This window comes from Heloderma suspectum, chromosome 1 (assembly GCF_057233095.1).
Source record: "Heloderma suspectum isolate Gila_16-S chromosome 1, 16-S_ref, whole genome shotgun sequence".
Lineage (NCBI taxonomy): Eukaryota > Metazoa > Chordata > Lepidosauria > Squamata > Helodermatidae > Heloderma > Heloderma suspectum.
In genome coordinates, this window is record NC_139458.1 from 327,791,157 (window position 1) to 328,070,350 (window position 279,194).

The 279,194-nt window shown below is 42.9% G+C and overlaps 4 protein-coding genes across 20 annotated transcripts; 1 reads left to right on the top strand and 3 right to left on the bottom strand.

Moving 5' to 3' along the window:
- Nucleotides 1-391: 391 nt before the first annotated feature.
- On the bottom strand, nucleotides 392-50,121 carry MCM9 (minichromosome maintenance 9 homologous recombination repair factor). 5 transcript variants are annotated; one of them, XM_084827399.1, is made up of 14 exons: nucleotides 49,218-49,270; nucleotides 48,909-49,003; nucleotides 44,025-44,341; nucleotides 42,019-42,335; nucleotides 40,009-40,090; nucleotides 38,099-38,299; nucleotides 35,813-35,938; nucleotides 33,223-33,342; nucleotides 17,412-17,586; nucleotides 13,875-14,077; nucleotides 11,887-12,090; nucleotides 10,971-11,053; nucleotides 5,513-5,658; nucleotides 392-4,676 (listed from the first exon to the last, which is right to left on the bottom strand). In XM_084827399.1, the coding sequence occupies exons 3-14, from the start codon at nucleotides 44,332-44,334 to the stop codon at nucleotides 3,206-3,208; spliced, it is 3,438 nt and encodes a 1,145-aa protein (XP_084683525.1). In that variant the 5' UTR covers nucleotides 44,335-44,341; nucleotides 48,909-49,003; nucleotides 49,218-49,270; the 3' UTR covers nucleotides 392-3,205. The 5 variants fall into 5 exon arrangements, with proteins under 5 accessions (XP_084683525.1, XP_084683523.1, XP_084683524.1 ...); XM_084827397.1 differs by lacking the exons at nucleotides 48,909-49,003; nucleotides 49,218-49,270 and adding an exon at nucleotides 49,956-50,121; XM_084827398.1 differs by lacking the exons at nucleotides 48,909-49,003; nucleotides 49,218-49,270 and adding an exon at nucleotides 49,926-50,115.
- ASF1A (anti-silencing function 1A histone chaperone) lies at nucleotides 21,357-29,167 on the top strand. Its single transcript, XM_084827411.1, has 4 exons — nucleotides 21,357-21,707; nucleotides 22,972-23,087; nucleotides 25,997-26,173; nucleotides 28,763-29,167. The coding sequence occupies exons 1-4, from the start codon at nucleotides 21,599-21,601 to the stop codon at nucleotides 28,973-28,975; spliced, it is 615 nt and encodes a 204-aa protein (XP_084683537.1). The 5' UTR covers nucleotides 21,357-21,598; the 3' UTR covers nucleotides 28,976-29,167.
- A 12,044-nt stretch (nucleotides 50,122-62,165) lies between the features above and the next one.
- On the bottom strand, nucleotides 62,166-212,396 carry FAM184A (family with sequence similarity 184 member A). Of its 13 annotated transcripts, none has more exons than XR_014786669.1 (19): nucleotides 211,430-212,396; nucleotides 151,355-152,209; nucleotides 146,135-146,270; nucleotides 138,288-138,469; nucleotides 137,555-137,752; nucleotides 129,384-129,506; nucleotides 115,023-115,184; nucleotides 113,978-114,103; nucleotides 113,680-113,826; nucleotides 102,051-102,263; nucleotides 99,597-99,750; nucleotides 95,086-95,213; nucleotides 92,384-92,568; nucleotides 85,988-86,134; nucleotides 78,263-78,375; nucleotides 75,992-76,096; nucleotides 65,540-65,739; nucleotides 64,552-64,643; nucleotides 62,166-63,903 (listed from the first exon to the last, which is right to left on the bottom strand). XR_014786669.1 is itself a non-coding variant. In XM_084827403.1 (19 exons), exons 2-19 carry the CDS (start codon nucleotides 211,601-211,603, stop codon nucleotides 63,822-63,824), a joined length of 3,435 nt encoding a protein of 1,144 aa, XP_084683529.1. In that variant the 5' UTR covers nucleotides 211,604-211,634; nucleotides 211,891-212,396; the 3' UTR covers nucleotides 62,179-63,821. The 13 variants fall into 13 exon arrangements, 9 of the variants coding, with proteins under 9 accessions (XP_084683529.1, XP_084683528.1, XP_084683527.1 ...); XR_014786667.1 differs by having other exon boundaries at nucleotides 62,179-63,903; nucleotides 78,263-78,380; XM_084827403.1 differs by lacking the exon at nucleotides 64,552-64,643 and having other exon boundaries at nucleotides 62,179-63,903; nucleotides 78,263-78,380; nucleotides 211,430-211,634; nucleotides 211,891-212,396.
- LOC146359478 (uncharacterized) lies at nucleotides 161,759-188,084 on the bottom strand. Its single transcript, XM_084829615.1, has 3 exons — nucleotides 185,959-188,084; nucleotides 185,479-185,881; nucleotides 161,759-164,756 (listed from the first exon to the last, which is right to left on the bottom strand). The coding sequence occupies exons 1-3, from the start codon at nucleotides 186,534-186,536 to the stop codon at nucleotides 164,136-164,138; spliced, it is 1,602 nt and encodes a 533-aa protein (XP_084685741.1). The 5' UTR covers nucleotides 186,537-188,084; the 3' UTR covers nucleotides 161,759-164,135.
- Nucleotides 212,397-279,194: the final 66,798 nt, after the last annotated feature.

Sequence of the window (279,194 nt, forward strand, 5' to 3'; positions counted from 1 at the left end):
ACCTTTGACAAATGACATGATTTATGGAACGAATGTTTAGTTATAGATCCATGGTACTGTTCACTAATGCCTTAATTCCTTCATGTCTAGATTCGTTGGCTAGCAGCACATAATCCATCAAGTACTTGGTTTTCCCAGTAGTAATGTATGGCTGTGAGAGCTGGACTATAAGGAAGGCTGAGCGCCGAAGAATTGATGCTTTCGAACTGTGGTGCTGGAGAAGACTCTTACGAGTCCCCTGGACTGCAAGGAGATCAAATCAGTCCATCCTAAAGGAAATCAACCCTGAGTGCTCATTGGAAGGACAGATACTGAAGCTGAAGCTCCAGTATTTTGGCCACCTAATGCGAAGAGAAAACTCCCTGGAAAAGACCCTGATGCTGGGAAAGACTGAAGGCAAAAGGAGAAGGGGACGGCAGAGGATGAGATGGCTAGATAGCATCACGGATGCAATGAATATGAACTTGAGCACGCTCCGGGAGAGAGCGCAGGACAGGAAGGCCTGGCGTGCTATGGTCCATGGGGTCACGAAGAGTCGGACACGACTGAACGACTGAACAACAACAACAACTTCCACAGCACCATAATTTCAACAGGATATAAACACTAAAAGGAATAAAGGTTTTCTTGTAGCAGCACTTGGTGGCTTGTGCCTAAATAAATTATAAAGAAAGTGTCCACACAGGCATTTTTGGAACAAATATTTTATCAGGTCTGCTAATCTTGGGACACGCCTCTATGAAATACAGGCACACTACATAGATTAAGATAGTTGCAGTCTTTCAATTTAAAATACACAGAATTGGCAACTTTCAAAGAATTGCCCATCACTTCCTTGTATTTTACAGGGAGAGACTTTTATTTGGAATATCCATGCATTTTTCTTAATTAAAGTAGTACATGTGAATTTTGTGGTATAATGATCTGTATAAACTGTTGTATAAACTGCCTCGTGAGAATTAGTTCTTAGATTAAAATTTCTTTTGTTACTTTCTTGTAGTGTCTTCTATCCAACATTTGATAAAAAGAACATATTGGAGTATCAAGTTTGCTCTTTTCCTTGACTACTAGGAAAGAAAAGGTTCATTTTTTTAAGTGAAACAAAATTATATTTCAGCAAGAAATGTATTGCAGTGTGAATTAAATTATAATACTACCCATGAGAATTTGCAGCTGATCATGTGCTCATTCTAGCAACAAACGAAATAGCAGTAAAGATAGATTATGACTTGATTCAGAAACTTCCCTGGCCAGGCACCCAAACCTCCCCTACAAACCTGAAGTAATGCATGATTAAGGCCCTCCCTATGCACAAGGGCCCAGTTAACTGGCTTCTTCTCTGGTGGAAAAAATGGGCTGGTGGCAGGGAAGTGACTTGAACTGTGTGTTTGCATATATGGTACTTTGCATAGAGGGCCCACATCACCACGTTACTTTCAGTACAGGAAAAGGAGGGGCAGCCACCTGTTCCTCCAGTGTGCAAAAGGATCAGCTGACTGAGTAACTCTCTGAAATAGGCAGGCATTCATAAACTTTAAAAGGGTGGGAGTCTAACATTTCAGAATCTTTTCTTATGCAACCATCTTTACTGGCGGTCTAGTTCTTTTTCCTTTTTTTTGCTTTAGCTGCTGCATAGCAAAGAAAGGCTTGAGCTGCAACAAAGCAGCATCGTTTTCCTAGCAAGTACAGGGGGAACCTTCTTACATCTGGCTTGTACACAACTGTACTGAGGTGAGGAGGAGTGGGTCTTAGTGGCCTTTAGAATGGAGTCCAAATCACAACCAACCATCTTTACCACCTCCCTGAGCTGTAAAACCCTCTTTTACATGTTCCTTCATTGAAGGAGTGCTCTTCCCAGGGATCATGCTGTTGGTTGTCATGGGGTAACGTGCATGGATAGATTTAGGTTCCAGTAGTGTCCTTTGCTTCACTGCCACTGCAGAGCAGAGCGTAAGACTGGGCTGCTGTTTGTTTTCACAGTAATTCAAATGCATGTACCAGCATGAACTTTTAATGGAATCATATGCATATGTAGTTGTTTGAATAACTGCAGCTGACGTGCTTCTTAATACAAATAAGATCATCTGTCATTACTTTAAGGCATCTGCACAATATTTATTTACTTTTTGGCTCACACAAATATGACATTGTTTGTATTTGCTAAATCATTGGATTGACAAACCTGCTAAATGATATTTCCTGGAGGAGATTAACAAAGATCATAAATTTTAATTGAAGTAAGTATGGTACCTCAATAATTTTAAACTCTACATTGCATAACCATTCCAGGTTCTTTCGACTGGACGAAGCATGCAAGCTCCTGGTTGAACAAAATATATATGAAGACGATCAATCATCTTGATATAATGTAACAGTGAAAGAATATTTTATGCTGAGAGGCTCATAGCAAACAAAGAAATGAAATTCTCCAGTAAAACACCAGGAGTCCAAAAGCCTTGGGTTAGTCTGCATTACAAGATGTTATTTTCATGAAAAGCTGCACCACAACAACAGATAAAAGAAAATGCTCATGTTATTTATGCCACATGATATTACCTAATTAACACAATTTGAAGGTAACATGAAAGCCATAGACTTAACGCCAGTTTGCAATGGAATCAGTCTGCGCTAAAGCAATGAAACAAAACAGAAAAAGGAAGATAGTGAAAAAAACCTCTAAATCACTTTTTTTTTTTAAAAGTGTGATTTCTGTTAATTTCATTTGGAAGATGGACATAATTGGACCTAGTGGAACCAAGCATTTGTGTAGTAAGCTGACTGAAGGAGAAAACCGGGGTGGGCGGGCTCTGCTGCATTATCAGGGGTTATTTCTCCCTCACTTTTACCAAAATACACCAACTGAACAGCCAATGGAGTTAGACAGCTTGAGAAAAATTAGCTACAGCAATATCTAACCCACTGCACTCTTCAAAACAATCCTCCATTATAGTCCGGCTAATTTCAACAGATTTATTTTATTTGATAATAACAGCCAGAGAGCACCACGTTTTAGGTATGTGGAATTTAGAAGTCTTCTCCTTTTAGTGCCTGATACAATATTTGTAAAGAGGCCAATTCGTTACTTATTATTTTAGGCACAATTAATCTAGATGTTATTTACAGCATTTTGCCAAGACCAAAAATTAAACCAAGTATAAAACTATCCCATTCTCTTTTTGAGATGATGGTAGAATTCATGTTTTAATTAAGATTTGGGGTTTCCCTTGATCTCTTCATCCCAACTGAAGTCTAACATGGCATCATCAAAATCAGTTACTGAGAACAAAGACTTGCCTGTAACAATGCTGTCTTTTCTCAGTTCAAAGCACTTCCTTGTGGAGCCTACACTATCAGCTTGAGTCTTCAGTGGCTGCCTTTGTCTGTCCTTCTTGTTACTGGTGACATGCAAGGTAACTGGAGGCTCTGGTTGTGATTCAACAGGCGGCGTAAAGGCAAACCTGGCTAACTTTGCTAATGTACTGGAGCACACTTTTTTTGTGTTTGGACCATCCAATATTTCTTCTCCCATTCCTGTCTTTTTTGTGGATGAAGGAGCAAAAGCTTTGTTTTGCTGCTCTGCCTCTCTTTTGTTACCACAGGGTTGTTCCTCCATGTTCTTATTTCCTACATTAGTATTGTGTTCTTTCTGGCATTTCTCTGGACGTTCTTCCCTTGGTTGCTCTCCTTTTGATACATTTCTGGTAAAGGTTCGAAGGTTACAAACAGTCTTGGGTAATTTGGCATGATCTACATTTTCAGGAGAATGAGCAAGCCTTGGCTTCTGCTTAAAAGAAAACTTAGCTAATTTAGCAGGTGCAGGTCCACAGTTCTCAAGGATTTCAGGTCCATTGGAACTTTCTATTGTGCTTCCTTTATTTGTTGGGTCTCTAGTTCGCTTCCTGGTTGAAGATATCAATTTCTGATGCCTTAAAGACGTATTGTGAGATGGGGACGCATTCAAGTCCATTATAGGGCTCTGTTGGGCAACCACTGGATGAGGAGATAATGAATCTAGAAGACCCCTACCCTTAGGATCTGGTGTACTTGCACACAATCCATGAAACTTTTCAGTGTTGATCCTCTGCCATTTCTTAGAAGCCCTTTGAGTAATCACTAAATCGGGTGGAATAAGACAAGATGCATTTGTGCCTTTGTTTCTTGCTCCTGAAAGGGCATTTGTAGGCTTGTCTGTACCCTCAAAACCAGAAACAACCTGTCTACAAGGATTTCCTGGGGCTATTGTTAACAGTGATTCCCCCTTCTCGGCTTGCTTGGCTTCCCCTAAATAATTTCTCTCTTTATAACAGGGTTTGTTGCTTGGTGCTTTCAAAGCTAAACTGTCTTGATATGTTCTTGCAGTTGGCAACTCATTAATGCCTTCAGTACTACTATCCACTATTCTGTCAAACCAGTTCAAGCTGCTATCACTGCTGCTCTCAGCAGGTTTGCTCCACTGCTCTGTTACTCTGTTTTCATCAGATGTTTGGCTGCTTAAGACTATTGGATGTGTATCAGTTTCAGGGTTTATTTTGGCTAAGGCCAGTTGCAGCTGAACATTAATTCCCTCTTTGTCTGAATGTTGGGGATGAGACATCTGCTCTGATTTCCCCAGTGTGCGATTGTTTGAAGATGCTGCTTTGGGCTGCAGAAACTGACATGAATTTTGATTCTGTAATCTACAAAACAGAACAATATATTTTTCAAAACCATGTTGCAATTTTTCAGAACATGTGAAATGCAGAATCTGCTGCACTTCAAAGGTGTAGAAAACAGTAACTACATAACTTCACACTCTTGAAAAAACTAGTACATTTGATTTACGATAATTGAACAAAAGATTTCATATGCAAATAAAAATTCTTACTCTAACATTCTTTAAGGGTGCAATTCTATGCGTGTTTACTCAGAAGTAAGTTCCACTGTCTTCAATAGGTCCTTTGAAAGTGTGTTTAGGATTGCAGCCCTAATTATTCATGTTGTTTTTGGATATAAATAAACAAGTCAATAAAAATAACTGATTCCTGATCGAGGTATTAATTATTTGGCATCAGGTGCCTTCAGGACATTCCCTGGGACAGCGAGATCAGTGGTCATCTAGTGGCACTGGCTGGGTTCACACAACATGACAATCCACACTCAAGATTGAGTATGGGTTGAGCGTGGCTTATCGTTGAACTGTGGGTTGTTGACGAAATGTGGGTTATTGTGTTGTGTGAACCCAGCCACTCTAACAAACCATGGTTTGTTAATCATGAACAGCCCATGAAGAAAACCCATGGTTTGCTGTTGGGTTGTGAACTGTGGGCTGTTCATGGTTAACAAATCATGGTTTGTTAGTGTGGCTGAGTTCACATAACACAACAACCCACGTACAACAACCCATGCTCAGCCCTGAATGTGGGTTGTCATGTTGTGTGAGCCCAGTCACTGTCTGTTCTTGCAGCTTCTGTGTCATCTGAATCCAACCTGATTGAAAAGTCTTATTTTTCCCTCCCACATAAATGTCTATCACCTGTCAAGCCTTTTCAGTTCTTTACGCAGAAGGCCCTGCAGTTCCAACCTCTCCAGGATTAGTTCACACTGCATTCGGTATTGTTCCACTGGATTTTCAGGGAATGAAGTGTGCAGTGCATTGACACCTCCAAGAAGTGCACCGCCCTACAGAAAGAAAAGAAATATAATGTAAAAACACTTTAGTTAGATACATCTGTGTAAACCTCATGGATTAAATTAAGCATGGTGAAGACTTGCAGGGTTTTTTAGCATTGAATGAAATTATTAACCTACATAAGCCTTTGTATCCTTAGCTTATATAAACAAGCATTAATACATAAGGCCTTGAGGAAATTCTGGCTTCTTTGGCTTGGATCCTAAGGTAAGCTAACTTAGGGCGCAAACCTATGCATGTTTAGACAGAAAAAAGTCATACAACTCCCAGAATTCCTCAGCCAGCACTGTTAGGACTAGTAGGACTTTTTTCTGTCTAAACAATTGTAGGGTTGTAGCTTCAAAGAAGTTTAAGGAAGAAAAGTTTCCAATCCCCTCCTCTTCCCTGCATCACCTCAAAAGCCTCTTCAGAAGGTTGGGCAACCCTCCTAAGCAATGTGGGAAGGAGCAGATGGGTAAGGGAAGAGGGGAGGGGAGAGGAAATTTTCCTTCCATGAATTTATCTTAACTTAGGACTGAAGGCTCATTCTGGACGATTCCACCCTCCCTCGTACATTATACTTTTTAATGACTAATTGGTCTGCAAAAACTAGGATAACACCTGCCTGCTTATTAAATATATAATAATTACTCTGGGGGAAAGCGACCATGTTGTACTTGAGTTCTTGGTTCTAAGGGAAGCAAAAGCCGAGTGTAGTCAAATGCGTACCCTGGATTTTAGGAAAGCTGATTTTCATAAACTCAGAACAATGATCAGTAAGGTCCCATGGCAAGCGATGCTAGCAAGAAAAGGAGTCCAAGAGGGTGGGAGCTTTTAAAAAAGGAAATTCTCAAGGCACAATCACAAACAATTCCAACAAGAAGAAAAGGTGGAAGACAACAGAAGAAGCCAATGTGGCTTCACAAAAAGCTTAGGGATGACCTGAAAACAAAAAAGGACACATATAGGAAGTGGAAAGAAGGCCAAGTAACAAAGGAAGAGTACAGGCAGATAGCACAGAATTGCAGGGATGGCGTCAGGAAGGCTAAAGCTGAGAATGAGCTGAGGTTAGCAAGGGATGTTAAAAACAACAAAAAGGCTTTCTTCAGCTACGTGCATAGTAAAAGGCAGAGGAAAGAAATGGTGGTTCCGCTATTAAATAAGAATGGAAAAATGATAACAGATGACAAAGAAAAGGCAGAGGTGCTCAATTCCTACTTTGGCTCAGTCTTCTCCCAAAAGAGGGTCTATGACCCCCCTGGCAAAGGCGAAGTACAGGCTGAAGGGGCAGGATTGCAGCTTGAGATCGACAGGCATATGGTCAAGGAACACCTCATTACTTTGAATGAGTTCAAATCTCCAGGGCCAGATGAACTGCATCCTAGAGTCATAAAGGAACTGGCAGAAGAACTCTCAGAACCGCTGTCTATTCCCTTTGAGAAATCATGGAGGACGGGGGAAGTGCCAGATGACTGGAGGAGGGCTAACGTTGTCCCTATCTTCAAAAAGGGTAAAAAGGAGGAACCTGGGAACTACAGACCAGTCAGTCTGACATCAATCCCTGGGAAAATTCTGGAGCAGATCATAAAGCAATCCATCTGGGAGCACCTTGACAACAATGCCGTGATTACTCGAAGCCAACATGGACTTGTCAAAAACAAGTCCTGCCAGACAAATCTGATCTCATTTTTTGATCAAGTAACCTCCCTTGTAGACCGTGGGAATGCTGTAGACATCATATACCTCGACTTCAGCAAAGCTTTCGACAAAGTGCCCCATGATATCCTGATGAGCAAACTAGCTCGAAGTGGGCTAGATGAAACAACGATCCGGTGGATCCACAGTTGGCTACAGAATCGGACTCAAAGAGTGCTTATCAATGGGACCTTCTCAAGCTGGGGAGAGGTAACGAGTGGGGTACCGCAGGGCTCAGTCCTGGGCCCAGTGCTGTTCAACATTTTTATTAATGACTTGGAGGAGGAGGTGCAGGGAATGCTGATCAAATTTGCAGATGACACAAAATTGGGAGGGATAGCTAATACTTTGGAAGACAGAAACAAAATTCAAAGTGATCTGGATAGACTGGAGCGCTGGGCAGAAAACAACAGAATGGCATTTAATAGGGACAAATGCCAAGTTCTGCACCTAGGAAAAAGAAACCAAATGCACAGTTACAAGATGGGGGATACGTGGCTCAACCACACTATGAGCGAGAAGGATCTTGGAATTGTTGTCGATCACAAGCTGAATATGAGCCAACAATGTGATGTGGCTGCAAAAAAGGCAAATGCTATTTTGGGCTGCATTCATAGAAGCATCGCTTCCAAATCCCGGGAAGTACTAGTTCCCCTCTACTCAGCACTGGTTAGGCCTCATCTGGAGTACTGTGTCCAGTTCTGGGCACCACACTTTAAGAAGGATGCAGACAAACTGGAGAGGGTTCAGAGGAGGGCAACAAAGATGATCAGGGGACTGGAAACAAAGCCCTATGAAGAGAGACTGAAAGAACTGGGCATGTTTAGCCTTGAGAAGAGAAGACTGAGGGGAGATATGATAGCACTCTTCAAGTACTTGAAAGGTTGTCACAGAGAAGAAGGCCAGGATCTCTTCTTGATCATCTCAGAGTGCAGGACATGGAATAATGGGCTCAAGTTACAGGAAGCCAGATTCCGGCTGAATATCAGGAAAAACGTCCTGAGTGTCAGAGCAATACGACAATGGAACCAATTACCTGGGGAGGTGGTGGGCTCTCCCACACTGGAGGCCTTCAAGACGAGGCTGGACAGCCATTTGTCGGGGATGCTCTGACTTGGATTCCTGCATTGAGCAGGGGGTTGGACTCGATGGCCTTGTAGGCCCCTTCCAACCCTACTATTCTATGATTCTATAATTATGTAAATATATGCAGTTACATTAATTAATGATCATAGAAAACATTTGACACCTTCACTTGGAATATACAATAGTTATCCAAATAGTGTACTATAGACACAATATAGTCACACCCAGTTCCCTGGGTAAATAGGATGATTTTCCTTTTTAGATGCATACATAACTGAAAATATAGCATTTCAAGAAGAAGTAGCTCTCTCCTAGTGTTAAGATCTTTCAGACTAAGCATTACTGCACACTATAAGAAGTGATGGCTCTGTCAAACTACTTTACATCTCTTAAATTACTGTCTACAGCTTCAAAGTGATGCAAAACTGGCATAAGGATTATGCAGACACTCCTCCCTCTGCTGCTGGATTTCAGTGTGAGGATCTCCTAGACCTCAGGTACTTTGGAGGCTGGGTGCTCCCCTCTCTTCTGCCAGAGAAAACATCTAACCAGCGGAGGGTGCAATCCAATGTGGAGAGGCAGCCACCTCCGAACTCAGAGGCGACCGCCTATCCAATGCACGGTGGGAGGAGCGGAGAGGGGATTGTCTCCTCTGCGCTCCAGCCATCCTGCATTTGCGGCTAGATGGCTGATTTTGGCTGTCTAGCTGCAGGACCTTGGAGTGCAGGCTGAGGAGACCAGATAATGCATAGGAAATGTTGTACTGGCACTAACGCACTCTCTGCCCCCGGGACCACCCCCTTTTGCCCTGCTCTGTGCCACTCTTCCGAGCCCAGAGACAATCTGCACTGCCTATAAGACGGCGGGGAGGTGGTTCTCTGGGAACTGACCTCAGAGCGTGGGCTCCGAAGTTGGTTCCCGGAAACTGACCAATCCTATGGCCATCTAGCCACTGACTAGCAGCCATAGGATTGCACCCTTATTTATTGTTTTAAACAAAGGGTATATGGGTGGGCAAGATAGCAGTATTGCTTCCCCTCCTCCCCCTCATAGCCAGGCGATCTCTCTCTCTCTCTCTCTCTCTCACACACACACACACACACACACACATGGCATTTACTGTGTAAATGAGGAGCCTTGACCCTAGAAACATCCATATTGCCTGGGGTAAGATATGTCAAGAAAAAGCTTGGACATACAGGGCAAGGAAGTAGATGCACATGGGCTCTTCTCTTCTGGTGAACACAACTGGTGGAGTTTCCACTCTTATGCTAGAGAATACGGAGAGGCCTTCCTCCTGCCCGGTTCCTAACCCAAATCAAGCCACCCAAGATGCACCCTCAATTGTCCACCCAGAGCCCTAAAGAGGGAAAACTCCATGCTAGAAAGCTCTATCATGACCAGTAAACATGTTAACACTCATTTGCATCAATATAGTTAAGGACCTCCACCCAAGGTACGCACATCGGACCCCCTTTTGCACAAAACTCGTATGGCAGAAAATGTAAGCATTTACACAGCACCCTCACTTCCTCTCCTCTTCCTTTCTTAGTTCTTGGGGAAAACCCTGCACCCAAACCCAAGGTTTTAAAAAAGGATCCTTAGATTTTAGCTCAATTCTGCTTTGCTCAACCTCCTTCCTATAGCTAGCTTATTTCCCTCCTTCCTTCCCTTGCCCCCATCTCCTCTTGCAGCTCCATTTTTAGTATTTAGTACTTGGAAAGTCAAGGGAACCTAACAAGGTACTGCCATCCTTCAGTCTCCACATCATTGCCTCTTTGTGCCCTTAGCAGAGTGTGTTTTGAAGGATAATCCATAACTTTGAAGGCAATCCATAACATTACTAATACATAAGTGGTGAGGAACTACAGACAGACAACTCCAGTGTCCCAGTCTCCTATCTAGATGAACTCCCAAATCGCAGCTGTAATACTAATCACAGTTAGCACTTTAAAAGGGAGGGGGAATTCAAGAGAGAAGGGAGGAGTGTGCAAACCTGAGAGACTGGGAAATGTTACTTCACTGAGCCACAGTGTTTCAGATGCTCAGCAATGTAATTTACAAAAGATTAAAACTAATTTCATAACAAATCCTTTCCAGAACTATCCCACCTGTACCTACTCTGCCAGGATACTTCCTACTACTTGGTACCAGTTCCGTGACAAACACCCTGCCCTGCTTCCCACATAGCCTATTTGATGTATATTGTAACCTCCACTGGGCATGGGCCTTGTCACTGCTGCATAGCCCCTACCTCACTGCTAGCATTACATACATATTACTTGAAAAGTCATTTAAGAAAACAGATCAATGCTACATGTGAAGAAAAATCTGTCATGAAGGCACATGGGTGTGACGTGAGGTAGAGGCATCTTATTTCCTTGTTCAAATGTACATAATGGTAGGCAAAGGTTTGAATAACACCTAAGAGATTAGTTCTCAGGGGTGGGACAAAGCCTCTTCGTACCGTTGGTGTCTACAGCTTGTGATTGCATATATTGCAGAGGATTGTTTTAGTTATAGTCTCTATAAGGAAACTTACTTGCATAGAAGATTCCATCACTGAAACCACAGTTATTGCATCTTCCACAGTTACGGTCTCTCTAAACATCAACCGAGCATGTGCTAAAAGATGGTTAAAAAAAAAGTACAGCAAAAGTTAAAGTTGATGAGCAAATCATTAAATGTACTGAGTCCATGTGCCACCTACTCCAAAAGCTTTAGGTAGGATTATACTAGCAACAATTATTTGTGTAACTAATTCTTAAAATATAACTTATTTTAGCGTGTGAGAATGCACAGAAATAGAAGTGGGAAAACACATACATTTGGGTAGCCTTTCAGAAACACTGGCAGCTATTTGTCATATATACCAATGATTGTGTATACTCCTGATGGATCATTTTAATCCATCTCCGATTTCTCCAGCAACCCCAACTATGACACAACAACCTGGGGCCTCTCACTAATCTCCTTGGGGCATCTTATGAGCTACTCAGAAGCTGCCGTAAGCTTTATGCACGGCGGAGCTTGGGACACCTAATGCTTGCGAGGAGCCTTTTCAGTCACTTGTGGATGTTGTTCTTTTCCACAGAAAACCACTTACCCATATTAGGGTTCCAGGTGGTGGGCATAGTATCTGAAAACCTCTTAATCCATGTTCTAGCTCCTACATGCGCAAGCCAGAATGGTCATTGCCTGGAACATACAATTCTGGCATGGAAACACTTCACATGCATGAGCTGGTGCACAGGTTAAGAGACTTTTAGTTGTTGTGTCCACCACATGGTGTGCCAACACAAACAAGAGTTTTCTGTGGTCTCTGGCTATAACATTCAAACCCACTCATGCATTTAGGAGTTAAGTCTAATGAGCTGCATAAACAGTGGCTCCAGATGCTTCCATGAATATTTTGCAAGTCCTAGGAGAAGAAGAAAACAGAAACCCCAAACTCTCACCTTCCGCTAACCGTATCAAGCTCTCCAGTAAACGGATGGTAGTTCGGGCAGCATTCCTGCAGTCACTCTGCCTCTGCATCTGATAATAGCGGACAAGGATCAGGTTGCTTTCATCAGTCAATACTGGCTGTAGGTTCTTTATAAGACAAAAGTATGTTTTCATTTTTTCCATGGTCCAGAGCTTTTCAGACATGCTTTGGCAGCCTGCAAGAAAAGTTTTCAAAAGGAGCCACATTAACAAAAAGCCTATTATGGAATGAAATGCAAGTTAATGCCATCAAATTTTAGGGTACAGATGAAGTGGACAGAAATGGCCTTTGATGTAAGAAAAATCCAGGGAGAAAATAACACATTTTATCTACTTGATTCATCCCTCCCTTTTTAATTGGTCTTTAGATATTTTGTGTGTATGTGTGTACACACACCAACACACCCTCTCACTGTAATATGGCTTGTCGTTATTCCATACTGCACTCTAAGCGCAGCACTCCATCGTCTGCTGAATACAGTCATGATCAGAGCATTCATTCATTTCAGTGGGAGCATATCGCAATGCATTTCCCCCCAAATTAAATCAATAACATTATCTGTGATATTACAGAGCCTCCATACATTACTACACTTCTACATTACTAAACACACACAGATTCAAGGTGCTTTGAGCTGTCAAATGCTAGATCCAAGATCCTTGCATGCATTAGTGTGCTGGGCATGTGACATCTGTGTGTCAGGTTTTGTGCACCCGTATCCACCTGCATTGTCTGAATTCCATAGTTAAAAGTTACATCTTGTAATGACTATAGAGGTTTTTAACTTTTTGTTGCAAGGCCTGAAGATTATTTCATATGTTTTCAATGCAGACTCTGAGCAGCAAATCAATTTTGGGATCAAATCAATTTTGGAATCAAATTAAATCACATATAAAAGTGTATTTAAACTTTTGTTGTCACAAATTCTTTCACTATTGAAGTGGAAAGCATCCCACACTTGTTGATGCCAGTACGTTTGTCAAGTTGAAAATCGGAGTGCATTAAAAAGACTTCTAATCTTGTGTATTCTCTTTCCAAAGAACACAAGACAGATGCTTAAGTACTTCTCCTAGCAAATCTAATTTTAAAAGTGCACCAGCCAAAGGAAATACTAGGCACATGAAAACTACCGAGACCTCACTGGTTGGTTATATCACTTTTTAAGGGTGCAATCCTATCAAGATAGGCGGCCACCTCCAAACTCGGAGGCGACCACCTTTCCAAAGCAAGGCAGGAGAGGCATGGGGGGGATGGTTCTCTCCGCACCTCTCCTGTCCTGCTATTTTCTGCTAGACAGCCGTTTTCAGCTACCTATCCATGGGGGCGCTGACCAGGAGAGGAGACTGTGTGTACGACACATTGGATGTGTCATACACGCAGCTCCGCTCTCCCCACCCAGGAACACCCCCAGCCCCACCCCTTTTCAGTCGCTCCACGCTCCTCTTCTGAGCATGGAGGATGGGGCTTCTCCACACTGCCTCCAAGGCAGCGCGGACGATGGGGGAGGTTGGTTTTCCAGGAACCAGCCTTGGACTGCAGGCTCCGAGGTTGGTTTTCAGAAAAGAGCATATCCTACGGCCCTCTAGACAGTGTCTAGTCACCATAGGATTGCTCCCTAAATCACTTTTAAAAAATTATATTTTATTTATTTATTATTACATTTATATTCTACCTTTTTTCCTTCAAAGAACTCAAGGCAGCTTACATCCTCCTCCTCCTCTCCATTTTATCCTCACAATGACCTGTGAGGCTGCTTAGGCTGAGCATCAGTGACTGGCCCAGTGACCCAGAACTAGTCTTGTTAGCATACAGAGTCAGATATAGCAGTGTTCCCCAATCTTGGGCCCTCCAGATGGCCATGCTGACTGAGCACAATGGAGCTGCAGTCCAACACATCTGGAGGACACTAGATTGGGAAAGGCTGTTTTATATAATTACATTAAATTAAAGCCACATTACCTTTATTTTCCAATATGAAAGAAGAAATTATGCGATCCCATTCTTCATTCCTTGTATCCAGCAATACCAAGACAAGATCAAACCTGCTAAGAAGAGGACTTCCAAGGGCTATGTTCACAGAGACAGACTCGTTAGGGTCATATTGGCCCTTTGGATTGGTTGCTGCCAAAATAGTCGTCCTTGTGTTCAGTTTGCACACTAAGCTGAAGAGAAAGATGATCGACATTAGCTCCTGTAGCAAATAGAATCAAACTATAAAAAAATGAAAGGAAATGTTAAGTTCTTGGCAGAGCATCTTTTATTTTGGACCTTCCCAAAGCACTTCATAAACTGCATGCAGGCTGGATAGCCTAGATGATAGGTGACAACTGGCTGCCAAGCTTTGCAGAGTATAATGTAAAGCATGATGAGTATACATCTGGCAAACCACATATATAGGCAATGGATGAGATCAGGGATAGGGAAACGCCATCTGGACTGGGGGCCACACTCACAGTTTTAAATTGGCCCACCCTAATCCAGGGGTGAGCAACTTATGGCCTTCCAGATGTTTGACCTATAACTCCCATGATCCTACACCATTGGCTATGCTGGCTAGGACTGATGGGAGTGTTAGGCCAAAATATCTGAAGGACCACAAGCTGCCCACCCATCTTTAATTGGTCAGTATTTGATTGATCTGACCAGTAAAATTTGTCAGATAGCTAGAATTAAAGTCTGAAAAGCCAGTATTGAAATCTGAAAACTCCAGATTCTGCCAGGCTCTGTCCATAACCCATCCAGTTTCATCCTCACTCTACCCCAACCTACCACGTTGTTACCTGGCCCCACCACCTAGCCTCACTCAAAGGACTGGTATTCTTTAAATTTAAAAAAATGGACAAACCTAACCCTTGAAAAATATGTATGTTCTCTCATATGAAAACTTTCTCTTACACTCTTGTCTCCAACACTCACACATACATTTGATACACGACCATATGTACTCCCTGCCTCTCACATACACATTTGCAAATATGCAGATCTTTATACACATACTCACAGAGTTTCAGTGTGCAAAGAATGTGCAAAAGAACCCTGCTCACAATAAGCATATCTGTGACAATATTTTGGTACAGTGCAAATATTTTTCTGTCCAAGTAGTCATAGCATAGGACTTTCATTGCAGACATCTAGACAGCTGTTCTAAATCTAACTTAGAACTAATCTATTTCTAGTTGGTGCCATCTTAGCTCTTACCTCATGTATTGAGCAGGAACATGTGTAGCACCAATAATCTTAGCTTTCATATTCGTGGTACGTAACATGGGAAAGCTATTTTGACCCTTCGCCAGTAACAGCACAGATTCAAAAAAGAAATCAAAGTTGACCCCACTCTATAATGTCCTGAGGATTTCTAAATATGGAAATGAAAGCTTGAAGCCCTAGAACACATACTTGGAATGGAAGAAGGGTCTAAAATTCCATCTGCAACACTAAACCCTTTCATTGCTCTTCTGACTAAAAATGGCTTTTCCCTTTTTACTGAAAATAGTATCCAATAATGGTTATTTTAAGACTGTGTTTATGTCCAGTCTTATATTGGTACAAGGCAGATATAAACATAAGATCAAAGCACATTATTTGTTCCCATCCATGCTGCTTTTATATCCACCATTCAGGATAAACACTGAACAGCACACTTAGCTCTTGCCGTGCAATCCTATGCATATTTACTCAGCCCTACTCTGTTCAATGGAGCTACCCCCTAGTAGGTGCATTTAGGAGTACAGCATTACCATGGGTATACATTTCACCAGCTCATTGCTGTATGGTGGGATAGTGGTGAGACAAAGGGCCATCCAGAGCAGATCTGGTGGGGAGCATGCAGTGGGGAAGGAGTGGAAGGGAAGCTCCCACTGTGCAAGCAGGAGAGGACTTCTGCTTGCACAGTAGGAGTTTCCCTTCCACTCCTTCCCCACTGCATGCTCCCCACCAGATCTGCTCTGGATGGCCCTTTGTCTCACCACTATCCCAACATACAGCAATGAGCTGGTGAAATGTATACCCACGGTAATGCTATACTCCTAAATGCACCTACTAGGGGGTAGCTCCATTGAACAGAGTAGGGCTGAGTAAATATGCATAGGATCGCACAGCAAGAGCTAAGTGAGCTGTTCAGTGTTTATCCTGAATAAGTCCATTAATGTAACTTTGGATTTAGCCCTTAGTTCCTTGGTCTCTTGTGTATTTCTGTGCATATACCAATTAGGCTGGATGATCTGAAAGAAGGGAAGTGATCATTTCATGTTCACTTCTGCTAAACAGCTTGCAGGTGTCTCCATTCTTTCAAAAACCCACAAAACCTGTTGGAACTGAAGCCACGATGGGACTAAAGAAATGTGTGTGAACACCATGGGAAATGAAGCCACTCTCAGACTTTTCAGCAATCTTAAAAACAATTGGCTGTCTCCAGCCTTACGGGCACATTCAGCTGTCTCTTTTATCCAAAAACTAGGGTGAGGAGAAATAAAATCAGTTCTCTTGCAGCTCATGCTCCTTTTACTTTGGGCATTTGCGTACTGTTGCCTGCTTTTGAATTATTTTTGTTTGTTGGGTTTAAAAACAAGCAAACAATAAATTGGCATGCCCTTTGTTTTCTGCTTGCCAATGCAAGTAGGGTACATTAACAGGTAAATTTTAACACATGTTGGGTTCAGATTTGTAATGTCTGTGGGGTGACACAATTCAAAACTATTTTCCTGCAAAACTACAGGCAGGCCTTTCCTCTTTACTTAGAAGTTTCATTGAGCTGTTTCTGACATCAGTAAGTATACTAAACTATTTTATTACATTTATATCCCACATTGCCTACAAAATATGGATAACTTGAAAGCTTGCACAGCATTTTGTGTTCTTTGAGTTGGCCTAATAAAGGTATTATGCTAATCATGGATTTTAGCATTTTTCTTTTGGCTAACACAACTACCTTTACTTTCTCTGTGACCTAGGTTACGTTGAGAGATACTGACTAGTTCAAGGTCACCTGGTGAGCTTCATGGCTAAGTGGGAAAGGTCTCCCCAGTCCAAGAGCATTTCTACACCAGGCTAAAATCCTGCACCCTTACTGGGACTTAAGCTTCCAGATTCCTTGCGGGATTAAGATTGATTCTTTTTCATGTGGTTTCATCCTTTTTCTTTCTGAGCAAGTTCTATATGCTTAATTATACAGCCACTAGATGGCGCTGCAATATAGCACAACTCCAGAATTTCACCACAAAGTTATTGCGCTTTGAAGTCTATTATCATGTTTAAAATTAAACTGCAATAATCGCCAGAAGGGATGGGAGGGGCCTTAGAGGCTGACGACTTCACGTAAAGGGCTCGCAAAAAATCACGAGTGCACAATAAAAGCCTCATGTAGAAATGCTCAAGTTTGACATTCAAACTAATACAGACTACACCACACCAGCTTTCATACAGCATCAGCACAAGAATCAGTATTGTTTAAAAAGGATATAGATGTTAATTCATCACACAAACCAAAAAGCCACTTACCCAGCTTTGGCTACACTGATGGTTTGTTGCTCCATTGCCTCATGAATGCTGGTTCTGTCATGTTCCTTGATGCTGTTAAACTCATCAATACAGCAAAGGCCCCCATCAGCCAGCACCAGTGCTCCAGCCTCTAAATTCCATTCTCCAGAGTCTTTCACAGCAGTCACAGTCAAACCTTTGGAACAAAATGTTTCTTGTTAAACAGGGGTGCAGAACCATACTGTGATGGGGGGAAGGGTCGACTCCCACCCCACCCTCTGTGGGCTTGATGATCCACTAATGTCATCACCTCACCCATTTTGCCTTTCTCCGTACTGAGAGAGAGACAGAGGTCCGTGCCTCTCTCCATGTGGGGAAAGGGACTCAGACATTTCTGGAAGGCTGAGCAATCTGGCTCAGAGTACCAGTTGAGCAAGGCTCAGACCGCAGACACATGAAGATGACAGTGCAGATAACTATGGGTTAACACAGACATGTCAAGGAAACGTCCTTATTGATCCTCACAGCAGTTCGCATTTTATTTAAAAATCCCCTTTTTAATTAATAAAGCGATAATAGTAGAAATGCTGCTGCTGATAGCTAAATATATATGCGGAGCTGAATTTTTTTAAAGGTAGACAGTCTGCTTGAAACATGAGCAAGAGGGAAATTGATGGAGAAACCAGCCATCAATTCACTGGTAACATATGTCTGTCTTGCTAAATATGAAGCCTAGAGAGAGGAAGACTTGTACTGTGCCTGAGAGACTACTGCATGTTCTCTTTTCATATTGCATCCATCTTCAGCCTAAATCTGATATTTTGCCATCTCTGATATTCCATAACATAAATAGGCTTATGGAAAACCAATAAACTTTCATTTGTCAAAGGAGATAAAAATTTCAGTTATGTCCATAAAAAAGAAAACAGCAGTAGTATATCCTTGTCTCTGTGCTGCTTTGGCAGTTTCTTTTTCAGTATATTGTCGACCGCTGAGATATGCAAATGGTGGATAAGATTTGGTGTGAGGACCGTTGCAATGATTAGCAGTTGTGCTCGTGAACTGGTTCAGCTAAACACCTAGGATGTTGAACTAGTATAACTATCAAGATAGTGAAATTGCACCATGAAGCCTTTAATGATTCATACAGGGGCAGCAGGAAGTCCTATCCTAGCCACATCAATGGGACCATGGACACCTCCCCCCCACACACATATACAGGGAAAACTGCAATAGAAAACATAGCCATTAAGTGGCAAGCTCCACAGCTCAAAGAGCCTCCATAAAGAACGTACTAACACATGAACGACAATGCTTTGTAAGCTACACAAATGTCCATGCAATGCCAGGGCATGTTTGGACAATGCCACATAACCCATTCTTATGATACCTACATGCTCACAATTCACACAGAAGGGGGCAGAGAGCATGCACTGAGTAGGAAGCACCCTGAAAGGCCACACACAAACATCAAATCATCATAGGCCAACCAGGACTATGAGCCATCTTTCCTGCTGGCCTTTAGAGAACTAGCATGTCGCAGATCCTTGTAGTTGCTGGCTTTTCCATAAAATGGTGATACCAAAAACAGGGACATTCAGAGGCCAAGGGAAAAATTCTGCAAAGCGATCCTAAATAGAAATGTCAGTTTTCCAAACTCTCATTGACTTATTTAACCCTTGCAGTGGTGACTTCAGGGATTCAAATATCTAACTCACACATCTCATTCTTATGTATCAAGAAAGTTCAAGGTTCATAGGCTCAGAAAGTGTATACCAAGAAGTCAACTGTTGGAGAGCCACAAGACACAGTCCTGTTACTGATATACTTCCCTGTCTCAGTATGGATCGCAATCCCTAGAGGCTCTCTAATTAGGCCCCTTGCATTGCTGCCACCTTCTCATTCCCATCTATGCTCCTCCCTAGTCTGCCCTGGTCCCCAATAGGCAATTTCTGGCCCTCCAGATGTTTTGGACCACAACTCCCATCATCCCTCACCATTAGCTATTCTGACTAGGGCTGATGGGAGTTGTAGGCCAGAACATCTGGAGGGCCACATATTGCCCACCCCTGCAATAGGAAGAAAGAACAGTGAGTCTCCAGAGGGAGTCCAGCCCCTTCTAACACAGGAGGTAGCCTACCGCATAGCACACATATTTCCAATCAATCGAAGTTCCATGTTATCTGTATTACCCCAAGCAGTGGTTCAGAATGTCCACTGCCTCACTGAGACCTGAAGAAAAGAAGAGATAGACTTGCGTGTCATCCATGTACTGATGATACTGCACCCCAAATCTCCAGACAATCTTCCCCTAAAGTTTCATGTAGTTGTGAAAACAGCACGAGACAGAAGATGGAACCCTGCATATCCTCTCCACTGGCTTCTATGAGTAAAAAAGGAAGACTTCCTGCAATTTGCCTTAGCCGCCTGATTTTGGGCATCTAAGTGTGGCTTCAGGGAGGGGGCGGGAACGGAGCTGGAGACCACATAGAAAGCTGTCTAAAACAGCTTCCATGGTCTCCTCCCCTCCCCACCCCTGGGAACACCCCCTTTTCGCCCTGTACATGGTCCATGTTATGAGCATGGACAGCCACAGAGGGGCAGCCACCACGGTTCTCTCCGTCCCGGCTACAAGTGGGAGGGGAGCACGGTTTCCGGGATACGAGCTCATAGCGCTGTCTACGAGCTCAGAGCTGGGAAACTGAAAAATCCTATCTCCCCCAGATGTTGTCTAGGGGACATAGGGCTGCTCTCTCAATTGGCTTTCCTTCTGAGGTTACTGGAATGGCATGAGAGAAGCCACACTCCAATGGCTCCCACATATGAATCAATAACAAATGAATCAGGCCACCGGGTTTAAACTGGTGGGCAGGGCTGGCCCAAGAGATTTTGCTGCCTGAGGCAAAGGACAAGATGGTTCCCCCTCCCGTCCTATGTACAAAAGCCAACTGGACTGGCAGTTGAACCTTTCTTCAACACTGATGAGCGGGCGGCATCCTCCACGGCACCTGAAGGCATCGAGATAGCTTAGGGAAGGCTGCATGGCACACAGTTATCTCCCCCAACACCTTGCTGTTGTCTCCCAGCATCTGCCACCTGAGGCTGCCACCTCACTCTGCCTAATGGTAGAGCCGGCCCTGTTGGCGGGCAACACAAACATAAAACCTACACTGGCAGCAATGTACACTTGGTTTCTCCTAAATTTTCATATGTGAAAATACCTGAAGTCCCATTGATTTCAACAGGACTTAGGCACAACTAACTTTCACTGGACTGGACCCAGTTATGTGTACTGGATGCCAACTAGCCCTTAAAACGAAAGTAAAAGGGCTGCATCCAACAGTGGCTTTTCACTAGTGGCAGGCAGGGCACCCAGTTTTTGCACTCTCCCTAGTACAGCTCTCTGTACCTTATCCTGTACTATTCCAAAGGATCCCCAAACCTCCAGGGCAGCCTTCTGGGGCGGTGCTCCATGAAAACGGGGAGCCTCAACTTGAATGAGCAGGAGTGCTTCTTGTTAGGGGAAACCCACCACAGAACACAGCCCTCGTAACTTTACTTTAAAACACACACACAAAATAAAGCAGTGCTCAAAGCCCATCATACATTCTTTTAAAGGGGGAAAATTAACGGGAGAGAACCCCGCCTTCGAAGCAGGATTCGTCCTCGCCATCCTCATCCTCTCCACAGCTGTGTTCCCTTTTAGGGACACCCAGCCCACCCCACACTGAAGCCCCGCCTTCCCCGCTGCATCCTCCGCAAGCGCCGCCGGGGCTCCTCTCCCGCCCGAACTTCGCCCTTCCCTGGTCCACCAGGTGGAGCGCCAGCTAATGTTTCCCAGTCGGTTCTAGCCACGGAAGCCCATCTTGCTCTGTCAGGGAAGCCTCGGCGGCGAGGAGGAGGGTCATAGCTCAGGGTGCAGCCAATCCGCGCTGGCGCTGCCAGTTAACCGAGCAGAACGGGCTTGTAGCGGAGCGTCCGCAGGAAAGCCGCAAACGCGAGTGGAGCGCGGCTCGGCGGGGCAGCGATAAGGGCGGGGGCGGGCGAGCCGGCCAGCGCGGGGGGCGAGCAAGAAAGTTTCCCAACTCCGCGCGGGGCCCTCGGCCGGCTCCGGGGCCCGCCTGCTGCCGCGGGAGCGCCCGCGGGACTTTCTGGGGCTGCAGGGGCGCGCCGCCGCTATTGTTCGCGGCTCCCCGCCCGCCCCGGAGATGGCAAAGGTTCAGGTGAACAACGTCGTGGTGCTGGACAACCCGTCCCCCTTCTACAACCCCTTCCAGTTCGAGATCACCTTCGAGTGCATCGAGGACCTGTCCGAAGGTGAGCCGCGCGCGGCGCGGGGGCTCTCCGGGCGCGCGGCCAGCCCTTTCGGGGGCTCCCCAGGCTTAAACTTTGCCAAGGCCTGCTGGTGCCGCCGCCGCTGCCGGGGAGCGAGCCGCTGGGCTTCCTCCTGCTCCGCCGCCGGCGGCGCGGAGCGGAAGGGCGGCGCGGGCAGCTGCTCCCTGGAGTGCCGCCGCCGCGGGGAGCCCCGGGGCGCGGGCGGCTGCCCGGGTTTTCCGCGACGCGCAGCTCTTGCCGAGGGGAAGCCCGCGAAGTTGCAAGGAACTTGTGCGAGCGCTGGGAGCAGCCATGTTGCCAGCATTGTGGCGAGCCGGGCTTGTCGGGCGGGCGCGCGGGGGGCGGAACGAGGAGCCGCGGGGGCGGGGGGCGCGCGGGGCGGGTAGGAGCGCGGGGGCAGGCAGACATCTACCGGCTAGGCGGTATCTCCTCGTCCGGTCCTGGTAGTCTCATTCAGCAACGTTTTGGCAGAGGGATTAGTATTACTAGGCATCAGCATCATCGTTAGATAAACAGTGAAAATGCCAAACGTGGAACTGGAAATTACCTATGGCGCGCGCTGTATCTTTGGTATAGTTTTAAAAGTATTGGTAGTACTGCTTTTTAATGCTTGCGTAACTTCTGTTTGCCACTTCCCCTTCAGAGGATTATTTGGTTGCGGGAACTCAAGAGTTTGGACTTAACTGGGGGCTGTGGTGTAGAGTGCCCCTCTCTAGTGTAATAAATTACTGTCCACTCCTCGGGACCTCTTCCTCCCCCAGTAAACTGGGATATGCTGGTGCCGGTAGTGAGGTCAACAATGTTTTCCCTCCCAGAAGTAGAGCAGGCAGGCAACTTCTGATGACACCCTTCAGCCGTGTCTCCTCCCCAGGTGGAACACTTGAGTACGCTTCTTGCCACCAGATACTAGAAAATTATGCAGTAACTGAGCAGAAGGCTACAGTTGCCCAGAGTAACACGAAAGTGTTGGATGTTGGTGCAAATCATAAGAACAAATACACCTTCTTTGGGGGAAAAATATTCAGTGCTATAAATTCTAATTTTCAGTAAGTCCCACTGATTTTCAATACTCGTTTTCAAATAAGCATAGCTAAGATCAGTCTCTTAATTTTCCTGTGACTTTAAGACCATGGGGATGGGGGCTTATGAATGGGGGTGTTAGAAGCAACTGTGAATTTTGGGGTTTCTTTTAGGGAAAACCAAAGTACTTAATGCTATTTCATTTAAAATTTTTCTTCTAATGTAGATTTGGAATGGAAAATTATCTATGTGGGCTCAGCAGAAAGTGAAGAATATGATCAAGTTTTAGATTCAGTTTTGGTGGGCCCTGTTCCTGCAGGGAGGCACATGTTTGTATTCCAGGTAAGGCTATCTTTAAATGTATTGGAAATATTACAGATTATATGTGTTTATGTTTTAGATGCTGCTCTTAAAGTCCTACATGATAAGTGGTCACAAATGCTAATGTTAAACGCAAGTGAAGTTCAGGGCTGTCCTGTGCTTAAAGAGAGTAGCAAATCTAAGGTATAACCCAAGGCTGGGCAGCCCTCTTTTTTCTGGATGCTGATTTTTAGATCAAGAACATGTGGACATACACAAGTTCACACACACACACACACACACACACACACACACACGAAGCATAAGAACAATAAGTGATCTGGCTCCAGAACAGAGAGTTGCTAAAGAAGAATCTGTTCTAGCAAGAGGGAAGAGAGGGAAATTTGCATACAGGACAATAAATTATAGCAGTAGAAGTTGCCTTATTTTGGTATGTTTTGGGGGGTGGTGTTGGAAGAGGGACACGATTCACAAAAGCAATACCATAAGCTATGCTCATGCAACCCTAGGTACAGTCTGGCTATCATGCTTATGAGTGCTCGTCTACTAAGAACTTCAGGGGAAGCCCTGCTCAGTGCCCCACCACCCCTGATGTCTAATTCGTAGGTATGTAAATAGGGCAGCAGTGCCTAAGTTCTAGAACTTCCTCTCCCAGGAGAACCATCTGGCCTTTTCCTTCTCAGATTTTTAGGAGAATTGTAAAGATACCTTTAAAAGCATGCCTAAAAAGGCTCCCTAACCCCTGAACTCTGTGATGATGCTGGTTTTGGTCATTGTAAGTACTTAGTTGGCTATTTTGTTTTTGATAATGTTATATCTGTCTTGTGAACCATATTGGGGCCCCTGTAAGGCCAAAAATGGCACAGAAATATTAGAACATACAAATAATGTGAATATACCAGTCTGCTTATCTTTCACTGGGTCTTTAAAGGATAGAGTTGTTCATTATTTTAACCAACAGGCGCACAAGCCCAGGTCACTACTTAAGCCACACCTGTGTGATCTCTGTCCTCAGTCCTTTTCAGATGTTTATTTTACCTATTTTTGATTGTCAGAAGAACCCTAGGAATTCTCCTTACTTCCATTAGTCCCCCTGAGAATTGCCTGTAGTTCATTAACATAACCCACCTGTTTTCTGTTCTAGGTTCAACCCTGTCTTGAAGGATCAGGTCAGCTAGGAAGTGTGTGCATGCTAGTGCAAGGATGGTACTAAGATATGGGCATGTTTAGCTCAGGAGGATTTCTTTAGGAAAGATTCTATGCAGTCAAAGAACCCACAGTTCCGCCAGCCATGGTTCATGTGCTTATTAAGCTTCATTGTTCTTTCCCCCCCTCTGTGCTACCAATTAAACTATAATGAACACTTGGGATTGGATTCAGCGGTGTCTGTCCACTAGTGGAATCAAAGCTGCTATTGGAATGGATTTCTCCTATCCCTTGCAGCCCCCTTATGCCCCCTAAATCTGTTCTGGAGGTTGGGGGAGTGTCTGGAGTAATTTGAGGCATATGCGGAGGGCTTCAGGGTAGAGGATGGGGAAATTCCGGTGCGCAAACAAACTTCTGCTCAGTGGGATCCAACCCACTTCTTCCAATATGACTTTCTCCAAAGTTCCGAGGAAATGGTCAGAACTGTTTCTGTTAACTGGGAGAAATCTGTGGCCTTTAGACAAACTGAAAATGCAGCTGTGTTGTTCACAAGTGATGGCTCTACTGACATTCTGATTCAGAAGGAATAAAGACTTCCAATTACACATACCTTTACAGGGGTAGATGGTCCTGGTATATGTAAATGCCCCAAACCAGTACATATAAAAGCTTCCACTTGAAAAGCTTTTCATGATTCTGTATTTATATAACCAGCAAGTAGTGGATCTCCTGAGGAAGGTCAGGCATCATTTGCTTGGTATGTAAACAAGGTGTCATGACCATATGGGCAGAAATGGGGAAAGCTTTGGTCAATCCTGTTGTAACGTGTGTTTTTAAATTGGCATACAGAAGAGCAGCAGCCATGTTAAACTTGTGTAAAGGAGTTCTGTGTGGCTCTGTACTATGAGATGACAGCAAAATCATCTCTGTATATGTATGTGTAGATAAAAAGCTGGATGAATCCACCCAGCCTTCTAAAAGCTGTGATGTTTAATATGAGTGGGGTGGGATGTAGGCTAAAATGGAATATTTCCCAAATGTAAGCATGCGTTCACTTGGTTGTACTAAAGAAATTCCATAGGGCAAAAGATGCTAGTGACAGATTTAAAGTACTCACAGTAATAAAAGACTGAATTTGGAGAATAATCTAAATCAAGGGGCTGAAACAATTAATGGTTAGTTTAATTGAACCCTGAAGTATCGTTTTCCAAGAATTGAACTTGTACTACTTGATCTACTTGACAAAGAGTTGAAATATACCACATCTCTCTAACTAGATAGAATCATAGAATAGTAGGGTTGGAAGGGGCCTACAAGGCCATCGAGTCCAACCCCCTGCTCAATGCAGGAATCCAAGTCAGAGCATCCCTGACAAATGGCTGTCCAGCCTCGTCTTAAAGGCCTCCAGTGTGGGAGAGCCCACCACCTCCCCAGGTAATTGGTTCCATTGCCGTATTGCTCTGACACTCAGGAAGTTTTTCCTGATGTTCAGCCGGAATCTGGCTTCCTGTAACTTGAGCCCATTATTCCGTGTCCTGCACTCTGGGATGATCAAGAAGAGATCCTGGCCTTCTTCTCTGTGACAACCTTTCAAGTACTTGAAGAGTGCTATCATATCTCCCCTCAGTCTTCTCTTCTCAAGGCTAAACATGCCCAGTTCTTTCAGTCTCTCTTCATAGGGCTTTGTTTCCAGTATACATAGTGTTTACATAGTGTTTACATAGATATACATAGTGTTTTCTTTCTTTTAAAAATCCTGTTCTAACTTTTTTTTTGTGCTGCAGGCAGATGCTCCTAATCCAGGACTTATTCCTGATGCAGATGCTGTAGGAGTAACAGTCGTGTTAATCACCTGCACCTATAGAGGTCAAGAATTTATTAGAGTTGGCTATTATGTAAACAATGAATATACTGAAACAGAACTGAGAGAAAATCCTCCAGTAAAACCAGACTTTTCTAAGGTAGGACATACTGGATGAAATCCAATGAACTAAATCTGCTGATGCAACTGCTTCTGTCAGCAGAACCAGGCGGAGGTGACTTCCTCTCCTCCCTGCGCACCCTCAAAATTTGCTATAGAGGCTTGGGAGACCCTCCAGAGTAGACTTTTTGGGGATGCAGCGTTTAAAGGAGGCAGGAGAGAAGGAGAAAGTCCTGTTGTGCAAGCAAACTTCCACCCACTCTACTTTGCCTATGTTTTCTTTCATTTACTTCGTTTTCAGTTCTGTTGATATTTCAATCAGCAAGTCATAGTTATTTTTATAAAATAAGTTACTTATTCTAAGAATTCTTGGAATGAGAGTCCTGTCAATTAATCTGAAGTAGTGTTGGGTTACCATCAGTCAATGATGTAACTATATTTTGCATCCTCTTCAGTCATCTGTTATGACAGTTTTGTATTCCCCTATACGGGGCTGGGAATAGATCTACAAAGATAGATGTAGATCTCTGGGTGATTTACAATAGTTTGGCAAGGGTTTCTGACTCCCAGTTTTCTAAGAATAGCAACAATTAAAAAGCACCCCCCCAGCAAAAAAAGAAATTATGTTGTTGAAGAACACTTGAGGAATCTGTTCCCCCAGATCCACAGGAATGGGTTTTTGTGTAAAAGGATTGGTGAGCTTGGTTCTGGTACCAATGCATAAATTCCTGGATTGTGCATGTGCCTAGAGCCACACTGTTCCTCAATTCTTAGTGTGTTGCCTGCTCAAGCCAGTATTTTACACCTGGTACTGGTTGGTGGACCTCAGGCTCACAGGAACTACATTGTTGTGTTTTTTACTAAAACCCTTACATATACCTATGCTGGGCACAAAATGGTTGCTGCTGCTGAGCTATGCAGCCCTCATGTCTGTTGCTTCCCTGCCTACTGAACTATTCTTTCCCCACTTTCTAGGTAAAGTGTCAATATTATTCTAGTAATGCAGCCAGCGTTCAGTTTGTCTTAGGGATCAGCCCCAGAGCATATGGGTTTGGCCCAGAATGTATGAACAAGTGACACTAAGTGTATGTAGAGAACCATGTTTCTTTTGCAGAGAAAGCACAGCCTGTCCCAATCAGACATATGCTTTGGTTTTTATAATTCTCTGTATGCTGGTTTGTATTTGTTTTACATAGGAAAAGTGGTGTGTGTGTGTGTGTGTACACACATAGTATCAATATTAAGCCATGATTAAAAAGCAGATTTTCTAGGCCTCAGCATATCATTTCCATGCAGGCTTAAGTTCTTCAGAAATTCAACAGAGGGCGGCTGTAAGGAAGTCCTCCCAAGCTTTGCCATTAATTGAATATTTCATGTGGCAAAGCCAAAGTGTCCAAATCTGTTAGGACAATTAATCTTCCTGTATTTTTATTCTGTTTGCTTCAAGCAAGAATACATTGGTTCTACTGCTTGATTTCATTCAAAATGACATGTGTTGACATTCAAAACAGTAGCACAAATATAGAAAGCTACATGTAAATTGTGAAAATATAACTGTTTTAATAAGCAAAATGTAAACACTGTGTGGTAAAAATGTGTTTCCATCTAACTGGTAACATAATTATGAAAAGTTATGTCAATTTAGGAAACACTAATTACTTGGTGACAGAACATGTTCAGAAAATAAGGTCACTTTTAAGCTCCAGCACAGAATTTTTTCATTTGTTTAACAGCTGTATGTAACATGAGTTCTACAGTGGAACAGTGTAGCCCAACCTTCCCTACTCTGTTGCCCTCCAGATGTGCTGGACTGCAACTCCCATACTTTCCAGCCAGCATGGTTGCAGCCCAACACATCTGGAGGTCACCAGGTTGGGGAAAGCTGCTGTAGTCTTTTTATTTTCTGGCCCTGTTTGAACGCGATAGTGGCTTTTGGTGACAATTTGTGAGTTAATGCTTTGTTCTTGGGCTAACTTGGGGCTGTTGAACCCACAAACCACCCCACATTCTTGGGTTCACCTGTCATGGAAACAGCCTACAAATGCTGAATTTGTAGGTTGATCCTGGAAACGGGAAGGGGCTTGCACATGGCGCACATCCCTGTAATTCATGGGTTAATTAACCCATGCATTGCTGCCAAAAGCTGAACAGTGTGAAAATCTGGACCACAAACTAAAATTGCCATGGCAATTTAACATTGAGTGGAAATCTGGAACACAGTCAAACAAATAAGGAGCACAGAGGGTAGGGGTAGTATTATTTTACAGCAGGAGCAGGGAAGGGCTGTATTCCTCAGGGGAAATCTCCCAGGGGGTGGATGCCTGCACTGGACAGGGCAACTCACATCTCTCTGTCACCCACATTGGTACAAGTTGGTTCCTTTTTATATTTCATCATAGAGCAGAGTTAAGGGGAAGAACTGACCTATTCTGAATGTTGACATTTACTGTTTTAATAATTTGTCAACATCTGCTCTTAATATTCAGTTTGATAGTAGAAACACAAAAGTGCAACATTTTAGAACATCAAGAGCTTCATTCTTTCTTGACCATGTACTGAAAGTATTAAAAGGCTGTTTTTGGAATCTGACTCTAATTCCAAAATGTTAATGAACACCCTTGTTTTCCAGCTCCAAAGGAATATTTTGGCGTCTAACCCCAGGGTCACAAGATTCCACATTAATTGGGAGGACAACACTGAAAAACTAACAGATGCGGAGAGCAGCAACCCAAATCTTCAGTCACTCCTTTCTACAGACGCACTGCCTTCTGCTTCAAAAGGATGGTCAACATCAGAAAACTCTTTAAATGTCATGTTAGAATCTCATATGGACTGCATGTGACCAACTACCCTTCAGTGCTATGTATGTGTTAAACTCTAGGAACACACACACACACACACACACACACACGTCACCAGAACTTATTCAACAAAATGTGGAAAGGTTGTTTTAAAACAAACTCCCATTTCCTGTAGAAAGTTTATAAGGAAAAAGTATTTGAGTCAATGTATAAATAAACCTATTTTTAAGTAATTCTCTGGGGCTTTGTTTAGTCCACGCTAAATCTGTTGTTCACACATATATAATTCCCCCCCTTCCCAGATGTAAATACAGGAGGAGGATAGGAAGTTAAGGGTGCAATCCTATGCATGTTTAGAGAAAAAAGTCCTACAACTCCTAGCATTCCCCAGCCCTGGAGTTGCAGGACTTTTCTCTCTCTAAACATGCATAGGGTTGCACCCAAAACCTATTTAGCTGTTAACAAGAGGTAGATTTTTCAATACATATGCAAGACTAGCCTCCACTTAGAAAGCAGGAAGCATAGTGTAAGCAGCAAGTGTCTCTTTAAGGCATGTATCTTTGCCTGAGGTGGGCAGGGCTGGCCTGAGCCACTTCATCACCTGACATAGAACACAGCTGCTGCCAGCAGCTCTATCCTGTAGGAGCTGCAGTGAAGCCACTCCACATTTCGCAAACCTTAGGGAAATCTTACAAGAGCTGGGGAGGCCCATATAAGACCTCTCCCCATGTGACTTGGCCTCAGTGTCTGGGTGGCTGCTGCCCTCTCTGGTCCTCTAGCTGCTGACTTGCATAGCTGCATCCTGTCAACTACTGTTGCTTGCTTTCTCTTTTGTTTAAAGCATGGTGGCTGCACTTTAAAAGAGAAAGGAACCCACAAGCAATGCTCCACTGGCTGGGTGTGGGCCTAGCTGTGGAACGACTGGCCAGCAGTAGGGCTCCAGCCATAGGGCAAGGTGCCATCCTGGTTGCTGCTGGTTGCTGGAGCAGCAGCTGTTAGAAGGGGTGTGCCTGTGCTAGCGTGGCAACCTCATGGAGGCTTGAGCAGGCGGTTGTGGCATGCTTGTTTCACTTCTCCATCTGCTACCTGAGATGAGATGCTCAGTGTGTCCTATGATAGGGCTGGCCCCTTCTTTAAACTGAGTGGCATGGCATTGAGTGCTACCACGGGAAGCTATTTAAGAGAAACAAGCCCCAAACCTCCATGAGTACATGGATCAAGGTTCTTTGCATCACGGCTACTGTATTCTACCCGCCTCCCCTGCCAAAAAATAACACTACAGTAGTCCTTATCAAGCAATAAGTTTTGCAAATCATGACCCTAAACATTGCTCAGGCCAGCTGAATGCAGCTCGCCAGTCACTTATTGTGGCCTGCTACATGAGAAGTCCTACCTTTGCAGGCCCCCAAACTAGAGGCATATAGAGCCCCTAGAGGGCCAACAGGAATGGCTAGTGGAATGTGTCTGGCATCATGGGTTGCACATGGTGCAGACCTGAATGAAATCAGTATGAGTTTCTTAGATGCCATTAATGCAGTAAGAGATCACAAGCATAACCCAGTATGAGTGAATACATATGCACAGAAATGACTGCTGGTTGAGGGATGTTTGGAGCAATGTGGGACACACCAGAAACCAGTGAAAAATACAACCTCAAAAAAAGGTCTGTTCTTCGAAAGAGCTCCCCCTGCACCCCAAGTTAGTTCTCAGCCGGGCATTCTGTCCAAAGGAGGCCAAGTCTCCCCATACTGAGTGGGGTATGGACCCTTCAGTAGTGGGCTGTCAGAAGTTTGACCCTTTTTTCCTTGCTGGGCCATATACCTGGAACTGCCTTGTAGAACATTTGTGCGATGCTACCACTCACTCCTTTCAAATCCTACCAAATTCACAACACATCTTTTCTGTGAAGCCTTTGGCACAACCCCCTAGTTCAGCCTTCCCAACCTGGTGCTCCAGAGATGTTGGACTGCAACTCCCATAATTCCAGTCAGCATGGCTAACGTTCAATTCTTTGAAAACAGCAACAACAAAAGGCCTGGGGGGGGGGAATTCTGGTGTTTTTTGTTGCCCTTGCTCCCTTGGGTTGTTTCTGGTCCTTCGCATCTCTACCCTTTCTTGGGTGCTAAAGGTACAGCTTTCTATTTCCTTTCAACAAGGATATCTTCAATAGCTTACCCAAGGAACTTGTCTCCTACAAAGAGGGAGAGGGTTAGGATGGATTTTCATGCTGAATCAACTAGCCAATTCTGGGAGCATTTGGATATGATGGCTGAAGCCATGGCAGGGAAGACTACATGTTGCCTGCCAGCATCCCTTCATCAGCACCACTGCTGTCCCCTAGTCATCAGTTTCCCCCTCCCATGGCTTGTGGCTCACGACTCCCCACTTTCTTAGCACCCTTCCCTTGTGCTATTGCTGGACCCCCAAAATCATTCTGCAAAGCAGCTGCCTCCACATCCTGCAACCCTAAGTGCCTGTCATCCAAGTCTTTTCCACTGAGCAACTGCCACCCTCCAGAGAAGTCCAGGCTAGCAACTGCCATGAAGTTAGCAGCTTTTCTCCTGTGGAAGCTCTCCCTGAGGTGTTTCTTTATCAGGATGTATATCTTATAGGAGCTGGCATATCCAGGATGTCCTGGCAAATACAGCTAGAGCAGATGCCGCATGGGTTTTGCACAAGTCAGACTCATTCTTTCAGTCCCCTGAATTCCCAAGTGAGTCCTTTCCATCCTTTGGGACTGCTGCTGTGGAGATTCAGGCAGTCACAGGGGTGTTTCAACAGTCACTAGGGCACATCTGGACAAACAGTAGAATGTTTTGGCTGTTGCTTAGAAGGATTTGCAAGAAAGAGAAATGCCCCTCTCCCTATTTGTGATTCAAACAATTCTAGTAATGGGATGCCTTCCCAGAAATGCTTTCCCTTGGAACACTTCTTTTGCCCCCTCTGGGTTTTGTTTATTCTGTCCCCAACCTGGGGCTCCTGAACTATGTTCCATGATATGGGCTGCTTTAGTCAGTTGCTGGCGCCAAATGAGAGCCACTCTTTTGCACGCGTCTAGGACTTCCTGGTGGTGACAGCACACACAACTCCTGCCCTATCCAGATTTGTTGCCCTGTGAGCGCCAAGAGCCTTTGGCTGCAGTGCAGCCTACGGTACCTGCCTGGGATTTGGATTTGACCTGTTCTCCTGCTGCTTGAGTATGGACCACTTCTTCAGGTGGTCCTGGGAGAAAAAATGAGCCCTCATGTTGCGGGAGGAGTGGATTACTTCACAACCTCTTCTGTTCCAAAGCACACTGCCACTGTGCTGACTGAAGTGGGCCTGGTCCTCCCCGGAGAATTCCACCCAGCTCCTAGATCAAAGGGCACCTCTTGTTTATTTTTTGCTGCCTCCAACAGTACGAGTTGGTCTAGGGGAGGCAGGGAGGTTTCAATACGAGTGGGGGAAAATAAGGGTCAAGCGGTTCTGCAGCAGGCACATAATACCTCAGACCCTGATCTCTTGTTCAAGGCAGAATGAGAACTGGGAGAGAATTTTTGTCACTGGAAGAGACAGGGAATTTAGAAGTTAGCCCTGTCTCTAATGTCCATTGGGAGGAATCACCCTCTCCAAGTTGTCCTCTTACGGAGGAAATCATGTATGATGCTTAGGTCCTCCCAAAAAGCAAACCCAAGCTGGGCTGAGATCTTTGAAAACATCCCTTTGCAAGATGAATCTGGTGAACAGGAGACGTCCATCTAGCCCACTTCTGTCTGACTGACAGTGACTTTCCAGGGCCTAGTTATTGAACTGGAAACAATATGCTTCCTACCAAGGGCTACTACTGCTTGCCTGAGCACTGGCCTTTCCCCCCATTACTTTGTTTTCAGCCAAGGGGGGAGATGTGGAATGGATGGTGGCAGTTGCTCAGTGGGAAAAGAGACTTGGATGATGGGTGTTTAGGCCTGTAGAATGGGGGGGCAGGTGCTTTGAGGAATGACTTTGGGGGTCCAGCAATTGCACAAGGGAAGGGGGTGAAGAAAGTGGAGAGTTGTGAGCTGTGGGTGGGGCCACAAGTCATGGGAAGGGAGAGCTGACGATTAGAGGACAGCAGTGGTGCTAATGAAGGGAACATGTGGGGGTCTGAATCATGGAGAAATGTTCAGAAGCGAATTACTGAGTCTGTCCCACTCTTAAAATAAACTCAGGGTGCAAAATTACCAGTGCAGCCCTAGCTACTGGGTGGGGAACTTGGTTCTCACCAGCCTGATTGAGTTTGATGTCTATGCATTTCAGCATCTCCATTTACCTGCACTTGTAGATCCAATTCCTGCTGTAAGTACAGATCGTGGGGTAATCTTTACCGCGTATTTCAGAAATTGAGATTTCCCTGTTCCAGGATCTCCAACCAATAAAAGATGCGATTCACCTTGTAGGGAAACAAAAATGTACAGACATTTTCTAAAAACTACATTTTAGACCTAAGTCACTACAGTACAGTAGCAGGACCAAGGAATAATAAAACTGAATGGGTTGATTGCAATGAGTCTACTCCAAGTATGACTACAACTGGATCCAACCCCAGAAATCTGACATGGTGCCCATCTACTGGTGTAACTAATGCATAGTCCAACTTGTGTAAGCCCACTACTTTGCAATATTTAGATTTTGCTGAGTAAGGATCGTGTGTTGTCAGTTTCAGTGGCAAGTCCCTTGAGACTTCTTGCTAAAAGAATTATAATTTTTGTGCTGATAGCCATTACGTGTGTTTTTAGCTTAGCCATAACATGTGAAAGGGAAAACATGGACCTCTGTTAAAACTATTTCAATTTTTCCATCCTTTTGATATTATGCAAGAAGAACATGTATTAACCTGTGTTTTCTAAATAGAGAAGTAGTTATCTGATAAAAATGGCCATTACTCAAGGATATTCATCCACAGTATAGAATGGATAGCCTTTATTTCAGAAAATCTTACCTTAATAGACCTCTATAGGAATGACATCAATGCTTTAAAGGTGGTATTTAAATTTAGCTCTGGTGACCCTAAGATATACATGAACATATACAAAGCCCTTTTAGGAGTATGTCCACCTACTCCGGCAGTGACATATAACACCTCGCACACAGCACTTTTTGCCCTCCAACAGCACAAAGAAAAGCAATTTGCTAAAAGCTTACAATACCAGGTCTAAGTAAAATGTGCAGATAAGTTGTAATGAAAAGCCCAGCATTAAGTCAGATTCTTTGAAATTATAGGCTATTAAAACAGACTAATAGTTTTCCCTCCAAGCTCTGGTTGAACCTGTTTTAATATGTTACAAATTTGCTGTTAAAATTAATATTAGTAAAGGTTTAAAGAATTCATCAAAAAGGTATGTTTCTAAACCTCTACATTAAAATTTATGACAAATGTTTAAGTGGTAAATTTAAATCTAAAACCGCTTTTATGACCTTTGGCATTGTGTCTGGAGATGCAGATAAAACTGCCTCACCCCCTCACACTGTTTTGACCCAATGGCTCCTTGCCCATCTCCATTGCTTCAGTTTTCTTATCCATTGCCTTCTCTCCCTTTTTTCTGTTGCCAGTGGTGGATATGGTGACAAGGCCCATTTTTCCTTTGTTTCTTGAACAGTAGAAGCTTATGTACTGAAGTTGCACCAGAAAGGGAAAGTTTGCTTTCTAGAAGTTTCTAGTTCTAAACTTTGTATTATAAACAAAAATTTGTATTATAAACTAAACTGAATTTCTATTATACATGTCTAGTATAAATTTCTGTTATAAACAAAACTAAAAATGACAGGATATACCTTTGTGTTACGTTAAAAATGTAGTATTATCAGAGGATGGAGAAATGATGATTTGTTTATGGATAACTATCAAATAGATATTGATTTGAAGTGGAAAATAAATCTCCCTCTTTGGATGGTTGGCAAGTTATAGTATGGGATGCAGTATATCTGAGCAAATTAACAAAAAGATGAAGAGAGCAGTCCTGTGGCCCCTAAACAGTGTCTGGGCACCATAAGGTGCTGCGAATTTCCTCCTCCATGCTTGTAGACAGAGCTATGAGCACAGAGTAGGAGATTTGATTGTGGATCTTCCCTCCCAGCCACTGCAGAAAGCTTCCTTTATGAGGTCACGTGCAACCTCATAAGCGAAGTCAGAGAGGGAGAAAAGGGGGTGTACTGGTGGGCGGGGAGGGCCCAGGATACACAGTATCCTGTGTCCTCTCCAGTCCCTTCCCTGCCCACCGAAAAGTCAGCTAGACAGGCTGAGAGGCTTGTCTCGCAGCTTTTTGCAATTTAAATGGAGGAATGGAGGTGAAATTGCCACTGTTGTCCTCTTGCTTTACCTGGCTCTTGCTGGCAGGACATAGGATAGGCAAAAGAGTCTGAATTCAGAGTCCTCTGCCTATTGAGACTGCAACCCATGGGATTGTGCCCTAGGAGAATTTGGAAAGCAGCAAACTTCGTTTATTGAGAAATAGAGTTGATTTATTAAGCACTGGAACAACAGAGTCCAAGATGCAGCACAATCTTATGTTTTATTGGGTACATTATGAGAAAATATTATTTATTATTTAAAAGCATATGCATTTTCTTTTCATTATAATAAAGTACGTTTTAGCTCTAAAATGGTAAAGAATAGGTCATGTTTTGTCTTGATTTTGTTTGTAGCTGTTTTGATTTATCCTTTCCTTGTATTGTAAAAACACACATTTTTTTTCGAGGATATAACTTGTATCTTTACATGAAGGCCTTGAACAGGGTTACTTTATCGAGTATTAAGGAAGAAAAAAGTAATCTTGTGGTAGCTTTTATCTTGAAAATGCTACTGCAATTCAGGCCAGTGTCTTATGAGAGTAGTGATGAAGAACAGAGTTTTATATACTAACCTCTAACGCGAGTGCCTGCGGCATCTGTTCTCTGCACACCCCCTGCAAGCACCATGGCTACAGCCAGCTTCACAAGATACAACCCAAAAATCTGAGGGCACAAGCTTGCTAAAATTTCATTCCTCCCTGGAAAGGAGAGAGAAATTAGTTCACTTGATAAACAAGCTAGAACTGACAAGACACTCAATTTCCAAGAAAGCTTCTTCTTATTTACTAAGCATCTGTTATCCTTGGTTTGAAGTGAAAGATGATTACAGGTGGGTTTGAAAAAATCAGGTGTGACTTGTTCTTTTTAATCTCTGTTTTATGTGGAATGGTCTTACCTGATTTAAAAGGAAAAAGGCCAGATTCAGCACTTTTCATTGGGCAATGCAATAGATATCCAAGGACACAGAGTGTTTTGTAAATCAGATGTATAGTTTTATTTATTGAATTATCCGCTGCAGATATTTGTACTACAATTCCCATCATCCTGACGACTGGTCATGCTGGCTGATGGGAGTTGTAGCGCAAAACATCTTGAAGTGCTACACATTGGGGAAGGCTGAATTATTGATATTAGTTCCAATGGATGGAGTTATGGCTATGGGAGCTCTGTGGCAGGTGAAGACTTCTCCCCTAGCCAATTAAGTGGAAGAAGGATTATGCAAATTAAGTCTCTGCACTGAAATTAATGGGCACTTCTTCATGGGCATATCTGTGCTGTGTGCATTTCTGAATGCATATGCCATTCTGGATTGGAGAAACAATATGTAAGATTTATCACATACATAGAAGCCAACTTTTTGGCTTCTGTCTCTTGGTTACACAAACATGACCAAGAAATAAACAAAGCTATGTGGCTATGTGGTTCCCAGGTCTGCTTCTCTCTTGCAGACTCTAGGATATCTCTTCCCCATCCATTAACTTGAATGGACATAGTGCTGCTCCATCAGTTAAAATAAAATTAACAATGAAATTAAACTAGACACCATGTACTGCGCATTAAGCACAAAACTAGCTTGCCTCATTTTTTTTCTGATAAAAATGAAATGCTTGTCACTCTCTTCCGTGTTTTCTTTGAAGTCCCTTTCTCTCTCTCTGTCCCCTTCTGCATAATCCCTTCATGCTGATTTTACTGGCAGAGAGATATGACAGAATGAATGCTGCCTTCTGATGTACTGATTCTTGCAGTGTACCAGAGACCAAATTTTCGATGGTACATTCTGTCACTTTTAGCATACTAAACTCAACTGCCAGTAATGGAAAAAAGAAAACACCTTTTATCCCTAAAAGAAGCCAGTTCTACCCTAGAGCATGAATATACAAAGACAGAGCAATGACACATTCAGGGTGTTGTCACTGCAGAAAATTATTACAAAGCAGCATTAGGATGGGCTAACTTTTCCTAATTAAAAGAAGAAGAAACACTGATGGACTTACGGGACACAGTGCTTGTGCAGGGAGAAGTCCACACTGGGCTCTATGGTAACTCAATTTACCCTACTCCCACGCACCCCACAAGCACACAAGGATATGATGGGGAATGTGTGTCTCTCCTGGATCTCCATCCAGTCCTCACTAGCTGCATAGTACCCATGACCTGTATTCACTTTATTTACAGGAGAACATTTAAATCAGGGGCAGGAAACCTGTGGCCTTCCAGATGTTGTTGGACTCCCATCATCCCTAACTATTCACCACAGTGAAAACCAAAACATTAAAAAAAAAAAAAGGTTCACAACATGGAAAGCACAAGACAGGGATGGAAGACATGTGATGTTGCTCTTCAATAATAAGCTTTTTTTTTCTTTTCTTTTTTAAACTGAAGGTGTCTGTGTCATTTGCATGGCCCCATTCAGCACAGAACTTGCAACAAATTTGCTGTGAATTCACTATCTGGAGCAAAGCATTGCATTTCTCCAGTTACATGTTCTGGTGCTTTCAATGCTCAAGAAACAATTCTGGCCGCACGACCAAAGTGCTACTATGAAGAAAGACTTGCTGGCAGCATGCAGGAAATAGGAATCAAATGTGCATTTATTGAGCAAACAACTGAAAGGCCCTAGGAGAACAGACATTTACGAGGCTCCTTAATGATCTGCCTTACTTGGTATTACCAAAGAGGTATAGAGTTGAACCCCCTTCCCCCTACAAAACCAGGCACCTCAGAAATCCAACCTAACAGAGGAGGAAATACAATTCAAAGTGCTGTGCTGGGGTTGGGGGGAACAATATTGGTGTATTAGCATTTTCTTCTTTCACCAACAGCTGTATACACAAATCTATTTTATCCCTTTTGCAGACCTGCTAAGGGATCACTCCTATGTTTTTCCCAAAAGTCTTCAAACTCCTTGCGGACCTCCTCGTCAATTATAACTCCGGCCATCTGCTCGTTGTTTACGTGAATGTAATTGGCCTTCAAGACAATCTCTACATCACAGCGTGAATCTTGGTGAAAGGGTTTCCACCTCTGCATGACTACTCCATAAACTGTTAGGTCATCACCTGAGGATAAAAACAGGAATAATTGCAATAATATTGTGCACATGTGATAGTCTGAACGTATGAAGCCCCCTTAGGCCGAGTCAGACGATTGCTCAGTTTAGCCCAGCACTGTCCACATTAACTGGCTGCGGCTTTCCAAGGTAGGGGTAACTGGAAATGCCAGGGCTCAAATTTGGGATCTTTTCCATGCTTAGCATGTGCTTTGCCACAGAACATTGACCCCTCCCCTAGTTAACTCTGGTTCATGCCTGTAGGCATCTATTTAACACAGAAATAAATCAGATGCTCTCTGAAGGAAGATAAGATCAAGGGCATTATGTTCAAAAGACAAGCACAAAAACAGACAATTCCTCCTTAAAAGAAGATGTTAATGCAAAATTAACATAAAAATCACTGATTAACCAAATTACAAGCAAGGAACAATAAAGATACGGAGTGGAAGCACTAGGATTTTAAAACACTGCGTGTGTGCATATATATATAGAGGGAGGGAGGGAGGCTGCAGGAGGGGCAGAGAAGGAAAACAGGGCCACTATCTGCCTTTGCAAGAAGCTACTTCATTGGAGAAGACGCGGCTCCTTGGGAGGAAAGCTATGGCACACCTAGACAGCACAGTAAGAAGCAGAGACATCACCTTGCCGACAAGGTCTGTCTAATCAACAAGCTGCTTTGGGTGCCTTTCCAGCTGAAGTTGTTGTTCAGTCGTGTCCGACTCTTCGTGACCCCATGGATCATATTTTTTAAAATCAGAGATCCACAGCAGCCTTTTTTTGTAAAGGGCTAGTGCATAGTGAGGCTCAAACCAGAAATTCCCAAACAGAAAAAGGTTGGTTTAGGGGCAGGAGTGGGCAACTTGTGGTGGTACAGATGTTTTGGCCTACGACTCCCATCACCCCTCTCTACTGACTATGCTGGCTAGGGTTGATGGGAGTTGTAGTTCAGCAACATCTGGAGTGCCACAAATTGGTTTAGGGGCAGCCCATGATTAATTGACAGTCTATTTTTAATCAAGCCACAGAACTTTAATCAGTTAACTGGGTTTTCTTAATCATTTTAATGTTGTAGCCCTGTTAAGAGATACACACACATTTCTGCCTCTTTGAAATTCACTGACACAAAGTAGCTGGGATATATGCCACCAGCAGTAGAAGCTTCGCTTGTGTAGAGATTGGGAAATCAAAGATTTCCATGGATGTTGATGTGACACAGGTAGTAAGCCTAAAGTAAGCTCACAAAAGCTGGTTCAAGGAATCTATTTAGGGCTATTTTTTAAAAAAATCTTTGCATTAAAAAGGAATTTTTGTGTTTTATCTGATAGTGAAGCACAGAGAAGATGAACAAACAACCAGAGAGGTAATGTTTCACTAGACTGAACACATGGACCCAAATCCTGGGGACATGTTTTAGCATGGACTAGGGTGAACTGCAGTGCTCAAAAAGATATATTGACATAGTCTTCTGGGGCTTGGAAAGTTTAAACGGCAGAAGTTATATGACTTGATGTTTTGACATAAGGTGATGACATTTTCCTGTTGCATGACCACAATGATTTTAACACCAACAAAGCAATATGGCACATACGTTTATACTATCTGACAAGATCTCAACAGTAACAACTTTACTAAAAACACTAGTCTGTTTTCTCCTTCTTCAAATATGGTCTGCTCTAAAAAGCATATATTTCCTAAAGGAAATCTGACAGAGCTCACCAGATTTGCAACTGTCAACTAAGTCATCTTCAAGGACAACCATCATTGAACGAGGAATACTTCCAACAGATAGCCTTTGAACCTAGACAACAACAAGAAGTGTCTTTATTTTATTTCAAGATAAACATCGCTCAAAAGTCTACTCTAGAGCCTTGCAAATTACTCTGCAGAAGGTACCAGATGGTCTGCTGTGACATATATCACCGTGGACAATTTCTATAAAACTTTCTTGCCTGGTCACCTAAAAACGATTCTTTACCCTACATGAAGGTGCCTGGGAAAGTGCTTATGTCTGCTTTCATCTGGTCTATATTACAATCAGATTTTAAGTACTACAGTGACACTTTCCCAAACCATGTGCAGCCTGACCCTATGCAAATTTACTCAGAAATAAGCCCAGCGGTGCTGAGTGGGGCTTCCTCCCTAATCAGTCTGCACAGCATTGCAACCTTAAGCAGACACAAATTGTTACAACATGGAGGTTCTTTTATATATCAGATCAATAAAAAAGACAAGGTGATGATGAGATACCAGCCGGCATGTTACATTTATTATTTGGTGGGGTGGGGGTGGAGGGGAGATGAGGAAGAAACTTAACTGCTACCCAATTGCCACTTTGCTCTTGTACATGAATTTCATGTGTTACAATATCAGCCTGGGAATTCCATGTTTTGTAATACAAATTACCAAATTACTAAAACTTTTCTTTTCCTGCCTTAAACCAAAAGCTCTATCTTTCTGTCATAGTATATCCATGATGCCCCCATGAAATTTAGTGGGAAGTTAGCCACCAACACAAGACTCGACTTGGGTCTCAAACATTTTCAGAGCTGATCATTTTAATTCACATCTCTCAGCATTTGTTGGAAAATATTTATAGAAAGAGCAGTTAAAGAGCAATATTGTGCCGTAATTGATGGTTTATTTAAAGCACCCCTAATGCGATTTTACAGTATACTCCAGGCACTGTTGCCGGCTTAAAAATTTCTTCATAAAAGGATGCAACAATGAGATTTTGATTTATTATAAATGTTGCAGTTTTAAAAAGAAAAGAAAAACTATCACATCAAAATGAAAACAATAGGGAAAATACATATTGGGTTGGATCCAGAATCTTTTTCCCCTCTATGGAAGGCTTCTGGTCCAGCAGAAGAACCTTCATCAATCCTCCATCCACCCGCAGTTCCCTATGCCTCCCCTCTCATTCTGCTTCGAGGGTTGGGGTTCCTCTAGAACCAGTGCAGGCTGGTGGCTCTGATGTCCGTGGGGTGGTGAATCCATTCTGGGTTTCGGTCAGAACTCTAAATGAGCTATCCAAAATGCTCCTTTAGGGTTCTGACTGAAACCTGGAATGGATTCACTGCTCCACTGACATTGGAGCCACCAGCCTCCACTGTCTAGAACAATGGGGGATCTGGTACTGGGGGTTGCAACGGGAGGAGGGGATTGGCAAAGACACCCCACCTTCTACCAGCAGGAGCATTCTGAGCGGAACTCTGCGCAGGTAACACTCCTGTCAACAGAAAAGAAGCTGGAGCCAGCCCACTGACAAATACGTTGGCAATTGTTGCATTGCTTTTGGCCTCCGGAGGGAATTCAATGCAGTCCTGTCATGGCACATCTCAAGTTTACTGTAAATGTAATAAGATATTCTGCAAGTAGAACATTAAAACTCTTTCTGCTCTTGCATCCCAGTTAGTATATTGGCTACCACAATCGTCAGAGCCTAGAATTTGTTTAGGCATTTTGCCGGCTTGTGTGAACCCTACTGTGAGATCCCAGTTCTGCAACTCTGAGATTAATTGTGGGATAGATGGGTAGTAATGAACCACACCATTAAACCAGGCTACATTTATATCTGTCAATTATACATGAAATAGATTCTACTACACAGAACCAATGTCAAAAAAGCGAAGAGATCCTTCACTGTAGCTAACATTTATCCATTAATTCCCTCAGCAAAATTAGGGCCCAGCAAATTCTTTGTATGAAATAAAATAGTTTTGAAACCTGCTCCTGTATCTTGATTTCTTGGTAGTCTCTGCAACTGTTTGGAGCATGGGATGTTCCAGAGAGGCAAGTGAATTTAGATGAGTTGCAACCTTCTTCACTAGGGCAGGCTGATGGACGGCAGAAAGCATAGTATTGTTCAAAGTCAGCCTTGACCACAAAAACATGCTTGCACTTGTTACACATGTAATCCCGTTCGAACTCCAGGACCTTTGTGAGGCTGGTACGAATAACGGTGCCAGTGACTGAAAGGAAGTGCCCAACATCTCTGGTCTTTGGGATGTGTTCTCTGGTTAGTTCTGGGCAAACAGGTAAACCTGGTAAATCAGCACACAGAAAACATTTATCACACCAATTATAAGAAAACGTAATCTTAATAATGTTGTTGATCCATTTCACCTGGTTTGAATTTTCAGTTTCTTAGCAGTACATGGTGGCAAAACATTCTCAAAACAGGTCTCAGGTATACACTTGCTGGCTATTTTATTAACTTGGACTGTGATCCAATACCAACAAACCTGGGAATAAGCCCCATTGAACTCAATGGGGCTTAGTTTTGAATAGACATGTATAGGATTACCCTGTTGATGCACTAACTACAGCTATGCATTCGTGGAAAAGAGACTAAAAATAGTAACTTTCAGAAAAACACTTTTCCACATACATTTGAACATGCAAGACCATAATTTATTTCACATAACTTTAGAATTCAATAATTTAGTAAAATTCAGTGCTAAAAGAAACTACCCTATTAGTACAATCCTATACACGTCTATTCAAAAGTAAGCACCATTGAGTTTAATGGGATTTACTTCTGCTGCAGTAAACTTTGCCCTTGGTATATTTATCAACTAACTGACCAGGTACTATTTCCTATGAATTACATCAGAAATGCATCCTGGAGTATTTTCCACCCGAATGTCTTCACACAGAACTTCAAAAACAAAGATTCACAGGGCATGGTGTGAGAAATATCTAACAATGTGTAATTGACTAAAATATGGGAAACATAAGTACATGTATATAATGAGGGTAATACACTCAAGACAGACAAGGAATACTCAGATAAAACACTTATGACAGACAAGAAATATCTTCTGGGAGGAGACCTTTAGTGGAGTGATTTATATAAAAGTAGAACATAAAACACACTGTATTTTTAAAAACAAAAATACCCTTCCATCAGTCTGGACATAAAAAAATTGCTGGCATTTTTTAAAGGATTATCCTATATTTATGTAACTTTATTTATGTATTGTATTCTCTACAAAAATTAAGCAGAGCTTTGTGTTTTCCTGCAATTTCGCCTGCAGCACCATCTTTCCTATTAATAGACCTAAACTCTATGACCTTCTTAAAGCAGTTTATGTACCTCAAGCCAGAGAAAGCTACAGCACTTCAATGAGCTACTGCACATCTTTTTGGCATGACTGTCAGACAAAGCATCAGATAAGTAGGCAATTGGGATCTAAAAGTAAAATATAAGTATTTGAAAAATCAGGGGCTGCCTTGTTTTGCTCTTTGTTTAACAACATGTAAGATGAGAGATATGGAGGCCAGCAAGGAAAGGAATACAGTCATCCAGGGGGAAAATAACAAGGCCATTGACCAGAGAATAAGCCTATTAAAATGGGAAAATAATCTACAATCAAAGACAGCAGTGCAAAAATGTATGTAAAATCTAGGAGTTGGTGAAATTTACTAGGAACCACCTCAGAGGGAGGAAAAGATGGAGACCCATGTTTCTGTGTTGCAGTCCTATGATCTTGCTCTCTTCAGCAACAGTCAGCACTCCCCACCTTTTTTTGCACACTATAATTCAAGGATGGAAAACCTATGTATGGTCCTCCAGATTTTGTTGGGACTCCAACTCTCATCAGCCCCAGCCAGCATGGCCAATGGTCAGGGCTGATAGTTGTACTCCAGTATCATTAATGATACAACCCAGAGAGGTACTCTACAATGCTATCCAAGATGTGTATGTCATCTCATGGAATTCATCTTACCTGATATTCTGGCATGAAGATTCTGCTTAATGATGAAGTCATGAACTTGAGAAACAGACTGGGAAAGTGTCATAGCTGCCCTGCGCAATGCATTATCAAAAATGGGGAGCACTTCATTGGGAAATGCATTAAAATATTCACCAATTTCCATGTTAGTTTCAAAAAGCGTCAGAGCATCAACAACAACTGGGTAATGAGCATCATCATCTTCTTCTCTTAAAATCTGCAAGAGATCATTTTTGTGGTGTTCCAAAATATATGACTCAAATACTTGTCCAATTAGAGTTATCTGTTCAGTATTTAGAAGCATAGTGAACCTATAATTAGAAAACAGACAAAATTACATCAGTGATAATTACCTTATCATTTCATTGCTGGTTGACAATATTTTTTCAATCCCCACCCTTCTGGATTTATTTCTATAATTAATTTTGAGCCCATCACTTGAGTTTCTATTATACTTCCTTTTTTGCATAGTTTCTTCTGTGAAATCTCTCTATGTCCAGTCCTGCACATTTGAGTGATAACATTTATATTAATGCATACAGTTAGTGGTGCATCACCATTATTTTCCCACCAATGTTTAGGTACATATAGACAAATCCAAAACCAAGCCAGGTGTTCAGCGGAGAGAGCAATCCTATGGCCCGCTAGACACTGTCTAGCGGGCCATAGGATTTGCTCATTTCCGGGAAACTACCTCAGAGCCCACACTCTGAGATCAGTTCCCGGAGAAATGACTTCCCCTCTTGTCTGTACTACCTCGGAGGCAGCGCAGAGAAGCCCCGTCCTCCGTGCTCACAAGAGAAGCATGGAGCAACTGAAAAGGGGCGGGCCTGGGGGCACGTTCCAGGGTGGGGAGAGTGGAGCTGTGCAAACGACACATCCAATGTGTCATACGCGCAGCTTCGTCTCCCGGTCGCCCCTCCCGCCACTAGACAGCTGAAAATAGCTGAATGATCCCCCCGTGCCTCTCCTGCCTTGCTTTGGATAGGCGGTCACCTCCAAGGTCGGAGGCGGCTGCCTATTTACTTAGGATTGCGCCCTAAATTGCTCCAGACCAAAGCAAAAGGACGAGAGGATAGAACAGCCTTCCTCAATCTGGTGACCTCCGGATGTTTTGTACTCCATCTCCCAGCAATTCTCACCATTGGGCATGCTGGCTGGAGCTGGTGGGAACTGAAATCCAAAACATCTGGAGGGCACTAGGTTGGGAAAGTCTGGGGTACAGGGTGCTCTGTTGTTTGAAAAGGAACAATGTTTGAAGGTGCATCTGAGTTTGCCACCTTTTGACAGTGCTGAAAATAGTTTCAGAACGTGTGGTGCAATGGGACTGAAACTTCACAGTCAAGTGTGTTTGTTGTTGTTGTTGAGTCATGTCTGACTCTTCGTGACCCCATGGAACATAGCATGCCAGGCCTTCCTGTCCTGCGCTCTCTCCCGGAGTGTGCTCAAGTTCATATTCATTGCATCGGTGATACTATCTAGCCATCTCATCCTCTGCCGTCCCCTTCTCCTTTTGCCTTCAATCTTGCCCAGCATCAGGGTCTTTTCCAGGGAGTTTTCTCTTCGCATTAGGTGGCCAAAATATTTGAGTTTCAGCTTCAGTATCTGTCCTTCCAATGAGCACTCAGGGTTGATTTCCTTTAGGATGGACTGATTTGACCTCCTTGCAGTCCAGGGGACACGTAAGAGTCTTCTCCAGCACCACAGTTCGAAAGCATCCATTCTTCGGTGCTCAGCCTTCCTTATAGTCCAGCTCTCACAGACATACGTTGCTACTGGGAAAACCATAGCTTTGATTAGACGGACCTTTGTTGGCAATGTGATGTCTCTGCTTCTTACTATGCTGTCTAGGTTTGCCAGAGCTTTCCTCCCAAGGAGCAAGCGTCTTTTGATTTCATGGCTACAGTCACTGTCTGCGGTGATCTTGGAGCCGAAGAAAATAAAATCTGTCACTGCTTCCATTTCTTCCCCTTCTATATGCCAGGATGTGATGGGGCCAGATGCCATGATCTTCGTTTTTTTAATGTTGAGTTTCAAACCAGCTTTGGCACTCTCCACTTTCACCCTCAACAAGAGGCTCTTTAGATCCTCTTTGCTTTCTGCCATTAGGGTGGTATCGTCTGCGTATCTGAGGTTGTTGATAATTCTCCCGGCAATCTTAATTCCGACCTGTGATTCATCCAACCCGGCGTTTCTCATGATGTACTCTGCATATAAATTAAATAAGCAGGGTGACAATATACAGCCTTGTTATACTCCTTTTCTTTGAACCAATCGGTTGTTCCATGTCCGGTTCTTACTGTTGCTTCTTGGCCCTAGTTTCTCAGGAGACAGGTAAGGTGGTCTGGTACTCCCATCTCTTTAAGAATTTGCCAGAGTTTGTTGTGATCTACACAATCAAAGGCTTTAGCGTAGTCAATGAAGCAGAAATAGACGTTTTTCTGGAATTCTCTTGCTTTCTCCATGATGCAGCGAATGTTGGCGATTTGATCTCTAGTTCCTCTGCCTCTTCGGAACCCAGCTTGTACTTCCGGTAGTTCTTGGTTCACATACTGCTGAAGACTAGCTTGTAGGATTTTGAGTATCACCTTGCTGGCATGTGAAATGAGCGCAATTGTGCAGTAGTTTGAACACTCTTTGGCGTTGCCCTTCTTTGGAACTGGAACGTAAACTGACCTTTTCCAGTCTTGTGGGCACTGTTGAGTGTTCCAAATGTGTTGGCATATTGAGTGCAGCACTTTAGCGGCATCATCTTTTAGGATTTTAAATAGCGCAGCTGGAAGACTGTCATCTCCGCTAGCTTTGTTGTTAGCAATGCTTCCTAAGGCCCACTTGACTTCACTCTCTAGGATGTCCGGCTCAAGTTCAGCGACCGCACTATCATGGCTATCAGGGACATTCAGATCTTTCCTGTATAGTTCTTCTGTGTATTCTTTCCACCTCTTCTTACTCTCATCTGCTTCTGTTGGGTCCCTGCCTTCTTTGTCCTTTATCATGCCCGTCTTTGCACAAAACGTTCCCTTGATATCTCCGATTTTCTTGAAGAGATCTCTCGTCTTTCCCATTCTATTGTTTTCCTCGATTTCTTTGCATTGTTCATTTAAGAAGGCCTTCTTGTCTCTCCTTGCTATTCTCTGGAACTCTGCATTCAGTTGGATATATCTTCCCCCTTCTCCCTTGCTTTTCGCTTCCCTTCTTTCCTCAGTGACTTGTAAAGCCTCATCAGACAGCCACTTGGCTTTCTTGCATTTCTTTTTCTTTGGGATGGATTGAGTTGCTGCCTCCTGAACAATGTTATGGACCTCTGTCCATAGTTCCTCAGGCACTCTGTAAGTGTGTTTGTACATCCAGTCAAAACATTTGTTGAAAACCTACCATGATAAAAAGTCTACAGAGATAGCTGAGGGTCAGGACAAATACGACAATAGGGTGGGCCAGGTGCAAATGACCTTGGGGCTCCTGCATCTTTAATGTCTGTGTAGAAGAGGGTATTTCAGCAGGTGTCACTTGCATGACAAGCTACACCTGCTGAAATTCCCTCTTCTCCACCTATTAAAAATGCAGGAGCCCCAACCTCTTCTGCATCTGGTCCACCCTACACAACAAACCAGAGAACTGACCTTCCCCCTCTTCTGCACTGCCTCGCAGGCACCACAGAACAGCCCTGTGCTCCGCACTTGCAAGAGGAGTGTGGAGTGGCCAAAACAGGGCATTCTGGGATGGGTGGAAATGCCTGTACAACACATCCTATGTGGCGGATGTCAGCCTCCTCCCTCTCTCTGCCTTCCCGTGGCTAGACAGCTGAAAGCAGCTGTCTAGCTGAAAATGCAGGGCAGGAGGAGCGTGGAGGGAACGATCCCCTCCATCCTTCTCCTGCCCTGCATTGGATAGGCAGTCGCCTCCAAGTTTGAGGCAGCCAACTATCTGCATAGGATTGCGCTGAGATAGAGAGAGTATGGGGGTGAGGGGACAGGGGGTACCCATCATGGCTTGCTCGTGAATTTTTAGAGCATATGGCTTGCCACTGCTGGAGAAAACTCTTGGATTAACTGCATATTTGGACTGACTTATTCATGTTTTAGTTTTTCTCTACCACCATTTGTTTCTTCTCCTCTTCCTTTTTCATGTTATTATTGGTTTGTAAACCCATAGTAAGGACCATTTATTTTGTCATTCTTATTTACTGTACTTGTCTCAGTGTTTAACCAATGATAAATATAATTACTTATCCAGCAAATCAGTTCTTGTGTTCTTATTACGCTACAGCAGCCTTTCCCAACCTGGTGTCCTCCAGATATTCTGGATTTCAATTCCCATCATCATACCCAATGGTGAGGAATGCTGAGAACTGTAGTCCAAAACATGTGGAAGGCACCAGGCTGGGAAAAGGAACAGTATGAGTTGGATCCAGATTATCATACTTACAGCAGTCCCACTGAAATAAATGAGACTTAAGTTGGTCATGATTAACTTTAAGTCCATTGCTCTAAATGGATCTACTCTAAATATGACTATGTCTGAGTCCAGCAGTGCTTATTTCAATCCATGCAAATTAAAACTGGTGCAGACTGAATTCTGAGAAGGGTCTATTAAAATTTGATAGCATGATAAATTGTTTAAAAACAGCCTATCTTCTCCAAAATATTTCAACTAGAGATCTATTCTTGGAATATGTCAGCTGTTCTGAAAACATTAATACAAAAGGACAGGGCATATATTGGTCAAGTAAATAAATGAATTAAAAGAGTTCAGTTTAAAACTAGCCTGATCACAAACATGTCTTCCAATACCTTTAACAATGCACCACCTGCAATATTGTTCAGTTATCAATTTGACCAATGTTCACTGGTTAATTTTCAGAGCAGTACAGGAGCTCACCTGAAGACCTGACAGCTTCCCCACAGACACTTCAGGTGTGTCGGGACTGAACTACGGAATGGCCAGCTGCTAAGGAAGGCAATAGGCTCCTATACCTATAATAATTGTGGAAAAGAGGTAATTTTACTCTACCTCTAAGCATTGCTTAGAGGTAGAGAGATGGAATAAAGCCGTATGGCCCAAGTTCTCTCTTCTCTACAACTAATAAAGATGCAGAAACTCTGTCCGCCTTAATATTTACTGGATTACTCTTATTTCTGCACTGCACCTCCCAAAGTAGACTTTTCTTTTTAATAGAAACTAACACACCGTGACTCCAGTGCTGAGGAAATGGCACTCTCTACACGTTCAGAGGTGCTCTTCGCACACTGCAGGGTTGGGTTCAAGGGAAGCCCTGCTGAAAGGAGCAGGCACGTCGGGGGGGGCTGGGTAGGGCGAGCATAAGCGGCTAGAAGTTCCGAGCGGCGGCGTCTGACGTTGCGCATGACGGACTTCGTGCCGCTCCTAAAGCAACAGGGAGCCCCCGACATCTGGAGGACACCAGGTGTCTTATGGGATCTTCGAACCCTTGCATGAGTGGGCGGGGAGGTCCCGTGGTTGCCTCTGCTACAGCAAGCAACGGTGTCTCCTTGCCTCCAAAGTGGAGCACAGCCTTCCCCAACAGGGCGCCTTCCAGATGTGTTGGAACTACAACTCCCAGCACGCCCCAGCCAGGAGCACAAGCAGCCAACCAACTAACTCCCGGTCCCGCCCCCAGCGCTCATGGCGCCAAAAGCCCGGGGGTTTGATTGCTCGCCACAGCGCTCGCGCGCCATGGCTCCTTATACAACGAGCAGCCAGCGGGGGCCACGCAGTGGCAGGGCGGCTGCAGGCGGGCAGGCAGCTAGCGAGCGGCCAAGTAAGTGAGGCTGTAGCCCTCTAAGCGTCTATGCAAGGCAATCCCAGGGCCGGGCCGGGCCGGGCCGGGCGAGTAGTGCAGCAAAGCAAGGCGAAGGAGAGTTCTCTCGAGGGCAGTACCTTCTTTCCCACCCACGTCATACGACATACCGTCCGCAGGACGAAGTTAAGCGCTGGCGGGCGGCAAGCTTAAGCGGGAGGGACAAACCCGGGAGGCCGAGGAAGCAGCGCTGGTGGAGTCCTCCGGCTCTGCAGCTGCGGGGACGCCTCCGCTCCCGGCCTGGGCGTGCGGCGCGGCGCGGCGCGGCGCAGAGTCGGACCCGCCCCCACGGTCTTTGCCGCTGCCGGGGGGCGGGGGGAATTCTGCTGGCTTGCGGCGCCTCCCGCTCTCCGCCTTCTCTCCCGGTTGAGGCCGATGGGCTTTTACGCCGAAGGTTAGCCGTCAGCCTGTTGTGCTTTCTGGATGTTCGACGTTTGATGTTGTTTTAACTGTTGCAAAAACCGCTCTGCGTATTAGAACAGGGGTGGGCAACTTGTGGTCCTCCAGATGTTTTTTGGACTGCAACTCCCATTATCCCTCACCGTTGGCTATGCTTGCTAGAACGGATGGGAGCGGCAGCTCAACGTCTGGAGGGCCACAAGTTGCCCATGCCTGAATTAGGATGGGGGGTGTGTGTGTGTGTATAGACACACACACACACACACACGTACCTGTGTGTATCTCTCCTTTTTATCGGAAACAAACTGAATAAATCAATTACCAGTGGCAGGGAAAGTAGGTTGCTATACCCTGATGTAAGTTTTTTGTTTTGTTTCAAAGCGTGCTAGATCAGAGATAAGTTTATATTTTATTATTTGATGTAAGCGGTATTTGGGGATCCCTCTGGATTGAAATAAAATAAAGTCTGCATAGCACTGCATATACTTACCTGGGATGTAAGGCCCATTGAAGCTATTAGGACTTTCTTTATACTTCGGATTTCACTGTGAGAAAAGATACTGTATTGGACTGGACTTAAGTTTTCATGAAGTAGGAATAATCCTGCGTTACATCTGTCCTTTTTTAAAGAACCAATGGAGGGACCTCTTGTGAACGAAAGAATGGGGATGTATTGTGTGCTGGGTGGCCTACTAGACTTTGAACTGGTGGAGAAATTACTGCAGTGCAATCTGTCCAAAATGGGGGTAGCAAAGAGCCAGGGACCAGGCTGCAAGCCTTGTTTTCAGCCCCAGAAGGGCTTGGCCCCGAGATGCATTGGAGGGAGTGGAGTACTTGGAGAGTGTTCTTCTTTTCATCACTGGATAATCAGTCAGCTCTTAGGCATCTGTGGTTGGGGTGTTTCCATATGAGACTTTTATCATGCCATTGCCCTCCCTCATTTTACAGGGAGTGCAGATGACATCTTCCACTCACAACCCTCCCATGTTTTCCCACCATTTCTTCCATCTTTTCTCTTACTGCAGAAAATCCATTAAGGAAGAAAAGACAGAAGAGCTTCACAATACTATCTCATTAGTGGCATTAGGAGCCTTCCATCTGGAAGCAGTGTTCAAGGCACGCTGGGTTTTCAAGGGATGCTTGGTTTCCAGCAATTCTCTTGTTAGAAACAAATCACTGGCAGACATACCCTGCTTCACACAATCACAGAGGGGGAAATAAGACACAATGGCTTATTTTCCCACCACACGTGCTGGGGATATTTGCATAATTACCCTCTCCAGCACCGCTTGCTGTGTCATGTGAGCCTGGCAAAGGCGGTTTGTTGCTGTGGTTAACAAGCTACCCAGAACCTGTGGGCTGTTGTGGGGTTCTTGGGTAACTTGTTATACATGGTGGCCAGCCACCCTTGCTAGGTTCGCATGATGCAGCAAGCTGTGCTGGAGAGGGTAATTATGCAAATTCCCCAGTACACATGGCGGTGGAAATAAGCCACGGTGGCTTATTTCTTCCTCTTTGATCTTGCGAACAGGCATATTGTCATAGATTATGGGGCAACTTTAAAGATAGCAGCATTACAAATGGAGCCCCCCCCCCCCATCAATTCTGTGAATTAGGCAGGGCAATTGCAAAATAAAAGCCTCTACTGGAAACACCATGAGACTTCACACACAATTTTTGCTGAAGTTTGCCATGAAGTAAGATGAATGGGGTAGCAGTAAGGAAACAATGTGTGTGTTGCGTGGGGTGACTGCTGTACTTTGCTGCCGGGTCCTGAGACAGGGCAGTGCAAGTCATAAGACACTCCTTTTGTATGGCCTGCACCCACCACACTGAAGTTAGAAACTGGTATGCCTGTATGGCAACCCACTCCAGTATTCTTGCCAAGAAAACCCCATGGAACGTATCACAAGGCTAAAAGAGATGACGCCGGAAGATGAGCCCCTCAGGTCGGAAGGTGTCCAATATGCTACTGGGGAAGAGCAGAGGGTATTTCCAAGTAGCGCAAGAAAGAGTGAAGCGGCTGGGCCAAACCCGAAAGGACACTCAGCTGTGGATGTGTCTGGTGGTGAAAAGAAAATCCGATGCTGTAAAGAACAATATTGTTTAGGAACCTGGAATGTCAGATCAATGAATCAAGGTAAGCTGGAGGTGGTCAAACATGAGATGGCAAGATTGAACATCGACATCTTGGGAATCAGCGAACTAAAATGGACAGGCATGGGCGAATTTAATTCAGGTGACCATCATATCTACTATTGTGGGCAAGAATCCCTTAGAAGAAATGGAGTAGCACTCATAGTCAACAAAAGGGTGGGAAAAGCAGTACTGGGGTACAATCTTAAAAATGATAGAATGATCTCAGTACGAATGCAAGGCAAACCATTCAACATCACAGTAATTCAAGTCTATGCCCCAACCACTGATGCCGAAGAAGCTGAGGTTGATCGGTTCTATGAAGACCTACAACACCTTCTAGAACTAACACCAAAAAAAGATGTCCTCTTCATCATAGGGGATTGGAATGCTAAAGTAGGAAGTCAAGAAATCACCGGGATAACAGGCAGGCATGGCCTTGGTGTACAAAATGAAGCAGGACAAAAGCTAATAGAGTTTTGCCAAGAGAACACGCTGATCATAGCAAACACTCTTTTCCAACAGCACAAGAGGCGACTCTACACATGGACGTCACCAGATGGTCAATATCGAAATCAGATTGATTATGTCCTTTGCAACCAAAGATGGAGAAGCTCCATACAGTCAGTAAAAACAAGACCTGGAGCTGACTGTGGCTCAGATCATGAGCTGCTTGTTGCAAAATTTCGGCTGAAATTGAAGAACGTAGGGAAAACCACTAAACCATTCAGGTATGACCTAAATCATATCCCTGATGAATATCCAGTGGAGGTGAGGAATAGATTTCATGGATTAGACCTGATAGACAGAGTGCCTGAGGAACTATGGACGGAGGTCCGTAACATTGTTCAGGAGGCAGCAACTCAATCCATCCCAAAGAAAAAGAAATGCAAGAAAGCCAAGTGGCTGTCTGATGAGGCTTTACAAGTAGCTGAGGAAAGAAGGGAAGCGAAAAGCAAGGGAGAAAGGGGAAGATATACCCAACTGAATGCAGAGTTCCAGAGAATAGCAAGGAGAGACAAGAAGGCCTTCTTAAATGAACAATGCAAAGAAATCGAGGAAAACAACAGAATGGGAAAGACTAGAGATCTCTTCAAGAAAATTGGAGATCTCAAGGGAACGTTTTGTGCAAAGACGGGCATGATAAAGGACAAAGAAGGCAGGGACCTAACAGAAGCAGATGAGATTAAGAAGAGGTGGAAAGAATACACAGAAGAACTATACAGGAAAGATCTGAATGTCCCTGATAGCCATGATAGTGCGGTCACTGAACTGGAGCCGGACATCCTCGTGAGTGAAGTCAAGTGGGCCTTAGGAAGCATTACTAACAACAAAGCTAGCGGAGATGACAGTCTTCCAGCTGAGCTATTTAAGATCCTAAAAGATGATGCTGTTAAAGTGCTGCACTCAATATGCCAACAAATTTGGAACACTCAACAGTGGCCGCAAGACTGGAAAAGGTCAGTTTACATTCCAATTCCAAAGAAGGGCAACGCCAAAGAGTGTTCAAGCTACCGCACAATTGCGCTCATTTCACATGCCAGCAAGGTGATGCTCAAAATCCTACAAGCTAGGCTTCAGCAGTATGCGAACTGAGAACTACCGGAAGTACAAGCTGGGTTTAGAAGAGGCAGAGGAACTAGAGATCAAATCGCCAACATTCGCTGCATCATGGAGAAAGCAAGAGAATTCCAGAAAAACGTCTATTTCTGCTTCATTGACTACGCTAAAGCCTTTGATTGTGTGGATCACAACAAACTGTGGCAAGTTCTGAAAGTGATGGGAGTACCAGACCACCTTACCTGTCTCCTGAGAAACCTGTACGAGGGTCAAGAAGCAACAGTAAGAACCAGAGATGGAACAACCAATTGGTTCAAAATTGGGAAAGGAGTACGACAAGGCTGCATATTGTCACCCTGCTTATTTAACTTATATGCAGAGTACATCATGAGAAATGCCGGGTTGGATGAATCAGAGGTCGGAATTAAGATTGCTGGGAGAATTATCAACAACCTCCGATATGCAGACGATACCACCCTAATGGCAGAAAGCGAAGAGGATCTCAAGAGCCTCTTGGTGAGGGTGAAAGAGGAGAGTGCAAAAGCTGGTTTGAAACTCAACATTAAAAAAACGAAGATCATGGCATCTGGCCCCATCACTTCCTGGCATATAGAAGGGGAAGAAATGGAAGCAGTGACAGATTTTACTTTCTTGGGCTCCAAGATCACCGCAGACGGTGACTGTAGCCATGAAATTAAAAGACGCTTGCTCCTTGGGAGGAAAGCTATGGCCAACCTAGACAGCATAGTAAGAAGCAGAGACATCACCTTGCCGACAAAGGTCCGTCTAATCAAAGCTATGGTTTTCCCAGTAGTAATGTATGGCTGTGAGAGCTGGACTATAAGGAAGGCTGAGCGCCGAAGAATTGATGCTTTCGAACTGTGGTGCTGGAGAAGACTCTTACGAGTCCCCTGGACTGCAAGGAGGTCAAATCAGTCCATCCTAAAGGAAATCAACCCTGACTGCTCATTGGAAGGACAGACACTGAAGCTGAAGCTCAAATATTTTGGCCACCTAATGTGAAGAGAAAACTCTCTGGAAAAGACCCTGATGCTGGGAAAGACTGAAGGCAAAAGGAGAAGGGGACGGCAGAGGATGAGATGGCTAGATAGCATCATGGATGCAATGAATATGAACTTGAGCACGCTCCGGGAGAGAGCGCAGGACAGGAAGGCCTGGCGTGCTATGGTCCATGGGGTCACGAAGAGTCGGACACGACTGAACGACTGAACAACAACAAATGCCTGTGACACAGAGGCTGCCCTTAAGTCACACATGATCCTGATTGCTTTGAGAATCTTATTTACTGTGGCTGTGGAGGACCTGATGTACCTGGTGCAATATCCCCTGATGTGTAGTGACAGTCTAGTGATGAAGTATATTTTAAAGTTCCAACATCCTATTAGGTTAATACTTTTATGAGGCCAACTCAGAGGTTACAGAACAGTGTGCAAACTTTTTGAGTTCTCCAGAACTCTGCATCGGGTAGATGGAAAACAAAGCAAAAAAAAAAAGCGGGGGTGGGGAGCAGAGGAAAAAAGTGGCAGATGCTGAAGCCATATAATCTGCATTTGGTCAGTCTTTTGATGGAATGTGGGAGGAGGCTGCAGACGTCTACCAGGTGCTGTGCTGGTTTCAGGTTGCACTTTTGTTGTTTATTCGGTCAGTCGCCTCCGACTCTTCGTGACTTCATGGACCAGCCCATGCCAGAGCTTCCTGTCGGCCGTCGCCACCCCCAGCTCCCCCAAGGTCGCGTCCGTCACCTCCAGAATATCATCCATCCATCTTGCCCTTGGTCGGCCCCTCTTCCTTTTCCTTCCACTTGCCCTAGCATCAGCATCTTCTCCATGGTATCCTGTCTTGTCATGATGTGGCCAAAGTACTTCAGTTTTGCCTTTAATATCATTCCCTCAAGTGAGCAGTCTGGCTTTAGGACCTCAAAAAAAAAAAACACCAATGGCTGATTCCCCGTTTTTGAAAATTTAAAATCTCGATGTTACCCAGAACCATCTCCATCCTTAGTGAAAACACACAGATTCCTTGGTAGGTGGAGAACAAGTAGAGAGAAATTTTGTATATTAACAAGTGTGAAAATAATTTTAGATGATGTACTAGCTGTTTTTTTTTAAATGTCAATAGAAGCCAAATTGGGTAGTTTTACCTAGTAGTTGAATGGGATGTACCCTCAGTGAATAAAGTCCCAGTTATAAAATCGTTCTCCACTGTAGCATCCTGTTGATGAACGGCTAAATTCAGTATTTTTCAAGTCACACAAAACTAAATCTTGAGAATTAAATGCAGATTATAGGGCAAGGGCCCCCAACCTTTTTGGACCAGTGGGCACATTTGGGAATCTGAAAAACTGCTGTGGGTGCCACCACAAAATGGCACCCCTGGTGGATGTTGCTAGATAGATAATAGTTGCTGTGGGGGCTGAGCTAGTCAAAAGTGAGCTAAAGAGGTGGTGGTGGGGTGGGGGGAGAAATAGCAAGGAGAGAAAGGGACAGAAAGAGAACTGCCCTAACATTTTTCAAGGCTTTTCATAAAATATTTTTTTTTAAAGGGGGCAGGGAAAGGAGAGCTACATGGGTGCTGTTGGAGGGCCTGGCAGGTGCAGTGTTGAGGACCCCTGTTACAGGGTGTCAACATCAGCCACTCTTTTCCTCCCCCTCCCCCTCCCCCTCCCCCTTTTTTGCTTTGTTTTCTGTTTGCCTGCTTAAGATTTCTGGAGAATGTGAAAACTGCACTATTTTGCGACCTTTGAGTTGACCTAATAAAGATTTTGGAATTTTTCTTATGGCCAAAATGACTACCTTTGCTTTTTACATTTTAAAGCTAATCATTTAATAAATATATTACATTTTCAGAAACTGTCACAGACTCATTTTTGATACACTTATTTCTAGCTGACAGGTGGGTAGAGAAAAGATATGTTCCTGGAATCTTTTAGACTAGAAGATTGATATCAACAGAGCACGTTTTACATGTGGAAGTAGACTATAATAACTGAATGACAACTTACTGCATCACTGCTCTGGAAAATGATGAATGCAATAGAAAATAATTATATATTCCTTCTCCCCCAAGAAAATATTTTATTTGAAAGAAAATTTAAATGCTGCTTCAGGCCATTAGAAGTATAACTTAGGGTATTTCATTCTTATCTTCGTTTTGTATTGTATTACAAATCAGCACATCGCAGGCCAATTCTATTGTCCCAAACGCTAATGCTCCATTCCAGCTAGGTATAAACTAACAAAGAAGCAGGCTGCCATGCACTGTCCCAAATTGGATGAGGAATTGCACGTGTGAACGGGTACCGCATTCATAATTCATCAGCTGAATTATAATCAATATCTAATCAGAATGAGGAGAAAATGTTTAACTCATCTAGTCAAAATATACATCCCAGCTCTTTCTTCTAATTTCTTTATTTCCTTACTTAAACATTTATATACCACTCCACATCTAAACAGATTCTGGAGCAGTGAACAATAAAAGATAAAAGGAATAACAACCATATAGGTTTTTAAAATATTTTTAAAAGTTTTTTTTAAAAAAAATAGCACCGTTTTCCTTGTAGACATGTGTATTGGTGAAAAATGATAATCTATATGTTTTTTGTTTGAGAGATTAGATGAATTTACATATGTGAATGTGTGAAAGCAAGTTCATAATGTCTTTGGTCACTATGGGTAGGACCAAAATGAACAGACCTCTGGTTGCGCAACTGGGCTTCCCACCTATTCCATCCAACTGCAGCCCCTTGCATCCCTCTGAAAAATTGTTCCTAATGGTTGGGACACCCTCTGGAACAGGGCGGGCTTCCCCAATGTGGATTCCGCCCCCCACTCCCAAACTATACAACCTCTGGGTGGCAGGGCACTCTGCAAACCAGTCTGCTTCCAGCCACTGCACCATCTTCCTTTCTGGTAGTCTGGAGTGCTTCTGGGGCGATACGCAATTCCATGTGACTCCAGAAGTACTTCAGGGAAATTAAGATGGCAGGGTGGCTGGAGCCTGTGCCAGTACTGCATTTTGCAGCGTAGCAAGCTGCCCTAGAAAAACAAAACCCTTTCACAGCATCTGGTAAGCTGGCAGGGGGGAGGGGGAGCTAGGGGCAGCAGGGAGGGCTGCAGAGCAACTTGGGTGGGGGGAACTTGAAAAGCAGCAGGGAGCACAGTGGGAGCGAGGAGGCGATGGGGAGCAACAGGCTGGGGGAGGAGGGAGGTGTGTGTATGGCCTGTATGTGTTTGTGCAAATGGATGGTGTGGGTTGCGTGTGTACAAATGTGTATGTCGATAGATGAGTGCATGCATGAATGTTTGTATGAATGGATGATGTGTGTGAGGGAAAGGAAGTGTGTGTGTTATTGACTGATGATCTGTGGGTGAGAAAGTGTGTGTGCAGATGGTGGCATTCACTTACTTACTTATTTAATTAAATTTCTTAATTGCCCATCTGACTGGTCACCCAGCCACTCTAGGTGATGTACAACAATAAATACAGTTTATACAATAAAATTCAACATTAAAAACATCACATTTCTAAAATTACCCTAGCCCACCCCAAATGCCTGCCTGAACAACCATGTTTTTAATGCATGGCGGAAGCTCATTAAAGAGGGGGCATGGCGGAGTTCCCTGGGGGGGAGTTCCACAGATGGGAGCCACCACAGAAAAAGCCCTCTTCCTCATCCTTACCAGCCTAGCTGTCCTGGCTGATGGGACAGAGAGAAGGCCATCTGAGGCTGATCTTGTTGAGCGGCCTATCTGGTGTTGCTGGAGGCGCTCCTTGAGATAGGCTGGGCCGGAACCGTATAGGGTTTTAAAGGTCAAAACCAACACCTTGAATTTGGCCCGGAAAACAACTGGTAGCCAGTGCAGCTCCTTCAGCACTGGAGTAATGTGATCTCGCTGGTGGCTGCCTTTAATAAGGCGAGCCGCTGCGTTCTGTACCAGCTGCAGCTTCCGAACCGTCTTCAAGGGTAACCCCACATAGAGCGCATTACAGTAGTCTAAACAAGAGGAGACCAGGGCATGTATTACCGATGGGAGCAGATGGTCGGGAAGGTAGGGGCGCAGCCGCCGTATCAGATGGAGTTGGTACAGCGCTGTCCGGCTCACAGCTGACACCTGAGCTTCCATGGACAACTGGGAGTCTATGATGACCCCCAAGCTGCGGACCTGGTCTTTCAAGGGTAACCGTACCCCATTCAACACCAGGTCAGCATCCCCCAACCTCCTCTTGTCTTCCACCAAAGGTACCTCGGTCTTGTCAGGGTTCAGCTTCAGCTTGTTCCTCCCCATCCAGCCACTCACCGTCTCCAGACATTTGGACAGGGAATTCTATGGTCAACCTTGGTGAAGATTTGAATGAGAGGTAGAGCTGCGTGTTATCCGCATACTGATGACACCGCACCCCAAACCTCCTGATGATAGTCCCAGTGGCTTCACATAGATGTGAAATAGCATCAGGGAGAGGATGGAATCCTGTGGCACCCCACAAGTGAGCGGCCACAGGTCCGAAACCTCCTCTCCCTGTGCTACCCTCTGGTACCTGCTGGAGAGGAAGGACCATAATACGGTGTCTCCAATGCCCAACCCCTCCAGGCGGTCCAGGATACCATGGTCAACGGTATCAAAAGCCGCCGAGAGGTCGAGGAGAACAAGGAAGGAGCATTCGCCCCCTATCCAGAGCCCTCCTCATATCATCCACCAAGACGACCAAGGCCGTTTCTGTCCCATGCCCAGGCCTGAAGCCCGACTGAAATGGATCTAGATAATCGGCTTCTTCCAAGTGTGCCTTCAACTACATCGCCACCAACCACTCAATCACCTTGCCCAAAAAAGGCAGATTTGAGACTGGGCGAAAGTTGTTCAGAACTTGGGGATCAAGTAAGCAGGTGGTCAGCCTTACAGATGAAAGCACCTTGTCCACTTCATCAGAAGGAAGAAGCTGGAACCGATCCCACAAAACCGGTGTGCCACAGACCGCCTCCTGCTCACTAACTGTATCCACAGCGCACGGAATAATACTCCTAATCCGATCAATTTTATCTGCAAAGTGCCTTGCCAAGGCCTCACAGGAGGCCTTAGAATGCTCCAGCGGTTCCGGAGCAAATGGACCGACCAGGCTCCGGACCACTTGGAACAGCCTCCTGGGACAGCACTCTGCAGACGCGATAGAGGCAGCATAATATTCCTTTTTTGCTGCCCTTACCGCCACGTGATAGGTTAAAGATATAGCTCTAGCCCGTGTCTGATCACCTTTGGAGCGAGACTTCCGCCACCGGCGCTATAGCTGTCTCACCACCTGTTTCAGAGCTCGTAACCGCGGATTGAACCATGGTGCAGTCCGAGCCCTGTTCAGGGGGAGAGGGCGTTTCGGAGCCACCCGATCTAATGCCCCAGTGATTGTGGCATTCCAGCCACCCACCAGGGTCTCGACCGAGTGGCCGTTGGAGTGCTCCAGGGAATCCCCAAGCGCGTTCAGGAATCCATTAGGCTCCATAAGATGCCTGGGGCGGACCATTTTGATGGGTCCTCCACCCCTGCGGAGGGGTTGTGGAACCGAGAAGTCCAATGTCACCAGATAGTGATCTGACCATGACAAGGGGGTGGTGGATAGACCCCTGAACTTCCAGATCACTCCCCGCTTCTCCAGAAACAAACACAAGGTCTAGCGTATGACCAGCTACATGGGCGGGCCCAGTTGGAATATGGTGCAGCTCTCAGGAAGCCACGGTCTCCATGAAGTCCTGAGGTGCCCCTGTGAAGACGGCCCCCGAATGTACACTTACTTCCCCCAACACCAACAAGTTAGGGGACTACACACGCACATCAGAGACCACCTCAAGCACCTCAGCCAGGGAGTCAGTCGTGCAGCAGGGTGGACGGTACACGAGCAGAATCCCCAGACTGCCCTTCAGGCCCAACCTCCAGTACATGCAGGGTTGGGGGGGCAGAGAGAATGAACTTTGGATTGTACATGAGATGAGTTGACTGGCAGAGGAGAAATGACTAAATTGAGAGTTAGAGGAATGGATTTGGGTAATGAATTGAGGGAATATGGACTTGGAGGTGATTTTCCTGTTTGCGGGGGGGAATGCATTAGGTTTGAAGGAATTTATTTAGAAGCGATTTAAGAAAATTAACTGGCTTTTGATTTGGCATTTGGGTATCAGACTCAACCTCTGCCTTGTATTCAGTTTCTTGGGCAGGTTACTTATCCTTTGTGACTAGCCAGGGCCACATGGCAGCCATTTTATATCTTGCCATGTCCCCTCAGTGGCAGCCATTTTGTGGTGGTGCCCATGATACGTCCTTAGATTTCCAGATGTGCCCATAGGACAAAAAGGTTAATGACCCCTATTCTAGGGTATGCTATCAATATGTGTGAGCCTATTCTAGGGTATACTATCTAGGTCCAACAAATCAGGCCAGAGTTACATGTGGCGGAGACTCCAAGTTCGGTGGGGCTGTGAATACATTCTGGGTTTAAGTTAGAACCATCCAGAACTCTAAAGGAGCTGGTTGTGAACCTATTTTGGGGATAGGGTTCAATACCTTGGATAGCTCCTTTAGAGTTCTGGCTGGTTCTGACTAAAACCTAAAATGAATTCACAGCCTCACCGAAATTGGAGCCACCAGCCTCTGCTGGTTACATGTACATTAAGAATGCACTCTAGAATTCTATGCAACGTACAGGGTTTCCATGGCAGATGTGCAAGGGTTCCTAACTCCTTGAACAGATGTGGAAAGAGTTCCTTAATCATAATAGATTTGGAAGAAGAAGACGAAGAAGAAGAAGAACACTACTGCGCAAGACCAGTGCAACAGGGCATGCATAACTGCAGGCTCTTATAGGATAACAAAACCTTCTAGGAAAACTAGTAGGCATGAACTTTGCATCAAATGGTGTAATAATTGCTTGATAACGATCTTTCTCATGTTGTCATGTAGTGTGTATAAGTTTCCCAGAGTAGAATAGCATAGAAGATGCAAGTATGGGAAGGAAACTGATGGCTCCTTCCCTGTTCTCACCATGGACGCTTGCAGCTTAATGGCAGATTCTACTGACATAACACTTATTAGAAAGCATTTCATGAGCCAGAAAACTGAAGTAGACACTAAATATTGCTATACGTATGAGATGCAAACCCCCTCACTCTGCACTGTTCTAACAGCAGCCTCAGAAAGAAAAACAAACACCACACAACAAATACTTCAGAACATCATCGCAAAATCATCCAGTGTATTTTATTTCAGGTAACAGCCAAGAAATCTGACTTTGACTCAATATGGCTTTCTTTTAATGTAAAGGCTGCATATACCCACAGTTAAATCCATCAACCATAGAGTATCTGCCAAGTACTGCTTTAGATTAGCAGGAAAGCATTAGAACACTGCTTCCAATGAAGTTTTCAGGCTGAGTTTACAGGAGATACATTGTTAAAATTCTGATTTAGAATATTTTATTTTTTTCCTATGAAAACATACAAATTATTCTTTTATACATATGCTACATATAAAACTTATTGTAACTAGTGACGGTACCTTTGATTGGTTAATTATGCTTTTGCATAATGGGAAGACGCAGTTTAGGGCTTCAGCAGAAATAATGAAGAGCTATACTTTTGTATCTAAGGATAAAAATCTTATTTAAAATAACCAAGCCATTTCCCCCCTCCCCTTTTAAAATACAAAGATCAGGTCTTAAAGTACATTCATAAACAAAGAAAAAATTTCTCCCTGAGATTACCAGTGTTGATTGTGGTAATCTTGGAATTAACAGCAACAACATCAACAAAAGTATATAAACCAGATTTGCCAGTGTATTACATCTTTTTTTTGCCACAGAACTTGTACAACTGTAAAACATGTGTAATAAAGTGGAAAATCAGGCTTACTCTCCATATCAAAAAGGTCATGTGGTCCCTGGCTTAATTTTATAATGGAAGAAGGAACATCTTTCTTTGTAAGTTAAGTATGCTGGAGTTCTAATGAAAAATTTACATGTTTCATTATGCATAATTGGTTTTGCAATATTTTTTGTAAAGCCTGAGTTTTGCCCAAAGGATGAAAATGTCCTCAAAATGCAGATTTCCATAAATGATTCTTCATTTATACAGCATTACATAGTGTAGTACCTCAGATGTTATAAAGAGCATTGTCTTTGTAGATATTTATAAAACATGTATGACAAAAATTGATGAAATTCAACATTAAAATATAGTAATTATAATTACTAGAGGGCAGATCAATTGTAGACGAGAAATAAGGATGCCATTTTTCTTACTATGATCTTAAACCACTCAGCTCTAAAGGCCATCAGCTAAACTACTATAGATTATTTATTTTGCATTCTTCAATACTTTTAGAGTAAACACAATTCTCAAAGTCGGTTCTACAAGATAATGAAATAAAAATAGGATTTAAACATCTTGCCACAGTCTGATTTTTTAAAACTGTTGACAGTTTATTTTGATATACAATAACCATGCAATTGATTGCATTTGGGGAAGGAGACAGGAGGGGAAAGCCTTTCCTGAAACCAAAGAAAATACATATTTATAGGAAAAGCAGAGGGAAGCTTTAAGTTTCTTCTATGAAAATTTATTATGCAGTAATTACAAAGTTTAAATACTTTCCCATTTTAAATAAAAATAAGTGTCATTAAGCACATTTATATTACCATGTCAAGTGATTCCAACGAATATCACATAAAATACAGTGCATTTTCAAATCAGAGAGACAAATACTTTCTCATTCACAGTGTTTGACATATTACAGGAAAGCTTGTTCACGTAAGGGTTTATTTTAAGGTCATGCTCTTATAAACAGTCCACACCACGCTGTGCCACACACAAAAATAATCTCTCAGAATGTGAAGTAACGGGCAAACCATTCCTGGCGTTGTGGATCTGGTGAACCCACTGGAGAAGCTTCAGTCTGAGGAGGGCTAAATTCATAAAGAGAAAACACAGATTTAACCCACAACCAACAGTGAAAGTGCAAAAGGCCTGGAAAAAGCACAGAGAAGCCAATACACAGCACACAACCAATGTTTGCAATTCAAGTATCACATTTCAGTAGCTCATGATGCAATGTAATGCCCCTTCTTTCTACCTTCGATCATCCACTCCATTGGAGAGCATCAGCAGCACAAACTCACTAAGCCACATGACAGGGTGGAAAAATAGTATTTTTTTTTAAAAAAAGAATGGGGTTGATGCTTTTCTTTAAAAATAAGTGTTGGGGGCAAAAGTGGTTTTTGGAAGATCCTCTTTTAGCATCCTTTTCTTCTGGTCACATTAGTTGTCAGACGTATGATGCGAGCATCATATTCTTAAAGACGTGCTGAACAAAGACTAGTCAATAATTGAACAATTACATATTTTAAATCTTACGTAACTCAGACTGAATTACTGTAGTTGCATGCAGAAGGGGCTCAGTACATAATAACAAGGAATTCAGTGCAAAGCAAGCACACTTTTCACCCACAAATGTAATTCTAAAATAGACCTGCATGATGTAATCTCTATATAAAATTTAATGCTTTAGAAAAATTAAATTCTTTAGTTAGAAAAACAAAGAAAATAATCCCTACCGTTCTGAGGGCAATACAAGGCACGAAATAATTTGCAATGGAAACTCCAGCACCACAATCCATGAATTCATGCACATGCATGTTAGTGACGTCTGAGTATACATGCATACCACATGCATAGGGAAAAATAAGGAACATTTTATATTACAGGAACTCTGCTTTTCCTTTAGAAATAAAATGCTATTACTTTGCAATCTTACTATTCTATCCCCTGCCCCCAGCAATATTTTGTAGGTAGCACTGGAGCTGAATTAAAAAGGATGGAGAAGGGATTTACTTTCTCCAGAATATGAAGAATTACTTCTGTTTTAGTCTGGTAGTAAAACCCACTTGAGGACAGGAAGGCCTGGTGTGCTATGGTCCATGGGGTCACGAAGAGTCGGACACGACTTAACGACTGAACAACAACAAGTAAAACCCATTCACCACTTCCTAAAGCAAAGCTAAACTTGGGTATTTTAATGCTGAAGCATAGCATTAAATGACACCGAATACATGCACTTATTCTAAGCTTGCTTTCAAAAAACTTTTTTTCTGAAGTAAGGAAAGGAATAAACCACCACATATTTATCTAACACAGTAAACAGTTTTATCAGGTAAGAACCACTATTACACAATAATGAATTTTAATATGGGGATTATAACAAGTTCCTAAAGGACAGCTAGTAAGAACACAGACATTACACACAATTGTTCATAAATGTAAACAATTGAAAACACATGAATCATATTGACAGTGTAGCCCCTTAAAAAATCAAAAGAAGGATTCAAGACTTATTAGGTAGGGGGGAAATCACATTTCAACAAGTTTTACAATAAAAAAGGGATACTGTAAAGAGGTTTAAAATATAGCGTTAATTAAATTAAAATTCCAAAGTAAGATTTGTACTCCTGTGTTGTTGTCAAGACAGGTGGGGTTCAGCTAAAAAGAAATCATTTTTTTTTTCTCCCAGTTAGGAAAAACAAAAACTGGTGAGGCAGTGCTCACCTCAAAACCGTCTTGGGCTCTTTGGGTGGTATTGGCTGTGGAAGTGGTCTGCTGCTGTTGAACTCAATATCGTGGATGGGTGAATTAGGAATAGGGTCCAGGCGGTTAGCATGTCCATTTCCCACTCCGCTAGATTCCAGAGCACTTAGATTGGGGACACTCACAAACCTGTTTGCTGATTTATCATTCTTCTTCTTTTGCTGCATTAAAAATAACAAATATAAGGAAGGGCCTGTACAAGTGAGGAAATTGCTGGGTTTTAAAAAATGTTTCTTTGTTTTACCTGGAGGTTAGGGTTCGGAGATAATTTATTAATACAATTTTACTTCTGCATTTACAGCATTGCTCTGGGAAGATATGAAAGCTAAATGCTTCAGCCCATTTACAGCAATATGAAGGTGTCTGGCTTAGCTTTAAATAATGCTGGCAGATTTAGTGTGAGTACAGATTATTATTCTTGAAGAACAATGGAAGCTGCCTTTCTGTTAACACTAACATGATAGGCACTAATTCAGAACCAGCTGTTTCAAATGTAGCAGGAGAATCTCACTGTGGGAGGAAAAAACCCCTGTTAATTCGTAGTGTAAGTAGCCACTTCCCCAGTCTGATACAATTAAATAGAAAACTAGATAGCAAAAAGCTTCTGATCCAGTAAATTTCACACCTCGTGGAAAATTAAGGCTGACATGAAATGAAAACTCTACAAAAGCGTATAATTTGTTTAAAATCTTCATTTTCATCTATATTGTTTCTCTGGATTATACAGTCCTTCTGACAAATGTAATCTTATTGAAGAGAGTGCAACAGGGGTTGCCCTATTGGTTCCAGTCTTCATGCATTCAGCCAGGTTCACTGAAAGCATGGTGGCAGAACAATATGAATTACTTTCCTCTACCTGTCCAACAACAGTGTCCTGATCACGTGGCCCAGTTTGTGAGATTCTTCTTCCTCAAAAAAGCAATTTGAGAATCACATGAACTGAACCTCTGGATGCTTCCAGATGAAAGGCTCCTAGCGTTACCAATCAAAGGGCATTGCGCAGCTCCTCCATCTTTTCCTCCTTAACATTTCTTTTTGTAAGAAAAAAGTCAGAAGCAGCAGTGGGAAAACATGGAAGGGCTACAAATGGAAGAAAACATAATTTGGATTCCCTGTAAAATTCCATGTTTGAGGGAGGGTGACTGCAGCACAAACGCCTTGTCTGGCAACACCCTCTGTGATAATGATTACATACTTGGAGGCATGGCTCAAACTGATGGAAGGAAATGGCTCACACCATTCCTCCACCACTCTATTTCTGTGCCACCCCTGGTTGAATGTATGAACTGGGACAGATTCGTTGAAATTATAAATCTTTTGATTGGACAGAGTTGGTGTGGACCACAACCTTTAGATTTGCACAGAAACTTCTGCTTTCTGCTTTTGTAAAAGTTCTGGGCATATCAGAGTTTTGTTATTTTCCCCAGCAAAGTTGGTTCAATTAAAGTATCATCTGAACCAAGCCTTTTGTGGCCCACCAGCCATGTATTTTGACTCACCAATTGTTTTATATATTCTCTGTTCTTGCATTTTTAGGCAGGTTGTAAAAACAGTGGGTTTGTCAAGCCACTGATAGGCCATAATATACAGGTGATGTGTTGAAAACAGCACAGGAATTACTGAGCTTGATTAGCTAGACAAGAAATATAATTGATCCTATTTAAAAGAAGCAGGATCTGCCTTAATTTTTTTCCTTTTATCAGTTTGGAAAATGCGCAGTGTTCATTATGTTGTTCTGTAGAAAGTGGAAGAAAGCAAACAAAATTTCCAGCTGAAATTCTGTAATCTTCATTGGGTTATATCCAACGATACGCTAGCAGAAAAATTACAAGAGTTGGTGTTGTTCTACCAGTGGTTGCGCAACCACTATCAGAACTAGCACAATTAACTCAAGCAACACCTCATCTAATAGAAGCTGTAATAAGTTGTACAGTGCTTTGTGCAATGTCTGGTGCAATGGTTTGCAGTACAGCTTATGCAACACATTGTGAAATACCTTGTGCAACAGCTTGTAAAATGGTTTACACAACAGCTTGCGCAATTGGAATTAAAGTATTGGATCTGACACTTGCACAAAAATAAAAACAGCGTTTCTGCAAGCCGTAGAAGCTTTGTGCTGGTGGAATGACATCACTGGATATAACAATGATACTGGGACAATTAGGAGAGGCTGTTTAAGAAGAAATTAAGAAGCTATTCATCAATAAGGCAGGAAGGACCTTCAAACAGAAAACTTTTAAATAAATTCACATAAGCCCTTAAAAGCCTCAGTAGTGCTGGTCAGGCTGGTGCTACAATTATATTTGATTGCAAAAAATATTGTCCACAAATCAGGTTTGACAAAACACAGATGGTCAATGCAGAAAATACTGGACTGCAACCACTTGATTACAATATCTTTTGTGCTCCAGTGGGCAAGGGATAGTTTCTGCCATAGGCTCTGTAGAGCATCCAGCTATGGATGCTTCCACATGAGACAATAAAATCATAGAATAGTAGGGTTGGAAGGGGCCTACAAGACCATCGAGTCCAATCCCTGCTCAATGCAGGAATCCACGTCAGGGCATCCCCGACAGATGGCTGTCCAGCCTCGTCCTGAATGCCTCCAGTGTGGGAGAACCCACTACCTCCCTAGGTAATTGGTTTTATTGTCGTATTGCTCTAACAGTCAGGAAGTTTTTCCTGATGTTCAGCCAGAATCTGGCTTCCTGTCACTTGAGCCCATTATTCCGTGTCCTGCATTGTAGGATGATCGAGAAGAGATGCTGGCCTTCCTCTCTGTGACAACCTTTCAAGTACTTGAAGAGCGCTATCATATCTCCACTCAGTCTTCTTCTCTTCTCAGGGCTAAACATGCCCAGTTCTTTCAGTCTCTCTTCATAGGGCTTTGTTTCCAGTCCCCTGATCATCCTTGTTGCCCTCCTCTGAACCCTCTCCAGCTTGTCTGCATCCTTCTTAAAGTGCAGTGCCCAGAACTGCATACAGTACTCCAGAAGGGGCCTAACCAGTGCTGAGTAAAGGGTACTAGTACTTCTAAGTAACCAGTGCTGAGTAAAGGGTACTAGTACTTCTGGGAATTTGGAAGCTATGCTTATATTAATGCAGCCCAAAAGAGCATTTGCCTTTTTTGCAGCCACATCACGTTGTTGGCTCATATTCAGCTTGTGATGTACAACAATTCCAAGATCCTTCTCGCTTGTAGTGTTGTTGAGCCACGTATCCTCCCATCTTGTAACTGTGCATTTGGTTTCTTTTTCCTAGGTGCAGAACTTGGCATTTATCCCTAGTAAATTTCATTATGTTGTTTTCTGCCCAGAGCTCCAATCTGTCAAGATTACTTTGAATTTTGTTTCTGTCTTCCAAAGTATTAGCTATCCCAACCAATTTTGTGTCATCTGCAAATTTAATCAGCATTCCCTGCACCTCCTCCTCCAAGCCATTAATACAAATGTTGAAGAGCACTGGGCCCAGGACTGAGCCCCGCTCATTACCTCTCCCCAGTTTGAGAAGATCCCATTGATAAGCATTCTTTGAATCCGATTCTGTAGCCAACTGTGGATCCACCTGATCGCTGTTTCATCTAGCCCACTTTGAGCTCATCATGGGGCACTATTATTGTGCAATCATCATGCCTCATTCATGGAATGTCGTAATCCATTTGTAATCAACCCATGTTATCCCGCTGCTGCATCTGTCTTTTTTCTAACTGCAAAATATCTGGTAAGAAAGGAATGAGCGGAACAGCAGTGCAGTTTTTCAGCAAATGTGCAAATGAGGAAGGGTGAGAGTAGCTGACCCTGGGGAATGTGAATAACATGTTGGGGATGGCCCTCCTTTCACTATTGCTTGCCATGCATTTCCAGTCACAGAGTCATTTCATGTTCTTTCCCACCTCTCAAGTCTTCTCTGAGCTTACAAAGCAGGAAGAGATCCCATTGAACATAGCAGTTTACTTTTGAGTAAACATATAGGATCTGGCTGTAAGGCTGCAATCCTCTTACTAGCACTTAGTTGTTGTTTTTTTAATCAATCCCCACCCCTCCCTTTTTTTTCTTTTCTTTTTTACCATCTAGCCCAGGAGCTGGTAACTTGTGATCCTCCAGATGTTTTGGCCTTCAACTTCCATCGACCCTAGCCAGCACAGCCAATGATGAGGGATGATAGGAACTGTAGGCCAAAACATCTGGAGGGACAGCAGAACAGCACTGATTCGCAACGCTTGGAGTCTGGTAACACCTTTCATCTGGATTCTCTGTAAAATGTGAATGAACGAAGGATAGATAGCAATTCCAGAAAAAGGGGCTAACTGTGGAAGCAACCTTCGTAATCTAATATTCCATCTTTTTGCCGTGTAGTAGACAAATGATAGGTCTTTCCACCAGATGGCACACATGAATCTCTTTATCAGAGTGAAAAACATTACTGAGATACAGACGCATTGGTGAGGTCATTGAGAATATTTTAGCAGAAACCATTTATCATAGCAGGCGTGATAGCTAGGAGAAAGGCATTTGGATCCCATGTAACAACTTAATAAAAGCTGCATATTCCATGTACAATGGAATTGTCATCTGGAAAGGGCCTAAGAGGCCAAACTGCAAAAAAGACAATGAGTTGAATTGAGACTTGCCCCTCTGCGAATGGAAGCCTGAAGTGGGGCTCTAGCTGGAGAACAGGAGGGGAGGCAATTTTTGCTGATTTCTCCTTCCCCCTGCAGCCCCCAGTGCTACCTCCCACCTTGTTGGGAGGCTACTCATGGCTGAATATCACCTCCAGTATCAGAGACTGTATGCCTGTGAATACCAGTTGCTGGGGAACATGAGTGGGAGGGTGCTGTTGCGTTCATATCCTGCTTGTGGGAACAGAATGGTAGACTAGACAGGTATTTTGTCTGATCCAGCACGGCTCTTTTATGTTCTTGTTCTAGAGCAGAGCTTTCCAAACTGTGTGCCGTGACACATTAGTGTGTCGGCAGCAGTGTGTAGGTGTGTTGCGTGAAATGCAGAAAATTGTGCGGAAGGGCACCGCGGAGCTCCCTTACTCACCTTTGCTTCCCTTGGCCCCTCCCCTGGAACTTCCTAAAGCAGCTAATGTTAAAGCAGCTTAGCTGCTAAGGCTTAGGTGCTTTAACATTAGCTGCTTTAGGATCACGTGGCGTCTTAACGTAGGACGCACGTGATTGGTGGTGTTGGAGCAGTATGGCGAGGAGTGTGGTAATGCTGGCTGCACGAGGAGTGTGGAGAATTCGAAGTTAGCGGAGCAATTAGTTGAGCAATTTGCAATCAGCTCGGGCAAGAGGCTTCCCCACGTCCTCAGTGCAGCTGCAGGGCAGCGGGGGAGAACAATGGCCCACTGGAAGCCCCCAGAGCAGGGAGGGCTGAGCCGGGCAGGCGAGGAGCTTCGAGCCTGCGCTCCCCGGAAAGGTAGAGGCACGGGGCGAAGAGAGGGGAAGGGAGGCACTGCCCTGGGAGCAGAGCTCGGCCGGCACCGGCGCGGAGAAGTGGCAGCGGCCACCAGCCCTGCATGGTTTCGGGCGTGCCCTTCGTGGACTTTTGCACCGCGCTGCCAGGCCAGAATAACACGCAGGTGGAAATGCCGCCTGGACTGCACCGAGTGGGCTGTCCGCCATCTTGGCCAGTCGGAACGGAGCTCAGTTGATTTCTGCCATTTATTTTTATTTTTACTCTGCTGTAATTGTGGATTAACCACCCACTGGCAGTGTACCACTGGAGAGTGCTGGAACTGGACTCTGGACATAGGCATTACAAATATTTACAGCAGTATAGCCTTATAGTGAGACATATATATTTACACCATTTTTGTTGGACTTTTGCTTCTCTACTTCATGTGTTTTTGCAGCTGAGCTCCTACCTGGACCTATGTGTCCTAATATTGTAAATACTTTAGTTAATTTTGTTTATTTTTCACATTTTCTCCTGGTCCTGATTCCTATCTTTATCTCACTTTATCACTGTGGGAGTGGAGCGCAGGTGCTGTTATTTTCATAAGAAAAAACAGAGAAAGATAAGCGCTAAAAACAGTCCTGTTATTTTCATATTTAGTTAATGCTAAAACCTAGAAATAAATTTGCATAGATTTATTCATTAAATTGCAGTTGAATTACCCGTAAAATGGATACCTTTCTAATTAAGAAAAGGAAAGCTGGTGAAGATGACATTTGCAATGAACAAAATGTAGCCGCTATAGAGGAAACTATGCAAGAATCAACTGTTAAATGGTCTGTATTAGTACGTAAGAAGTGTAAAGCAACAATTTTCAAGCCTTGTTTATACAGTAAAGATTATATGAAACTGGGGTTCACATTTTCTGGTATTGAAAACAATCCTTGTCTGCAGTGTTTAGTTTGTGGGGATATACTTGCAAATGAAAGTATGGTACCAAATAAAGCATCATTTTACCTCAAAACACTGTCATTTGTCAAAAAAACAGTAGAATACTTTATTGAGCTTTCAAAATCTATAAAGAAGCAGTCTGCATCATTCACAAAGAGAATGAAGACATCAGAGAAAGCTCAAAAGGCAAGTTACTTGGTTGCTCAAATAATTGCCAAAAACAAGGACCCACACGCTATTGCCGAAACCACCATAAAGGAATCTTGGTGTGCTATGGTTCGAACAATGTTTGGGCCCGAATTTGAGATAGAAGTTAATAAAATCCCTTTGGCAGATAACACAATCGGAAGATGTATTCAAGACATGTCTGATGACATTAAGCAGCAAATGAAGGATATTTTTCAAGACGATAATATGATCTTTACATTGCAATTAGATGAAGCAACAGATGTCAGTGGGTTAGCACAATTATTGGTTTTTATACGTTTCATTCATACTAACAGAATTATTGAGCAATTCTTGTGTTGTCTAGAACTTCCAATGAGAACTAGAGGTGAAGATATATTTAAAACTTTTGATTGCTTCATGAAGAAAAATAATTTGCAATGGTTAAATTATGTAGGAATATGCACAGATGGCGCACCCTCAATGGGTTCAACAAAAGGTTTTATAGCTTTAGCAAAGAAAGAGAATGAAAATATTATAATTACTCATTGCTTTTTACATCACGAAGCACTAGTTGTGCAAACCATTGGAAATGAATTAAGAAAAGTTTTGGACAAAGTGGTTCAAATGGTCAATTACATTAAAAGTAGACCTCTTCAATCAAGATTATTTGCTCATATTTGTGGGGGCAAGGTTTAAAAAGCTTCTACTACACACAGAATTTTTTTGGCTCTTAAGAGGTCGAGTGCTTTGTTGTGTATATGAATTGAGGGAAATTATGCTTAAACTTTTTGAGGAAAATCAGCAAAATGAATTCTGCGATCTAATTCAAAGCAAACTTTGGTGCACAAAATTGGTATATCTTGCTGACATATTTGAACGTTTGAATAAAATAAACACCAGTATGCAAGGAAAAGGAGAAAATATCTTAACAGCAGTAGATAAAATTTGTGCTATGAGAGACAAAATAGCAATTTGGAAAAGGAAAGTGAAAGAAGGACATTTTGAAATGTTTTCCAAAACTGCTGAGTGCCAGCTAAAATGCGATATCAGCTCACTAATTGTTGACCGTTTAACATTGCTTGGAGAGAAAGCTCATCATTACTTCCCTAATGCTGAAATCCAAGACTATGATTGGATCAGAAATCCATTTCTTTCAACTGCAATGAGGAACTTTTCACTTATTGAAGAAGAAGAATTAGCTGACATAAAAAATGATCAAAATCTTTTAATGATGCATGAACAGGGTGACTTAGACAGCTTTTGAATTCACATTTCAAAAATGCATCCAAACATAGCTAAAAAAGCATTAAAAATTCTTCTGCAGTTTTCTACTACATACATTTGTGAAGTATCCTTTTCAATGATGGCAAACCTAAAGACACTGAAACGTGGAAGCTTAAAAATGCTTGATGACAAAATGTGAGTGTCTTTATCTAATATTCCACCAAATATTGAAAAGCTGTGTTCATCCCACCAACCTCATACATCCCATTAAAATGGTAAGGAGTTATTGGTGTTATTCAACTTTTTTAAATTCTTGCACATATTTACATACTGTTACTCATAAATGACAACAATGTATATTATTATTTTATAAATCATATATTTTTTTAAAATATAAATGAAAAGTTTTCATGAGATATGTTGTATCCCCATACATTTCATTATTACAATTTATGTATGTGTCCGTATCTCTTATAACGGGTTAGTTTAACCTCCGGTTTGCTAGTAAAACTGAATTACCGTGTCACGAAATGATGCATGTCTAAAAAGTGTGTCACCAACATGAAAAGTTTGGAAAGCTCTGTTCTAGAGGGTCCCCCAACTCTCTGGAGAAGATTTTCAAAGGGCATAGAGGGCTGCAGGAGGAAGGGGGAATCGATAAAACTTGCCTCCCTTCCCTTCTGCCTATGGGAGTGTCCAGGCAAATCTGAATCTAACAATGTGTAGATTATAAAGAAGGAGAAAAGAACCCTCAGAGGCCCGGAGTAATGGGACAAACATCTTATCTGAACTTAATCTTAACAAGCTCTAGAAAAAAATTGATTGCTCATCACTACATATAATTAATTAGAATGTGACTGTTCAACTGGACCTTCAGCAAAACTTGGTTTTCAGAGGGAATATTGGCAATCCAAACCCCCCAAAAGACAGCTGTACAGTTGGATAAGATTCCCAAAGCATTTCAAGGAAATTCTTTATCAAGGGAAATGTTTCTGTAAAAACAAATACAAAATCAAACACTCTGAAAGACAACATCTAATATGATATACTCCATTAAAAAAATACAATAGTATTTGACCCTGGGCTCCTTCACACAGAGCTTTTATTCTGCTATTGAGATTGCTCACTCATGGAAGTTTGCGGGTCCTTTTCATGACTTCGTTAATCTCCAGGGCACATCCAGAGGTATTTCCTGCCTATTTTGTTTCAAAAAGACCCAGGCTGTGTTTCCACCAGCGATTTACTCTGAGCCAGCTGCATGTTGAGGTCGTTATGGATAGATGACGTTGTGGCCATCCAGCAGCCACCCCGGAGCTTATCAGGGAAAAACTGGATTCCTGAGGCTGCTTAAAGTCCGATTCTTTTCCTCAAGTCGGGTTCTCCCCAGTATAGTTGCTGTGTGCCCCAACCCCCACGTTGACCTCGGGTATGCTAGCCCTGCCCAGGGGTGCGCCTTTCACCATGACCCCAGTCAATGGGTGTTTCCTGTCTCCTGTCCCTGTGATTCCTAGCACAAACCAGTTAGTGTCTACTGAGAAGTAACATTGTGCTCAATGAGGCTTCTCTCCCAAATGCTCATATTGGAAGTAATTAATTCCCCCCCCCCCAGGTTACAGCGATCAAGTGCAGCAACAGGATAGAAATATTGGGGCTGGTTAGGAGGCTTCTCCCTCAGTTGCACATACAGGAAGTAGTTCATTTCCCCCCACCCCATTACAGCGATCAAATGCAGCAACAGAATAGAAAGACTGGGGCTCGTTAGGAGGCTTCTCTCTCAGTTGCGCACATCGGAAGTAATTAATTATTCCCCTGTTACAGCGATCCTGCACAGCAATGGTTTAGAAAGATTAGGATGCTTCTCTTGCGCACATCAGAAATAATTACTTTAATTTGCAGCTTTGTTAGGGAGAAAGGGGGGAGAGACTGGAGGGTGGGAAGCCTCTCTTGAGCAGCCCTTGCCACTCAGATGATGTTCACTCCACCACCCCCTCCATGGGGGTGCTTCCCCCCCGCCCCCAGAAGTAGGTTAACAGAAACAACTTAAAATGGGGGAATGCACACCCCCATGGAGCCCTGACCGGACCAAAAGTGGCTCCTAGAAAAATGTGAGTAACGCACTCTTTCCTTCTCCTTCTGTTGTCATGGAAACAGGGCCCCGGAAATAATGAACTATTTATTTTAAGTCGAATTGTTACACAATTAAATAGCCACTAGATGGCGCTGTTTCATTGAGTTCTATGGAACCTTGGCTTGAACATTAAAAGCTTCCCCTCTCAGCAATCACATGGTCGCTGTCTGGGAGCCCATGGTAAACGCAGAAAGGGTTCAGAATGGGAGGACTGCGGGGGTTTTCTTTAGTGTAAAGGCAGTCTGTAATATACACAGTACACACAGCTTAAGAACTTAAATGTTTAAACAATGTTTAACACCCATTACAATACACTACATACAAAGATAAAACACCACAACCCAAAATATAATAGTTATGAAAATTTGAAAATTTCACTTAAAGAAAAATGTCACTGTATTGACGTTGGGAACTATATCCAGCTGTACAGCTGTCTTTATGAGTTTGGGTATTTTTCCCCCTTTGGCTGGCCCTTTCTTTTTTGTGTAATATTAGCAATTCATTTCCCCCCAGTTTTAACAGTATAACTATGATACCTACCTTCACCAGAGGGTTAATAACACCAACATTAGGACTTGCATTAAAGACCTTGTTGAAGTTAGTTTCCCTGTTGACTAGTTCCAGTTGATAGAATTTTTTGTCATCCTAATGAAGAACAAACAATAAAAGTCCATATTTTTTCAAGCATATTCAGTAACTCACAACTATATTTTTACATCAGTTATCCTGGAATATCAAGTGCACTACAGCAATCCAACTTTGTCACGTATCATGGAAACTTCCACCTAGTCCCTTATTTCATTGGAAGCTGTGCATGGGGCTGTATTGGTTTTCCTAAATTTCTAATCGTATTTTAGCTGCTAGAATTGTGCTTATTGGTTCCATCTATGTCCCAATCCTCTTTGCCATATTGCACCTTAGCAAGTCACTTTACTGTCACAACAAGCAAAAACCACCAATGGAGAAGCCGCCACAACTGGGCTGAAACCCAACAGGGCAAAACCCCCACAACTCCTCTCATCAACTGTGGCCTTGTGATAGTATCAAATGTCTAGTTGTAGCAACATAGTTGACTCAAAGGAATTGGCTAGGTAGCTCAAAAAGGTGGTGAGGATGGACATTTGCCAGGGCCCACCACTCCAACAGCACTGCCACTCTCACTTTACACAGAAGAGAAGTTCAGAGGTACCATAAGAAAATTCTCATTTTGCACTCCCCACTATTTCCATGTTATGGAAGCCCACTGGGGGTTCCTTGTTGGTGGCCCCCCAAATTCTGAAGGCAGCACTGGAAGCATTAATTTTTTTTAGGGAATGCATTAAAATTATTTTAACATTAAAGAAAGTTACCTTTTACTCCAATTCAGCCACATTTTTGTATTTATAACCTAGATGTTTACAGAGTGATAAAACAGTAGCCCCCCTTCTTTCAATTCATTTGGGACTGTGTGTGATATACATGCAAGAGAATGCTGTCCGAGGCTGGCAACTTTGCCCTGCAATAGGTGCATTTTCGAAAGGGTGCCTAGAGGGCCATACGCCTGTGAGGGTGATCGTGATAGTCGCAAAAATAAATGAAACAAAAAGGATAATGTTAAAAAGAGTGAAGAAAAACTGTAGAAGAAGAAAAAGATAGGATAAAACCTCAGCAATCGTGAAAAAAATACACTTTCAGATGTCTGAATGTATTGCCCCGGCAGTAGGCTTCGAACTCTTAATTTAGAGGTGCCAAGATAGTGATAAATTAGATGCAGGTTTACTTACAAGGAGATACTTTAGTGAATACAATTTGCACACAGGTGTACCCAATGGTTGGATCAGACAGCTTCTCTGAACCCAGAGCCATGGGGTAAAATGGGTTTTATACCATACATGTTAGCAGTGAGGCAGCATGACAACAGCATGCGTTAATTAGCATTCATCTACAACTTTCCCAGCATAGACTAACAGTGCTTGTTCAGAAGGAAACTTTCCCAGGACAGACACCTGCCGCTTTAAGGCAAACAAGCCTCACTTCCCAGGCACATCTTGATAAGACACTCTAGCTTGTTAGTATGGAATGTGCTGAGGCCGCACTATCGACCTTTGACTCATCCTGGTAAATCAAGAGGCCTGTTAGGGAAAACAGCAGCCAACTGACCAAAGTCAGAGAGCATTATGGATCCTCTAAACCCCTCTAAAACTACTGATAGCTTGGTTCAGGCCTGAGGCCTTCCATTGAAAGAAAGGGAAGTCTCCCTAACGAGGCGCATGCAATAGTGGTCAAAAGAGAACTGAGGGAATAAGAGGGAACCCACTAGGGACATGCGCACTGGGATGGTAGGGGAAGGGTTCTTGCCAAAATTCCTCAGCTACAGATGTGTCTCGAATCAAGGCTTCACACAGGTGCAGAGCCCATATGTGTGATGCATAGAGACCGTGAAGAACAGGTTCAACACAAGTGTTCTGTCTTAAGTGGTTTGTGGATTGTAGAGACAACAAAAATTAAATTATTTTAAGGAATGAATTATTTTATGGCTAGGGCTACATCCTTGGACTAGGAAAACAATTCTAAAAAAAGAACTATTCTTTAAGAACACAAAAACAGATAAAAAGGTTAACTGGAATGTCTGAAGTTTATGTAGCTGAGATTAAAAATAATTCAAAGTAACTCTTTTTTTTTCTTTAGACATATGTGCTTTGTAGAATTACTACATTCTATTGCTATTTTAACTTTGAAGTCTAGTGTAACAGGACTTTATTTTTCAGGAGATTGGACAGGGATTATTAGCCTTTGGCATGCTCATAACAAAAGAGTCCCAAACTGTCTTACAATCAGTTTCTTTATCAGCTGATCCCTCTCAGCAATCAGGTCTTTCAATTCTGCAATAAGCTGCAAGTCTTCTGGTCTTGATTCCCTGTTCTGATATTTTTCTTCCATTTCTTCTAAACTTTATAGGAGACAAAAACATTACCCATGGATTAATAATAGCCCAAAATTCAAATACAATGCCATAAAATCATATTAACAAACCAACTCATTTAAGGAATAAACCACAAGGGCTGTGATATGCTTCTGTATACAAGCAGGTCTCTTCCATTGTCAGCTACGATAAAGGAAATAGCTTTCTGAGCTTGCTGATCTCCATCTGTCATAATCAACAAGGGAAGCCACAGTAAAGATACAATAAATAAAACTGAAGTAAATCAGCTAATGTGTAAGACAGTATCAAACTAACTGCTAAGAAACAATTTAGCACAAATAGTATAAACACCACAAAAGAAAATAGCAATTAAGACAAGAAAATTCTGAAAAGGCTTTAAACAGAGAGTGAAGAAGCATTAAAGGAGAGAATGGAAATAAGCAGACCAAATTACAGGAAAAATGTATAGAAAACCCAAGAAAACAAAGCCTTGCCTTTGTAGAAATGTTAGTAATTTCTGACTATAACTACAGATTTCTGTTTGGTATTGAATCATTATTCAAATTCTGAACAGGTGTATGGAGGCAGTTTTGGCATGCATGGTGGTGAACAAGGTGAAGCTTAATCCAGACAAGATGGAAGTCTTGTGGATTGGGAAATCTGCTGATCTGGATGGAGGTGTGCAATTTGTCTGGGGTAGGGTTGCACTTCCCCTGAAGAATCAGGCATGAAGTCTGAGGGTGCTTCTGGATTTCATCCTCTCAATGGAGGCACAGATGACATCAATGGCAACCTCATCACTTTTAGGCAACCTCTGTTGCTGCCTTATGTAGAGAAAGTCGACCTTGTCTCTGTGATATGCTCTGGTTATATCCAGCTATGCACTCTATGTAGGGCTGCATTTACAGACAGTTCTGAAACTATAATGAGTATAGAATACGACAGGAAGAATGCTGGTAGGTACCAAGCGTTCAGAACATATGATACCAATTCTGTACCAGTTGCACTGGGTGCCTGTTTGTTTCTGGACCCAATCTGACATGCTGAGTTTGGCTTCTAAAGAGTTTAACACTTTAGAACCACGTTATCTAAAGGACTACCTGCACCCACACAAACCTGCCCAGTCAGCCCGTGAGGCCTTGCTTTTTGGCCTGTCTATAAGAGATACTAGGCTGATGGCTACCAGGGACAGGGACTTTTCAGCAGTGGCCCTGGACTTATGGAACTCTGTCCCCCAGGAAAATTCAAAAGGATCCATCTTTGGAAACTTTTAAGAAATAACTTGAGTCAGGTTAATAATCATCTGTCCCCGACCGTGGGGACACCCCTGGACACAACCTGGAATGAACATTAGTAAGCTGTGCTGATACCTTAGGCATCTGAACCAACGAGATGGTCAGACTGGTGGCCAAGTACGAGCTCAAAAGTAGCGTGGAGAGTGGTTGAATGGAAAACACGACAGTCTGTGTGTGCTGTAGTGGCAGTGTGGATGATGGTGGGACAGATGTTATTGCCAACGGGACAGATGTTGGTATCAACTGATGCATCGGTGGTGCCATGGTATGTATTGGCTGCAAAAGTGGGACCGAAGGAAGAGACAGAAATGACCCCTGGTCTGGCAGAGGCTGAGAAACCAGAGCCAATGGTATGTGTCGGTACCAATCAGGGAGATGGGGCTTGGATAGTGATGACAATCTCAGTAACATTTGTCCAGTGTCTGCCATCCATACCCAGAGTGTAGCTTGTCCCAACAGTAATTGCGTCAAGGTGATAGGTGTCAGCTCCAATGCCTATCCCAATCCTAAAGTGGTGGCCAGGATCTGTATCTGGGATGCTCATATAACCTAGAGGTATGATCTTTCTGACATTCCAGGTTCCTAAACAATATTGTTCTTTACAGCATCGGATTTTCTTTTCACCACCAGACACATCCACAGCTGAGTGTCCTTTCGGCTTTGGCCCAGTCGCTTCACTCTTAATCAATGAATCAAGGTAAGCTAGAGGTGGTTAAACATGCGATGGTAAGATTGAACATCGACATCTTGGGAATCAGCGAACTAAAATGGACAGGCATGGGCGAATTTAATTCAGTTGACCATCATATCTACTACTGTGGGCAAGAATCCCTTAGAAGAAAGGGAGTAGCACTCATAGTCAACAGAAGGGTGGGAAAAACAGTACTGGGGTACAATCTTAAAAACGATAGAATGATCTCAGTACGAATCCAAGGCAAACCATTCAATATCACAGTAATTCAAGTCTATGCCCCAACCACTGATGCCGAAGAAGCTGAGGTTGATCGGTTCTATGAAGACCTACAACACCTTCTAGAACTAACACCAAAAAAAGATGTCCTCTTCATCTTAGGGGATTGGAATGCTAAAGTAGGAAGTCAAGAAATCACTGGGATAACAGGCAGGCATGGCCTTGGTGCACAAAATGAAGCAGGACAAAAGCTAATAGAGTTTTGCCAAGAGAACACGCTGATCATAGCAAACACTGTTTTCCAACAGCACAAGAGGCGACTCTACACATGGACATCACCAGATGGTCAATATCGAAATCAGATTGATTATGTCCTTTGCAGTCAAAGATGGAGAAGCTCTATACAGTCAGTCAAAACCAGACCTGGAGCTGACTGTGGCTCAGATCATGAGCTTCTTGTTGCAAAATTTCAGCTTAAATTGAAGAACGTAGGGAAAACCACTAAACCATTCAGGTATGACCTAAATCATATCCCTTATGAATATACAGTGGAGGTGAGGAATAGATTTCAGGGATTAGACCTGATAGACAGAGTGCCTGAGGAACTATGGACGGAGGTCTGTAACATTGTTCAGGAGGCAGCAACGAAATCCATCCCAAAGAAAAAGAAATGCAAGAAAGCCAAGTGGCTGCCTGATGAGGCTTTACAAGTAGCTGAAGAAAGAAGGGAAGCGAAAAGCAAGGGAGAAAGTTGGGATATATCCAACTGAATGCAGAGTTCCAGAGAATAGCAAGGAGAGACAAGAAGGCCTTCTTAAATGAACAATGCAAAGAAATCAAGGAAAACAACAGAATGGGAAAGACTAGAGAACTCTTCAAGAAAATCGGAGATCTCAAAGGAATGTTTTGTGCAAGGACGGGCATGATAAAGGACAAAGAAGGCAGGGACCTAACAGAAGCAGATGAGCTTAAGAAGAGGTGGAAAGAATACACAGAAGAACTATACAGGAAAGATCTGAATGTCCCTGATAGCCATGATAGTGCGGTCACTGAACTTGAGCCGGACATCCTCGAGAGTGAAGTCAAGTGGGCCTTAGGAAGCATTACTAACAACAAAGCTAGCGGAGATGACAGTATTCCAGCTGAGCTATTTAAAATCCTAAAAGATGATGCTGTTAAAGTGCTGCATTCAATATGCCAACAAATTTGGAACACTCAACAATGGCAGCAAGACTGGAAAAGGTCAGTTTACATTCCAATTCCAAAGAAGGGCAATGCCAAAGAGTGTTCAAACTACTGCAAAATTGTGCTCATTTCACATGCCAGCAAGGTGATGCTCAAAATCCTACAAGCTAGGCTTCAGCAGTATGCGAACTGAGAACGACTGGAAGTACAAGCTGGGTTTCGCAGAGGAACTAGAGATCAAATCGCCAACGTTTGCTGGATCATGGAGAAAGCAAGAGAATTCCAGAAAAGCGTCTATTTCTGCTTCATTGACTACGCTAAAGCCTTTGATTGTGTGGATCACAACAAACTGTGGCAAATTCTTAAAGTGCTGGGAGTACCAGACCACCTTACCTGTCTCCTGAGAAACCTGTACGAGGGTGAAGAAGCAACAGTAAGAACCAGACATGGAACAACTGAGTGGTTCCAAATTGGGAAAGGAGTACGACAAGGCTGCATATTGTCACCCTGCTTATTTAACTTATATGCAGAGTACATCATGAGAAACGCCGGGCTGGATGAATCACAGGTTGGAATTAAGATTGCCGGGAGAATTATCAACAACCTCCGATATGCAGACATTACCACCCTAATGGCAGAAAGTGAAGAGGATGTAAAGAGCCTCTTGTTGAGGGTGAAAGAGGAGAGTGCAAAAGCTGGTTTGAAACTCAACATTAAAAAAACGAAGATCATGGCATCTGGCCCCATCACTTCCTGGCATATAGAAGGGGAAGAAATGGAAGCAGTGACAGATTTTACTTTCTTGGGCTCCAAGATCACCGCAGACGGTGACTGTAGCCATGAAATTAAAAGACGCTTGCTCCTTGGGAGGAAAGCTATGGCAAACCTAGACAGCATAGTAAGAAGCAGAGACATCACCGTGCCGACAAAGGTCCATCTAATCAAAGCTATGGTTTTCCCAGTAGTAATGTATGGCTGTGAGAGCTGGACTATAAGGAAGGCTGAGCGCCGAAGAATTGATGCTTTTGAACTGTGGTGCTGGAGAAGACTCTTACGAGTCCCCTGGACTGCAAGGAGGTCAAATCAGTCAATCCTAAAGGAAATCAACCCTGAGTGCTCATTGGAAGGACAGATACTGAAGCTGAAGCTCAAATATTTTGGCCACCTAATGCGAAGAGAAAACTCCCTGGAAAAGACCCTGATGCTGGGAAAGACTGAAGGCAAAAGGAGAAGGGGACGACAGAGGATGAGATGGCTAGATAGCATCACCGATGCAATGAATATGAACTTGAGCACACTCCGGGAGAGAGCGCAGGACAGGAAGGCCTGGCGTGCTATGGTCCATGGGGTCACGAAGAGTCGGACACGACTGAACGACTGAACAACAACAACAACAACAAATGATCTTTCTGACTCAAGGAGCAGTAGCCTGAGAACATGACATTGGACATGCAATCTCCGATAGGGAGATTGGTGATCCTGGCAACAGGGGGATTTGTCCTAATTAACAGTTGGCCTGTGAGTCAGTGCTGAAACCAACGTTGCCTCTCTAATCTTGCCTTCTGACGTAGACACGATCAGTACAGGATCCTGCATGGGGTTGGTCCCTAGATCCTGTTTCATAAATCATGCTCAAAGCAGTATCAGTGAATTGAGCATCAGCCGGTATGGGGTGGGTAAAGTCGACAGTACAATCGGTACCAAGGTGGGTAATTGCAGCGTTGGGTCCACAGCTGACCTGACTGCTGCCTTTTTCAATTTCTTTTTCTTTGGCTCCAAAGAGGATTGTTGTGCTCTGGCCTTTTTTGGTAGCTTCTTTGCTACTGCAAGCTTCAATGACCACCCAGTCATGGGTGGGTTGGTACAGACTGAATTCAGGGCTTGAACAGGGGAGGAAGCAGTTTTCAAAACTTCCAAAGGCCATGGCAAGTGGGAAAGGATTTCTGACATCCCAAAGGGAGGGAGTCTCCTTTGACATCTGTGCCATAGCAGACTTGTCCGGTGATGGCTCCACTGCTTCAAGGACTTTCCTTCACAAAAAACCACAACAGCCTGTCAGAGCAATTACATCTCGCTTGACAATAAGAGCAGGCTTCCTCTTTGTGGCTTCTCCCAGGCAGAAAAGACACAAGGAGTGCCTGTCAACAGCAGGCAGCTTCCTGCCACAGTACACACACTTCCGAAACACCTGTAGGTGATTGTGGAGATCGTGAACACAAAAGGAACAAAATCCAAAACACTAGCAGGAAGAAAAAAACCCGAGAGGTCAGAAAGACAAACTGGAAGAAAAAACCCCTCCTGAACAGTTGTACTATGAACAGCGAACAATGAGAGAATCTGTCCTTGTCCTTGATGACCTGTCCTTCCTTCCATTTCTTATATATGTCCTTTTTTATTTTCAGCTCCTCACTAAGCTTTATGTGCAACCACATAAAGTCATTTTTTTAAGATGTCTCCTATTTTTCTTTCTCACTGGAATTGTGGGCTTAGGTGAGATCTGTGTGTTTACTTATTTGATACAATGTAAAACTGGTCTACATAAACAACTACTGCAACAAAACTTGCTGAGCTATACCATTTCAGGTTGCAGCTAGTGGTGTAGGAAATAATGGGTTAAATACTCACCCATGCACACAGAAAATGAGCATGTCAGAGAAAAAGATGCTAAGTATAGCCTTCTCCCAGACATGTTGGTTTTTTACATTCAGGGATTTTTTTTAACCTAGAGGAGCATTCAAGTATGCAAAGTAGTCTACCTATAGCTAAACGATTCTTCCAAATATTTTTATAAGTTTAGACTGAAAGCTTGAATATATATTCATGTTCTGAAGAACCGTAAACTCTGTTTTCTACCAAAAAAGTTCTTTTTTCCCTTTCCCTTTTCACTGTTGTTGCAGGACGAAGAAAACAAGAAGACAAGACAGAGACAGAGATAAGGATAACAGACATGAAAGAGATCATGACAATGATGCAGCCAAACAAATTTTGTCAGACACAGCTTTCAATGGGCTGGTTTGCACAATCAAAACAAGCTACTATGACTTAAACAAGCCATGGTGGTTTGTTGTGAGCTGTGGCATGTGCAGAGCATGATTTGCAATAATCACTGCCCGGCTGCAGGTTGTCATGTCATTTGATCTAGGCAGCATGGCTTGTTGGAAGGTTAGACAACTCTCAAATAACCCATGCACTGTTGTAGGGTTATTTTGAGGGTTGCTTAACCCTCCATCAAGCCATGCCATGCAGATTTGGATGACAGGATAAGATATGGCTGGGCGGTGATTATGCAAATCGTGTCTGGCACACACCATGGCTCATAAGAAGCCACCGTGAATTGTTTGAGCCATGGTGGCTTGCAAACCAGCCCAGTGTAAACAATCTTCAAGGCTCACAAAATACCTCCATATTTTGCCGAGTTGTTGCTCCATTGGTAATATGCTGAGATAAGCTTGTCATTGGTGGTGCCATGTTTATGAAATTTTCTCCACAAGGAGGCCTGCCTGGTGCCAAGTTCGTCTCCCAGACATCTAAAATCTTGGAATCCTATACACATGTACTTAGGAGTAGGTCCCATTAAAGTAAATCGGGCTTACTTCTGAGTAGACATGAATAGGATTGCACTGTGTGCACATTCTTCTCTCTTAATTTATTGTTGTTATATTTTATTTGTATATTCTATCTTGTTGGTGTAAACCACCCTGAAAACTGTGCTGAAGGGTGGAATATAAATATTTAAGTAAATAAGTAAAACTTCTGAAAATGAGTACTGTAACTGTTTTTTGAACAATTCACAAGTTATCGCATGGAAAAAGAATGATAAACGTCTTGCATTTTAAAGAGGAGCCTTTCAGGTCACCTGGAAACTTGAAACCTTGGTAATGTTTTAATAAAATTAAGTTTGTTTACCAAGAATTTTGGTGGTCCCTAAACTGTGCTTGCTTATAACTGGCATTTTAAATTTTGTTAGCATTTTTAAAAACATAGATCTCTCAATACTTCCAGTATGCTAAGAGTTGGGCATCTTCCATATTTTTCCTGTGGGTTCTGTTCTGTACTCACTGTAGGTTTAAATGTTTCCAGAATTAGTAGATTCACCAAGTAAAACAGGTATAGGCTTCTCATTTAAAAGTACTACTACATATGTATATCTCTCCAATATCAGTCATAATTTACTGAGTAATATTATAGATCACTCCACTCAAACTCAGCCCACATATGCAATTGTTTAATGTAATAAAACTTACGATACTTGCAAAGCTGAATTAATTTCCTTGAGAAGTTCTTGGGTCTTATTAAAATCTGCCAGCATGCTTTGTTTCTCTCTGATGTGGTCTGCTGTCATGACATCGAGCTCTTTCTCATGTTTCTTGTTTAAATCTTGTTCATGCAGCCTGTTTAATTTATTTATGTTAAAAAAAAGTTATTCTTAAATCAGTCAGCTTTGCTCATCTTGACTTCCTGCCATGTGTGCAAAGGCTTTGTGCACAGTATCACTGCTTTGAGCTATAAAATCTAATTCTGCTATTCGTGTTTCTCTAACCTTCTAGCTTATTTCACTAAAACGTCATCTCCTTTAATGCTTTATAAATAAACATGCTGAAATGTAAACAAAATACACTTAAGGGCATTTTAATTAAGACAAATTAGTTGGTTAAGATTGTACCTTAACAATAGAAAGTGTCTAAACTCTACAATTTGCAATGTCATGTGATAGGCAGTCCAAACATTAAACTGCACTGTTCTACCAACTGACATAGACAGGATACTTACCTGAGTGGTCATCTATGCATTCACACATAAGGGCTCTGCGTCTGCGCGGAGACTCGTTTGGGAAACTTCCAAGCTGAACAAGTTTTTGGCGGGAACCCCTCCACCACTGTCCCTGGTATATATAGTGTGGGTTCCCGCTTTCCCCTCAGTTCCTTAAGACTGCAAAGCAGTCTGGAGCCCAAGGAGAAAAAACGTCTTGGTACCAATAACGATCATATTGACACCAAAGTGGGGGCGATGGGAGGGTTGTGTGAATGCACAGATGACCACTCAAAGAACTACAGTTATACAGGTAAGCAACCTATCTTTCTTCTTTGTGGTCTCCGTGCATCACACCTATGGGCGAATAACAAGCTGACTTAACGGAGGTGGGTTGGTGTCTCACTGCAGTACCGATGAGAGCACAGCCCTGCCAAAGGCACAGTCTGCTCGGGCCTGAACATCTAGTCTACAGTGCCTTATAAAAGTAGAAGGCTTAGATCAGGTAGCTGCCTTACATAAGTCCACCAGAGGCACCCGTCTTGTAAAGGCCGTGGAAGTTGACACTCCTCTTGTTGAATGTGTTCAAACTCAAGGCAGTAACTCCTTCCCCGAGAGGTGGTACGTTAACCTAATAGTCTGTACTACCCAGGAAGCTAGTCTCTGGGAGGAAACTAGTAAGCCTTTATTATGTTCTCCGTAGCACAGGAATAATCATTGTGACTTACGGAAAGACTCGGCCCGTGATTTATAAAAAGCCAGGGCTCTTCGGACATCTAAAGTGTGCAATCTCTTCTTCAAATCGGAAGTTGGAGAGGGAAAGAAAGCAGGGAGGGCAACTGCCTGGTTTACATGGAAGTCCATCACCACTTTAGGGAAGAAAGCGAGGTCCGGCCTGAGTACTACCTTTTCCCTGTGAAAAATGGTGTAAGGCGAGTCTATTCATAAAGCGGAGAGCTCACTTGCCCTTCTTGAGGTTGTAATCACTACCAAGAAGGTGACCTCCCAAGAAATCAGCCTCAAGTCCATGGTAGCAAGAGGTTCAAATGGCGCGGACGTCAGGCTGTTGAGCACTAGCAACAAGTCCCATTGAGGGATGAGGTCTCTCATGGGGGGAGCCAAGTTTCTAAGTCCTCGTAAGAATTGTTTGCATAAGGGGTGGCTGAAGATGGACTACCCGCCTATGTTGCCCCTCATTGCGGATATCACTGAGGCATATACTCTTATGGAAGAATATTTCAGTCCTCTACTATATAAATGTTGGAGAAAACCAAAAATATCTGTATGCGAACAGTCATTAGGATTATAATTGCTGTCAGTCGCAAACTTTACAAATGAAGTCCATTTAGCTGAGTAAGAGCGGTGCGTTGATGGCTTTCCTGCCGCATCTAGTATTGTCTGTACTGTTGCTGGGATCAATGGGGAGCAGTCACCAGGCATTGGATCCTCCACGCCATGAGCTTCAAGGTATGGAGATCGTGGTGGAAAATTCAACCTCAGTCTCTAGAAATTAGGTTGTCTATTTGCAGGAGCGGTAGGCAATGTCCCTGCAACAGGTTCCTCAGTATTTTGAACCAAGGTTGTCTGGGCCACCATGGGGCGATTAAGATGTGATTTGTGGTTTCCCGTCTGATTTTCGAGATCATCCTCATGAGGAGCAGAAATGGAGGAAAGAGGTAGAACAGGCAGACCTTCTATTCCAGGAAAAAGGCATCACCTAGTGATCCCTGACTGACTCCCGCTCTGGAGCAAAATTGCCTGCAGGCCACGTTCACTGGAGTTGCCAAGAGATTCCCATTTTCTGAAAATCAGCTGTAAGGTTGCCTTGGCCAGCTGCCATTCGTGGGAGTACTGGAGAAAGCAACTGAGAGACTCGGCTAAGACATTGTCTTCCCCCGCAATATGGAGAGCTGTCAGACGAACGCCCCTTGTAATGACCCAGTTGTAAATGTCCAGAGTGAGAGAAAGGAGACATGACGAGTGTGTTCCCCCTTGTTTGTTTAGGTACCATAGAACTGTGGTGTTGTCCCTGAGAATCTGGATGTGCTGGTGCCGAAGGTATGGTTTGAAGGTATGGAGGGCTTTCCAGACTACCATCAGCTCCAGGAAATGTATGTGGTAGATTGTTTCTGTGGATGACCAAAGACCCTGTGTTTGTAGAGGTCCACAATGTGCTCCCCAACCCAGTAAGGAAGCGTCTGTGGTCAGGACCCTGGATGGAGGAGCAGGAAGAAATGGTATCCCTTGGGTCAGATGTTTGGAATTCATCCACTACTTCAGGCTGAAAGCGGCCTCCTCCGGTACCGTAAGGCTGATGAGGAGGGGGTAGCTGGTTAAGTCGAAAGTTTGAATGAACCAATTTTGCAGGGGCCTCATTCACAGTCGGGCCCATTCTACAACTGATACTGTTGCTGCCATATGACTGAGTAGGCACTGAATGTCGCACGCTTTGGTATGGCGATTGAAAAATATCAAAGTGGCATGTTCAACCAGATTTTTGACACGATTTGTGGGACGATATGCCTGGCCAGTCCTGGAATCGAGGATAGCCCCTATGAACTGAACTGTTTGTGTGGGGGTCAAGAAGGATTTCTCCCTGTTGATCCTCAGTCCCAGTGCCTGAGGGAGATTCAGAATGACTATAACAGCACGTGACAGGGCTTCCCGGGAGGTATCCACCAACAGCCAATCATCAAGATAGGGGTAGATCTTTACACCCTTGAGGTGGAGGTAAGCGCAAACCACAGCCATACACTTTGTGAATACACGTGGGGCTGTTGAGAGACTGAACAGCGGAACGTTGGACTGGAAGAGTTCCGCGCTGATCGCAAAGTGGAGAAATTTTCTGTGTGAGTGTTCTATCGCTATGTGGAAATACACATCCTAGAGATTGACCATGGCGAACCATGAACCCTTTCGGAGGAGTGGGACAATCGTGGCTAGGGTTGTCATTCTGAATTTCTTGGGAGCGACAAATTTGTTCAGGTCCCGAAGATCTAAAATGGGTTGGAGGCCTCCATCCTCTTTTGGTATGGTGAAGTACCTGGAGAAAAAACCCTCCGTACCGAGGTTTGGATGAATGCGCTGGATAGCTCCTTTCCTTAGGAGAGATTGTGTTTCCTCCTGAAGGACCTTCGAGAATGGGGTGGCCCATACCCAACCCAGTGGTGGAAGTGTGTTGAATTCTATTTTGTATCCTCGATGGACAATAGTTAGCACCCAGTTGTCTGACATCACTCTCATCCAAGTCGAGTTAAATTTGCTCAGGAGATCTCCAAAAAGTAGTTTGTAATGGTCAGTACGGAGGCGAAGAAGACTGGAGTCAAAGACGACATTTAGAGAATGCATCGCCCTTCGCCTTTTGCTGAAACTTAGGAAAAGGATAACTTTTCCTTTGTTGCTGTTGTTGCTGATGTTGATATCTAGGTGGTCAATCCCCAGATTGTCAAGGGGCATAGGTTTGGTGTTGTTGGTACCAGCAGCACTGACGATAAAGGACGTGTTGTTGTTGTTGCTGGACTTGGACGATACCCATTTTATGAGCAGTTGTTCTGGCTTTCTGCACAGAGTCCATTTGCTTGTCTGTTTTCGCATTGAATAAGCCCTCACTGTCAAAGGGTAAATCCTCTATTCTAGATCGAGCTTCAGGTGTTAGGCCCGCAGAATGGAGCCAAGCATGTCTCCTTAAGGCAATGGAACCCATCATCACCTTAACATTGCAGTCCACCTGATGATGGGCAGTATTGATCTGCTGACGGGATAATTTGGATGCTTCTGCGTGAAACATTCTTGCTAACTCGCATTGATCCTCAGGAAGGTAAGTGATAAGGGAATCCATTTTTTCCCAAAGGAACAACTGGTACCTGGCCATCATTGTCTGGTAATTTGAAATCCGAAGTCCCAATGCTGCTGAAGAGTAGAGGTGACATCCCACAAGATCGTGCTTACGGCCCTCCTTATCCACAGGTGAGGCATGAGTTTTCTGAGAGCGGCCCTGATCAGACTCTACTATTACTGAGTTCGGTTTTGGATGTGCAAAGAGGAAAGAAGCGTCCGTCTCTTGAACCTTGTACACAGATTCTAGCTTCTTGGACATCAGGGTCAAGGATGAAAACTTTTTCCATGTCTGTTGCACTGTACTCAGCAATGCTGGGAGAAAGGGGATGGCCACTGGGCTGGACATGTCTGCCATGACGGCATTGAACATTGGATCGTGGAGTTGTTGTGGAGGTTGTTGCACCTCAGTGCCCAATGATTATGCCATTCTAAGCACTTGCTTGGAAAACTGTCCCATGTCCTCGGAAGACGAGGCTCTATCTCGTGTCCCAATGACATCATCTGGAGATGAGAAGGGGGGACTGAGGAATAGGAGGAAGAGTCCGATTGATAGTCCTCACCGGATTCCTGTGAAAGAGTAGGTTGTTGTGCCACTTCAGTCATACCGTGAGGCGGTATTGGAGGAGGCAGAGCTTGACGGTTCCGATAGGATTATTGTAGTATCTAGGTATCAGAGGAGGGGGACAGAAAGCATCCTGCATTTCGAATCGTGGTTGTTGTTTGGGTTGAAATGGAGTATATGACAGCGAGGTAGCTCCTAAGTAACAAGAGCAATCCACGAAGAGGTCGCAATCCCTCCTAAGTCTCCAGTCTGCATCTCGCTGCGGTCCATGGGGAGGAGAAGACGAAGCAGAAAAACAATCCCAATCATGGGATGGACAGCGAGAGCAATCATAGTCGTATTGTCCATGCCAATGATCCATACGGTATCGATCCAGAGATCGGTATCAAGGAAGCTGCTGGGGAGAGAGTGTCGGTCGATACCGAGGTGACTGTATATCGTAACGGCGTGGTATTGGAGACCTAGATCTCCGTTCCTGAGCTGTCTGAGCCAGGCAGGGTGGTGGAGTTGGTGTGTTTCTCAACTCCCCCTCCAGGACCATGGAGGCCATATCCAAAGCACAGCTTGTGTGGAAGGGGCCACAACACAGATGGGAGAATCAAGTAGAGGAGGGGGAGCGTCCTGCTCTTTCCCTAGCTGTTTAGAGATTTCCTTTCTCCTCTTTTCCTCTGGTGCATCCGCAGCCAATTTAGGGCGTTTTGCCTTTTTTGAAAGTTTCTTAGCCACTGAATTAGATAGGTAACTTCCCGGCGTAGGTGGGTCTACTCGAACCAGCTCTGTGGTTAACAGAGGGGAAGATTGAGACGCGGAAGCCGCTCCTTTTGCACTTGTTGAAGGAGCAATGGAGGGCTGTTCTCAAGGTGTTTGGGCCTTAGGAATATCAACTGCCTGAAGGGCCCGTTGCCAAAGGATCACCTTTAGTCAATCTGCCCTATTCTTGCGAGCCCCAAGCAGATTAGGCATAAAGAGCGACTGTCTGAAGACAGCACCTGACTGCCACAAGCCGTGCACTTTCTGAACGGAGCCTTTTGGGCCATAAGCCACAAGATGCGTCACTGCTGTGAATGATGCTCTCCGCTCCCATTCTCCTCTTCTCTCTCTCCTGTTTTAGATAAAGAAGAAAAAAGAAAAAGGAAGAAAAAGGGCAAGGAAGACAAGATAAAGATGGAAAAAAACAGCTTGACAAGAATGTTGAAGAAGTTCCCCACGAAGTAACACTAAGGTGGTCAAAAAGGAACGAGGGGAAGGCGGGAACCCACGCTATATATATCATGGACGGGGTTCCCGCCAAAAACTTGTTCAGCTTGGAAGTTGCCCATATGCGTGATGCACAGAGACCACGAAGAAGAACAAATGGATTTATATAGGCACAGCAGTTTGAATCAGACTGCCTAAAATATTCTACGTCTCAAAAAACAAAGTACTGTCCTTTGATAGTTTTAGGTTGTTGAAGTAATCAGAACATGTTACCTGACATCACAAGTATTCATACCTAATATGTTGGTTAGATTCACTACGTATTCTAAGAACCTCCTTCCCTTTGAACTCCAGTTCTTTGGTTAGTGCACTTATATTCTCATGCAGTGAAAGTATCTCCTTATCCAATTCAGAGATATGGTGGTCTCGATGCCTCACTTCATCCTGTAGATCTGAGATCCGACACACAAATTCTTTTTCCTATTAAGCAAGTATCAAAAAGCAAACAACACTTTATAACACTCTATGCAGCACACTTGCTTCCATTTGAATGAACATCATTCATTCATTCATTCATTTTTTTTTAATTTTATTAGATTTATTAGCCACCCATATGGCTGGGTACCTGGCCACTCTAGGCGGCGTACAATACAAATAACAACACAAAATACAACAAATTTACATGATCAACTAAACAAAACACTGTTCTAAAAAAACTCCCTAACCCACCCCAAACGCCCGCCTGAACAGCCAGGTTTTCAAAGCCTGGTGGAAGCTCATCAAAGAGGGGGCATAGCGGAGGTCACTAGGGAGGGAATTCTACAGAGTGGGGGCCACCAAAGAAAAGGCCCTCTCCCTAGTCCTCACCAGCTTAGCTGTCCTGGCTGATGGGACAGACAGAAGGCCATCCGAGGCCAATCTCATTGAGTGGCGTCCCTGGTGTTGCTGGAGGCGCTCCTTAAGATTGAATGAGCCCAGAACCATATAGGGTTTCAAAGGTCAATACCAACACCTCGAATTGGGCCCAGAAAACAACTGGTAACCAGTGCAACTCCTTCAGCACTGGAGTGATGTGGTCTCGCTGACAGCTGCCTTTAATCAGGTGAGCTGCTGCGTTCTGTACCAGCTACAACTTCCAAGCTGTCTTCAAGGGGAATCCCACATAGAGCACATTACAGTAGTCTAGGCGAGAGGAGACCAGGGTATGAACTACTGATGGAAGCTTTTCTGCTTTTATATTTCTACTCACTAGTTAATCGTTCAGATTAAATTTAGAAAGATTACAAATGGGAACCTATAGGGAACTAGGGGCACCAAACATTGTTCCCTCCCTTTCCTCCCCTTCTTCTTCTCTGCAACCAATCAAATACGGAAATCACTTTGGAGCTAAAGGGATGGCTAAATTATGATTATGGAAATGCAAGTGGGCTTACTGACAAAGCTGGGTTTGCTTCTCAGCCAACACAATTCCCAGGCCCTTTGCAGGCCCAGGGCTAGTACCTGCATACTACCCTCTATTGCCAGGGAGCTTGCTCCCCCAGTAGCATGGGGGAAGTGCACATGCAGAACCTTAATGCAGGGAAGATCTGGGGGAGGTACTGGGGATCATTCTGACTCACCTGCTATTTTCTGCAAGGTTAGGTGGCCTCTTCCATTAGTATATAACCTCTCCTATCCTGCATTTGACCACGTTACGGCAGTTGGAATGTCTCAGTATAATGGCTTGGATACAGACATGCTCTTCAACAAATAGAAGGAGAGCTCCTTTCGTTTGTGGAAAGGTCTTCAATTCAAAAGAGGCTCCCGCTATTAGAAGGAGCGGGTGGGGTGGAGGACATTTTTGCCTATTGCAGTTACAACCTCTCGTGCCACCTCCTGTACTGTTCTGGAGAATCCCCCAATCCCCAGAGCAGATTTTCAGAGGGACTTGGGGGCAAAATCATTAAAAATCCTATCTACCCCTTCCATCATGGGAGCATCTTGTGAGTGAAGCTCCACTCATAGAATTACTGGATCCAAACCCATGGATGATAATACAAAGTATACAAAATATTAGGGATATTAAAATAGAATAAGTAGGGGAAAACCCTGCTTTGGTAGTTTTAGAGTGAAGAAAACAGGTGATGGATATATTCTTGCCCTACCTGAAGTTATATGCATCATCCTGCCCTCCAAGAATTTGGACATAAATAGAACGTAACTATAAGCCAGCTCATCCAAATTCCAGAAATAACCCAGCTGATGAGATGGCCAGATTGAACAGGAGACGTAAGAAGTGGGAGTCTCAACAAAATGCTGTGTGTATTCCTGGGAGAGCCCTGCTCCCACTCTGTGCATATATGTGTGCACACACAGCTTCTCTGCTTCACTTCTATTGCTATGACTCACTGCAGAGTCCTTTTGACTCCTCCTCTTCCAAGTAGCTGGAGCCTAGCAGGACCTGCAACAAAATGTTGCGGGGGTGGTTCTACTTTGTCCGGCATGGGGCCAATTCCAACCCCACATAGCCCTTCCCTGCTGAGTCTGATTCTGTTTCTTGCTGCTTCTTCATTCTTGTGCTCAGTCTCTGCTCCCTCCCATACATCCATTGTCCGTCTCCTCCATGTCCTATCTTCTTGCTCAGCTCCACCCTTGCCCACTTGGTTTCTTGGGTGTTATTACTCGAGGGCTAGGGGGCATCCTTCCAGACTGAGCTTTATTCAGAATGCAAGGAAATGGTCACAGAGCGGGTTTTTTTTTTTATGCCTCTGGGTTCCCCCAAGCATACTGATACCTCCCTCCTGTGCTTGGATGGGCCCATTTTAAGCATCAGCACTCACCCTGTGAAGTTGGCAGATGGAATGATATAAAGAAAAGTATGAAGCTATGTACCTTTGAAAGGTTAAAATTATTTATTAAAAGTAAAGAACAGAAGTTCTTTACTTAGTAGAGAACAAATATTCTGTGCCCTAATCAAAAGCATGGTTACGTTCTTTTGGCTATAGGGAAGATAGGTACCTGGTGCCTGCTGAGCTCTATGCTTCTTTCAAGTTCCATTTTAGCAGCTGCTAGTTCTTGTTGATGATTATGCCGCAGTTGATCAATTGCTGCAGCATGCTGATGATTTAGTTCTGAGCGCAAAGATGCTGGGAGATACAAATACGTAGAATTTAATTAAAAAAAAATACAGCTCAACAAGTAGTAAAAAAACCCCCACAACCCTATATGCATTCATTTATCACTTTTTGGAATGACTAAAATCCTAGCTTTTAGCAAATGTGTTTTCCTGATTTTTCCAACCTTTAGTTGGAAAATACTGGGTTTTGGCATATAAGCAATAAAAGGAATGAATAAATACATAAATGAAAATGTTTAACAACACATTAATATATTTTTAATTTAAAGGAGCCAAAATGCAAATTCAGCATTAGAAAGCTCACAAAATTAGGACCTTTCTGGGGCTGTATTAGTTTGTTGCAGGCAATTTAAATGCATATCACATTTTCCTGACAATCAAACAGCAATATTTTATTGCTAGAAAAATGTGAGCAACTTAGTGTGAGTACTGCATGGAATGTAGCTGCATAAGTGGTCCAGTTTTATTGGATGAGTTTCAGTTACTGAGGCCTGAGGATGCGGACAAGGTGCTTGGCCAAGTCCGATCGACCACTTGTGTGCTTGACCCTTGCCCTTCATGGCTTATTAAATCAAACAAGGAGGGGTTGTCCGGCTGGGTCCAGGAGGTTGTAAATTCCTCCTTGAGAGAGGGAGTGGTGCCTGCTGCTTTAAAAGAGGCAGTAATTAGACCACTCCTGAAAAAGCCTAACCTGGACCCAGAGGATGTTAGCAATTATAGGCCAGTGGCCAACATCCCCTTCCTGGGCAAGGTGCTTGAGCGGGTGGTTGTAGGACAGCTCCAGGCACTGTTGAATGAAACAGATTATCTAGATCCATTTCAATCGGGCTTCAGGCCTGGTTTTGGAACGGAAACTGCCTTGGTCGCCCTGTGAGATGACCTCTGCGGGGAGAGGGACAGGGGGAGTGCGACCCTGTTGATTCTCCTGGACCTCTCAGCAGCTTTCGATACCATTGACCATGGTATCCTTCTGGATAGGTTGTCTGGGTTGGGAGTTGGAGGTACTGCACTACAGTGGTTCCGCTCCTACTTGGATGGCCGATTCCAGAAGGTGGTGCTGGGGGATTATTGCTCTGTGCCATGGCAATTGTGCCACGGGGTTCCACAGGGCTCTATTCTATCCCCCATGCTGTTTAACATCTACATGAAACCGCTGGGGGAGGTTATCCGGAGGTGTGGGCTGAGGTGCCATCAATATGCGGATGACACCCAGCTCTACCTCTCTTTCTCATCAAAACCAGGTGAGGCAGTGGCTGTTCTGAACCAGTGCCTGGGCACGGAAATGGACTGGATGAGGGCTAATAAACTGAAACTCAATCCAGACAAGACGGAGGTACTGTTAGTGGGTGGTTCGTCTGCCCGGCTAGGTGATATTCAACCTGTTCTGGAGGGGGTTGCACTCCCCCTAAAGGATCAGGTTCACAGTTTGGGGGTGCTCTTGGATCCAGAACTGTCAGTTGAGGCACAGGTGAACTCAGTGGCATGGAGCACTTTTTATCAGCTTAGGCTGGTATACCAACTACGCCCTTATCTGGACAGAGATAGCCTAGCTACAGTTATCCATGCTCTGATAACTTCTCGTCTGGATTACTGCAATGCGTTATACGTGGGGCTGCCTTTGAAAACGGTCCGGAAACTTCAGCTGGTCCAAAATAGGGCAGCAAGATTGTTAACAGGGACTGGCCTGCGAGCTCATATTACGCCAGTACTTTTCCAGCTGCCCTGGCTGCCAGTCCATTTCCGGGCCCGATTCAAAGTGCTGGTGTTAACATTCAAAGCCCTTAACGGCTTGGGGCCAGGTTACCTGAAGGATCGCCTCCTCCCATATGTGCCTGCCCGGACCTTAAGATCATCATCAGCGGCCCTTCTCCGTGAGCCCCTGCCAAAGGAAGTGAGGCGGGTGGCTACTAGGAGGAGGGCTTTTTCTGTTGTGGCACCCCGGCTCTGGAATGAGCTCCCTAGTGAGGTTCGCCTGGCGCCTACATTGTACTCCTTTCGGCGCCAGGTGAAGACCTTTTTATTTTCCCAGGCATTTTAGCATTTTAGCTTTCTAAATTTTTAGCTTTGCTGTTTTAAATCTGTATTTTAAACTCCTGTACTGCTGCTAGGTTTTATTGTGGTTGTATTGTTATATTGTGGTTTTAATGTTCTATATATTTTAAATTGTTTTATTGTGTGTTGTTTGGTTTTAGTTTTTGTGAACCGCCCAGAGAGCTTCGGCTATTGGGCGGTATAGAAATACATAAATAAATAAATATAAATAAAAATAAGTGTCACCTCTGACATTTATAAAAAGCAACACAGATCCTCCCTCCTATGTCTGTACTGCTTTTTGTGACCATTTAAAGTTTTATTTTAGTTTTATTATTTATGTACTTCTTTAGAGGCAGAGTGCTCTTGTGCTGTACCACTCAAGCAGGAAAATACTGCCGTACCCCTTTGAAAACATGACAAGCACCTGTAAAGTGGCTTGTACCTGGACACATCATTCTCACGGGGGAACAGTATATAGCAGTAGTGATTCTGGAATGAAGCTAGTGGGGGTACAACATGAAAGGAAGAAAAGTGTACATTTTAATTTAAGTTAAGTTACATTTCATTTCTGTTTTGTCTTTTGCTGTCTTGATAATAATAATGTTTCCCCTGTAGATACATGCCTGCTCCTCCAGGAACTGTGGGCACAGATTTGTTTTTTTTATCCCCCATCCCCAAACAACAGTGAATTGTATAATTATACTGTATATTAATATGCCAAAAACATATTCCAATAACTCTTTTGAACAGCACGCTCAAAAAAGCAAGGAACTTGGAGAGGGCCAGGTTTAGCTTCAAGAGATATTAACTAATGAAATTTCTATACCTCCCATTAGCCAGGTTTAGCTTCTCCTAAAGCAGAAGGGTTCAACAAGAGGAACCTGCAACACAATGTTGCAGTATATCTTCACCCCCTAACAGGCATGCCCCTGTTCAGGATAGTATTTATTTTAAGTGCTTATATTCTGCCTTTATCCTCTATGTGGACTCAAAGTAACTCACAAAATAAACATTTTAAAAACATGATCAACAATATACCCCCAAAGTTTTAAAACTATATAAAGTGAACATAAGAACAGCATAATGCCTGGTATAAGAGAATTATAGAATGGAAAGCGCTGTATAAGCTGTTAGGGACTGAAGCAAGTCAATTCACTCTCACCCCTTACCTGTCTGTTTTCTGTTCCACCTAACATGACCATTTTTAGCTCCTTGTCAGGCTCCCAGCCAATCTGACCTCAAGGGAGACTTCTTCAGAGGATGAGGTTTGTGATTCTACAGCAAACCCCACTCCCACAACAGATGTGAGGCAGCCTGAGGAGTCATGTCACAGGAAAGCCCCGCCTGGGGTCCTGAAGAACCCTTTGAACCTGCTCTGCTGCAGGACTCTCCTGCCTCATCCCACGGCTCTCCGGAGCATAGGTGGCAGCAGACCAGGTGGGAGACTCAGAGTCAGAGTGCCTGCTGGGCTGCCAGAAGACCCTTTTACTCAGAGTCTCCTCAGGAGCAAGGGTCTACTTGGGAGAAAAGGCCCAGCTGTAGATAGTGAGAGAGCACACCCTGCTGCAGCTGCTGAACAAGCTGAAAGCAAGTATAGTCTCCTCCCAGACCTTTGCTTGGCTAACAGCTCCCATTGAGCCATTGTTCCAGGTCTAGAGAAGTGCTCAGGACACTCCTGGTATCCACTCAGCATGCTCAGCCCTCACTAGGCTACTGGTGTGTGTGTGATCCCCTTTGATACTTTAAAAAAAATATTCTTTGTACACCTGCAAATCTTGGGGCAGGTGTACAAAAAGCATGCTGACACCTCTTCTCTTGTTTCTCATTGGCCCTGTTTTGGTTCAGTTTCTGTTGGCATGGGAGCACTGAGTTTGCTAACAGAAGGCTTGATTTGATGACTGATGGTGAACAGGTGATAGGCACAAATTTAACATTATAGACAAGGTTCTGATAATGAAAGATGAAGGGGAAAGTGAAACCCAGGAATAGGGATAGTGCAACACATCTGTCCAAACCAATTATGGGGAAGTTTGTATTTCCATAGTTATATTTCCTTAGGTTGGCACATATAAAAAATCCAGAATAGAAGGATTAATAAGAATGAAGGGTATGAAATCACAAGATGTGGTGCAGACTTCACCACAGTGGCTATAAAATGTTTATCATGCCATAAACTATGGGGCATTTGCTACCCTTCAGAGGGTAGTCAGAATTTTCATGTAAAAAAAAGGCTAGGTATACCCCAATGTATGGAAAACAGTTTATATTTATCTCTCTGTATATTGGGCAGCACATGCTTTCTGCCATCTGCAGCAAAAGTAATGGCTTAAGTTTTAAACAGTGACATGAAAGTACATACCAAGCATAGCTTTCCCTTCATCTTCCAGTTCAAAGCGAAGAGTCTGCAGTTCCTGTTCCATTTCTAGTTTGAAAGCATCCATAGCTTGTCCGTGTGCTTCTTTCAGAGCCTGAAGTTCTTCTGAGTGCTTTTGTTGCAAACGGTCCTCAAGTTCCTAAGAAATTTAAAAAGAAAATTGCTCAACATGTATATAGAAATATTCTTAGCAATGAGGTAAGCAGAATTATTTTTAACTCACCTAAAGAAAGTCTCATTAAACTGTCTCCAATTCTTTATTAACTCAATTAATCTAGTAGCTATAAAAGTTTTATTTCCTAACTTCATCACATCAAACTGTGATATCCCAACTTTAGATATCCTGCTTCCCATTTTTCACACAAACTGTGGAAATACAACTGCCACAAACCACACAAACGTTTTGCTGCTTTTCTCAATAAAAATAATCAGATCTATGATCTTATATTTTCTGAGCAAGATAAGGATATTATTAACAACAAAACTTGGATGCTTTCAATCAGTGTGAAGCAAATGAGGGATAGTTGAAAAACAAGAAAATAGAAAGAAGAGAGAGAAAATAATAATTAAACCTCTAATTTCTGTCAGGAAGAAGCGAACCAACAGAGAAGATTCTCTGTGAGGCTGCATTTTCTCCAGCAACAGGTGCTGAGGAGCATACTGCATTTTTAATCCAAACTTTAAAACATCATAAAACCAGGAAATTTAATTGACTTTTTAACTCCCACATATTTTACTAAATATCTGTAACAAAAAGAAGTTGCTTGCCTGTAAAGATAGAATTTTTATAGTGCTAGGTGATGCACTGGGGAGTGGGAATGGGAAGGTTAGTTGCTTGCCTGCTGGTACATTAAGCACCCATTCTGTAGAGTAAGGTTTTTTTCCTCAGACTTAGTGGCTGTTACATGAAGGAAGATGGAGCATGGAAGAGGTGGCATTTCACACTTCAGTTCCTTCTAACTCTGCCTTAAACATCATAACCAAAAACTGGAAATAAAGATTTAAGGGCTATTAAAAAGTTTTTCTTGAATAGCTGTATTTACATGACCAAATAACTTTAGCTGAGTTTTGGTTTAAAAAAAATGGTTATAAACTGGAATATAAATTAAAAAAAATATTAGTGCAATGGAATTCTACTGCTATTATATTTAAATGTTTACATTTTGTTTATAATTATTACTGTACAGTATATCAACAATAACAACTGATCATTTAAGGAGAAAATGTAAGCAATGGTATAAAGGGTAATTCATTTGTCTTTTATCATGGGATTCCCCCATCTTTTTAATGTAAGCACTAACATATACAGTAAAAAAACCCACCTTCCTATTTTCCCCACTTTTTGGACAAAACACATGAGAGGTTTGGTGAGACCATAAAACAGTGGGGCAGTTCACACAAAGATGAAGGGGAAAGTGGTTGAGCATGGGTTGTTTTGAACCGTAGGTTGTTTGTTGAACCATGGGTTAGCATGTTGTCAGGATGTCTTGTTAACCATGCATTGTGGCTTATTTTCTTGAACAAGCTACTTTGAGAACTCATGGGCTGGGTCTGCACAATCGCGGGGGTGAAAGAACCCATAGCTGGTTCTCTCCCTGCCCCCACACATGCCAATTACGCGATCACGATTTACATACTTACCCGTGGTGGTATGCAGGTTGCTGTGTCATCCAAACCTGGCATGCGGGGGTGGCTTTATATCCACCCTGCAAGTTATGGGTTGTAGGGTGGGTACGAAGCCACCCTACCATGTGCCAGGTTTGGACAACACTGTACCTGCACTGCACAGCAGGTAATCTGTAAATCATGACTGCATGACTGCATGTCCGGGGCAGGGAAGAACCAATGATGGATTCTTTTGCTCTCATGATCGCATGAACCCAGCCATGGTTTGTTGTTGGGTTGTTCAGGGTGGTTAACAAACCACCCTGGCTACGTTCAGACAACATGATAACCCACCCTGTGGAAAACGTGCTGTGTTCAGACAACATGCTACTCCATAGTTCAACAAATAACCCACAGTTCAAAACAACCCACACTCAAGCACTGAGTGTGGGTTAGCGTGTTGTGTGAACAGCCCCTGTGTGTTGTTGGGGCTTTGGTGAGTTCCAAGGTAATATTTAAAAAATAGCTCATCTCTACATTCCCTGTCATTACTGTTCAGGAGAAGATGGAGCACACTGATGCAGTCCCTTCTGTGCCTCCCCAGTCCTACCTTTTATCTGTCCAGTGTTTCCTTGGGACAATGTCTGAGGTTACACAGCTTTCTGAGATATTGGATAAGGGGATAAAAAAGTATTCTGGCAAACCTTTTGGGTGTCCAAATGAAGAGAAAGATGTTTCTTTGAGTAATAATTCAAAACAAAGGTCATATTTCTACATTTCTTCTGGTCTGTCATTTGAAAATGTTAGATATTAGAAATGACCAAAGAAACATGCCTTTTGCTCTTGTTCTTTTGTTTCTTCCATGTTCTGAAATGCAAGGATGTGTGCTTCTTTCATGGACTTGTGTCTCTGCTGATGCTCTTCTTCCAGCTCTTCAATTTCTTGGGTCAGCCTCTGCCGCTCTTGACTAAACTGTGCCTGCAGTTGCTGCATTGAGGTCTGAGATTGGGAAAGCTGCATTTCTAGATTCTGCTTTAGCAGGGAGATCTAATTCACAGAAAAGCAAAGATCATTAGAAATGTCAAATTATAAAAATACTGTATTTATATTTATTTATAGATTTCTGATTATGGTCACAATCCAGAGAACTACACAGATCCACAAATTTACTGACCCACCCTTCCAAATAGCAGCCATACCATAGAAATACAGGTATACTACATAAGTAATAAATTATTAAATTGAACTAAATGAAATTATTATCATTAACTACAAAGTTAAGGAAAAATACCAGATAAGTTGCCAGTTTGTATTCTATAAACTAGCTCAGCACTACCTGTCTCTGTAAGATGCTCACACATCTGAAAGACTTGAAAATACTCCCAGCATGGGGAATTCTTTGTAACGGTCTACAACCGTTTTAACGGGTTACAGTCCTACACCCACTTACCTGGGACTAAGTCCCACTGAGTTCAGTGGGACTTGCCTTTGAGTAGAAATATATAAGATTGCACTGTTCAGGGCTGCAATCCTACACATACTTACCAAAAGAATAAGTTCCATTCATCTCAATGGGATGAATGAGCAGACAAACATAGGATTGTGCTATAAATTATTTATAATTTTTAAAGTAGCACTCCACCACTATGTTCAAGAAACTAAATAACAGACTCTTATATAATTCCAAACAGGGGCGGCCCTAGACTAGCTGCTAGCAACTGGCGCTCTAGATGAACCATGCAATTGGCATACCCACCCCCAAACCCCAAGGGCAAATCTAGGCTGTTTTTGATAAACTGGGAAACATTTTTCCCCATTTTCTGTTTAATTAAGAGGCACCCCCCCGATCTTCAGAAGCAGAAATAGTATTTAAAATGCTGCTGTTGCTTCTTCTTCTTCTTTTTTTACTAAGCACTGTATCAGCACAGAGGATCTGATAAAAACAACGGAAGAGATGAGCATGGCCCTGGAAGGAGGGTCCTGGTTGCATCTTCAGGGCGACATGGCCAACAAGGTGCCACCAGCCCCTAGGCTCAGCTATCTGAGGGCAAAGGAAACTGCTGCTCTGGAGGGTGTGTGTGGCTCTCATTCCCTGCCTTCAACTGGGAGCAGCAGCGGAACAGCAGCAGAGCAGCAGAACATCCCATGTCACCTGAGGGAGGACCAGGTTCCAAAGGTGGATGGGCGGCCTGACTTCCCCAGTTGGTCCTTGCATAGCCTCTGTCATAGCCTCTGTCATATTCCTTCTATATGTGCACAGGAATTGAAATAGTGACCTCCTCGTTTTTTGGCTTTAATTAGTATTTTTCCCCTTTAACCTGGTGCCCTAGGTGACCACCTAGTTCGCCTATATGGATGGGGCGCCCCTGATTCTAAAATTATCTAATATGTTATACTGTGCCAAATAAACAATTTAATCTCATCCTTTCTAAAGAAAATTCATGTTCTTTTAATTCAGTTGTAATTGATTTTGACTTTGTGGCACAACTCATGCCTGTCTAGACTAATGATGGCCAACTGGCAGCACTCAGTTCACTAGATGATTTCCTACACACCCTGTAAACCTACCTGCCAAACAGGGTGAAGAGCAGTATGGATGCTAGCTACATAGAAAGCAACGTACTTGTCACACACAGTAATTCTGGTGAGTTATGTGGGAAACAGAACTACCGAAGACAAGATCAGCAGGGAAAGGAAGAGAGTGGCACTTTAAATGCAGAGGTGGATCCTGCACTCTCCCTAGCAAAACATAAAAGTATATTGCAGAGGACTCTGGGGTATGACATCACTTTGTGCAGATGCTAGCTAGGTTATTTTAACTTAGCTAGGGGCAGCATTGTTCTCTGAACAAATTCATGTGTAGTAATAGCATCGACCAAAGGCCCCCTTCCCACATGCTTTTACGCATGGTGTAGTGGCCCTCAAACAGCTTAGTAATAGGACATATGCTTCACCAGACTGAACAAGTTAGCTGATAACATCAGTGCAATCATTAATATGATCTGCACAAGCCTGTAACTGTTCACAGCATAAACTAAAGTGAAGATCAGTATACCAAGTATGATGGTATATATGCAACAGTATCATGGCTGAACTCACAGGTTTTTAAGTGAAGCTTCGTTTACACTGTGATAGATATAAAATAATGAAGCAACCATTAGTTAATTACTGTACCAGACTTTGTATTTATATTGTATGTAAATTTAGAAGTGAATATAAATGATACAAATATAATCCAGCAAGCTGAAAGGCTACTGCAACAGTTCCAGTGTCTATACTAAAATTCACTTACATTCATGATACTTTTTTAATTTGAGCTTTTCCCCCCACCTCTAATCTTAATTTTAGGTATCTGTGGGAGCCGATAACCTTGAACCAAGAGCTCCTTGTTCCAGGGCCCTGGCAACAAAAGGGTTTTAAGTAGCTTAAACTTAACCTTGTTATTGCAAATTGTTAAAGTAACTGCACCATGTCTCCAGATCACAAATGGCTGGCATATCCAACATTATATGACTATAACAAAAAAGTGCTAAATGCAATAGCTATTCATACACACGCTCTCTCTCTCTCTCTCTCTCTCTCTCACACACACACACACACACACACACACACACGGGTTTCTCTTGCTAGTGCTACAAAAATGTTTCTTTATTTACACCAGAAATAGCTTGGTGGGCCACATGTGGTTCATGGGCTGCACTTTTTGCACCTTCTGTAAAGTATTAGTTTTTGTTATTTCATTATTAGTAGTAATGAAACCTTCTCATCTTGACTCAGAATCAGCTGGGTCTTTTCGAGACCTTTTGGAGAATTCACAGAAAAGTCTTGAGCTTTTACTGAGAACTTTCCAAAGTGCAAAAAGACCCAGTCTAGGGAATCTCCTCCACTGCAGTCATTAACCACTTTCCCTTCTTGCCTTCTCCCTGTCCCACATGTTGCAAAATTCACTGTTGAGGGGAAATGGACTCTTCTTAAGTTTTAGCTCTCTGCAACAGAGGCTTCTGAGCATACCTGAGCCCTCCCTATACTTGAGCCTTCAAACTGGGGGAGTTTGTTTCCAAACACACATACATTTCAAACATACTTCTCCACCCATAAATATTTATCTCAGCAGTGGTCCTACTCCTTGTTACTGCTGTATTCTACTTTGCCTGCTCCACAGAGACAATGGAATTGACCAATGCCGTGCTTGGGTAAAGCTCTACTTTTGACATTTATGCTCCTACACTATAAGCATCACAGTTATAAATAGGATAGTCATACTTCTCATACGGTTAGGCTAGCCATAGTGACACGTGCCTTGGTGTTTTCTAGGTTAGGTTATTGTAATTCGCTCTACATGGAGCTGCCCTCAAAGACAATTTGGAAACTGCAACTGGTACAGAATGTGGCAGCTAGAATGCTTTTGGGGTCTAGTTGCCTGGATCATATTATTCCTATTCTGCAGGGGTGGGCAACATGCAGCGTCTACACCCCCAAAATAGTTTTTTTTTTTTAATTAATGAAAAAATTATGATCAGAGCAGTACAGAGTGCCGAAAAAGTCATATCGAGCTTGCTTGCATGTGAACTAGATTTGACCCTTCAGGGGCCAATAACTGCTATGGAGTCCTAAAAGGGTTAAATTACGCCGGTAAATAAGCTAGATTTAACCTTTTTCATGCTCTGGATGCCATTTTTAGATATTCTTTTGGAGAGGGGGGAGATGCAACCCTCAGGAGATGCAACCCTCAGTCCCCTGGACATGTCCCCTGGACATCCCAAAAATTGCCCACTCAAGCTATCCTGTATCATTTATGCTGGCTGTTAGTTTTTGGACCCAATTCAAGGTGCTGGCTTTGGCATTTAAAGCCCTAAATGGTTTGAGAACACATTATCTGAAGGACCATGTAGATCTGTATGAGCCTGCCCAAGCATTAAGATCAGCGTTAGAACCACTCTTTGGCACACCAGCAAGAGCCACCAGGCTGACAGGTGCTAGGAATAGGGCTTTCTCAATGGTGGCTTCAAACCTTTGGAATGCCCTCCCCAGGAAGATGTGTATGGCTTCATCAGTGCTGACTTAAAAAAACAAAACCCCGAGCACCCATGTATTCTAGTCTGCATTTGGCCCTTAAAAAGCATTAGCTGCTACTGCTCCTGCATGTGTGTGTGTGTGTGTAATTCTAATTGTATATTCATATTTTTGTAATATCTAATTTTGCAAACCTAGACAGCATAGTAAGAAGCAGAGACATCATCTTGCCGACAAAGGTTTGTATAATCAAAGCTATGGTTTTCCCAGTAGCAACGTATGGCTGTGAGAGCTGGACTATAAGGAAGGCTGAGCGCCGAAGAATCAATGCTTTCGAACTGTGGTGCTAGAGAAGACTCTTACGAGTCCCCTGGACTGCAAGGAGGTCAAATCAGTCCATCCTAAAGGAAATCAACCCTGAGTGCTCATTGGAAGGACAGATACTGAAGCTGAAGCTCAAATATTTTGGCCACCTAATTCGAAGAGAAAACTCCCTGGAAAAGACCCTGATGCTGGGAAAGATTGAAGGCAAAAGGAGAAGGGGACGGCAGCGGATGAGATGGCTAGATAGCATCACCGATGCAATGAATATGAACTTGAGCACACTCCGGGAGAGAGCGCCGGACAGGAAGGCCTGGCGTGCTATGGTCCATGGGGTCACGAAGAGTCGGACACGACTGAACGGCTGAACAACAACAATTTTTGTAATAACATAAGCCACCTTGTGAGGGCAGTGTGCCCTGAAAGCCAGGTTAAAATTCTTTTAAAGAAATAGTTAATTAAACTTTCTCCCCTTGGTAGTAGTACCTATCCAACGTCTGGAAACTCAGCAATGACCAGGCTTGGACATGAGCCCTGCTCTCTAAAGAAACCTTTAAAATAACACATTTCTTATTTAAATTTCATTAATCATTACCAAATCAGGGCACATACCTTATATGTAAAGAATATATTTTATTGCAAACAAAAGTACAAAAGAGATGCATCACATTCAACTCCATAAAAAGTGGCAGAATTAAGGACAAATGGTTGGATCCAGATTTAGGAGCAATTTGGCTGGTGAATGTAGAACCCCCTCCCCCCCAAGACAGTCACTTCAGCCCCCTGAAAATGCTATACAGAGGGTTGGGGTACCCTGCTGAATGGGGTGAACTGTGGTGTGGGTGTAGGGGGATCCCTGAAAATCAGGCAGAGGCACCTTCCATGAGAATGTCCATGGAAGGCAGATGCTGGATCCAACCCATGTTTTATGTGCAAAGCAAACATGCATGAAATACATTGTTTTACTCAACTGAATCAATTTTAGAAACTTATTATCTCCTTTTCAAGGAGAAGGACAAGGATAAAAAGGAAAGCTCAGTTTGGTCATCTAAATAAGTAACCTGAATTATAAAAGTTAACTAGCTCTTAATATAAAGAATATGAATATAAAGAATCTATTTTAAGCTTCCATATTGTAAAATCGTGTTCTTTCCATTCTGTTAATCAATAATAACCTCGTCTCCTTTCCTTGCATTATAATGACTGGACAAAATGTAAAATTTTGCCCAGAATTAGTGGTTTACATTCATGGTATTCAATGGTAGTTGTACCTTAGGGGAAAGCGCGTTGGTTTACACAGGCTGGCACACCCAATTTCTGTTGATCTTTCCTGCCTTCTTCAACTCTCCTCACCATATCCCATTCTGTTCCCCAACTCTCCAGAGCAGCATTTTAGAGGGCATCAGGGTTGGGGAGATCAGCAAAAATTGGGTGGCCTGACTTGCATGAATAAAACTGAGTAATTGGTTGTAATTGATTGTAATTAATCACACTGCTCCATCTTACTACTCTTTGTATTGCTCTGTACTATTATTGTAATTGGAACTGTTTTTAATAATGTATTTTAAATGTGATTTTAAGATTTATATGCGAACTGCTTAGGGATTTTATTTTATTAAGCGGTATAGAAGTATCACAAATAAATAAATACCTGTATTCTGCTAAGTCAGTGCTACCACTGGATACAACTCATAAGCATTTAGTGAAGAGTGGATCTCCAGAATAGCATACAGCGATTGAAATAATCCAATTGCATTAATCAGTATAGACAGCTTGAATACTCTTCTTTTTAATACTCCCATTATTTTCCCATTGGAATAACTAATGAAATACCAAGTTTTCCTTAAGACGGCTTCAGTTTAAGTAACAGCTTGTTTAAGGCTTTAAAAAGGTACAGATGTAAATAATTTTAAGTGATGCTATTTTCATTATTCACAATGGTTGCAATACAAACAGCCATATGTGCGGATGGTGGAGAAACACGCATACAGCCAAATTTATTTTAAAAATTTCTTCTGCAGCCGAACACCCATCTGGTCTGGCAAGCTGGTTTTAAATGGAAAAGCAGCAGGGCTACAGGAAAATAACCCCTCATCCAGTTGTGTGAGTGCTTCTTCTCCATCTATGTATGTGGCTGTCTAAGACTGAAGCCCAAGGCTGTAATCCTGCCCAGAGTTACAACCACAGGGACACTAAGGCTGCAATCCTATACCCACTTACCTGAGAGTAAGCACCATTGAACTCAGTGGGACTTCCTTCTGAATAGGCATCTATAGGCTTGCACTATAAAGGACTATTTTAGTGGCAGATCTGTGCTATTGCAGCTAAAGTGGCATTCTGTTTTAGCAAACTGTGGTATGGCCATGAAGGCCTGCCTGCAAACTCTTCATCACTATAATTCAATGCCATAAAACAGCCTTCCCCAACCTAGTGTCTTCCAGTTTGGAAAACAACTCACAGCATTCCTCATCACTGGCCATGCTGGTGGGGCTGATGGGAACTGAAGTCCCAAACATCTGGAGGGTAGTAGCTTAGGGAAGGCTGCGATAAGAGGATCTTCAACTGTCTTGATAGTCCTGAAGATGAAAACATTAATATTCTTCAATTTATTCTAATATTACTTGTAAATATTAGCTGGGATCCAAACAGCCCCAAGTATGAGTGAAAGGTACTTCCGCATGCACACAGGGGCGTTGCCAATTCCACCCTCCATCCGCTGCTGCACTGCAACATGATGCACTACACATCTCTGCAGTGTAGTCACACTCTGTCAACCCTCTGGAGTGGTTTTCAATTCTCTCTCTCTCTCTCTGTATGTATGTGTGAGAGAGGGATGAACTACATTGTGTGTATGCACAGCGTTCTGCAAATGGCTATTTGGATCCCACTGATTGTCTTTCATGTCTTTGTAAAAACCGGATATATAATAGCTTAACTATAACTGAGTTGCATTATTTATTTTAAACTATAGCATAGTACCACACATTTCATGCTTATAAAAAGCTTTACAATGTGCAAATGTACTGCCTGCAAGCTTGCTTTTACATTACATAAAATGACTGTGTGATGTTTGATGTTAAGTGATATGAACACATACACATATAAATGAATGCAGCACAGAGCTTTTTATGAAATTAATGTGTAATCTCTTCCTTTTAACATCATTTTTTCCAAAGGCTAATGCTTTGAAGCAGCATTGGCCAGTATGCAAGCTGAAAAGTGCAAGCATGCCCTCATGTACAAATTGTAAGTGCAACTCACTTACATTGCTGATAGATTTATGCAAAGCTTCACCGAGACAGTGCCGCTATGAAGGAAAGATCACAGGAATAAAGGAAAACATTCAGAAATAACTAAGAAGATGGTTAAAGAAGGGACAGTAAAACACAGAACATTACTATTAAATTGACAAGGAAAAGTATGTTGAAAACTGATTGAGAAAAAAATTACATAGAATATTTTTTGCTATGGTTTGTTATATAAATCCACCGAACACATGGAAATTACATCATTGAAATATTTTGTCCCATTTTTTAAAAGATAAAAATTGGGGGAAATGGTATACATCTCAGAATTTTATTACGTCCCTGTATTATTTTTCTTTGGTTCAAATAGATATATCTGATTCTTCAGTACATATTTTCTGGAAGAATTGTGAATTATCTATTGCCTTTGTTTGCATATTCTTTTAAATATTTTAAACAAATGTTCAGCTATATTTTTGAAATAATGTATATACTTTGCTATTGCTTTTAAATAACTTGGCAACATAAATATCTAAGCCTATTTCATTGCCAGCCCCAAATCTATCCATGAATGAATTGGACTTCTACTGAATCATTATTTTTTATTTTTAGATATGAATTTTACTTAATGTTTTTATTTACTGGTCCATAGCAAAATGACATTTTATATATAACAGTATAGCGCCATTTACTAACAAGCTGAAGATGTATTATCAGCATGTATAAGTGGTACATCACCATATACATCAGATGTAACATACATATGGGCGATACAATTGTTAAAATTGAATCATGGGTAATTTCATTGCTGGATACATGATTTGTGATTCAGACAGCAGTCATTTTAGATTGTTTCACTTTTCAGTCAAACCAGTAAGGGTCTCAATAAGATGCTTACTGATGTATGTACTTTCCTTCCTTAATGTTTTTGCTAAAGTGGTATGAAACATATTTGTCACAGTCTAAATTTACAAAGAGAAACGTTCAATATGCAAATTCAACATGCTAATCAAAATATTATTTCCAGTAGTTGAGACAATCTTAGTTGTGAAGTGAAGAAATAACTGAATTAAACCCAGAAAACTTATGCTATTACACAAATACCCTAATTCAGGAAATGCAAGAACTTGCTGTTGTATTTATGGCAAAACCAGCTTGCTGTATTGGAACCCAGATTCTGGTGTTCAGAAAGGTGTTAAAATCAATGCGTGAGGAGTGCTCTAGCCCTGCCCCTCTCCCTTGTTGTGTTTGTTGTCCTCAACTTTGGAGGGATGACAGTCTGAAGAGGAGAGCTCTTGTATCTGTGGAGGCTTTCCACGGAGACAGAATGCTGAAAAATCCACACAAAATGCTAGTATAGATAATGGTGTTAGATATTCTATACCCAAGCTACCTCATAATTTAAAGCAATTTTCACCTCTTTTTTTTCTTGGTGTGAAGAGCATGGGTAAACTACCTACTATTATTTCATAATCTAATATAATCCTATGCATGTCTGCTCAGAAGTAAGCCCCACTAAGTTCAATGAGACTTACTTCCAGGTAAGTGTGCACAAGATTGCAGGATTAAACTATGTTTTGTTATTATTACATTTCTAAAATGTGTCTATAAATGGGTTGCATGTTGAACATACCAAAATGCTAAGCTTATCCCATTTAATCTTTCTGTGTTCCTACAGAGAACAAGTATGCATCGCTCGGAATTTAAATCCATGCTCCATCTGTTCACAGCCACTGGTTTCAAGGATGATGCTTTCTAGTTCTGATGCATTAGAGAAATATTTGGTGAAGTTAACTCACTTTTTTCAGAAGAAAAGATATCTAAAGCCCAGAGGCCCAATTTGAAAACCTTACAAGATGTGATGGAGCAAAAGAGGAGAAATTCCTTTGGTGTCCGTTAGTGGAATACATTTGTGCTCCTGTGGAAACTATGGTGGGATAATAATTTCCCTGTGTGGACATACTGTATTTATCTGAGATAAATTTTAATATATTCAAGTGTATTGATTTGAAACAAGGAATGAAGTATGAAGAGATTTACTGTGAAAGGAAAAATATATGTCATTTACTCTTGGCTTGAACCAGAGGAGAAATATAATGCTGATCTGATGGTTTGTCAATTAACTTGTTATTGTTGTCATTAACAGGGGGATGTGAAGCTAGGTTTCTGGCTCTATATATGGGAAGGCAGAATCCAAATTGGTACAATCTGACTGGTAGTTATTTGAGCACTCTAAATGCATTAATTAGTCCTGGGTTTGAAAGAAGATGGGGTGATGGAATATTGGCTGCCATGAAGCTGATTGGCTGGAGGTTCTGGCTGGAAAAAATACAAGGAGCTGTGGAGAAGCATCTGGGGTAGTGTCATCAAGAGTGTCTTTGTGAGGGGCTGGGAGCGTGAGACATCAGCCAGGAAGAATAACAGCAGCAGTACCAGAAAGCCAAACCGAGAGCTGAGGGTATGCAGCCCTTGGGGGAAAAGCTGAGGCCTGAGTATGAGCTGATGGTGGTAATGTGAAGACAGAGCAACTGCTGGACCCAAACCTGAAGATTTCCGGGGAAGCCAAATCCTACCAGAGGGAAGACTATGAGGCTGTCATTGCCAGGCCTGTGAGTCAACTGGGGCAGAGCTTGATAGGGGAACTGGCCTACAGATGGCTATGGAGAAGAACTAAAGCCAGATCCTAGTGGTTACAGTAACATCATTAAAGCCTTTTAAAGAAACAAGTCAATATAATTTAGAAAGGTATCTTGTTTATAATGTCTTAATATTTTTTAAACCATACCTTTGTTTCAAAGTACATGAACTTCTGATTTGTTTTGCGCCACTCCTATGCTCAGCTACCTTAGGCATAACAAGGGGTTTAATAAATAAAGGGGTGGAAGTTTCATGGTGGCAGCGGAATTGGTTAAAGAGCAGAAATACATTTTGGGAACTAGCAGTGAGATAATGCCTAGAGAAGGATTTGTTCTTGTCTGCACATGACATTTTTGGTGGCAGTGCTGAAACAATCCTTGTTTCATTTGACACCCTGCTATGGCATCAATTCCTGTGTTCTGCCTACTTTGTCTAAAGGACAGTAATTTTTATAAGCCCTTAACTATCTTTTATTTATTTACTGTCTTATTTATTTGTACAGAGCCACCCACAATGATGTGACACCTCTAGGCAACATTTTTAAGTATGAAGGGTCCAATAAAGAATTTCATAAAGAAAACCAAGTGGTTTCTATTATGAACAGATATTTCAATATGTGTTACAATCAAGACACTTATTATTGGACACTCTTCAGGTCAGCACATGTGTGTACATCTTTGCTTGCTTTTTGAAAGCAATGCAACATATGCATTTCAGATGCTTTTGAAATTCAGAGTTATGGTGTTGTGGATTTTGCTCCTCTCATTTATACTTTGTGTAACATTTACTGCTTGATATATTAGATATGATGGTTTTAATTAATAATTGTATGCTTCACATTTCAGATTTTATTGTTATGCTTCATGCTCTGAGTAGCTCTGAGCTTTTGAAAGAGACAGATGCAAGTAGACTGCTGAATTTTTTAAACTAGATTCCTCTTGAACCTGGATCATGAGCTGACAGACACATAGGAATCTGACTGTTCTTCTAGTCCAAAGTTGTACACTGGAGAGAACAGAACCATGCCTTAGTCTTTATAGGCATTTTCCAGTTCACCACTAATGCATGTCATGTCATATTTTTTAGTACAGTGTCAGTATAACAGACACAATGGCCACAAAGTTCTGCTGATGATTTCTTCTTTCTCATCCCTTAAATTCTAAATGAATTAGTTCTGAAACAATATATCCCACCTCAGATGTAATTTAAAGATGGTAATAACATGCAGAAGTAATAAATCCAGTTACCTGATCCAAGAGATCTTCCACTTTCTTCTGCCAGCTATCTCTGGCAGCATTTTTTTCCCTCTCTTTTAGCTGTAAGAGTTGAGTCATCGCTGACTTTTTATCTTCTTCATGCTGAAACCTCAACTCTTCTCGAAGTTTACTACATTCCTGCCTGAGAAGAACAGACAGAACTAAAACACATTCTGGTCTTTATCAACAGTAGAAAAACACTGTTGAAATGCATAGCTTTGCCCAACACTACATTATTCAATTTAATAAATGCTTTGCTTTAAGAGAAAAAAGAAAGGGGGGCAAAAACTTGCCGAAGATTTTCTGTCCATTTTATTTCGAGATCACGGGCCATTCTGTCAACTTTGAATTTCTCCTCTTCTCTCATGGCTACAATCATAGCCTCGTGCTGTTGTCTTTCCTGGTCTAATTCCCCCTAGAAACACAATATTTACTTAAAGATTTGTGCCTCAACAAAATAATTCAATGCCAATATTTTGCTCTGAAGCAACATTAATGCCCATCCCAAATGCCCAAGAGTAGCCGTGATTTTTTAATGTGGCTGCTCAAAGATACATTTTAGTTCACATGTTTTTACTTAATTAACATCATGACTCAGATTTTTTTTTATAATACTTAGTCATATGAACTGAGTTTATTTTTCCCATGAACTATTCATAACAGAACAAGGGTTTCAAGCAGATCAAAATTAAGTAGATAAAACAAAATTAAGGTTCAGTGGAATAGGGTCACATATAAACAAAGGCTCCCATATAGCAGAAAAGAGGTTTATTTTTTAATCTAAATTCAAACCAAGCACCAACATAACCTCTATGCTAGGAACAGACTAACCGAAAACACTTGGTGAGTTTAATACTCTACAGCTGTGCTGGGAAACAATTGATCTTAAAGAGAGATTACACCACAGATATCACCTAAAGCTCCATGAGCCATTTGACATGCATGCAGAATGTAATAAGAGCGCTGCCGGATCAGAGCAAAAATCTATCTAGTCCAGCATCTTGTTTTCCACTGTGGTCAACCAGGAAAACCATAAGCATGATATGAAGGTAACAGCCCTCCCCTGTTGTTGCTTTCAGTAGCTGGAATTAAGTGTCACGCCTACTCTGAACTTGGAGGTTGCATATAGCTATAGCCATAATGACAAGCGGCCATTCTTAGACTTATCCTCCATTGATTTGTCTAATCCCCTTTTAAAAACATCTAAGCTAGAATCCATTACCAAATCATAATGGTGAGACGTGTGTGAAGTTGTGTGTGTGTGTATGGCGGGGGCTCCTATGAGCATCTGAAGTCTGATGGACTTGATATATTCTAAGGTATTATGTAATTACCTCAACATTATACAGAGAATCTGTGGTCTCCCTCAGCCGTGCCCTGGTTAATTCTAGTTCTTTTTGTAGTATTTCCTGGGTTTCCTGGAGATTGGAGATGTGCCCTTCTGCAGCACCAAGGCCCTGTTCACTTTCTCTTACTAGGTCTTGTAGACGACCCATCTACAATAAGGAAATAAAAAAATATGATAGCTTAACAAAAATTAATTTCAGATTATTTACTTGTATTTGCTACATGTTATTCAGCTTCTTAGAAATTATTTATGTATCCCGCCTCCATTTAAATACCTTTTCGACACAGAAGAAGCAACTTCCCAATTCTTTTTATTATTCACTATTGCTTTAAAAAAAACATACCCCAAACATTTCAAACAAAAATATAAATTTTTAATATTTAGCTCCCGCCTTTATCAAGTTAGAAAAGACAATCACAAAGAGAAGAGAGAGATGCTAAGGGCTACCATAATACCAAATGTGGTTCACATTTGCTGTAGATCTACACCTATTTGTGGAAGCTTTTAACAAGATGCTCAGCAGCAGGACAGCATTCTGCCACAGTGTAGGCAGCACTGCAGCCAGGTCCACACAGTTGCTTTGGCTATAGCTCTTGGCAATCCCATGACCCTTCTCCCCCTCACTATAAGGAGTGGAACTTAATTTTATGAGGTTATAACTGTGTTTTGAAATGTTTGTGGAAACATTATAAAAGGTTTCTGTAACAGGATTTTGTGCAAAGCAAATCTTTTATAACTTTTTATTCACAAGGATTATCTCAAATATACAGAAAGCAGCACACTTTGCTTTCCCCCAATTATTGTTTTCCCTCTTTCTATCATAAAACAGCAAAATATAAGACAATCTGATTCACCTCTCCAAGAACTATTGACAGTATTAATAAGACAGTGAATTAGAGGACTAGATAAGTAAACGCTTTGAACAAGGCAACATTTCCCTTATATACTGCTCATATATGGCCTGACTTCTGAGCTGTCTATACTTGCATCATCCATATGGACTGACTTTCAAATGATACTATCCATCAATATTTTTAGAGAGATCAACTATAAGTTGTCCATTGTGCTTGGTAAAGCTGGGGTATTGTTTCTTATCCAGGTTATCAATATCACCCTTTAAAAGGAAAGGTCTCGTATCTACAATTGTTTACCAAATACTCAGTATATGCATTTTCACATTCATAGCCCAATCAGTATGACTTCAAGTCCAAACTCTGTTTTGTAGGAAAAGCTGTTTAGGTGGTCAGTCTGTGGTATCAGGCATACATGGATGGTCTCAGCTGCTTATATACCTGGCTGCCTAACCTTTTGACCTAGGTATGTACTAAGATTACAATTGTGACCTTGACTGACAATCTCTGCTTATATATAGGTAGGGGAAATTACCTATATATAATTATAGGTAATTATCCTATCAGCAGTCTTTGATACAATAGATAATTTAGACCAAAACTCAAATAACTGATCAATTGGTTCTGCATGATTGAACATAAGAAGAGCCATGCTGGATCAGACCAAGGGTCCATCTAGTCCAGCATTCTGTTCACACAGTGGCCAGCTGTTGACCAGGAACCCACAAGGAGGACACAAGTGCAAGAACACCCTCCTACCCATGTTCCCCAGCAACTGGTGAACATAAGCTTACTGCTTCTGCTACTGGAGGGAGCACATAGCTATCAGGGCTGACAGTCATTGATAGCCTTCTCCTCCAGGTATTTGTCTAATCCCCTTTTAAAGCGATCCAAATTGATGGCTATCACTGCATCTTGAGGTAGTGAATTCCATGTGCTGTGTGAAGAAGTACTTCCTTTTATCTGTCCTGAATTCCCCACCAATCAGCTTCATGGGATGACCCCGGGTTCTAATATTTTGAAAGAGGGAGAAAAATGTCTCCCTATCCACATTCTCCACACTATGCATATTGATGGGGCTTTGGATTTGCGTTTCTCAAACAGCATCCCACCACATTGTATAGAATGACTGGGGGCTTGAAAAAACAAGTACAAAAATCTCCCTGGGTACATACAAGTCCTTGTGCATGCCTGAAGTAGGTATTTGGCCCATAGTGGGCATTTGCAAGAATGCTACAAAACGACTGTACTCATGAGGGTGCAGAAGATGGCAATGGAACATTATTTATCATCTCCTTGGGACCCTCCCCTTGATGATCACTATTCTATTTTATTCCCTTGGTCAGTGTGAAGCCACTGATTGAGAACATGAAATTAAATGGGTGAAGTGACAGCCTAAGCCATCTAGATAGCTCTAATTATACTGTAGTAAGTAGATCTAAAATATTCAACCAGTGTCTTTTTGCAAATCTACATTCTTTCCCATTTGAAACTTTGTTAAAACAATTACTTAGAAATCCAGCTAAGAAAATAAAAGCTAGGAGACAAGAAAGGGGTATAAAATATTAATAATTTAAGTTCTATGTACATATATTCCATCTGAAGCATAGGAAGAAGAGGCAGTGCTCTTGAGATAAACAGGAGTGAAAATAGGAAATAGCAAGGAAGCTTCTTTTTATTAATTTAACATTTGTTAAATTGTTAAAATAAGTCTCATTATGAAGGCGCTCTGTTGGATCCAGCGTCATGTGAGCAGACTTCTGCTGGCACAACAGGACTTTCCCATCCTCTCCTCCTTCCCCCCACTTGTGCCCCCATTTGCTCCAGAGGGTCCCCCAACCAGTGGAGCACAGTGAGGGAGATAGGACTGGACCCCGATAGCTCCTTGTCCCCTGGTACTACTGGTACGATAAAACCAGGAAGTTGAACTGCATGATATGTGGGTGCATAAAACTGATTACTTGATCCTGTGGGAAAATAATTAGCAGTTGTAGGGGCTGTGGCTGGATGAGACAGACTGCTGGGACCAGTTATAAGAATGCTGTTGTTGATAGTTGCCATGGTCAGGCCATTGGCCTTTGTGTTCTGGCAATGATAATGCACAGTATCAAGTTTTCAAATGTGCTTATCTCTACCCAGCCCTTTATCCTGTGAGACTGTAGCTAGGGATCAAACTGGGGACATTTTCTGTGCTGTACTGTTCTACTAAGCCAGCCTTCCCCAACCTGGAGCCCTCCAGATGCTGGCTGGAGATGATGGAAAATGTAGTCCAGCTCATCTGGAAAGCACCAGATTGGGGGAGGCTGGTATATTTGGATGGGTTCATATGGGCCAAGAGAGGAAGACTGTATTCCATAAACTAGCTCCCTGAAAAACTGAATCATGAGACTTCCATTTTCTGCTGCATGGTGAGAGAGGCTCCAGCTCTCTGGAGTGGGAGTCTGGTGTTTTAGTTCCACTGGCTCACCTTTTTCTATTCAAATACATTGCAGCCAGCAGGTCACTTCACCATCACCCTGGGGTGGGACTAAAACCCACATCTATTTCCTGTTGCTTTTCTTTCCCACCAAACTACCAAGTAGCTCAGTGCTTCCTGCTGTGAGCTTGCCTTTGTAGAATACATTCTTCTTTGTTCATGTCCCTCTATTGTAAAAAGCTTGTTTTCCCACACAGACACCAATGCAAATATGTTCAGTGTTCTGTATTTGTGTGTGTGTGTGTGTGTGTGTGTACACACGCGCGCGCGCGCACGCAAGCGATCAATGGTTTCTTAGTGGGACTTGAACCCCTTTCCTTGGGAGCCTGTTGCCTATTGGATTCTCTATAGGGTAAGTCTTCCTCCTACCTTGGGTAACAGAATTGGCTGGCAGTTGTGATTAGAATGGTGGTCCTACTTCACCTGTTCAGCCTTTGCTTTTTCCCTGGCAAAAGCGTTTGCAGGCTGCTGCTGGTGCTGCGACTATGTTTGGGCTGTAAGGAGATTCCCCATATCTGTGGGGAGGTCAGAAAAGGTTGTAGCTGTGGAGATTGGTTGCTGTGTTACTACTTACTGGGCCATAATGGCCTCTGAGAGGGAGATGATGTGGGATCTTCCTGGTATTATGCTTGCACATTGCGTGTGGAAGGGGGAGGGGAAGGGTACATCATCAGGGCATCTCTGCTGTTAATGCATATTGACTGCTTTCCATATAGAGCTAATGGAGGAGTACTGGTGAATGGCAGCAGAGTTGGCAGGGATATATTTTCTCTTGTTGCTATAGTTATTCCTGTACCTTCTCCACTGCTGCTAGCATAAGAGTCATACGACAGACTAGTCCTAGTACTCAGTACTGGCGTGCCAGGACCATAGGATAAGGCTGACCATTGTTTAATGTTCTCTTTCTTAAAAGTAATAGCCCTGAAAGCTGATTTAGATATACCCGAGGAGGTGGGGTAGCTACTGAAAATTCTTTCTGCATAGTTGAGACTACATGTAGATCTGGTCCATTAAACATGTTTTAGAAAAAGATTACTGTAGTTAATGAAGTCATAAAATATTCAGAAATATCCAGATGGATGCTCCAAAAAACAGCTAGCAAAACAGGTACGAGTACCTGCAATGCAATAGTGCTACTATATCCCTTTGGCTGTTATCTGCTCCCTTCTGCAATGACATTTGTCACCATCGCTACTCCTTCTAATAGCAAACTCAAGTGGTGAGTACCAACAGGATTGGATCCAAAATGGGGCTACTGAGAAACAAGAGAGAGGTATTAGCATGTTTAGAGGAACTCCACGGTTTGCAGAAGTCCAACAACAACAACAACCTAAGGGGGCTTGCCCCCGCCCCCAACATACACGGCAGCTCAGTGAGGAGTAAGCATACTCAGCAGCCACACAATGTTGACTGTCAGCTGGCACAGAAACATGGAAAATGGGTGGTGGCTGTGGTGGAATGGAGTATCCTGGAGGAGGGCATGATTGGCTGTCTGTCTGAACAGATGCACTTCTGTTAGGAGGTGAGGATACACTGCAAGGGGTTGGGTGGTTTGTTTGTTTTTTGCAGGTCCCTCTTGTTACCTATATTGTCCTGCAGAATAGCATCTGTTCCTAAATAATTATAATTGACAAAGCTATCGTACCTTTGGCTACAACTCAATGAATCCTATCCATTTATTACACCCTTAAAGGTGGCCTAAAATAATTTTATATTTTAAAGGATGAAAAGCTGATTCTGAAGTAATGATTTTTAATACAAAAATATTAAAAACTAATGGTACGGCTGGTTCATGCGGCATTGAGTAGGAGGCCAGCAAAGCTTTTATATGAGGCCAAATTATCGCCTATTCCTTACATTTTTTTTTTTAAGTCAACAAATGTTTTTAAATAAGAAGCTGAAATCACTGATCAGTGAGTTTGCCATTTCCCCCACTGCACAACTTTATCAGGAGTTGCAGAATGCTAAGCTTGAGATGAACAATATCACAGCAGGCGGAATTTGCTTTGACCTGTTTATGACAGGCATATTGGGAAAATGGTGAACATCCCAATAAGTTCCTTGCATGTCTCCTTAAACAGCAAAAATACTGATATATTATTTCAGCTATCAAAGATGAGAGTTACACAATATATACTTCTCCTATAGATATACACACACAATTTTTAATGTTTTATACTGATCTCTGTAGCACTGGTAGCGAAATATTTGAACAGGATATGGACGCTTTTTTCCAGTTAACCTTCCATGCTTAGATTCCACATAATGACAGCTTCTTTTGGCTCCTTTGCATTTGGAGGAAATCATGAAAGCAATTATGAATATGAATACTGGATCACCTGGTCCAGACGGATTTCCAGTTGAATGGTATAAAACATGTTCCAGCCTTTTAGCTCCAAAGCTGTAGCACCTTTATAATCATATTTTTGATTCTGGCTCCCTTTCTTCATTGTTAATGATGCTTATATTACTGCGATGCCTAAGCCTGGCAAGGGTCTTACATACTGTGCTAACTATTGACCTATATAATTAATTAACGCCAATTTTGACTGATAGACTGCAACAAGTTATTGCAACATTGATTCAATCAGACCAGGTGGTATTTATTAAAAACAGACAGGGGGCTGATAATCTTAGATTAGTTGTTGATCAGGTCACCTTAAATTCTAAAAGAACCAACCAGGCGGCCATCATTACTTTGGATGCAAAAAAGGCCTTTGACAAAATTAACAGGAAATTTGTTTTTACTATACTGACTAATTTTGGCTTTCCTACAGAATTTTTGAAATGAGTTAAAACTCTGTACTCTGCCCCAAGAGCTAGAGTTAAGACCAACTGTTTACTTTTGGCTTTCTTTTTACATGGGCAGGGCACCAGACAAGGACGTCCACCTTCTCCATTGATATTCAATCTATGCTTGAAACCCCTGGTATGTGCTATTAGACAGAACAGTAATATTCATGGTTTTCTGCACACTGGGTTTGAATTTAAAATTATTCTTTATGCTGATGGTGTTTTGTTGTTTATTTCAAAACTCCAGTCGTCTGTTCCAGTTCTGATGAAACTGATTAATAGTTGGAAATGATGCCCATTGGAGAAAGGGTATATTTTTGTGTATTAGCTAATTGGCAATTCCAACAGTGCCCAGATTTTATTACCTATTTGGGAATCCATAGAGATATATCTCAAATGATCAAGCTAAATTTAAATAAGTTGATTAATGATATTTCATGAGATATAGACAGATGGGCATTTTAAAGTTGAGTTTGTGCACTTAAGATGTATACTATACTTCAAATTATTTATGTTATATGTGGGATTCCTTTACTTATACCTGACAAATATTTCCAAAAGCTTAATGCTTTGTTTTGCAAATGTGGAGCGGGGTCCTTTCCACCAAGGATATATTTGAAAAGGATGCAACTCTCAATTAAAGAAGGTGAGTTTGGTTTTCTGGATCTTGCTACATATCATTGGGTTTATCTGCTGACCTGTACTAAATTTCAGTCTTTTCCACTTAGATTCGATTTTCCACCTTGGTCAGTTTTGGAATCCTCCTGTCTGGAGCCTCTCTCCAAACGGATGGCCTTAGGTTCTCAATGTATTAGAGTGGACAGGGCTCCTCTCATAATTTCAGCAGTCAGAGACATGTGGCATATAATGTCACACCAATTACAGTTTGCTTCATTTTCCCATGCTAAATTGACTCTGTGGGGAAATCCAGATTTAAAACTTGGAAAGAAAATGTTTTTGTGGTGGACCTGATGATTTTTACCTTGGATCAATTATTGGGTGCTGATGATCAGTTTTTCTAATTTTCAGCTTTGGGAAATAGATTTGATTTGCCTGCTATAGCTGAATGGCAATACTTGCAGTTGCAACATGTGTTAGAATCTAGATTCGGTCCCACTGCTTTCAGAGCCTTGGAGTCCTCTTTGCTATTGGAAACATTTATTGAAGCTGATCAGGTATATTGACCCATGACTCATGTTTCTAAATACTTATTATCAGTGGATAAATATGACAAACAGGGTCTTAAGCAGGAATGGAACAGGGAACTGGATTGTCCTGTTTTGCCTAATCAATGGATCACTGCTTTGGCATCTGTATCTTAGGGATGGCGGAGAATTTCTCCCCGAAACTTCGGGGGGCCGAGCACCAACGTGTTCGGCCCCCCAAACAAGTTTCGGGGAGAAATTCTCGGCCCCCTCCGCCCCCCGCGCCCCCCCCGGGACGGGACTTACCTTTGCCGAATGTCCTTCCCGGCGGCGGGTCCGGCCGGCGGTTCGGCGGGTGTTCGTCCTGGGCGGGGGCGGCAGCCGATCTTTCGACCGGCTGCCGCCGCCGCCATTGCAATAAAAGAAAAAAAAAAAACGCCCCCGTGATAGGCTACATGACGATTAACGTAGCCTATCACGGCTAGATTTGCAAAGTCACCCGTTGATAGGCTACGTGACGATTGACGTAGCCTATCACGGCTGACTTTGCAGATCTAGCCGTGATAGGCTACGTTAATCGTCATGTAGCCTATCACGGGGGCGTTTTTGTTTTTTTTTTAACTTTTGAGTTCGCGGCCAGGCGAGGTGGGAAGCCTCCTCCCCGGCCTGAATTTCGGCCGGGCGAGGCGGGAAGCCTCCGCCCCGGCCTGAATTTCGGCCGGGCGAGGCGGGAAGCCTTCCCCCCGGCCTGAATTTTGGCCAGGCGAGGCGGGAAGCCTCCCCTCCCGGCCTGAACTTCGCGGGGGGAGCAGCGAAGCGCCTCCCCCCCACCGCGAACAAGCTTCGAGGACAGGTAAGTCACTTTCGTCCACCCCTACTGTATCTGACATGTCTGTGGATCTTCAGTTATGTCTTATTCAGCAAAAACTCTAGTTTCAGGTCTATTAGATGCCACAACGCCTCTTTAATAAAGGTTTGTCTAACTCAGCTAATTGTTTGAGATGTAATACAGCTAATGCTTCTTTTAATCATATGTTTTGAAAATGCCCAACAGTTGCCTCCTTTTGGGGGGAAGTTATCATATAGATAAATTTCAATAAAAGCAGACCAAATAACCATATATAGGTTTATCCGCGTGTGACGCCTATATACCACTCTTTCAAATATTGCTAGCGTTGTTAGATCTTCATTCCATTGCATTATAGGAGGTGAACATTTATCCTTCCAGTATTGTAGTATCAGTGTTTGGGCTCAAAAGGGCACAAAAAATCCATTTACGCTGACCATGTTAAATTCCAAGAAGCAAGTAAATAATTTAAAAGAACATGTACATCAGTAAATATTAAAGAGTATTCCAGTATGAAGTTTATGTATAATCTATTTTTTTCTTTTTTAGAATGTTGTAATAATTGAAACCAAGACGGTTAAAGCATGTAGTTATATTTGTGATTTTTCTTCTCTTTTATTAATTTCTTGTTCTTGTTTTTTGGTTGGTTTGTTGAAACTTACAATAAAAATGATTTTAAAAATGGTGGCCAACATGCATCGCCCCAGTGGTTTGTCGTGATATGCGAACTGACCCACTGTCTCTGGGCTGGTTCCCATGATTAAACAAGCCACAGTGACTTAAGCCACCATGGCTCGTTTTAAACCCCGGGATGTGGTGGATGACATTTCCCTAATTACCCACCTGGGTGCAGCTTGTTGTGTTGTCTGAATCCAGGTGGCCTAGCTTGTTTGAGGGGGAACAACCCTCAAATAAACCACGGGCTGTTATTTCTCCCTCAAATAAGCATGCCACCTGGGTTTGGGTGACACAACAAGCTGTACCTGGGTGAGTTATTAGAGAAATGGCACCCAGCACATGCTGGCACGTGACAATGATTAAAACAACTGTGGCTTGTTTTGATCGTGTGAAATGGGTCTCTGTCTTGCCAGGATTCAAGCTCAGTTTATTGGCGCTCCTCCAGCCCACCACTGTGTCCAGACACCAGTCCAGAGCCTGCTTCAGATGTTATGAAGAAATACAGTTGAGTGTCTGCATATTGATGACACCTTACTCCAAACCCCCTAATGACCTCTCCCAATGACTTCATATAGATCTTAAACAGTGTAGTGGACAAAACAGTGCCCTGTAGTACTCCACAGCACAAGTGCCAGGAGACCAAAAGGCACTCTCCAATGCCACTCTCTGGAACTATCACTCTGTAAGTAGGAATGGAATCACTGAAGTACCATCCCACAAAGCTGGTCCGGGAGGATATCATGGTCAATGGTATTAAAAGCTGCAGAGACATCAAGCAAAAGCAAGGGTGCTCTCCCCTTGTCTGTTCCTCAATAAAGGTTATCCATCAGGGTGGCCAAGCCCAATTCGGTCCCCAAACGAGGCCTAAACCTAGACTAAAATGGGCCTAGATAATCTGAGGCAGCAAAGTATGCCTTCTTTGCTGCCTCGAGAGATTTCTGCCATCTACACGCTAGTCTTCATCCAGCCTAGACAAAATAAGACACCTCCCCACCAAAAATATTTCTAGCATTACTTCTAGCAGGATAAGTATAATGAAGCATCCACTCAATCACAAAAAGAAATTAAAGCCCCATAATCACATAGCACCTACAAAATAAAGCTATAGCAAGGTAGCTTGATGGACCATCTAAATCAAGTATACTGAATGTTTTTATTCATATTAGAAAGAAATCTAAACAGCTGATGTAGTTAGTGTAGTGGGTAGAGTACTGCACATTATGAGGTTAAAATTGTTGTTCAGTCGTTCAGTCGTGTCCGACTCTTCGTGACCCCATGGACCATAGCACGCCAGGCCTTCCTGTCCTGCACTCTCTCCCGGAGCGTGCTCAAGTTCATATTCATTGCATCGGTGATGCTATCTAGCCATCTCATCCTCTGCCGTCCCCTTCTCCTTTTGCCTTCAGTCTTTCCCAGCATCAGGGTCTTTTCCAGGGAGTTTTCTCTTCGCATTAGGTGGCCAAAATATTTCAGCTTCAGCTTCAGTATCTGTCCTTCCAATGAGCAGTCAGGGTTGATTTCCTTTAGGATGGACTGATTTGACCTCCTTGCAGTCCAGGGGACTCGTAAGAGTCTTCTCCAGCACCACAGTTTGAAAGCATCAATTCTTCGGCGCTCAGCCTTCCTTATAGTCCAGCTCTCACAGCCATACATTACTACTGGGAAAACCATAGCTTTGATTAGATGGACCTTTGTCGGCAAGGTGATGTCTCTGCTTCTTACTATGCTGTCTAGGTTTGCCAGAGCTTTCCTCCCAAGGAGCAAGCGTCTTTTGATTTCATGGCTACAGTCACCATCTGCGGTGATCTTGGAGTCCAAGAAAGTAAAATCTGTCACTGCTTCCATTTCTTCCCCTTCTATATGCCAGGAAGTGATAGGGCCAGATGTCATGATCTTAGTTTTTTTAATGTTGACTTTCAAACCACCTTTTGCACTCTCCTCTTTCACCCTCAACAAGAGGCTCTTGAGATCCTCTTCGCTTTCTGCCATTAGGTTGGTATCGTCTGCATATCGGAGGTTGTTGATAATTCTCCCAGCAATCTTAATTCTGACCTCTGATTCATCCAACCCGGCATTTCTCATGATGTACTCTGCATATAAGTTAAATAAGCAGGGTGACAATATGCAGCCTTGTCATACTCCTTTCCCAATTTTGAACAACTCGGTTGTTCCATGTCTGGTTCTTACTGTTGCTTCTTGACCCTCGTACAGGTTTCTCAGGAGACAGGTAAGGTGGTCTGGTACTCCCATCACTTTAAGAATTTGCCACAGTTTGTTGTGATCCACACAATCAAAGGCTTTAGCGTAGTCAATGAAGCAGAAATAGACGTTTTTCTGGAATTCTCTTGCTTTCTCCACGATGCAGCGAATGTTGGCGATTTGATCTCTAGTTCCTCTGCCTCTTTGAAACCCAGCTTATACTTCCGGTAGTTCTCGGTTCGCATACTGCTGAAGCCTAGCTTGTAGGATTTTGAGCATCACCTTGCTGGCATGTGAAATGAGCGCAATTGTGCGGTAGTTTGAACACTCTTTGGCGTTGCCCTTCTTTGGAATTGGAATGAAAACTGACCTTTTCCAGTCTTGCGGCCACTGTTGAGTGTTCCAGATTTGTTGGCATATTGAATGCAGCACTTTAACAGCATCATCTTTTAGGATTTTAAATAGCTCAGCTGGAATACTGTCATCTCCGCTAGCTTTGTTGTTACTAATGCTTCCTAAGGCCCACTTGACTTCACTCTCGAGGATGTCCGGCTCAAGTTCAGTGACCGCACTATCATGGCTATCAGGGACATTCAGATCTTTCCTGTATAGTTCTTCTGTGTATTCTTGCCACCTCTTCTTAATCTCATCTGCATCTGTTAGGTCCCTGCCTTCTTTGTCCTTTATCATGCCCGTCTTTGCACAAAACGTTCCCTTGAGATGTCCGATTTTCTTGAAGAGATCTCTAGTCTTTCCCATTCTGTTGTTTTCCTCAATTTCTTTGCATTGTTCATTTAAGAAGGCCTTCTTGTCTCTCCTTGCTATTCTCTGGAACTCTGCATTCAGTTGGATATATCTTCCCCTTTCTCCCTTGCTTTTTACTTCCCTTCTTTCGTGAGCTACTTGTAAAGCCTCATCAGACAGCCACTTGGCTTTCTTGCATTTCTTTTTCTTTGGGATGGATTTCGTTGCTGCCTCCTGAACAATGTTACGGACCTCCGTCCATAGTTCCTCAGGCACTCTGTCTATCAGGTCTAATCCCTGAAATCTATTCCTCACCTCCACTGTATATTCATAAGGGATATGATTTAGGTCATACCTGAATGGTTTAGTGGTTTTCCCGACGTTCTTCAATTTAAGCTGAAATTTTGCAACAAGAAGCTCATGATCTGAGCCACAGTCAGCTCCAGGTCTTGTTTTGACTGACTGTATAGAGCTTCTCCATCTTTGGCTGCAAAGGACATAATCAATCTGATTTAGATATTGACCATCTGGTGATGTCCATGTGTAGAGTCATCTCTTGTGCTGTTGGAAAAGAGTGTTTGCTATGATCAGCGTGTTCTCTTGGCAAAACTCTATTAGCTTTTGTCCTGCTTCATTTTGTACACCAAGGCCATGCCTGCCTGTTATCCCAGTGATTTCTTGACTTCCTACTTTAGCATTCCAATCCTCTATGATGAAGAGGACATCTTTTTTTGGTGTTAGTTCTAGAAGGTGTTATAGGTCTTCATAGAACCGATCAACCTCAGCTTCTTCGGCCTCAGTGGTTGGGGCATAGACTTGTATTACTGTGATGTTGAATGGTTTGCCTTGGATTCGTACTGAGATCATTCTATAATTTTTAAGATTGTACCCCAGTACTGCTTTTCCCACCCTTTTGTTGACTATGAGTGCTACTCCATTTCTTCTAAGGGATTCTTGCCCGCAATAGTAGATATGATGGTCACCTGAATTAAATTTGCCCATGCCTGTCCATTTTAGTTCACTGATTCCCAAGATGTCGATGTTCAATCTTGCCATCTCATGTTTGACCACCTCCAGCTTACCTTGATTCATTGATCTGACATTCCAGGTTCCTAAACAATATTGTTCTTTACAGCATCGGATTTTCTTTTCACCGCCAGACACATCCACAGCTGAGTGTCCTTTCGGCTTTGGCCCAGCCGCTTCACTCTTTCTGGCGCTACTTGGAAATACCCTCTGCTCTTCCCCAGTAGTATATTGGACACCTTCCGACCTGAGGGGCTCATCTTCCGGCGTCATCTCTTTTAGCCTTGTGATACGTTCCATGGGGTTTTCTTGGCAAGAATACTGGACTGGGTTGCCATTTCCTTCTCCAGTGGACCACATTTTGTCAGAACTCTCCACCATGACCTGTCCGTCTTGGGTGGCCCTGCACGGCATAGCTTATGGCTTCACTGAGTTACGCAAGCCCCTTCGCCACAACAAGGCAGTGATCCATGAAAGGGGAGGTTAAAATAAGAGAAGTTAAAAAAAGAAAAATCTATGTAGATCAGCCTGGCTCTTTGAAGGAAGGGTGTGGTACAAATACAATGAGTAAATAAGACAAATATCTCAAACATTTGACAATGCACATGCATGCCAAAAATAAGCAGGTACCCGGATTTTTTTGGCTAGATTAGGTCAGATGCTAATAACAGATGCTAGGGACTTAGTAAAGCATTCTGGTTTCAACAGTGGCTACTTTTTACAAGCAGGGCACGAAGGTGATGGCCTTCCACTGTTTGTCCATAGCATTTGGTATTCAGAGGAATACTGCCTTTGAACTTACACATTTGTGAACTGTCCAGAGAGCTTCGGCTATTGGGCAGAATAGAAATAAATACATTTCATATGAAGCTTTCACATTTAGCTGTCATAGCTAACAGCCATTGATAGCTCTAGCCTCAGTTTGACTAATGATTTTTAAAACTATCTAAGCTAGTGGCCATTGCCACCTTTCCAGACAGTGAATTCTACATGTAAATTATGTATTATGCAGACAACTAATCAGCTTTGAGTGAGCCCATTCTGGAATTATGTGAGAGAACATTTTCCCTCACTCTACTACAGTGTTGAGTGATAGCAGAAATCTTTAATGTAGCTCTACACATTTCAGAATAAAGACTCCTTCAGGAGCTTGCTTTGTTCCTTTGGTTTTGTTAAATTGATTTTTAAAGGTTTTATACATATTTAGAGAGAAATAACTCTTCCTGCTTTTGGAATTCCTGCATTTTTCCTGCAAGCTCCTGAAGAAGTTTTTACTCCAAACTGCGTAGAGCTACATTAAACATTTCTGTTATCACTCAGCATTGGAATTCTTTCCTCGCTTTTGGTATGACTAATTGAGGTGCTGTTTTTTTTCCTCCTCATTCCACATCTAACTCTACTACATCATTCATATATGTACAAGTTGTGAATATAAAAATGGTGTATATATTTTAAAAGTTTACAGAATGCTTCCTTTAAATAGAAATAAGCAGAACATATCAACTCTTAATATACAACTCTAAAACATATCATTACTGATGGTTAAATGCATATGACAGTTAGCAGATATGACTAAGTTTATTCTTGCCTCCTGATTGGATGAAGTCAGCTTGGTTGTCAGCTCTTCCCTCAGATTCTCCAACTGCTGTTGAAGCTGATTCTTCTCATCTTCAAAATGTAGCTTCTCTTTTTCAAATTGCTGCTCCAGTTCCTTAAGAAATGAAAAATGGAACAGAAAAATTTCATGGCTTTTCAGTGTTCATTATGTATTGAAGTTGTAGTCAGGATGCAAACCACCAAGAAACTAATTTAGTGAGTACCAAAGGACTTTAGATTTGTTTTTCTTCTTGTCACATGGCAAACTGCTTTTAAAACTGAGGAGAGTTTCAAAAACAGTTTGTGATATGGTTTGGGCATCAGGGTTTTGAAAAAGTTCCCCTTGGCTAATGAAGGACCTTGCATGAAGGACCTGTAAGCATAGGTCTTTGAGTGGTCATCTGTGCATTCACACATATGGATTCTATGCCTGTGCTGAGTCTTCATCAGGAACCACCTAGAGCAGAGAAGTTTAGGAAGGAAAGCCTACCCCACCCTGCTGCACATACTCAAGTGACACAGCTCCTGCCTTCCCTCTCAGTTTCTGAAGACCACCTCAGTGGCCCCCAAACATTGTTAGGCAGAAGAACACCTGCAGCAGGGATGGAGGGGGCGCTGTTGTCTCTGTGCATCACACCTATGGGTAAAGTAACAACCTGTCTTACCAGAGGTGGTAGGGCAGAAGATCAGGACAACAACAATAGCACTGTCTGTCTGAATGCAACATCTTCCTGGGCTCGAGCAGTGATATTGTAACATTTGTTAACATGGATGGCTGTGACCATGTCACAACTTTGCAGAGATCATGAAGTGGCGCACTGCATGCAAATGCCAACAAAAACACCATTGCTTTGGTCGAGTGTGCTCTCACTGTCTGGGCCACAGGAAGCTGGGCTAGGGTGCAGCATAGCTTTATAGACTCTGACACCTACCATAAGAGCACCCTGAATCACATTTCATTTTCATTCATGTATTACATTTCTATACCGCCCTATACCTGAAGCTCTCTGGGCATTCACAAAAATTAAAAATAATTAAAAATATATTATACAAACTGCAAAACCATTTATATAAAAACAGACAGTGCACACCTGGACAACATATATCTAAAAAATATATTTTTAAAAACAATCGACCGAGGACAATCCAAGACCTGATTAAAAACTCATTATATGCTGCCAAATGCCTGAGAGAAGAGGGACATTTTTACCTGGTGCCAAAAAGATAACAACGTTGGTGCCAGGTAGCCCTTGTCGGCCCTCCTGCTTGTTGATATACAGTAGATTGTTGCTGTGTTGTCCAATGCAATCTGGATGACTCAATTCTGAAGTACCAGTTCAAACACATGGACAGCTTTCAGTACTGCTAAGAGTTCAGGTGCATTTATGGGAAACCATTTCTCAATGTCCGACTATGTGGCATGCACCTGATAGGGGCAGCTGTGCACCCTCCATTCCTGGCATCTGTTGTCACTAAGTGGGATGGCTGTTGAGGTGTGAAGGGACAGCCTCTGAGAAGATGAGAACAAACAGTCCACTAGCGAAGCAATCAACAAAGCACATCTGGCAGTAAACACCAAGTTTGAACTGGGTTACTGTCAGGGATGAGTCCAAGCCCCTTAAGATGTCTGACAGCTCCAATTCTGAATCAGAGTTGGAACAGCTAGAGAGGAACGCTCCCTACAGCCCCAAGACGCTGGGAGAGATTCCTTGAAAGGCCTTGACAAACAGATGGCCCAGGCTGAGTTGCTGCCTCCTCCCTCCACTGTAAGAACTGAAGTTTCCAAGGAGGAAGAGGAAGAGGGGTGTGACTTGAGAGATGCCAGGGTGCATTGCAAAGCAAAGTGGGAAAAGTTAGGGACAGGGCTCAGATGCTCTGCCAGCTGAGCCACTCTTGGAAGCCAACGTAGGAGGGAGCCGCCCTAAGGGAGGGGCATCATTGCGAAGCAAGTTTGGCTGTGAGGTTCATGGGCAAACTGTCAGCAACTTCACTACCCCCTGGTTCGTCTTCTCAGATTAGAGATCGCAGATTAGTTGTTTAGGGCCTGGGGCAGTCTGAGAGCTTCCTTGAATCTGCGTTTGTAGAAAGGCTAGTCTTTAGCAAAATAAAGTCATAATAGCCTGAAGCATTGACTGACTGTGGTGCTGATTGTGAAGGGGGAGGACAATCTATTCTGACAGCTACTATTATTCCAAAACACACAGAGAAACCAAAATTGCAGAATTTGAGCAAAATGCTCAGAGAAACCAAAATTGCAACCTGCAACCTGTTGGTGGTGCAGAGGATGGTTTCTGCCAAAACCTTTGAGCTGCCTGAAGCAAAGATGGCAACACTAGAAGGGCAACTGGAACAGCAGTCTCCTAATGAACAAAGTCCATAACTGGATCATCAACTGGTGGGGAAGGCTGCTTAACATTCAGACCCAATGACTTGGAGGAACTGCTCCACATAAGGCCTATTATCTTCCTTTGAGGCTGGAGACTGATCTCCCACAAGTGGGTCAGGTGATGAGGATGACGGATCCACTGACTGTTGAAGTAGAATCTCACTGGTAATCCTCTGGCTCCCAAGAAATCGGGACCAAGGTCACAGTAGGCAAAACTAATGTGGTTGGTATCTTCTGGCGGCAGAACAGAGACTGAAGCTGAGAAGTCCAGCACAGTGGTCAGTGCCAAAGAGATGGAAACCAATGTTGTAATCACCAAAGTGGAAGTTGAAGCCATGACCTAGCCTGGAGGCTCCAGAAATGACAATGGCTGCAGTTCCTGAACTGCTGACGTAACTGGGAATGATGTCAGGATGGCAAGCCCAAATAACTGGAAGCTTCGGTACCAAAAAGTGGTGGTGCCAAAGATAAGACTGGAAGGCCCTTCATTGCTGGAGCCAATGGAAGAACATAAGCAGGAGTAGTAGAAGGTGGTTGTGTTGTCCAGACCAGATCAGCTTTGACTGCGTTGCAGTAACCATGTGAAGACTTGGACGTACTCCTCTGTGTTAATGGCAGGCTACAATGACCCTTCATGGATCACTGCCTTGTTGTGGCGAAGGGGCTTGCGTAACTCAGTGAAGCCATAAGCTATGCCGTGCAGGGCCACCCAAGATGGACAGGTCATGGTAGAGAGTTCTGACAAAATGTGGTCCACTGGAGAAGGAAATGGCAACCCAGTCCAGTATTCTTGCCAAGAAAACCCCATGGAATGTATCACAAGGCTAAAAGAGATGACGCCGGAAGATGAGCCCCTCAGGTTGGAAGGTGTCCAATATACTACTGGGGAAGAGCAGAGGGTATTTCCAAGTAGTGCCAGAAAGAGTGAAGCGGCTGGGCCAAAGCCGAAAGGACACTCAGCTGTGGATGTGTCTGGTGGTGAAAAGAAAATCCGATGCTGTAAAGAACAATATTGTTTAGGAACCTGGAATGTCAGATCAATGAATCAAGGTAAGCTGGAGGTGGTCAAACATGAGATGGCAAGACTGAACATCAACATCTTGGGAATCAGCGAACTAAAATGGACAGGCATGGGCAAATTTAATTCAGGTGACCATCATATCTACTACTGTGGGCAAGAATCCCTTAGAAGAAAGGGAGTAGCACTCATAGTCAACAAAAGGGTGGGAAAAGCAGTACTGGGCTACAATCTCAAAAATTATAGAATGATCTCAGTACGAATCCAAGGCAAACCATTCAGCATCACAGTAATTCAAGTCTATGCCCCAACTACTGATGCCGAAGAAGCTGAGGTTGATCGATTCTATGAAGACCTACAACACCTTCTAGAACTAACACCAAAAAAAGATGTCCTCTTCATCATAGGGGATTGGAATGCTAAAGTGGAAAGTCAAGAAATCACCAGGATAACAGGCAAGCATGGCCTTGGTGTACAAAATGAAGCAGGACAAAGGCTAATAGAGTTTTGCCAAGAGAACACGCTGATCATAGCAAACACTCTTTTCCAACAGCACAAGAGACGACTCTACACATGGACATCACCAGATGGTCAATATCGAAATCAGATTGATTATGTCCTTTGCAGCCAAAGATGGAGAAGCTCTATGCAGTCAGTAAAAACAAGACCTGGAGCTGACTGTGGCTCAGATCATGAGCTTCTTGTGGCAAAATTTCGGCTGAAATTGAAGAACGTCGGGAAAACCACTAAACCATTCAGGTATGACCTAAATCATATCCCTTATGAATATACAGTGGAGGTGAGGAATAGATTTCAGGGATTAGACCTGATAGACAGAGTGCCTGAGGAACTATGGACAGAGGTCCGTAACATTGTTCAGGAGGCAGCAACTCAATCCATCCCAAAGAAAAAGAAATGCAAGAAAGCAAAGTGGCTGTCTGAGGAGGCTTTACAAGTAGCTGAGGAAAGAAGGGAAGCGAAAAGCAAGGGAGAAAGGGGAAGATATATCCAACTGAATGCAGAGTTCCAGAGAATAGCAAGGAGAGACAAGAAGGCCTTCTTAAATGAACAATGCAAAGAAATCGAGGAAAACAACAGAATGGGAAAGACTAGAGATCTCTTCAAGAAAATTGGAGATCTCGAGGGAACGTTTTGTGCAAAGACGGGCATGATAAAGGACAAAGAAGGCAGGGACCTAACAGATGCAGATGAGATTAAGAAGAGGTGGCAAGAATACACAGAAGAACTATACAGGAAAGATCTGAATGTCCCTGATAGCCATGATAGTGCGGTCACTGAACTTGAGCCGGATATCCTTGAGAGTGAAGTCAAGTGGGCCTTAGGAAGCATTACTAACAACAAAGCTAGCGGAGATGACAGTATTCCAGCTGAGCTATTTAAAATCCTAAAAGATGATGCTGTTAAAGTGCTGCACTCAATATGCCAACAAATTTGGAACACTCAACAGTGGCCGCAAGACTGGAAAAGGTCAGTTTACATTCCAATTACAAAGAAGGGCAACGCCAAAGAGTGTTCAAACTACTGCACAATTGCGCTCATTTCACATGCCAGCAAGGTGATGCTCAAAATCCTACAAGCTAGGCTTCAGCAGTATGCGAACCGAGAACTACCAGAAGTACAAGCGGGGTTTCAAAGAGGCAGAGGAACTAGAGATCAAATCGCCAACATTCGCTGCATCATGGAGAAAGCAAGAGAATTCCAGAAAAGCGTCTATTTCTGCTTCATTGACTACGCTAAAGCCTTTGATTGTGTGGATCACAACAAACTGTGGCAAATTCTTAAAGTGATGGGAGTACCAGACCACCTTACCTGTCTCCTGAGAAACCTGTACGAGGGTGAAGAAGCAACAGTAAGAACCAGACATGGAACAACCGATTGGTTCCAAATTGGGAAAGGAGTACGACAAGGCTGCATATTGTCACCCTGCTTATTTAACTTATATGCAGAGTACATCATGAGAAACGCCGGGTTGGATGAATCAGAGGTCAGAATTAAGATTGCTGGGAGAATTATCAACAACCTCCAATATGCAGACGATACCCGCGTAATGGCAGAAAGCGAAGAGGATCTCAAGAGCCTCTTGTTGAGGGTGAAAGAGGAGAGTGCAAAAGCTGGTTTGAAACTCAACATTAAAAAAACAAAGATCATGGCATCTGGCCCCGTCACTTCCTGGCATATAGAAGGGGAAGAAATGGAAGCTGTGACAGATTTTACTTTCTTGGGCTCCAAGATCACCGCAGACGGTGACTGTAGCCATGAAATTAAAAGACGCTTGCTCCTTGGGAGGAAAGCTATGGCAAATCTAGACAGCATAGTAAGAAGCAGAGACATCACGTTGCCGACAAAGGTCCGTCTAATCAAAGCTATGGTTTTCCCAGTAGTAATGTATGGCTGTGACAGCTGGACTATAAGGAAGGCTGAGCGCCGAAGAATTGATGCTTTCAAACTGTGGTGCTGGAGAAGACCTTTACGAGTCCCCTGGACTGCAAGGAGGTCAAATCAGTCCATCCTAAAGGAAATCAACCCTGAGTGCTCATTGGAAGGACAGATACTGAAGCTGAAGCTCCAATATTTTGGCCACCTAATGCGAAGAGAAAACTCTCTGGAAAAGACCCTGATGCTGGGAAAGACTGAAGGCAAAAGGAGAAGGGGACGGCAGAGGATGAGATGGCTAGATAGCATCACGGATGCAATGAATATGAACTTGAGCACGCTCCGGGAGAGAGCGCAGGACAGGAAGGCCTGGCGTGCTATGGTCCATGGGGTCACGAAGAGTCGGACACGACTGAACAACAACAACAACAACAACGACAAGGAAAATAGTCCCATTCTTTGTCCCAGGTTTGAAGTAGCATGGCCTTCTCAGTAGGAGTAACTTCTCAAGGAGGAACCATGATCCCAGTGATGAGGAGATCCTCTGTCCATGAAAAAAGATGGTGAATTTGAATACTGATAATGGTCAGATTATTGTCATATAGAACCACAACCCCTTCTATTGGAATAAAAGCAATTTGAACAGTGCGAGCAACAGAAGTCAGGTGACTCTCTATGGTAGTCCATGGATTTACCCTGAATGTGTGAGTAGCATCGTGGAGATAGATATCAAGATGATCTACACAGTGGATCACCCCTCAGTACCAGAGCAGGCAAAGAGTCCAGATTTCTCCATCTGATGCAGAGTCTATCATCTGTACATTATTCAACATGGGGTTCTAGACAGTGGCTCAACTTCTCCAGGATCAGTATAGGAGAAGTTAGCACTGGTGGTGGCAATGGTATTGTCAGTGAAACCACACTTTCTGGCACTGAAGGCAGGGTCTGACAGTTCAGGACCCATGTCAGTACAAGGATCATCTGACCTCACCTCATCTGACCTGACCACCTCTTCCTCCTCCTCCTTCTGTTCCTCCACCAAAGCCAAAAAAGAGAGGTGCTTCAACTTGGACTTTTTAGTGATGGATCCAGAAAGTTGAATAGAACTGCCAGGCATTGGCGGAGGTGGAGAATCAGCCTCCGATTGTACAGAAGGCATGACCATAGCTACTACTGAGGCTCTCGAAACTGATGGGGTTGGTAACATGTAGAAACCCAATGCAAACACTGATAGCCCCAAACTCAAGACAGTCAGAAGTGGGTCAGAGGTAACACTGATGAAATTGGTTAAAACAAATGGGGAGAGTTTAGTGATATTATCTGCTTAACAGTATTGGCTGGCTTGTTCCCAAAGAATAGCCTCAAATGCAATGGGTGATTACACTTCATTTGCCAGGGAAAATTCTGATAATGTGTCAACAGTTGTCAGATGTCAGCAATATGTCCCTCTCAGAGACACAGCAATCAAAGAGAATGCTTGCATGTAGGTGGTGCCTTGATCCCACAGTTAGTGCACTTTCTGAAAGGGGCCTGTAAGGCCATATGCCCATAGGCTCAATGAACGCTGCTGTGAAGTGAACTAATGTGAACAAAAAATAAACCAAAATGCTAACAGAAGGAAGAAAGGAAAATAAATCTATGGAAAAAAAGAAAATACTCCACCCAGCACCCTCAGAGTGAGGAGACAGAGATGGAGAAGGCTCTTGATGCTGCTGTTGCAGCAGTCAAAGAGAAACTGAGATGGAAAGTGGGAGCCACACCCCTTGAGTGTGGGCAGTAGGGTGGGCTTTCCCACTTAAATGTCTCAGGTCTAGAAGGTTCCCATCAAAGGTTCTGCTGTACTCTGTATTCTATGCACATTATCTTGATTATTTAGGCAACTGGTTTTCAGTTACCTGACCACATACCTATACTATTACATGACCAAGAATCTGATGATTTGTGACCAGTTTAAAGACTTTTTAGGAGTTTAGAAACATTCCCAATGTACAGCCCTACCCACACTTTATATTGTTTTCTTTCTACTTGCTCCACGTATCCATCAATAGAAGCAATGCAAAAGCTAGAAAGAGGAGTGGAACTATCTCAAGTCAGTATTGTGGAAGGTTCAGAAAGCCTATTCCTCTCATTTGTCTATTATTAAATAATGAGAAATCTGAGGGAATGGCTGCCTATTTTTTATTTAAGTAATATTAATATTCAGTCTCTCTTTTCTACTGGAAATAATTTGTATAGCTGAAGGTTTTGACAATCCTTAGTGAAAAATATCTGGAACAATTAAGGTATGTTATATAGTTAAAATTTCTACTCAAAAGCTTTTTACACAGCAAAGGCAGGAATGATTCTCACATTACAGCTCTCTTACCATTTGAAGTTTCTTTTTCTCCTTGTTAGCATTGGTATGTGCTGCCTCAAGAGCAGTATGATGCTTCCATGCCAACTCCTCCAAGGTCTTAGAATGAGCCTCATTTAGTTGTGCAGCCTCCCCTTCCAGCCTGGCTTGCAGTTTTATCAGCTCCTTCTCATAACATTCTCGCTGTGTTTCCCTTGCTTCATTCACTTTCTGTTAATTCAAACAATACAACAATTTCAAAATCAGCTTATATATTTTTAAATCGCATGCACTGTAGTTGTTGTTCCTACCTGTGACCTTCAATTTTGCAACCCTTACCATCATAGCAGTCCACAGGTCTCATGCTCCCCTAAAGGACTCCACCCATACTCTCTTGCTGCCCCTTATGCCTGGAACAATCTCCCTGAACAATGCCCCCTCTCTTTCCTCCTTCTGACTCTTTTTCAAAACTCACTTTCGCTGTTGCATTTACAGAATTTGGTGGTTTTCCATATATTTGCTACTGTCAATGCATTCTGAATGAGAATCAAAACTCAGTATGTGTTAATACAGAGCAACATTTGTTTCACTCTATTCTATTCTTCTTCCTCCTCCTCCAACTTCCTCCTCCTCCTCCATAATACTTTGAAAAGTATTTTATTGTAAAATGCTACCTGTTTCATAGTGTCTGTCAATTCAGTATCTCAACATTTTATAATACATCATTAAGACATTTTTCTTTTTGAAAATGCATTATTTCATTTACCTTCTCCAGTACAAGGATTTGCTGCCTTTGCCTTTCATCGAGACTTTGTGTTTTGCTTTGTAATAGACTTCTTTCCTCTTCTAGCTTAGACAGCTTCTCTTTTAATCTAGATTTTTCTGATTCCAAATCCCTTATTGTAACTTCCTGGGTCATTTGAGTAGCTTGAAGCATTCCAATGTGACCTGTAAAAACATTAACTTAGAATCTCAGGTACATCCAACATCTCTTGTTAGAATGGCTTCACATATAGACTATACGCAGATTATCCTATCTTGGAACCTAAGCTATGGTACTGAATTTGGTTTAAGTTCATGATTTGTTCTAAACCTGGTAACCACAGTTTCCTTCTTGGATGTAACAGGAAACTATAGTTAATTGACCTATAGTTAATTAAAGAATCCCGACTTCAACTGTGTTGAGAAGGGGAAGAAAAGGTGCTGTGTGCATGGGCCCAAAGCTTGTTCATATATTGGTTTATTAAGCCATGATATCTTATTAAACAAAGATATGATTGTCCAAGCATAGTATCTGTCCAAGTGTTTAGACATATTGAGCATATTAAAAAATATATAATTATCAAATGCCCTATTATATGCACTGTTTAAATAAACATTTTGTGCCACAACTAAAGTCTCATTGTCTCTTGGAGTTAACTTCACTCATAGAACTTTTATAGCTATGACATATCATTTGGTCCTTTTCTTCAGTACTAAATAGTAATTAAACTAAGGGCACTATCACCCCATTCCTATGAACACAGTTCTTGAACTGCCAAAGTATGACGTAACTGCCTAAGGCAGGGGTGTCTATCCTCTTTCAGCCCAAGGACCAATTTCAATTTCAGGGATGCTCTCGGGGCCCGCATTCCAGTTATGGATGGAGGTGGTCAAAAGGGGGCAGGGCTGAAGGCAAAGGGAGTTGGGACCAAAATACCAAAACTCCCAGCATATTTCAGCTTATTTTATTTATTTATTATATTTCTATCCCGCCTTTTTTCCTGCAAGCAACCCAAGGCGGCTGACATAATTCTCCTCTCCATTTTTATCCTCACAACACTGTGAGGTAGGTTAGGTTGAGAGTCAGTGACTGGCCCAAAGTCACCCAGTGAGCTTCATGGCTGAGTGGGGACTTGGACCCGAGTATCCCGCGTCCCAGTCCAATACTCCATGCCACACTGGCTCTTCTAAGCTTAAAGCACTTACTGCTGGTAACTAAGCCTTAAAATGTTTTTCCCCATTCTAAACTTTTAGAATGGGGAAAACCTGTGCAAAGGTCAGAAAACCACCCAACAATCAGTGGTCAGGGGAAAGGGGGTGCAGCCAGGGGAAGAGGACATGGCCATCTGTAGAACCCCGGAGGTCACATTTGGTCCCCAAAAGAGTTCCTAGGGGTCCTAGGGAGTCCATTGAACTTTGTCACTCCCGAACCCTTGCAGCTCTGACACATGTTGTACTGACCAAACATGCCACATGCCCGTCTGTTACTATGACTACAATGCTCTTCTTTTCCTCACAGAGAGATTTTATTTTTATTTTTTATTTTATTTATTGAATTTCGTAATCGCCCATCTGGCTGGTCACCCGGCCACTCTTGCCGACGTACAACAATAGAACGATCAAAAACAGTAAAATTAAGCATTAAAACATCATGTTCTAAAAACACTCTAACCCCCTCCCCCATGCCTGCCTGAACAACCAAGTTTTCAATACGTGGCGGAAGCTCATTAAAGAGGGGGCATGGCGGAGTTCCCTAGGGAGGGAGTTCCACAGAGTGAGGGCTACCACAGAGAAGGCTCTCCCCCTCATCCTCACCAGCCTAGCTGTCCTGGCTGATGGGACAGAGAGAAGGCCATCAGAGGCTGACCTTGTTGCGGGGTCTGTCTGGTATTGCTGGAGGTGCTCCTTGAGATAGGCTGGGCCGGAACTGTATAGGGTTTTAAAGGTCAAAGCCAACACCTTGAATTTGGCCTGGAAAACAACTGCTAGCCAGAACAACTCCTTCAGCGCTGGAGTGATGTGATCACGCCAGCGGCTGCCTTTAATCAGGCGAGCTGCCACATTTTACACCAGCTGCAGCTTCCGAATCGTCTTCAAGGGTAACCCCACGTAGAGCGCTTTACAGTAATCTAGACGAGAGGAGACCAGGGCATGTACTACTGATGACAGCAGATGGTCGGGAAGGTGGGGGTGCAGCCGCCATATCAGATGGAGATTGGCTCTGCCCTGTTCTGGTTCCTGCACAGAATACTCACAATAACAGTGAAAATAGCAGTGCTAGACTCAAAGGGATGGATTATGCCCTAAATTATTAATGAAAATTCCTGAAAACTATTTTGCCATTTGGTACTACATAGTTTTGTAGTATTATCTATTTATTTTGAAGCAAACTATACCACTACCACCACTTGCCTTACCATCCATGCTGTTGCCTTGGCCTTGTCAAAAAGAAACAACTTCTGAATTAGTGAATTCATTGTTTAGCAATGTAACTAACAAAGCAAATAAAGATGTGAAATTTCACTAACTCTGCATTCAGAGTCCTGGCCTTGTGCTGGCTGGTACGAGTGCAACTCCAGAAACTAAACGTAGTGAATTCAGTTAATTATGCAGAAGATATTCATTTTTAGCTTGAGCAAAGGGCGAAGACAAAATCTGACTCAACTCATGGACATTTTAAGAATTAATGTAGATGGTGTAGACAATCTTACATGCAGGAAATGCAAAGTTAGAAGTACATGAAAAGGAAGATTGGATGAGAAAATACTTTGGAAAGAAGTTGTTGTTGTTCAGTCGTTAAGTCGTGTCCAACTCTTCGTGACCCCATGGACCATAGCACGCCAGGCCTTCCTGTCCTGCACTACCTCCCGGAGTGTGCTCAAGTTCATATTCATTGCATCGGTGATGCTATCTAGCCATCTCATCCTCTGCCGTCCCCTTCTCCTTTTGCCTTCAATCTTGCCCAGCATCAGGCAATCCAGAGAGTTTTCTCTTCGCATTAGGTGGCCAAAATATTGGAGCTTCAGCTTCAGTATCTGTCCTTCCAATGAGCACTCAGGGTTGATTTCCTTTAGGATGGACTGATTTGACCTCCTTGCAGTCCAGGGGACTCGTAAGAGTCTTCTCCAGCACCACAGTTCGAATGCATCAATTCTTCGGCGCTCAGCCTTCCTTATAGTCCAGCTCGTTGTGCCATATGTTACTACTGGGAAAACCATAGCTTTGATTATACGAACATTTGTCGGCAAGGTGATGTCTCTGCTTCTTACTATGCTGTCTAGGTTTGCCAGAGCTTTCCTCCCAAGGAGCAAGCGTCTTTTAATTTCATGGCTACAGTCACCGTCTGTGGTGATCTTGGAGCCCAAGAAAATAAAATCTGTCATTGCTTCCATTTCTTCCCCTTCTATATGCCAGGAAGTGAATGGGGCCAGATGCCATGATCTGAGTTTTTTTAATGTTGAGTTTCAAACCAGCTTTTGCACTCTCCACTTTCACCCTCAACAAGAGGCTCTTGAGATCCTCTTTGCTTTCTGCCATTAGGGTGGTATCGTCTGCGTATCTGAGGTTGTTGATAATTCTCCCGGCAATCTTAATTCCAACCTGTGATTCATCCAACCTGGCATTTCTCATGATGTACTCTGCATATAAATTAAATAAGCAGGGCGACAATATACAGCCTTGTCATACTCCTTTCCCAATTTTCCCTCCTTTCCCAACCAATCTGTTGTTCCATGTCCGGTTCTTACTGTTGCTTCTTGACCCTTGTACAGGTTTCTCAGGAGACAGGTAAGGCGGTCTGGTACTCCCATCACTTTAAGAATTTGCCACAGTTTGTTGTGATCCACACAATCAAAGGCTTTAGTGTAGTCAATGAAGCAGAAATACACATTTTCCTGGAATTCTCTTGCTTTCTCCATGATCCAGCGAATGTTGGCGATTTGATCTCTAGTTCCTCTGCCTCTTTGAAACCCCGCTTGTACTTCCAGTAGTTCTCGGTTCACATGCTGCTGAAGCCTAGCTTGTAGGTTTTTGAGCATCACCTTGCTGGCATGTGAAATGAGCGCAATTGTACAGCCTTTTTCAGTCTCGTGGCCACTACTGAGTGTTCCAAATTTGTTGGCATATTGAGTGCAGCACTTTAACAGCATCATCTTTTAGGATTTTAAATAGTTCAGCTGGAATACTGCCATCTCCACTAGCTTTGTTGTTAGCAATGCTTCCTAAGGCCCACTTGACTTCACTGTCTAGGATGTCCGGCTCAAGTTCAGTGACCGCACTATCATGGCTATCAGGGACATTCAGATCTTTCCTGTATAGTTCTTCTGTGTATTCTTTCCACCTCTTCTTAATCTCATTGCTTCTGTTAGGTCCCTGACTTCTTTGTCCTTTATCATGCCCGTCTTTGCACAAAACGTTCCCCTGACATCTCCGATTTTCTTGAAAAGATCTCTAGTCTCTATTGTTTTCCTCAATTTCTTTGCATTGTTCATTTAAGAAGGCCTTCTTGTCTCTCCTTGCTATTCTTTGGAACTCTGCATTCAGTTGGATATATCTTCCCCTTTCTCCTTTGCTTTTTGCTTCCCTTCTTTCCTCAGCTACTTGTAAAACCTCCTCAGACAGCCACTTTGCTTTCTTGCATTTCTTTTTCTTTGGGATGGATTGAGTTGCTGCCTCCTGAACAATGTTACGGACCTCTGTCCATAGTTCCTTAGGCACTCTATGAGGTCTAATCCCTTAAATCTATTCCTCACCTCCACTGTATATTCATAAGGGATATGATTAGGGTATACCTGAATGGTTTAGCGGTTTTCCCTACGTTCTTCAATTTAAGCCGAAATTTTGCAAGAAGCAGCTCATGATCTGAGCCACAGTCAGCTCCAGGTCTTGTTTTTACTGACTGTATAGAGCTTCTCCATCTTTGGCTGCAAAGGACATAATCAATCTGATTTCGATACTGACCATCTGGTGATGTCCATGTGTAAAGTTGCCTCTTGTGCTGTTGGAAAAGAGTGTTTGCTATGATCAGTGTGTTCTCTTGGCAAAACTCGATTCACCTTTGTCCTGCTTCATGATTTCTTGCCTTCCTACTTTAGCATTCCAATCCCCTACGATGAAGAGGACATCCTTTTTTGGTGTTAGTTCTAGAAGGTGTTGTAGGTCTTCATAGAACTGATCAACCTCAGAACCACTGACAGCTCCTATGAAATGTATGCAGCAGTAAAATCAGACGCTGCAGATGACATTACAGATAATACTACACTGACCAACAGTTAATTTTCTTTCTATGTAATTTTATGAAAACCATAGTCCACAATATATACAATCTCACAGAAGTTAAGTGTTCAGTATTAACTACGTATCTGAGGCAGCCAGTGGAAAGCACTGAGCAGCAATCAGAAGTGGGAAGCGCTTTGTCATTACTGCTGGCATCTGTTGAAGGTAGCTGAGACAGGGAGGTAGTTTGTGCAGACATGATCCTGGTAAATGGTCACAGATCCCTGTGTGAACGTCATCAACCTAGTGTAATAGGTGTAACGTTTTGAAGCCACTCTGCATTATCACTTGTGTTATTCCAGTGTTCTACTGCTGTTAATTTGTGATATTCAAATTCTTACAATTAGGAAATTTCCTTTAAAAGAGGTTTGTTGTGGATTAACGTACCATAGAGATTTGTACTGCAGATTGTTTAGAATTTTGGAAAGAACATACAGCACAGAACCTTTAGAGCAAGCATTTAGTTTGAAAGTAAATAGACTTCTGAACTGTGGAAGAAGGACAGAGCACATCACATAAAGAAATCATTAGGTCTACAGCAAGTTCTTCTGAAGTCATCACTCAGGAATTCTATATTTACAGCTGAAGTTGAATTGGTTGTCTTAAACTGGAGATATATAACCACTGATTGGTTTATTTTTTTTTACTTTTGTATAAGTCACAATCTAACATTTATTTATATACCATCTAATAATTATATTTGTGTGGACACAAATTTGATTATATATCAGAAAAAATATACTGTAATATTGCTCCTGCACTTAAAATTGTGTTAGCTTTATAAAATTAGAGACACTCCTAAGAACACAAGATGAGCCATGCTAGATCAGCCCAAAGGATGATCTGGTACAGCATTTTGCTCCCGCAGTGGCCAACCAGATGCCTATGGGAAGTCCACAAGCTGGACATAAGGGTAACAGCACCCTCCCACTCATGTTCCGCAACAGTTGGTATACAGATATATAGTGCTTCTGATATTGGAGATGGTAGGGTTTTCGCATAACATGTCAGCCCACCATGGGCGAGGCTGCAGTGTATACGTGGCCACCATTTTGAATAAGTAACCCCTGCTTCAGTGTTGTTGTGTCATGCAAACCTGGCAAGCGTGGGTTATGTGAGGATTAAACAATGCTTGCATAGCACATGGCCTATTTTAGCATTATGCGAGGGTTTTTTAACCCTCAAATAACCTATGCTTGCCAGATTTGTATGACCTAACAACCACTGACTGGGGGTTGAATATGCAATCTGCTCGGCGTTGGTTAATTAACCCAGGACAAGTCACGGCATGTCATTCAAACCCTATCAGTATATGGCTATCATGACTTGTAGCCACTGATAGCTTTATTTTCTATGAAAACAATCCACTGCATATTGCTTATTTGCAATGTTTCTCACATGTGATGAAAACAGAGAGGCAACTGAAAGCTCTGTTTTCTGGCGCTAAAAGCTTTCTATGATGCAACGTTGGCCTGCTTCAGGAATTCTTCACAATTAAAAAAGCAGAAGAAGCACCAATGAGACACTGCTCTGATTTAATATCTGACCCTTCAGTACAAACTACAAGCAGTAACAGGAAAAAAAGGAGGAACCACATCAGTGTCCAAGAGAGAATCAGAAACACAATTAAGGCACAAGCAGATTTGGTCTTGTGAGGATTAATTTAGACCATTTCTTTTTAAACATCTGGATCAAAATGTTTCTAAACACTAACACTGCAGAGAAATTCTCAATGACAACATTTCCAGGGATTCACATGTTAATGAATTCAGTAATCAATCATGTAATCCACAGCAGAGCACCACTGGAACAATACAACGGAAAATGTGGTAAATGTGAGCACAACCAGATGCATGAATTAATGCAGCTTAATTCTTCCACTTCAGAAACCAAAGGTGAAGCGATAGTAGATATCAAGCATATTACACATGCAGGTGTATGTGTGTGTACATCATTTCATACATACAGTGGCATGAACACAGGCCCATGCCCAGTACTGGATTCACAGAAGCAGCCCTTCAAAAATGCAACAAGGCCACTATAAGTTATGTAATACACAATGCAATATAATTATTTCAGCTGGAATGGTATGTATACACTCACTTTCAATTTGCATTTTGCCTATTATAATTAGACCTTAACAGTACAGTTTTTGCAGTATTGTTTACACATAGGCTGAAAAGTTCAAAATGAAAGATAATTTGGCAAGACCAAGAGAGTTATCCTATAAACTTTTAGTTTATGAGCCTATGCTTTTAGGTCATAAGTCTGCAATCCTATGCATACTATGTGTTCGATGGGGGATAGAAGTATCCCCCATTGAACACAGTGGAAATTATGCTGAGAAAATGGGTATTGCATCATGCTGTGTATGATATTTCACTAAAATAATCAAAATAGAGGCCTGTTTCAAAGGCCACAAATTGCTTTCAATAACACATTTTAAATGAAGAGTGTAGAAAAAGGTATAACAGTTGCCATGAATTTTGCATTGAAGTATTGAATAAAAACTAACATTCTGAATAAATACTTAAGGTAGATTACATACGAAGCACATAGAAACATATACACACATACTGGCTTTCAGTACTAGATCTGTGGCCTGTTGCTGTAAGCGTTCTCTAGCAGCTGTTAGCTCACTTTCAACCTCTTTGTGTTTGCTTAACAATGACACTTCCTCTTCTTTGACGTCATCTAGCTGTTTCTGAAGAGCCTAAGAGAATAGAGAACCTTATTAAAAGGACAAAATAACATTCTTAAAATTGAACAAGTATGAATGAAATTTACCAATGCAGATGGCATCTGAACCTGGTTTTATAAATTATTACCCAGTTTAAAAAACCAAAAACATATGTTGCCCACACATTTTTTGCAGTGCCTTAATCATAGAATTCTGTGATTTCCACAAATTGTATGCCCCTTTTGCATACAAATGAGACCCATATCTACACTTTTACTTTTTGATAGTAATCATTCGCTGATATTTTGGTAAAAATATGAACTTTTTACAGCAGATCGTTCATAGTGTTGTTGCTATTACAGGAAATCAGTTGGTGAACAACAAATGCATTCTTTCCACAAATTGGGTTGGATCTAAGAACCATAACTACAAGAAAAATATAGTGTTGCTCTGCAAGAGCTTACACAAGAGTGCACACAGTGCTGTAACAGGCAGATTCTATAGTAGTTCTCATACTTCCACTTGTACATAACTCCTTGCACAAACATAAGAATATACTTGGATTTATTTTCACTTTTCTTTCACAGCACTCTACGGTAAGGTATAAAACTGTTCTTTCAGATGCAGAAGATACCTTCTGCATGCAGAAGGATATCTCTAGATTCAATATACTGAGCTTCTAGGCCAGAATTACACCTCATGTCATATCAATATGATCCCATCATGGTGACACTATATCCCTCTTGTGTATTTATGCCTCGTCGAGCACACAATAACATCTGTTGCGGTATTTTGGATAATACGGAATAAAAAGCAGGAAATAATGCTAGAAAAGCAGTATACAGAATGCCTAGTGTGCTCCAACAGTTATCAGTATACTTTAATACTGATAAAAAGCACTAGAGTAGATCCAGCTCCAGACAAGAGGGCTCCTAGCGCTACCACTTGAAAGGCATTGCACAGCTATTCTGTCTTTTTCTCCTTAACAGATATTTTCTGGTATGAAAAAAGATGGAAGAAACAGTAGGAAAACACAAGAGGGTTACAAATAGAAGACAATGACTTCTGAACCCTCTGTTAAATTTTATGGATGAGTCAGGGTGATTGCACAATAAAGGGCTCATCTGGAAGAAGCTGTAGAGAATGTACAAAATACCATGCTAAATGTAATCCTTTGCTTTCACCTTTGATTTGAGTGTGTGTGTGTATATAAAATATGTATAAACACACATATACACACTAGTGAATGGACTTGGCTTCACATGTTTAAGAATAGCCCTTAGTTTGATACAGCAAAGCCTTCAAGCAACGTTACACAACTGGAAGAGCTGTCTGAGTGAAGCCAGGGCCGCTGGCACCCCTAGACCTAACCCCTGCTGTGGTGCACCCTTATAGTCCCCTGAGGGAAGGGGCTGTCCACTCCATTCCCTTGAGATGGGGCTGCCCTAGAACAGGGGGGACAAGGAAACTATATAACTCTGTCACTTGGACTTCTCCCCCCCCCACAACTTCAAACTGTATAAACTGCAAATAGGGATGGGGGAGAATTTCTCCCCGAAACTTCAGGGGGCCAAGCGCCAACGAATTCGGTCCTCCGAAGGTTGTTCGGGGAGAACTTCTCTGCCCCCCCGCACCCCGCACCCCCCCAGGATGGGACTTACCTTTCACGAATGTCCCTCCCGGTGGCAGGTCCCGGCGGCAGTTCGGCAGGTCTTCATCAGGGGCGGCAGCCGGTCTTTCGACCGGCCGCCACCGCCGCCATTACAAGCAAAGTAAAAAAAAAAAACCGCCCCCGTGATAGGCTACGTAACGATTAACGTAGCCTATCACGGCTAGATTTGCAAAGTCAGCCGTGATAGGCTACGTTAATCGTCACGTAGCCTATCACAGGTGACTTAAAAAACAAACAAACGCGTGTACGGCTAATGGCGGCCCCCATAGGGAGCCGCCATTTGCATTCCTTAGTTGGTCCCTGTAGTCTATGTAAAGATTTACGTAGACTACGGCGAAAATAAGGACAACGTAGCGTTGCCCTTATTTTCGCCGTAGTCTACGTAAATCTTTACGTAGACTACAGGGACCAAATAAGGAACGCGAATGGCGGCTCCCTATGGGGGCCGCCATTTGCGTACGCGCTTTTCTTTTCTTTTTTTTTAAGTCACCCGTGATAGGCTACGTGACGATTAACGTAGCCTATCACGGCTGACTTTGCAGATCTAGCCATGATAGGCTATGTAAATTGTCACGTAGCCTATCACGGGGGCATTTTTGTTTTTTGTTTACTTTTTATTTCGCGGCCGGGCGAGGCGAGGCGCCTCCTCCCCAGCCTGAATTTCGGCCAGGCGAGGCGGGAAGCCTCCCCCCCGGCCTGAATTTCGGCTGGGCGAGGCGGCCTCCCCCCCCAGCCTGAACTTCGGGGGGAGCAGCGAAGCGCCTCCCCCCCACCGTGAAGCAAGCTGCAAGACCAGGTAAGTGACTTTCGTGCACCCCTAACTGCAAAGCTATAAGCTGGTTAGGAAAGTCTGCCATCTAGTGACTGTAGATGGTACTGTAAACTCCAAAAACACAAACATATTTACATTAATTAAAACCAGTTGGTTCCCCATGAACACAGTTTGGAGAAAAATCTAATTTAATGAAAGGGATAACTTAACTAACTGCATTTATTGAAACATTCAAAGTGTAGGTGTCTTTTAATCCCTTCATGATTTACAGGTCATATGTTACTGGCATATCATTGTACTTTGGCTTGCACTTGTGTTTATAAAGGTGTACAGAGACTTTGTGTGTTCATATTTCATTTTGCTCCAATTTGGAATTAATTATGTTTAATTATACTTGAAATTTTTATATTAAAAATAAAACTTTATAGCACATTGTTACAGAAGATAGCCTAATTCTTTTTTTAAAAAAATAAAAGCTTTATGGACATAAATAAACTCCCGACTTTGAACTATAGTGAAAACCATTGTTATTCATGGAATCTGTGTGTCAAGACCTTTCCAATGAAGTGTGCTTCATGAGAATCGTTCAAGAGGAAGGCAGTCAGAAAAGGATGACCAACTAACTCCCAACTTTGAATTATATATATAAGATTCATTAATGCATTTAAAAAACCAAACAGCCCTGAGGTGCACAGCCCTAGGCTCTCCTTAGTATGCATGCCAACATTTAGGTGTTTCGGTTTCATGTTCTTAGAGTTATGGCGCTGAAAGGCAGATACACATCCTCTTTTATTATTATAAATGTGAGTGCTACTTTTTTACCCCACAAGGGCCTGCAATGTGACTTACAAAACATGATAAAACAATGGGCAGAATACAACTAGTTTCTCTTCTGTCAGTGGAACAGAAAAGGGTGAGAATGTAAGTGATTCCCTCTCACCTGCAGCCTCCTATACCCCCCAAAATTTGCTCTGTGGGGTCCACCAACATTCCAGAATAGATTATGGGTGTGCCTGGGGGGCTGCAGGGTCAAGGGGGAACTGCTGAAAATCACACTACTCCCCATTCTGCTGATGGAAGCAAACTAGTTGGGTTCTTCCCAATAACAATTTAAAACATAATCAATTAAAACAAAAAGCAATATACTAAAACAGCAGCATTAAAAATTACTTTGAGGATAATGTCAAAAGCACATCTAAAAACACTTTTGACAATTTTTCTGAAGTCTAGAAGGGGACGGGCCAACTGGGCTTTTCTAAGGAGGGCATTCAAGAGCCTTTGCACCACCATCCGAAAGGCCCAGTCCCACATACCAAGTGATGGTGCATTTAAAAATATTTATAACAAATGTTCTACTAATACTACAATTTGCATTCTGACCTAACAAAGAAAAGTTAATTTAAAAAGATGACTAAAGATGTAGCTTAATTAGAAAACATTTTAAATTCCTGTTTCAAAACTGAACTTTATTAAAGAAAATATGTGAATATAAAAAGCAGCTTACAAACAAAAAGGAAAAAAAGGAATGACTAAGCTATCTGCCACTGAGTGCAAATCAGTGTCATTTATTATGCATGCACAATATACAATTTTTATCCTTTCTTCAAGCCTTAAGCTATGTTAGATGACAGTCATAGAAAATTGATAAGTGCTTAAAATGCAGGGAGACAGCAGACTGAAAATGCCAATATACTAAATATTAATGATTGCATTATTTAGCACAACAATATATGGCAGCATTTGAAGAAAGAATTGAGTACCTTACTCCTTAGTGTTTTAGAAAGAAAAGCAAATAAAGTATGCAGTGAGATAAAATCTTAAAACAAGCAATGTATATTCTTCCTATCAGTAGCAAAGGATGCATACAGTGCAACCAGTTTAGAATACTCAACTGGCAAGAAATTAGAAAAATGTGATCTAGAACTGATAGAGTTCATGACTAAGCCCCCAAAGGACTTCACATATCAGTGGAATTAGTGAAACAGTCCATATGAATTCTTGGAGATAATGACCTGGTTCGAACATAATGTTAACGCATGGTTTGTTGCCCTTCCCAGGGTTTGTCTAGCAGATGACTGAACAAACAATAGTTTTCTCAATCCTTAGGTTGTTTGTTTCCCTCCTCTTTCACCTGCTCCCTCCCTGTATCCAAAATGCCTTCTCTAGTACTGGCATGTAGAGAGGCTGGGGGTTTTTTTTGTTTTTTTTTTACCACTCTTGCCCATCGCCTCTGTAGCCTAGTGAAACAATCCATGAACAACCCATGGTTCTGGGTTCACCTGTAACAACAACCCATAGTTTAAACAACCAAGAATTCACAACCCAACAACAAACCATGGGTTCTATTTCTGGGGTGTTTGTAGTTAACAACCTGTGGTTTGTTAGTGTGGCTGGATTCACACATCATAGCAACCCAGAATTCAACAACCCATGCTTTATTATTATTTTTAAATGGAAGCATGTTGTATATGGGAAATGTTTAACATCTGAATGGCTTTGAGATTCAATATTCAAATGGTTTATCAAGAAGATAGCAAAGATGAAAAACTGTCAAGTGGTAGTGATATAGACTTAAATGTTCATAAGCAATTCATGTATAAGTATCTAGCTGTTACTTCTTGTAAGTTTCATTGGTTTTGTTTTAAACAAATACTGTAGCAATGCTTATCTCACCTGTACATTGTTTTCTGCTGTACTTAGTGCTACTTGAAGCTTCTGGCATTTTTCTCGTAGACCGCCGGCTTCATCCTGTACCATCTGCAATTCAGTCTTAAGCTTCCCCAGGTTTTTTCGTAAAATAGATTCTTGGCTTTGAAACTCCTTTCTTAATTCCACTTCTTTCTCTTTGCATGTTTTCAGGCTTTCAGCTGTAAAGAGCTGTGACCTTTTCATAGTATCAAGTTCATGTTCATAGAAAGATTGAGCTTTGCTGAGTTTACCTTCATAGTCCTCAATAAGCTTTTTTCTTTCCAATCTTAGCTCTTCAACTTTGGAATTCAATTCTTCCACGTCCCGCCTGTGTAATTCTTCTAACTTTTCCTGTCCCTTGCTTAAAGTAGCATTCTGATTCTGATGGGTCTTCATAAGTTCTTGTACCTCAACTCTATGTGCAGACCTCAGCTCTTCAAGAGCTGAACGTTTATCCTTCTCAAACTGTACCTGAACTTGTATAAAACTCCGTAACCTCTCCTCAAATTTCTTTCTAATTTCTTCTACTTCCCGAGACATAGTTACTACACGTTGGACATGCTGAGCTTCTGCACAAAGTTGCATATCCTCAACTCTGTCTTTATAAGCTTCAAACTCAGTTAAGGCTTGATGCTTCATCTTTTTATGATCTTCCAATGACTCTTCTAAAACCTGGATCTTTCTTTTCAGATCTATTTCCTCAGAAACTTTACCCTTATACTGCAGAATCTTTTCTCTAGTTTCTGCAAGAATTTGTTGGATTTCTTCTTCATGAGCATCCTTGAGGGCTTGAATAGCTGCTTCGTGTTCATCATTCTTTGTGTTCAGAGCATATATTACCTGCACATATAAACACAGAAAAGATTATTCCCTTTCTCACAACAAAGAATTTCAAAATAATCTGATATGGGACATTTTGTGGCACATCTTCGAACACTCCATGTTGTTAAAGGAGAAGTTTTATCATGATACTAAAATGAATGATACTACAAAGAATATATTAATATGAAAGAATTAGTACATCTAGCTAGCAATACCAAAATGGCCTAAGTACTGTTTTCTGATAAAGATATGAAGGTAAGCAGCAATACTAGCAATATATGGATTAGAGGTTATATCCACCATCACAGAACCAACATCCACTTGCACAATAGGATTTTCTCTTCTCCCCCTGCTCCCCCACATGTGGTCTCCCAACTCTCCAGAGAAGTGCACAGGTGGCTGCAGGGGGAGGGGGAAATCATTCTACCAGTGGTGTTCATTTTGCTGGTGGAAGGAGACCACTGCATACAACTCAGAATTTGTAACTGAAGTTGTTAATCAGTTACATTTACAAATAATATTATGTATCCCCATAATTCCACTTGCCCTTTCCTACACATGCCTTTTGGGAAAGAGACTGGCTGGGCCTCAGGCCAGAGCCTTCCTAATGGTGGCCCCAACCCCATGGAATGTTCTAATAGGGGGTGGGGAGGAGAAAAGATTGACTATTAGCCTATTGATAAGACCTTATGTTCTTACACAACTCTCAGGATCACTTAATATAGATGAACTATGCCTTAAATCAGGGCTACAGAACCTGTGGACATCTTGATGTTGTTGGAAATCAAGTCCCATCAGCCCCAGCTAGCATGGCCAATGGTGAGGGAATTTGGAAGTTGTAGTCCAACAGCATTTGGAGAACCACAAGCTCCCACCCCTGCCTTATAAGACAGGAAATCCTGGGTACAATACAACTCTGATCTAAGTTTGCTTAAACCTGACAATTTCAGTGGGCTTAAGCATATCAATTTGGCCCCCCCATGCCTAATTTTGTGTTGGATTGTGGCTCCTGTATACTCTGCATTTTAAATTTAACACACAAATTGGCAGATTCTAGGGTTTCTAGAAAAAGATGTTAACATGCAAGAATAAAGTCAGTCAAACTCTGATGTAATAATCTAACCAATTGTCTGAAAGGCAGTTTTGAGCCAGACTAAGCATGATACTAAATATGTGATTTCCAGTCACATCCATTAAAAAAAAATTATAGCAGGCACCAGGAGGGGGAACAATAGAAACTTTCTTCCTGGGGCTAATGGCAGCTTGGGTCGGGGGGTTTATGTCAGGACCACATTTGAAGAGGAAAAGTTAAACCTTTCTGGGTGCTGTGGTCCCAATGAAAACTGCTGCTCCATGCCTGCTTTTAAAAAAAAACAAAACATGCTTTCAAATGATATGTTTAGGGTGTAAAGGTGATTATTTGATTGTGTGGGCATTTGGAATATAGTTATTCTGCTGTCTTTATAGAAGCAAACCCATGTATGTTTAAGGACAGGAGAACAGACAAAATATCTACCCTAAATCTTATTTATATAAGAACTGTTTATTAAAAATAGAGTTCAGTCTGGGTATTCAAATAGTATTCAACCATTTTTGTGCTGGAAATTTCATTTGTGATTTTCCTCTGTCTTTGGAAACTGACAGGATAAAAGTTTTCTAAATAATATGGACAAACAAAAATTAAGTACTTACATTTGAAATAGTTTAGCCTAAACCAACCAAGAACAAAATCACCCATATGCAAAGAACGCTGTCATTTACATTATGAATGTAAGGACCATGATCCAGCTCTTACAAACATGGACAGCAGAAGATTCAGAAGCAGATGATCAGTAAATGGGGTATGACTTACAAGTGTGTATTGGGGGCGGGGGGGTTGGCCTGACTTATTTCTTGTCCTCTCTATCTGCCCTCTTCTCTTGCTGCTCAGTGATGGTTCATGGCAGTGTGCTCCTCCACTGGGCACATCTCATCTCCCCCACACATATTACTGGAAGCAGAAAGAACTCTGCATGCAGACCTAGATCGCCATCCCCTAACACTTTGTCTGGTGCCTATAGGCAACAAGAAAATCCATGTAGGTGAGTTGGCTGGGTCCACGTCGTTTTGTGCTGGACACGGAGGAAAGGAAGTAATTCCTCAGTTCCATTCCTCCTCTGTCAGCCCATTTGGTTTCCATGGTGGAAGTGAAGGAGGGGATTACTTCTCTTAGCAGTCTAGTAACCCCCCCCCCCTTTGCAGGCTAGTAATGTTGGTGGAGTTATTTAGAAGGCTGGGGGAGGGTAAGAAAGAGGGGGAAATAAGCCTGTTGTGGAAAAAATAAAATAAAAATATTTCTCCCCACACTTGGTAAGAACTTAGACCACGAACTGTAGTTCAGATGTAAAAGAAAAGTATAGATGAGTGTAATGAACATACTGAAGCCACATAACACCATACCTCCAAATAAGTTCATCCAACAACCTCATATATACATTGAACAGGAGAGGGAATTGAATGGTCAGGACATAGGATACGATCTTCATGTCATATGATACTTTTTCATTATTAAAGTGAACTTCAACCCTTCAGAAATATGATTTGAAATTAGTATCAGTCCACAATGAAAATCCGATTCCATATTTGGTGTGGTTGCACCCTTCTTTATGACACTTTCTATGGGAGTTAATTATATTATACATCTGGTTCTTAAATATCCTGACCTCATTACAGCAGGGGTGGGGAACCTCAGGCCTGTGGGCCAAAAACAGCCTACCTGGGGGCCAAATCCAACCTTCCAAGATTTTCCAGATGGCCATGTCCCCACCCCTTTTCCCAACTGTTTGGTAGCTTCTTAGCTATTGCATAGTTTTTCTCTCCATTCTAAAAAGTTGAAATGCTTCCCCTAAGGCTTAGTTACTGGCAGTGAGAGTGTTAGACAAACATAGGCTGGTATTTTTGGCTCCCCCCCTCGAATGTGGCCTGAGAGCTTCTCTGAAATTGAATTTGGTCCTTGGGCTGAAAGAGGACCCACACTCCTGCATTACGGACTCTGTAGCTGAACCCCTCACTTCCACATCAGGAACATATTCAAATCAGGCGCCTTGCGATGTAGTCATTAGGGAGCAGATTACAAGCCTTGCTGAGCTATAATTTGTCTTACTGTAGAAGGCATGTGCTTTTCTCAGCCCCTGACTGATAACCAATAATGGCTACAATGAAGAAAGTTTGCAAGGTCGTAGAGCAGGGGTCCCCAAAGTGCTGCCTGTGGGCACCTCCAATGGTCCCCCCCCTTAAAAAAAATATATATACATACACGGATTTGTATGAAATGCATACAACTTTCTAGCAATTATACATCGGCTTCAACAAAAGCAGACCAAATATCCAAATAAGTTTCCATTTGAAGGTGGTGTCTATATGCCACCCATTCAAATATTGAAAGCGTTGTACGGTTCTCAGTCCATTGCATTATAGGAGGTGAATGTTCATCCTTCCAGTGCTGTAATATCTGTCAAAAGGGTGCAGAGAATCCATTTACATTGACAATTTGTTCATTTCCATGAAGAAGGTAAATAATATAAAAGAACGTATACATCAGTGAATATTAAAGACTGTTCCAGTACAAAATTTATCTGTGTAATAACCTCCCCACATAAAGAAGCAACTACTGGACATTATCAAAACATATGTTTAAAAGAAGAATTAGCTGTATTGCACCAGTAGAAATTAGCAGAATTTGACAATATCTTATTAAAGAGACATTGTGGTGTCCAACAGACACGAAACAAAAGTTTTTGCTGAATAAGACACAGCCTAAGATCCATAGACGCAACAGGTAGATGCCAAAGCGGTGATCCAGTGGTGCCCACAACAGTTTCTCAAATTCCCAAATGTGCCCACGGGTCCAAAAAGGTTGGGGACCTGTGTAGTAGAGGATTACCTTTGCTTGATTAGCATATTACATAAACAGTGAGAAATTCTGAGCTGAAAATTCACTTTACTGAGGACCTGTCAGAAAGGCCAGACTGCTAAAAGGATGGATTCCATCTTCACACTAGCACTTTTGAGAGGTCATGGTTGAATCTGTGAAGGAACCAGATCTCATGCTGGGTTCTCGGGGGAGGGGGTCTCCACGGGCAATCTGCTGTGAGCTGGCTCCATTTGGAGGTCATTCAGGGCACAAGTGGGCTGCCATCCTGCAGCTACCCTGGAGCTTTCATGCAAAACTGGAGTTCCTGAGACTACCTAAAGTCTGATTCTTTTCCTTAGGTTGGGTTCTCTGCACTATAGTTGTTGTGTGCCCCAACCCCCGCATTTAGTTTGGGTATGCTAGCCCTGCCCAGGGGTGTGTCTTTCACTGTGACCCAGGTCAAGGGGTGTTTCCTGTCCCTATCTTTCCCATCCCTGTCTTTCCCAGCACAAACATATGCATGACTACTCAGAAGTAACTCCCATTGTGGTCAATGAGGCTTGTTTCCGAAATGCGCACTCCTGAAGTTACTGAGATTCCCATGAATCGAAATAATGCATTTAGGAGCTTTAAAGCTATGTCAAAGCTGTGTATCTTTGATGTTTGCTTCCTTGCTTTTCCAAAGTAATTAATTCACAGCTTCACACCTCGGAAGCATCAGGAGCTTTAGAGGAAAGAAGAAACGGGATTAGAAAGGGGGCTGGTTGGAGCCACAGTGCTTCAAGTATTCAGAGTGTTAACTCTCCTAAAGACTGTGAAGTGCTCTGTCGAAGCTGGTGTCTCGGATGTCTGCTTCCTTGCTTTTCAGAAGCAAATAATTTGCAACTTCGCTCCTTCGCAGCATTGGGAACTTCAAGGGAGAAGGTTGCAGCTGTGTTTCTTTAATGTTTGCTTTGTCAGCTGTAACAGGAATAGTTAATATGAAGCTTCACTCCTTTGCAGCATTGGGAGCTTCAGGGGAGGGAGAAGTCTGCAGCTGTGTTTCTCTAATGTTTGCTTAGCTATAAGGAAGCGGGGGGGGGGAGCCTCTCGCATTAATACACCTAGTCTCTCTCTCTCTGTCTCTCTCTCTCTCTCTCTCACACACACACACAGAGTATATCACTTGTCCTTTTATTATATTTTATTATGGCTTAAAGTTTTCCCATTTAGAATCTAGTTTAAAAAATTCAACACATTTTGGGGACAAATACATGTTTTGCACATTCATTCACTTAACTGCATGCAGCGCTGTTACATACAGCATTATCACACACCACAACCACAAATTATTCTATTTTATTAGGTTTACATCCCACCCCATTTCATGGTCTTAGAACAGCTTACAGTGGTTTTTACAAATGCCAACACCTCTGTCCCCAAGGGGCTTGCAATCTATATATTAAGGAATTATAGAATTTATTTACATATAAAAAGATACTACTTTAGATTGCTTTATGCCTTGGGATGATTCTACACAAACTGGCTTAGCTTAACATTCATTGCATCTAAAAGCTTTAAGACTCTCCCTCTCTCTCTTGGAAGAGACACAATTCTGACTCTAGAGCAGATGGCATACTCTTGCATGATCAACTATAAAAGGGCCATTATCTGCTGCTAGCAATCTCATCAGCATGATGCTCTTTTCATCCTGACTAAATCCTGTTTTTCTGCCTAAATGTGCTACAGAATGCCAACCATAGGACAAGATGCAGTTATTCTAGGCAAGGCTCAGAAAGTAGGTGTTCACCTGTGCCCCAATACTAAGCCTAGTTGTAGCTCATGGAGTTGGGGGGGTGCAGCCCTACAGTATGGCAACCCATGGTAAGACTACATCACACACCATGCAGGATAGGCTGCCTCCTCTTGCAGCCTGGCTTTGGACAGATCTTTCATGTAGTCCAAGCTGTAGTAACCTGAATACAAGAGTAGGCCTGGGCAGCTGGGTGCCCTATATAGAATTTTGAGGCACTCACCACTGGAAGTACTGCATAATATTCACATAGGATTCTTGTGTGTGGAGGCCAAGAAAAGTCAGGATGCTTCACTGTAACTGTAGCTCTTCGAGTGGTCATCTGTGCATTCACACATATGGGCTCTGTGCATGTGAGGAGCCTCTATTCAGGAGACTTCTATATTTGAGGAATGTTTTCGGCAGGAACCCTCCCCCACCATCTCACTGCGCGTGTCTGAGTGGGTTCCTGCCTATCTCCTCAGGTCCTTGAGACCGCAATATACAGTCTCGGATCCAAGGATTTTTCAGTATCATTGTACGTATATCGACACTGAAGAGGGGACAGTGGGCGGGTTGTGTGAATGCACAGACGACCACTCAAAGAACTACAGTTACAGGTAAACAACCTGCCTTTCTTCTTTGTGGTCTCTGTGCATCACACATACTGGTGATTAACACACCAACTTACTGGAAGTGGGTAGGTGTCCTATTGCAATACAGACCACAGTACCGCTCTTCCAAAAGTGCAGTCCAATCATGCCTGCATGTCCAGTTTATAATGTTTCACAAAGGTTGATGGACTAGACCACATAGCAGCCTTGCACAGGCCCCTTAAAGGTACTCCTTTCCCAAAAGCCGTCGATGTCACTATTCCTCTCATTAGATTTGAGGGAAGGGTTTTAGACCAACAATCTGGTATGACAATGTTATGGTTTGGACTATCCAAGCAGCCAATCTTTGGGATGACACAATCCCCTGGCAGGTCCCCCATAGCAGACAAACAACTTTTGTGATTTATGAAATGATTCAGTCCGTGCCTTGTAAAAGGCTAAAACTCTACGCACATCCAGGTTGTGCAGTCTTCTCTCCAGATCCGAAGAAGCTGATGGGAAGAATGATGGAAGCACAATAGAGTGATATGAAGATCCGAAACTACTTTTGGAAGAAAAGTGATGTACAGTGTAAGAACAACCTTTTCCTTATGAAAGATGGTAAATGAGGCATCGATGCGCTAAGCACATAGTTCACTTGCTCTCCAGGATGATGTTATAGCTACTAGAAAAGCTACTTTCCATGAAAGTAAATGAATGTCAATACCAGCCAGAGGCTCAAAGGGTTTCGACATCAGAACCCATAATACCAACGAAAGACTCCGCTGCGGAGCCAATTCCTTCACAGGTGGGACGAAGTTCTGCAATCCACATAAAAATTGTCTGGTGAGAGAGTGAGTGAAGACTGAAGACCCTTGTACTGGACTTCTCATAACTGATATAGCTGCAGTATAAATCCTAACAGAAGAGTTAGGAGCCCCATCTCAAAAATAAATGGTGAAGAAACAAAAGAATATCAGAAATGGAACTAGAAAAAGGATTAAAACGATTAGAACCAGCAAATTTCTCAAATGTTGTCCGTTTAGCACTGTATGAATGTCTGGTAGGTGGTTTCCTTGCTGCATCCAACACCTGTTGTACCTGTGATGGTACTGATGTGTGTACTTGCTCTATCAAATTCTCCAAGCTGTCAACTTCAGGATGCTAAAATCTGGGTGTCAGATCCACCCTCGACCCTAAGAGATTAGATCCTGCCTTAGCAGAAGATGAACAATATTTCCTTTGGCCATATCGGACAGAATCATGAACCATGGTTATCTTGGCCACCGTGGTGCGATCGACACGCAATTGGTATTTTCTCTTTAATCATCACAATCACTTTCGGTAGCAGAGGAAATGGAGGAAAGAGATAAAACAATGCTCTGATCCACTGAAGGCCCTAACGATGATCGCCCTGCTCCCACCCTCGAGCAGAATATTTTGCAAACCACATTCGATGGGTTTGCAAACAGATCCATGGATGGTTGGCCCCATCATCGAAAGAGGCAACGTAGGATGAGAGGAGACATTTCCCATTTGTGGGATGCCTGGTAAGCGTGACTGAGGGAGTCTGCCAAAGCATTGTTCACTCCTGCAATGTGAATGGCTGTCAAGTGAATGCCCCAGGGGACAACCCAATTGTAAATTTTGAGTGGCCCACTAGTTTCGATGAGTGTGTACCTCCCTGACTGTTCAGGTGCCAGAGAACTGGAGTGTTGTGTTAGAACCTGGACATGCCAGTCTCGAAGATACGCAGAGCTTTCCATACTGCTAGTAATTCCAGTAAATTTATGTGGGTCCCATCTTTCTGCTTCCAATCAGCGACCTTGGATTTGAAGAGGTCCACAATAAGCTCCCCATCCCAGAAGAGAGGTGTCTGTGGTTAGGACTTGAGATAGAGGTAGGTGCACAAACAAGACGCCTGATTGAGGTTGTCCGTGTTCATCCACCACAGGAGAGAACAAGCAATATGACCTGGAAATACGAGTCAGATTCGCCGAGCATCGGCCTCATTGTGGAAAACCCGAAGAAACCAGTTCTGTATGGGTCTCATTCTAAAATACACTCATTCCACTAATGACACCATTGCTGCCATGTACCCTAAGAAGCTTTGGATGGTGTGTGTCATGGTATGTTGGTCCCAGTACAGACTGCCTGCAATATTGATTAAATGGACCAAGCAGTTTTGCAGAAGGTATGCACCATCTGCCCTCACATCCAAGACTGCTCCGATGAACTGTATAGTCTGGGTAGGAGACAAAGTTGACTTCACTTTCTTGATACAGAGACCTAAAGCGTTGAGGAGATTCAGGACATTCTAGAGCCTCCTTGAAAGATCCAAAGAAGCCAGTCATTCAGATATGGGTAAACTTCAATGCCCTTGACATATATGTACTCACATACATTTCGTGAAGACCCTTGGAGCAGTTGCTAGTCCAAAGGGTGGCACACGAAACTGGAACATGTCTGGCCCGATTGTGAAAGAAAGGAATCTCTGGAATGTCTCTTCGATGGCAATGTGGAAATAAGCATCCTTGAGATCCACTGCAGCAAAGCAGACGCCTTTCATAGAATGATAGAATAGTAGGGTTGGAAGGGGCCTATATGACTATCGAGTCCAGCCTCCTGCTCAATGCAGGAATCCAAGTCAGAGCATCCCTGACAGATGGCTGTCCAGCCTCGTCTTGAATGCCTCCAGTGTGGGAGAGCCCACTACCTCTCTAGGTAATTGGTTCCATTGTCGTGTTGCTCTAACAGTCAGGACGTTTTTCCTGATGTTCAGCCGGAATCTGGCTTCCTATCACTTGAGCCCATTATTCCATGTCCTGCACTCTGGGATGATCGAGAAGAGATCCTGGCCTTCCTCTCCGTGACAACCTTTCAAGTACTTGAAGAGCGCTATCATATCTCCCCTCAATCTTCTCTTCTCAAGGCTAAACATGCCCAGTTCTTTCAGTCTCTCTTCATAGGGCTTTGTTTCCAGTCCCCTGATCATCCTTGTTGCCCTCCTCTGAACCCTCTCCAGCTTGTCTGCATCCTTCTTAAAGTGTGGTGCCCAGAACTGGACACAGTACTCCAGATGAGGCCTAACCAGTGCTGAGTAGAGGGGAACTAGTATTTCCTGGGATTTGGAAGCTATGCTTCTATGAATGCAGCCCAAAAGAGCATTTGCCTTTTTTGCAGCCACATCACATGGTTGGCTCATATTCAGCTTGTGATCTACAACAATTCCAAGATCCTTCTCGCTTGCAGTGTTGTTGAGCCACGTATCCCCCATCTTGTAACTGTGCATTTGGTTTCTTTTTCCTAGGTGCAGAACTTGGCATTTATCCCTGTTAAATGTCATTCTGTTGTTTTCTGCCCAGTGCTCCAGTCTATCAAGATCACTTTGAATTTTGTTTCTGTCTTCCAAGGTATTAGCTATCCTGCCCAATTTTGTGTCATCCGCAAATTTGATCTGCATTCCCTGCACCTCCTCCTCCAAGTCATTAATTAAAATGTTGAAGAGCACCGGGCCCTGCGGTACCCCACTTGTTACCTCTCCCCAGTTTGAGAAGATCCCATTGATAAGCACTCTTTGAGTCCGATTCTGTAGCCAACTGTGGATCCACCAGATTGTTGTTTCATCTAGCCCACTTTGAGCTACTTTGCTCATCAGGATATCATGGGGCACTTTGTCCAAAGCTTTGCTGGAGTCGAGCTATATTATGTCCACAGCATTCCCACAGTCCACAAGGGAGGTTACTTGATCAAAAAATGAGATCAGATTCATCTGGCAGGATTTGTTCTTGACAAATCCATGTTGGCTTCGAGTAATCACTGCATTGTTTTCAAGGTGCTTACAGATGGATTGCTTTATCATCTGCTCCAGAATTTTCCCAGGGATTGATGTCAGACTGAGTGGTCTGTCGTTCCCAGGTTCCTCCTTTTTACCCTTTTTTGAAGATAGGGACAACATTAGCCCTCCTCCAGTCATCTGGCACTTCACCCATGATTTCTCAAAGATAATAGACAGTGGTTCTGAGAGCTCTTCTACCAGTTCCTTTATTACTCTAGGATGCAGTTCATCTGGCTCTGGAGATCTGAACTCATTCAAAGTAATTAGGTGTTCCTTGACTATATGCCTATCAATCTCAAGCTGCAATCCTGCCCCTTCAGCCTGTACTTCACCTTTGCCAGGGGGCTCATAGACCCTCTTACGGGAGAAGACTGAGCCAAAGTAGGAATTGAGCACTTCTGCCTTTTCTTTGTCATCTGTTATCATTTTGCCATCCTTATTTAATAGCTGAACCACCATTTCTTTCCTCTGTCTTTTACTATGCATGTATCTGAAGAAAGCCTTTTTGTTGCTTTTAGCATCCCTCGCTAACCTCAGTTTAGTCTTCCTGATGCCATCCCTGCAATTCTGTGCTACCTGCCTGTACTCTTCGTTTGTTGCTTGGCTTTCCTTCCACTTCCTATGTGTGTGCTTTTTTTGTTTTCAGGTCATCTCTAAGCTTTTTGTGAAACCACACTGGCTTCTTCTGTTGTCTTCCACCTTTTTTTCTTGTTGGAATTGTTTGTAATTGTGCCTTTAGAATTTCCTTTTTTAAATGCTCCCACCCATCTTGGACTCCTTTTCTCATTAGAGTCACTTGCCATGTGACCTTACTTATCATTGTTTTGCGTTTATTAAGATTGGCTTTTCTAAAATCCAGAGTACATGTTTGGCTACACCCAGCATTTGCTTCCTTTAGAAGCAAGAACTCAAGTATAACATGGTCACTTTCCCGCAGAGTTCCTGTAACTGCTACTTTATCCACTAAGTCATCTGTGTTGGTTAGGTTCAAGTCAAGGATAGCCGATCCTCTAGTTCCTTCTTCTACTTTCTGTAGGAGGAAGTTATCTGCCACACAAGTCAGGAATTTCCTGGAGGGGCCATGTTTTGCAGAATTTGTCTCCCGACAAATATCAGGGAAATTGAAGTCCCCCATTACTACATCATGTTTCCTTGAAACATTGGCTATTTGCTTTTCAAAAGTTTCATCCTTGTCTTCTCCTTGATTGGGTGGCCGGTAGTAGACTCTGACCACCATGTTCTTTTTATTCTTTGCTCCATTTATTTTAACCCAGATGCTCTCGATGGGGCTACCAAGCTCATCCTCCTGTATTTCTGTGCAGAGATATGTATTTTTCACATACAGTGCAACCCCACCTCCCTTTCTGTTCCTCCTGTTCTTTTTGAACAAGTTATATCCTTCAATTGCTGTGTTCCAGTCATGAGAGTCATCCCACCAAGTCTTTCTGAAGGAGGGGAAGAATCATTGCCAAAGTAGTCATTCTGAATCTCTTGGGTGTGATAAATTTGTTCAACTTCCGAAGATCCAAGATAGGATGAAGTCCTCCATTGTGTCTGGGAACTCTAAATTATCGGGAGAAGAAACTCCTGCTCTTCTGATTGGGTGACACACGCAGGACGGCTCCCTTCTGAAGGAGTGACTCCATCTCTAGATGTAACAGTTCTGACAGGGAAGTAACTCAAACAATTCCTACGGGGGGGGGAGGACATCAAATTCGATCTGGTATCGACAGACAATAGCCAACACCCATAAATCCGAAGTTATCGTATGCCAAGTTGGGAGAAAGTAAGTGAGACAATCGCCAAAAATCAGGTCAGGTAGCGGCAGAGTGATCCTGAAAACATTCACATCAAAGACACTGTTTAGAAGAAGTGTCCGACTTTGCCTGGCTTTGATGAAACTGAGAGGAAGAGTACTGCTTCTGCTGTTGTTTTTGGCATGGTTGGTACCGTGGAGTACAATCTGTAGCTTGCCTCTCAAAGTACGGTTGTTCTTGTCGAAACCAGCACCATGATCTGTAAGACTGCTGCTGATGCTGTCCAATCCCCATCTTTTTTGCTGTTGATCTCGCTTTTTGAATGGCGTCCATCTGATCATCTGTTTTAGAATTAAATAAACCTTTTCCATCAAAGGGTAAGCCTTCTATTCTAGAATGTGCCTCTGGTGTTAGTCCAGCCGACTGAAGCCATGCATGAAGTCGTAACGCGATAGACCCTGTCATCGACTTCGCATTGCAATCCGCTTGATGACGGGCAGTATTAATTTGTTGGTGAGAAAGTTTAGCTGCTTCTGCCTGAAATATCCTGACCAGTTCCCTCTGGTCCTTTGGAAGGTAAGTACACAAAAAGTCCATCTTTTCCCACAAAAATAACTGATAATGGGACATCATGGCTTGGTAATTCGCTACGTGGTGTCCCAAAGCTGCAGAAGAATAAAGCCTATGTCCCATAAGGTCAAGGCTGCATCCTTCCTAATCAACAGGAGATGCATGAGATTTCTGGGGCCGACCTTGAGCAGACTCGACTATTATTGAATTCAGATGAGGGTGAGAAAAAAGAAAGGTTGTATCCTTTCCCTGGACTTTATACATCGATTCCAGATGCTTCTATTTAGGGGCCATTGATGAGGAAGCATTCCACATCTGCTTAACCATTTGAAGAAGAGTGGGAAGGAAAGGAATCACTACTGGTACCGATGTCTTGATATACACAGTGTCAAATACTGGATCCTGTATGTGTTCTGACGGCTGCTGCACATCTATTCCTAGAGACTGTGCCATCCAGAGTGCCTGGTCTGAGAAATGTCCCATATCCTCAGAAGGAGAGGTTCTGTCTCAAGTACCCACAACTTAATCTGAAGATGAAATGGAAGGAGGCACTGAAGAGTAAGAGGAAGAGTCGGGACTGGTAATCTTCCATAGAACCTTGGGACAGCTCCGCTGGAGGAACTGTCTTTACTTGCTGTTCTTGTTCTTGCACAGGAGGAGGTGGTAAAGGACAATCAGATAGAGCTTGTTCCACATTATGCTGAGTCTTTCCCAGAGAAGTTGAACATGGAGGCACTGGAGGTAGTGGTAGAAAAACATCATGCATGAGAGGATGTGACATCGATGCCAAAGGGCAAGGTCTGTACCAAGGAGAAGTTGTTCCTAAGTATCTGGCTCCATTACAGTACAGAACATGATCTCTACACAGCCGGCACTCACTGCATTGGTAAGATCTCGGAGGCAGCATGGACCAGTCTGAATAGCAATCTCAATCCCATTGGGGAGAGCAAGGTTGATTGGAATAATCCTGGTCATACTGCCTTTGTGGTGAATGGTACCGAGAGGCAGGATCCCTTGAGATGGTAGATGAATGTGGCCGCCCGTACCAAGGCAACTATGAACTTCGATGCTGAAGGCTTTCAGATGGGGATTGAGACCATCGGACCCGAGGGCTGGAGTTGGGCCTATGTCAAACGGGAGAAGAATCCCTATGGCTCAGAGGCTGTAGACAGCAGATCCAATGGTATAGTAGATGTCAGAACCAAAGACACCCTTGGAATCGGTGATTTAGAAGAGGGGGAGAGGGAGGAATCTCCGGACTTGAAGCCCTCAGTGGAGTTTTTTTTAACTTCTCTTTTCTTTTTCTTCAGTACAGTCTCCAGTGTAGGCTTAGAGCACTTCGCCTTCTTGGAGATCTTTTTAGCCACAGACAAGGTCAGAGAATGATCCAGAGTGTGTGGGTCCATTTGCCCCACCTCTGATGTTGAAGGAGGGGTGGCAGCTATTGGAGGTAGCAGCATCCCTTTATGCCCAGAAGCCCCCGTTTGGGGCTGAAGAGATTTTTGCGTGTCCACAGCCTCCAATGCCTTTTCCCACAAGGTTGCTTTCAACCTGTCTGACCGATTTTTACAGGCTTGTTTGGAGAGGGATTGGCAATGATGGCAGGTCTCCCCAGTGTGAGACTTCCCTAGGTAAAGAAGGCATAAAGAATGGCCGTCGGACGGCAGCAACTTACTGCCACAGTGGATACATTTTCTGAAGGGGCCTTTACTGCCATATGCCAATAATGATCAGCTATCAGTGAAAAATGATGAAAAACACAACTATTCTAACTACTTTTTTTTTTTTTTAAAGGTAACAAGAATAGTAACAGGGAAAAACCCTCAGCACTAACTTGCACAAAAAATGCAGATGAAGTTCCTGATGAGGCAGCTGTTATGGCGGTCGAAAAGGAACTGAGGAGATAGGCGGGAACCCACTCAGACATGCGCAGTGGGACAGTGGGGGAGGGTTCCCACCAAAAACGTTCCTCAGCTGTAGAAGTCTCCTGAATAGAGGCTCCGTGCAGGTGCAGAGCCCATATGTGTGATGTAGAGACCACAAAGAAGAGCCAGCAGCTGGATCATGGCTTTTTTATGTAGTAGAGAGACTTTCAACACACACATTATTTGTGCTACAGTACAGATAGATTTGTAATTTTTACTATTTGCAATCATTTACTATTTGCAATTCACGTACAGAGATTGTTACATTCCTGATAACAAGATTACATCCTTAAATTCAGTTTCTGAATTCCAATACTATTCAGCTAGAGAAATTAATAAATGGATTGACAGACAGCCACTGAGCCCATGCTCTTCCACCTTTGATATAGCAAGCTATTTGTAGAACACAAAGAATTATTTGACTCCATGCCAGATGGAATACAGAAGAAGTGCCTTACAATGTATGTGTTGTGTTATACCATATTTTGAAGAATGCCACATAACACCTACTAAGAGTAGTTCTGTAGACCATGGTGGGGGGCAGGGAGGTGTGGTAGAGGAGTATGTGTGCTCTCCCCACTTTAGGTGGCAGGAGAGCTTGTGCTGGCCCTGCAGAGATCATAACACAATCTTTAAGTTAAACAGACACTTAGCAAGCAGGAGCCTGCCAAAATAGAGGTGTCTTCACCAACCAGCAAAGGACATCCAAAGAGGGGGGCACCCGTACTTCACAGGGAAAGTTGTTCCACAATATCAGGATGGGCTGTAGCTCAGTGGAGAAGCACATGCTTTGCATGGAGTGTTGGATAATAGGAACAACTCTGCATCCTTCCAGACACTAGGGGCAATAGAGAACATCCTGTAGCTTGATCAGTTCCTTTTTCCTGCTCCCTCCCCTTCCTCTTCCTCCTTCCTCTTCTGCCTCTGCAACAAGTACCATGTTGCCTCTCTCCTGAAGGAATCAAGTAACCATATATTGTGCCTCTGCTTACTTAAATTGACACAGCCAGTGTGAGGGGGTGCTTTTAGTTAAACAGCGTTAGATAGCCTTTTCTGATGTTGTGTATAAATGCGTTAATAAAGTTGATTCGAACTTCTTTTTGAACTGGCTCTAGTTTGCATTTATTGCCTCTAATACTAAATGCCATGTAGCCACAATTTCTCTATATAAAGCAACTCTGCTGTAAGTCACACCAGACTTTCCAACATGCAGAAGGTCCCAAATTCAATCTCCGACATCTCCAGGTAGGGCTGGAAAAAATTCTGCCTGAAATCCTGGAGAGCCACTGCTAGTCAGTGTTGCGAGTACTGGGCTAGATGGACCAATGGTCTGACTCAGTATAAGGCAGTTTCCTATGTTCCTAATATGTGCGTATGCTATTTGCTTGCACTGATGCTATTTGTAAATAAATATTTGTTTTAAATCTGTCATTGTATTTTAAATCTCTGCATTCTTGCTAGGTTTTATTTTTATACTGTAGTTTTAAAATTTTACATTTTATATTGTATTTTATGCTGTATCTTGTGGTTTTAATGTTGTGAACTGCCCCGAGAGCTTCAGCTATTGGGTGGTATAGAAATGTAATATAAGTAGATATTACAAAGATACTTTAAGTCTCCACTACTTTCTTATTCAAAGGAAAGATGCTGCCGCTGGAATGTCTCACCTCCCTAAGGATATAGGGAGCACTAAGCAATAATGAATCATAAATTGAATTTAGATTTAATTTATTTAGATTTAATTTATTTAATAGTTTATTTAATAGTTTATTTATATTTAATTTAATAGTTTAATAGTTTAATAATTAATAATTTAATAGTTTATTTATTTAAATTAATAAATAAATTTATTTAAAATTTAGATTTAATTTATTTAATAGATTTAATTTAATTTAATTAGATTTAATTTATTTAATAGATTTAATTAAATTTGAATTTAAAATTGAATTTTAAATATGATTTAGGAATCATAAATGAATCCTAAATCATATCCCTGATGAATATACAGTGGAGGTGAGGAATAGATTTCAGGGATTAGACCTGATAGACAGAGTGCCTGAGGAACTATGGACGGAGGTCCGTAACATTGTTCAGGAGGCAGCAACGAAATCCATCCCAAAGAAAAAGAAATGCAAGAAAGCCAAGTGGCTGTCTGATGAGGCTTTACAAGTAGCTGAGGAAAGAAGGGAAGTGAAAAGCAAGGGAGAAAGGGGAAGATATATCCAACTGAATGCAGAGTTCCAGAGAATAGCAAGGAGAGACAAGAAGGCCTTCTTAAATGAACAATGCAAAGAAATCGAGGAAAACAACAGAATGGGAAAGACTAGAGATCTCTTCAAGAAAATTGGAGATCTCAAGGGAACGTTTTGTGCAAAGACGGGCATGATCAAGGACAAAGAAGGCAGGGACCTAACAGAAGCAGATGAGATTAAGAAGAGGTGGCAAGAATACACAGAAGAACTATACAGGAAAGATCTGAATGTCCCTGATAGCCATGATAGTGCGGTCACTGAACTTGAGCCGGACATCCTCGAGAGTGAAGTCAAGTGGGCCTTAGGAAGCATTAGTAACAACAAAGCTAGTGGAGATGACAGTATTCCAGCCGAGCTATTTAAAATCCTAAAAGATGATGCTGTTAAAGTGCTGCAGTCAATATGCCAACAAATCTGGAACACTCAACAGTGGCCACAAGACTGGAAAAGGTCAGTTTACATTCCAATTCCAAAGAAGGGCAACGCCAAAGAGTGTTCAAACTACCGCACAATTGCGCTCATTTCACATGCCAGCAAGGTGATGCTCAAAATCCTACAAGCTAGGCTTCAGCAGTATGCGAACCGAGAACTACCGGAAGTACAAGCTGGGTTTCGAAGAGGCAGAGGAACTAGAGATCAAATCGCCAACATTCGCTGCATCATGGAGAAAGCAAGAGAATTCCAGAAAAACGTCTATTTCTGCTTCATTGACTACGCTAAAGCCTTTGATTGTGTGGATCACAACAAACTGTGGCAAATTCTTAAAGTGATGGGAGTACCAGACCACCTTACCTGTCTCCTGAGAAACCTGTACGAGGGTCAAGAAGCAACAGTAAGAACCAGACATGGAACAACCGATTGGTTCAAAATTGGGAAAGGAGTACGACAAGGCTGCATATTGTCACCCTGCTTATTTAACTTATATGCAGAGTACATCATGAGAAATGCCGGGTTGGATGAATCAGAGGTCGGAATTAAGATTGCTGGGAGAATTATCAACAACCTCCGATATGCAGACGATACCACCCTAATGGCAGAAAGTGAAGAGGATCTAAAGACCCTCTTGTTGAGGGTGAAAGAGGAGAGTGCGAAAGCTGGTTTGAAACTCAACATTAAAAAAACTCAGATCATGGCATCTGGCCCTATCACTTCCTGGCATATAGAAGGGGAAGAAATGGAAGCAGTGACAGATTTTACTTTCTTGGGCTCCAAGATCACCGCAGATGGTGACTGTAGCCATGAAATTAAAAGACGCTTGCTCCTTGGGAGGAAAGCTATGGCAAACCTAGACAGCATAGTAAGAAGCAGAGACATCACCTTGCCAACAAAGGTCCGTCTAATCAAAGCTATGGTTTTCCCAGTAGTAATGTATGGCTGTGAGAGCTGGACTATAAGGAAGGCTGAGCGCCGAAGAATTGATGCTTTCGAACTGTGGTGCTGGAGAAGACTCTTACGAGTCCCCTGGACTGCAAGGAGGTCAAATCAGTCCATCCTAAAGGAAATCAACCCTGAGTGCTCATTGGAAGGACAGATAATGAAGCTGAAGCTCCAATATTTTGGCCACCTAATGCGAAGAGAAAACTCTCTGGAAAAGACCCTGATGCTGGGAAAGACTGAAGGCAAAAGGAGAAGGGGACAGCAGAGGATGAGATGGCTAGATAGCATCACCGATGCAATGAATATGAACTTGAGCACGCTCCGGGAAAGAGCGCAGGACAGGAAGGCCTGGCGTGCTATGGTCCATGGGGTCACGAAGAGTCGGACACGACTGAACGACTGAACAACAACAAGCAATAATGAAGTAAGAAACTGGCAACTTGCAGCCCAATGTCCACCCATGAGGCAGCTACCTTCCTTTACCCCAGGTGTGGGCAACACATGACCCACTGGCCACATGCAACCCCCCACATCCTCTTCTTTGACCCCCACTGCTCCCACCACTGTTCTGCTGAATTTGGTAGCATGGTGGCAGCAAAAAAAACAACAAAAAACCTCACCGAAATTCAGTGGTAAAGGACTACAGAACCTTAGAATGGCCAACATTAGCTTATTTCCTAGCTATTTTTGGCCTTTCTAAGGCTCCATAGTGCTGCTCAATTTTGGTGGAAAACTGATCTTTGGGCTGCTGCACTGCTGAATTGGGTGGCGGTGGCGGCAGCAGTGCAGCCTTGTGGTGGGTGGGTTCCAGGGGCTGGAAATCAGCCTCCTAGCCACCTGAAATTGCCCACCCCAGCTCTTTCCAGTCCATTACCTGCAGTAGTACCTGGACCATAGTTTACTAAGTAATGTGGGAAGTACTGAGTAAGTATGGGATGTCTAAGTAAGTCTTACATTCTAAGTGTGAGGAATAAAAGTTCCTGAGATTTCATAACCCAAAGGAAAACAGAGCTTGGAGCCAATGTGTGTGAGCGTTGTAAATAAGAAAACATGGTTCATGGACTTATGTAGTCCATTTCATGCACTTTTGCCTTCTAGTCAGATTTAAAATGTTTTTACCTACAGTCAGGGCCAGAAATACTGGAACAAGGATAACTGTTTTGGCAGTTGGCCTCTGTACACCACCACATTGAAGTTGAAAGGAAACACACCCAGATAGGAGCAAAGTCTGTACTTTCAGCTGTAATTCAAGGGGTTTGACAAAAGTGGGGCACTAACCATTCAGGAAGTACAGCCAGTGGCATACACACACACCGATTGTTGGTGGCTCATAAGTAATGGAACAAACCAACATCATTTCAGACTTAAGAATCGCCTTTAATACCTGGATGAAAATCCTTTGCAGTCAATGACTGCCTGAAGTCTGGAACCCATGGCCATGACCACATGCTGAGTTTCCTCCCTCAAGATGCTTTGCCAGGCCTTTACTGCAGCTGCCTTCAGCTGCTGCTTGTTTGTGGGTCTTTCTGCCTTCAGTCTTGTCTTCAGTAAGTGAGAAGCATGCTCTATTGGGTTGAGATCAGGTGACTGACTTGGTCATTGAAGAACATCTCACTTCTTTGCCTTGAGAAACCCTTGGGTAGCTTTTGCTGTATGTTTTGGCTCATTATCCATCTGCAATATGAAGCGGCGTCCTATCAGTTTGGCAGCATTCAGCTGACCATGCAGCTGCTTGTCAGCCATTCGTTCCATTACTTATGAGTCACCAACGATGGCTGTGTGTGTATGCCACTGGCTGTCCTTCCTGAATAGTTAGTGCCCCACTTTTGTCAAACCCCTTGCATTACAGCTGAAAGTCCTGACTTCGCTCCCATCTGGGTGTGTTTCCTTTCAACTTCAATGTGGTAGTGTATGGAGGCCAACTGCCAAAACAGTTATCCTCGTTCCAATATTTCTAGCCCTGACTGTTTATGCAAGTAAAGTTTTAAAAGAATAAACCTTTGCTCAAATTAACCAGGGCTCTGAACTGTTACTTTTAACAGTACTTTTATGCAGCATTTGCTCAGATATTTTAAAAGATTTATGTAAATTCGCTTTAGGTGTCACAGTCAGTTCTGCTTCTATCATCCTTCTTTCCAATCCAGTCTTCACCTTGGGCTCAGCTTTAAGATTGAAGGTTACAGACTGAGACAGGATGCAGTAGTCTACTTGGATTTTTTTTTTTTTAGCTGGAGGTGGTCAAACATGAGATGGCAAGATTGTTTTTTTTTTAGCAGCTTATAAGTAACTATCATCCCCTTCATGGATCACTGCCTTGTTGTGGCGAAGGGGCTTGCGTAACTCAGTGAAGCCATAAGCTATGCCATGCAGCGCCACCCAAGACGGACAGGTCATGGTGGAGAGTTCTGGCAAAATGTGGTCCACTGGAGAAGGAAATGGCAACCCACTCAAGTATTCTTGCCAAGAAAACCCCATGGAACTTATCACAAGGCTAAAAGAGATGACGCCGGAAGATGAGCCCCTCAGATCGGAAGGTGTCCGATATACTGCTGGGGAAGAGCAGAGGGTATTTCCAAGTAGCGCCAAAAAGAGTGAAGCGGCTGGGCCAAAGCCGAAAGGACACTCAGCTGTGGATGTGTCTGGTGGTGAAAAGAAAATCTGATGCTGTAAAGAATAATATTGTTTAGGAACCTGGAATGTAAGATCAAGGAATCAAGATAAGCTGGACGTGGTCAAACATGAGATGGCAAGATTGAACAGCGACATCTTGGGAATCAGCGAACTAAAATGGACAAGCATGGGTGAATTTAATTCAGGTGACCATTATATCTACTACTGTGGGCAAGAATCCCTTAGAAGAAAGGGAGTAGCACTCATAGTCAACAAAAGGGTGGGAAAAGCAGTACTGGGGTACACTCAAAAACGATAGAATTATCCCAATATGAATCCAAGGCAAACCATTCAGCATCACAGTAATTCAAGTCTATGCCCCAACCACTGAGGCTGAAGAAGCTGAGGTTGATCGATTCTATGAAGACCTACAACACCTTCTAGAACTAACACCAAAAAAAGATGTCCTCTTCATCATAGGGGACTGGAATGCTAAAGTAGGAAGTCAAGAAATCACCGGGATAACAGGCAAGCATGGCCTTGGTGCACAAAATGAAGCAGGACAAAGGCTAATAGAGTTTTGCCAAGAGAACACGCTGATCATAGCAAACACTCTTTTCCAACAGCACAAGAGGCAACTCTACACATGGACATCACCAGATGGTCAGTATCGAAATCAGATTGATTATGTCCTTTGCAGCCAAAGATGGAGAAGCTCTATACAGTCAGTAAAAACAAGACCTGGAGCTGACTGTGGTTCAGATCATGAGCTGCTTCTTGCAAAATTTCAGCTTAAATTGAAGAACGTAGGGAAAACCACTAAACCATTCAGGTATGACCTAAATCATATCCCTTATGAATATACAGTGGAGGTGAGGAATAGATTTCAGGGATTAGACCTGATAGACAGAGTGCCTGAGGAACTATGGACAGAGGTCTGTAACATTGTTCAGGAGGCAGCAACTCAATCCATCCCAAAGAAAAAGAAATGCAAGAAAGCAAAGTGGCTGTCTGAGGAGGCTTTACAAGTAGCTGAGGAAAGAATGGAAGTGAAAAGCAAGGGAGAAAGGGGAAGATATATCCAACTAAATGCAGAGTTCCAGAGAATAGCAAGGAGAGACAAGAAGGCCTTCTTAAATAAACAATGCAAAGAAATCGAGGAAAACAATAGAAAGGGAAAGACTAGAGATCTTTTCAAGAAAATCGGAGATCTTACGGGAACATTTTGTGCAAAGACGGGCATGATAAAGGATAAAGAAGGCAGGGACCTAACAGAAGCAGATGAGATTAAGAAGAGATGGAAAGAATACACAGAAGAACTATACAGGAAAGATCTGAATGTCCCTGATAGCCATGATAGTGCAGTCACTGAACTTGAGCCGGACATCCTAGACAGTGAAATCAACTGGGCCTTAGGAAGCATTGCTAACAACAAAGCTAGTGGAGATGACAGTATTCCAGCTGAGCTATTTAAAATCCTAAAAGATGATGCTGTTAAAGTGCTGCACTCAATATGCCAACAAATTTGGAACACTCAACAGTGGCCACAAGACTGGAAAAGGTCAGTTTACATTCCAGTTCCAAAGAAGGGCAACACCAAAGAGTGTTCAAACCACCGTACAATTGCGCTCATTTCACATGCCAGCAAGGTGATGCTCAAAATCCTACAAGCTAGACTTCAGCAGTATGCGAACCGAGAACTACCGGAAGTACAAGCTGGGTTTCGAAGAGGCAGAAGAACTAGAGATCAAATCGCCAACATTCGCTGGATCATGGAGAAAGCAAGAGAATTCCAGAAAAACGTCTATTTCTGCTTCATTGACTATGCTAAAGCCTTTGATTGCATGGATCACAACAAACGGTGGCAAATTCTTAAAGTGATGGGAGTACCAGACCGCCTTACCTGTCTCCTGAGAAACCTGTACGAGGGTCAAGAAGCAACAGTAAGAACCAGACATGGAACAACCGATTGGTTCAAAATTGGGAAAGGAGTACAACAAGGCTGCATATTGTCGCCCTGCTTATTTAACTTATATGCAGAGTACATCATGAGAAACGCTGGGTTGGATGAATCATAGGTTGGAATTAAGATTGCCGGGAGAATTATCAACAACCTCAGGTACGCAGACGATACCACCCTAATGGCAGAAAGTGAAGAGGATCTAAAGAGCCTCTTGTTGAGGGTGCCAAAGCTGGTTTGAAACTCAACATTAAAAAAATGAAGATCATGGCATCTGGCCCCATCACTTCCTGGCATATAGAAGGGGAAGAAATGGAAGCAGTGACAGATTTTATTTTCTTGGGCTCCAAGATCACTGCAGATGGTGACTGTAGCCATGAAATTAAAAGACGCTTGCTCCTTGGGAGGAAAGCTATGGCAAACCTAGACAGCATAGTAAGAAGCAGAGATATCACCTTGCCGACAAAGGTCCGTCTAATCAAAGCTATGGTTTTCCCAGTAGTAACGTATGGCTGTGAGAGCTGGACTATAAGGAAGGCTGAGCGCCGAAGAATCAATGCTTTCGAACTGTGGTGCTGGAGAAGACTCTTACGAGTCCCCTGGACTGCAAGGAGGTCAAATCAGTCCATCCTAAAGGAAATCAACCCTGACTCCTCAATGGAAGGACAGATACTGAAACGGAAGCTCAAATATTTTGGCCACCTAATGCGAAGAGAAAACTCCCTGGAAAAGACCCTGATGCTGGGCAAGATTAAAGGCAAAAGGAGAAGGGGACGGCAGAGGATGAGATGGCTAGATAGCATCACTGATGCAATGAATATGAACTTGAGCACACTCCGAGAGAGAGCGGAGGACAGGAAGGCCTGGCGTGCTATGGTCCATGGGGTCACGAAGAGTCGGACACGACTTAATGACTGAACAAAAAGTAACTATCATGCAAATGCTACATATCAATGAGTTTGTGCATCATTTCACATTTGCTACCCATAAAAATAGTACTGAGTATTCCTTCATCTTTTTTACTGTAATAGCTTCAAAACTTAATCTATACATGTGTGTGGTCATTTAATTTAACTTTAAATTTAATTTAATGTTTTTAGCAGTCAATGTAATAGAATTATATAACTGCAACTTGGATAGAATATTATTGGGTAAATGCCTCTAGGCAAAAATTTCATCCAAGAATTCAGGCATTTGCCTGGAGGCATTTATCCAAGTGTGTGGTGTGCAGGTTTTACAACTGCTGTTTGCACTGACCTACCAGGGGCAGGTAACTTGAGGCCCTTGGCCTAATTTCATGAAGCCCTCTGCAAGAGATAAGTTGGGAGGGAGGGAGGGAAGGAGGGGAGAGGAAAAAGGGGGTGGCCCCAGCCCACTTTTGGCGCCGGTCATGCCCAGTGCTGGCTTTGGCCCTGTCCAATGTGGTTATGCGGCCCTCACAGAGTAATTACTTGGGTTATTGTGGTCCTTGACAGAAAAAAGGTTCCCGAACCCTGATCTAATATCCTTGTACAAATCATTGCATTCTGATGTCAATATTTGAGATATTTATTTCGTAGGTAAGAACTATGTTGTACAGGATATTTGTTAATTATTATTATTATTTTAAATTTAATTGTATTTTTATTCTGCTTTTCAGACAATTATTGTCTCCTAAAGGAGCTTTCATCAATAATAAAAAAAGAGACAGAACCTGCCATCAGGCTTACAAAATAAACAGACACATAAGGGGAGTGGAGGGAAAAGGAAGAGGAGGAAGACCAGTTTTTCAAGGCCAGAACAAAGTGGTGAGCTATAAGTGGGCATTTAAATGAACTTTGGGCCAGGCTAATCTTCCCTTGCTCGTGTTCCTGCTTAAACAGCAATTGCTGGCTATTGGGCTGATGGATGGGGTCTGAGTGTTCTTTCCCCTATCACAGTGGCAAGGTTCTAAAGAAGCTTATATACTTGGGCAGCTTGTTTCCACACGTGCACACAGGTTTGCCAATTTTCACTTCCAGCAGCAACCCTTTTCACACTATTCCAGAGGGTCCCCTGATCTTCAGGCGTGGCATTTTGGGGTGTCTGAGAGCTACAACTGGAAGTGGAAGCTGTAAAGCCTCATACTATGCATGAAAGGCCACACATCAACATTTGGATCCTGATATTTAAGTGTTATTTCCCAATACTTTTAGACAGCACTTATATCCAAGCAAGCATGCATAGAACTCCAGCTTACTTTGAATGTATTTTAAATCCAAACAGCTCACCCTAATATATGATCTTGTCACAGCAGGCTCATATTCTGTGCTTTCCTGTGATGTTTGTAAATGAAAGGTGAGGCTATCTATTCATCCTCACTGGAGGAAAATGCAATTTATTATGGTATGATAGACATAAGAGGCAGGCAGATAATCATAAAATATGTGTTAATTAGCATATTACAGGACCCAATTCAAACAGGAACTAGAAATACACTCTCATTTGACTCCAAATCATAATAGTACTACAGTATGTTAGCCAGCTGTTATCTTGAGTGTAAAAATTATCTGATTTCAATCATATTGAACTACCTCCTAATGAGCATGGGGCTGCAGCCTGTTTAGTATGAAAGGAGAAGTCTGGAAGATCTGGTTTCTCTTATGAAAGAGGGGCTGTAGCACATGCTTTGCATGCAGAAGGTCCCAATTCCCAGCATCTCCAGTTAGGGCTGGGAAAACACTTGACTCAAATCCTGGAAAGCTGCTGCCAGTTACTGCTGACAATACTGGGCTAGATGGATCAATGACCTGACTTTGCATAAGTGTCAGGAGTGCCCTAGCTGCCTCTTGCAGTCCCCTCCAATAGCCAACTCAGGACAAAGATGACGAGGATTCTTTCCAAGGCTTTATTCCTTTATGACTCTTACAGATACTAATCACTAGCGACTAAGCAAGGAACAGCACTGGGGATAGATAGCAGAGTAGCCTAAGCTCCAGGTAAGGCACTTGGTCCCCATTTGAAGGAGAACCGCGGGAAGACTCTGAACTTATGGGCTAGGGAGAGATCTTCCCTCTTACCCTTGGGTCCTCAGGACGCGACCGTTGTTTTAGCGCTAAACGAGCAGAGCACCTCCTTTCAGCGCCCTCCATCTGTCGCCGCTCCCTGCATCTGCGCCGAGCATCCAGCAAGCCCCCCTCCAGCGCTCTCTCACTGCCAGGGTCACTATCTCTCTCAGGAATGCTGGCAGGAGGAATCTCTGCCAGCTGCTGTGCTTGTGAGAGATGAGAGAGCTCCTCTCCCACGGATTGCTGTTCTTCCTCAGAATCAGAACTGCTCTGGGTCTCTATGGGCTCAGTTTCCACCCTGACAATAAGGCAGCTACCTGTGTTCCTAACTGCAGTAGTCCAGTTATCTATGCCACTTCTGTGGCACAAAGAGTACAGCTGGACTGATATACCATGATTAGATGGAACTATGCCTAGTTCGGGCTGGTGCTTAATAGGTTTTCTACCATTCTACAGATGGTAGAAATGAAACAGTGGCAAAGGCTATTGTGAGTTTCGCCCTTTAAATGAACAATTGCTATAATTACTACCTATACCTTTAGAAGATAAATGCAGGTTGCTTACCTGTAACTGTAGTTCTTTGAGTGGTCATCTGTGCATTCACACATATAGGCTCTGCGCCAAGTCTCACTCGGAAAGCTTCTATAGCTGAGGGACGTTTTGGCGGGAACCCTTCCCCCACTGTCCACTGCACATGTCCCAGTGGGTTCCCACCCGTTCCCTCAGTTCCTTGAGACCGCTTAACGTGGCCTTGGATGCAAGGGAAACAAATTACACCTCGGTACTGACATCGAATGCGACATCGACACCGAAGTGGGGACGGTGGGAGGGTTGTGTGAATGCACAGATGACAACTCGAAGAACTACAGTTACAGATAAGCAACCTGCATTTCTTCTTTGTGGTCTCCGTGCATCACACATATGGGAGATTAACAAGCTCACTTACTGGAGGTGGGTAGGTGTCTTAAGCCAAGACTGATGATAGCATGGCTCGCCCAAAAGCACAGTCTGAATGTGCTTGAACGCTGAGTTTGTAGCGCTTCACGAACGTCGATGGTTTCAACCATGTCACCACCCTGCACAAGTCCGACAGTGGTAAGCCTCTGGTGAAAACTATAGACATGGCTACTGCTCGAGTGGAATGTGCTCCGAGGTGATGAGGGCGTTCCAATCCTGACAAATCATAGGCCAAGCCAATGGTTTGCACAATCCAGGAAGCCAGTCTTTGGGAGGAGACAGGAGAGCGCTTCTTGGGACTGCTGTAGCAAACAAAAAGGTGTTACATGGTACAGAATGATGCTGTCCTGGATTTGTAGAAAGCCAATGCCCTCCTGACATCAAGAGCGTGCAATTTCCTTTCCAGGTCAGAAGAAGGGTCTGGGAAGGTCGGTAGCGATATGGTCTGGTTGACATGGAAGTCAGAGACCACTTTCAGCAGAAAATTAATGTCTGGTCTGAGGTCAACCTTGTCCTAGTGAAAGATCATGTAGGGGTGATCCACCCTTAAGGCACAAAGTTCACCGACACATCTAGAGGACATGATGGCGACCAAAAAGGCAGCTTTCCACGAGAATAGGCGAAGGTCTGTTGAGGCCAAAGGTTCGAAGGGCTTCAAGAGGAGAGCATGTAAAACCACCACGAGACTCCATGGAGGAACCAGAGTTCAAATTGGAGGGGCCAAGTTCTTTAGACCCCACAGGAACTGACAAGTAATAGGGCGAGTAAAGAAGAAAAAACCTTGAACCAGCCCTCTGTAACAAGGAAGAGCCACTAGATAAATCCTTATAGATGAAAATTTTAAACCTTTTTGAAACAAACTTTGTAGAAAAAAGAGAATATTCTCCAGAGAGGCCTGAAGAGGGTTGAAATCATGAAGATTGGCAAAGGACTGAAAAGACAACCACTTTGCAGTGTAGGAGCAACGGGTAGCTGGTTTCTTCGCTGCATCCAGGATTGCCTGAACTCTGGGCTGAACTTGAGGAGGAGTAATCACTATTGGATCCTCCAAGCTGTGAGCTTCAATGTGTCAAGAGCAGGGTGACAAATCCTGCCTCAGTCCCGAGATATCAGGTCCGGAAACTGCGGAAGGTGCAGGAACTGTCTCCTTGACAGGCGCTGTAAAGTTGGGAACCATGGCTGCCTCGGCCACCAAGAAGCAATGAGAATGCAGTCCGTCCCATCACGCACTATCTTCTGCAGCACCATGGAGAGGAGGGGAAATGGCAGAAACAGATAGAAAAGTTATCTCCGCCACTGAATCTGGAATGCATCACCCAAAGACAATTGACCGACCCCCGCTCTTGTGCAGAAGTGGGTGCATACGGTATTCACCGGAGTCGTGAACAAGTCTGTTGTTGGATAGCCCCAATCCTGGAAGACACGATCCAGAATACAAGCCGACATCTGCCACTCATGAGGAGACTGGTACGTTCAACTTAGGGTATCTGCTAAGACATTGTCCTGTCCTGCAATATGAAGAGCACTCAAGAGATGCCTCGCTGAATTGTCCATTGAAAGATGTCTGATGTGAGGTTGACAAGTCATGAAGAATGCATCCCGCCTTGCTTCCGGATATGCCATAAGACCAACGTATTGTCTGTCAGGATTTGCACATGTCTGCCTTGAAGATAAGATTTGAAAGCATGCGTCGCTTCCCAAGCCGCAAGAAACTCTAAGAAATTTATGTGGCAGTTCTTCTCTTTGCAGACCATATGCCCTGAGTCCACAACGGGCCACAGCGGGCTCCCCATCCAGAGAGAGAGGCATCTGTTGTCAGGATTTGTGTAGGAGGCGGTTGGACAAAAGGCATGCCCTGATACAAGTTGCATGGTTGCATCCACCAAAAGAGGGACGTTGCACCTCGGCTGGAATCGAGAGAAGACATCCCTGGTGGAATGGGAGTTTCGAAGCAGCCAGTTTTGTAGTGGCTGCATCCAAAGCCTTGCCCATCAGACAACTGCGACCGTAGCCGCCATGTGGCCCAACAGAACTTGGATGGTGTGGGCGGTGACCCAACAACAGGTGAAGACAGACTCTACGAGGGCAATTAATTGCTTTTGTCAGTTTTGAGGGAGGTAAGCACACGCAACTGTCAAATCCAATAGTGCTCCTATAAACTGGAGACGTTGAATGGGTTCCATATTTGACTTTTCTCTGTTGACATAAAGGCCCAATGCACCCAGAAGGTTCAGAACAATCATGATGGCACGACAGAGATCCCTCTTGGAATCCAAGACCAGGAGCCAATTGTCCAGATAAGGATAAACCTTGATGTTTTGCAGCCTCGGGTACGCATACACGACTGCCATGCACTTGGTAAAAACTCTTGGGGCAGTGGGGTCTTACGGTTGGAACCAATGTCGCTCTGGTAGCATCCCACGGGCAGCTCCGTGGGAGCTTTCTCAAACAGCTTTTTAAAAGGTTGAAAAACCTTTTCATTCTCCCCTGGAATTAAAAGGGACGGCAAGGCAACATCTGGATAACATCTTGGAGAAAAGTACCCCCCTCGAGATAGTGGGGGGGCTGGATTCCAGGATTATCTCTCCAGAGATTTACCAATGCAAAAAGCTGTACTGAGACTCCTATTTCATAGGAGAAAATAGGGATGACGTGTTTCATAATAATATATGCTTTAAATATCAACAACTTCTGAGGGATGATTTAAGAAATGTTAACAATATTTGAGAACATCTGAGGACCTGCAAGATCTGTTTGAAACATGACTGCGCCGAGGAGAAGAAAGGACCTGGCATCAACTCCTCCCGCACCCCCTGTGTCAGAAGTTTCGAGAACAGAGGATATAGGGGAATTATTTACTCTGATAAAGACTTTATCTTCGCAATTTACGGAGCAAGCCAAAAGGTTGGATTTAATCCAAAATTCCATCACCTCCTTGCAAGGAGCTGTAGATTTAATTAATGCATCATGGCAAAAAATGGAGACGAAAACTAATGAGCTAGAAGACCAAGTGGCAGGAAATGAAACTACGACACAAATTTGTTTTAAAAATGTCTCTGATAGAATTTCTCAACTGGAGGCCTTCACGAGGAGATCCAATGTACGTATTATTGGGATTAAAAATCTGTCTAATGATGTAAAATTTTTTTTGCCTATTTTTGTGGATAAACTTTTGTGTGAGATACTCCCTATCCCATCTGATTGATATTGAGCAGGCATTTCGTGTACCAAATGCTAAAGGTACTGAGTACACGATCATAGTCCAATTTGCAAAAGTCTCCACTAGGGATGTACGAAAGTCACTTACCTTTCCGCGGATTATGTTGATGGGGGGGGGAGGCGTTCCGTCCCTCCCCCCGGAATCCTTGACGGGGGGGGAGGCGATCCATTCCTCCCCCTGGAATCCTCCACGGCCGGCTGTGCTCCGCGGCAGCTCTGCGGAGCAGCCGGCCAGGCCCAGCCCAGCCCAGAGCTGTCCACAGCCGGATTTCCGGCTGCGGAGGGCTCTGGGAAAAAAAACAAACTGCATATGCAAATGGCAGCGGCTACGGCTGCCGCCATTTGCGTTCCTTATTTTTGGCCGTCTTAATCTACGTAAATATTTACGTAGACTATGATGGCGAAAATAAAGGGGAATGCAAATAGCGTAGCGGGCGCTATTTGCGTCCCTTTTTGATTCACCGTTTTAGCCTACGTAAAGATTTACGTAGGCTAAAACGGTGAATGAAAAAGGGACGCAAATAGTGCCTGCTACGCTATTTGCGTTCCCCTTTATTTTCACCATCATAGTCTACGTAAATATTTACGTAGATTAAGATGGCCAAAAATAAGGAACGCAAATGGCGGCGGCTGTAGCCGCCATTTGCGTACACGGTTTTTTTTTTTAACCCAGTCATGACAGGCTACGTAAATCTTTACGTAGCCTATCATGTCGTTTTTTGTTTTTGTTTTTTTTACAAGACAAATGGTGGTGGCGGCAGCCGGTCGGAAGACCAGCCGCCGCCACCGCCCGGAAGATCCGCCCCAGGTAAGTCTCGTCCCGGGGGGGATCCGCGGGGGGGCAGGCCATTCCGCCACAGATTTCGGGGGGCCGAATGCACTGGCATTCGGCCTCACCGAGATCCGTCGCAGAATTCTCTGACATCCCTAGTCTCCACAAAGCATTATATCCTGCATTTGGCAAGAGAGGGTGGAAGCCTTTCCTGGAAACAAGATAAAGTAATGTTATTTCCAGACTACATCAAAGAGGTGGCGAATAAAAGAAGGTAATTTCTCAAAGCAAAAAATATGGCAAAACAAATGAACCTACAATGTTACTTAAAATATCCTGCTACACTTTGTATTGTGTCTGAAGGTCAGATGAAGAAGTTTCTAAATCATGAAATGGCGGAGACATGGCTGAATGTAGAAATGTGTGAGATTTCTGTTACAACCCCATGAACTGAAATCTTTAAACAAGCTTTGTTAACTGTTTGTGTTTAGACTACATGATCCAGGCTAGCTCAGAAGATAAATGATTACACATATATTTGTTTATTCTCTTTCATCTTCTGTTTTTTCTTGCTTTTCTTTATATGTTCTATTTCAAAACAGATAATATATCTAGTATAAAATACATTACTGACTGTTGAAGGTTTATATTAAGTTTTATTATCATATAACCCTATATATATTTATTATTATTATTATTATTATTAATATAGGTTTCTGGGAATGAATTGTAGACCTGTTTCTTTGATATAAGATTGATAATATGATATTGAAATGTAAGGTTGTTTATTAAACTGTAAGATTGTTAAGTTTATAAATATAGTTTTTAAAATAGAATGGCATCGGAGGCCGGGGGGTATTGGAGTTTAAACTTAATTCTTTAAAGGGGAGGGAGAGGGAGGGTGGGAGGGAAGGGGAAAGAATCTTCTTTTTTTCTTCACTTCCTTTCCTCCTCCCTCCACCCTTTTTTTTACCTTTTTTCTTCTCTTTTTGTTATTCTGGTGTCCTCATCAAAATATTGTATTGTTGGGAAATTGTAGTATTGATCAGGTTGTTGGTCATTTTGGTATTGTTTATTTCATTTATAAAGATAAAATAAATAAAAATATATTTAAAAAAAACTCTCGGGGCAGTCATCAGACTGAAGGGCAGAACCCGAAACTGGAATATATCGGTACCAATGATGAAGCGCAGGTACCGATGGTGGGTGTCTGCAATCGTTATGTGGAAATACGTGTTCTTCAGGACTACAGTGGCAAGCCAGACATTCTTTCGATGGAGAGGGAGGATTGTGGCCAAAGTGATCATTCTGAACCTTCTGGGCTTGATAAACTTGTTCAAATTCCTTAAGTCCATGATGGGGTGGAGACCTCCGTCCCTTTTCGGTACGGTGAAGTACTGAGAGAAGAAGCCGTTGTCCGGCTGGAATGAAAGGACTCTCTAAATCGCTCCCTTTTGGAGCAGGGTAGACATCTCCAGAAGGAGGGCTTGTGACGACGGTGTGACGCAAACAGTCCCTAGGGGGGCAAGAGTGTGAACCTCTATCATATAACCCAGAGCAATTATGTCTAACACCCAAGTGTCTTATGTTATTATCTTCCAGGTCTGAAGGAAACATGTCAAAACGGATCCAAAAAAGGGCTGGCTAGGGAGAACGGGGGCGAACAACTTTGGGGAGTCAAAGTTGACACTTCGAGGATGAGTCAGTCCTGCCATGGTCCTGATGAAATTTTGTAGCTGAAGCAGGTTGTTTCTTCTGGTGTTGAGCAGGTTGGTAACATCGGTACCGGTTGAATTGATGTTTGGTCACGTACGGCTAGGCCGAAACCACCTGCGACTCCTGTACTTTTGCTGTATGGGTTGAGGGCCCAGGCCCATCTTATGGACCGTTGTCTTTGCTTTTGGGATAGAGTCCATGTTTGTCCGTCTTTGAACTGAAGAGCCCTTCTCCATCAAAATGCAGGTCTTCTATTCGGGACTTAGCTTCGGGAGTCCACCCTGCAGACCTCAGCCAGGTATGCCTCCTGAGGGCAATGGAACCAACCATCGACTTGGCACTGCAGTCCGCACCATGTCTAGAGATATTAATCTGCTGCCTCAATAGTCCGACAGCTTTGGTATGGAAGACCCTGGCAAGTTCCTTTTGGTTCTCTGGGAAGTAGGCACAAAGGGAGTCCATCTTCTCTCACAGGAATAACTGGTACCTGGTCATCATGGCCTGGTAATTGGCCACTCGAAGCCCCAAAGCAGCTGTAGAGTATATTCTCCTATCTAGGAGGTCTAACCTTCCTTCCTTATTGACAGGTGACGCGTGAGAGTTCTGCGATCGACCTTGCGCCGATTCCATGATGATGGAGTTGGGGCATGTGTATCAACACAGGAATGCCGCGTCCTTCTCCTGCACCCTATAAAGGGATTCAAGTTGCTTAGATATTGGAGCCATGGAGGAAGGGGCCTTCCAAGACTATTGAACGGTCTGTAGAAAGGGCAGGAGGAAGGGCACCACTACCGGTTTTGATGACTCGGTATGGACTGTGTCGAAGATGGGTCCTGTATATGTTCCTCCAGTTGTTGTACTTCAATGCCCAAGGAATACACCATTCTGCTGACTTGCTCAGTGAAGTTAAACATATCCTCTGAAGAGGATGCCCCGTCATGAGTTCCCACTACATCATCTGGAGATGGAATGGATTATGGAACAGGTGAGTAGGAAGAGGAATCTGACTGGCAGTCATCAGCAGAGTCATGGTGTGAAGTTGTTTGCAGTACTCGGTCTATTGACAGGATCAGTTGTTGAACCGATCTCGGGACTGAGTGCACTGATTTAGGTGGCTCTGCCTGGCCCATTAGCAACGAAGAGGAATGAGGTGGCACAGGTGGATGCACCAGGAACTCATCCCTCTCAGGAGGATGGGACACAGTATTCGATGGAAGAGACTGATACCAACAGGAGCGCCGGGGCAGCATACTAGAAGTGCTCTGAAAAATACTCTCAATCTTGAACAGTACACCATTCCTCAAAAAAGTAAGGCCGTTGCGAAGGGCAAGACCATTCTGAACACCTGTCCCAATCACCTTGAGGAGACCATGATCTATCCCTGTAGTGAAGGTTGAAACGGTGATCCCCACAGGGAGAACGATACAGCCCAGAATAGAACCGATGCTCTCAATCCTGGGGAGGGGACAGGAGACGGTGACGGGTGCTTCATGTCTCCAGATGGAGAATTCTCTCAGTCCCGAGAGATTGGCAGTGGAGGGGAAAATTCCAGGATCTCACCCTCAGACACTGTTGACACTGGCTCAGTGACTGGAGCAGCAGGTACTGGTGACGATACACGAATTGGCGCGTCCAGTAATGGAGGAGTTGCCGGAACTGTCAGTCTCGAAGATTTTCCAGCTGCCTTCTTCTTATGATGTTTTTGACGGACATTTGATCCCAACTTTGGAATCTTTGCCTTTTTTGTGATTTTTCTCACGACTGAGAGTGATAAAGAGTGCCCTGGAGTCAGAAGATCAGCCAGTTCGACTGAAGTAGTTGAGCGAGGAGACATCGGCTTGGACGAAGACATAGTCGCCTCAACTTTGTCACTTGTAGACGACCCTGCAGTGGTTTTTGGGTCTGTAGCCAATAGCGCTCTCCTCCACAGCTCTGCCTTAAGTCTGTCCAATCTGTTATTTTGTGCCTGTTTAGTAAACGATTGGCACAGAGAGCAGGAGTCAGGGAGGTGTCCTTCACCCAGACAAAAAAGGCAGAGGGAATGAGGGTCAGTGGGGGGCAACTTACTCCCACACTTGACACACTTTTGAAAAGGTGCCTTTGCAGCCATAAGATGGCACTGCAGCTGCGGTTGAGAGATGGACTAATGATGAAGATGACAAAGGAATTTGTGTTTTTTTGGGTGGAACAACGATGACAAGGCCAAGGGAGATGACAATAACAAATAACAAATATAAGTCCTCAGCAGCAGCAAAGAACGCTGCAAATCTCCTTCTAGGCAGAGAGGAAGCTCCAAGCAAAACTATCAACTATGGCGGTCAAATGAGAACTGAGAGAACAGGCAGGAATCCGCTGGGATTTGGCACAGTGGACAGTGGGCAAAGGGTTCCTTCCAAAACATTCCTCAGCTATAGAAGCTTTTCCAATGAGACTCAGCGCAGGCGCAGAGCCCATATGTATAATGTACAGAGACCACGAAGAAGAACTGTATTATACCTATGAGGTTAAAATATCTGACCAGTTACAAACCTGAGCTTTCAGTTTCAGTGTGCCTACTAAACTAATGGTGTAGCCTCAAATTATTATTTTGTTTGTATTTTATTATCTTTGCAAAATATTAAGAGCAACTATTTGAAAGGGAGCTCCAATTATTGTTATAATTTGTATTTAAGAAGTTAAACATATAATCTAAAAAGCATTTGAACAAAACAGCTCCAAAACTATGGCTTTTTTGCCTAAGTTACAAGAAAACAAAGATAATTCCCCATAGTCTTTATTTTTATAAAACTGATAAAGCTAGACTGCGAAAATGCATCAGGGTAATATATGCTAAGTAGGCAGAGATAGTGAACATCATGGCCTACTTATGTATGTTAAGCTATTTTGAAGTTATTTTTGGAATATTTGCCCTTGGTTATTGGCATTTTGGAGGTCATTAGACACATATGCCTGGATACTTCATTCCAAAGTTTATATTAGCCAGAAGATAACATCCTTGCTTTGGGTTTCACACTATTAAATAATGCAAACTGATCAGACTTTCTGACATTTGTATGATAAACACATGCGGAGAGGAGTTTTGTGGCCATCCTACAATTGCGAAGTTAAGAAAATCCAAAATTGAGCATCTTTCAGAAGCACAAGAGCACTCTGCTTAGACAGGCTTTCAGTTGCTGAAAGCCAGTCTAAGTCAGACTGAAATTTAATCTGGTTGGGATTTTTTTTTTTTTTTAAGGAAATTTCTGTGACCTGTTGAAGCTTTTAGGAGAGATATAGATCAATTCATGTAATTTTTGAAAGGCAGCACAGGCCTTTAAATCATAAATGCAGTATCCAAAGCAATAAATAAATGCCCAAAATTCAAGCTTGCAAATTACATTTCCAGTGATACTCACCTTTCCCATAATACCCACAAGAGTATATTCATCAAGCAGAAAGATCTCGCAGAAAAAGTAAATGGGTTATCTCAATCCATATGCCTCTTCAGGACATGAAACAATCCATCCGGATAATTTCTGCCTGTAATCAGGAAAGCTAAAACTGTAGTAAAACTAAGGAAAAGGGGCCTCTTTGAAAGACATCCAACTGCATATCGTTGCCCTGCTTATTTAACTTATATGCAGAGTACATCATGAGAAACGCCGGGTTGGATGAATCACAGGTCGGAATTAAGATTGCTGGGAGAATTATCAACAACCTCAGATATGCAGATGATACCACCCTAATGGCAGAAAGCGAAGAGGATCTAAAGAGCCTCTTGTTGACGGTGAAAGAGGAGAGTGCAAAAACTGGTTTGAAACTCAACACTAAAAAAACTCAGATCATGGCATCTGGCCCCATCACTTCCTGGCATATAGACAGGGAAGAAATGGAAGCAGTGACAGATTTTATTTTCTTGGGCTTCAAGATCACCGCAGACGGTGACTGTAGCCATGAAATTAAAAGACGCTTGCTCCTTGGGAGGAAAGCTATGGCAAACCTAGACAGCATAGTAAGAAGCAGAGACATCACCTTGCCGACAAAGATTCGTATAATCAAAGCTATGGTTTTCCCAGTAGTAACGTATGGCAGTGCGAGCTGGACTATAAGGAAGGCTGAGCGCCGAAGAATGGATGCTTTCGAAATGTGGTGCTGGAGAAGACTCTTACGAGTCCCCTGGACTGCAAGGAGGTCAAATCAGTCCATCCTGAAAGAAATCAACCCTGACAGCTCATTGGAAGGACAGATATTGAAGCTGAAGCTGAAATATTTTGGCCACCTAATGCGAAGAGAAAACTCCCTGGAAAAGACCCTGATGCTGGGCAAGATTGAAGGCAAAAGGAGAAGGGGACTGCAGAGGATGAGATGGCTAGATAGCATCACCGATGCAATGAAGATGAACTTGAGCACACTCCGGGAGAGAGCGGAGGACAGGAAGGCCTGGCGTGCTATGGTCCATGGGGTCACGAAGAGTCAGACACGACTGAACGACTGATCAACAAAATCTCAACATCCTTTTTGTTTTATAGAGTCTCTGGCATAGTGCAAACCATTTTTGTGTTGAGAAATGCTGGTTTATAACTCGTGCTATTGAATAGATTTGAAATGTGGCATGCACATGTACAGAATAAGGAGACCACCATATAAGACAGATGTATTAGCATTTCTGTTATGAATATTAGAGGCAAGTGAGTTCACAGCTTTGGGTGTATGAGACACTTCAGGATGTTTGCGTATGAACATATATAACTCTGCCCAAAACACAGGAATTAAATACCTACCATCCCTATAAGTTTTTCAAAAAGATTAAGATATTTACTTAATAAAACCAGTAGAGGAAAAGTAATATGCTAGTGCAGTATACAAACCGCCATTTTTTTTTTGCATTCCAGAGAGACTTAAACTGAGTACTTGTTGACTCCCACCATCACCATCATTATGCATAGAGCTGCAAATGCAAAGTGTTACCAAAGTGTTTATAGGCTGGTATAGTATAGTTGTTGAACTAGTGATGCTTGTTGTTGTTTTTGTTCAGTTGTTAAGTCATGTCCTACTCTTCGTAACCCCATGGACCATAGCACGCCAGGCCTTCCTGTCCTCCTCTCTCTCCCGGTGCATGCTGAAGTTCATATTCATTGCATCCGTGATGCTATCTAGCCATCTCATCCTCTGCTGTCCCCTTCTCCTTTTGCCTTCAATCTTTCCCAGCATCAGGGTCTTTTCCAGTGAGTTTTCTCTTCGCATTAGGTGGCCAAAATATTTGAGCTTCAGTTTCAGTATCTGTCCTTCCATTGAGGAGTCAAGGTTGATTTCCTTTAGGATGGACTGATTTGACCTCCTTGCAGTCCAGGGGACTCGTAAGAGTCTTCTCCAGCATCACAGTTCGAAAGCATCCATTCTTCGGCGCTCAGCCTTCCTTATAGTCCAGCTCTCACAGCCATACGTTACTACTGGGAAAACCATAGCTTTGATTAGACGGACCTTTGTCGGCAAGGTGATGTCTCTGCTTCTTACTATGCTGTCTAGGTTTGCATAGCTTTCCTCCCAAGGAGCAAGCGTCTTTTAATCTCATGGCTACAGTCACCGTCTGCGGTGATCTTGGAGCCCAAGAAAATAAAATCTGTTACTGCTTCCATTTCTTCCCCTTCTATATGCCAGGAAGTGATGGGGCCAGATGCCATGATCTTAGTTTTTTCAATGTTGAGTTTCAAACCAGCTTTTGCACTCTCCTCTTTCACCCTCAACAAGAGGCTCTTTAGATCCTCTTCACTTTCTGCCATTAGGGTGGTATCGTCTGCGTACCTGAGGTTGTTGATAATTCTCCCGGCAATCTTAATTCCGACCTGTGATTCATCCAACCTGGTGTTTCTCATGATGTACTCTGCATATAAGTTAAATAAGCAGGGCGACAATATGCAGCCTTGTCGTACTCCTTTCCCAATTTTGAACCAATCGGTTGTTCCATGTCTGGTTCTTACCGTTGCTTCTTGACCCTCGTACAGGTTTCTCAGGAGAAAGGTAAGGTGGTCTGGTACTCCCATCTCTTTAATAATTTGCCAGAGTTTGTTGTGATCCACACAATCAAAGCCTTTACCATAGTCAATGAAGCAGAAATATAGACGTTTTTCTGGAATTCTCTTGCTTTCTCCATGATGCAGCGAATGTTGGCGATTTGATCTCTAGTTCTTCTACCTCTTCGAAACCCAGCTTGTACTTCCAGTAGTTCTCGGTTCACATACTGCTGAAGCCTAGCTTGTAAGATTTTGAGCATCACCTTGCTGGCATGTGAAATGAGCGCAATTGTACGGTAGTTTTTTAAAGAATTGCAGTTTACCAACAAACACAGCAAATGGTGTGAAGTGGATTTACACAAAGTATTAGAACTACGCCATTTAAAACTGAGGTACATAATTGTTGTCATATTTCATGATGGCACTTTCCACTCCAAATCCTGCTAAGTGATCCAAGCTCTCATTCTCTCACTAGTACTCTGATGCTTGTCAAAAGCAAAGCCTTTGAATAATAATAAAAACCCTCACAGAGATGATTTGGGCTCTTTATGAAGTATGTCACATACTTCCAAAAATCCCTTTAATCCCACATTACCCTTTGGCAGATTGTCACTTGAGTACAGATACCATATATTTCAACCCAACCAAATGTCACACAATATTCCAAGCACACATTTTAATGCCTGTTACAGAATTACTCATGAAATGTAAGTAGTGATGCTGCCAAATTTCATAATTAATTGGTTAATTGGTCAAAACACGTTCGTTCATAAGCCTCATCTTTGTAGCGACCCTGGATTAATTACGTTCAGAACTGATTGTGAGCTTTGGAGCTTGCACAATCTGCATCTAAACAATGCCATTTCTGTGCATACGCTGAGTTGGTTTAACCCTTGAACGATCCAGTGCATCCACCACTGCTTCCCTCATTGTTGCTGCCGCAACTCTGGCCCCAAGAAGAGGAGAACTCTGGGGGTCCATGTTCTTTCCTCCATATACTGGCGATCAGTGAGTAAACATCAACAGGACAACATCATTCAGGCAAGCCACATGAAAACAACCAATCAGTAAGAGGGCACATAACATGATGATGCATGATATCATGCGACACTACACAATCACAAACTACAGCTCCCCAGATGCACTTTGATATTGTGGATGTGCAAAAACTTGTATACATGGAATGAGATCTTGTATTATATGGATGGATTCATTACTTTCTCACTAAATAATGAATTCACTCGAGGTAAGTTTGCCAATCACTACATGTATGTCTTTTTTAACATCTTATTTACTGAAAATGATCAAATATATGAGTCAAAGAAAAGGTCACATGAAATGGGGTGAGGGGTATAAAGGAAATGTAATTAGTGACACAAAGATTGAGCAGGAGAAACAAACATGAAAATGACATGGAATCTCAGACAATACTCCTCTGCCTCTCTGTCAAAACTTTGCTATCTCCTCCCTCACCCTTTACATGTGGCACACTTTATGAATGATTGATTCCCTTGCTTCATTCTCCCACCACCAGATCCATTCCACCCCTACATCCATTCCCCCTTTCATTGCCTTTTTTTTTAATGAGACAAGTATTTTATCACCTCTGAAAAATATTAAATAAAAATTTTAAATTAGAAGTAATAATTCATTTTCATAATGTTTAATGCTACACAGACTTTAAATCAAGGATTGACAGTCTGCTCCTCACTGCAGCCCCCTCCGGGTGCCTGACTGCCCCCCACCCCAAATTCCATCCTATTGATTTCCTGCTAATTGTATCATTGCTACCAGCAATATAGATCAGTCTTGCCGGCAAGGCAAGAGCAATCTCTATGAGAATTCCAGGGAGAGGGAGTAGAGAGCCTCCTGTATCAAGTTTATAGGGGAGTACGCTAACTAGATTCACAGTAGAAGAGGGAAAAAGCCGGCACTAATTTCACTGAAGCACAGTCAGCACTGAGACTCAGGGTCACAGCAAGGAAGTACTTCCTGATTATGAACTGCCATTAAACTGGTATCAGAAAGTCTTGGGCCTAGAAGCCAAGTGCCAATGAGCTTCCAGTAAATTAAACCATGTGAATATTGCCATCTGCTTACATTACTGTCACTGCTTACAGATAAATGACACTTTAATGTTTATAACGCAGATAATCCTATAATCCAAATATCTTCAGTGATAGATAAGATTAAGCACATCAGTAAGACTAATATTCAGTAATCAAAGAAACCAGCTCTCTTACCTGACAAGGGACACTGGAGGCAAGGGAGGGAAATAGCAATTGCAGCCACCACAAAAAAGCACACCCAACTGCTGGCTAATATTCCATCCCCCCCCTCACCCCCCCCCCCCAGAAATGGGGCATTTTGGAAAAGCAAAATAGTAGCCACCAGCTGATCTGAGCTGCAATGAGTTCCCACCTCATAAAATGCTGTACATCCCACCTCTGAGAACTGCCAAAACACCTGTCCCCCATTTGTGGCCATCCAATTCCGAGAACTTTTGGGTAAAGTTGGTTATCGAGATCCATTTCAATCTGGCTTCAGGCTCAGTATTCAGGACAATTGTTTTGGGCATTCTGATGAATAACCTGTGCTGGGAAAAGAACAGGGGAAGTGCCAACTTTATTCTTGACATCTGAGCAGCTTTCCATGGACTGTCTTTCAGAATTGGGGCTATTTTGTGGTGGTTCCAGCCTGTCTTGCAGGATAGATTCTAGAAAGTGGTGCTAGGAAACTTTATTATTCCTCACCATGTTATCAGTATGTCAATTTTTATCAGATCCAAGTGAAGGACCAACAACTTTGAATGGTTATCTGAAGTCAGCAATAGACAGGCTGAGGGCAAATAAACTCAAACTCCAGACAGAGTTGATGATGGGAGGATTGGTTGACCAGATCGTGCCAATTTGGGATTTAGGTGTGCTCTCTCTCCAAAGGATCAGGTATGCAGCTTAGAGGTACTCTTGGCATCTGAAATGCCATATAGTGGGCTGTGACCCAGAGTGAGTTCTTTCAAGCTTTGGCCAATGTACTGGCTGTACCCTCTTCTGGAAAACTGAGACTTAACCACCATCATTCATGCATTGGTAATATCCAGATTATTGTATTATTATTTTGCACTTTACAATGGACTGCCTTTGAGGGATGGGGGGAGGAAATTAGTCTGGTACATTCTATGCACACCATACATAAAAATAAGACATTCAGCCCATTCCCAAAGAACTAACTTTGGATTGTTTAACCCATGAACAAACCAAAGTGTCCGGGTTTGCACATCACGAAGCAACCTATGATCGGGCTGATCAGAGGTTGCATATTTAAACTGGAAGCATCTTGTATGTGGCATGCAATCCAGCAAATTGTGAGTTAATTCACCCACAATTAATTAAGCTACAATTTGCTGCTGTTACATGCAAACCAGGACTTTTCTTGTTTTTCTTCCTTCAAATGGCTACTGCACATATATACTAGCTTACAACTACTATCCTATGCATATTTATTTGGGAGTAAGCACTTTTGAATAGATCTAGTTTCCAAATAAACATGGATAGGATTAACCTGTAAATCTAGTAATCACCACAGACACACATTTATGCTTTTAGACTCAGTCGATAACTGTGCATTATGCAACACCATGCAGACTAGGTTAAGAACTGTGTCTGTGCCCTAAATAAACCAAAATTCTGAGCAAAATTCATACTGATGAGCTATGTCCACAGTCAGAATGGAAAATTTTTAAGGACAAGCTATGACTTTACTTATCTGTCACATGCAATCACTTTGGGGCTTAATAAAACTCTGGGGATTGAAAGAAAAAAAAAAGAGAGACAAACTTAAAAGAGAGTTGATAAAGTAAAGTATCTTAGAGCAGCTGGCTTGTTCAGCTTAATATAAATAGCTGAGACTAGATTTCTGTTATCAGTAGTTAAAAGAACTATCCACCTCCAAGTCTGCACATACTATTTCAAATAAGCTATGGTTCATTGAAGACTTTTCTATTTTATTGCAGCACACTGAGAAATGAAGGGGCTGTGTGCACAGGTACAAGTCTCATTCATATCACTGCTTAATAAACTAAGACATGACCATCCACACATGGCCATTTTGTCATCTTTAAGAAGAACGCCAGTCTGTTACATATTCACTTAACTGTAGAACTCAGGCATATGCATGAATGGGGGAAATGGGCTACATTTTGTGATACAGCCATAAAAACCTAGTGTTGTTCATGACGTAATGTTTAACAATCAAGATGTTCTTCAGAAATCTGATAACAATTTAAATTAAATCTACTGCACTGAAAGCTCAAGTTCTTAGGCTCAGAATTTGATATAAAATAGATAATGAAAGTTATTTTTTAGAGAAAACATCTCATTTTACAACATTAATTATAGGGAAAGAAGATATCCAACACCTACACATGCATATTTTCCAGCAGTCTTTTGAATTGTCATTAGAAAGACTAGTACACCTGGGCCAGCTCCACATTGTGGACCTTTGTGGCAGAGACCTTCCTACAATATGGCAAGAGACCTGCTCTTCCCAGTACACTACTTGCTCATTTCTGGTATTCTGATGCATAGCAAAATGCAGAGGCGGTTAAACATGCTGGATAAGCATAAAAAAGAGTGGGTGGATGACAAGTCAATGAATGGCTATTTGGAATTGACAGCTAAATTGAACTCCCACGTTCAGCGTGTGTATGTGTGTGTGCGCGCACGTACACACGAGTGATGGAAGGTTGAACAAGCTATCAATAAGGATAGATGTTGCCTTCATGCCTTGTTTACAAGCTTCCTGGAAGTATCTTGCTGATCACTGTTGAAAACAAAGTGCCAGAATAAATTAACTCTTGGATCTTAAGAAGAAATAGGAGGCTCCTGGATCTTACCGCCCACCTCCCAACAGCTTGATAATGCTTCAAGAGCAACAGTGCAGCTGTTCGAGTGGGTGCTATGATGGCTTTCTATCTCCATCCAGCCTTTGAATGGTGGCTCTATTGCAATTGTTGGAACAGAGCAGCAGAAAAACAAAAGTAATATGTGTTGATTTGATCACACACGCTAAATACACAGCTGAATATGGTTATCTGTTTTATTTCAAATCTAGCACTTTGTTCTAGCTATTGCAGAAGAGCCACTATTCCAGGCAATGAGGATACAAATGTGCACCTGGTTTCATATTTTCCTCTGCACTGTAATGCTCATCTGCACCCATTTAACTGGTTAGATCTATTTTTGATGGAGACTGGAGTGCACCTCTCCATCTTGAGCAACCAACGGTGTGACAGTAACCCAAACAAGAGCTGGATCAGGGCCACTGATTTGGAAAGAAACCATCAAAAAGAAAAACAAATCTTGATGCTTTTGTGCATATGAACATGTTTTCAATGTATATAATCACTTGTACATATGACTTACCTAGAGGGAAAAACATGAACAAGGAACAGAAAGTTGTGGCAAGAGTAAACACATGCTCAGTTGTCTTTGTATTGTACATGAATCCAAACTGAAAGAATCATTGACATATAATGTAACAGTGTTGTTCCATGACTAGAAACAAGTAATATGAAACCCCAAAATGAAGGAGTTGATTTGGCGAGAGAGGGTTTTGAAAGAATCTCTAATTCCACCCTCCCTATTGTCAAGCACCAGGGAAAATGGATTAGGATTCAGGCTGTGCCAACTGTGCAGGGCCTCAAGGCAATTTTAACTGGTCGTGATAACTACAGGTAACTTTCAAGATGAGAGCAAGCATTCTTCTGAATACCAATTGCTGGGAAACAAGTGCGAGAGGGCTAGTGCCTTCATATCCCACTGTGGGGCTTCCTATAAGCATCTAGTTGGGCACTGTGAGAAACAAGATCCTGTACTAGATAGGCTTTTGGTCTGACCCAGAAAGGCTCTTCTTATGTCCTTTGATGCCTGACTTTGCAGGGTGGTAGTGCTAGCCATTGTCCAAATTTAAGCAGATCTAGTTTAACACACAGCATTTCCTGCCCCATAAATGAGATATATTTTATCAGGCTGTAAGTTTTACAATATACAGGTTTTGGAAGTTTACTTAGTTCACAAATTTCTGAAAGTTTTCCAAGCATTAAAGCTATCTGTTTGAAAAAAGAAAAACAGTAACTTAGGAGAATTGTCTGACCTAAATCCTACCATTGTTTGAGGAAATAAGCATCCAAACAGCAATAGATATGCAACAAAGTGCAGAAGCAGATAAAAAAAAACGCAAGAAAGCTTTTCACATACTGCTAGTGCTCTGTTTATCTCCTCTGCATGGAAACAAAGTTTTGGCTTCCTGAATGTTCGACTACTAAAGATAGCTGGCCCAATGCAATCTCATTACAATTCTGGATATGCACAGATTTAGCTGTCTAGAAGATAAATAAGCTCGATCCAGACATACTCAGGTGAACCAGCACTGACTGTAAGTAGTACTAAGTATAGTACTTCGATCCAGATATATTTCCCCTTGCATCAGGTTGCTGATAAGTAGTATGGAAAGACAGACTAGCTGTCCATAATGCATCACTTTTGGGCCTGTTTAACTACGAACACCAGCTTAACCATTTATTTATTTACAACATTTATATACTGCTCCACATCTAGACGAACAATAAACGATAAAAAGATAAAAGAATAGAACTCCATATTAAAAATTGTTACTTTAAAAAACAGAATACACCTTGGCTGGTCAGTCAAGGAAGGCTTTCTGAAATAAAGATGTTTTCAGGAAGTGCTAGAAACAACACAGTGTTGGCACCTGCCTAACCTCCAGATACAAAGGGGGCCACCACACTGAATGCTCTTCTTTGGGTAGACTCCAATCGGGCCACAGGTCCATGCGGAACCATCAGGAGTATGCCCTCCAATGACCGCAGTAATCAGGTGGGTTGATAAGGGAGAAGGCTCCCTCTGAGGTATCCTGGTCCCAGTTGTTCAGGATTTTATACACTAGTACCAAAACCTTAAACCTGGCCCAGCAGTGAATAGGCAGCCAGTGCAGTTCCTTCAGCAAAGGAGTTACATGCTGAAAAGAGCCAGCCCCTGACAACAGCCGAGCTGCTGCATTCTGCACCAGCTCCAGCTTCCACAGCAACCTTAAGGGCAGCCCCTCATAGACTGCATTGTAGTAATTCAGTCTTGAGGTTACTAACACCTGCACCACTGTGACCAAGCTATCCCCATCCAGGAGAAACCATAGCTGGTCAATGAGCGGAAGCTGGTAAAAGGCACTCCAAGCTACCATGGCCACTTGGGCTTCCAGCAACAGCAATGGATCTAGGAGTACCCCCAGTCTACGACCCTGATCTTTCAAAGGGAGTGCAACCACATCCATACCAGGCAATGAGCCTATCTCTGGGACTTGGGAACCACTCACCCCTGTAGCAGAAATCAGAGTCAGAGAGACCACGGAGTAAAGGAAAATGTGTACTTCTTTATTTAACGCACGGGCTTAAGGCTGGAATCACTTCCAAAGAGCCAGAAGCCCCGATTTACATCAGCACATTGTTTTTATAGACATTGTGACACATATGAAACGGCTCCTCCTCCCCCTCCCGTGTGGGGTTGCAGTCCTCAACATTTCCTCTCTTAGCACCATTGTTTATATCCCAGGAACTGGGTTATAGGCCATGATAAACAAAGAACATAATATGCAAGAACATGATATCCACTATTCTGACCTTAGCCTTGCTAACTAGATAAGACATTCCTGCGTCTTGTCAGCTTACAAACATATATTTCAGACAGCAAGAGCTCAGCAAGAACATGAAGCATGAGACTGCATGAGGCTACTTAGTCTGACCCCCGATATGGCTGCTACGGTCCCCCCTAAAATGCATAATTTCATTACAATTATAGCATTTCTGATAACCATACAAAGCTTTTTGTGACATACATATTACTTAGCCTCTTGTTGGGCTATTAGAGCGTAGAGGGCAGCAGTTTTACTAGCCAAGACATAAAACAGATTGGTTAAACAGCACATAAGACAAGGAACGCAAAGGCATAACAGTATTTCTATGAACAACACTGGTAGAATTAGGATGAACAATGCCTTAAGCCAGCTAAGATCTGGAAGCCAAGGGGTTACCAATTTAGCCAATTGTTTTGTCCCATTGTTATGTTAGCCACTATATTATGCATGCAGATTATTGATTTGAACATCTACAGCATTACTATTATTAGTCAAATTAAATGATGGAGGAGAAAAAGATAAAAAAACCTGTTTGCAGGTATATCTCTTGGCAAACAAAAATGTTTTACTCTCGTGATGTTAGCCAGGTGAAGCCAGTAATTATCAGCGAATCGCTGGGACAGATTTCCCTCTCTAGGGGCAGACCCCCCTTTTTGCACCTTATTAAGGAAACACAATGCAACATTACTAACACTACAACACGCATGTTTGATCTTCTTTGGGATCTGACCGTACGCCGGGCAGCTATTCACCTGGCTAGCTGCAGTAGGGTCTAGTCCCCTTCTTCAATTCTCTAGTTGCAGGTCTGACCATACGCAGGGTGGACAGTCTCCAGGTGTGCCCACAGTAAGGTCTAGCCTGAGTCTTCTTACTGCTTTTTCAGAATAATTTTTAAAGGATTTTTGAAAAGGAAAGAAATCCTTTCAAAGGATTTTTGTTTACAGTCTACTCCCCCCCTCTCGCTGTCTTGACTCCTGTCTAATGTATCCAGGGTTTAACTCCAGCTGCTTTCATAGCTGTGGGGGTAGAAAGTATAACAGTTTTTGGTCCTCTCCATCTGGGAGTCAAAGGGTCATTTTTCCCTCTTTAACTCATACTTTATCTCCTGGCTGGAAAGGATGAATCTCTGTAATGGGAATTGGGGCTTATTTTCTAAGACAAAGCGACGCTGGGCTTGAAGAACTTTGCCCAGTGTTTAGACTTCTTGTTTAAGGCTAACGTTTGCTTGCTCTTGATGCTGCTCCAGTGTCAATTATGAAGTCAATGTCATGGCCCCTCACAGTGGCAGTGACTAGGGGCTTCCCGAGGCTGAGATTAAGGGGGCCCGGTCTGTCTTATTTAAGAATTTGGCTTTAGCCACTTTAATGAAGGGGGCTTCTTTATACATTTTTATAGACCCCTGCTTTCCAGTTTGGTTGCTAACTAAGCTGTCTCCTCCCTCGCCCGTTCTGGCCCCTTTGGTTTTCTCTTTCGTGTATTTGATTTATTTCATTTGGGCATTCACGCCACCAATGTCCATCTTGTCCGCACTGGGCACACTGGTTTTTTCTTAAGAATCTTCTGCCTCTGCCGGGTCTTTTTCATTTCTTCGTCTACGTTTTCTTGGACCTCTGGGTCGAGGGGGGCATACTGGCGATAGGCATTTAAAAGACGCTCCAAGTACGCTCTGGAGGCTTCGGTGGCACCTTGCAGCACTTTAGACACTTTGGTTATATTAATTGCTTTTGTTATTCTTGCCCTCATGGCTTCTAACACCAGAGTTTGATACTGGGTGAGGCGCTTTAGCCCCGCTTGTGTGTTGGGAGAGAGAAATCTCTCTCCCTCTCTTGCTTTTCTCTCTTTTGCTGATCTGCCTGTATTGCAGATCATGTTTCAAACTTTTTATATAAAACTTTCCGCTCTATGCACCAGCCTTGTCTTTTTGCAAGTTAAACTCACTTACTTAAACTTTTTTGCCCTACACTAGTCCCAATGACGCACATTTGGGATAGGCTCTTCTTCTCCTTCTAGTTACATTTTCTCATCTTAAAGAACTATTACATTATTGTGGCTACTTTATCCTGAGTAATAAGCTCTAGGCATAATCAGCTGCTTCTAATTCATCTTGGGGGCAACTATGGCCACGCTTCTTCTCTACAAATGTTCTTTCTTTTTGCTTCTTGCCTCTTCTTTCTTCTTTTTTCTCCCTTCTCTATCTGTCTGCCACTTTCTCTATTTCTGTCTTTTCTACTTGCCTCTGTCTTTCTCTACTTGACTTTGTCTTTTCTTCTTGTCATCCATTAGGAACCACACACTCAGTATCATTTGGAGTTGCAACTAACACTAATCTGCAAATATCACATATATTTTATGATATCTAAGAAATCATAAAATATACACAACAAACTTTTTTGCAATTTAACACAATGAATGGAAAACACTTTTTGCATGGTAAGGCATGATGGAGCAGATCCAACAATTATACTGCTCTTCTGGCTGAAAGCTCAGGGCCCAGCAAAATCAAGGGATGGGCATACTCACACACGCAAAGAGTTTTAGGTCACCATTTTTGCATCAGCAACTCTATGCTGCATGAGTTCTGGAAATCTAAAAGTTATAGATCAAACTTAGCCTGCTGTACACTGAGCTGACTACAAACACAGACACACAGTCTACAGCAATGAGAGTTCAAGTTTATGAAAAGCTTCACAGCACTGTCCATGGCAAGTCTTTGACAATACAAAATTTTAGTCCATGTGCAGAGTGTCTCTAAAAAGCTCAGATGATGGAGCCAAACAGAGAAGGCTCTGGGCAATGAAGATGAGATGTTTCCAGCAAAGGCTCCCCACTTTTGCATCAGTTTAAAAAAGGGGAAGTGTGGCCCTACACCCCTTCTGACAGACAAGGACCTTTAACTTTTTAGCAAGGCCTCTGTCTAAACAGAGCGGCACAGCTCAGCTCTCTAGCCGTGACGCTTTAACCAGGGCAACTCCTCTGTAAATTTTATTTTATTTCCGTCAGGTTCTCACAGACATCTTTTCTAGCTTCTCTGCCTGCCAAGGCCAGACCAGCTAGGGAGTTGGGTGACTCCCCCTGGCTCTGAGAACGCTGACGGAGATAAGCTCATACAGACTTTGACATTTTAAAAACTTACTCTTTTTTTCTCTCTCCTTTAATCTGGTACATGAAAGCAAAGTGCCGAAACTCAGGACATTGGGGGGGTGGTGGGCATCCTGTTATACTTGCATTTTTTTCAGGCAGCCATTAATCTTCTTCCGGGAGGCGGTGGGGTGATTTGCAGGACTTCAAAGGCAAGTTTCCCAGTTTGTTTGTATTTGTAAATCCCAAGCTTAAAACAGGATGAGGTACAGGGCAGCCAAATCTTTGCTTTGGCACAGGCAACAAATAACTCAGGTTAGCTTTCTTCGCTGGGGTCTCAAACAGGAAAACAGTCTTAATTTAAAGTTGTAACATCACTGACAGCATCAGCCAGCCAGCTACACAGATTTCACTGTTTTTCAAGACAGTTACTCCAATATCTTCTTTTCTTCTCAATCAGGTTGGGTCTCCCAGCTTACACAGTTTATTGCAGCTTCCAGGAGCATGGTAGTAGCGTAATTTTGGCTTGGCCAGGAACATGCTGTCTGGTTTCTCGGTCTCTTCAGCACACACACTCAGGCAGTTTAACACTGGACACTCAAATCAGTGAGATTTCTTCATTGCAGGGAATCCCACGGCAAAAGCTTAATGGTTACGCTCTTCAGAAATCATATAGCTGATGGTCTACAGGCTCTATGAAATTCTAGGACAGTTCAAAGCTAAACACGGCTACCTTGACAGAGATCTTCATCATGGTCTCTCCGCTTCATTCTGCCTTGGGACCGTCCTATGGCACACTTTCCACTCGAAGAGGGGTCTAGCCTGTGCCTTGGGGGCAGATTCTTCACCTTTATTTCATTTTGCACCTTCATCTTCTGGGTCTTCATTTTCAGTTTCCATTTCTTAGGGATTTCACCTCAATTAGGCGAGGTGATGATGTTGCACAACTCAGAACATTGTGGGCAATTCTCCTGCTGCCCTCCCGGCGAACTAGGCTAACGGTTACTTCTTCAGCCTCACACTCCCACGCTTCATCAAAAGCCAGGCTGTCTTGCAACATTTCTCTGATTAACAGCCTCAGATCTTGTTCTTTTTTTTCTCTCAGCTCGACCTTGAGCTTTTTTGCTATTCCCTCTCTCTATTCTGAATCCTTTTAAAAAAATCTTTTTCCTTTTTTTTTTTAACATACATCTCAACGGGGTACAAGTCTTGCTTCCCCCACCTCCCATAGCCTCCCTCCTAAGATAAAGACAGACACAAGGAGGGAAAGGGGATTAGTCAGTGAGTAAGGGGTCTCACTGGCCGACACAAAAGGAATTTCACACCACGCACTTTGCTACTGGCCTGGGCACCCGGAAGGTCAACGGTATGCGTCAGAAACCGCAGTAGCCACTCACACAATCATCAATCTCTCCACTGCATTCATATGTCCCTGCCACCCACTTTACCCACTTTTCACTAGAGTGGAAAAACGGCTTCCCCAGCTTCATCAGCTTCCTGCTAAGTCCTGTCCGCGCTGAGTACTGGCGCCCGCTCAGGGGTGTGATCAGGCCCCCCTTCTACCCGCAAGGAGTAGGTTCTACCAACACTGACCTTTTTCTTAAGGTGGGGCCCTCTTTTTTTCTGCCCAGTGGCCTTTCTCCCTAAAGGCAGGGCCCACTTTCTACTCTATATACTTGCCTTTCTCCTGAAGGCTTCCAATGTGGGTTTCAACTCAATTGCAGCTGCGATACAGGCAGGGCTCAAATTCCTTCCTCCGCTTCCCAAGGTTCTCTTGCTGCTCGCTGCCGTTTGGGCGATCCCGGCGCAGGCCTTCTCCTGTTCACCTGACAAAAAGGTCGGTGGCGCCAAGAAAGGGAGGCGTGCGCCGAGCTCTCCCTCCCGGTGCGGCGATAAAGAGCAGGCAACTGCCACCTCTCTGTCTCAGAGCCTGCCACATCTGAGTCACGGCACCATTTATGTAGCAGAAATCAGAGTCAGAGAGACCACAGAGTGAAGGAAAATGTGTACTTCTTTATTTAATGCACGGGCTTAAGGCTGGAATCACTTCCAAAGAGCCAGAAGCCCCGATTTACATCAGCACATTGTTTTTATAGACATTGTGACACATATGAAACGGCTCCTCCTCCCCCTCCCGTGTGGGGTTGCAGTCCTCAACATTTCCTCTCTTAGCACCATTGTTTATATCCCAGGAACTGGGTTATAGGCCATGATAAACAAAGAACATAATATGCAAGAACATGATATCCACTATTCTGACCTTAGCCTTGCTAACTAGATAAGACATTCCTGCGTCTTGTCAGCTTACAAACATATATTTCAGACAGCAAGAGCTCAGCAAGAACATGAAGCATGAGACTGCATGAGGCTACTTAGTCTGACCCCCGATATGGCTGCTACACCCCTAGGACTTTCATCTTGCCAGGATTCAGCTTGAGTTTATTGCATAGGCTCACCTGATTCAGACGTCACAGGGAAACAGAGCTGTGTGCCATCAGTATGCTGATGGCACTTGGCTCCAAATCCCCTAATGACCACTCCCAGTGGCTTCATATAGATGCTGAACAACATTGGGGACAAGATGGTACTCTGGAGAATCCCATAGCTCAATTGCCAAGGGGCCAAGGAATGGTCACCCAATGTTACTCTCTGAAATTGGCCCTGCAGCTAATACCGGAACCACTGTAACACAGAGCTACCAATGCCCATCTCATGGACTCAATCCGTGGTCAATGGTATCAAAAGCTGATGAGAGATCAAGCAGAAGTAACACAGTTGCACTTGGATCCAGAAATATCTTGCATGAACGGAAAGGCACTTCTGCTTGTGTAAGGCAGCCCTGCCAAATTCTCCTTAACCTGCTGTACCTCGGTGCCCTATCACAGTGTTCCAGAGGGTTCTTCAAAACTCAGGAGTAGCTTTTGAAGGGGTCTATAGTAGTGCGGGGGAAGGACGGGGCGGGGCAGGAAAGACCTGTTCGGAGAGTGGTGTTCTGCTTGTCTATTTCTGAATCCAACCTACAGAATAAGCAGCATGAGGGCAGGGGAATCAACTGTGGAGTCACTGGGTGAGATCCAGTATCACACGAGCGAACTTGTGCTCATGTAACAGAACTTTCCCCTCCCCACCCCTCCCTGCCATTCCAGGGGGTTGCAGGGCCATCTGAAGCAGACTGGGGGTACAGGGGGAGGGCGAATCACCCCTTCCCATTCCTTTGACAGAAGGTGTTCTGTTGGAGGGAGGAACTAATCGAATACCACCCAGTAGCTCCAAAGCCCTTCGATTTGTGGCATCAATTGTTGTGGAGGACAACATGAGAGAGAGGGAACAGTTACTTGTCTAGCACTGTGCTAATATTTATTTGAAAATATGCTTAAGCTAAGACAGTCTACCATACATTCAATAATCAAAATATAAAACAAATTTCACAAAACAGAACAAGTGGGAGGACAAACTGAAAGCACTGCAGAGCCTCCTGAAAAATGTTGGATGTCAGGGGTGTCTCTGAGCGCAGGGAGTGGGAGAGTAGTTCAGATTCTGAACAAGAACAGCCAGACATGGGGGAGGTAGTTTCCCAGGCTTTTTCAGTCATTGCTAGACAGGCTCCTCAGGTTTCAAAGGTCTAGCTGGATGGAGAGATCCCCTCTTCACACACCCCTGTGAGAGACAGCAAACAGGGAGAGGTGGGGTTTAGTGAGTCTGAATTAATAGATGCCAGGCGCAGACGCAGAGCCAAGAGAGAGATGGCCGGGGCGGAACTTAGATAGTCTACCTGATTGGCCCGGCGTGAACAGCTGTGCTTAGAAGCCTCAGGAGAGAGAGACCTCCCCCCACCCATTAAGTTAGGCTAGTGAGACCACCTTTCTTTCAAATGGTGGACAACTTTCGTAGCTATCTTTTGAACTCCTTGAAGGCATTTCCTTCTTAGACTGAATCACTGAGAATTTGCATCTGTATGACCCTTTGAAGTAATGGATTAAAAGCTGTAGACTGAAGCCTCTTGTCTGTGTTTGATTCAGCGTTTGAAGTTCAGTGGGGGCAAAAGGAATCCTGACAGCAGGGAAATTCAGTTTCACAGGGATATTAAGATGACTAATGCCAATTAACTTTCCTGTTATTACTTGTGAGGACAGCCATCAGTACAAGTACAAGTTAAATTGCCTTAAGTCATCAACAACAAAACCACTGTCTATGTAAGTAAAAATATCAAAGCAAATACCTGCATATTTTAGTATTATTTTGGAAATTGAATTATTTGTGTAAATATTCTAAAAAGAATGTCAGAAGTCTGATATATCAGACAAGAGTCCTCAGATCAGCAGTTACTTTTTTTTTTTTGGCGGGGTTTTAGTTTTACCCCCCAAAAAATTATGTTGGGTCCTATTATTGTTTGGATCTACCTATGTTTCAGATCCCAGGCGTTTGGAGACCTTACAGGATGGCCACGAACAAACCTCAATTACTATTCACTCAAATTACATAGTATTTTGCCCCACTGAGAAGCAAATCATTTACAGAGTTGCCAAGGGTGCACATTAATATTTAATTAAGGCACAATCCTATGCATGTTTAGACAGAAAAAACATGGCTGGCTAGGGCATGCTGGGAGTTGTTTAGATAGAAAAATGTCCTACATGCATAGGATTGTGCCTTTAATTGACATAAATAAAAAAGTACACAGCTTGCAGCATTTCATAGCTGAGGAACTAAGTATATTTTGGATAGACTACAAGAAGCAGAAAACATAAAATAGCACCATCCTGATATCATCCAAAGAGCATAAGCGGAAAAAAATAAATTTCATCAAACTACTCAAAGTGAAAAATGCCTGAAAAATGGAGAGAATGCAGGGAAGTGGAGGTTGTTTCTTTCTTCAGAGTTTCATTGGGCCGGTTTGCATGACATGACAGCCCACTGAGTGATATTTAAGGCTGTGGCATGTGGCTGGCATTTTGCATACTCAAAACCTGCTCATGTCAGTCAAATCTGGCAAGTGTGGGTTATGCAAGGGTTAAACAACCCTCATACAACCCTAGAACAGACCATGGGTTATTAAGCCTCTAGAGACAAAAATTCTAAAAACAAATATATGGTCTACTGAAGCAACTCTGAATTTCATAGGCACATGTACTTTCTGTTACCACTACAGAAAGGTAAATAGTGCCATGGTGTATTAGGCAGTGATCATGTGCAAAACATAACTTCCATCTTCTCAGTTCAGTTCATCATCTGCTTAAAGATCCTGCTATTATATAAGATAGTCTCTAAGACATCATAGCACTTTTTCGTTAATGTTGCAGACTAATGCAGTCATTCTTTAGAAAATTTACTTTGGAGAAGTGTCTACACTCATTAAATCCCAACTACTACAAACAAAAAGAAAGGAACTCTTATCATAAGCATTTTCATGTAGACAAGCCCTTCAGTGTGAAATAATGTTTGTTGCATTCCAGGCAAGTTGCCAGCATTTCCACTCCAGTGAATGCCTTGGTTAAAAAAAAACACTCTTCTACAACAGGAGTGGTATACACTTTCCACCTCTCTCAAGACAGGCAAAGAAACACCAAGTAAACCTTAAGAAGTTTTATATTTGTATTTGAAGTTCAGGTATTTCAGAGCACATCCCTGGTTTACATTTCACAACGTATGAAGCCTCTTTGTTTGTGTAGCCCTGGAGTAGCGAATTACTACACAGTAGTACAGTAGTAGTAGCTACACAGTAGTTATGACGAATTACTCAAGCTTGAGCCTAAGGTTTAACAAAATGAGGTGCACATATTGGGTTAGACCTAAGGTCTGTTTGCATGCAAGCAAAGGTACTCCTGTGGGAAAGGACCCAATTCTCACGGATTTCCACACACACACACACACACACACACACATATCACATGCTGTTCATGAGGCTCCCTGGATTCGCAGGAGTGGGGAGAGGGGCAGGGATCTCCACTGGAAAGGAGAGCAAAGCCCACTCTACAAGCAAAGGTCTGGTCACAATTCTTAGGATCCAATCAATTGTAAAGACAGCTATGCTGCTGTTCAAATGTACCATTTTTTGGTTGTTTGCACAGGGCTTTGAATTATTGCTAGTACAGCTAAAGTACAGTGCTCTGTCATATTGTTCCATCTAGGAGAGTTTACACCCTCAACCTGGCATAGAATGGACACATCCATTGAGATTACACATGCATCTTCAGGTACCTGACAAACAATGCAGATGTAGCCCTCTGATTCCAGTCAAAGCAAGTTACTCATGAGTAATCTTCCTTGGAGTTGAACCTGGTTTGCTTCAGAACTTACTGCACCTAATCTAGTTCTTTAAAATGCTTTAACAAAAATGTAATTCAATTAAAATACAAGATACTCCATTAAGGTATATTTCAAATATGAAATTCAAATTCTTTAACTGAAAAATACTTGAAATCTTCAATGCAAGTGTAATTACATCTGTAATATATGCCCTAGAGTACACATTTATTCAATAACGCATTTCTGTAATACAGGATCGACTTGCATACATAACATTTTAATTGTTCTTGGGTTTATTTGTAATTTTACGTGAACTTAACATACAAAAAAGAAGGAAAAGAGAAACCTTTCAAATTCTTTTTTTTTTTTAGATTATAAAACTGTGGGTAGTGCCTATGTTTTTCACCGTATCGTATCGTGCTTAGATTAGACGTTGCTTTTATAAATAATGTTAGTACATCTTCTCTAAGTAAACATGTTTAGAATTGCACAGTTAAGTCCACTGAATTCAATGGAGCTTACTCCCCAGTAAGTAGGACTGTAGCATTAATCTGGCAACAGATGCTCTGCCTTCCCTAGTGGGCATTGGCAGCCACAACCAGATTAAATATGTGCATCACTTAAAGACTGCTCGGGCTGCTGCTTCTGCTCCTCCTCCCAAGGACAGAGCTCCATCCACTTTCAAGGAGGGCAGGGCAAAACAAAGCAAGCCATTTCTGCAAGTCCCTCCAGTCAAGTCTGCCTGCAGCAGTTGGTGGCAGGGGAAAGACTAGAAAGAAGATTCAAACAGACGTGTTCCCTCATCAGGAGGGTAATATGTGAACCTAAGGTAGCAGTGCTCGACCTAAAACACCCTTAGTGGTGGTGAAGAGTCACTGCATACAAGGAATGTAGATGGCAGGCTGCTTTAAGAGAGACTTTGCTCACCAAATTCAGGACAGCATCAGCCAATGGGGCCTGAAAATCTGCTGCAATTCAACTTGTGTTTATTATTGTATTTTTATCCCACCTTTCCGCCAAAAAATGGCATTCAAGGCAGCTAACAGTAATAAAATACACGTTCAAAACAAAATCTTAATTAAAATGTAACATAAAAACAGAGCCATAAAAAGAGCCATAAAAACACAATTAAAAACACAACAATAAAATGAACAAAGAGCACCCAACCAATTAAAAACCCCTTCAGCATCAGGCCAGCTTACATGCCCATGGTCTGCCTGAATAAAAATATATTAGTCTGCCAGCAGAAAAACAACAAAGACTTAGCCTCTCTTGGCAAGGAGTTCTAGAACCTCTGCTTGAGTGTAGTGGTGAGCTTGTGGCATCTATATCATATCTTGCAAAAAAAGAAAAAAGGCATTTCCTACAATACCTATATCATATTCTTCACTGGGCACAACAGATGCCAGTTTGTCCCACAGACATGCACACATTAAATATCTATACCCTTTGCATTGTCAATAACCATTAAAAAAAAGTTATCCAAGTATTCTCACATGAAATGGAAATGAAGCTACAAAGTTAATTATTCCCCAGACACTTAATTTTATTTGAACATAAGACATTTAAGGGTGCAATCCTATGGCCACTAGTCAGCTCGATGGCCATAACATTTTTCTGTTTTTGGGAATTGACCCTGGAGCCAGGGCTCTGAGGTCGGTTCCCAGAAAACTATCTCCCAGCCCCCTCCAAAACATTTTTACTGTTCTTTTGAAGTGCTGTTTGGGTTATAGCTGATAAGATGTCTCGGCAGTATGCCAGAGTAAATGTTTGCATATTTCTGTTTTCTTTCTCCTTTTTTATGTTATATTGTAATAAAATTCCTGTGTGTGTGTGTGTGTGTACACATATAAATCTATTTTTAGATATGATATTACTTAAATATACAAATGGTTTGCTTCTGTTTTTTTATCTTTTTCTTAAATTTCTTTTTCTTTTTGTCATCATCATCATCATCATCATCATGGGATTATGATTATTACTATCCTTTGCTGGTTAAACCTTAAATGTTTATTAATACGCGTTAATTGAATGGTAATATATAGCCAATGGAAATGGATTGTTTGTTCCCATTCCTTTGCTTTAAGACTGAGGTTATGACACTGAAAGATAAGGTTAACCGTTTATGGTGGAGAGGATTGAAGATTTAATAATACCTGCAATGTTTGGAAGAGTGCTGTATAGGTATAATCTGCAATTGGATTTATATTTGGATATTTGGTTTGCTTTTATTGAAGTTTCGATATAATCTTTTTTTCCCCTTCTTTTGCTTTCCTCCCTTTTTCTTCCTCAGAATACTGTGATGTTTGGAACTGAAGATTTTGATTATGTTGTTGGTATTGGTTATTTCATTTATAAAAATAAAATAAAAATAAATTAAAAACATATTTAAAGAAGGTCAAAGAACAGGATTACTTGACTAAAAGCAAAAACAAGTTTCTATAACTGTCTATACAAGTTCCTATAATCTATCCTGGATCTAAACTCAATACCTACACAACACACTGGTGGTCTAGGGCAACACTATAAAATCTTATACACCCCCCCCCCTTACATAAACACACACACACACACACACACAGAGGAAAAGCATACCTAATAACATCTGGAATTATGTTGTCAGCAGTACTTGAACCTAAAGCACTGATAGATAGAGCACAGTATTTAAATTCTTCCCATGAGGCTCTGTCCTAGATTACCTCTCAATGACAGGCTAGATTAGGGGCAGGTCCTTTTGTGTAGCAGCCCAGAGACTGCATAATTCTCTTCCAAGAGATAAGGTTTTCTGAAAGCAGGTAAAAACTTTTGCTCCGGTTAGCCTTTGGGAATGAACAATTATCATACCCCACTCTATATTGTTTTGCTGTGATACTGCTTTACTTTTATGCTGAACCTTTAGTTTGTATTGTATTATTTTAGTGTTTATTTTAATTTTGTAAACTGTTAGGAGATTTTCATGAACAGCAGTTCTGAAATAGTTTTAACAAAACAAGACAGGTTTTGTTCTTTTAAAGATGTAGGCATTCTAATTCACCATTGGAGTTCCAACTAAAATCATTCATTCTGTGGAGCTATCATGCAAAAATAAAGATACAACAGATGCTAAAAAAAAGTTACTGCTAGCATAAATGAAAGCCCCAAGTGCACTTACAAGCTAAAGACGGATAGAGCTATAACAAGCAAATTATTAAAACACAGATCTATACATAACTAGATTCCAGGCACAGAAAAACAAACATGCAGCCTGATCGTACACATTTTTACTCATAAGTAACAGGGCCTGCATCAAGGGTAATCAGGGGCCCACTGACAAGAGCTCCCTGGACTTACTCTTAACCATTGCAACCTGCTTGTTCACCTGCCTCTCACTCTGACCCAGACAATGTTGCTGGTGAGAAGGAAGAGCAGTAGATGTCACTACCTATTTGCTCTCCACCTGTCAAGCAAGCAAGTGGTAGTAACGATAAGAAAGAGGATGAGGAGCAGCAGCAGCTAGTGGCAACTGCAGTGAGAAGGTAGAGGGCCCATTGAGGGGGTCTTTCCCAAGTGCCCTCCAAAACCTGTAGTTAGCACTGATAAGTAAGTCCATTGTGTTCAGTAGAGCTTACTATCAAGTGGTCATATACAGGATTGCAATCTCCATTCTATGCATCTCTTTATTGCTGTACACTCTATTACTAAGTGGATCTGGAGAAAGAAGTAGAATACAAGAGACAGGGTACCCTCTACTGAGGGACCCTCTGCAATAAGAGATGGAACAGCCAGTGTGATATTGATACAGCAGTCTGTTAAAGGAATTTTGGTAATGTAAATGGTCTACATAATAGAGACTTTTCCTCTCTCCAAGTACGCAAGGTTTTAAATACACACTTCTAAGATACACACATTAAGAAAACGGTGAGAGTAGGAAAATAATGGCCTATGCGTGACCAAAAGAACACGCTACCAGAAAGACTTGAGAGGATGGAGGGTGCCCTCCTACCTTGGTGAGCTGAGCGATTTTCTTGCTCATTTTGAGATGAAGATCCTGATTATATTCCATGCCGAGCTGGGAGGAGGTGGTCGAGGAAGAAGAGGAGGTGGTGAATTTCCCAGCGCTCGCCGAGGAGCTGCCGCTATAGTAGTGCTGCTGCCAGCTCATCCCTGGTGTCGCCATCTTCCACAGCAAAAAGACCCTGTCAACCGCGCTGCCAGCCACCGGGTAGAGGAGGAGGAGGACAGGAAAGGGGGGGGGGGAGAGACGGATAGGGATCGGAAGCGGGTGTTTGTGGCGGGGGTGGGGAGAGAAAGAGGGATGGAAGGGGGGACAGGTCAGGCTGCCTCTTCACCCCCACTACCACCTCCTCTCACCGGCGAGCGCACTCACACGCAGCACCTGGCACTCTCAGCGCCTCCCTCCCGGCCCAATTTGTCACTGTGGCTCCTTCTGCATCATTTTCCTACTTGGGTTGCGGAAGGGGAGAGGGCCAGAGGCCAGCAGCCCCTCTCCTCCCCCTCCCGTCCAGGTGAAGGAAACGGGGAGAGGGGAGGAGAGGGGGAGGGGATGAGCTGCGGTTCTTCTGAGGTAATGACAAGCCGCCTTCTGCTCCTCGGAGGATGCCCGCAACCGTCTCTCCTTCCGGCGGCAGGAGGGGAGGAAGGTCGGGGAGCGGGGATGCGCGGCCGAGGGCCCTGCCCTGCCTCGTCTCCGCTCTTCCCTCACAGGAGCGCTTTTCTCCGGGAACGGGGCTCCCCGCGGGACCCCTTCCTAAGCGCCGCGAGGGGAGGGGGAGCCCGAGCGGAGCACCTCCCGCCGTCCTGCCGCGCCCACAGGGCTCCCCCTCCTCCCGACGCTCGCCTCGCAGAGCAGAGAAGCGGCAGGCAGGCGAGCGCCGGCGACTGTTAGCCACCCCCTACAGCTCTCGGCCACAGACGCGAGCGCTCCGTTACTAGGCTCTCGCCTAACTGTTTACACCGTGCACGCGGCGTCATTTCCGGCTGCTGCTAGTGCCCGCCCCTTTCAGAACCTCGGAAAGGGGTTTAAGAACAAAACAAAACACTCTCCGGGGTGGTGAGTTTAAGACCCACCGACAGTGTGCACATGCGCGATAGGAGGGAGGGGTGTAATGAGGGAGCGCTGTGTGCCACAGTCCCACCAAATAGCTCTGGGCCTATGGTTCTTATAATAAGCCGCTCCCGCCCTTCCTGGCGTCACGCGCGCGAGCTGCGTCTTTTCCTCGTCTCCAGCAACGGTCCGAGCGGCCTCCACAGCAAGTACAGCGGGTGGTTGCTATGTGAACATCAGTTGAGACCGTTCGTAAGTCCCTCCTCCTCCTCCTGATGACGGCCGTCGCTTTGGAAGGTTATTTGAGCGGCCTTCCCAGGCGTCTGCTAAGGACTCCAGAAGGCGTTCACAGAAAGTGAGGAAATATTTGATGGCGAAGGCGGCGCTTAGCCTTGACTACCGCTTGAGCTGCCCTGTGGCACATATATCCTGCTACAGCACATCTATATATTTATTCATTAGCTATTTTCGTATCTGCATATCCCACCATTTGGGCTTTCACAAGGTGGCTAAACATAAAAATGAAGCCTACCACTAATTTTGTAATGTTGTTTGTTAGTATTATTGCACTTTTTCCCTGCAAGGTGGATTACACGGTCCTCCTCCTCTCCATTTTATGTTCGCAATAACCCTGTGAGGTAGGTCAGACTGAGACTTAGTGAGTGGTCCAACACCATACTGGCTCTCATTATATTGTTCCCTTATAATCCAAATTTATTTATTTATTTATTAAATTTCTTAATCACCCAGCCACTCTGGGCAATGTACAATGGTACAATTTAAAACAGTAAATTTATACATTAAAACATTATTTAAAAATACCCTAACTCACCCCAAATGCCTGCCTGAATAACCAAGTTTTCAGTGTGTGGCGGAAGCTCATTAAAGAGGGGGCATGACGGAGTTCCCTAGGGAGGGAGTTCCACAGAGTGGGAGCCACCACAGAGAAGGGCCTCTCCCTTATCCTCACCAGCCTAGCTGTCCTGGCTGATGGGACAGAGAGAAGGCCATCCAAGGCTGATCTTGTTAAGCGGCCTGTCTGGTGTTGCTGGAGGTGCTCCTTGAGATAGGCTGGGCCGGAACCGTATAGGGTTTTAAAGGTCAAACCCAACACCTTGAATTTGGCCCGGAAAACAACTGGTAACCAGTGCAGCTCCTTCAGTACTGGAGTGATGTGATCTCGCTGGCAGCTGCCTTTAATCAGGCAAGCCACTGCGTTCAACACCAGCTGCGGCTTCTGAACTGTCTTCAAGGGTAACCCCACATAGAGCACATTACAGTAGTCTAAACGAGAGGAGACCAGGGCATGTACTACCTATGGGAGCAGATGGTCAGGAAGGTAGGGGCGCAGCCACCGTATCAGATGGAGTTGGTACAACACTATCCAGCTCACGGCTGACACCTGAGCCTCCATAGACAGCTGGGAGTCTAAAATGACCCCCAGGCTACGGACCTGGTCTCTCAAGGGTAGCCATACCCCATTCAACACCAGGTCAACATCCCCCAACTCCCAACCTCCTCTTGTCTCCCACCGAAAGTACCTCAGTCTTGTCAGGGTTCAGCTTATTCCGATCCAGCCACTCACTGTCCTCAGACATTTAGACAGGGATTCCGCAGCCAACTCTGTTGAAGATTTGAATGAGAGGTAGAGCTGTGTGTCATCCACATACTGATGACACCACACCCCAAACCTCCTGATAGCCCCCAGCTGCTTCACATAGATGTTAAATAGCATCGGGGAGAGGATGGAACCCTGTGGCACCCCACATGTGAGTGGCCATGGGTCCGACACCTCCTCTCCCAGTGCCACCCTCTGGTACCTGCCAGAGAGGAAGGACCAGAACCAGAACCACTGTAATAAGATGTCTCCAATGCCCAACCTCTCCAGGCGGTTCAAGAGGATACCATGGTCAACGGTATCAAAAGCCACTGAGAGGTTGAGGAGAGCAAGGAAGAAGCATTCACCCCTATCCAAAGCCCTCCTCATATCATCCACCAAAGTGACCAAGGCTGTTTCTGTCCCATGCTCAGGCCTGAAGCCCAACTGAAATTCCTTCAAGGTACATAGGAACAGCAACTTTCTAACCTTAGAAAGCTGGTAAAGGGTTGAAAACCCATTCATGATGAGTATTATGCTAATAATCCTAACACTAAATCATATGCTAATTTGCTTTGTCACACAGGTAACCACTTTATGTTTAAGGAAGCCAACAAAAGTGGTGGACCGAACCCCTCTGGATTTATCTGTAATAAAATTTGCCATCAGTTTTAGCTAAGACAGGGTTCTATCTACATAATCCATATAACCCTTTTAAAAATGTAAACTGTTTAACTTGATCTGCCACTGCAGTTCTATGGGCATGAGATTCTGAAATGAAAGAGTTGTATTTTTAAAATTAATCAATAAGGATATTTGGTGGCTGCCCATTCTGCCATTTTGGGTAGTCAGTAACCAGCTGATAATTGTGGCATGAGAGAGCAGGCAGCTGTCTATATTCCATGCGTATACAAACGTTCCCAATAAAATGCAATGACATTGCAAAGTAAAAATAAGTAAAGAAACAAATCTAATGGAAAAATAAGTAATGAAGGAAAATTACCTTGATTATTAAAGTCATGTTTTAGTAAAGTAGAGGACCCCTCTTGTTGGCTCATGAGTCTTTATGGTAGATGTAGCAAGTCAAGTTGAAGTTCTCCACTACATTATGGGATCCACTACATTATGGGATGAGGAGAAATTTCAGGGACAATACTAAGGATTTCATTTCTTTGGTTGATAGGGGATATGGGACTCATGGTATCTTAGTGATGCTTATTTTATTTACAAATATAAAAGCAGAACCTACAGGAACCCAGAGTGCAGGAAACGGAATAATGGACTCAGGTTACAGGAAGCCAGATTCTGGCTGAACGTCAGGAAAAACTTCCTGACTGTTAGAGCAATATGACAATGGAACCAATTCCCTAGGGAGGTAGTGGGCTCTCCCACACTGGAGACATTCAAGATGAGGCTAGACAGCCATCTGTCAGGAATGCTTTGACTTGGATTCCTGCATTGAGCAGGGGGTTGGACTCGATGGTCTTGTGAGCCCCTTCCAACCCTACTATTCTATGAAGCAAATAAATACTCTTAAAGTAGGCTCACATCTGCTAATTAGCAGTAAATTAGCTAATCCTATGTCAGGTTTCCAGAAAGAACCCCTGTATCGCATGGTGCCACTTTACAGTAATTCAGCCAACTCACACCACTCAACAGGCTTCAAATTCAAGCTACCAGCTGGCCCCAAACTATGTCTCTGATGCCTTCTTATTTCCTCCCAAACTCTGGTGGCTATTGCATTCCAAAAACTAAAGAGAGACCTCAATGATCAAATAATATGAGCATTCCTTTGTTAATTTCCTGACTCCCATCAGTGTTGGGAATATTGCAACCTCATCTGTAAGTTATAGGAAGGGGGCAGTTAGCTAGTTAATGCATAGGCATAGGGCATAACTAGCCTTAGAAATTCTATAGCCTACAGTGGTTTCCTGTTTCCGCCTTCCTGCTCCTCTCCCGCCCACCCTCCTCCATTGCTGGGGGAACATGCTTGCTCTCTTTCCTGCCTGAACACAAAGAAATGGACTGGACAAACTTCTTTTGAAACCCTAAGCTGTGTTTGCATATTATGTGCAAGAATATGTGAGTAAAGTTGTTTTCTTTCGTAACTAAAGTGTGCATTTTGTGTGGTTGTTGGACTGGTAAATTGCTAAATTGCCTTTCTAATAAGAGGCAGCAATACTATATAAACCCAACAGTCAGGAGGCACTTTTTGCTTAAACCATAATGATAGACACACTGTCGGTAATCAAGACAGCCAAACTCACAACAATATGATAGTGCTACTCTAATATCATATCTAACAAATATGATAGTGCTACGCTCCAGGAGAGAGCGCAGGACAGGAAGGCCTGGCGTGCTATGGTCCATGGGGTCACGAAGAGCCGGATACGACTGAACGACTGAACAACAACAACAACTCTAATTTACACTGTGCATATGCAGCTCACCACCACCACTCAGTACCCTTGAGACTATGGAAGGGTGGATCTGTAAAGTACAATTCTGTGTCTATTCAATTCAAAGTCTATTCTGTGCAGTTCAAAGTGTACATATTTTTGTATGACTAAAGTGTGCATGTGTTCTTTAAATGTATGAAATCTTTGCACACTTTTCAAATGTGTGCATTTTATCAGATGCATTTTCCCTGTTCCATAGAATGCATCACAAGTCCTTAAATGTTCCAAACACAAAGTGCTTCTAGGTTGGCGTCCACTTCCAGGTGGTACAGATTGGGGAAATTGACCAAAATGCATCAAACAAAAACCAACTCTGAAGGAGCGGATTCCTTACGCTTGTGACAAATCTTATATCCTGATGTAGACCAACAGAGCCAAGTTGAGTGCCTGCAATTTGTCATTCCTGTAATTAAATCTTGAATAGGGAAGTACCTTTGTTTCGGGGGACAAAACTGTCTCTGGTGCACTTTGGTCTCATCATGTTGCATCATCATGTTCAACCTGAGCAACTAAAGTGCTAATGGGTTTGAGGTTTCAATCCTATTCAAACGACATTGGACACAGTGGGGCTTAATTCCTGATAAATATGTATAAGACTGCACTCTTAGACAGCTTATATACATATCCATGTTCTTCGCAACATCTCGTACAAGCAAACCACATGCTTCCGTACAGTGACCCTGTTTTATAAACTGGAGGGTGAAATGTTTAAAAACATACCTCTAGTACCTAGTACCGGTTCCATTTCAAACACATGGAAGCAAGAGAAATCTGCCTTTTACTAGTGGCTTTTTTCTGGATCTCCTTCATTAATAATGAAGGACAATATGGGCCATGATTGAAACCATCTAATTTATAATGCCATGGGAAGTGCATTTTGAGATGACATTATCTAGCCATTCCTGCTCTATTATGGTACCTGCATTTAATGTTAAAAGCTGATGCTCTTACATTTCTCTGTTCAGCATCTCCTCCTTTTGGGCTGTTTCCAAAGAAAGGAGTTGACTTTTCTCCTGCAGCTCTGAAAACCGACCCTTGGATCCACTGTGATCACAAGGGTTTTCTCATATGTACAACCCCAGTGATACATGCCTTGACCATTGCTTCAAAAGTAGTGTTGTAAGCTCGGGGGGTTGGACAGGAGAGGGTTAATGAAACTGGTAGGACTATTGGAAACTACCTTAATGCCCTGGCAATTAATGCCTTTTTCTTTTTTAGCAGAAATTACAGATAATCAGCCCACCATTCCAAGGATTAGACTTGTTCTGGAAGGTGGGAGATATGTTGGAAAGAAGGCATGTCTTTACCCATGCTGTCTGTATGCTGTCTCTGCGTGAGGAGAGACTGTAGTTTGGGATGGATGGGAAAGTCACAGATACAGATCTGAATTTGAGCTTTGTAAACATCTTAGGGGGCTGTCTGTCTGTCTTCCTAGAGATCTGGTATGGAAGCAGTGGATTTTGGCTATCTGTTGGAGCATTTAAGGTGTGTACCTCCACCTGTGTTCAACCTGTATATTTGTAAATAAACACAAAAATTACAAAATGCCAATAAGCTTCCAGTGATTTCCTTGCGAAGGAAACCAAACCCAGGTAAGTACTATGTCCCTGGAAATTATCTCTGTTCCCAGAAGTGGGGTGCACACAATAGTAGGGTTGGGGGGGGGGAATTAATAGCCGTGTAAAGGTTTACATTTATTTCATGATTGGGTAGCATTTCTGTCAGAGCAAAATAACTAAAAGGCTAAAATTCCTTGATCCTGAGATATGAGTTCTATTACACTTTAATTCACGGATATGGAGATAACTGGAAATATGTTGTACTGAAAACTAATTCGTAGAAGATCTAATGGCAATTTAAGAAAAGAGTTTTAATTCATCCAAATTACTGATTCTAGCATTAAATTGGAAATCTAGCTATTTGGGCTTTCTATATATCCAGCTCTAACTTTAAGATAGCATAAATCTCCTTTTGGTTACTTCAGACATGACATTTTCAGGGGTATATTGAGTATGTTTTGAATGTACATTCACAATGTAAAGTGTGAATGGAATATATGTACCATTCAGATTCATTCAACTGGGAAACATAATCAGCCACAGGTCCTTGTCGAGTATACATCCTGAGGCAAATCTGGGTTTGTGTCTGTATAATGTGTGAAAAGGCCCTGCAGTATGTATGATGCCATCTCATTGTGGGTGTGTCTTGGGTATGCTGTAGTAAGGATAATGTTTACACAATCAAGATAACTGATCATGTAAAAGGTAACAATGTCCCTGGGTTCAGTCCTCAAATGTTAGTCCCACTGAAATCAATATAACGTACATTAGTCATTATGCGATCTCATTCTGGTTTTTTTTAATGGCATTTAGGCATGTCTATTGCTGGATGTGTCGATTGTAGGGTTTATTGCTTAGATCAGAACAAAAAATAGCTTGAGGTACTGAGATCGATAGTGATCAGAGTTTCTGAATATACTATAGCTTAATTGAGATTGTTCCAGTTTTAAAAAATCTAAATAATGGAAAATTATTGTTGGCAACATGTGGGAAATACCTTCTTTCTTGGTTCATTCTGTTGATTGGCTTACAACAGTTTCCCACTCTTGCCTGTCTTGTGCAAGCCTTTTCAAGTTCATATAGAACACATAAAAACTAAAAATGTCTATTGACCATTTATTAAAATATAACTTCAAAAGTAGAGTATATCAGAGAACTTAGATGATTGTGTTTAACTTGGTTATTAAAACCACCCCAATGTAAACCCTGTAAATAATAGTACAGTTTAACCATATCTACCCTGCTTGCAACAATGCCCTGATCCTAAAAAGCAAAACGAAACCCAATATGACATTATTTTGGAATAAACTCACAGTTCCCTATTTATTTATTTTCAGATCTAGTTGCGGATGCTGACTACACAGTTTGGAGCTTAATCCCTACTGCTAAGATTTATGCCTGTCTAGGTCTTGAAAGCATGAAATAATGTTCCAAATGCTGGCGTATAAACTTGGCATTTACTTCTAGGTGTGTTGGTATTTTCACATGAGCTGTAGTTCATTTTGAGGTGCATGGTTTGGGCAAAGAATTGTCAAAGTTAGTCAATATCTTTATGTTGACAGTTGCAAAACATAGTTGCAACAGAACAAAATGTTAGCTTTCTGCTCAAGTGCTTAATGTACACTGATTATAGAGAAACCTGTGTGTCTCTTAGTTATAACCAGCTTCATCTAAAGGTCATGGTTTGTAGTTGTCCCAGCTGCAAATTGTAACAGAAAAGAGTAAGTTATGTCTAAGTATATTATAGGAGTTTGAGGGTGGAATCAAACTATGGGCACAATCCTCAGGTTAAGCACTTTGAATTCCTATTGATTTCAATGGAAGAGTTAAGCATACTCCCATTTAAATCAGTGGAACTTAAAGGTGCTTACCTTGGGCTGAATTGGACCTGGCTAGGCACATGATTTGAACCAAAAATTCATAAAATCAACCCAGTAATTTGAGCAGTATTAGTTTCATGAAATGGCCTGTGCAACTGGGAAATTTGTGGCCTTCCCGATATTTTGGCCTACAACTCCCATAATCCTTCAGTACTGGCTGTTTTGGCTAGGGCTGATGGGAATTGTAGGCCAAAAATCTGCTGGGCCATAAGCTGTCTTCCCACCCCTGTGCTAGAAGAACAATCTGTGCAGGCAAAGGGGGCAGCAATTTTTTTTATGATGGCAAACATTTTGAATTTCCTAAAATTTAAAAACACCCCCCCGAATAGGGCTTTCTGGGGGGGGAAAACCAAAATGGTTGCCACTCTGGTTCCCCCCACACACAAAATAATTTTGTCTCGCCACCAAAATATAGCTGAAACAAAAGAGCTGATTTCAAGGAGGAGGAAACAAATGAAGAATTGCTCTTGTCAATTCAGTATTGCCCTAGGCCCTATTAATGTTTTTGTGTGTGATGAAACTGGATTGTTTAAAGGACACTATTGCACCATGGAACCTACTGTTGCTAACTGTCAACAATCTGGTTTCACAGACTGTCTGCTGAGATTATTACACATTTTTGTCAGGCAACCTATTTCTATACAGTCATGGTAATGGCAATTTGGTAACTGAAAAAAGAACTGTTGTCTGAATCCACTCTTTAGGTAGTTTGAACAACTTTTATTTGAAGCTCTCCTTTATTTGATTCATTAGCCAGTAGAAATAAATGATTTTATGTACAGTTGCTATCTGCTTTTGATATAGGGGATCTCTACACCTCAAGTTTATTGTGCATTCATGGTTGCTCACTCACTGAATTGTGCGGGTCCATTACCTGGCGGCGGCGTTGTCCAGTCATTATTCCACTATTTCCTCCCACCTATCTCGTGTTTTCCTCAAATGGAAAAAAATTGGGTATTTTTCCAGATATGCGCAACTGGAGCACCATGTCCTCCTTGTGTAGTTCTCCCCTAGAGTGAATGAAGTGCTGAGTGTGGTTGTTGGGGGCGTGGTTATGATGTCGAAGGCGGTGACGAAGGTGTGATGGGCGTTCAGCCTTCCCGCGCCTGAGCCATTTTGGCTCCTTGCCATTTTCAGCCTGCTTGTTCAAAACAGAGTGGCAGAGCGGCAACGGGGGGTGCGCCAGAACGGCAGTGAAGGTGACGGAAAAGCAGAGGAGCGGCAGAGGTGCTGAGTGGCAGGGACTGGCCAAAAGTATGGAAGAGGGAGGTGGGGCCTGGGGAGATTGGTGGGGGGGCTGTCTGCGTGTCAGTCCCTATGCACCAGTAATGTGCAAGGGGAGCGAAAGAGGCAGAAACCCAGGAGCAAGCATCGCTGAACTTGGAGTGTGTGTAAGGCCTCTTCACGGAAACATAACGCTATGGGAACGGCCATCTACAGAGAAGGAAGTGCGTGTAAAGGGAATCAGTTGTGATCCTGCATTTAAAATGAAAGCGGAAAGCCCCATTTTAAATGCAGGATTTTAGGCTGGTGTAGAAATCCCCTCAGTCACTATATCATAGTGCATAATATAACACAAGCACTACCAAGCTTATATAATATAAAAACTAGCTTTATTGTTTCAGGGTGATATGTTACAAATTTATTTTGTTTAGAAAAAAACACAACAGGATTCTTACCTTGTTGTTGTTGTTCAGTCGTTAAGTCATGTCCGACTCTTTGTGACCCCATGAACCATAGCACACCAGGCCTTCCTGTCCTCCGCTCTCTCCTGGAGTGTGCTCAAATTCATATTCATTGCATTGGTGATGCTATCTAGCCATCTCATCCTCTGCCGTCCCCTTCTCCATTAGCCTTCAATCTTTCCCAGCATCAGGGTCTTTTCCAGTGAGTTTTCTCTTCAAATTAGGTGGCCAAAATATTTGAGCTTCAGTATCTGTCCTTCCAATGAGCACTCAGGGTTGATTTCCTTTAGGATGGACTGATTTGACCTCCTTGCAGTCCAGGGGACTCGTAAGAGTCTTCTCCAGCACCACAGTTCGAAAGCATCGATTCTTCGGCACTCAGCCTTCCTTACAGTCCAGCTCTCACAGCCATACGTTGCTACTGGGAAAGCCATAGCTTTGATTATACGAACCTTTGTCGGCAAGGTGATGTCTCTGCTTCTTACTATGCTGTCTAGGTTTGCCATAGCTTTCCTCCCAAGGAGCAAGCGTCTTTTAATTTCATGGCTATAGTCATCGTCTGTGGTGATCCTGGAGCCCAAGAAAATAAAATGCTTCCATTTCTTCCCCATCTATATGCCAGGAAGTGATGGGGCCAAATGCCATGATCTGAGTTTTTTTAATGTTGAGTTTCAAACCAGCTTTGGCACTCTCCACTTTCACCCTCAACAAGAGGCTCTTTAGATCCTCTTTGCTTTCTGCCATTAGGGTGGTATCTGAGGTTGTTGAGAATTCTCCTGGCAATCTTAATTCCGACCTGTGATTCATCCAACCTGGCATTTCTCATGATGTACTCTGCATATAAATAAAATAAGCAGGGCAACAATATACAGCCTTGTCATACTCCTTTCCCAATTTTGAACCAACCGGTTGTTCCATGTCTGGTTCTTACTGTTGCTTCTTGACCCTCGTACAGGTTTCTCAGGAGACAGGTAAGGTGGTCTGGTACTCCCATCACTTGAAGAATTTGCCACAGTTTGTTGTGATCCACACAATCAAAGGCTTTAGCATAGTCAATGAAGCAGAAATAGACGTTTTTCTGGAATTCTCTTGCTTTCTCCATGATGCAGCGAATGTTGGCGATTTGATCTCTAGTTCCTCTGCCTCTTCGGAACACAGCTTGTACTTCCGGTAGTTCTCAGTTCACATACTGCTGAAGCCTAGCTTGTAGGATTTTGAGCATCACCTTGCTGGCATGTGAAATGAGCGCAATTGTATGGTAGTTTGAACACTCTTTGGCATTGCCCTTCTTTGGAATTGGAATGTAAACTGACCTTTTCCAGTCTTGTGGCCACTGTTGAGTGTTCCAAATTTGTTGGCATATTGAGTGCAGCACTTTAACAGCATCATCTTTTAGGATCTTAAATAGCTCAGCTGGAATACTGTCATCTCCGCTAGCTTTGTTGTTACTAATGCTTCCTAAGGCCCACTTGACTTCACTCTCGAGGATGTCTGGCTCAAGTTCAGTGACCGCACTATCATGGCTATCAGGGACATTAAGATCTTTCCTGTATAGTTCTTCTGTGTATTCTTTCCACCTCTTCTTAATCTCATCTGCTTCTGTTAGGTCCCTGCCTTCTTTGTCCTTTATCATGCCCGTCTTTGCACAAAACGTTCCCTTGATATCTCCGATTTTCTTGAAAAGATCTCTAGTCTTTCCCATTCTATTGTTTTCCTCGATTTCTTTGCATTGTTCATTTAAGAAGGACTTCTTGTCTCTCCTTGCTATTCTCTGGAACTCTGCATTCAGTTGGATATATCTTCCCCCTTCTCCCTTGCTTTTCGCTTCCCTTCTTTCCTCAGTGACTTGTAAAGCCTCCTCAGACAGCCACTTTGCTTTCTTGCATTTCTTTTTCTTTGGGATGGATTTCGTTGCTGCCTCCTGAACAATGTTACGGACCTCCATCCATAGTTCCTCAGGCACTCTGTCTATCAGGTCTAATCCCTGAAATCTATTCCTCACCTCCACTGTATATTCATAAGGGATATGATTAGGTCATACCTGAATGGTTTAGTGGTTTTCCCTATGTTCTTCAATATAAGGCAAAATTTTACAAGAAGCAGCTCATGATCTGAGCCACAGTCAGCTCCAGGTCTTGTTTTTACTGACGGTTCGGAGCTTCTCCATCTTTGGCAGCAAAGTACACAATCAATCTGATTTCGATATTGACCATCTGGTGATGTCCATGTGTAGAGTCACCTCTCGTGCTGTTGGAAAAGAGTGTTTGCTATGATCAGCATGTTCTCTTGGCAAAACTCTATTCGCCTTTGTCCTGCTTCATTTTGTACACCAAGGCCATGCTTGCCTGTTATCCCGGTGATTTCTTGACTTCCTACTTTAGCATTCCAATCCCCTATGATGAAAAGGACATCTTTTTTTGGTGTTAGTTCTAGAAGGTGTTGTAGGTCTTCATAGAACCGATCAACCTCAGCTTCTTCGGCCTCAGTGGTTGGGGCATAGACTTGAATTACTGTGATGTTGAATGGTTTGCCTTGGATTCGTATTGAGATCATTCTATCATTTTTGTGATTGTAGCCCAGTACTGCTTTTCCCACCCTTTTGTTGATTATGAGTGCTACTCCCTTTCTTCTAAGGGATTCTTGCCCACCGTAGTAGATATAATGGTCCCCTGAATTAAATTTGCCCATGCTTGTCCATTTTAGTTCGCTGATTCCCAAGATGTCGATGTTCAATCTTGCCATCTCATGTTTGACCACCTCCAGCTTACCTTGATTCATTGATCTGACATTCCCGGTTCCTAAACAATATTGTTCTTTACAGCATCGGACTTTCTTTTCACCACTAGACACATCCACAGCTGAGTGCTACTTGGGAATTCCCTCTGCTCTTCCCCAGTAGTATATTGGACACCTTCCGACCTGAGGGGCTCATCTTCCGGCATCATCTCTTTTAGCCTTGTGATAGGTTCCATGGGGTTTTCTTGGCAAGAATACTGGACTGGGTTGCCATTTCCTTCTCCAGTGGACCACATTTTGTCAGAACTCTCTGCCATGACCTGTCTGTCTTGGGCGGCCCTGCGCGGCATAGCTTATGGCTTCACTGAGTTACACAAGCCCCTTCGCCACAACAAAGCAGTGATCCATGAAGGGGGGATTCTTACATACTCCTCTCCAAATTATGTGAGATGTAAGAAACTATTTGTATCTATGGAACAACTTCCAGAATTACATGATGGATGTGTACACGTGCATCTTGTTCGAGGAGATTGCCAACTCTTAGATTTGGGTTACATCCAGCGGTTGAAATCATACTTAAACTTGATGCATGGGTGTGACAATTGCATGTAGCATTGACATAGGTCTGAATCCACTGGAGCAATTCCCAAAATAATTCCATGAACCTAAATCTTTAAAACGTTTATTTCTTCCCTCTAACCACTGTTTTAATAGCTTTGAATCTGTGGCTGACTTTGCTTCCTAAGCAGGATACTGCATGGGTTCATGATTTGATTGGCAAGCAATCCTGACCCCTCTGAAGTCAACGGGCAGGTAGTTACTGATATATATCCATTTGCACAGTCAGAAGTATAGGCTGGATTTCTCCTGGGGTTTTAAAATCTAGTACAGCAGAAGCTGTGTTTTTCCTCAAGTATTTTTCCTCTTTAGCCACTGACCCTTAAGCCATAGTGTGTATCACTTTGCTTTCCAGCAAACTCCTTTTTAGTTATATAATTACACACATCCATTGAAAGTATCTTTATAAAGATCCCCCAACCCCAGCACAATTTCCACATGCTGCAGCCTACTCTGGGCTAACTCCAACATTACGTGAGAGGACTTCTGCTCATGCAATGCGGGTTTCCTTTCTCTTCCTTTCTCAAGCACCACTCGCACACCCCCAAAATCTGCCCCAAAGGGTCCTGCAATCCTGTGGAGCAGAATTTGGGGACTGCAGGTGGGAGGGAAAATTCAATACACCAGCGGTGTCTGTTTCGCTGGTGAAAGAATGCCATGGTATACAACTTGCTGCCACACTGTGCCTCCTGTTGTCGGGTAGAGTTATTTTCTGTTGTATGGGCATGTTATGTCTTGGTTCACCTGAGAAGATGGGTGGCCCCCTCACCTTTCCGCTGTGACTAGTTTGCAGAGCATTTTGCAAATAAAAATGCCTTGTGTTTAATCCCATTTGGATGCTACTGTTATGGCAGTTCCTGTGGAGATGCCTGAAACTATTTCTTCTCCAGTTAAATGTGATCAGTTTCAAGTAGTTTCTTCTGAGGAGACAGACAAACTGCTTGAAAATTTTGCTCACTTTTACCCTTGTCCATCTTGGCTGATCAAGGCCAACCAGGAGAGGCTTGGCCTGTTGCTAACAGTGATTACTGACTTCTCTTATACAGAGGTTGTGATGCCTCTTGATTTAAAAAAGGCACTTCTTTGCCTGATCCTCCAGTCATTGGATTCGGCTGATGTGAATAACTTCAGATCAGCCTCAAATGTTCCATCTTTGGGCAAAGTAATTGATAGATCGGGGTAGAACAGCTGCAAGTGGTTTTGATGAAGGTGATTATCCTAGAATCAAACTTGAAAGATACTTCAAAGATCATCTAGTCCAGCCCCCTGCTAATGCAGGAAATCCAGTACTGAAAGGTGACCATCCAGCCTCTCCTTAAAATGCTCTACCTTGGAAGGAGAGTGCACTACCTTGCAAGGCAATGACTAGATTTCAGATGAGCTGCAGTGTCCATAGGCACCAGGTTGCATATGCAATCCCAGCTTGGGGGTTGTCATATTGTGCAAACCCAGCAAGCATGGGTTATGCAAGGGGTGCTAGGATAAACAACCCTCGTATAACCCTAATATAGACCATGGGTTACACAAGGGTTATTTAACCCTCACATCACTCACTCATGCTTGCATGACACAGCAACCCCTGAGAGGGGGTTGCATATGGCAGCTGCACACATCCTGCATGTGCTGCAGCTTCACTGTGGCTTAAATAACCCATGGTGGGCTGTCTTGTGCGAACAGCCCCAATCTCTTCCACTGTTGAACAGCTTATACTTTCAGGAGGTTCCTCCTAATATTTAGATGAAATTTTGTTTGGACCTTTTGTAATTTGGACCAATTGGTTTGGGTCCTACTAATGTCAGCTTCAGGTTTTTGAGGGTTCTTGGACAAGACACCCTCAGTGGGCCCCCTCCCTCATTGTGGGTACCTTCTCACCACTGTTGTCACCACTGTCATCCTCTTTTTGCCATACTACCATTTGCTTGCTTGATAGGGAAAGAGACAGTGAACAAGCAGGCAGTGGAATCTCCTCCTCCTCCTCCTCCTCCTCCTCCTCATGCCACCGTTGTCTGGGCCAGAGTGAGAGGCAGGTGAAAAAACAGTTTGCAGTGGTGAAAAGGAGGAGAAATTCTGGCAGGGGGTGGGGGTGTCAGTAGGCCCCTACTGGGATTTGGACCCTCAACAGGTGCCCAACCATGCCAACCTTTGACATTGGCTGTGGGTCCTACCTTCTAGAGCAGCAGAAAACAAATTAGGTCCTACATCTATGTTACAGCCCACAGCCTTCACTGGACTTGGTTTCCAGACATCTCACTATCTTTGCCACTCTCTCTGAACATGTCACAGTTTGTCGATATCCTCCTTAAACTACAGTGCCCAGATCTTGACCATTCAAAGTTCAGACTGGGTTTTGGGATAGAGACTGCTTTAGTGGTGCTAGTTAACATTCAATGTTTAAGGATGGATAGAGGAAGTATGATTCTGAAGGTAGTATTGGGTGAACACATACTGTTTCTTGTAGTTAGTTCCCCATAATGATTTGATCTTGTCCTCCAACCTTTTGAAACATCTATATGTGTCCAATTTGGGAGTTCATCAGGCAATCTTGAGCATGGTGTCAGCAGTATAGTGATGTGCTTAAAAACAACAACTAGATATTTTCATTAATATAGAGCAAATTCAGTTAAGTGAACGAATGTATTCATCTGGAATATGAACTTTTATTTTAAAATAGAATAAGATGTTTAATTCCCTTTACAAACGTTTAATATCTTTCATTCTAGTTTAATTCTCCTGTAATAGGCTCCATTTTCATTTTTACAGAGATCAAAGGCATAACTGTAGAGTTTTAAATGTGTGTTTCACCAGCGTTTAATATATAATATGCTTTTTGAGTTAGCATCAAAGATGCCCTTAGGTAAAGTTCAAGTGAAGAAGCAGTGAACTGCGAAGCTGCCTTAGTTACAGTTTCAGGTGACCTACATTTGTTTGAAAATCTGAGGAATATTGTGGATTTTAAATATATATTACTTGCCTTGTTGTTGCTTGGCACGAACTGCATATGGCACAGTAGATAATAATTAAGAAAATGGTACTAAATAAGGCTAAATAATTTTTGTGAACCACCCAGAGAACTTTGACTATTGGTCACTATAGAAATAAATAAATTAAATTAAAATAAAATAAATAAAATAAAATAAGACTGTAAGCAAACCTATGGCACAGAAGGTGATGTGTATTTGGACTACACCTCTTAAACGTCACAGGTCCTTGGAAAAGGGGTAAGACCATTCCATAATGACTGGCTTGCAGCCTCTGAATCTAAGAAAAGATGGCTGACTAATGAAGGCTATGAAGAAATGCTGTCTTTTTCCTGTGTGTTTAAGTCTGTAGTGTTTGTATTCTGTAAGTCAGAGGTGGGTAGAAAGGTGAGATTTCCAGTTGTTTGGGACTTCATCTAGCATTCCTGACCATTGGCCATGCTGACATGCGCTTCTGGCAATCAAAGTCGAGAACATCTGGACATCTACTTTCTGCCCACCCCTGCTGTAAGGGACCTCTGAGTGAGGTTATAATGGAATGGAATAGGCCAGAAGTATCAGGATTTGCTTGACCTGGGAAGCTCTGCAGCCCCACCTGATGGCTAGATACAGAAGGAAGCCTGGTCCACACTGCAGTACTTGCAGTACAAGCACTTGGCCTGCAGGTGCTCGCAGGACCTCTAATGCAGACCAGCTGGGAGCCTTAGGAAGTCCTATAAAGAGCTTCCTCTTCCCTCCAGGATTTGCCACAACAACATGAGTCTTCATGGTGGCAGCATCATGCTTTTGCCTGTTATTCTCGATCTTGCTATGCCTTGTTGATATTCGACCCTTGCCTGTTCCTGACGATGCCTTTGGCCCAGCAGCACCTTGCCTGGTAATTGACCTCTGCCTGCTCTGGACCGTGTTCTCACCTCTGGCCCTGCCACGTTTTGCCACTGTCTGAACCTTGCCTGAGGAACCTTGGTTCTCTCACCCTTGGCCCCGGCATTCTAGTTGAGGACACCTGCCGCTCTCGTCTTGCACCTGACAAGAAGCCTGGCTTTACTACTGTATATTGGGCTTAAGACAGCAGTGGCTGTCTGGGTTACAGTTGTCACTTCTGTTTCATTCAGTTCTTCAGATACCCTTCCCAGAAAAAGGTGTAGGTATCTGTCCAAGACCTTCTGCAGTATAAACTGTCACAATTTAGCTTCTCTGCATCTCCGTGTCCTTCTTTACCAATTGTTTCATGTATCTTTCGTGTCTGCAAACTGATATGTCTATCATTTCTATAAAGTCATCAAAAAAAAAATTCTAGGGCTCTGTAAAGATACTATGTAGACTATCCTGCCACTGTCACCACATATGATGGGACACCATTTGTTATCTCATCTATGTTTCCTTACCCCCCCCCCCCGCAAACCTTTGATGCTTGCGTCTACGGAACCCTCAGCCAGTTTTTAATCAAGTTCCTCAGTAGATCTCACTATTAGGAAATACTGCCTTAACTATAAAAACATTAACTCAGGGGTGGCAACTTGTACCCCTCCAAATATTTTGGCCTACAACTCTCATCATCCCTCACTGTTGGCTATGCTGCCTAGGGCTGATGGGAGTTCTAGGCTAAAGCATCTGGAGAGCCATAAGTTGCCCATTCCTGTACTGCTGCCACCAAAATTAACCCTCTGTACCTAAAAGAACCCCTTCATGGATCACTGCCTTGTTGTGGCGAAGGGGCTTGTGTAACTCAGTGAAGCCATAAGCTATGCCGTGCAGGGCCACCCAAGACGGACAGGTCATGGCAGAGAGTTCTGACAAAATGTCCACTGGAGAAGGAAATGGCAACCCACTCCAGTATTCTTGCCAAGAAAACCCCATGGAACGTATCACAAGGCTAAAAGATATGACACCGGAAGATGAGCCCCTCAGGTCGGAAGGTGTCCAATATGCTACTGGGGAAGAGCAGAAGGTATTTCCAAGTAGCGCCAGAAAGAGTGAAGCGGCTGGGCCAAACCTGAAAGGACACTCAGCTGTGGATGTGTCTGGTGGTGAAAAGAAAATCCGATGCTGTAAAGAACAATATTGTTTAGGAACCTGGAATGTCAGATCAATGAATCAAGGTAAGCTGGAGGTGGTCAAACATGAGATGGCAAGATTGAACATCGACATCTTGGGAATCAGCGAACTAAAATGGACAGGCATGGGCGAATTTAATTCAGGTGACCATCATATCTACTATTGTGGGCAAGAATCCCTTAGAAGAAATGGAGTAGCACTCATAGTCAACAAAAGGGTGGGAAAAGCAGTACTGGGGTACAATCTTAAAAATGATAGAATGATCTCAGTACGAATCCAAGGCAAACCATTCAACATCACAGTAATTCAAGTCTATGCCCCAACCACTGAGGCCGAAGAAGCTGAGGTTGATCGGTTCTATGAAGACCTACAACACCTTCTAGAACTAACACCAAAAAAAGATGTCCTCTTCATCATAGGGGATTGGAATGCTAAAGTAGGAAGTCAAGAAATCACCAGGATAACAGGCAGGCATGGCCTTGGTGTACAAAATGAAGCAGGACAAAAGCTAATAGAGTTTTGCCAAGAGAACATGCTGATCATAGCAAACACTCTTTTCCAACAGCACAAGAGGCGACTCTACACATGGACGTCACCAGATGGTCAATTTCGAAATCAGATTGATTATGTCCTTTGCAGCCAAAGATGGAGAAGCTCCATACAGTCAGTCAAAACAAGACCTGGAGCTGACTGTGGCTCAGATCATGACCTGCTTCTTGCAAAATTTCGTCTTAAATTGAAGAACGTCGGGAAAACCACTAAACCATTCAGGTATGACCTAAATCATATCCCTGATGAATATACAGTGGAGGTGAGGAATAGATTTCAGGGATTAGACCTGATAGACAGAGTGCCTGAGGAACTATGGACGGAGATCCGTAACATTGTTCAGGAGGCAGCAACGAAATCCATCCCAAAGAAAAAGAAATGCAAGAAAGCAAAGTGGCTGTCTGAGGAGGCTTTACAAGTAGCTGAGGAAAGAAGGGAAGCGAAAAGCAAGGGAGAAAGGGGAAGATATACCCAACTGAACGCAGAGTTCCAGAGAATAGCAAAGAGAGACAAGAAGGCCTTCTTAAATGAACAATGCAAAGAAATCGAGGAAAACAACAGAATGGGAAAGAATAGAGATCTCTTCAAGAAAATTGGAGATCTCAAGGGAACGTTTTGTGCAAAGACGGGCATGATAAAGGACAAAGAAGGCAGGGACCTAACAGAAGCAGATGAGATTAAGAAGAGGTGGCAAGAATACACAGAAGAACTATACAGGAAAGATCTTAATGTCCCCGATAGCCATGATAGTGCGGTCACTGAACTTGAGCCGGACATCCTAGAGAGTGAAGTCAAGTGGGCCTTAGGAAGCATTAGTAACAACAAAGCTAGCGGAGATGACAGTATTCCAGCCGAGCTGTTTAAAATCCTAAAAGATGATGCTGTTAAAGTGCTGCATTCAATATGTCAACAAATCTGGAACACTCAACAGTGGCCACAAGACTGGAAAAGGTCAGTTTACATTCCAATTCCAAAGAAGGGCAACGCCAAAGAGTGTTCAAACTACCGCACAATTGCGCTCAGTTCACATGCCAGCAAGGTGATACTCAAAATCCTGCAAGCTAGGCTTCAGCAGTATGCGAACAGAGAACTACCGGAAGTACAAGCTGGGTTTCGAAGAGGCAGAGGAACTAGAGATCAAATCGCCAACATTCGCTGCATCATGGAGAAAGCAAGAGAATTCCAGAAAAACGTCTATTTCTGCTTCATTGACTACGCTAAAGCCTTTGATTGTGTGGATCACAACAAACTGTGGCAAATTCTGAAAGTGATGGGAGTACCAGACCACCTTACCTGTCTCCTGAGAAACCTGTACGAGGGTCAAGAAGCAACAGTAAGAACCAGACATGGAACAACCGATTGGTTCAAAATTGGGAAAGGAGTACGACAAGGCTGCATATTGTCACCCTGCTTATTTAACTTATATGCAGAGTACATCATGAGAAATGCCGGGTTGGATGAATCAGAGGTCGGAATTAAGATTGCTGGGAGAATTATCAACAACCTCCGATATGCAGACGATACCACCCTAATGGCAGAAAGCGAAGAGGATCTAAAGAGCCTCTTGTTGAGGGTGAAAGAGGAGAGTGCAAAAGCTGGTTTGAAACTCAACATTAAAAAAACGAAGATCATGGCATCTGGCCCCATCACTTCCTGGCATATAGAAGGGGAAGAAATGGAAGCAGTGACAGATTTTACTTTCTTGGGCTCCAAGTTCACCGCAGACGGTGACTGTAGCCATGAAATTAAAAGACGCTTGCTCCTGGGGAGGAAAGCTATGGCCAACCTAGACAGCATAGTAAGAAGCAGAGACATCACCTTGCCGACAAAGGTCCGTCTAATCAAAGCTATGGTTTTCCCAGTAGTAATGTATGGCTGTGAGAGCTGGACTATAAGGAAGGCTGAGCGCCGAAGAATGGATGCTTTCGAACTGTGGTGCTGGAGAAGACTCTTACGAGTCCCCTGGACTGCAAGGAGGTCAAATCAGTCCATCCTAAAGGAAATCAACCCTGAGTGCTCATTGGAAGGACAGATACTGAAGCTGAAGCTCCAATATTTTGGCCACCTAATGCGAAGAGAAAACTCTCTGGAAAAGACCCTGATGCTGGGAAAGACTGAAGGCAAAAGGAGAAGGGGACGGCAGAGGATGAGATGGCTAGATAGCATCACGGATGCAATGAATATGAACTTGAGCATGCTCCGGGAGAGAGCGCAGGACAGGAAGGCCTGGCGTGCTATGGTCCATGGGGTCATGAAGAGTCGGACACGACTGAACGACTGAACAACAACAACCTAAAAGAAACACAGTAGCCTAGTTCCCATGGCATAGGCATGGGATTTACATCACTAGAGACAACCCTTCAAGATGAGCATAATTTATTGCATTTTGCATTTATGTCCCACCTTTTTTCCTCTTGCAAGGAACCCAAGGCGGCTTACATTCTCCTCCTCCTCCTCCATTTTATCCTCACAACAACAACCCTGTGAGGTGGGTTGGGCTGAGAGTCTGTGACTGGCCCAAAGTCACCCAGTGAGCTTCCATGGCCGAGTGGGGACTAGAACCCGGGTCTCCCAACCCCCAGTCCAACACTCTCGTCACTACACCACACTGGCATAATGTAGATGTTTATTAAGGGAATTGTTTAGAAAAGGGAATAAGATGGTACTCTTCAAATAATAGGTTAAGATTGCTTTAAAGTGAGTTGGGATCACTTGTTTGCTCCAGGGACATGCACAGAAAAATTCAGAGCGTTAAAATATGAGAAAATGGAAAGCATTGCAATTCATACAAACCCAGCATGTGACAACAGCTGGCTCCAATAATTAGACATTGCAATATCTGATCCAGCCAAAATGAACTGCAAAGCATGACCCCAGCTGCTGGAAGAGGTCAATATCTCCCTTACTGCTGGAATGGAGTCTTGGGTTTCAGAGTAACTGGTTCCCAAATAAGACCATGCACTATGGCTATCTTGAGACCAATGGAAGCTGCCCCTCCTTCCTGAAACTGTAGTTTGGACCAATGGCAAAGTAAGCTCAATTTCTGATGCAAGTGGTCCAGATAGCCAATCAGAAATTTACCTAGACAATGTTTCCATCTTTCTAATGGTTCTGAACTTCTATTACAAAAGAGCCAGCTAGTTTAAACCCATTGGGCTATTCTAAAAATGGGAATAAACTGGAAAAGTAGATTTGAACGAAAACCAAGGACATCTGTTCCCCAGCAGGAGTCCAGAATCGCAGACACTCTAGATGGGGCTGTCGGTCCAGATTGGAACACAGGTGTTCTTTAAAAATCTAAACATGTCCCAATAGACACTTTAGAGTTTAAAGTGCTGCAGGATTGTTATCTGGTGGTTGTTTTTTTGTAACTACTCATGCCCTTTCTCCCCCACCCCTCGGAAATACGTTCCATTGAGTTTCCAGGGTTTACTGCCAACTAATGTACATAGTGACATAGAGGCATTGCACTAGATAGAAAGCTGTGTCAGATGGTTCAGGACCAAAAAGAAAAAAAATCAAGAACAGAGACTAACTTCAAATGTGTGGATCCATAGCTGAAATAGTTGCTGAACAAATACATTTCTACTGTAACACTTTACAGGCAGAGCAAGCCTATGGTCCCTGGGAGAGCATCCCAGGGACCATGGGATATGTTGGATTCCCTCTCCAGAAGCTGTAGACACTCCTATGATCTTGGGAGGGAGAATCCGACATCAGGCCATTCCTCCTCCCCAGCCCCTCGCAGCCACCATGGAAAGCACCACAATGGCTGCTTCTCCAAGGTCACAAGAGCTGGGGGAGGGCAAAAAGGGGGTGGGGTGGGAGAGGAATGGAGAGGAGAGGGGAGGCCAGGAGCTGCAGGATCCAATTGCCTCTCCATTACTGTCCCCAACCACTGCCGGTAAGTCAACTAGATAGGCTCAGAGGCCTTTCTAGCTGAATTTGTTTTTTTTAGAGGAGGAACAGAAGATGAAATTGCCTCCGTTGTTCCTGCAATCCTGCCTGGCTCTCACTGGCAGTGTTTTCGATAGATGGAGGGCTCTGATCTGGGAGCCTTCCTTCTTGCAGGAGTTGAATCCTGAGCAACTAAAAAGCAAAGGTTGTCCTTCTGATAAACTTATGTTGCAAAAGTTACTGAATTCAAATGCTGCTGTCCTTTCCCTTTCTCCACTTATTCTTATAATCTTTATTTGACATTTTACAGGTATCTTCATCAATTGATCCACTTCTTTCATGTTCAGTCTGTGCATGCAAGAGTAAAAAAGAGTCAGCAGTGAGGTGGCTTGAATATTGGAAGCAACTGACAGTAAGCACACAATCACAATAGGTTGTATTCACAGATGGAAGTAAAAAGGGCTTATTTGCAAGGAAACTTTTTTTTAAAATCATGTGTTGTCCAAGCCATTAAGGATTAATTCACGCAGAGAGGTTTGTTGTAAGGGTTTATCCAACTGACTTCTTTAAAAAAAAATAAATCTGAATGCAGAACAATTTGATACACAGGATCCAGACATTTTTCTTTGAAGAAACACTGCTGTTGTGATCAAATCCCATTTTCCCAGTGTACAAAATGAAATACCTTGTTGCTGGGAAAATGTGACACACACACACCCTGCTCCTAACCAGCTGTTCTACGGCAACTGCTACTGCTATGTGGGCTGTAGTCGTGAATATTTTCTCTTTCTTTCTCATCACATTAGAACCTGGGGTCAGAAAGAAGCACTTCTTCACACATTGCGTAATGGAGTTTGCTGTTGCAAGCTATGGTGATGGCCGGTGGCAGAGCTGGTATTAAAGAGGGAACATTATGGAGGATAGGTCTATCAGTGACTATCAGCCCACAATAGCTAAATGTTTAGAGGAAGTATGCAACTGAATACTAGTTGCATACTAGGGAGGAGCAGGGCAATAGTGGGGGGAAGCAATTGCCTTCATGCCCTGTTCATGGGCTTCCCAGAAGCATCTGGGTGACCACCATGAGAAGAAACTGGATGCTGGATCAGATGAATCAACCACTGACCTGATTTAGCAGGCCCCTTTTTTTCTTATGTTATCCACAGTGGTGTAATGGAGGCAGGGCTCGCAGAGACGCAGCCCCAGCACTTTTTCATTAGCAGGGACTCTGATGTTATCTGCTACCCCGCTCAGAATTCCCTGTTCCCTCTGAGCTTAGCTGTGATCCCCACTGTAGCTGTGGGGGAAATGAGTTTTCCAAGCAATAATATATTGTTCCATGTTGGAATGCAAAGTATTTGAGATGACTTGGTCTGGAATGGGCATTTAACACTTTACCAAAGATGTGCTCCTGGTGGAGATGAAAACTCCCAGAACTGGTTTGTTGATATGGATCAACACAGCTGCCTGAAATGTTTGGACTGCCCTTGGAGACTGTCACAATGAGCTCCTGCATTTCCAATTTTCCAGTGTGTGTGTGTGTGTGTGTGGTTCAATCCAGCTGGGTGTGTGGACGTTTCTGTTGGAGGGGGGAGATATAATGAAGGAGCTTAGGGAAGGCTAATGGGTAATGTTGAGGCACTAAGGGAGTGTGCAGGGGGCTGTTTAAATGGGAATGGATCTGTCCATGAGGGCTAAGTTGAGAGGGTGACACCTCCATAGAGTATCATATTTTGAAAACATAAAATGTTTGTGTTTGAGTGAGTGCGTGAAAAAGATTTTAACAACCCTGCATTTTTTCTCAGACTTCCAATTGAAATACCCCTGCCTTACTCTCAGCTGCACTGTTTTTGGATCCCAGTTGGAGGCTGTATATCTTACAAGGTTTTATAATCTTAGAAGGGGGTGTGGCTATGAGGGGGCATGTCTGTGACTCATGAAAGGACCCCGCACTTCTGAATTTGCCACTACACTATCCATGTGGTACAAATGAGAAGTAGCAGAAATCTCCTCCCACCATAGGTTCTGTAGAGGTTAAGGGCTCCCCTACTGTAACATGAAGTGCTTCCTTGGTGCACAACAGCAGCCGCTCTGAATGCAATCAAAGGGGTTCGTCACACGGAGCTTTTATCCTGCTATTGAGATGGCTCCGTCACAGAAGTTTGCGGGCTCTTTAGATGACGCTGTTACCTTCCAGGGTGTCTCCCGCAATTCTCCCTGGCCTAGTTTCCCCCAAACACAATAAATGTGGTATTTTTTCCAGTCCATGGAACAGGAGAGCCATGACCTCCCCGTGAAATTCTCCAATAGTGGAAGAAATTGCAGTGTCTACCTGCTGTGGGCATTTGTTTTCAGTTGCTGGGAAAGAGGGCATGTGGTCAGGATGATGAAGGCACTACGGATAGGAGCAGGGTGTGCAGGAGCAGATTTGACAGGTGCGAGGGCAAGAATTGCCTGCCAATTGCAACTCCTGCCTCTGCTCAAAAGTCTTGCTGAGGAAGGACTTTCCTCCATTCCCAGGTGTCTGCCATGTACAGTCAGGGCCAGAAATACTGGAACAAGGATAACTGTTTTGGCAGTTGGCCTCTATACACCACCACATTGAAGCTGAAAGGAAACACACCCAGATGGGAGCGAAGTCAGGACTTTCAGCTGTAATTCAAGGGGTTTGACAAAAGTGGGGCACTAACCATTCAGAAAGTACAGCCAGTGGCATACACACACACCCATTGTTGATGGCTCATAAGTAATGGAACAAACCAACATCATTTCAAACTTAAGGATCACCATTAATACCTGGATGAAAATCCTCTGCAGTCAATGACTGCCTGAAGTCTGGAACCCATGCACATGACCAAATGCTGCATTTCCTCCCTCGAGATGCTTTGCCAAGCCTTTACTGCAGCTGCCTTCAGCTGCTCCTTATTTGTGGGTCTTTTTGCCTTCAGTCTTGTCTTCAGTAAGTGAAAAGCATGCTCTGTTGGGTTGAGATCAGGTGACTGACTTGGCCATTGAAGAACATCCCACTTCTTTGCCTTGAGAAACTCTTGGGTAGCTCTTGCTGTATGTTTTGGGTCATTATCCCTCTGCAATATGAAGCGACGTCCTATCAGTTTGGCAGCATTCAGCTGAATCTGAGCAGAAAGTATAGCCCTATACAATTCAGAATTCATCCTGCTGCTTTTATCAGCAGTTAGGTCATCAATAAACACCAGTGACCCGGTTCCATTGGCAGCCATACATGCCCACGCCATAACACTGCCTCCACCATGTTTGACAGATGATGTGGTATGCATCGGATCATGAACTGTTCCTTTCCTTCTCCATACTTTTCTCTTCCCTTCATTCTGGTACAAGTTAATCTTGTTTTCATCAGTCCAAAGAATCTTATTCCAGAACTGGGCAGGCTTTTTTAGGTGTTTGCTGGCAAAGGCTAATCTGGTCTGTCTGTTCTTGAGCATTACCAGTGGTTTGCACCTTGTAGTGAAGCCTCTGTATTTACATTCATACAGCCATCTCTTGACTGTAGATGTTGACAATGACATGCCTACCTCCTCAAGAGCATTCTTGACCTGGCTAGATGTTGTGAAAGGGTTCCTCTTCACCATGAGCAGAATTCTGCGGTCTTCCACTTTAGTTGTCTTCCATGGTCTTCCAGGCCTTTTGCTGTTGCTGGGCTTTCCAGTTAATTCCTGCTTTTCCAGGATGTTCCAAACTGTTGTGTTGGCCACTCCCAATGTTTTTGCTATCTCTCTGATGGGTTTATTTTGTTTCCTCAGCCTAATGATGGCCTCCTTCACTAGCATGGACACATTTTTGGACCTCATGTTGGGAGTTCCAGGGAACAGCTACCAAATGCAAATGTAACACTCAGAACCACCTCCAGGACTTTTGTCTGCTTGATTGGTCATGGGGCACCCAGGAAACAGGCCACACCTGGCCATGCAGCTGCTTGTCAGCTATTCATTCCATTACTTATGAGCCACCAACGATGGGTGTGTGTGTATGCGACTGGCTGTCCTTCCTGAATGGTTAGTGCCCCACTTTTGTCACACCCCTTGAATTACAGCTGAAAGTCTTGACTTTGCTCCCATCTGGGTGTGTTTCCTTTCAACTTCAGTGTGGTGGTGTACAGAGGCCAACTGCCAAAACAGTTATCCTTGTTCCAATATTTCTGGCCCTGACTGTAAATGCTTGAGCACATTTCTCAGTTGGAGGGAGAAGAGGGTAAAATGTCTCCCTGCAACAAAGGGAGACACATCTGATCCCCCACCCCACCAAGCTCAGAAGAAACGTCCTCTGTTGATTCAGAGCACCCCATTAAGTTCAGTGGGGCTTACTCCCAAGTAAGTGTGCTGAGGGTTGCAGACATACAGGGTGATCTTATGTCTACTCAGAAGTAAGTCAGAAGTAAGTTCCTAGGGGCTGTGAGAAAACAGTACAGCAGAAGTTAAGCTACGAAAACAAGACTCCCCCACCCTCCTTTGCACACATGCTAGGGAGGGAGGAAGGCACTCCCTCAGTTCAAACCACGTGTCTGCTGTATAAAGGAGCCCTTCCTAATCCCACAAAGAAACTGAAAGCAGGAAGCTCCGGAAAGGATGTGGATGTTTGCGAGTTTTTTTGCTTAATGTAGAAACAGCCAAACCTACCTTCCCCCTTCTTTCCCTCCAGGAAGTTACACTCTTTATACGTACCAGGGCCAAATGGAAATTCAATAGTTCTCTGGTCTCTTTAAACTTTTACAAAGATGGGCCAAATTACAACACCCCCGCTCCCAATTCATGCGGTCAGTTGCCTCCTGCAAAAGTGGGGAGACATATTCAGTTATTTTATGTGTGTGTGTTTGTATGAAATTCTAAGGATTTTTTTTTTTGCAGGGTGTGGGTGTGTCTTACTTTTCAATACAAGGTGGTCAAGATCTGTTCTTCCTTTCTGTTATGGGAAAAACCTTGCTGCTGCTTCAGGTAGTAGCTTGGGTGCTCTGAGCAACCTGGCTATGTTCCTGGGACACAGTGCCCCTAGAATGATGCCTCACCAAGACATAGCATTTTTCTCAGCAGTGTTCTTGGGTTGGGACAACACAGCTGACTCCATTGGCTGCTCCAGTTCTGTTTAGGATTTGATTGTCTTCACGGTGCTACAAGGCTGCCCCTCTATAAATTGTTGCACTGCTGAAGCTATTGGTGTACCTGAAAATAAATATGCAAAAAGTGCAAGTCTTAAAATGATACAACTATAAAATAGCCACTACTATAGACAACTATAAAAGGAAAGGAGATTGAACAGGAGGAACATTGCAGCACTGGGTGTCATTGCACTGAGTATAAACCATTTTTCAAAGAGATCTTCATTTCCTTTTTCATGCTGCGCTTACAGCCTGGGATGATACTTATGGTCTCATTACTATAAGCTGCATCACTGTGAAACCCATGGCTAGGATGAGGCAGAATGGGTATTGTACCAATGCAGTGCCATGAGCTGGTATTGCACCAGCATTGGGAGTCAGCTGAGGACAGTGTGCAGAAATAGTAGAATTGGCTAGCATTGCTCTGCTGGATCACCCGCCCACATGCGTTTCTCTAAGAAGGGTAAGACATATTTTGGCGGCTCAGAAATACCTGCTGCAAATGTATTCACCTGCAAAATGCAAGTGGAGACTTCCTGTACCTGAAGAAAGGAAGTACCATTGGGCTGGTTACCTCCGTTAGTCTCTCCGAGTCACTTCAGACTCCATCTGTTTCTCAGCTGGGGATATATTCTAGAAAGGAGGCCTTTTTGCATGCAGTCGTAAAAAGCAACATTAAGTGATCCCTAGCATTTCTGCCCAGGGAGTGAACCTGTCCCATTGTGTCACGCATGCGCAAAGGATGTTCTCCTTTCTCTTTGACTCATAAGGTGACACTGTCTCTCTCTTCCCTTGAAATGTCTTCTGCTCCAATAAATTCTTGTGCTGGAACCACTGTTCTGCAGTGAGAAAACTGCTGAGTTTCTTACTGTACTACCATTCACAATTAAACTTGCCTGATTTTTATTATACCCTCTAAAGAAATACACTCATTTTCAGCAAATGTAAATCCAGCCACTCATCAGTAATGTAGCTGACTGAGACTTTGAATGATGTGCAGTGTGGAATAATAACTTTTATATTGGCTACATCTGTGTGGAAAATTTCCAAGTCTTCCAGAATTGGAGTGAGGCAAAGCCCCTAAATACTGGCATAGCCTGCCTTTCATGAAGCTGAAGTGTAAAGCAACTACATAAGCTCCTTTTTGAAGAACCATCATCCTCATCACCATTGGAAGACACTGGATACGTCATGTCCAAAAGTTGGGAGAGAGATTAAAAACAGATTTTTGAAAATGAAACAGGTTTTTAGTTTATCTGATTTTACTGTATACAATACTTTACATTCTAAACATAGCAAACATATTGAAGATACAGCCTTAACATCAATGCCAAACCAAAGCTAAACATTTAAAAACAGAAGTATATTTGTGTTTTTGCAGACTTATCCTTCTGACTGCTGCACCACTGCCTCCCCCCCCCCCCGTTGCTCAGCAGCATTCAGGACATTCATACTAAGGATTTGGGTGCCCTGGGGAACTTGCATTTCCTAAGCTCCCTAGTGCCTGGAATGCTGATGTTACAGCATTAAATGTGCTATGGCAGAAGAGAAGGGGATAGTGCGACAAATATTTGCCCCAGAAGCCTTTGCATCTTGAAAGACTCCTGCATCAACCTGCATAATAGGTTACCTTGCAAATATTTATCCAAAATAGAAGTGATTGGTCTTCAACATTTCTCTTATAAATTGCAGAACTCTCCTAAGCTATGATTTTCATAGAGAAGCAAATGAAATATTAAGATATTCCTTGAGTTAGTTTGATTCTAACAGAGGCATTCTAATAGAAGAATTTGTGCTGACATGTTTTAACTTTTCACTGACCTCTAAGCCTGCTATGGGAATGACAAAATTTTCCCATCTGAACTCAGGAAAGGCCAGTAGGTGTTTCAGATTAAAAAAAAAAAGGTGGGAGGACGGATGTCTCCTTATGTGTAGTTATGACTCAAGCAAATGAAAAATGACAGGAAATATTGTGAGAAGTAAATAAAACTGAGAGAACTGTTATCAGGAGCCTTGTTGTTGTTCAGCCGTTCAGTCGTGTCCGACTCTTCGTGACCCCATGGACCATAGCATGCCAGGCCTTCCTGTCTCCCAGAGTGTGCTCAAGTTCATATTCATTGCATCGGTGATGCTATCTAGCCATCTCATCCTCTGCCGTCCCCTTCTCCTTTTGCCTTCAGTCTTTCCCAGCATCAGGGTCTTTTCCAGGGAGTTTTCTCTTCGCATTAGGTGGCCAAAATATTTGAGTTTCAGCTTCAGTATCTGTCCCTCCAATGAGCACTCAGGGTTGATTTCCTTTAGGATGGACTGATTTGACCTCCTTGCAGTCCAGGGGACTCGTAAGAGTCTTCTCCAGCACCACAGTTTGAACACATCAGTTCTTCAGCACTCAGCCTCCTTATGGTCCAGCTCTCACAGCTATACGTTACTGCTGGAAAAACCATAGCTTTGATTAGACGGACCTTTGTCGGCAAGGTGATGTCCCTGCTTCTTACTATGCTGTCTAGGTTTGCCATAGCTTTCCTCCCAAGGAGCAAGCGTCTTTTAATTTCATGGCTACAGTCACCGTCTGCGGTGATCTTGGGGCCCAAGAAAATAAAATCTGTCACTGCTTCCATTTCTTCCCCTTCTGTATGCCAGGAAGTGATGGGGCCAGATGCCTGGGGTCCTAATTTTGAAATTGGGCTTGAAAAAAGCTATTTTTTAAAAAAGTTTACTAAGCAGGTTCTGTCCCCACCCCCACCCCCGCTGCCATCTTTGCTAGTTTATGTTGAGGAACATACACCCTGTTACTTTGCATTGGTAAAATTCATACGTAGCGATGGGTAAACTCTCCTGGTCTTGATTTGAAACTGGGCTTTGCAAACCAAGCTGGTTTCCAAAGAAGAAGAAAAAAAGGGTTCATTTTCTCCTAAGCCCAGTTCTGAATTTGGAAATTCCACCACACTCCCCATGATGTTACTGGAAGTGCAGTAGGTTTCTGATCAACTCTATACAACTTCCTGTGATCTGTCCATTGCCCAATGAACCCCTTCTATCCCATTCCTAAGCATTCCTGGTGGGGGGGGGGGGCACAGCAAGGTCTGTCATTCCTAACCAATGTTAGAACTTCTAGTATGCTGCAACTGCATTGTGTCCTAGGCACAAGGAATTCCAAGAAACATGGTTTGCTAAGGCTCCTGAGTTGACATTTCCCAGGGCTCCTTGCATCTGCCTGGAATGCTATTGTTGCTAAGGGTGGGCAACATGTGACCCTCCAGATGTTTTGGTTCACAACTCTCATGATCCTTCACTATTGGCTATGCTAGCTAGGGCTGATGGGAGCTGTAGGCCAAATTATCTAGAGGGCCACAAGTTACCCACCCCTGTTCTAGGTACAGTTCAGGAAGGAGGGTGAGGTTGTTTTTATTGCTCTACCATTATATTGAGGATTCCTAGAAAACTACATTTTCCAGGGCTCCTATTGCAACATTCTATATACCCCAAAGAAGGTGGGGGGAGAGAGACTGACTTTATTGCCATTGTCACCCCCCCCCCCGCCAATATAAATCTGGGGAAAGTGAAGGGAGCCATGGGGAAGGTTGGCAGTGCTGTGTATCTGTGATATAAGTCAACACAAGCCCAGGCCCAAACTTGGAACAGACTGGGCTCACATCATATATTGGGTTGATACATTCCAAACTCCCCTAATTTCAGATTTGCTCCCACCGACTAGGCAATATCATGTTGGATTTTAAATGGCGCAAATAAGAATCCTGTGGCTAGAATGTCCGCCAAGTCCTCTTCTGCCTGCATGCCTGCAGTTATCTCTGATTTGAGATCACAGATAACAGCAGGGATTCCTTCAGGGGATGGGCTTGGAGGCCAAGCCCCACACCTGGAGGAACCCAAGGAGGCTCCATAGGCCAGATATGGAACCTCCATGGGGCACTGAACCCACATTCCTGCATTATATGAATGAGCTCCTTTGTGGAAAAAAAGCTTCACCCCAGGCCTACTGGACCCTACCTGAACCTTCCCTCTGAGGTTCTTTGCCACCCCTTCTCAACAGTTAACTGAGTCCCCTCGGGTTGCCCTTTCATCTTCTCATCTCTCCTGAGTCCTGTGTGGTTTTTTACTCACTCCACAATTGCTATCTTTACAAATGTTTGTCACCTACCTAGTAACACATTTGGCCTTGGACTAATACTTAGGCCCTACTTTGTCCACTGGGGTCACGTCCCTTTGGTTAGACTTACTTGCAATGACATTTACTACAGTAGATATGTAACGCTTCTCTTCTCTAGACATAATAGAGATGGAGTTTACTTTCTGCATTCTTCTTAGATCAGACTTGTGTAACTTGTGACCCCAAAACCATATGCAGCCCACCAGCCATGTATGATAGCTCACCAGGAATGTGAACAACCTTGGATAGCAAGAACAGAGGGATTATCTGGCCTGTGGTAGGCACAAGACATGGCTGATGTGCTGTGTTCCTCTTGGCGGGTTTCAACTTGCACAGGCTGTTAGCAGCCATGTCTTTCATTTCTTTTTGTGAACACAGATGTGTGTAAGCATTTACAGCACAACAGTACCCCTTTCCAGTTTCTTATAACACCTGATATTTTAATCACTGTGTTCTTTGAGGGATGTCATGCCTAGGTGAAGATGAGTCGTCCTCAGAGGAAGACCTTGATGTCATTAAATCTGGAAACCCTAAGGGGGAGCCTGACTATCCTAGACACCTTCAGCATTTCAGGAGAAGCTACACCAGGACTATCTGTAGCAGAGGGACCCAGGGTCACTGATGCACCTGCAGCAGCTGTGTTGCTTGGGAAATCAGAAGGAGAGGTTGAACTCCCTCCCAGCCCCAGGGAACACTGGAAAGTGCAGGGGCCACTTGTCAATGGAACATATGCCTCAAGGCCCAGAAGAACCATGATCCTCAGGAGTAAGGACTCCTCAGGAGAAAGAAACCTTGAAGGCTTGACTAATGGGTTGCAGCTGGGTCTTGGAGAACAGGGTAGATAAGCTCTCAGTTGGTCTACTAGTTGTTGGGACAACACAAGTCCTTAACTCCATGCTATCCAGTTTCTTGTTCCTGACTGACCTCTAGACCACCCTAGTGAATACCTTGCTTCTGGAATCCTGCCTACCCTTAAATTGTTCCACTGTGACTGACTTTGGCTTCACTTCACAACCCTGCTGTTGGGCCACACCCACTTTTGCACTGCTTCCCCATGCTTGACCTCAGCTTTTCCTTAAAATGCTGCATTTCTGTATTGCCCCAATCTCCTACTCATACCATAACACTCTGGAGATAGGCCAGCCCCTTATCCTGTGGCCTGGCTTCCTCCTGCTCAGGGACCAAGACAGGACATGGGCTTGAGTTCATTTCGATCTGGTGGATCCACAGTTGGCTACAGAACTGGACTCAAAGAGTGCTTATCAATGGACCTTCTCAAACTGGGGAGAGGTAACGAGTGGGGTACCGCAGGGCTCAGTCCTGGGCCCAGTGCTCTTCAACATTTTTATTAATGATTTGGAGGAGGAGGTGCAGGGAATGCTGATCAAATTTGCAGATGACACCAAATTGGGCAGGATAGCTAATACTTTGGAAGACAGAAACAAAATTCAAAGTGATCTGGATAGACTGGAGCGCTGGGCAGAAAACAACAGAATGTCATTTAATAGGGATGAATGCCACGTTCTGCACCTAGGAAAAAGAAACCAAATGCACAGTTACAAGATGGGGGATACGTGGCTCAACCACACTACAAGCGAGAAGGATCTTGGAATTGTTATCCATCACAAGCTGAATATGAGCCAACCATGTGATGTGGCTGCAAAAAAGGCAAATGCTCTTTTGGGCTGCATTAATAGAAGCATAGCTTCCAAATCACTTGAAGTACTAGTTCCCCTCTACTCTGCACTGGTTAGGCCTCATCTGGAGTACTGTGTCCAGTTCTGGGCACCACACTTTAAGAAGGATGCAGACAAGCTGCAGAGGGTTCAGAGGAGGGCAACAAAGATGATCAGGGGACTGGAAACAAAGCCCTATGAAGAGAGACTGAAAGAACTGGGCATGTTTAGCCTTGAGAAGAGAAGACTGAGGGGAGATATGATAGCACTCTTCAAGTACTTGAAAGGTTGTCACAGAGAAGAAGGCCAGGATCTCTTCTTGATCATCCCAGAGTGCAGGACACGGAATAATGGGCTCAAGTTACAGGAAGCCAGATTCCTGCTGAACATCAGGAAAAACTTCCTGACTGTTAGAGCAATACGACAATGGAACCAATTACCTAGGGAGGTGGTGGGCTCTCCCACACTGGAGACGTTCAAGATGAGGCTGGACAGCCGTCTGTCAGGGATGCTCTGACTTGGATTCCTGCATTGAGCAGGGGGTTGGACTCGATGGCCTTGTAGGCCCCTTCCAACCCTACTATTCTATGATTCTATGATTCATTTATATTGAGGTGAGGAACCTTTTTTTCTTTCTTGTTGAGGGCTGCATCCTGTCGTGGGCCACATGCTGGTGGAGGGTACGGAGCATCCCTTTCTTTCTCTCTCTCCCTTCCCACCTAGTAGGATGCTGGATGAAGGACAGATTTCTGTCAACAGAGGTCTGAAGTGACTGCTTGCAGAGCGCTTTGGAAATTAGGCTGAGGGCTGCATGGAATTAAGCCTGCAGCCTAATAAAGCCATAGGACCATAGGTGGCTGTTTTATATGTAAGGAAGCTCTTCTTCCACATGTATTTTGTTTGGTTTCTGTTTCCTTTGGATTGTGTTAATATAACATGATGTGTTAATGGTCTGCCAGCTTTGATAGGCAAGATCGTGAATTAATGCACTAGGTGGACAGACATGTTAATGACCAGGCTTGTTGAGATTTTATTTTGCTGTCAACTGTGACGTCTTTGGCTTCTTAGGAGGAACGATGGCAAGCTGTGGAACTGAGCATCATACTAATAAGGAGCTTTTCTTGTAAAGATTCCTTTTATCAGGGGGACTATGAGCCAGCTGACGTTACCATGTCTAGTTTAAATTTCTGCGAAAATATTCTCTCTAGCAATGCTCCAAAATTATTTAATTTTGAAAAATATATATCGCTTGTAAATGAGTGTGACTGACATGGCCACATCCTGGTTTCTATCATCCAAGATTGTAGGACATGAAATAATGGGCTTAAGTTACAAGAAGGCAAATTTTGGTTGAACATCAGGGAAAACCTCCTATGGTCAGAGCAGCCAGACAATGGAACCAACTCCTTAGGGAGGTGGTAGGCTCTCCATCACTGGAGGTTTTCAAGTAGGGACTGGACAGCCATCTGCCATGCTTTAAACTGGATTCCTGCACCGAGCAGGGGGTTGGACTTGATGGCCTAAATGGCCCTTTCAGAGCTGTAGTTATACATAATCTTGTAAATGAGTATCGTTAACACTTCAGCAATGCTGTCTTGCATCTACCTAATTCAAGCTGGATAGCTTGGTTTAATTATTATTGTTAAATCTTGAGTGTTTGCTGCCCTCTGCAGCTGAAACTGATTATTAGCCTGTCAGCCACTGAAATCATCCCTGCATTAGTGCCTTTCTAAGCTATTAAAAACCATGCATTTTATCTTAATAACCCCTACATTTTTCTTTTAATGCTGTGTTTTCACTACTATGGATCCAGTAGTACCTGCCCTGCATAACGGAAGGGAGGAATCTTTACAAAGGGTAGCATAGAACAGGAAAAGGTACAGAAAAAGTTGAAGTACCTTCCCTGCAAGGAGGGACAGGCTAAAGATTTAGGAAACCTGTTAGAAAAAGCATGTTTGTACAGGACTTCCAGCTAATCTAAAAGCGACAATGAAGAACAAATCAAGACCTGAGAAAGTTATTTCATGTTTTGAATTCTAGAAAGACAGGAAATTGTGGGATGGTGGAGATTTCTGCATCTGGACTCAAAACACCAGGGATGGGCAACTTTGGAGGGTTATGGGGCCAATTTCCAACCCCTGGCATCCACCAAGGACCACCCCCTGGTGCTGAGATTGCCATTGCCTTGTTTTAATGCAAAATCATGCTCTTGGGATCCTGGGGGGAGTGAAAATGTGCATTAAAATAAGGCACATGCTCCCCTTGCACCTTGTTTTAACATGACAATGCTGTCTCTTTTTTTGTGCCACTGCCATGTGTTGCCAAAATTCAGTGGCAATTTGGTGTGAGGACTACATGTAAGCCTGCATGTTGCCTCTGCTCTAGATTCTAGATTTTCAAATAGTCTTAGCCAGATCTGGAGAAGTGTTTTCAAGGAGTGGATCATGGCTTAGTGGATCATGGCTTCCTTCCCTCTTTATACTTGAAGGAGTGTGCCAGAGAAGCATCTCACATCTATTGCTCCCCCATGAGAAACTTTGGTGATACTGAGGATTAGGTTTAAAAAATGTACATAGTATGATTTTTTTTTTTGTGTGTGTGTGTTTAAAATCAATCAAACAAGAGTCCCCAAGGCCAGAATATACAAATGAAAGAAAGAAAAGATCAGCCAATACTTTATCCATCATACCAACTGCACATCTAATTTGATCAAGGTATTTATTACCATCATAAATAATTCTTGTTCATGAATGAACAATGATCTTGTTTTGATCAACAGTGACCAAATGTTCAGTGTCCTCAGCCAGTTCTACACCTCGTGTCATATCAATATGATCCCATCATATTGATGCTATATCCCTCTTGTGCATTTACACCTTGTAGCACACATGGTTGTGGTATTTTGAAAGTGCCCCAACAGTTATCATTGCACTTCAATACCAATAAAAAGCAGTAGTGTAGATCTAGCCCAGAACTCCACAGTAGTCTTAATAATCCTCTGCGAGTAACTGATATAGGAAGCTGCCTTATACCATGTCAGACCCCAGATCCATCTAGCTCAGTACCGTCTGCACTGACTGGTTGTGGCTGTCCAGGGACTCCATCAGGGGTCTTTCCCAGCCCTACCTGAAGACACCAAGGATTGAGCCTGGGGCCATTAGAATGCAAAGCATGTGCTCTACCACTGAGCTGCAGCCCTTCCAAATGCTCAGTTCACCCAGTTAACTTTCTCAAGCCTTGATTAGTTACCCTTGAACACACTTTAATTGCTGTTTTGTGCATAGAATTACATTTTATTTATTTATTTATTTATTTATTTATTTATTTAAAACATTTCCATCTTGCCCTATATCATTAAGATCTCAGGGCGGCTTACAGATAAAATCAATTTAAACAGTATAAAACAATAAATAATGTAAACACCTAAAAACATATTAAACTATTAAGCTAATACCAATTAAGATCTAAAACAATAAAACAGTTAAAACAATGTGCTAGGGAATGCATTTAGCCCTCAAAGACTTTGGTAAAAAGCCATGTTTTTACTCGGCTGAAATGAGACCAATGTCTGCGCCAATTAGGCCTCCAAGGGGAGGGCATTCCACAACCGAGGTGCTACAGCAGAGAAGGCCCTCTCCCACATCCCACCATAGTGTATGTCTCGTACTGGTGGGATGCAGAGGAGGGCCCCTCCAACAGATCTCAGTTCTCAGGCAGGTATATATAGGGAGAGGTGCTCCCTTAAATATCAAGGTCCTAAGCTGCTTAGGGCTGTAAATGTCATCACCGAAATCTTGAATTCCGACCAGAAGCGTATTGGCAGCCAGTGCAATTCCTTTAAAACTGGTGTTACATGGTTTTTATGAGGTGTTCCGGTCAGCAGTCTAGCTGCTGCATTTTGCACTAGCTGTAACTTCCGAGTCCTCTTCAAGGGCAGCCCCATGTAAAGTGCATTGCAATAGTCTAATCGGGACGTTACCAGCACATGTACTACTGTGGCTAGGCTTTCCCTGTCCAGGAAAGGCCATAGCTGGCAGATCAGCCAAAGCTGGCCCCAAGTACTCTGGGCCACGGAGTCCATCTGGGGCTCTAGTGATGGGGATGAATCTAGGAGTACTTTCAAGCTACGCGCCTGCTCCTTCAGGGGGAGTGCAACCCCATCCAGGACAGGTCACTTACCCAATTCCTGGACTCGGGAACCACCAGTCCACAGAGCCTCCATCTTGTCAGGATTTAGCTTCAGTTTATTGGCCATCATCCAGCCCATTATAGCCTCCAGGCACTGGCCCAGCTCCTTCACCGCCTCAGCCGACTCCGACGACCAGGAGAAATAGAGCTGAGTATCATCAGCACACTGCTGACACCCTGTCCCAAAACTCCCAATGATCTCTCCCAATGGCTTCATATACTGTAGATGGAGAGCAGCATGGGGGATAAAATAGGACCCTGTGGCACCCCACAGCATAATAGCCATGGGGTAGAACAGGAATCCCCCAATACCACTCTCTGGAATCGGCCCTGCAGGTAGGAGCAGAACCACTGTAGCACAGTTCCCCCAACTCCCATCCTGCACAGCTGATCCAGTAAGACACCATGATTAATGGTGTCAAAGGCTGCTGAGAGATCCAGGAAGATCAACAGGGTAGCACTCCCTCTGTCTTCCACCTGGAGTAGGTCGTCAGTCAGAGCAACCATGGCTGTTTCAGTGCCGTACACTGGCCTGAAACCAGACTGAAATGCTTAAATGCTTAAAACGTAAGACTTTTCATATAATCATATTTAGAATGGTGACTGTAATTGGCATTGGTGGCTATGAGTTCAAAATGAGGGGGGCAAAGTTTTCCTCCCAGAATAACAGGTCACATGCAAAATGAGTGGGATTTGGTATGTGTGCCCTGAGGTTGCTGCTATGTGATATGATTTCCAGGTGTCTGGACTCTTCAGAAAGGGCACACAAAGGCACTGGATATGAAGGACCAGCATATTCGTTGAAAGAAAAGCTCAGAGTCATTAGCTTTGTACATCAGCAGCCTTATTGCTGGCATGGTCTCCTGACAAGAGAAGTCACACAGTGAATGAATGAAAGGTACATCCCATTTCATTCTAAGGGCAAGGAATCCATCTGGCTCCTTCTTCAGTTGAAGACTTGCTCTGTTTTTGATTTGTGACAGACAGGTCTGTCTGCAAAGAGAATTTCACAGCAGGGACAGATGGGAATTGAAGCAGAAGATATGATACTTGATACTTCAGCTACTCCTGACCATTTCAGACCTCTGTAAGAATTGTAGGGTGCCAATGAGTTAATAGCAGATTATGCCCCCCCCCCCACACACACCAACTTTCCATTTAAAGGAAATTCCTCAAGGGGGCTTATAATATACATCAAACAACAACTGTTTAGAAGCACAAAAGTCCAGTTGTACAATGGTCGCTCCTGTGTGCGCAGTGGAACCAGTAGAGAGGGAGCAGTCCCACTGGATACTGCCCTAAAAGCACACTTACTAAGAAGTAAGTCCCATGCAGTGAGCTAACTCCTGAATCCAGATGTTTAGGATTATGCTGCATGTCCCTTGCTTATGGAAATATAATTTCACTTGATTCAAGGGCCATTCACTAATGTTTTATTTTGAAGATTTCTTATGTGTAAATCTCATTTTAGAATTCTTTTCAGCTGTAATGCTAAACTGTGGTTTAGTGCTATATACATGAGTTTCAAGCTTGGATGCCCCTCCCCTCCCTTCCCCTGGCATGGCCCATGAAGAGACTGGAAGCTTCTGCTTAAAAACTAACCAGAGTTCTCTTTTATGTCTGAACTTGGAGAATTCTGGTTAGTTTAAACTATGGTTAGTGAACAAGCCAGGATCATAAGCCACAGTTGGATTCTAGTTGACCTTTTTGGTTAGTTTAAACTTTAAACTAACCAAACAAATTAGAATCAAACCATGATTTATGGCCCTGTCTTATTAATTAGCCATAGTTTAATTCTAGCTAACTAGAGTTCTCTACATTCAGATGTAAAGAGAACTCTGGTTAGTTTAAACATGCAAGTGGAAGATTCTGATCTTTTCCTCATGACTGCATCAGAGAAGGAGGGAAGAGCATGAGAGCCTGAGGTTCATGCAGGCTCGTGAACATAATGTTAAAACCATAGTTAGCATTCCATCCCAACTTGCCCAACATGAGTGATCTTGTGTCAGCACTAGTGTTAACGTATATGAAATAGTGAATACAAGTGGCACCTGCAACAAAATTTTGCAGTGTGGAGTGTTCTTGTTTAGGGTGCCAGCCAGCCAGCCAGCCAGCCCCTTTCTAGGATACTCCATTCCATTTCTCTCCCCTTGGGTTTTCTCTCTCCACCCCTGCCCAACAGTCACTCAGTACTGTATGGCTACTGAGCATGCTTGGTCCTCATTGGCCTGTTGTTGTTTTTTGTCCCCTCTCCCTTTAGGTTTTCCCTTTTTAAAATACTTCTGTAAACTGTGGGATTCCCTCAGGCTGGTTGATACCTCTCTTATACATAGGTTGATGATGCCATTTTGGCTGCATAAGGATTGGCACTTAGAGAATGAGTTTACTATTAGTAGCTAGGATGAATACTATTAGATATCAAATCTTTTTCTGTGGAGGAGAGGCTATATACTACAGAGTTCTAATAACTACTTTATTTTAAGGTATCTGATAATGTAGTCTGCATTTGCCTAATTTCACTAATGATGGTGTTAAAATTCATAAGCTTGTTCAATCATACACATGTCCTTTTCTATAACAGCAAGCCTGTGTGTCCTGTGAAGCAAATTTCAACACTCTGTTTTGTTTTGTTTTGTTAGCAGCCAGTTTCTTTATGAAGGCCAAGTGACATGATCCTGTGCATGATTACTTGGAAATAACTCTCACTATATTAAACGCGGTTTCTTTCCTAGTAAGTTTGTTTAGGATTGTAGCCTTAGAAATATAAACGGAGAGGACAATATAAGTAGATGTTACAAATGTAAGGCATAATCAACCAAGCACCATTTCGTTAAAAATCTATGCATCATAAGAGAATCAAAAACTGAGTGCATCCCATATCTTCATTTCGATAGACAGTTTAGCCATCTTGCAACACCAACAAGGGCTACTCCACACATTCAATTATCTCTGCGGTCTGCTGTAACACCTTATGTGCCTTGTCTTGTAACACCTCCAAATCATGTGGTGAGCTTACTTGCCAGTGCCAGACGTCCCTGGAAGCAACCATAAATGATGTGGGTACTTTTCAGATGTTGGGATAGTTGTGGTGGCAAGCCACATGGTACATTAAGGCAGGGAAACAAAAGTCATCACGGAGGAGCAGCTTGCCAGGGGATAAGGTTCACTGTATAGTCCAATATTGAGGTCACTACACATGGATCACTGTGGCCAGGCTATCCCTGTCCGGGAGCAGCTGCAGCTGGTGCACCAACAAAAGTTGGGAAAAGGCACTCACCATGGAGGGCACCTGTACCTTCATTGACAGTGAGGAACTAAAAGCATCCTCAGGCTACAGACCTGCTCCTTCAGAGGGAGTGCAACCCTGTCCAGAGCAGGCAACTTCCCTTATCCATGAACAAGGGAACCAGCTATCCACAGTGCCTCCATCTTGTCAGGATTCAGCCTCAGCTTATTGTCCCTCATCCAGCCCACCACTGCATCTAGGCACTGGTCCAGGGCCTGCACAGCCTCTCCTGACTCAGATGATGCAGAGAAACCGAGTTGGGTATCATCACTGTACTGGTGACATTTTACTCCAAATCTCCTAATAAACAACCCCCCCCCCCCCATGGCTTCATATAGAGGTTGAATAGTGTTGGGGACAGAATAGAACTGCCATGGGCCTGAGGTATGGTCACTCAGTGCTATCCTCTGAACATGACCCCGCAGATAGGAGTGGAATCACTGTAACACTGTGCCCCCAATTCCCAATCCACAAAGCCATTCCAGAAGGATACTGTGGTCAACAGTACCAGAAGCCACTGAGAGATCAAGGAGAATCAACAGGGTTGCACTCCCCTGTGTCTCTGTCAATAATGGTCACCTGTCAGGCTGACCAAGGCTGATTAAGTCCCCGAACCAGACCTGAACCCAGACTGGAAAGGGTCTATCATCTGTTTCTTTCAAGTGTGTCTGAAGCTGTGCGGCCACCCCCCGCCCCCCATGAACACTATCCCAAAGGAGGGGATATTAGCAGCTGAGTGGTAGTTATTAAGAACCTCTGGGTCTAGTGTGGGTTTCTTGAGAAGAAGGTTCACCACTGCCTCTTTCAAGGCATCAGGCACCTGCCTGTCCCATAGCAATGTGTTTATCACCCACTGGAACCACCCACTCTGGCTAATTCAAGGGTCAAGAGGGCTAAGAGTTGGATGCATTCCCTCAAGCATCTTGTCCACATCTTCAAGCCTCAATAGTTGGAACTGATCCTACAAAACCAGACCAGATGGAGCATTGGATACCTCACTTGGACTTGCATCAACTGTAACACCCAAGTTACCCTCTTGTTAGTCAGTAATGGCCTGAATTTTAATCAGGTTAAAGTTAATTAAGGGATCTGCATTAAAAACATGCAATATAAAAACACTCCTTTTTGAAGTGTTTTCACCATTAGCTCTACTGCAGCATCTGAGGCTATATGATACTAGCATATTTTATTTGGTTTTTTTATACCATTTTCATATTAGCTCTTTAGCTTCTTTAACTGAGGCAGGCACAGGATATGGATAGTCTATGAGTGCTGATGCAGCAGTGACATTTGATGTGTCAGCTGAATAGATAGTTGTAAGACATGATTTTTGGAAGGGAAAGTAGTTATTAAAAACAACAACTAGGGCTAAATTATTTTTATTTTCCTTTCAGAATAAATTATAAATGTCACACAGTTCAGGCCATCTTGAAAGGCTGGATTAATTAGCATGTCACCTGAGAGAGTTACCATCCTTTCTGCAAGGTAATGGAGTGTTTTTAAAGAGCACTAGAGACATCCCTTGTGGTAGTTGACCTTTCCAGAAATGTGGTAGACAGATCAACGGGCAAATGACTGCAACAAGCTGAAACAATGTAGATAGGATGCACTGAAGGAGGAAGGAATGCCCGAAGAGCAATAGAACATATCATTTTCATGAACTTTGAAGAAAAACTTTATGTTGTATGGGAAATGTCAGAGCTAGTCATCCACTTACATGGCCTCATTTCTTGAGTTTGAGTGAAATTCATTAAGCTGGTATTTCCCAAACTTCAGATAGCTGAGGCATACATTTTATGAATTCAATTGTGAAGCACACTTTTCCCTTATAGCCCCAAAGGGTTTTTATTTAACCTTTAACACTCCAATCAACACCTGAGGCCTTGCTCCCAGGTGCTGTTGCCAAATGATGCTTGGCAGACAGCTACTGGGAGCAGGGCCTTTTTGAGAATGGTCCCATGTCCAGGGAGATCTGTCAGGCCCCAACATTGCCTTGTTTCAGGTGCTAGGCTAAAACATGTCTCTTTCAAAACCTTAGGCTAGCCCAGCTCAGGAATGCTGCTGCTTATTGTTGACTGTCCTTATGGTGGGGGTTGTGCTTTTCTCATTGGTGAGCAGGGTTTTAGAGCTCTTATTGTCACTGTTTATTTTCTATGGGTTGGATCCAGTATCTGCTTTCCATTCATGGAACGGCACTGCTTATGGAAGGTGCTTCTGCCTAATTTTCAGGGATCCCCTGTCCATAGCACCATAGCTCACCCCATTCATCTGGCTCCCCTGGCCCTCTGTGTTGCATATTCAGTGGGCTGAAAGGGCTGCTGTGGGATAGGGAAGAATGGAGTTTATGTGACAATGGGTACAGAAGAGCAAGAGAACCAAAGAGGTTTTATTGTGCGCTCATGATTTCTCACTCATGGTAGTTTGCGGGTCCCTTACATGACATCCTCCTCCTCCAGGGTCTCTCCTGTGCTTTGCAACCAATATTGCAGGTTTTTTTTCCTAACGAGGAAAGTCTGGTATTATTTAGAAATGACAGAATGAGAATCTTGTGTAATTGTGCAATTCCGCTATACCACAGTGTCATCTAATGGTTGTATAATGAAACATATAGAAAGGCAGAGAAAGAAACCCCCAGGAAAAAGGACGTGTAAAAGAGCCAATGTTAATCCTGCAAAGATTTGGAAGCAGAAGCCCTGGTAAAGGTGCGGGATTAAAGCCTCATGTAGAAATGCCCAAAGTTCTACAAAAAGGTCCATAAACCAAGGATTAATTCAGATGAATTTAAAGCACTTGATTCCATCCAAGCTCCATCACTTAATTATTTGATACTTGATGACTGTCAGCTGCTTGTGTGAAGCGAGGAAAGCATCATACCTGGGTGATACGAAAGTTCTGTCTGTGGCATTTGGTGTGCGATAATACATTCACACACACAACTTGCCACATAATGCTGTAGTCAGTCCCCAAGTGATGAACCAGCCCCAATAAAGACCAAGTACTTGGATGTCAGCCAGTTTACAGCCCATTCATTTTGGGGCTGCCCCTGGGCAGTATCCTCTCTGTGTGGTCCTGACCTGAGTGAAACAAAATTCTATCAGTGGAAGCCATCATTAAAATGGCTGGGAACCAGTACATTGAAAGAAGGTCTCTGTTGCTAAGGAGTTGAACTTACTTTTGCTCCTCTTTCTTCATGTAAAGACAGTAATTTCTTCATGACACATTGGAGGTGGTTGCTGTGGAGAGTTTTTGAGCAGGCATCAAAGCTTTCTTCATGCCCCAAAAGGGCATTTTTCAGAATAGTAGAAATTGTAGTAAATACAGTTGCAGTATACAATCCACCTGGTACACTGATGTCTCTTTACACTGTGAAGTTTTTATATCACTACTGGTGGATAGGGACTTCGGGGCAATCTACAACGGAACCAAATGAGTTCAGATTTTCATGGATCCAACCCAAAGTCTGGCTTTCCCTCTGTTGGGTGGATTCAGCAGACTTGTGGACTATTTTTCTAACTTTCCTGAATTTTGCACAAATTTTGTCATTGAAAAATATACAAAATAAAAAACGCTGGCCAAAAATGCCAATTTCCCCTCATAGACTAAAACGTGAAAGTGTGCATTTGGGGGAAATTTGTGCATTTTTGGACATGCGAATTTGTGCAAATTTGGACCCCCAATTTGGTTGATGAGCAGATGACAGAACAAAAGGCACCTGACAATCCACAAAACATAGATGGAACAGATTTTACACAATCTGTACATCCCTACTGGTGGGTCTGAGTTAGGGATGGGGGAGAATTTCTCCCTGAAACATCGGGGGGCTGAGTGCCAACGTGTTTGGCCCCCCGAAGTAGTTTCGGGGAGAAATTCTCTGCCCCCCCACCCCCCGCCCCCCCCGGGACGGGACTTACCTTTCCCGAATGTCCCTCCCGGCGGCGGGTCCCGGCGGCGGTTCGTCAGGTCTTCGACAGGGGCAGAGGCGGCAGCTGGTCTTTCGACCGGCTGCCGCCGCCGCCATTCCAATAAAAGTAAAAAAACAAAACAAAACGCCCCCGTGATAGGCTACGTGACGATTAAAGTAGCCTATCACGGCTAGATTTGCAAAGTCAGCCATGATAGGCTACGTAAATCATCACGTAGCCTATCACGGGTGACTTTGCAGATCTAGCCGTGATAGGCTACGTTAATCGTCACGTAGCCTATCACGGGGGTGTTTTTTAAAAAAAACTTTTTATTTCGCGGCTGGGCGAGGTGAGGCGCCTCCTCCCCGGCCTGAATTTCGGCCAGGCGAGGCGGGAAGCCTCCCCCCCGGCCTGAATTTCGGCCGGGCGAGGCGGGAAGCCTCCCCCCCGGCCTGAACTTCAGGGGGAGCAGCGAAGCGCCTCCCCCCCACCGCAAAGCAAGCTGAGAGACCAGGTAAGTGGCTTTCGTGCACTCCTAGTCTGAGTTTGGTCAGAGAAAGCAATAAATAAACTATGTTACCAATCTAAAGAGCCCCATTCAGCATCATTCTCTATATGTATAAGTGGGACCCTGCAACAAAATATTGCAGCGTGGAGTGGTTCTGTTCAGAATTCCCACCCCTTTAGACCTTTTCTTCATTTCGGGGTTTTTTTTCCTGTGACTTGGGTGAACCCATTTGTTCCCATTCCCAGCTGCATTAACATCTTTGATTTCTCCATTGATGTCTCTGGGCAGATCTCCTCTCATGTCGGAGCCTGGGGATATTTTAAAATAACTTCTCAGTGGATCCTTTAGTCAAGATATCAGTGGGATGCCAACAAATACACGAATACAAACTACACATGTACAGAGAGCCAATATATCTGACCCCCTCTGTAACATGACCTATCCAGACAATGAGATAGTTATCTACACTTTTTATCAATATGTGTCTCTTCCTTCCTCCTCTTGTCCAGACACAGACTATTCTGGGTCTGCTGAATTTCATGGCAGGGTGTTGACTTGAACTTGGGTCTCCTGAGTCCATCTCTCAAACCACCACACCATAATGGCTAAGTAGTAGTTTAATCCTGGACAGCTACTCTCCCTCAGTATAACCTACATCATAGGGTTTGTTGTGAGGATAAAATAAGCAGGGGAGAGAAGGGCTGTCCTGAACTTCGTAAAGAGTGGGATATACATGCAAGAAATAAATTTGGCTCCTCCGCCAATTTGTCCAAGCATACCCCTATCCTTTCTTCCATATTAGGCCCAATCCACACTCATGGTTTGTCATGCTTCTGAAAAGTTTCTGCCCCCCTCGGTGCACATGACATTCATGCTGTATCATTTCTGAGCTGCAAATTTTCTTTCACCTGTTATCGTATTCATTTCCCTGAAATACTGTAATATACAAGTAGATTTCCATTCATGTGGTCCAGTGTTTCACTTTGGGTACCGTATATAGGCGTGGTGTGCTCCTAAACCTGTCCTTATACGGTTGATCTTGTATTTCCCTACTGGCCAATCACAGATCTCAGCACCTGCATCTGCTCTTCGAGCAGCTTCCAGCATCGGTAGCTCACTTCCCTGGGTGTTCATCCATAGTTCTGTCTCCTCTCCAAGCAATTTTTTTATTATTATATAGTCCTTTATTCTCTTCGGATCTTCAAAGAATCGGAGAGTGTCTAGGGACAATCTAACTTCATTCCAGGCAGGCAGCACTGGGTCCCACTTGCACAGACTCTCTCTCTCTCTCTCTCTCTCTCTCACACACACACACACACACACACGGGAAGACGACAGCTTAAAATGCAGCCATGTACTAATTCTGATCTTCATATCATGCCAAAACTACAGCGCATGGAAGGAGCAGTCTCTCCGAAGCTTCAAAATTTCGGAGAGTCAAGCTGACAGAAAAAAAACGGTAGCTTAAAAAACGTCCTGGGATCTCGATCCATATTTCCTTGCTCCATTGTCATCCAAATGCTACTACACTGCTAAAAAAAGGAGTGGATCTACAGATGTGTTTAAATCCGTTCCGACTCTGTTTTGTGCCTTGTTAGGCATCTTTAATCCAGTCCATGTTTTCTGTTTGCAAACTCCAGGAAGTGCATTTGCCTGTGCCTGTGTCTTTTCAAGGAGGGAGGGAAATCCCATTGAAAGCAAATTCCCTTCAAGGATTCTTTCTGATTTGGAGGTGACAGAGACTGCCTTTCCCACCCAAAAAAGTAGACCCCCCCATGCCCTCCACCCCCATAAAAGCACAGAACTTGTCTTTGTCCAAGTATGCACACTAAGAATCCCAGATCTGCTGCTTCACCTCAAATGGTGTGAAAAATCATATGAAATCAAGAGGATCCTTGCCCTGGATCCCTGCTTTTGCACCCATGAGTGGCACATCTGTGATTTTCCTGGCTCAGTCCATGGGGTATAAATGTAATAAATAAATAAAATAAATAAAATATGATGGTGTTTGGGGGTATGTGTCTTGTAAAAATCGTGAGGGTCACTGGGGATCCCTGTCTCAGATCCCTGCTTTGGGGCTGTGGCTGCACACATGGAGGTTTGGGAGGTCTCCCGTTTAAAAATCATATGAAATAATGAGGATCCCTTTTTGATTTCATGGATCCTTGTTTACTTTCTTCCCAATGTGTTTGCTCAATGTGCTTACAGCCAATGTGTTTACTCAGAACTAAGCATTGCTGTGTTCAGTGGGAACTCAGAGAAACCTTGTGGAATTTGCAGCTTAAGCCTGTGCATGTCTACTCAAAAGTAAGTCCTATTGATTTCAATGAGAGTTATGCTCAGGTAAGTGTGTATTAGATTGAAAGCAATAATGCGATCAGTGGGTGTTTTTCCTCTCTGCAGACAACCTCCCAGCAAACAACCTTTCTGGAATGACCATGAAAGGAACTGGAGCCCTTTCATGGAATTCCAGGAACTGCACTTTCTCGGCCACCTTGGCCAGGGTAACCCAAAGCAGAAGCAATATTGTCCACTTTCATTCCAGAGAAGCTTCACTGGGTCCCACGTACACAGGCGCACACACGTACGCGCGCGCACACACACTCGTAGAAAATAGGGAAGACTGACAGCTAAAATTACAGCTGTGTACAGATTCTGATCTTCATATCATGCAAAAAAATAAAATAAAAAATACAGCACACAGAAGGAGCAGTGCCTCCAAAGCATTGACGTTTTGGAGAGTTAAGCTGGCAGAAAAAGAAACAGAAAATCAATGGGGCCAGGTGCCGAAACAGTTAATGTTGAGGTCCTTCGAACAAGGAAGGAGGGAGAGATGGTGGGGAATTGGGAGAACCAGTAAAAAGAGACTGCTCCCCTTCAGCGATCCGCCCACTTCTACCGCATTGAAGACTCTCCTACTGAACAGTATGAATCAAGGTTACGGTTTCAAGGAAGTACTGAAATGGGGAAACGGACTGAGTGTGAATTATCATGTTTTAATACGATTAGATTTAACAATGATATTCTACCAGCTTCGCTGCCATTACGTGCTAAGTGTAGATTGCCCCTTAGTGAATATTTGCCATTTTCACTCATATGGGGAAAGGTTAAACATTTAACTGGGGATGCTGTTGTAGGGAGGGCTAAACCTTCTTCTGTGATAGGGATCTTCTGGGGGTACCATGTGTGTCTGTGGCAAGATGTCTAGAGACACTGCATCTCTTCCTTGCACTATATATGTTTTTTTGCCTCACACACTTCCCCATCATAATGGTAGGCATTTTGTACCAATTATAAAGGCCAGTCCTCTAGTTTCTACCTCTTCGTCATGGTGCTGTGCGACAGAACGTAGTTGTTCAGCAAAGTCTGTTTAAAATACATTTATCAAAGCCAACCTGGTGTATGGCCTGGAATGACTGAAAAGTGCAGATAAAAATCATAGTTTGACTGTATCTATCCAATGTACCAGAAACGGCAGAGGCATTCATGCATTTTCCATCAAAATCCTAACAAGATCAAACAGTCCAATGAAAATACTATATATAATCACCCCCACCCCCAGCAGTCTCAAATGAAATGGTGTTAATTCAGTTGCCAGGGGAATCTAGATCTGATTTAAGAAGCTGCTTATTAGTTGCTAAATGACATGCTGGAATATGCAAAATAAAATTGTCCTGCATTAGTCATCATTTCCTGCTGCTTCTGTCATCTTTCCTTGCTCCAGTCTTTACATTTTAGAAAGCGCTGACAGGCAGCCTGTTAATGACATTGAGGTCTTGTTCAACGGTGAACTCCTCTCAAGGTGCAGTAGGCAGACAAATTACAGGGTTAGAGTCCGAGTATACTTCCTATGGCAAGAAAATTTAAATGGTTGCTTCTAAAAATAAATGCTTTGTCCATGGAATTGTCAAGCATCTGATTTTCCTTTTGTTGAATGTTCTCACATGCAAGCTGTATGTATATGTAGCTGCTAAATTTGATCAATCACATTCAGTCACTGTATGCTGAAAATCTCCATGTTACAGGGCCGGGCTGGGGGGGAGAGGAAATAACTGTTTCTCAGGGTGGATCCCTTCTTTAGATGGGTGCCCCAGGAAAAGAATTTCTGATAGGCTGCCACCAGTCAGGATAAACCTCCTGACACACCCTAGCTTGGGGAGTTTCTGAGGCCTGTTGCCAAGGACCCCTCCCTTCAGCCCAGCTCTAGGGAAAAGAAAGGTACCTTGGAATTTCCTTCCCAAAGTCCAGAAACAGAGAGCTTACCAAAGCCCTTTAAAAACTCTTAAAGTATAAGCGGTAGCTTTGCAGCCATACGGTCTTTCATGTGGGAAATTGTTCAGTGAGAAATCCTTTTTAAAACAACACAGCCAAATGTCCCATATAAAAAGGAGTTTATTTAGAAGATAAAAGAGAAATAAGGGGGGGGGACCCAGGGGAGGCGACAATGTCACACACACATAAAGAATTCCAAATAAAAATAAAAAGTCAGTCTAGCTTATCTAGTCACATTACCTACTTGAGTAGAGCCTTGGGTTCCAAAGCCTATGCCAAGTTTATTGCAGGATGGATGGTCTGAAGAAGAGAAAGCATCTGACTTCCAGTTAGATGGTATATAGGAAAGCTCTAGAAGGACTCAGGGAATCTTTTTTAGCAGGTTCTCCACTCAGTAAATGCCAGCCCCTTTGCAGAGGTCGATGGTTGGTCTGTCCAATAACACGATAGCCTCCATTTCTGATGTCAGTAGTCTAGCCATGAAATCAGCAAATTACCTGGAGGCTGGACCCACCTTCCTAACGACTGTAACCTACATCTCAAAAGCCCAAGGTGGTTGGAATCAGTCAGCCTATTCAAGAAAAGGGATTAAGGTTTTGTTTGCATTTTGGAGGACAAAGAAGTGAGATAAGGGTAGATAAAGCTATTCAGGTTGCCCAGCAGGGTGCTAACTGACAGTGCTCTAGGGGGCACTGTGGATCTATATTAGAAGTAGGGGTTTGTCACCCTCCATAATATGTTTTGGAAATATTTTTAAAAAGTACTTATATAACGGACTTCAGTGGACAACAAACAAAAGAGGAAACATTTAATTTATTCCAGTTACTCTTTCTGGGCATCTGCCAAGGTACACTGCCACTCTCATGTAATTAAAAAAAAATTAACACATTTTCTTACTAGCAGCTGGGATCACTTCAAGGCAAGGTGTGTATGTGAATGAATAGAGGATAGATGTATGTATGTGTGTGGGCGAGAGAATGAGTGAGCACACATCTATGGATGGTGAGTCAGGGTGTGAGAGAGAAAGAGATAGGGCGGAATGAGCTGGTAGACAGATGAGGTGGGGAGAGAAAGAGTGCTGAACTGTGGGTTCAAAGGAGTTGTTTCGTGTGTTAAGGGTTAGGCTCCACCTCTGCCTTGTACTCAGCCTTTGGAGCAGGCTATTTATCTTTTGTGACTAGCCATGCCTCCCATGACAGCCATTTTGTGGTGGTGCCCAGGACAGTTTATCAAATTGCCAGATGAGCTGACAGGCCCCCAAAGGTTCCCTCCTCCTGCTCTGTTTGAAGGGCTGCCAGAGGACTGTCCTCTATTTTCAAGGCATTCTGTGTTTAAAGGGCTGTCCTGTTCAAGTCCAAAACTTCAACTGAGCCTTGGAGTTGCCCATCAACAGCTCCTGGACAGCAAACTTAGCAAAGCATGCAGGTTGCTGACTTATTCACTATGGTGAGATGTACTGTATTTATATTTATAGGGTTCCCCCCTACATTTGCATCTACACATATTCTATACATCAAGGTATGCAGATGTCAGGTTTCCCCTTATAACCTGGACCTACTGAGCTCTTTTAAGAATCTTTTGCCTCCTTAAGAGATTTAAGAGACTTAAGAGTCCACCTTCCTTCTTTTAAACTTCCCCTTCCTAATAACATGAGGTTTAGGCTGTAGACGTGGGGTGATTGACACTTCAAGACACCTGGGTATTAACCACAACAGTTTACTGGTGAATTAAAGCAAGCAAATTACAAATAAAGGTATTTTATAGGATAGAGCTCAGTGATACAAAAGGCATTAAGAGAAAATAAACTTTGCAAAAACGCAAGTTCTTCTACCCTAGCTGCACTTAGACTTCTCCAGGCTGCTTCTTCCTGCTGTCTCTTCAGGCTCTGCTCTCTCTCTCTTACTGGTTCTCTCCCCCTTTATATGCCCTCCTTCCCCAAAACCAAAAGTACTATTACAAAGCTGGAGATATGAAACCTAACTGAGGAAAATGAAACCAAGTAGGGAAATGAAACTAGTCTCAGGGATACCCCCTCCCAACCCCCCACCCGGCCTCTAGGCCTGACCTTTTTCTTTTCCTTGCCTCTGTAGGCCTCAAACCTTCACAGCAGACTTTATGCAGATTGGTGTCCTCCTTTGTCCACTTCTTTGGTGTTGCATTTCCTCTTTTTTGACAATTCCTAAATGGAATCTACTTTATACCAAATCTACTTTATACCAAGCCAGAAGTCCTTATGGGGCCTTTTTGCATGCAAAAGATGTACTCTATGGCCCTTCCTGTGAAATTTTAAAGTGGCAATCTCCCTTACCCCTCAGGCAGTAGTCCATGGGGATTCAACCCAGCAGCCACAGGCCTAATGAGCAAGAAGAATCTGCTCAGGCGCCATCAAAGATAATCTCCTCCTGGTGGTTCTCAAAAGGTGGCTAAAAGCCTGGAAGGTCACATTAAGCCATGAGACCAGGCAGTCTTCAATCTTCTCTACAAAAATTATATAAATATTCATTTCAGAAATCAGTTTAGTATTCTTCTTTTTAGTGAAGTAAAGCTAAATGCTATGACGTTGGCATGAATAACATCAGGCAAATGTTATTGCAATGAAGCCAAGGAGACATGGCTGCGCTGTTGCGTGTGTGTGTGCACACGAGCATGTGCACATATACCGCTATTTGTGGGGAAATGACATAAGAAAAAGTAATATCTATTTATGACCATGGAAAGTGTAATGTTCCCAGCAGAGGGTGCAGTTTCTTATGAGGGTCTAACTACATGTAATGCACACAGGACAGCATCTTTGGAAGATGGAAATTTACAGTGGAGAAGCAGTGGATGGGGTGGGGTGGCTGGTGAAAGGATTCTTAATCCTTTTCCCTGACCATTTCCCTGATTCTCTGCCTTCACTTCACCCCCCACCCCAAGCTACTTTTCTTCCTGTCCTCCAAAACCTACTCTTTTAACCCCATGGAAGAAAAAGTAGCACGGGGGTGATCTGGAGCAAGAATCAATCTAAATCCAATCGAAAACAAATGCTAACATAATGGATTGAGTCCAGATTTAGCCATACTTAGATAAGACCCATTGAAATCAAAGGGGCTTAAATCAAGTCCCATTGATTTCACCGTGTCTACTTTATGTATGACTAAATCTACATCCAACCATTTATTTTCTCATAGGTAGTAATGGGCAATCATGGTTAAATAAATAAACGCTTCTCACTAAATAAATAATTGTTTTTTTAAAAGGATCACCTGGATATCCCCCCCCACCCCCCCACCCCAAATGGCTCCTCAGGTGAATTGGACTTCCCACTTTCCCATCTACAGCAGCTATGTCACATCCACTGGTGTGGGTAGAAAACAGAGAGATGAAGATACAGAAGAAATGAAATATCCCCAATAGTGTGGAAAGTCAATTTAAATTCCATTGAAGGTTACATCAGAAGAACAATGATTGTTAGCACCATTTGAAAGCAGCCATAGGATGCAATCCTATACCGCTTACCTGGGAGTAAGCTTAGTTGAATTCAATGGGACTGAGTAGACATGTATAGGATTGCAACTGGTCAATGTGCAACAGTACGCAGCTTCTCTGCAGACAAATCAGATGTATTAGTACATGTGCCCTTCATAAATTTAGAATGGCCCCCATAATTGACATAGCTTTAACTGGGAAGCTTGAAGAACTGGCATTCCTTTATTTCCTCTGATCAAGGCCGAAGAGCTGGCTGAGGGGAATTTTGCATTAGCATTTTGTGGTGACCTTTGGGCCTCTTATTAACCTTCCCTCAGCACTACGAAGGAAGGGCCAGCACGTACCCGCCTGTTTTCCTTGCATTAAGCACTTCTGCAATGTTTTCTTCTCTCACACCAGACGCATTGGCAGTATGAGTCATTTTATACTTACAGCAATTTTCTGCTGAGAGCTTAATGAGTGTGAAAGGGCACTTTAGACTTACAAACATCATAAGGCAAAATAAGTGCTATTTGGAAGCCAGGAGAATTAAAACAAAACTGAGAATAAAAATAGACAGAACAGAAGGCACGAAAGTGATGGTAGAGGAATGAACAGAAAAGTAAAATGGATTCTGGATGGCTTGCAATGATCTCTTGCATCTGACAGCTGCACTGTGATTTTTAAATGACGCTTTATAAACATGCTCTTAAGGTATGTTTAATGGGTGTTGCTCCCCAGTAATAGTATAAGTTTGCAGCTTAAGAGCATGTCTTTTTATAGTCTACAGTACATTTGCACTCTCTCCCTTGCCAGAGTTCCATGTTCAGTTTGCAGTTAATCGGTAAATATTTAAGGTGCCATACAGCAATTGCTTGTCCCAGGCACTGTATCCTCCCCATCTGTGTTTGGGCCTGAAAGATCAAGGAAAAGTGTCAGTGTATGGAGGGTAAGTTTAAACAACCACAGTTTGGGACATATGGCTGTGAGAGCTGGACTATAAGGAAGGCTGAGCGCCGAAGAATTGATGCTTTCGAACTGTGGTGCTGGAGAAGACTCTTACGAGTCCCCTGGACTGCAAGGAGGTCAAATCAGTCCATCCTAAAGGAAATCAGCCCTGAGTGCTCATTGGAAGGACAGATAATGAAGCTGAAGCTCCAATATTTTGGCCACCTAATGCGAAGAGAAAACTCCCTGGAAAAGACCCTGATGCTGGGAAAGACTGAAGGCAAAAGGAGAAGGGGACGGCAGAGGATGAGATGGCTAGATAGCATCACGGATGCAATGAATATGAACTTGAGCACGCTCCGGGAGAGAGCGCAGGACAGGAAGGCCTGGCGTGCTATGGTCCATGGGGTCACGAAGAGTCGGACACGACTGAACGACTGAACAACAACAGTTCTGTCCTGAAAGCAAGCAAAAGGCTAATTAGCTTGCCTTCTATAAAATTTATAGTAATTAGGTCAGATTATGTACATATATTTTCATATGTAAATTAGCATATGCAAATTTGTGCATTTTTTTGGCCTATGGGCCTGTACCCTAGATCTTTTAGGTCCTAGCACTGCCTCTGGGGATCTGTAATGTGCCAGTAACATAATGAAGCACTGTGTTCTTTGCCTCCTGCAGCATGAAATCATTTCAAGCTACATTTGCTGCTCTTCAGTAGAAAAGTGTCTAATATTTTGAAACATCTCGAGAAGTTGTCAGTTTGTATTTGGATTAAGGTCCACAGCATTTTCCACTTCCCTGCATGAAAATGGATAAATAAAGTAACATTTTGCTAGCAAAAAACACACATTTCCCTTTCCTAATTTGAGTTTGCTGTTTTCTGCCATGTTTAGGGACAGAGGGGAAAATGACAGCTCTCAAAGGCCCTAAGGTTAAACCCCCATGGTAGTTTTTCACATATTAAACAGCCACAAGATTGGCCATATTGAGGCGGAGCTGCTTTTTGACATTCCATCATTATAAGCCTTCAGCCTGGTACCTATTTTCGTGTCCTTCAGGCCTCCCACATCACCACAGCATAGCTATTCCTCCTTGATGCTATTTACAAATGGTGTATTTATAAAGTACTTGTGTCGAGAGCAGAAATGCTTGCTCTTTCTATTATATTATTTGAGTGCATGTGGAAAAAGTTGATGTAAAGTGTTGTTATTTGCAGAGCCACATGATGAGGGGCGGTCTTGGATTTGGTCAGACCTCTGGCTGCAGCCACATCTTTCATTCAAACCTCATGTATTATTTCAGGGAATATCCAAGCTTCACGTGAATCAAATATTAGAAATCGCTCTTTTGTCTGAAATAGCTTTCTAAACTACTTCTTTCAGAGTTGAAAATTGCGGCACATATCAGTAAAATGGAAATTCATTATTAGGAGAAACCTAATTATGGAAGTCATTAGTTATTTCTATTAAATGGATGTTGAACCCTCATGGATGCTGAGGGATGGTGACACAAGGCAATTCATCGTCAGTATGTACATAGAACTTAAGCCTTGAGTATCTCCCAAAAGCCAAGAGGTGGCAGCCCAGAGCTATCTAGTTCCTAGTTTAGTCAGTGACGAGTAAATATGAGGCTACAATAGTATGTGTGGATGAAAGATTTTCATTTCTTTTTCATATATGTACTTCTGATTAGTGCCCACTTATTTAATATCATTCTACAATGTGGGGAATGCCTATTCTTCACCTGGTTTAATTTTTGTGAAGATTTATTTTATTAATTAATAAAGTATTTTATTAATATATTTATTGTATTAATTAATTTTAATTAGACTAAAAGTTCTTAAGGACTATGTGTCATCTCAATGTGTCTGGCCAAATTGCTATTTCCCACCCAGTCAGATGACATAGACCTTTGTTTCTAAAGATACTTCTTAATTTGAATGCAGTTGGTAGACATGTGTGAAATTACTTTGGCCTTTTTGTAATTGTCATTACGAAATGTTTAACTCAAAAGAACAATAACCCCAACAATGTGAAGTGTCACTTTATTTACACATTTCTTGTGATCATATGTATGGCCCTCATTCAAGCTGAGCAGCTTTAACCAGCCCCAACACCATGGTAGCGGCATCAGTAACAACCACAAGAATTAACTAAAAGTCTGTCTGCCTGTCTGCCTATCATACATCCTTAGTACAGGTCACCCACACAAGAGAGGATCCTGATTAGGCCAGGATCTGTCCTCATGGAAAGGAGGTCTATGCATCTAAAACTGTAAGCACATAAGGTTCCATTGCTCAGCCACTGCACATGACATTTTGCTGCCTGATGTCATCGCCCTCCATGGACAAAGGCTGACAGGACTGGCCGGTGAATCTGTCTTCAGCATTGATGATGGGACAGCATCCTCCACTGCACTTGAAGACAGCAAGCTAACTAAGGGGATGCAAAGCAGACCACGTGGTGCACAGGTGTCTCTTCTAACTGCTGCTGCCTCCTAGCATCTGTTGCCTGTGGTGATTGCTTCAGTCTTCTTAAGGGCAGGGCCAGCCCTGTGCACACTTCATCAGCTGAAGATAAGGCTAGGCTGTGTGGGCCCATAACCCCCTCCCTTATGCTTTAAATGCCTGAAAGGGTAACGTATGCTGGATATCACCATTCTTTTCTCTGTTTCTGCAGCATGCGGGTCCTCGCCAACCCCATGGATCAGAATCTGTTCAGAACTTGTTTAACCCAAACGTTGTCTGTAAGAGCTAGACTTACATTTCTGCTTCTGTTGTAGTCACTTTGGGTGGATGGTGGCCTGAACCTCTGTTCCTAATGCTAAGGAGGTAAGTGAGATGTTTCCAGAGGCAACTCTTGGTGACAGGCCAAAATAGCATTATGGAGAATCAGAACATTTAAGGCCAGGTTGGAGGAAGAACTGTACTCTGACCCCTCAGAAGGTTGAAGAGAATTTTTTTTTTACTACATGTTATCACATTATTTTTTACTAACCAAACACTCTAATACAATTAGGCTAAAATTGTTTCAATTCCTTCTGTTGTTTTTAAAACAAAACCTAATTATCATTTCAGATTTCTGACTCCTGGAAATCAGATTAGATCAATATTTTCCTGTAACTGTTGAAAAGTCTGCCTCAATGAAAATCCTACTATTCCTTTCTGGAAATTAATCATAGTCCTATTTATTCCCAAAATGAGCACCCCACCATGTTCCTCTGTAGCATTTCAACCCCTTCTGTAATTAATTATTTCTAACTGGTGTATACAAAGTTGAAACCTGAGAGCTGAAACTACAATAATGATTTTAGAGAGATTCAGTGGAACAATTCTTCTGGGAATTTGTAACCTTGTTTAGATTCTGCCCCTCATACACCCCATGCAATGTTAGTGTGGGGAGGCCGGTACCAGTCAGTACCAGAAGATAAGGTTGTTAGCCCGAATTTTGCATTGAAATACAATTTCCAGATTCAGAGAAAAAAAAAGGCTCCTGTGACATTCCATATTTTTTTTAAAATATGGAATGTTTATTGTTTATCCTGAAGTCCACATAGAACCAAAATGCATGTGGAAGTAATGATTATACTGCAGGTTAATTGTGAAGGTGTCAAGGAGACAAATGTTTAGGAATTGCCTGTCTTGTTAACATTTATTGCAAGCTGAAACTTCACTTCATGAAAAGAAATCAAACTGCAGTATTCTGTTCATCTCTCTATGCGTGAAGGCAGAGGTTAAGCCCCACTGACTCCTGTGTTTGACGGGAAATGTTTCTCTGACAGCTGTGAAAAGGCTGAAGCAGTAAAGTCACCTAATTAGTAACAGGGACAAGCTGGTAATTAAGCAAAAAAAGAGAAATAAATGGTTTCATTTTGTGCCCAATGAAGTTGCTCAACTACCTATTACTAGTCCCACTCTTTCTGGATAAGATTCCATCCCGGTCCTACAGATTACTGGGTTACTTTCATGCCGTACACTAGCACTGCACTCCCTCAGGAGGACTGAGTCATTACACAAGATTTCCTGGCGTTAAGAATGAGGAGGGTGAATATGATCCTGGCCTGGTTCAGGCGATCATATCTTGGCTTAATAAGCCGCTGTGCTTGAGCCTTTTGCCTGCCCATGCAGTCTGTTTGTGCAAGCTGCAATTAAGCCAGGAAGTTCCTAATTAACCACAGTTTCACATTTTGTCCACACTGGGAAATGATAGCAATCAGCTTTGGAACAAGTTTTGGAACACATTTGGAACAAGTTTCCTAGCTTGTTCTGAAGCTGGTAACCATAGTTTTGTTGTTCAGATGAAATGGAAAAGAAACAATAGGTAATTAAAGAGTTCTTGGTTTAATCATGGTGTGAGTGATGGGTCTGCATGTGTGGACATATCATGGCATATTTAGCAGATATGCCTGAATGCGGCCATGGAGTATGGACAAGGGTACTGGATACTATGTCATATTTTAGTAAGTGGCTGTGAGGAGAGAGTGAGAATAGAGATTCAGCCATGTCTAGAGAACTGATCTTCAAGGTTAAATTGCAAAAAGGTACATTTTAAGAGCATTTGTTTTCTTTCTTTTTTTGTATCCGTCAGATTAACTGTAGCAATGTTATAAACAGCAGATAGAGAAAAAGAATTAAAAACACACAGAGAAATCCCACTCAGCATCCCCAAACTTTGCTGGGCCTAAAGTAGTCATTTGGATCAGGTCCTAGGCCATATGCCCATGTATGCCTTTGTAAGAAATAGTCCATGCAGAGAACCAATGAGCTGGCCAGCCTATAGGTGAAGCCAAGGAATATAATCAGTCACATGTGATCTGAAACACATCACTGAGTTCTCTCCTTGCCCAATCTCTCTAGCACCCTTCAGTATTCAAGATTCTGTGATGTTCATTTGATTGTCTCTGTTCAATACTTCTATATTGCACTTCCAGGGGGTGGGGTGGGGTGGGGTTGGGCTTTAAGTGATGCCATCCTAAATAGCACAAACTGTCCTGCAAATACATGTGTGCGTCTTTTTAAAGTGGCTGCAGTGTTTTATTGCCAAATTAATAATGTTTTGGTCATGTAAATAAGGTGGCATTTCAAACTAAATGTGAATGCAGGAATGTGAGGGGGATATAACCCAATGAGGAGCTCCAAGTCCCTTCACATCTGTTCTCCTATTTGTTCAATTTACATTTTTAAATTAATTCCATTATTCTTAGGAAGCCCCCACCTCCCCTCTTGTCCTTCCAGCATCTGTCCTCCTGACACCTTTTGTTGATTCTGTACACAGAGAAATAAAAGCAACTTTGTGGACCAGCTGGTAGAAGAGAACTCTGTAGCTTTCCTTCTATTCCCTCGTGAGCCCCCTGAGTAATCTTCTTTTGAAACACTAATGGCACCCTCTGGGTTGCTCCAGATTCTTGATTAAACCCAGCCTTTCTAGGCAACAGATGAAAGGGACAACATCTTTAATGCTTTCTTTAATTCATTTTAGGTTAGGAAAGTGGAAAATCAAAGTCCACCTAGTTTTTGTTCCCCAGAGAGAGCTAAAGCTTTTAAGTGTTCACCAAAAGGAAAGCAATAATAAATTAATCCGTATATCTATTACACACACAATATTATAGAAAATCTGTAACAGCTGTCTGAAGGTTGTGCAACAGGGGCATGCCAAGTGTGGGTTACAGTTTAAAAAATGAAAGGTAATGACGATTAGGATTTATATAGTGACTGAACCTGGTCAACACAGTTATTTGTCCTACCCTTCAGCACAAGTGCTCTCAGGGCAGCCAAGAAATCCAAATGTTCTTCCATGCCCTTTTTATCCTCACAGCCACTCTCTGTGGTTAGGTTGAAATGGTGACTGGGCCAAGTGTACCCAGTGCTGAGTGAGGATCTGAACCCAGGTCTCCCCACCAACAGTCTGGCATTCTGATCACTATACTGATGTCAAACATTCCAAGCCATGGCTGACGCTAACCATGGAAGGGATGTGGAAATTAGGGCACAATCCTATGCATGTTTAGACTGAAAAAAGGCTGGCTGGGGCATGCTGGGAGCTGTAGGCCTTTTTTTTCCATCTAAACATGCATGGGATTGCACTCTCAGAACACAAAAGGAGCAGGAAACGGATGTCCACAAGCCATGGCTTGTAAGGCACTGCTCGATGTCTGCACTGGGCCAGAGTCTCCAAGACATTGTATAGTGTGATTTCATTTTGGAAAAAGCTGGAAATAGGTTTTATGAGGGGACATACTAGCTGTATTCATGTGTCAGCCATGGGAAGGGCTAACATGTAAGGGGAGCAGGGTGGTGCGACTGGCCACACCTGGTTGCATCTCAGCCTCTGAACATTGGGGAAAGGTCAGACGAGGGGCCTAGCTGTACTTGTGTAGTGTCCTCCATGTGAATGGGAGACCTGGTTGTGGAACCTGCATGAATGCACCTCTTCCTCCAGACCTTCACTCAACAGAGATCAGGGATTGAAGTTGTGTGGACGTGGCAGTGCTGGGGCAGCCCCAGATGTGCAGCCCCATTTCCCTCCCATGTGCTAGCCTCGTGTGTTGAGGGTAGTGCCTGGACAGAGCTAATATTGTGCTCATGCTGGTGAATAGGTTGGAAGATTCTCTTGTTGGCTTTACCACTAGCTTACTGTGCAGCACTTGTCAAGGAAACACTATGTTTGCCCCAAAATGTTCAACTGGCCACTTTTTCTCTGGGCTTTCAACTCAAGAGAAAAATGATTATGCGAGCAAATTATTATAATACCAGCCAGATTCTTGAGGAGAACTCTCTATTAACTGTGAGTCAGAGGTTTTACAACTTCGGTATCTGAGATGGAAAAAATAGAGGATTCTAATGCTGACTAAAAGCTGAGAAAACAAATCAGTTCAGCCAGCAGCAATTAACAGCTCAGTCCTATGCATGCTTTTGTAGAGGTCGTTTGGACTCTATTCAGTGGGGCAGGACTTATTTCAAGGAATGTGCACATAGGACTGTAGCCAAAGGGTCTTTTCACAAGGGACTTAAATTGGCTGTGACTGCTTGAATTGATCTATATTGCAAATGTAAAGCCTACACTGGGTAGATTGCACAGTTCCTGTTGTGTGTTTTGTCCCACATTAGCATTTGATCATGGCAGAAATAGTGTACCCGAAGCTCAAGGGCATGCTTAAACCTCAGGTGAGAAAACCCTTTAAGACAGAGGGACTATCAACAATTGATGAGATTGTGTCGTGTGATTGCTCTTCTGTTCTGAAGGGAATCTTTCTAGGCAACCATGGACAGTACAAACACAGACTCCTCCCCATTCATTTTTTGGGGGGGATTTATCCTAATTAGGTAAAACAAAGGTGGTGTGACTGCTCCTGTTCCAGTGCAATAGATGTTTGGCAGCTATAGCAACTACTATATATCATGTATGCTTCCTCCTCCAATTCTGTGACACATGGCAACTCTCCTTCAATCTATTGCAGAGGCACAAGATACTGTGCAACTAATGGTGGACCATGCTTGGATGAAGAACAAAGATCAGTGTGTGGCTCTGCAATGACAGGTGAAAGTGAAATGGAATCATCTTAAAAAGTGTGACGATGATATGGTTGCTACAAGAATTAAGCTAGAAGTGAAAGTTTAAAATCACGCCCTTTGCTGGAGAACTTGGGAAATGGACATTTTGCACTTTGAATTTTGTAGCCTTCCTAGGGCTATCACTCAGTTAAATAAATCTCACTTAACTGTTTAACCATATATATTTTTAAAATTTGCAGGAGTAAAACACTAGGGAGACACCCAGAGTCCCTGAAGCCTCTGGAAGGTGTGCAGGGGGCTGCAGGGGAGAGGTCAAATCTGTTCTGCCAGCCTTGCCTGTTCAGCTGGTGGACAGAATTTGATACAACCCAGTAAACAGGGGGGATTGATTTAAATCAAGGCAATTTAAACCATTGATTTAAATTAGTAGGACAAAAGTTGATTGAAACTTTAGTCAGATAAACAGAAACTGAAAGCCCAGAGCTTTCAAGGAGCAAGAGCTGGTAGTTAGACAGGACAGAGGTATTTTCATGAGATGAAAACTTAAAATGAATGCTCATGTTCAATTGAATTTTTTTACCAGTGTGCGTGAGTGTGACAGCGCCATTTTATGAGACTGTTAAGTATAGGGTTAGCATGTTTATGATGAGATTATGATGAATTATTGTAAATGCTACTTTAAAATAAGAATTTTAGTATTTATGGTTTTAAAAATATAAAAATCCAACTTAAATTCCATTTTTTAAAACAAAAGAACTGATTTTTATCCACCCTACCATTAAGCATACTTTGCTTTAAGATTATATCTGTGTGTGCTATAGCAGGCATAAATCAAAAGGCATTCCATTTTCTCTCTCATACAAGAAGGGACACCTTTTCTAAGATGGTGTTTGCCATCTCCAGTTTCTATAGTCAATTTTAGAAATAAGCATTTGCATTAAAATTATACGTTACCCACACAGACAATATTGCAGCCCAACTTAAACATCAGTCCCATGCAAGTGTTAGTTGGATGAAGAGGCACTTGGATGAAGAGGCACATCCATGTACATTAAAAATATACATTCAGCCCGTTCATTGCGGTTTGGATAAGCATTGTGGTGCAGATGCAAATCTGATCTGCTGTATGTTTGCATGTATATCTATATAAGCTTGTTCCTACACGTGTATGCCCCTTGACTGCATTGGAGCATTTCTATTTGGAATTCTTAAATCTTGCCGCTCTCAAGCCTAGTAAGCAATTCTTTAATGATGCAAGCCCAGTTTAAATAACCACCTGGCTTCTGCACAGAATGTCATTTTCATATTTTAAATGCTTTTATAAATCAGTGGGAAAGATGACAATTTATTCCTTTTAGCAGTCCAGCTTATGTCTGGCCAGCTCAGTGATGTCAGAATGTAATGATCTGTGCTAGAGCTGCCATGTCCTGCTTGCATTCAAACAAGTAGAGTTTAATTGTTTAATGTCACTACCGATTACTATAATGATCATTCTATTTCTCATGTTGTTTTAAGACAGGCCTGGAAGATATGCAGGCTTCCATCACTCAAAACATTAACAGATCACTTCTGCAAGAGGACCTGGACATTTTAAAAAATATTCTTCTACAAGGTAGAGTGTACCTTACCCTGTAAGGAGAGGCTGATTGTAAATCTCTGGGTGCAATCCTATGCATGTTTAGACAGAAAATTTGTCCAACAACTCCCAGCATTCTGGCTAGGAATGCTGGGAATTGTAGGGCTTTTGTCTGGCCAAACATGCAGAGTTGTGCCCTAAACAACCTTTGCAAAGATTTTGTGCATTAAGTCTCCACAAAACTGATTTTAGCATGGGATTTACTGAAATTAACATTTATCACCCAAGGTAGTGCATTGAATGTCATGATAACAGGGACAGGGTAGAGCTAGTTTCTGCACTTAAAAGTGTCTTTAACAATCTGGGAACTGTTCAGCTGAAAGCCAGATTCCCGCTGAACATCAGGAAAAACTTCCTGTTAGAGCAATACAACAATGGAACCAATTACCTAGGGAGGTGGTGGGCTCTCCCACACTGGAGGCATTCAAGATGAGGCTGGACAGCCATCTGTTGGGGATGCTCTGACTTGGATTCCTGCATTGAGCAGGGGGTTGGACTCGATGGTCTTATATGCCCCTTCCTACCCTACTATTCTATGATTCTATGAGAGGACTGGCAATTATTGTCATAAAATGTAAGAGGCCTCCATGTCACCCCCGAAGGTTTTTTTTTTTTTTTGGTGGTAGTATGTACATTTCTAACCCAGAAAAGCCATAGCACAGGAGAAACATATGACATAGCCTAAAAGATCCCAGAAGGAATGAATTCCAGAAAAAAGAAAATTTTTATTTATGTAATTTATATCCCACCCTTCCTTACAAGGAGCACAGGGTGGGATATAAATATATTTGACCAAAAAATAGTTGTTGTATTTACTTATCCATTAGTATCAAACTGAGTAAAAATGCTCAAATACTGCACAAAATAAAGCTGCTCAGTTTCTTCCCCTAGAAGTTTGTTTCTTAAGGTCACCCAGTCTCATCAGCAATCCCCTCAATCTTACACTTCCACATCCCTGTACATTTGCATACAAACCTCCAATTTTCAGCAAGTCCCTGACCTCCTGCAAGTTTGGAGTGATAGCGTGAAGATTGTGGCTCCACACCAAGCTACCCACATGGTCCTTTTGTACAGCACCTATGATAGCACCAGCACTTTCTAGCATGGAGTGATGAAAAAGGAGTGGGCCAATCCCTGACATTTCTAGTTAAAATTCTCTGGTACTCAGTTTGGTGAAAAACTGCTCTGGGATCCTGGAGAACCGCTGCCAATTATAGTAGACAATTCTAGGTTAAATGGACTCATGTTCTGATTAAATATGGAGACAGATTCATATGTTCATCAAGTAAGGGTTGTAGTGGAAATAACCAATCCGTAAACCCAGTTTAGATTCACTATCTCCCATGCAGCCAACTTTATTCCTTTTAAAAGACGTTTCACACTTGTACTGCTTCAATGACCATAAAGATATGAAAAGAAATCTGCCAAACTAAAAGGATGTATTAAAAGGCTTTATTCACAATAGATTTTTTTTTACAAATATAGTTCTTAAAAATTAAGCATTTTTATCTCTCATAACTTCAGAGATTTCTATAAAGGTGGAAAAAGACTAAGTGGGATAAGCACAAATAAAAAGAACATTTTAAGTACACGAAATAAGTTTACCATATCAACAAGGTGTCATTGGGGATCATAGAGCTGTCATATAACACACATGGCATTTAACTTAGTAATTTCCAGGATTTAATATATATTTAAACAACTGCATTGTGATATGCTGAAGAGCAATGGAAGTTTAGACACTGTCTAAACAGGGAGACACTTTTAAAAAACTAAACTTGCCTTAATTTTAAATTACATATACATTGGTCAGCATTAGCTCAGTCACCCCATAGTTATCTCCTATGGAATGTCAAGGGTAACAGTGTTACTTCCAGCTTGGTTGTGTGACAATTGCTAGTAAATACAAAAAAGTCATTCTGAAACCATTTATATTACTGTAATAAATAATTTCAGGATTGTAGCCATACCTTTTAAAAATGGTGATCACTCTGAAGTTTCATACTTTGGTGTTTTTGTGGTAAATACAACATCACTGCTTTTGAAGATATAAAACATGTTTCTCTTACACTTTGCAATTCTACAGGGTATACAATCTTCTTGTCTACTTACATCGCTTTACAAAAAGGTACATTATAGTGCAGCTTGTACATACAACCTGATTACCGTATGTTATAGAACCATAGAAACTTTGTGCTCTTTCAAATAATAACACCCATGAGAAAATTACCATATATGTAACTCATCAAAACATTGTGTTGATGATTTCAAAGAGATTACACCAAGTTGTCTCTGAGTTGCCTCCATGGGGGAAAGGAAATATCATCTCCAGTACAATTCCTACTGCATGTATAAACATATTTTTCCATTGTTTATAGTTACAGATAGAGATTTATCACTGGAGACCAGTAACCATTTCACACAGAGTCAAGGTTCTTCAAAATGGCACCAGAGGGCTTGACATGACACACACTAGAGGCCTGCAACCACAAAAGGGGCCTAATCCATCTATTAGGCAATAAAATATGTCAACTGTATCTGACCCACAACCTATGTATTACCATCAGAGTGTGGTAAAAACCTATTGTTTTTTGGGAACAGGATGCTTAAGATGTAGAGTACCCTGCCTTAGGTCATGGGGCTGGACTATTTTTTAAAAAATTACATTGGAATTCATCACATATGTCATTAGTCGGTTCTTAAAAATGTGCCAATACATAGTTGGGCGCTAAAAGTTTCACTGAGTTTTGCTTAATCAAACTAGACACTTATATGCATGAAAATTTTCAACAGTTCAGCTGCCAAGTCCCAGCAGAACATTTCTGCAAAGCATACTGAAGTCTAATGATAACAGACTTTTGGACATTCCAAGAGTCTGTGTAAGTAAATGGAAAATGTTTTCTGGAGTGTGGCCTTTAAAATCAGGACATTTTTATTTTCTGAACTAAACACACTGGACCTCTGTATATAGCTACTGGTGAAGTAGGGATCTATAGAACCTTTTAAAAAAATGAAATGTTATAGATTTATGTGCAAAGAGGAGAAGCAATTGAGTCAAAGAGGAGAAGCAAAAGGGGCCTTATGATACTACAAGACAATGTACCCAACTGGACGTTGGGAGGACTACAGACATAAGGCAAAAATAGAGTACTATTTTAGACAACTGAGAATCGTACTAGATAAACATGGATCACTGCCATTTTTATTGGTAGTCTTAGGAAATAAGAACATCCAGACAGGGCACTCCTGCCTTTTGACTGATGTTTATTCCTCTTGTAGGATCTCAAACATGCGTTGGGATATTTCATGCCCACTGGGGTAGATGGTGAATTTTGCAGGTTGAAGCAAGGAAACAACTGAGCCTTGGTGCATGGAGTTATAATGTGGAACTGTCAGAATATTTTACTATGTGTCTATGGTGGAAAGGATTTTGGGGAGAGATAAGCCATGATGGTATCATGTAGTTTCCTCAGAAAGTAAAGAGTGGTGCTTGATTTGAGACAATAACTTAGACTTAGGAAATAGACACAACCCATCTTTGCTTAATTAAAGCTGCTACACAGATTGCAACATTCTAAAATTAAGATGTGGTGGCTCTCCAGCCAACAGCATTGCACGTGATTAGCCTACAGAAGTCATTGCTGCCCTACATTTGCTTTTGAAAAGTGCATTTACCTTAAAAACAGGTTTGTCAGTCAATACCAGTTGTCTTACAACATGCTGAGTTAGATGAGAAAACCTATACAGCAGTGTATATTTTGATCCCATTTCCTGCACACGGTTATGTATTGCAGATCTTTTTCTTTACATGGTATGCTGTGCAGCTACGGAAGCCACCATTATTTGCTCAAAAATTCAAGGGCATTTAAGTTCACTAATTATTTTACTTTGAATCTACACATAGCAGTGCTTCCTGTGATACAACAGAACGTTCACTGTTGTCTGAGAAACATATTACTGTGAGCAGTGGAAACTATGGTGCCTACGTGAAAGTAAACAAGTTAGATATGGGTTA

Coding starts and splice junctions, on each gene's coding strand:
- ASF1A (XM_084827411.1), top strand. CDS start 21,599: ATGGCAAAGGTTCAGGTGAACAACGTCGTGGTGCTGGACAACCCGTCC. Junction 21,708..22,971: donor CATCGAGGACCTGTCCGAAG/GTGAGCCGCGCG, acceptor CTTCTAATGTAG/ATTTGGAATGGAAAATTATC. Junction 23,088..25,996: donor GGCACATGTTTGTATTCCAG/GTAAGGCTATCT, acceptor TTTGTGCTGCAG/GCAGATGCTCCTAATCCAGG.
- MCM9 (XM_084827396.1), bottom strand. CDS start 49,438: ATGTCGGGGGCTCCCTGTTGCTTTAGGAGCGGCACGAAGTCCGTCATG. Junction 44,342..49,217: donor TCCTCAGCACTGGAGTCACG/GTGTGTTAGTTT, acceptor TTCTAATTATAG/GTTCACTATGCTTCTAAATA. Junction 40,091..42,018: donor AAATCAAGATACAGGAGCAG/GTTTCAAAACTA, acceptor GTTGTTGTCTAG/GTTCAAAGGCTATCTGTTGG.
- LOC146359478 (XM_084829615.1), bottom strand. CDS start 186,536: ATGGCTGCAAAGGCACCTTTTCAAAAGTGTGTCAAGTGTGGGAGTAAG. Junction 185,882..185,958: donor CTGGAATTTTCCCCTCCACT/GCCAATCTCTCG, acceptor TCCCCTCCCCAG/GATTGAGAGCATCGGTTCTA. Junction 164,757..185,478: donor TGATCCTGTCAATAGACCGA/GTACTGCAAACA, acceptor CCTGTTGATTAG/GAAGGATGCAGCCTTGACCT.
- FAM184A (XM_084827403.1), bottom strand. CDS start 211,603: ATGGCGACACCAGGGATGAGCTGGCAGCAGCACTACTATAGCGGCAGC. Junction 138,470..146,134: donor AGATCTAGTACTGAAAGCCA/GTATGTGTGTAT, acceptor ATGTTTTTACAG/GTCACATTGGAATGCTTCAA. Junction 95,214..99,596: donor TGAAGGGAAAGCTATGCTTG/GTATGTACTTTC, acceptor TGTATCTCCCAG/CATCTTTGCGCTCAGAACTA.